This window comes from Haemaphysalis longicornis, unplaced genomic scaffold (genome assembly GCF_048455015.1).
Source record: "Haemaphysalis longicornis isolate Haplotype H1 unplaced genomic scaffold, Haemaphysalis longicornis Haplotype H1 scaffold_6, whole genome shotgun sequence".
In the NCBI taxonomy this organism is placed as follows: domain Eukaryota; kingdom Metazoa; phylum Arthropoda; class Arachnida; order Ixodida; family Ixodidae; genus Haemaphysalis; species Haemaphysalis longicornis.
Genome location: NW_027526407.1, coordinates 143,006,472 through 143,274,676, shown reverse-complemented (window position 1 = coordinate 143,274,676; position 268,205 = coordinate 143,006,472). Strand labels below are relative to the sequence as shown.

The 268,205-nt window shown below is 47.8% G+C and overlaps 4 protein-coding genes and 1 long non-coding RNA gene across 8 annotated transcripts; 4 read left to right on the top strand and 1 right to left on the bottom strand.

Moving 5' to 3' along the window:
- The first annotated feature begins 8,162 nt into the window (after nucleotides 1-8,162).
- Nucleotides 8,163-22,400, top strand: LOC144141164 (uncharacterized). Of its 2 annotated transcripts, none has more exons than XM_077672712.1 (5): nucleotides 8,163-8,360; nucleotides 9,992-10,059; nucleotides 10,927-11,422; nucleotides 17,557-17,827; nucleotides 22,171-22,400. In XM_077672712.1, exons 3-5 carry the CDS (start codon nucleotides 11,148-11,150, stop codon nucleotides 22,291-22,293), a joined length of 669 nt encoding a protein of 222 aa, XP_077528838.1. In that variant the 5' UTR covers nucleotides 8,163-8,360; nucleotides 9,992-10,059; nucleotides 10,927-11,147; the 3' UTR covers nucleotides 22,294-22,400. The 2 variants fall into 2 exon arrangements, with proteins under 2 accessions (XP_077528838.1, XP_077528837.1); XM_077672711.1 differs by having other exon boundaries at nucleotides 9,992-10,676.
- A 6,487-nt stretch (nucleotides 22,401-28,887) lies between these two features.
- Samtor (S-adenosylmethionine sensor upstream of TORC1) lies at nucleotides 28,888-45,766 on the bottom strand. 2 transcript variants are annotated; one of them, XM_077672709.1, is made up of 5 exons: nucleotides 45,489-45,766; nucleotides 44,423-44,561; nucleotides 39,109-39,222; nucleotides 33,026-33,143; nucleotides 28,888-30,514 (listed from the first exon to the last, which is right to left on the bottom strand). In XM_077672709.1, the coding sequence occupies exons 1-5, from the start codon at nucleotides 45,565-45,567 to the stop codon at nucleotides 29,495-29,497; spliced, it is 1,470 nt and encodes a 489-aa protein (XP_077528835.1). In that variant the 5' UTR covers nucleotides 45,568-45,766; the 3' UTR covers nucleotides 28,888-29,494. The 2 variants fall into 2 exon arrangements, with proteins under 2 accessions (XP_077528835.1, XP_077528836.1); XM_077672710.1 differs by having other exon boundaries at nucleotides 28,896-30,514; nucleotides 39,124-39,222.
- Nucleotides 45,767-45,948: 182 nt separating this feature from the next.
- On the top strand, nucleotides 45,949-175,514 carry LOC144141162 (BTB/POZ domain-containing protein KCTD20-like). Of its 2 annotated transcripts, none has more exons than XM_077672708.1 (10): nucleotides 45,949-46,035; nucleotides 54,689-54,820; nucleotides 111,777-111,875; nucleotides 158,282-158,572; nucleotides 159,478-159,580; nucleotides 167,406-167,526; nucleotides 167,950-168,047; nucleotides 169,105-169,204; nucleotides 169,890-170,000; nucleotides 170,923-175,514. In XM_077672708.1, exons 2-10 carry the CDS (start codon nucleotides 54,708-54,710, stop codon nucleotides 171,348-171,350), a joined length of 1,464 nt encoding a protein of 487 aa, XP_077528834.1. In that variant the 5' UTR covers nucleotides 45,949-46,035; nucleotides 54,689-54,707; the 3' UTR covers nucleotides 171,351-175,514. The 2 variants fall into 2 exon arrangements, with proteins under 2 accessions (XP_077528834.1, XP_077528833.1); XM_077672707.1 differs by having other exon boundaries at nucleotides 111,774-111,875.
- A 27,734-nt stretch (nucleotides 175,515-203,248) lies between these two features.
- On the top strand, nucleotides 203,249-208,804 carry LOC144143277 (uncharacterized). Its single transcript, XM_077675051.1, has 2 exons — nucleotides 203,249-207,770; nucleotides 208,775-208,804. Exons 1-2 carry the CDS (start codon nucleotides 204,120-204,122, stop codon nucleotides 208,802-208,804), a joined length of 3,681 nt encoding a protein of 1,226 aa, XP_077531177.1. The 5' UTR covers nucleotides 203,249-204,119.
- A 13,873-nt stretch (nucleotides 208,805-222,677) lies between these two features.
- Nucleotides 222,678-225,718, top strand: LOC144141969 (uncharacterized). The gene is made up of 3 exons (XR_013316778.1): nucleotides 222,678-222,766; nucleotides 223,817-223,898; nucleotides 225,366-225,718. It is a non-coding gene; the product is annotated as an uncharacterized LOC144141969 (long non-coding RNA).
- The last annotated feature ends 42,487 nt before the right edge of the window (nucleotides 225,719-268,205 follow it).

Genomic DNA, 268,205 nt, shown 5'->3' with positions numbered 1-268,205 from the left:
GCAACAAAACGATTAATTCCAGGGAATGGCGTAGCCACAAATATCTTTTCTGGGTGTGTTACACCCTGCCGTTAAAAAAAATCTAAAAAAGATAGTCTACGCCCACACACGCAATATCTTATTTTCATTTTCTTATCTCGTTCTCGTTTTTACACTTATAGATGAATTGTGTAAAAGGTATGGGTGCTAGAAAAGGCTGCAAGGATAGAGGGGGTGGGAAGCAGCGCCGCATATAAAATTTTGTGGGGGTGTTCTGACACCGAAGCACACCCCCTTTGGGTGCGCCCTTCTTGTGAGGTACGTGGGCGTAGGGTCACCGGTGGGTAGACACAATCCCGCACTCTTAATAATTTCCTCTGTACTCCCATGGAAGTTTCAGTCTGAGGCGAGCTGTCGACCGCTCGTGGGAGTGATGAATCGATATAGCTTCTCACTCATGACAAACACAGTCTACCAGTCCATTTGTGTTTTGAGGCTGCAAATGAGTAACATGCTGTATTTGACAGTTGGGCCAGGTACATTCGAGTTCTACGGCTTGAAACAGGTTTCAGACAGAGTTTTCGGTAACCCGGAATCTCAAGTGCAAATCTTGTGACGTCTTTGCACTAGCAAATTTTTTTTATTGGAAATTTCGTTGAATCCGAAGTAATTTTCACATTTAAATTGGGGTGCATGCAGGCCTTTGAAAACCTTAAAAATTCGTGATATTTAGAATTCAAGTTTCAAAAGCCAAGTCCTGGAATTTTTTCTTGAAAACCCTTGGGCAATGAAGGAGAGGCCCAATTACGCAGCATGTTTCATGGCTGATCAGCATCAACCTGCACATCCTCAGCTTATATATACGCCCACTGCAAGGCGAAGGCTTCTCTCATTAATCTCCATTTATCCCAGTCCTGTGCTAACTGTGACCAATTTATCCCCGCAGACTTCTTGATCCCATTGGCCCATCTAACCTTGTGCCGCCTCCTGCCGCACTTGCCTTCTCTAGGGATCCACTCTGTTACCCTTAATGTCGAACGGTTATCTTGCCTCCGCATTACATGCCCTGCCCACATCCATTTCTTCTTCTTAATTTCTACTAGTATGTCCTTAACACGCGTTTGTTCCCTGACCCACTCTGCTCTCTTCTCGTCCCATAAAGTTACACCTATCATCTTCCATTACATTGCTCTCTGAGTCGTCCTCAATTTTAAGTGAACCCTCTTCGTGAGCCTCCAAGTTTCTGCCCCGTAGGTGAGTACCACTCCTCATCAAAAACATGCTTTTACAGTTTGAAGCCCGTGTGAGAGTACACGCGCGTGCTACACTGGCTTGGCTTAGCTGGATATCCCTGCATCATAGGGAGAAAGTAGCACTAATTGACAATGCTTTCCCGAAGTTTGACCTTATCCTATTCTTTGTTTTGCTTCTTTCTTAATCACTGCCGTACCTTAGCATGCCTCAGCTATGCTCCGCCTTGTCACAAAAACGAAGGTGCTGACACTTAATAATGGAATAAAAATGAGCACAGCAAGACTGTAAACGTCGCAACACTGATGGGAGTGCAGATATCTGAAACTTTGAAATGTTGAAGCGAATAACGCGATACTAGATTCAGCTTTGAATCAAATAGCGCTATTCGAAATTTTCAAATGAATTTTTGGAGTATTTCAAAGTTCGAAAGCACAAACAATTGTTTCAGTGAACTTAGACACAACAATTCGTGGCTAAAACACACGCGAAATATATTCTTTACCATGCGTTTGAACTAAGTGGAACCCAAATGTATTTCGCTTTGAAGGCGTACGATCAATTGATTGCTACAAACGCATTCGCGTTCTCCGCGAATGGCGGTGGGCTTTCCCGCACTGCTCCCGTGACGTGCGGCCAATCGGCAGGAGGAAGGCGTCCTTGGAGAGCGCCTCTTATCTCCTCCACATTTGGCGAACTCCGCCTTCTTGCTTATCTTTTCGCATCATGATAACATGGTGGCACTCAAGCTGCTCCGGTCAACGCCCTCTAGATAAGCAAGCCCAGCTACCTACCGTCATAAACGCCGGATACCCGGTTTTCAGAGTATACGATCTTTTTTTTTGAACCCCTAATGTCTCTTTTCTTTCTATATGGGACATAAGAAAAATGATGAACTTCAAGTTGAACTTCATTGTGCAGTTCAGGACACTGACTTTAATGATGCATCATTTAAAGGTTTCCTTTTTGCTGATTCCCAGCTCTTCACAAATTCCACAAATTTCTTAAAATCGGATTCAGGCCTTTTTAATACTAGGAAAAGACCCAAGAAAATGTGCAAAGCAAACATTGTACTACCGCGCAATTGAACTAAGGCCTGCTGATGAGTTTACAAATCAGGCACATTTTTCAGGCAACGTGCTGCCCTATACTAGTGCCTTTCATAAACCAACCCATATGAACTGCCATTTAAGTATTTTTTAAGGGATATGCGTTCAGTGCAGCTTTCCAGGAATAATACTGCAGCACTTGTGGTTGAAGTCGCTACAGTAAGTGAAAGTTACCCCCATATAAAATATTATATCAAGGAAGCTAAAAGCAGCAGGATAGTTTCTGTGTGTTTGTGTTCTAAAAATTTTGCAAACCCTTCTAATTGAGCCCCTAATTTATTACAGCATGCATGCTGATGCATGCATGACAAATTGTAAATTGCTGTTTCCTTATTGAAAATCGATAAGTATTCGCTCTGATTCAAAAACGTTTGCTTTGATATATATAGCAACTATTTGAACAAAATTATTATTGGCTTCAATTCCTTTTTCACACCCCCAGAAAACACAGTGCATAGCTATTACACGATTTCAATGTATGCGTTTAGGGAAATGTATGGTGGGAATTAATCGAAGTTCCTTACCATCCAGGGCTATATATTAAGAGAATTTGTGGTGCTTAAAAATGTCTAATAGCATCCTCGATTAACTGCACCGGTGCACACCGGGGCACACCGGTGCGCTTTTTCATCCTCGATAAACCGCACCGGTGTGCACCGTCCGTCCTCGATAAACCGGGGTGCACCGTCGCGGGGCAATTTTTGGTTGCACCGCCGCGCACCGAGAGAGTCGACGGTGCGCCGGCGTGCAGTCCCGAGATGCATCGCGGACGATGCCGGCGAAGGAGCTTCCTCCGCCGTCTGCTGCAGCGACGGCGCCGACGGCGCATCGCCGCACTCGTGTCAAGGCGGACGGAGCTGTGTATTGTAGCTGACAAGGATGGCGTGAATTCATCGGGCAACGATGCGACAGTCTCCTAACGGGCGGTAACAACGGCCAGTGATGGTAAATGAGGACGCGAACTTTGTGTTCTTCAAAGACGGCTGCATGCATTGCCAGAAAGTTGGGGATTGACATTCGTTTCGTTCGATCGAATTATCATGAACTGTTACCGGAGTGCCTAGACGATAAAGACCTACTTGTTTTGCTGTAACGGAAGGGCGGAACTAAACAGGCACTCGCATTATGGCTCAAACGAAGATTAGAAGCAGCTTGTATGTAGCTGTTTAGTGGAAGCGGTGGCGGTACGTTGTTCCGCATGTGTGACGGATTTAAGTTGTGCGTACATATAATCATTGGCCTTCAATAAATACCACTTTCAAATAGCGCTGTGTCTCATTACAGTGCTGTATTGTTACTTGTGAACGTTTTTATGAGTTGACCACTGGGTAGAACCGCCCCGTTTGTCCTCGATCAACGCTCCGTGCCTGTACACACCGTCGTGGGGCACTCTGCACCGCGCCGGTTTTGGGGGCAACACCGGTGCGTGTTTATCGAGGACGCTATAAAACAGCATGGCTTGTGCAAAGCTCTCTCAATATTATTGTAGATGGCGCTAAACTTGCCCACTTCCAGAGTGTGGAGCTGTATCAAGGATATTTACGCTTGAGATGATGCTTTTCAAGAAATCATATAGGTTTAGTGCGTGCTAAAAACAGTAGTAAAATGTTGTTACATGTCTTGACTTGCATTCTCGAAAATGCCTTGATAGGGCCTTGCTAGGGCCTCAATATCCTTCAATTCGTAACTCTGAATCCTGTACAACCTCGGTAGACGTTCAGTTTAACATTAGGGTTTTGTTGCTACCATCCAAAGCTATTTGATCCAAATTCCACTTGAACTGAAATTTAAATGAGGATTTCTGAACTCTGCTCACCCTACAGTCAGCTGCACAATAAACGCAGGCTATTATACCAACTGGTGCAAGTAAATTCAAAGAGAACATGCAAGCAATTATTTTATTCAAAAGATTTAATGTTTCATAGTGTCCTCAGTGCTTGTACAGCAGCAAACTATGCTTTATTCACTGAGAATTATTACACAATTTAAGCCAAAATTTTAATTCTCCTTCTAAATCGTGTATTCCGTGATGCCAGCAATGACGTATTCAGGGCAGGTACTAAAAACGGGAGTTTCTATGTTGAATTGATTGATTGTAAGGTTTAACGTGCCGATGCAACGCAGGCAATGAGGCGCGCCGTAGTGGAGGGCTCCGGATTAATTTTGACCACCTGGGGATCTTTAACGTGCGCCGAAATCTCGCACACACGGGCGTTTTTGCTTTTTACCTCTGCCAGAAACCAGCCGCCGCGGCTGGGAATCGAATTCCCTGCATCCTCGTGCTCAGAGCACAATGCCTCCCATGAAACACAAGTTGTCTTGAAGACGTCTTGAAACAGCCTGAAACAGCTACAATCGTCTACCTCTACGTGAAGACATCTTGCAAACGTTTACCGCTAGCAGTTTTGAGAAGTTTATGTGTAAACGTGTAAAAGATGTCTTGCTGAGAACAACACAAGCATATGCTACACCAAGAGGTTTTAAAAACGTTGCTTGAGAGAGGTTTATCTGGAGACATGGTAAAGAAGTGTTACCCGAGCGTATTTGTTTGTTACACGTCTTGACACTTTGAAAACCACTCATGATAAATTTACTAGAAATGCTTTCCTTGACATTTGCGCTTAAATACGTCTGAACACGCCCCATCTCAAAACAAATTTAAGCACACATGCTCTACACTTCTATAGTAAAAAATCCCGACATCCATTCAGCAAGAAATCACCTCCATTTTTTATCTCTACTATGCTTTTTTAAAAACATCCAAGCCAGATTCTTTTTGTGATCCATTTTACCCGCCGTGGATCTTCAAATCTGCCGATTCAATGAAATCACTGCGGCTATTTTTTAGGTTTAGGCCTCGATTGTTGTAAATATTGTGCTGCTAAAACCACATTGCTTTTATTTGCGTTATCTCTGGTCCTCCTCACAATTCATGAATTGCACCGTATGCGGTACTGCGAGGGCTGGGCGTGGAGGCTGGGGCATTCAGGTGGCATGGTGAGGCGAATGGGAGTTATTTAAAGAAACGCATTTATTTGAACATTATACAACACGATTGACCACACCAGAGGCGGGCAGAAATGAAGCACAAACAAGCAAGCATGTCCCAGACCTCGAATGGGCCTGGAGCTGCGTGGCGTGATGGCACTGAAGGTGACGCTAGTGATCACCCAATGACTACAGCACATGTGGCTGGCTGCTCGCACCCCGCCCCACCAGTTTGGTTGACCACGTCTCGTGGACAGTAATATCCGCACATTGTCCACAACAGGCACAACACTCATACACGCGGGGGAAACACTGCCGCACGCTTCACTCGTGCACCAAGTCATCTAGGTGGCTAGACAGCCAATAAGCGCATTGTACCGTTTAAGCTGTGGCTGCACTGACTGCAGAGGTGAGTCTACACTGTCCTGCTTCCTTGCACTGGCAGTTTCATGCACACTGAAGCATGGTAAGGGCCTTAGCCTTGGCTTTGAGGTTCGTGAAAGGCGTGCCAATTGTCCTTGACAGGAGGTTGCCGACACCCTCTCAAACAGTCTCATGGAGCTGCATGTGGCACACAGTATGCCACAATTGCTACGCAGGAAGTCCTTGCTCGTCTTGTAGCCAAATGCTGAATGGTCGGTGCTGCTGCAAAAACTTTCAGGCATGGGCTTTGTCCAGCTGAAGTACATCGATGCCACTCACGAAGTGGTCAGCCAGGTGCGGCACAAGTTGTCCTTAATCTCTTATGGTACCACAGATGGCTCAAGTTGGGCGTTGGCTGCTGCACAGCTCGCGCCTGGTTGGCGCTGTTGACGGGCTTGGAACCTGTAGGTGGCTGGCTCACGAGCGTTCTTCCCTTTTTCTGTCCATGGACAAAGTTTTCGGCATGCTGGGCTTGCTGTTGGCTGGGCTGAAAGTAGTTGGCAGGTGGTTCACCGACGGTATGACCTCTTTCTGGCTGTTGAAGGAATTCTGTATGTGGTTGACTTCCTTTGTGAGAACTGGCCTGACAGAACTTGGTTTCGCCCCCCACCCGCGTCAAGCGTACGTCATCCGGGAGGCTCAGAAGGAAGCGGAGGGGGCCACAGACGCCGTACTGTTTGAATGGAAGCTCCTGGCCTTTACTCGTTTTGAATTCGCACAGAAGCTGTAGAGTTAGCGGTTGCTTGGCTGCGATGAGCAAAGCACGGATGATGGCTTTGATTGTAGCTCATTACATTCCCCTTTGAAAGCCATGGTTCACTAGGGCCCCTGAGTTTTCAGGAACTGCTTGCCTTCTCCATCGTACCGGTATGAGCGCCGACTGTAGGGCAACGCGCTAGCAGGTAAACACGGAGCTTCATATCAGTGATATGGTCAAGATCATCGCTGTGACAAGCAAAAACAGCTCTGTGTTCGGCCAATGTACCTTTTATAAGTGCGTGCTGGCTGGGAGTGGGCTGGCTGCGAAGCGGGACGATGGAATATTGGGATGATGGCGCGCGAACACCGCGTCGGATGCGACGGTGTCATGCGACAGGGGCACTTCTTGAGGGCAATGTTTGGGCTACTAACACTTGCCATGGCGGCTGCTCTGGCAAAGGCAACGAATCATGTTGCAGGCAGCCTTTGGCACTGTGTCTGGCAAGGTTAAGTACCGTGGCTGGGTCTAGCGTCAAAGGCACCGCGGCGGACGAGGCAGAAGCCTTCGGTTCAACCGGGGGGCTAGCTTCATGCTGCTGCCGAATGTCGGCTTGCAGTCGCCGAATGAGCTCTTCTTTGAAACCGGCAGTGTCCAGCTGTCGCCGTGCCAATTCTTTCCGTATGAGGTCGATGAATAGGCGCGACATTGTCACTGAGACGAGCCGCTCCCACACAATACCCGGCATGATATGCCGCCGAGCCGGATACACGCAGGCGGTCACACACAAAACACAATCTTGCTGGAGCGTCCGCCAGCCAGCAAGCGCAGACGCGCACAAGGAGGCAAGCGAGTGAACGGTGCAAAACGCTTGGGCGAGGAAGACAAAATGGCGCACCGGTCCAACGGCGAAGGCCGGCTTAGTTACAGCGTTGGCGTACTTGCGTGGCTGCGTGGTTGCACAGAGGCTCGGGCATCGACTGCGCAAGATGTGAGGGCTGGCGTAAAGGCTGGAGCATTGAAGAGGCATGGCGAGGCGAATCGGACTGCAATGTTTTGTGCACCTGTGAACCCATTGTGAACCACGCGCGCAGACCTCGCTTGGGCTGGAGCTGCGCTGCGTCGGCGTAATGGCACTAAAGGTGGCGCTAGTGATTAGCTAGTGATTATGGCCTAGGCTGGCGTTCACAATGCACACACCAAGCAGCATCTTCCGGAGCTAGAAAAATGAACAGCTATGCACCCAACTGGGAACATGTGGGATAGCGAAAGTTATTTTCTACCAAAAAGGCTCGCTAGCGTTCAGCGAAGCAGACGACCCTATTCCACCTTTCTGGAAAATAACTCGTTGCTTCCTTGCTCCACACGGTGCCGAAGATAGGCAGAGTTCCCGATAACGCATGGGAAAAGTACCGAAGACTTAAAGAAGCATTTTGACAGGCGCAAGTCCAATTGATTCAATCCAAAATTGTAGAACCGAACCGCTGCAAACTTCAAAAAGCGCGCGCTGAGCGGTCACTCAAAAAAAAAGATAAAAAGCCGTTAAAAATTGCAATAAAGAGTAATTTGTTGCATTTAAAAAAAACTTGGCTTATAAAACGTTTTTTGCTTTTTATTACGCGAAAATATTTTACTTTTTAGTTTATGCGTTTGTGGTAGTAGTTTTCAGCACCACCAGGGGTTCCTCTGTCGCTTCAATTCGAATTCAAACAACAACCGTTGGTCGCGTTTGTCGTTCCTAAGAGTTGCTCTTGCGTTTGTAAGGTTGTTTGCGCAAAAAAAAATGCTTTTGAGAGAGTAAATAGGTAAATGGTGTTTTAAATGCATCTCCAAAATACCTTGCTCAAGCCTTTGTATGCGTGAAGACTGCCACGGTTCCCCAAGCGTCCGGAAACGACTCGGCACGAACAAAGGTGAGTAGCTACTAGCGTGATAAGTAGTAGTTTCTTGCGGTCGTCGTTAATGAGCTATCACTGCACAGTACCGTAGTTTGGCGAATTCTGTGCGCAGCACACGCCGGTGCCCAGCACCACAATTTGTGAAGAAGTACACGCTTGGGCTTGCAAACTTTTGGCATTACCTTTCTCGTTAAAGAAAACTGTTGAAATGGTACAAGCAGTACAACGAATGCACAGGCTATCAGCCGAGCTCGCGCTGAGCCTTTATGGACTAGTGATGCACAAAACTTTCATAATTTCGGTGATGTCACAGCACAACGATGGAGTGCAACGTAATAAAAAAGGAAAAATGGGGGGGAGCAACTGTACTTTTTTTTTATAGTTGGCGCCTTTCATGCTGTAACCCCGTTTTTCTTGTTTTTTGGTCACATTCTCAGATTATATATGACGCACTGGCCGAGAAGAAATAATAGTAAAAGAAAGCGTCTGAGTCAGAACACGTTGACCAGACAGAGTAGTAGTTTCTTCCAGGCTCCACTCATTGTCTGTTGTGACTGCTACCAAGATGACACTAACAAAAAAAAGCAAGAAGTTTGTAGTAAGTCCGCATGTACGCAATGTTTCTCACAGATTCTAGAAAATAGCCAGTAGATAGCGCATGTGACTACAGAGACTGAATCAGAAATCGTTTGTAAGGTCCCTTTGATGTGATAAAATCCTACATAGGTCAATACGTTTAAGAGCACAGTTTAGCGTATGGACATTACAAATACTAGACAGTTGTTGCGCATTATGGTGCGTCCGCAAACTAAAACTCAACAATACAATAATCCTACTCATAACTCCAAAGAAAACAATGGAAATGACGGAGGAATTGTCGTTGTTCTGAACACAAATTGTTGGAGTTAATAGACCATCTGTTTCCAAAAACCCGTATGAAATGCATGTCGTGCGATTTTGTAATCTGGACCAAAAATAAGGAGTGGGGGCAATTTAAGACAATTTGCATTGCCACTGACCGTTACCATATCTCCGTGCTGCATTTATTGTTGATGTGATCAGTTGTCTTGAGATATTCATGATGGGCATATTTAGTAAATTTCTGTCTGAGCTAAAAATGAAGCTAATAGACTGCACATTTGCCTTACTGCTTGTTTCATTTTAGTTGTCTCCTGTCACATAAAACAGTATGACAAAAGGAGAATGGCATATTATGTGGCTGCAAACGTGTGTTTATGAAGAAAGTTTGCAATGGTATTGCTAGTGTCTGACGTATTTTAGTTTTCTTCTGCTAACTCACATTTGAGTTATGAATAGTACCAGACCTTCCCAAAATATTGTGTGCATGTTCAAGGCACTGCCCTAGAGTTTTATTCATTCCAAGCCTTTCACTGTAGCAGGTTTGAGATTTTTGAATAAGATAAGCTCATTCACAGGCAAAGGCAGGTGAATGAGCTTTTGACTTCTTTTTTGTCCTTGTGCAGTAGGATATTTTCATGTTAGAGTAGTAAAACCCCTCTGCATCCTTGTTTACCTCGAGATAAGTTTTGCTTACCTTAAGTTTCAAACTGCTTTAGTTCTCAGTGCATTAGTTGTGTACACATTATTATCTCGCATTTTTGCCGGCATCTGGTCGGTGCGTTCAGGGCGCCTTTTCAAGCCCTGGATGTCAACAAAGCTGCCAAGGAGGTGTCGCTGATCAACCTGTCCATGTGTGAGTAGGCCAAGCCGCGCTTGCACAGGGTCAATTAGGACGTTTCTCATTTACAGAAGGTAACCACTTTTTGTGTATAGCTGATGTTGCAATTGGAATTTTCCTTGCAGACCCATGATGTGTTTACAGTGCAATTAACCGGTTATGCTGGGTGCATCAGGTTTTGGCAGGATGTGGTATGCAATTTGTGTGCACTAAATGAGAGAGAAGCTGTGCAATTTGTGCTCACTGCCCTTCATGTTACCGCTTTGCATAGAGTGGCCCTTGTGTCTAGTTTTCTTGTCTTCAGGTTTCACCTAGGAATATTTATAACTACGTTCATTGGGTTGTCGTAGGTTGTTATATGTACTCTAGAGTGGCTTAAAGTGGCGTCAAAATGATGTTAGGGCAGGAGATGACAAAGGCTTCAATTTCAGCGTCGTACCTGGGTGATCAAGTGGTTGCTGTTTAGCCAGCTGCAGGGCAATTCGACAGGCTTGCAAACCTCAGAGCTTTGTCACTTGTGGCTTAGCAATGTTTATCACACCGTTATATCCTATTTCCTAAGGTAAATGCGTGTTTTCCCCTTCCGAACTGCTATTTGCACCTATTGGTCCAGTAATCATAAAATGTCCCAGGTACCCGCCGCGGTGGCTCAGTGGCTAAGGCGTTGTGCTGCTGAGCACGAGGTCGCGGGTTCGTTTCCCGGCCGCGGCGGTCGCTTTTCTGATGGAGGCGAAAAGCAAAAACGCCCGTGTGTACGAGATTTCGGCGCACGATAAAGATCCCCAGGTGGTCAAAATTAATCCGGAGCCCTCCACTACGGCACGCCTCATCGCCTGCGTTGCGTCGGCGCGTTAAACCCCACAATCAATCAAAATGTCCCAGGTGGTGGCCTCTGGATGGGAGGGCCCTGGTTGGTCTCCTGCTCTGGTGGCCGAGGTGCAACTGGAAATCCTGGGCAAGTGCAGCAAACAACGGATGGCCCCACTGTGGGCAGCTCAGCTGGCCTGGGCCACCGTCCGAGATGACCTGAAGGGCCACACCCTGGCCTATTCGGGCGGCTCTGTGCGGCAGCGACAGGGCTCGGCCTCAGCAGGCGCCGTGCTATGGGAGGTCACCCGGCAGGCGCTGCTGTAGTGCGCTGTATCCTCAGCCACAGCCGAGCTGGTGGGTGTCAGCCTGGACCTGACCCCAGCGCTGTGCCCTGCAATGCTACTCCCGGGTGGCCCTGCTGCGCATCCGGAGGGCGACTTGTGCTCACTCCTGGTGCAGGGAGTGCTGTATCGGGGCGCCTGGCTGCGGCCGCAGTGGGAGCCCAGACACAGGGAGCTCAAGGGCAACGAACCAGTGATGTGATATCTGCGCCGAACTGTGCCGAAAGGTAAATCCTGCTACATCCTTCTTCATTTCAAGCAATCTGCGCCAATCTTGTGCCGAAGCTTCGTTTCGCCGGGTTTCCGCAATGTGTTGGCTCTGGTGGGAGGAGTCCTTTATGCCACGGGCGTTGAAGGCATCTTTTACCTAAAATGCATTCCACATAGAAAAGCGGTTGGGGAAATGGGCTTCAATAAGAACTGCCGGCACCTTAATGAAAGGGCTCAGTGTGCGATACAAACTGTTAATGGCATCAGGCACATTGTTTCGTTCTTCAAGCGCTTTGACGGAGATGCAAGTCGCTTCAATGTGACACCAGAGGTTTTGAGAGCAGTACAAACATCGAGCAAAGACTGCCAAGAGCGCATTGCGGCTGAAAAGCTCAGGCAGCTAAGCAGTGGTGTCTTGACCCAGCCAAGGCTGGTCCTAGTCATGATGCCCGAGGCAGGCGCCAGCAAGAAGTGGAGACCACAAAAATAACATGGTGGCGAATACGAAGTATCTAATTAGCCTCGACATAAAGTCCAAGAGCTTCAGGTATGTCGAAAGTGGGCAGTCTCTTTTAGCTGAGGGTAAAGCTAGAATGGTGGCAGCACTGGACAAAATGGCACAAAAAACAACTTTGGACCTGTCACGATAGTTCTACTTTCATGCATATTTAACTAGAGAAACGTGGGTTTAGCACAAGTGTCTGTTTTGTTTTGTTACATTTTCTGCTTACTTAAACAAGCTCAAAGTGTTTTCAGGGGATCTAGTCATATTGTGTTTTAATGTCATGTAGTCGTTTTAGCTTCAGGATGTTGTTTTCATGTACATCAAACTGTCCACATTAAGTGACTGTGTTTCGTTCATTCTGGTTTTATGAAAAGTTCTGTAGCCTACCGAATTGAATGCTACCCCGATAGTCGTTTTTTAAATGAAAGTCAAGTTCCTTCATGATCTGTTGGCTCATGTGGTGTATGTACACATCACATGAACTCTTTTGGTGCTTGTCCTGAGGCATTTCTGTGTGCCCAGGATGCTGCTTTTGGGGCTCCTCTTAGTTGTTTTCCTCCCCTTCCAGCAGCTCTCAGCCGTCCTGTGCCCCAGGTGGGTGATGATGATGATGATGATTAAAGGCCTCCCCTTTGAATCGGGGTGATGGCGTGCGCCATCTAGCCTATCTTAGTAGTTTGAATTGAAATTTAGTCCCTCAACTCGGATTTCTTTTTACTTCTGCCCTGCCGCCACCCCTGGCTGCGATGTTATTTTATCGACTTCCCTGCTTTTTTTCCACCAATACTCTAGCCGCTGCTTAGTAATACCCACTGCTGACCAGTTAATGTTTCCATCTATTGCGAAGCCCAGTGCCTCAGGAAGTAGGACTTTTCCCCCAATTCTATCCGGCTGAATCTTTTGGCATCCTATTACTATGTGGTCGATTGTTTCTTTATCCCTGCCACATACAACACGTCTCATCCTGGGACGAATATTTGCTCATGTAAGTTCGAGTTCTCAAGCAGCCAGCCCGCGCCTCAAAGAGCAACGCACTACCTTTATTGTTGTCATAAAAGTTCTCTTTCCGGATCTCTTTTTTGCTTGCTTTGTAGATTCCCAGCGATCCCTTCTTTTCCATCCTCTCTTTCCACATGAGCGTCTCTGTTTCCTTCACTTGCTTTTTAACTGCCCCCCCTTGTTTATTTGCCGCGGTCAAGGTATATTTAGTCGCCAGCTTTCGCGTCCTCTTCCGCCATTGGGTGTCCACACTTTTAAGGTACACGTACCTGTGCACTCTGGCTGCCCAGTTCTTCTCATCTAAATGTCTAAGCCGCTCCTCAAAACGTATCTTACTTTGCGCTTCCCTCGCCTCAAATGAAGCCCAACCCATATCGCCTTGTACCGCCTCATTTGTAGTCTTACTGTGAGCTCCCAGTGCTAATCTGCCGACTGCCTTTTGGTTAACCTCCAGTCCCGACAGGATATCGGACTTTAGGCATAATACGGCATTAGAGAACGTGAGCGCCGGCACCATTACCCCTTTCCAGATGCCTCGCACTACCTCGTACTTATTGTAACCCCAAAGTGCTCTATGTTTCATTACTGCTGCATTTCGTCTCCCTTTCAGTTTGAGGTGTTCTTCATGGGCATTCAGGTAGCTTTTTCCGTCATTAAGCCAGATCCCCAAGTATTTGTACTTATTTACTAATGGTATGGCCTCCTGTTGAATTCTTATTGGTGCTGTATGATCTTCCTCGTTGAACACCATGACTGCAGATTTCTGTGGGTTAAAATGTAGGTCTAGGTACGTTGCCTCATCACCACAAATGTCGGCCAGTTTTTGAAGGTCTTCCGCATTATCTGCCAGCAACACTATATCGTCCGCGTACATCAATCCCGGAATCCGTTGCTCCACCAACTCTCCATTGCTTCGGTACGACAAGTCAAAGCCTAATCCACTCTCCTCTAATCGTCTTTCCATTCCTCTAATGTACAGTGTGAACAGCAATGGCGAAAGGGGGCACCCCTGCTTTAAACCTCTTCTAATGTATACGGGCTCTGTGCCTGTACGCCCTTCCCATGTAATATGCGCCTTGTTATCCTCATATATTGCCCTTAGCAGCCCCACAAAATCTGACCCAATCCCCTCTTCTTCCAGTATATGCCACAGCAATCCCCTATCTACGTTGTCATAGGCTCCCTTTATGTCCAGAAACAGTAGCCATGTTGGTCTGCCCTGTGCTGCCGAAATTTCGATGGTCTGGGTTATTATGAAAATATTGTCTTCTAAGCGTCGACCCGGCCTAAATCCATTTTGCAGTTCCCCTAAAATACCGTTACTTTCTACCCACTTCAACAACTCGACTTTGATGGCTTGTATAGCTAATCTATAGAGCACTGACGTGACTGTAATCGGCCTGTATGAGCTCGCCTTGTCCTTCTCTCCCTTGCCTTTATAAATCAAACTCATTCTGCTTTCGCGCCATTGCGTGGGAATCCTCTCGGATTTTATAGCGCGCTCGATGGCTCTATACAAGTGCGTCTTTCCCGCTGGTCCCAAATGGTTGATAATCTCTATTGGGATACCATCCGGTCCTGTTGCCGTACTTTTGGGAACACTGTGTTCTGCCTTTTTCCAGTCCAAAAATTCGATATTAAATTCTTTATCTGTCGCTCTTCTCTTGGCCACATGTGTCCGGGTAGCCGATATCTCGCGTGTTTGGCCGAAAGTATTTGCTATGACTCCATGTAGGTATTTTAAAGCGCTGTCCCCCAGAAGAACGTTACCGTCCCCGTCCTGTATCTGAGTCTGCACCTCTTTAGTCGTTGTTCCCAATGCTTTTAAATGATTCCAGAATTTTTGGGGGGCGCTCTTATCCTTCTTACATATACCTGATACCCATTTCTCACTCGCAGTTTTAATCTTTGCTTGTACTAGTTTTTGCACCTCAAATTTCTTTTCTCGGTACCGGCTCCACCGTAACTGCACCTCTTCATCCTGATATCCCATTTGTTTTGCCTTTCTGTGCAATCTAGAAGCCCGTTGTCGCTCTTCAATAGCCAGTTTAATTTCCTTGTCCCACCAGCTTTGTGGTTTCCTTTTACCCCTCCAGCGGTTTTGTTTCCTTACGTTATATATTTCCTTCTGTATACAACTCACAACCTCGTCATATTCCCACACCTTCGTGGGCTCGGCCTCTAATTCTCTTTCGATGCTATTGACAATGTCTGCTACCTGCTTTTCGCTCAATTTCGGGAGCCCAACCTCCGGTGTTTCCTGCCTAGCCCCTCCACTGTCAAATTTCAGGATTATACGCCTGTGGTCGCTGCCCAGGCTGTTTTCTCCTTCTTCATCTATCGTCATTTGGTTTAACCGCTCGTACGTGTGCTCCGAGACCAAGCCGTAGTCTATGCAAGACTGTCTATTGCCGCTTTGCCACGTTATCTGCCCGTCGCATTTATGCTCCCGGTTAACTATTACTAGTTGCTGTTCTTCACACATATCTAGAACCATCGAGCCGTTATAGTCCGTATATCCATCTAGATCCTCAATGTGGGCATTTAAGTCGCCTACTAATATCACCTCGCCGGATTCTTTAAATTTCTTTATGTCCTTCCTGAGGCAGTCCACCAACTCTTTATTTTGTTCTCTGGCGTCATTCCCTGTCCACAGATAGGCCACTCCCAACCGTGTCTTTTTTCCACCCACCGTTCCACAAACCCATAAGTGCTCCTTACAGCACTGATTCTCCCTTTGCCAATTCCCTCCTCGCCTAATCAACATGCCCACGCCCCCACCTTTCCTCTCTCCCGCTGCCCTGTTGCACCCCACCCATACGTAGTCATCCATCACTGGTGGCTCCTCCATATCTCTCAGGTGGGTTTCAGTCAGGGCGTACACGTCAATTTCTTCTTTCTCGAGTTGGGTTTGTATCTCAATCCATTTTTCCCACTTGCGGCCGCCTTGCATGTTTATATAACTAATTTTAGTTCCACGGTTTATTTTCCTTTTCTTTGCTTTACGTTTCCGCCGCCATGCATCAGTGCCCCCTCCCTCCTGTCCTTCGCTACCGCCTCCACTCAGTCCGCCTTCTTCTTGAACGTTCGGGGCCCCCCTAAAAAAGCCACTGCGCGGGCTGCCAGTCGGTGCCCTACAGGCTCAGCTAGACGGCCACTGAAGTGTATGCCGTCGAACACAAACGCCCCGTTGCGGCCCGCACGGACCAGGTCCCGGTTCAGGTTGACCACCTCAAACTTCATCGTTTTACCCAGGGTCCAAAGCTCCCTGTTTGCCGCAACCACCGCCCTTTCTACGTGGACCCCTTGTTTCTGCACCTCCGGCACCGTGCAAACCGCAATCTGCACATCCTCCGAGACCGCCCTCAGCTCGGTGACCCCCTTCGCAATCTGCTTTGCGAACCCTCCCCCGCGTCCCTGCAACACATCGTTCACACCCCCCATTATCACTACCAAGCTGCGGTCCTCCATTGTATCCCACAGTTGCCACTTTGCCTGTTGTATTACTTCCCCGACTCTTTTTCCGGGAAGCTTACTCACCTTCACGCGTTCGTCGTCTCCCACCCTCCCCTTAATCACCTCTCCCACCCTGGCCATGTTGGAGTCGCCGACAACTATGACTTGGCGCCTCCTCTCGCCTTTAACCGGCCCTTTTGCAGGTGTTCGGGGGCTACTGTGGTTGACCACGGCAGCAAACGACCTGGCTGGCGATCCACCACTTTCCGGCGAAGCCTCGGTGCTTTCTTTGCGACCCGAGTCCGCTCGGCGTTGACGGACACCGCTCTTGCGAGCAGCATCAGTCGCTCCCTGTGGCTCTGCTTTCTTGCCGGCGTGCCGCTCATCGTGCTGATGCCGCGCACTCACGTCATCTCCTACCGCCGGAGTGACGAGCTCTTCCACCCGCTTTTCCAACTGGGCCTGCCTTTCTCGCGCTTCGCCCAGCTCGGCCATCGTGCGCACCAACTGGGCGGTCTTCGCCTGCCCCGCCTTGTCAAGCTCGGTCACTCGCGCCTCGAGAGCCCCCCGCGCTTCCCTTTCTTCCCTGAGGTACCCCTCCAGCTCCTTCACCCTCGCATTCAGCTGCTTCTCGAGGTGTTCGAAGCCCTGTCTTGCCCGCTCGCAAGGCCTACATTCGAAGGGCGCCTTCTTAGCGTCGGCCACACGCTCAAACTCGGTCTCTCCCAAGTAGCACCAGCGCAGGCACTCTTGGCACTGCACCTGGTCCTCGTCCCCAGTGCCCTTTCTCGTCCTCGGGGCCATCGTTCGGCCAACCCCTAGGCCTAAGTCGCCCCGTCACTCAAACAAAGCCCGCTTAGAATTGTTTTTTTTTTCCACTCGAACACCAAAAAGCCTGTCGCGTCGCCCCTGTGCTGTCACCCACGTTGCTCCTAATCCTCAAAACATCCCTCTCGCTGCGCCAAAACACAACCAGAAAAAAAGCACTAACTGCTACCACGTGGCTTTACTACTCGTTACATTTATATTCCTGTTAACTCACGCTAACTGCTCTTTTACCTGCTAACCTCTATTACTAAAGTCGCGTCCTACTTCTGCAACATTATCACAAACAAAGGAACGAAAAAAAATCAAAAACTTAGCGTTTTCGTCTTCCGCGCCGTCACCTCCGCTGCCAACTGCTCCAAGCAGAGGGTTCCAAGCAGAGAAACGCCACCTGGAGGTGGCTGACAGCCCTGCCTGCTGGCCATGGAGAGTGGCCAGATTTAACAACAGGGAGGCGAGCTGCTGGCCACACGACGGAATCTTCGGCTGCTGGACCAGCTGCTGTTGCTGCCGGGCTGTGCCAGGGAGCGGGGACAAAGTCCACAAGGTCCTGGGCTCCTACCTGGATGCCTCAGGAGTCATCCCCACGCTTCGCCTCCCAGCCCGGTTGATTTGGAACAACATTGAGGAACTGAGGGTTTGTTTGTTTGTTATCTTCTCTTGTGCATGTGTGTGTGCGTCTTTTTTAATACCCCTTTTTAAGCATCACTAAAGTGATTTGTAAATATTGCAGGAATACTAGTGCGAATTGTAGTCTGGAGTCTCTAGGCCATATTTTCACCACTCGCGGCATTTACGTGAATTTATTTGGTAGAAATAATCAATTCAAAAATGCGGCCTTCCTCCGCATCCTTCTTGCTGATTTCCTGACATTTTGTGTGACATCAAAACAAGATGGTTTGGCTGCACTAATGTGCGGCTCGCCGACCCTCCGACAGAGTCAGTCGGTCCACCGTATAGTCTTCTGGCCGCCAGCGGGTCGTCTTAATTTGTTTGCTCAGTTGAAACTAAGCCATGACCCGTTTGTGCCTGGAAATATCTGCCTTTAGTTTGTTAGTTTGTAGACTGTATTCTGCTTTAACTCGCTCCACACATGCGACGCTCCGCTGACTGGTACGCTAGTAGAAAAAAATCAAAGGCCAATTGAAGGTGGGAGAAGCTTTATCAAAGTTAACAAATGTACAAAAAAGAAAACTGCACATAAAACAAGGACACAAGAGAAGACAAATAGACACATAGGGTGCAGACTAGCAAGTGATTTTTTTTTTAGTGAAAAACACATCATGAAGGAAACTGCGGTAACCTAGGGCACAGAACAAAGGTAAATAACCAAAACCACAGCCAAAAGACTGAGTGCAACACGGGGGGCAAGGAACCGTACACTAGGCATGTGCAATCGCTTCGCACATAAACAAACAAGGTGAGGGCCGGGGTAGTCCAAGGACACTAAAAATCACTCCCAAGAGTCCTGTTACGATACGCGATATCGGTGCTTAGTAGGGACACTGACGGTGAACTGACGCAATCTTCGCCTTTATTTTTAGAATCGCGTACGCTTCAAAAATCTCCTTGCTGCACGCACCCCTGTAACGCTTTGTCACTTCGCATGCTTTGAGGCGTGGCGCACAGCCTTTGCAGTCTTTACAGTTGGTGGCCAGGTTGCTGCTGGTAAAAGTGCGGAGGCTGTCGGCGTGTACCCTCAGTAAATAATGCATCGGCCCATTTGGCCAATGTACGATCACCCACAAGATACGATCACCCACAAGACAAGGATGTTTCGTAGACGACGCAGCTTGACAGTTAAAAAAGCAAGGCTAAAACGGGGGCTAGTTGGTTATACATCTTCTTGAACCGCGCTGTTCTAAAACTTAGACAAGGGAATGGCACACAAGGACGGGACAAAGTGCGAGTCCCGTCCTTGTGTGCTCTTCCCTTGTCTAAGTTTTAAAGGGACACTGAAGTGATATGTAAACATTGCGGGATTACTAGCGCAAATTGTAGTCCGGAGTCCCCAGGCCATGTTTCGACCACTCTAGGCGCGTTTACGCGATTTTATTTAGTAGAAAAACTAATTCGAAAATGCTGTCCTCCTCTCTTTACGCTCGCCCATTTTCTGTGGCGGTTTCGTGTGACGTCAGGAGGGGATGAGCTGGCAATTGGCTGCGGTACTGCACGGCTCCCCGGCCTTCAGACAGAGTCAGTCGGGCCAGCGTTTCGTCCGCCGGCCGCCGGCGGGTCGTCGCAATCAAGGAGGTTAAAAAAAATTGCTTGGTCGCAATTCGTTCGCTTAGTTGAAACGAAGCCAGGACGCGTTTGTGAATGGAAGAATGTGCCTTTCTTTACTTGGTTTGTTTGTACACTGTATCTAGCTCCAAGTCGTCAAGGTCGCTTCACGCAAGCGCTGCGCAAGCGCACATGCGACGCTTCACTGACTGGTACGCCAGTAGGAAAATATAAGGCCTCTTGAAGGCGGGAGAAATGTCAGCGAAGTCAATATAGGTACTAAGGAAATAAAATCAACTGATATTTTTACCGTACAGCGTAAAACTAGGGCGCGGGAAGCACTTTTTTGCGCTGGGCGAACAAGCACAGCGGTCAGCAGCACGACTACGCATCTGCGAACGCTTTTCCGTCTACGAAATGCAATTGCTAGACGTGAGCTACTGTGGAAACTCGGGCGACGCTTACTGCACGAGCGGAGTACAACAAATAGTCACCTAAGCTGCTTGAAATGCCAAAACTAAATAAAAGTGTAAACTGGTTGTACAATATATACCCTATATTACCACCACTTCCGCATCCCGCTCCGTGGCTCAGTGGTCTGAGGCGCCAGGTGTGCAACCGCAAGTGTTTTGCAAGTCACGAGTTCGAATCCCCACGGGTGCGTGCTTTTTTTTTTTGTAAGTTAACTTTTTTGTTTTCCGCCGATGTTTTCTATATTGAGTTCACCTTTTTTTGGGCCGCAACGTTCATGGCTACACGAACTAGTTCACAAAACACGCGCAGGCTGGCACTGGCGCGCTAGCGAGTTCTCGTTGGCATGCTGTTGCCATAAGCACCGACTGCTTGCAGGCAGTGGGCACACGCCAGAATGAACAGACCCTTGGCCTGGTGCGAACACGCTTTTTACGATACAGGCATGAGGGAGGCAAGCTCCAAATATGGGGGAAAAGCGCATGACATTTGGGTGTCTGCGGGTACGCGGAGGGCGTTCATGCACTGCGTAGGTCTCGGCTAGTGAATGCTACGACTACAGGCCGTCCTGGGAGGCTTATCTTGTGCATTTTACAGCCAACAACATGGCAGAAGCGCGGTACGATGATTACTGAGATATTGAGAATGCCCATCCAACAACGCCATTGGTTATGTTTTACAGAACCGAAACCGAAACTTGTTTGATTGCTAACCTTGGGCATTGTCCAATCACGGCGCCCCTCCTCTCAACGTCACAGCCTTAGTTGGTGCGGCCGCCGCAAACCGCGCATGGTAGTTTTTCTTCTTTCGCGCTTTGTAAAATAATTAGCGATTTGTCAACCGGATAAACGATGAAAAGTGTGCTAATTTGAGCCAGTCTACGCAGTGCAAGCAAAAACGGGAGCTTGACAAATTCACTTCAGTGTCCCTTTAAAACCGCGCGGTTCAAGAAGAGTTAACAAAGCGCTTCTCGTGTCTTTTCCGGCACCCCACATGTCTATTTTCTTCAGAGTTTACACGCTTACACAACTTGTGTAGCTTGTTAGGTGCCGAAAAAACAACACGAACCCCCACCTTTTCCCTAGCTTTCTTGATCCTGTACCCAACATTGTGGACGTAAGATAAAACGGCCATCTTGTCACCCTTGCCCCGTTCGCACCTCGTCTTCTTGGGGCGTGACTCGACAAGAAGCTTCTCGCCAACTGCCAAGATAAGGTCGCAAGGAAACCCTGCTTCCTTCAGTCGCTCCACCTGTGAACAGAAACTCGCCTCAGCTTGGTGTGTGCACGAGCGCTGCAGCGCATTCCCGAGAGCTGACGTGAAGTGAAGCAGTCCTTTTTGGATCGAGGGGAATAGATCCAACACACATGGTCACAGTTCACCTTGGGCTCCATATCCAAAAACTGCATCAATCCCCCGACCGGTGCTTCTATTGTTTACGAAAAGACATTGAGGGTGGAACGAAAGAGTTCAAAACACTTCTTCAACTTGATGTGTAGTGCCCTCTGAATTTAGCTGCTACAGCACTAGGAAGTCGTCAACGAAGCGGAAAATCTTAATGACGTTAGTGCGGAGCAACGGAAGCAACTGACGAAGTTGTCGAAACGTGCGAGTAGGAGGTGACTGAATATTGGGGCAAGACACGACCCTATACATACGCCGTCCTTAGGAACATAGGAACGACTACACACCCCTTGAATTGGCTCAGCTGGTTGGGCCGCTAGCACCGTCGCAGAGTCACAACCGCCGGTTGTGCCGAATCTTTCATACGGAGGCCCGAAGGATCTCATCGCCTGTGTAGCGTCGGCGCGTAAAACATAATACCCCCTCGTGCCTTTGTCTCTCCTCTCTATCTGCCTGTCATGCCCTCCCCCACTCCCCACACGAGTGGACATACTGGTGTCCATCCCTAGGTGTGACAATTTACAGCTGCTGGTGCACATTCCTTTCTGCCTTCCTGGAAATTCATTCATTTTGGTAAAGGATAAAAATTACTGCAGCCTTAATTCTTATACTTGCTTTCTGGCACCTATATCCATCAATAATACAGTCGAACCCCACTACAACGAACTCCGCTTCAACGATATTTCCGTTTCGACGAAAAATTTCCAATTCCCCATCAGTTAGCCAGAGAAGTCAGTGCAACACAGTCCTCGCCCCAACGAACCATTTGTCTGGCTTGCTTTCGCATCAGTGAAATTTAATAAGTAGCTGTCTGTCTGATACCTTTCACTGCTCACTACTGGTACACATAGTAAGTGACACAGTGCTTTGTGTTCTACCCAGGCATCCTGCTGGCACGGGCAACACGGCTGGAGGCAAGAAGCAAGGACACTCAGATTCATGGGAACAAGCCAGACTGCTGATGACTGCCACATGAAGCTATCATCCCTGTTTACAAGTATATAGCGGGTTGACGGTTACCTTTTTTTGTGAGAGCTTTCTCCTGTAATTCTTTCTGCTTTAACGCATATACCTAATGTTGCACTACAAATAAAGCTTGGTTTTCAAAAGATTACAGGTTGATTTTATCATTTTGTTGTACACAGGACACAAAACATGTGAAATGAGACCTAGCTGGCATCAAGCAACTCTATTCTTGTGAGTTTATGCGAATACCCCCTATTTATGTTGTGCTAACATCAGCTTCAGTTGTGCTGCCCGCTTGATGCTTTCTCTGTTCACACAGGCCGGTTGTGGATGTTGCTGCCAGCTGTCAACAATTAACACACCCAGTGGTTGCTTCCAGAACACTCAGCAATGACCAGCCCTTCTCCGATTAAGTATCTTTTAAACTGCCTGCCAGTTTAAGCAGATATTTATTCGGAGAACAGCGGGCAGTCGAGTCGGTGTTCCAAAAGCAGCTGCTGGGTGCGTCGGTTGTGGGGACAGCTCGTAGCTATATTTCAGGCTAGCCTGTGTGTACAGAGAAAGAATTTAGTGGGTGCCACGAAGGAAACGTGGATAACGTAATTCCTGAAACCCCTTGAAAAGGTCTTAAAACTCCTTGAAAAGAAGTTGTATAGACGTCAACAAGAAGGTGCTGAGACATCCTACAAGAAGTCCTGTAGATGTCTTGCAAGCACCCAGATAGACGGCTATAAGCGTCGCGTTAGCACAGCTATAAGACTTCTTCAGGACGGCTTTTATAAATAACTTCTTCGCCAAGATGTCTCTAAGCAGTTTGAATCGTCTTGTGTAGATGTCTTTTAGATTTACAATAGCCCTTCTTGCGTTTCATGGGTTAGCCACTGTATGGTGGCATAGCCACTGAGAGTTTCTATGTTGACGAAGGCTTCTGTCAATGGCCATAACATGGCTTTTTTTAACCTGGTTATGGTCCGTTTTTAGAGACGGCGTGTTGATATTGCTTGAAAACCACTGTCTGCACACATTATTTTTTCTGAACGAACTTGTATACCTTGCTTATTGTCACGATTTATAGTAATCGTGTCATATGAAAAAGTGGGTATAACTCGACAGGAAGGGTTACATAAGTGGCAGTGTCGCTTATGCCAGTTGGCCAGTGTTGTGTCAGACCCAATTGCACTGGACGGTTTTGCAGCATAAACTAGTGCACTTCGTATGCACTGGTCCTTCCATGTTTACATGTTCGTTTGTAACTTCCATTGTTTACCCCACCATTGCATATGCTACAAAAAGAGTTCAAATACTAGCTCGATTTTTCTGCAAGCTTATGAGCCCTGTTTGATTTTCCTTGGATTTCGTTGGCTTCGGCCAATAGCAACACGGTGCCCATAATACGTCGCGAGTTCAGTGCGGAAAAGTAGCTAGGGTATTTCCTCATTATACAGCTTATATTTGAGCGAAGTTTGCATTAAAAGTGGTGTCAGTGTTGTTATAACGTAGCAATTAACCTTTCGAATGAACTAAACTTGCATTTTGTCCTAATGGCATATTTCTTTGCATATAAAATAAGTGAATTAAACTGTATACGATAGAAAATATTTTGGCCATTGCATTTTGCAAATATGCGCGAAGCAAATTTCGTGAGCAAAGTCTGGAAATGCATTTGCTTGGGTTCCCTTTTTTCAGTTCATTTTTTCTTTTGTGAACTGAACCAGCATAAAGGAAATAAAGAAGGAAAGCAAACTGGTTTTAGGGGCAGTGACATTGCATTTTACCAATTCTACATGGCATGACAAAACTGCACAAAATACATATGCTTATGCAGTGGCAAGCCAAGGGAGACAGGAACCAAATGGTTGATGATCTATTTGCAGAGGTGCAAGCGGACATTACAATCCGAGCAAGTTTGTGTATGTGCTGTCCACTGCTTCTTCGTCGTCGTTGGTGGATACGCGAGGTGCTACCGTTTTTATTGAGATTTTGTTCAGGTGGTCAGATTATATGGTGAGGGTGCAGTTTGGATGGTCAAAAAAGTCACACACACACACACACACACACACACACACACACGCACACGCACACGCGCACGCACGCGCGCGCGCGCGCGCTCGCACCATATGTATTTGAATATAAGGCAAGGTACTGAGCTTTGAATATAAACGTGGGGTATTACTTAAATTTGAGGCTACGAATTTAAAAAAAAAAAAAAACCTTGCCGTTTATTCGAATAAACGGTATGTCCACTTCTTTTGATTCTTGTTACAATATTTAGAAGTTGCACTGACGAGTCGAGTATGAAAATCATAACTGACCGGAAGTACCATTCTAAGTAATGTGAGACAGACAGAGGAGACTGTCTTTTGATCAAGTATGCAGCAATGCAAAGAATGGCATTCATAAGACTCCTCGATTTTCATGAAGGCAGCTCAAAAACACATCCAACAGTGGATGTGCAGAACTTTCCACCTTGCTAGCTAGGTCGACCAGCAGTACCACCTCTTGTGCAAATTTTGTTTGCTACAGCAGACAAACTCTGGCACTTCTTCAGTTTGGAACCATTAGCCCCCTCGACTTTCTTGTAGCAGCAGTCAGTGCGCTGAATGGTATGCAGGAAATTCTTCCTCCTGAAAGGACAGTCCATTTATCAAACTTTCTTGGAGTGATGGCATTCCTTATCCCGGAATAACAACAACAAAAAAAAAGCTACAATGAATCCCTTTCTCGAAGGAATTGGTAAAAATGCAGAATGTCACGTAGCTGCCCCCATAAAACAAGCAAACACGCACACCAATGTACAACCCCCAATGCAGCAATCGCAGTCGTCTTAGCATGACATCTATGGTCTTCAGGCCGGGTTTTTCAATGATGCCTCCATCTGGGCTAAGGCGAACAAGCACGCCACTACACTCAGCGCAATGCAGGTCGATCCAAAGAGACCTGAATATCTTGAATGACTATTTGAAATGCACAGGCATGCACGTTTCAGTTGGTAAAACACGATTCACCCAAACTGGCAGATCTGTGCAGTCAGAAGATCAAGTACACCTCACCATTAGGGGCACTACGATTCAGAAATCTGACACCAGGTGGCTCCGGGTTCTTGGAGAAGGCCTAAGCCACTGAGTGGTTGAAACGGCTCACTCCATCATGTCACAATCTTCTTCATGTGATTAGAAGACTCCCTTTCAAGGAATACCTGAGAAATAGCATGCACCTTAGTGCAGACTGTCTTGGCATCTCGTACCACCCATACAGCAACTTGTTTTGAATTGACTGGAATGCAAAGAGCAAAGCTTGGAGTGCTTTAGTGCAGTGCACACCTGGTAGGAACCAGTATTCCTAAACACACACGGATTACAGAGCTCCACTGACAACCACCACTACCTTCATCAATGCATGGAAGGAAATGGCCCCAGAATGATGTCCGCTATCTCGTGAAGCGCGACACCTTCTTTTTTACTGACAATCGCAGTGCAGTTTCTTATTCCATCATGAAGAGCACTGGTCCACACGGTCCACCACAGCAGGATTCCTTTTGAATGGATGGTCGCCCCGTACCAAAGGAGACCACACCTAGGAACTGCTGTCATCGGTGCTCCACTCTGGTGCGTGCTTTAGCAGTACCTTGGACTGAGGATGCCTTCGTAAAGCTTGATTACAAGCCAATTCCTTCACTTCAATTAACGTTTATTCTCTCGCCAAATTGTCATCAATGCAAACTTGAACCCTAGCAGTGGCATCCATCAGTGAGACAGGCAACAGCACCAGTCAAGAACACTAATGTAGCTTAAAGCGACAGAGCTTCACCACAGCATTGAGTGAATAGTATATGACATGCCAGAAGTGATCCCTCTTGATGTTGCAGTCGGTGCAATGTTGGCAGGCAGTGCAAACACACTCCGGGGGTCTTACTGGGTCCCTCCGCCTCTGGACCACGGTGCACTTGATCTAAATATATTGCACCAAAATTTACAATGAGAAAAAATTGGTTGTGTATCTGCTCCCTTTCCTGAAATGTTGTCGAGCAACGATTTTCTGCTGCTGCGCCTGCCACCTAAATGCTTCTTTTCTTTTCCTCTCGTCTTGTTCCTCTAACGATAAAAACAGTGGAGGATTGCTCTTTACCTTGTTCCAGAGCTTGTGCACCGTGTATTGGAACTTTTCGTTACCGTTGAACTTCTTGGAATGTCACCATGTGGTGTAGGCTCGGGTGTGAGCTCTTTCTGTATTTTAGGATAGAAGATTGTTTTCAGAGAGCATTTGCTAGCTTGCTACGGCAAATGTCAGGCAGACATGTATATCTCATTAAAAGAACACTGCAAATACAGTTGAACCTCGTTATAAGAGACATGGATGTAAGAGACAAATGGGTATAAGAGACACTATTCACCCACATGGTTGGCTGCCCTATCTTTCCCATTAAATTGACCTCTTTTATAACAGACATTGGATGTAGAAGATTGGTTATACAGGACAAGCCATCCTTGAAGTTTAATCAGTAATCTTGCTTGTAACAGGCATTTTAACTTCAGATGCAGTGCCACTAGTCACTAATTGCAGTTGCTTCCATTGTGGAAACACAGGTGGACGACAGACGCCTGCAGTCGCTATTTATTACAACTTCAGCAAACACAAAATGGTTCAGTCAGCTATGAAATGACAATGAGAAGCCCTGCCAATGGAAATGCAACTGACAGAAGTGGTTGAAGCTTACTGCCATCCATTGGATGGAGCGCGATCGCACATGCGGGCTCTCCCACTCGCGTAGCTGCCAATCAAGAAGCACTGCAGATGTTGAGTCCTGCAAGCGTAATGAATAGCCTGAGCACACAGCGGAAGAAGCTGTGCGCTCTGGCTGTGAACTCAACATCTACGATTCATCTTCCACAAACAAGGAAAGGAAAAAAAGCTTGTAGAATCGGTTGTAAAAAACAGTGTAAATACAGCCATGAAGCAAACAAAGTTTCATAAATTCTGAGGCCAAACATTAATTAGAGTGAATCTTTTGAAACATGCTGTAGCGTTCTTTTGAGCTTATTTTAGTCATACGGTGCCCACATTGAACTAGGGTCTGATTAGTAAGTTAAAACATGTTTCCCTGCTTATAAGAGACATCTCGTATAAGAGACAGAAACTGCTCCCCAGTATGTCTCTTAGAAAGGGGTTCAACTGTACCACTTGCTTCAAATATGCCTTATGTTTTCTTTTTGCTTTTAAGGAAGCACATTGGTCTTAGAAACTTTTTTTTTGCTGTCCAACTAATTCTGATACAACTTCAAAGGGTTGTTCAGTTTTTTTAGCTGATTTCAAATATATAATTAGTTTTGATGTGAGGTGACTAGTTTCTGTGTTAATTAAAAAAATTCCTTGATTGTTTTTGAGAACAGTAGGAAAAAAAACTATTCAACAAAAGATTACCAGCAAGACAAGAATAGATCTTCCACATTCCGTATGTGGAACATACGGAATTTTTGGAGTAAAAACTGAGGAAATAAAGAGAAAAGTGATAGCAAAAAAAAAAATGCTTATTTGTGCAATTTTTTCGTCCCAAAGACCCATGTGCCCCCTTAGTACTGTTGACAAGAATGCAGTATGGTGTTAGATTTAGAGGTTTGGAAATATTCTGCCTATATACAGTTTTTGTGTCAGAATTCTTTTATCTTTTGGCCGGGTGGCTGAATCGAGGGACGGACAGAGAGGCCAAAGTTTTGGCGTTCAAGTAGCCCAACAAAAGCTGTCGTCTTCAAAACATCACTATCCGGCATCCCGGTAACAACACTGCCCACCACTTCGCACAAGCAGTTTGTTCCTTACGCCATGCACACAGAAGTGTCCGAGTGCTACGTGTTACTCCCCCCGCCTGAGTACCATATTTACATGATTGTAAGTCGACTCGAATGTAGGTGAACCCCCTCAAAATTTACGTTACTCACATTCATGCAAGAAGAGTTTTGTTCATCTTTAATAAACAAAATAAGTATTACCGAGTCCCTTGAATCAATGCACAGCGCTGACAAGACAATCATATTACGTTCTGTACACTTCCGAATACGCTGGTGGAAGAATTGGCTGCTCCAGGTATGGTGGACAAAGGGCACAGATCGGGAATGCCAACTTTCAAAATCGGCATCATCTTTATTGCAATGTATGCAATGGTAAACGCTATGCTTCGACCATAACCATGGATGGAAACGAGAGTGTTACGCTTTCCCCAGCACGTAGCACCCCTGATTTCTCATTTCTCTTGCCGTTACAAGCGGCAAAAAGTTTGATTTCGATTCTAAGTCAACCCCCCAACGCTGGATTGTCAAACTTGAAAAAAAAAAAAAAAAAAAAAAAAGGGCCGACCTAGAATTGTGTAAATAGGGTACACAAGAACAGAGGCAGCAACAAAAATTTCGACACTCCACAAAGCTCCAGCAGCTTGTCCCACCCCTGCACAACCTTTGCCAAGGGTTCTTCCTACAGGTGCTCACAGGTGAAATTCTCAGTTTTAACTTTTCAACAAAAGATTTCAAAGCGAAAGCTTCTTAAGTGGGACTGATGGCGTCCTGTCAGAAAACAAATGCATTTCCCCATAGACCGGTTGGTGGACCCAAAAGCTCTGGTAAGATCTCTGGACACACGGCGCGCGCGTGGAACCGGGCTTCCATTGTGCCAAAATGGTTACTTGAAAATCCCGAAAAAGGAACGGTTGTAGATAAGACAATACACGCATCGATCATGAAGCAGGAGTACGAAAGCATAACTTTATCTCATAAACACGTATGTGTAGACGTTTAGATCGTTCGCAAATGTGTTTACTTAGTGCATGAAAAAATCGTTGCACCAGTTCGTTCTTCCGTTTCTCATTTGGTCTTTGAAGGTCTAACAATATTAAATGCATATATGTCCAGATAAATGAGGACTGACCACGTCCTCAACCAATCATAGGCGTTATTTTAATTAGGGCATGTTGCTTGCAACGCCGCCATAGTGTGGCTGACCTACTGGTTTTCCTACCCTCCACCTAGCAGTAGGCCAAGCACCTTCCCTATAATAATACGTTTCGTTTCATCCTCTTTCGCCTGTAAGCTGGTTGGCCGCCAGTGATTTGAGCAGAAGCTAGGCGAAGTGGATGAAGTTCATAACAAGCATATGAACAGATATTTCAGGCGTATCCATTACATCATGCAAAAAGAAAAAGAGAAAAATTCAAGGCCAGTTTGCACGATTTCTCTGTGTTTTAAATTTTATTTCACTATAGGTCTTCGCAACCCGGCAGCTCTGCAAACACATCTCTCAACGATTCGTCTTCGACACTCGTTCTGTCCTCAATAACACTTCTGGTAAACAGGGCCACATAATCTCGAGAGTCCTGCGGAATGTACATCAGCTGCGCTATGTCCTCCTCTTCTCCGACGTCACCATCACAATTCACCGTATCCACTTCGCCAAGCCTAACCTCTGACTCTCTCCCACTGTCCCTCACACATCCCTCACCTCTGGACTTCCCAAGAACTTCCGTACTTGCATCAGTCCTAGCATTGCAGAATGATGATTCAACCTGTTTCATGCCATCCCTGCGCACCTCGTCTCTCTCGAGTTCAGCTTTGCAACTGTCGTCTGCTACCGTGGAATGCCTAAAAACTTCCCTTCTCGCATTAGGCCTAGCTTCCGGGCCATGACCTAAAATATCATCTGCTACCCTGCCGTCTGCATCTCTCTTACTGTTTCTAATACATGCTGCACCATAGGACTTACTAAGAACTTCTCTACTTGCATTAAGCCTAGAATCGCATGGTGGTTCAACCTGTTTTGCTCCATCAATGCACACTGTTGTATCTTCCTGGAGTCCAGCTTTTAAAACGTCATCTGCTGCCCTGCTGTCGTCTGCTCCGAAGTCCATCGTCTGTTGTACCTCCTTCCGGAAGGCCATACAGTGTAGGTGCTGCCTCTTCTCGTAGCGGATTCGGAGAAGTCCGATGTGCTCCAGCGCCTTTCTCCAGCTGGCAATCATGGCAGCGTTGCGCTGCTGGTGCTTCGAGTCCGGCGTGACAATGAAGAGCAGGCCGTTAAGCCTAAGGAGTGCGGCTGCCTTCCGGCAGAAGGACCACCGCTGGACGCACGACGGCAGGTACTCGAGGACGAGGCAGAAGACGACCGCTTCGAAGCTGCCCTCCTGGAGTGCTTCGAGGGGAGTTGTCCTTGGCGTGCGGTCGCTGACCTCGATGGGCCCAGGCACCACTCTCAGCTTCAAAAAGTCGCATTCCACAACGTCCTGTAAGGGGGAGTGGGAGGTAAAGTGGATCGGGTAATTAGTCTGTGCTCCTTTAAAGAAAGGAACGATTTCGGGGCTAGGCTGGAAGAGGATTTTAAAAAAAGGCTACAGTGCATATAAACAAGGACACAAACAGACGACGCTGTCCTGTCGTCTTTTTGTGTCCTTGTTTTTATATTCGCACTGTAGCTATTTTTAAAATGAATTACCAACTCGCCCAACAGTACACCTCGGAAAAGGATAAATACTTGCGCACAAAATAGGGCTGCCTTTGCGCTTGAAGCCTCTTTAATTGGAGGTATTTTAGACGGCCAGTTATGCGCTTTATTCTTTATTCAGCGAGTGCCCCCACTTTGCCAAAAAGGCATTACAGTGGGGGGCTATAGTCTGGAATAAAACAATTCTTCATTTGCACAGCACATTTGCGTCTCTTGCCGCAAATTCCAATCTCTAATAGCAATCGCAAAAAAGGAATTGTAAAACATAGTTCTCCTTGTAAGTTAACCTTTCACCTTGTATTGGTGGTCATTTAGACTGCACATGTAATTGGGTTCACTGAAATAGTTGTTAGGAACAATTCCCAGGTTTCCATGAAATACAAAAAAAAAAAAAAAAAAAAACCTTCATTTGCAGTTTCTTCCCACGCTAAGAAAGCGACTCCCAACCCTATTCCACTTGCATAGCAGTACAGCTGTCTGTCCATTTGTAACACCCCGAAACAAACCGTGCAGCTCTGTTCTGAATTTTCCAGCTTATCAATTGACTTAGCCTTCACTGGATCCCACATAGAGCAAGTTTACTCCAAAATCGGTCTAATACATGTGGGGCAGACAGTATTCTTTGATCGGTAGAAGTATTTTTGAGTGACCATATTCGAAATATAGCCCCACGACAAATTGGCATGTGAGCACGTCAGCTGGCACTCAGCATGCAGATGCTCAGCTTAGCCAAGCTTAGCCAAGCTTCTGCTTGCCCCACTTGTTGCGATGATAAATAGCGCAGCATTACAACCCCAGAATGACTTTGGAAGTAGCCCAGCAATACTTTTAATTTGACTGATCGATTGTAGGGTTTAATGCGCCGACGCAACGCCGGCGATGAGGCGCGCCGTAGTGGAGGGCTCCAGATTAATTCTGACCACCCGCAGGGGGATCTTTAACGTGCGCCGAAATCTCGCACACACGGGCGTTTTTGCGTTTGGTCGCCATCAGAAAAGCGTCCTCGTGCTCAGCAGTGCAACGCCGTAGCCATTGGACCACCGCGGCAGGTACAAAGAGAAATCTTCGAGGCGTTCTGCATTATCAAGGAAAACGACGAATGCGTGAGCACTCCGTTGCTGGCTTTGCACACAAAAGAAAAAGCCTATCTACAGCGTCAATCACGTGTTCTGTGAAAGCTGCGCTTTATGTATCTTTTTAGTGTTTCTGCGCATTTGTGTGCATGTATATAGCCTTTTTTGTCAATAAAGCCTCAGTTGATGTTTAGCGCTCATCCCGTGTCACTGTCTTTTCTTGTGTCCCCGTCTAGTGCGCCCTTTTCCATGTCGAAATCTTCTAACTTTTGGGAGCGTGTGTGTGCGAACGTGCCACCTTTGGGCGAAGTTAAAAAGTAAACCAAACAAAACAATACGAGCAGCTCAGAAATCCCTCCACCCCTTTCGCAGCAAGCATCGTTACCGATTCTATTGCAACTCGTTGCTCTGATGTCTAAGGACAGTTAGTTAGTGGGGCTTCACAAACATGCTTACTGGGCTACTACAAAGTTGACGAGGAAAAAGGTGGTTCGACACTTTTTTGCACAATTCAGCAGGCAAACAGCAGGCACAAACAACAGCAGGCAAGAAAAGGACGAAAAAAACAAACTACAAAATTGATTCACCTTACTGAATATGTCACCTTTTTTACTAAGGCAAAAAAGGTTGCGGTAGGGCTCAAGTGGGAAGAGCACTTCTTGATTATTCCTGTTTATCTTATCTTTTCTTCTCTCTCTTCTTTCAAACTAGTTTAGTCTTTCAAACTTCAGGGCACCCGATGCAAATTGAACTCAGAGTTGCTAGCAATGGTGTAGGGCTCAATGCTGAGCATCGATATTTGCAGAAGCACTCGGCCCACCTACTCCCTGAAGCTACTGCAAGAAAATAATGGTTGCATAAGAACTTCTTTGATTTCGTAGCTTTAACAAGGATTGGGTTAAGGCCCTTAAGGGCACCACTTTTGGCTAACATGAGTGAGATATCAAGAACCATTCCGTTTTACATCTTTTTTGCATGATTTGTTGTTTGCAGGCCGCTATTTGATGCAAAGACAGTTTTCCTGACATTATATGCAGCTCCAGAGTTATGATAAGCAATGGGGTAAAAGATGCACTTGACTCTCTTCCCTTACTGACCATGCTGCTTCCATTTCAGGCCCGTGAGATGCCCAAAGAAATCAGTGTTTGAACCAGAGAACTGCTGGCAATCAATTTAGAACTTCTTCTCACAATCAACCTGACTGTGCAATTGCCGCATACCTTTGTTGCCGGAGTCAAATCGATGGCCAGGGCATCAATGTCGCTGTAGGCACCGAAAGGGTTGTAGCAGCTTCCGACGTCGAGAAGACGCACTTTTCCCGACGCCAACGCCAGCTCCCTGGAAGTTCAGTTGAACTTTGTTAAACTTAAACTTAAATGTAACAAACTAATAATATAATCACGTCTTCAATTGTGATGTTTCCTGCAGACTTTGACAGCAGTTATACAATAAAGCCACGTTTGAAGATTTCACAGTAAGAAATTTAATTATCATGCTAAATAGAAGCTGGCTTTTGAAAATCACGAAGGCGTATTTCCATCTAACTAAATTTATAATTTGATATCCCCCTCCTGCCCCCTGCAACAACACTTTTTTCTTTACTAGAAAAAAAAAACCCTCCCTTTGCAAAAACAAGTCAGAGGTCAATGACGTTTACCAGGTTACACAACATCTCATACACATCTTTGGGTGGCCACTTAAAAACTGCTTTGACCCACACACCCCACAGCAGATGACTGTAGAACAACACAAGCAGAAAAAAGCTACACAGACTCCTTAAGTTTTTTGTTACCATGGCTATTTAAAATCGTTTAATTTGAGTGATACCTTGGGAGCCCCTTTTCATAGCATTCCAGTCATTTCTAGAACACATAAAGCTATTTGGAGTTAGCTCAGAAAACGCCCTTTCAGAATCAGTTTTTTTCATTTTTGCAACAAAACAATGATTTTTGACACGCGTTTGCATCACCTCAGTGTAGAAAAGGGGCGCGTTCATCGCGAGTCACTGCTACCAAAGAATAATGCATGCCACACGTAATTACTCTGCATCAGCGTTTGGTTTCGGTTATCTGGGCACAAATGGTGAATCAGATTACTATTTTCGTTCGTCAAGTTTGCACTCTGACGGTAATAATTCCAAAATCAACTGAAAACATCAAGCAGTGCCTGTTTGCAAAGTTATTTTATGATTTTAGGCAGTTTTATTTCCTTTGCGCACATTGTTCTAAGTCGGGTTCTACTGTCACAGCACCATTTGCAAACAGTTTACAACAGTTTCAATTTCGTTTCTGCATTGCGAAATTCATATTTGGCGCTACTATACTCGGATACAGGTCAAGAAAAAACCGGCATCGCCCAGCCAAAGGCCCCCCTACCATCCAATGGTGTTGCTCTATCAACGTGACGTCGCAGCCGCCCGCAAGCCAGTGCTCGGAGCCAAGCTTTCCTGAATGCGTCCGTGCCGAAAAGTAGTTCTTCAGGGCGCCTTCATTTTGAGCGGAGATAAAAACCTCAGCCGAAATTCTTTATTTGCCCGTTATAATGCAACGCCTTAAAGAACTTATCGTCAGCTGCAGTAGCGAGTTTCAATTATGTTTCTGATGGTGAATTTCTGCTCTTCCGGGTTTTCCCTCAACCGCTTGCTTCTGGTTTTATGCATTGCCGTCCCCATTTCCCGCCATAGATCCCGAAGATGTCGCATCTGAATGTGCTTTATCGTTCTCGACTGAGGCTTGTGGTGCGTTGCCATCTACGCCACGCCGATCGTACAAGAAAAACAAAAGCGGCCGTGTCATCTGCAGCTGCGGACGGGAGATGATCCGGAACGCGTACGTTCGCTTGTGGCATCCTCACCCAGAGCGCAGCATTGAAGAAACAGCCGCGACAGTGAGCGATCTTCTTGGAGTCAGCAAGAGCTTGGTGATGGACGTGAAGAAGGAGATGAAAAATAATGATGGCAATCTTGAGACGCCCTGCCGAAAGCGCCCTGTGCATAACTCTCTGTGGCGTTAACGTCGTGTGCTATGCACAACAGTAATATTTACAACTGACTGGCGTAATCTACGAGAAATAGACAAGGAGTTACCGTGGGTAGCACAGACACAGGAGGGACTAAACGGTAGAACGAGAAGCACTTCACGCTCAAGACCAAATGCCCGCACAAGATGACGACGACTGCTTTGCATCATACAGCGTACACAGATTGCAGTAACTGCAGTGGCGGCTGTTTACCGGCAATGCCGGTCGCTCACAAAGCAGAAGAAAAAACACCATAGCGATTATCGCTACCGAGCATGTTAAGAACACTGCACACAACACGCAAACAAGGAATATGACTGAACGGCACTAAAAATCACCCTCAGAGAGCCCGACGCCGCCGATGGTTTGACGCGAACAGCGGAGGCGGTCATTTTGGTAGAAGTCCGTAAGCGCGAAAGAACATGCTCTGATTTCTTCCGCGAGCGCGGCGTGGAGGCGGCCTACCGCGATGTCATGTTGATACGGTGACACCATGGCTGGATGAGAAAAAGTCGCATTTTTCTTGAGTTGTATCCGAGTATACACAGTTACCCAACTTCAAGCCTATTTGCCGAGGCGCCTTGAGCATCCGCTACTGATCCTTGAAAAAAGCCAGCTGCTCGTGATTTCATCAAACCCTAACCCGATTTCAGCGGTAAAAACTTCTGATGCAAGTCAAAAAATAACACCCGGTCACCAGATATTAGTTCCGACAAGGAGAGCGCTTCAAACCGGCCTTGCACACCGCCAGCTGTTCGCCGGACAGTTTCGTTTTCATGCAAGGTTATCTCTGGAGTTCTAGAGTTGCTCCTTAGTAAAACTGTCTACACATACGAACGGAGTTTCCAACAGGTCTGGTATTTTTTCTTTTCGAAAATGTTAGGTGGCGCTGCAATGGAGCCACGAAACTACTCGGTGAAAGCTCGCAGGGCACGATTTTAAGGCATGGCACCTCATTCCTGCAAGCAGGGCTACAAGAGCGAGCCAGAAGATGATAATAAACTGCAAGTTTATGTTTTGTGAGATAACTGACAGTGAAAGTCAACAAGCGTCAACCACCGCGTTTCATTTTCAACTCCACGCAGATTTTTTTGCATCACGTGCTTGTCCCGAATACTGTGCTCGCCATAAATGCAAAGTCAGCCATGCAAAGTCAGTCACTGACAAGATATTTTTACATCATGTGCGGATAAATTGGTGCCACTGATAATTTCAAACCGCCAAAATTGTTCCAGGAAACCACCCAAAATTGCACCTTTTAAAATGGAGGTTAGGCTTCAACACATGGTGCTGGCACCACGCGCACTAACATTTTTTGAACATTTGACAAACAGTTCTGCGCAAGTCCACATTTTTTCCAGGACGTGCTCTTGAAACGTTTTTCCACAAAATGTACATTTTGAAATTTTTTTTTACTATCGGTGGTTTGTTATACAGAACTCCTTTTTTATCAACAACTTCACAGAAATTTTGATTTTGATATTTTTTTCGCAACTATGATGTATGAAAACATTTAAAACACTGGTGTCGTTGGAAAGGGAGTTAAATCACCTGCATTTCATGTTGCTGCAATCGGTGCCCAACCAATATGTATAGAAGATAAAAAAATGTGTTCGTAGACCCCTAAAAATCGGTCAATTATCCACGGCAACGAAAGCGTTAAGCGCGAATTGACGATAAAGGCACAATCTCTCCTGCTATACACAGAGTGTCTCTAAAGTTGGCTTCACTGCCAGCAACGATGCACTGCCAGGAAGACATTTTCTACGTGCTTTAGAAAAGGCCGTAGAACAGCTTGCAGGGCCTCTTATTAAAGGAGCCACGAAGAGAAAATACAACTTCGTGTAATTTGAAAGAACTAGGATTCAGTATCTCACTCAGCTCCATTGCAGCCCCAAAAGATGTTTTTTTAACGAAAAAAAAAAGCAAGAAGTATTTAAAAACTTTCAAACTTTGCGCCCCAGTGACGTGTTATGAGCAAGAATGACGTCATACGGGCCAGCAATAAAACATAATTTTCAGTGCGTTAACTGCACGTTAGCATTCGAGTGATGCGGTCAAATGGAACTAGAGGGCCCATTACAGACGTTCAGTCATGTGTCGTCGCGACAGGTCAGTTAGGCGGCCGCCAATCGCACAAACAAGGTTCCGTGACGTCATAGAAAAGTTGTGGGAAATTGGCTAGGGGGTCGCGACTGCTTCACACGTTTTCTTTACTATCTCCGTTATTTGTTGGAAGATTGCGATGATATTGGTATCATTGTTATCGGGACTGAGCAGTATTTCTTATAAACCCAACTTGTATTTTGTCTTCATGGCTCCACATTTCCCTCCATTAAAGTAGGCTTCACTACTAAAAACCAGTGCCTTGCTGGGAAGCGGTTTTTTAGGGGCAATATAGCTGACAGTTTCATGCAGCGGAAAAGGAATCGATTATTTTGGAGAAATGGACATTTATTAGAGCGAACTTGTGCTCTACAGCTAACTTAAAGATGAGTGCAGTATTGGGTGAGTGGTAATCCACCTTAAGGGCACACACTGGTCTTAGAAACATCTTTTTTTTATTTCCAAGAAATTTTAAAAAACTTCACGGGCTTGTTCAGTTTTTTCAGCTCGTTTCAAATGTCCAATCAGTTTTGATGCAAGTTATTTAGTTGACAAAATAACTAAAAATCTTTCTTGATTGTTCATGGGGACAATACAAAATGAAAATAAACTATTCAACAAAAAAAATTGCCAGCAGGGAATGAATATATGATAGCAGTTGTGATAACGCAATGTTGGAAGCAGTTTTTTTGTATGGCGGTCGCATGTAAGTGTACATCCATTCTAACTACTAGGTTTATTTTAATTAGGGTACTCCTGTTAACCAATTATATTATAATGCTAATTAAACAATTATTAAAACATGAAATGCAAGGTGTAAAATTTAAGCTTCACGCTGCAAAATAAATTATCTCTCTAGCTGCACTACATGCTGCGAAGTACCTCTTAAAAATTTCCCGTCACTGCGATACTGCTCGTGGTGAAAAAGAGGGGAATTATGGGAAAATTGTAATTTTTCTTACTTTTGTACGTACCTGGCACTGTTCCAGTACTGAATTTTGAGAGGCAGGACTGTGCAAACAAATAGAAAAGTGATGGCTAAAAAAATGCTTTCTTTTGGGGGCAATTTTTCTATCCCAAGTACACATGTGCACCCTTAATACTACACCGTAACAAAAAAAACACAAAAGTGTGGAAGGGCATTTAGGCACTGGCGGAAAGTGCACTCCAAAATTCGACCAACGCCAAGTCATGCAGCCCCGCTGCGACCATATGACAAGGGGAATCGTGGAGGCTGCAGAAATCGCAATGCGTCAGTGTGGTCCTATAACCCTGTCCACCAAAGAGCTTGATTATTTACACGGGCGAAACAACGTTGACATAACATCGCTAGCTATCTCAAAGAACACGTGCATAGTGCGAGGAGAGGAGGGCTAGGCATCCTGTGTTTTTGCCTCTCGGGTTTGTATCAGGTGGCCTGTTATTGCACGCGCTTTTATAAATACCACATGTTTCTGCAATAAAATTTCAGTTGGAAGTCAGCGCTTGTCCTGTGTGCCTCAGCTGTAGTCCTTGTTTTTGTCGTGCTCTAGTTTTAAGTTAACTTAAAAAAAAAAGAACAAGTGGCAGCCAACAATGTGACGTGCACAAACGAGCGTCGGTAAAATCGAATGTCATCGAATTTCCTGTGCACGCATTTATCCAGGATGCTACAGTTTCCAGTAACATGGGTTTGGATTGAGATCATTTAAGAACAGTCTGGGAAAGTGACTGCAAGGTGACGCTGTTTTCCCATCAAATCAGATTGCCTGTGCGACATACAAAATAAGGAGAAGAAATACACTCTTCGCTTCAAACACGGATAAGACAGCTGGGAACAGACAGGTGGTAGCAATGAAACACCCAAGCGAACAAAATGGAACGCACAGTTCGCGGCAATATGAAAATATGAACGCCACGGAGTATTTAATCATTAGCATGTTTTTATGCTGCAAAAGTGTAACCTTCCAGGCGTTAAAGATGCACAGATGGCTTTCTTGAGTAAGTCCACAAAGAATCAGTGCTATGAAGTTAAAAGAGATACCTAAACACTCCAGCGTCTTGGTGCACCGATACCTATTCCTACTGTCAGTGCCACTTATGCAATCCCAGCAAGATATGTTCCAACCACCACCAACTTGGTCGGACGTCGCTTCTTCTGCAACGTGCACACGTCAGCCGAGATAGACACGCACTGTACCGTGATTGCATTAACCGTCTGGCTTGCTCGAGGACAGAGTCAGAGCTTGGAAGGCCCATTTTCCGGTGATGCCTCTGCAAGCTGTGCTCGAGGCCCCCTTCAAAAAAGTACCACCTGCAAAGAAGAGAAAAAAAGAAAAGCGCAATGTGGTTAAAGTTCAAGACTCCACTTGAACTTGTGAACAAATGGTCACGGTACTTGGTGAATTCAATCAAGTGCAGCAGTTGAACTTCGCAGGTACAGATGCTTTAGTGAAAGCTTGCTTGACTGAAGCGAGTGCCCAGTAACCCATTGTTATAACCTTCGCAAAACAAAAAGCCTAAAAAACGCTTAGAGCTCTTTGGAGCTATGGGTTGTCCTATTAATTCCACTATACTGAGTTATCTGCACAATGTTACCTGCAATGTTAGACTCGTCTTACCAGCTAATTTTCATATTTGTTTCGGGGCAGTTTCGATAGAACAAGAGGTACAACCATTTTCTCTAATTGTACTCCCTCTATAGAGGGCCATGGCATGACAGCAGAAGGGAATTCTGTAATGTTTATAACTGCACTGTCAACTAACTATTTATGACAACTAAATGAAATTCGGCATAATGATAGCGTCGTCTGGCGGCCAATTGTCATATACAGTGGAATCTTGTTAAACCGCACCCGCATAAGCCGTAGTGTGTTTTTATACATAGCTAAACTTTATCCCTGACTCGAGCTCCGTTTAACCTAATGCATTTGGATAAACCGTAGCGCCGGTTAGCACGTACTTTCTTCGCATCCCCGTCAGGTACAGTTTAATGAGGTTTCACTGCAATTGGTTTTGTAATACTTTCACTAATACAAGAGTTAGAGTTGTTTTCTCTAATCGTACTCCTCCTATAGATGCCTATGTATTGATGTTTACAATTTCACTGTCAACTAACTAATCATGACAGGTCACAAAAGCTGAGTAATCATAGAGTCGTTTTATCGGCAAATTGCCATGCAATGTTTTTTTTTTTTTTTTTGGCATAGGGGAGTTGATAAAACAAGGGTTGCAGCCGTTATCTCCTGAGCATTCATGATAAAGTTGGATTTCCCGCAAGGCGTTTTTACTCGCAAGGTTTTCACTGACAGACAACAAAAATGCACGGAACCTTAGCCATACACGGCTTTGCTGTAAAAATTGTTGCGCCCACCTCCCCGCGAGGGGAACCCTGTGTAGATGCGACGCATCGTGGGGTCGGTTCTGAAATCGCGTGAAACGTGTCGGGAACGCGTATGATTATTATGTTTTATGATTATTATTATGTTTTATTGGCCGATCTTGGTCAATCTCTCTAAGTGGTAAGCTTGGGGCTTCGCTGTCGCAACGACCTTTACTCCATCATTGTTGCTGTAAGTGGGAGCTTCTTTTCTTTAATTGCAAGTGTTAATCATTGCCCCATCATGCGTTGTATCAGTAGCATCTTGACGTAGTTTGAATGAGTCAAGGATATAAGGCGCGTTCGTAGCATTTGATTCTGTCTCGGTTTTGTGGCGCAGTGGGAAGAGCACCGTGTACCTTGCGTTCCGCCCACAGGGTCGTGGAATTGAAACCGGGCGCCGCTAACTATTATTTTTTTTATAGTGTAGGGGGAGGGGTGTGGACGAGAGAGGGGCATCGGAGAGGAGAGGGGGTGAGCGGCGGAGAGCGCAGCTTGCGCGGCGAGGAGAATGGGGGAGGGGCGGAAGACGCTGACGCTGCATGGACAAGGCGAGTGGATGAGATGCAGTCGCATCTAAAAACTCAGATAATTTGGATGTACCCACTACAAAATACTGTGCGAAGGAAAAGTGCTGTCCAATCCCCATGTGCTACAGGCGGTTACGTAGCCCTTTCAAAGTCTTCTGGGCACACACAGAGGATTCAGAGTAAGTGAACATAATACTTTTGGTCGACCTTTCCAATACTTGCACTGTAGGTAATTGATGGATTCATTCATTTGTTGCTGGGGGCTTCACTAAGCAGGCACATCACACCCAGTATCTTCTGCAAACTGAAACTTGGTGTTGCACCCAGTTTAAACCCCCCCATTGAGAAAACACTCAATGAGCGCTGTAAGACGTGCGTGTAATGCTTTGGACTGCTTGTAAAAGCAATTTCCTCCAAAGACCGTAATTACGTAAGTTTTGAACTTGCCCCACATAGTATCAGTTATGATATGCCCCACATTTCTTGCAAATTTGAACTGCGCAAAGTATTAAGTTCTTTAAAGACAGCTGGAAACATTGCATGCCCCTTGCATAATGCCTCAAAGCTGGGCAAATTACTGCCTTTAGTAACTTTCCCTAAAACACTTGAACAACCAACAACTTTCTACGTTTTGTCTGGACATCTTTCCTGGCATCCTCTCATTTGAACTCAGCACAGAGTTCAGTTGTCCGAAAACAGAAAACATGCATTTTATAATGCTCTTGACCACCTGCTTTAGTATTTCATTTTTTCCGAGGCCTGTAATTAACCAATATACTTTAAAATTTGCTCACCCATAATGTGCCACACACTCCCTGAAAATTTAGGCTTTGTGCCGCGTTGAGATCTCTCGAGACAGTAGGCAGGAATTCTATGCGCTTGGTGCGGTGCCTCTAAATGGGCCAAAAAATGCGCAATCAGCAGTTTTACCCAAAGCCTAATTAACTTACACAAGTCCAAATTTTAACACAAATAGCTCTTGACAAGCCCTTACGCCCGCACTTGTCCGACTTCTGTAACTTCGTAAACTCTCTTAGACCATAGCAGAATCACACTGATGCGGCACTAGGAACAAAGGCTCTCTTGATTTTTTTTAACTGACTCAGGATTGACCGAGGTTCTATAGCCTTGAAGTTTTCTGACTTTTTCCCCTGATATTGCAATTTTTTTCAACGCTCCTTATTTATTTCATTTCGTTCTCACTCTTATTCACTGCTTCAATGTACTTTTTACCCTTTTCTTGTACTCCTTTTTGCCTTGCTATGTGCACCCCAAGACCTGCCATTTGTGGGGCTCACCTCTTAAGTATTTATTAAAGCTTTCTCGGTGCATCTCCATATTTAAACACGGTGCATGGTTTCATTTTTCCAGAGCACTGAAAAACATCGTATCACACTTCAACGTGCCTCTAGCCACACCACCAGCTTCGCTGCAACAGAGTGAAAATGCGGTGCACTGTTTAGAAACCCCATACTTAAGCGCAATTTTGTTTTTAAACAAAAGGGAATTATTTATACTGCGGCACGGGCTACAAAACGGTAAAACGTATAGACTGGAAAGTACGGTAATGTGGTAAGCAAGGGATGATAGACATGACACAGGTCACGACACAGTCACGCAGGACGAGCACGGCGATTTTTTTGTTCCTTTCATTAGTTCTTGCTTGCGTGTTTAAATGTTGTTCTGTGTTTTGTGCCGTATGAACACTGGCAGTTCAGTGGAGCAAAACGCAAGTTTGCAGCTCGCCAAAGTGAAGGGCACTGTAGCCGTATGGGACTGCAAGTTATAGGCATGTCTAAGAAAAATAGAAGAGTGAGGGAGGAAAAAAGAAAAAAAAAAAAAAAAGGAGTGCGCTTCAAGTTTGACAATTAAATACCAAACTTAAATTTCAAGTTTCGCACAAGATTGCTGTCAGCCAGATCAAACGTTATCCTTTGCAAAGGGATGAGCTCACCTGCCAAGCAGGTGTAAAGACAATTTAAAGGTTGTGCTGTTGTATCAAGCTAAACGGTTTTGTTCTTGGAGAGCTTGAAGGAGTGACTGGAGCAGAGAAGAATGCCAATGACGGACGGGGACCGAAATTCAATACAATGACATTTACGGCGAGTATTTCCGGAGAATGTTTTTGCCAGCTTTTTTCACCTGAAGTTAAACGAGCTACGAAGACAGAATACAACTTTGTTTCATTTGAAAGAACCGTGCTTCAGTACCTCACACAGCTCCATTCCAGCCACGGAACACATTTTTTAACCAAAAATTGCTGCAAGCATTGAGAAACTTTTAAACTTCACGCTACAAGGACGTGTTATAGTCAGGAGTGACATCGTAAAGACCAGCACTAAAAACACAATTATCAATGCGTTAACTGCACGCTATCATTCAAGTGATGCAATCAAACACAACTAGAGGCCCCACTGCCATCGTCCAATCCCGTGTCTTCGCTATGGTTTAGGTCGGCGGCTGCCAATCGCACAAACAAGATTCGTGATGTCACAGAAAAGTTGCTGTAAACTTTGCGCCAGAATTGGTATCGTTGTTATTGGGACAACACATTTTTTTTTTAAAATTAACCCTTTCGCTGTCACCGACGTTCCGGTACGTTTTCGCATTTCTCCTCTGGAGTGCCACTGATGTACCAGTATGTTCTCCATTGTGCATTCGAAAATTCGCGCCATAGCGCAAAGCGGGCGCGCTTTGGCTGCTCGCGCCATCTGTTGAATCTTTCCAGTAGCTCGTATTTTCACTCGCTAACTCTCTCAACGGTATATTGAAGAGTATGGAGCACCTTTCATTGCTGGGGGGCTTCGTCGCTCCACACGCCGTACTCTGTCAGGATGAGTGACCATGCGGCATGCGTGTGAATACGTGTATAAGGGTTGTTGTGCCATCCGCAACGGGTTTGTGGTGTTTTTTTTATTTTGTTCCCACGTCTGCTAAGGCGCACCACGTTAGCCCAGCACACCGTTGCCTCTGCAATAGACCGAAACAACTCAATCGCGGCTCTTTCGCTCGATCATTTCTGTGCGTTGTATGTGCTGCTGAAAGCGCTCCCTCCATGCGCATGGTTACGGAGTCTTCGACTACGGACAGTAGCGATGGTTCTTCGATTCCAATCTAAATACAAGCCGAGCTCGGAATCGCATTCCGAGAGTTTCTCATCCGAGGAACGGGTGCAAGTCCCACAGCGTCAGATTCTGATGTTGAAACAGTGAAGGTCGCCGTCCCGGAAGCATGCACAGCAAACTGAATATATCTGGAAGAAAGGCGATTTCTCACCCACGCTCTTTCCTTTCGACGTGTTACATCCCGGACGCTATCATAGTTGAATAAATCACTACGGTATGTTCCCTCCCTCATATTTCAGAAACCAAGCCAACACTGGGGGGTGCGTCGCGGCCAGAAACACCCGACAGTGAAAGGGTCAAACAAACTTGCATTTTGTCTTCACTGTCCCTTAAAGGGTCCATACAGACACTTGCGTCCAGAAAGTGGTTCACAGTCGGATTCTCCTCACTGTATAACAGGGGCAAGCACCATGTCATGGCGTGTCTGTACATAAGGACATGTTTGAATGTGTTGTGCGTAGCAGGTGGCCTTATACATGCCTCAGGGTCTGGTAGCACCACTCAATGCGATCCTTGTACGGCCAGACAGAGGTGGCCAGCTGAAGCATGCTCTCAGCGTATTTCCTCCTGGTCTCGCTGTCTCGGCAGTGGTCCCTCCAAACCCGGTCTCCGTCTCCATCTGAATGAGGTGGCAGCAAACACACTCGGTTATGCCTCTGCTTTCCAATAAAGAACTTGCGTACATATTGATTAATCCCCGCTTGGAGGCCTGGCATATGTTGCACTGTGGGGTAAAGACAAGCAAGATTAGGTACAGCCCTAAAAGTGCATATGCCACGTGATGTACCTGCAAGGTGTGTGATTTATGAGTGTGTGCATTCTGCCCACGCACAATTTTACCAGTTCGTAGTATGAACTCTATAGCTGTCACTCTTGATTCTAGCAAGCTAACTGATGATAATGATGATCGCTAGAATTTTGACGTGTACTCTCTGAAAAGTGATTAGCCAACATTTTTCAGCAATCCAGTCACCAGGACGTGGCAAATCAAGTAAGCTAACATAAAAGTAAAATTTTAACCATAAAAAATATGCTAGCCGGTACCTTCAGCTGTGATGGAAAAGAGCGGGCCAAATAGGAAAATTTTGAACGCGAATTAACGTCAGCGCGCTAGCACCAATTCGCAGCTCAAATGACCAAATAGCGAACCGGTAGAGGACACTTTGCGCCACATAGTGGTTATTTCAGGTACGTTCCGAGGGGAAATGATGTACCAGGACATAACACACGAGATAATAACGACCGATGGTTCCCGTAAGAAATTTAAACCAGTTGCGCGTAAGGTAGACAGCCGGCATTTTATCTTCATTACCCCTTACTGACGCAAACGAAAAAGCCGTGTTTTCCGACAGAAACTCAAACGCTTGAAATCTACGCACCCACGACAACACCATGAACAAAACGTGTAGCGCCAACCCATGTATAGCAACATTAGTCGAATTTCAGTTTAGAGTTTTAGGTTTGTCCTTACGTGACGTGCTTTGAATAATCATCAGGCTAATCATGAGCTGTCTCACCTTTAAATTTGTAACGTAAGAAAACTTACTCGTCTGGTAGTCGAGTCTGAGCTTCTCGTGAACGCCTCTGATGACGGCCACGAGCTCTTGTTGATCCTCACGAGTCATATCGGCCTGCTATGAATTGTCCCCTGACGGACATGCAATCTAGTTCACAGAGGCGGAGATCAGAGTGACATGGGGCAAGTAACGAGTAGTAATTAGAGAAGAAGACACAGGCAGGATCACTAACGCCAAATGTTTAGCAGAAAACGTGCAACAACGCGGAGGAACGAACGTTCCGTTCACTCAGTTGCCGTGGTTTCGGTTATAATTAGAATCCCGCAGAGCCGTAGTTTCCCAGGAATGTTACGACACTTTTTAAACTCTATGTAAAATAAAAAATTACAAATATGACAGCAACAAACATAAAAATATTTATTAATTTTATAAATGAACTGTGAGTAAAAGTTTTGGAACTTTTTGTGAGCATTGATACGAAACTGGTGCTCATGAGCAGCCGAACGTCATAATCGTCGTCCACCGATCCATCTGAGCGGTGTGGAACGGTGGGAGCTGGCATTCGTGAGTGTTATGGTAAGCGATTAATCTTCTTCACACCTCTACTATCTGTAACGCCTTTCCAAGGCACGCCATTTTCAGCCCTAGGTACGCAAATCAGCGCGCACTGCTCGACGCACAGCCTACCGAGTGCCTTCGCTTTCAAAACTTCGTTTAGGACCTCCGTCTCTTTAAGCAATTTAAAAGCCCCTGGTTCAATTTCCCAGCTGTTAATGCGGCCTCTGAATGTATTTTCCCCCTCATAAACAATCTCTGTGTACATTTCAGTAGTCTTATTGTTGTTTATGACGTCGCCGACGGGCGGATGGTCGTCTCGACCACTTCTCGAAGAGTGGACATGTCTGGATCCGCCGACACTTCTTGGAACGGTCAATCTCCCTACCACGAAAACAAGCGCCTTCGTGCGTGGTGCCGAATTCTGCTCTCACTTGACGGCGGTTCGTCGCCCGAATTCCTTTCCCGGAGTTGGGTTCTGTCGAAACCGCCGTGAAACCCACGCACTCTATTGTTATTCCTGCGACTGCGCGTACGCCTGAATTTCGTGTGCGCGTTTTGTTGTGTACGGCCGTTTCTTGAAGGAAACAGCTAGGTCCGTAACCGTTCCATTTATTCGCTGCGTAGACTCGCTTCTGGTGTTGACGCCACTGCCGTTTCGGGTTGGGGGACCCTAATTGCATACCGAGAGCGGGTCTAGAGAGTGAAGGAGTGAGCTGGGGGGTGGTCTTTTGTGGTTTCGTCGGTAGCACTCGACGAAAACGTACGAAAGTCCGCGCCCCCTCCCCCACGTGAAAACAACACAAAACACACTCCTCATGTATGTGGGTTGACGACGGCTGCCTCCCAGCTGATTTCTTGGTCTTTTCTGCGCCGTCGGCGTGTATCAGTCAAGTGACGCCGAAAGCTGATCTCCCCGTGAGGGCATGTGCGGTTCGTGCCCTCTCGACGGACGCTTGAGTGACAACTGCCCGCGGCTTTTTGCGTCGACGAGGCCGCGGTTTAACGTTGGCTTGGCGTGTGTAACAATAACTGTTAATAAGCACTACAGCGTCGTGATGCCACGAACTTCTTTTTTTTTAAAGTGAAATTCGGGGAATAACGTGGCAGGCTTTAGAAAACACCGAAGACGTTCTGGAGAGGTTCTGGGCCATTAGTGAAGCTAGAACCACGTAGACATCGTTTTGTGCATATAAAGTGGCTGTGAAAACAAGAAACAACTCCCTTTGGTAAATCAGGTCCATTTAAGCCTCAAAAGACGCTTTTTAAGCCAAAAACCCGCGATAATATTGAAGAGCTTCAAAATTTCGCGCTGAAGCGGCATAGAGTGGGCCAGCATTAAGAACATAGTTAAAAATGAATTAAGATAAAACGAAACTAAAGGCCCTACTACTGTACGAGGCCACCAATTGTACAAACATGATTTTGTGAGGTAGACATATTGCTGGACCGTGGCTGAACATTCGCCACTGCTCCACCTGTTTTCCCCAATATCTTGATTACCTGTTTGAACTTTGCGATAAAATCGGCATCCGTGTTATTGTGACAAAGCAGCCTTTTCAGTGAACTAAACTTGTGTATTGTCTTAATGGCCCCTTTATCGTATCGTAAAATGCTGCTATTTATCGTACAAGAGCAGCTTTTTGGTAGTTAGGGTGGCTCGAAATCTGAATTACGCTCTTATCTTTTGCAAACTGTGTAACAAGACATGGTACGGCGACAACATTTTTATCAGAGAAGAATAATGATGCTTGCGAGGCCACCTCTGCATAGCTTGGAGAGACCTAATCTAATAAAAGTGCACTGTAGCAGCACCGGAAATGTGGGATATTTTTGTCCACCTTATCTAGCCTAGTTTGCAGAGTGTGAAGACGCTGAAACATGCTGAGATAACAGCGGTTTAAAAAAATAAACATTGCAAAAGACGACGAAACATGAGAGAAACAACAGACAACGTGTTGTTCTCTTTTTCTTGTGTTTTGTCATTTTTTGTGCTGTTTATTTTTTTTTAATATACGACTATTCCGTTTTACATTGAACAGAGCAGCCAGCTTTCGTTACAGCTGCGCCATCTGACACATCCACATGTTCGTTGCTCTCTCAAGGCTTTTGAGGATATATCCCTGCGGTCGGATCAGATGTCATGCAGTGGAGCGACATATATTTTTTCGGTCGTGCATTTAAGTTGTGTAGCGAGGCAGGAAGGGAATTTGTGGCCTGAATATGTGTTGTGCTGAACGTACCATATTTGCACGATTCTTACACACTCATGATTGTAAATGCGCCGGTAAGATTACTGATGAAAATTCGAAAAAATAATTTTGGGTGCCGATTCTACAGCGCAGATGTGAAAGGCATGACATCACGTACCTGGCACAAGACATTTTATTTGATGCATGCAACTGTGGAAGGAAAAATTCCTCATGCTTTATAAACTTGCTTATCCAGCTTCTGCTGGATTAAAACTTAAGCAGAGAACATTGAAAGCTGATTTTGCTTTTGAGCCAGATTGTGTCATGCATGCAAATTTAAAAGGTGCACCTAAAAGCGTGCAAATGCAGTATTTTTTTCTTTTTTCATTTTTTTTTCACAAGTTCTGTTTGTCTATCAAGGTGAAAGGGTGCATGTAACCTCACTCTATGCTGCCCACTCTGCCGTTGGATGCATGCGCAGCAGTGGCAGCTAAAGAAGTGTCACAAACATGTGAGATGTGAAAGAATATAGGAGCACAGCTTACACCGTAACTTGACTGTGCAGTGGCGCTGAAATGCACAACTGAATAAACATAGAGCCCCACTTCATTGAGGGGGTGTTATGCGGGGTTTCCATATTGGCAGCTGGGTTATGCCACAGGGGTCTGACGCTGTGTCCTCTGCTGTTCGTATTTGTTTGGCAAGGTTAAGGGCTTTAAATTGCATCGTAACTAGCTTCGAAATCACTTAGCAGCCTAAGTTTTCTGGGTCCCTTATCTTCATGACTCCGTTTGAAGGCTCGCAGAGCAGCTCAGTTGATGGCCACCGTCGGTTCCCCTTGAAGTGGCCACATGACGTCGTCATGGCAGTTGCATTTGCTTTAATTGGGCGTAGTGCCTACAGGACATCTGTCGGGCATTTGGAAAGGTGTGCTGGAGGTTTTTCCGGGTCAACAGTCACCATGTACTGTCATGCAAGACACACTAACCCAAACTAGGATGCTATCCCAGAGAAGGCTGATTGGCTTTGTGGATGTGCCAGAGCATTTCTCTGGTTGGGATATCCAAGTTATAAACTCCAGGACAATTGTTCAGTGGCAAGGCTGTTGTCTTTCTATATGGCACAGGTGAAGAAAAGATGCAAATTTAATGTCAGTTATCATTAGTTAACCTCCCATCTGTGTGTACTAATACCCGTGTCACACGTACACAAAAAATGACATTAAGTGTTTAAGGCCTTAATACCCGTGCCACACGTACACGAAAAATGGCATTAATCCTTAATGCCTTAAGTTTTAATGCCATTAATTCGCTGCTACACGCAAAAATCTTATGCCATTCACTCTAATGTCATTTTAGGTTTAATGAGTTCCACACAACTCATTTACCTTCGCGAATGCCTTAAATCTGCCTACCCTCGAATGCGATGAGCACCAAATGAAGCCAACGAAACTCTCAGCACCAGAGTGTTGACGTGGAAATGTAGCTGAACTTCGAAATAAGACGATTTTTTGTGCACAATTGGTGGCGAAGTTTTGAAGAAGACAAAACTCGCTAGTACAGAGGCAAAAGTAAGAACATCGCATTACTCTTGTGTTAAATTTTTCGGATTTGGCTACCACTGGCCGGCGACGGCATGCTGAAACCACTTTTAGAAACGGCTCACACCATTTTTAAGGAAACACTATTTCTCATAATTTTTTTTTCGCAAAAAACAGTTTTAACCCTTCTAAGGCGTTTTTCTCTACGTTAAAAACTTCTAAAATGAGTGAACTTATCTTTTTGGTCACGATCACCATCATGCCTAACACATTTAATGCCTTTGCGTTTTCGCATGTAGCACGGTCCGCCCAATTAATGACATTTGTTTTCTGAAGGCATTAAACACATTAATGTCATTTTTCGTGTGCGTGTGGCACGGGTATAAGATAACAAATGTCACGGGTATAAGATAACAAAAATGATAACAAATGGTGGCTCAGTGGCTAAGGCATTGCGCTGCTGAGCACGAGGTCGCGGGTTCGATTCCCGGCCGCGGCGGCCGCTTTTCTGATGGAGGCGAAAAGCAAAAACGCCCGTGTCTTCGAGATTTCGGCGCATGTTAAAGATCTCCAGGGGCTCAAAATTAATCCGGAGCCCCCCCCCCCCCTATGGCACGCCTCATCGCCTGGGTGTCTTCAGCTCATTAAACCCTACAATCAATCAATGAAGTGTTCTTACTCCATGATTGTTCCACTATTAGCAGTGTGCCGACGTAGTGCCACGGTAACCTGCTCAGTTTATACTCTGGAGACCAGGGTTCAATTCCCATGTGGACTGCAATGATCCATTTTTATTTTTTAACTAGTTCGTGTGTTTTATTGGAATTAATCCACGGGTGCACTTCGGCACTAATTCCGACTTCTTGTTATTAAAGCGAACGCTTTCTTAGTGGGGCCGATGACGTCCTGTCAAAGAACTAATGCGTTTCCCCAAAGACCAGTTGGTTGTCCAAAAAGCTCCGATAAGATCTCTGGACGCATCTGTAAAACCGGGCTTCCATCGTGTCGAAGCGGGAACTTCAAAATGGCGAAATGGAACTGTTCTAGATGGGACAATACGTGCATGGATCATGGAGCTTAGTAAATACATCTTTGTCTCATTAATCATGCATGGGTGTGCATTTAGTCTTTCGTAGATGTGTTTACTTAGCGTGCGCAAAATCGTCGCATGGGTCTGTTCTTCGTTTGTGATTTGCGTCTTGGAAGTTTTGACGATCGATGGGACAGTTTCAGCAAAGATTGGACGCACCTTTAGCGAATGCTTTGACGCAGTTTCGATGTGAGAAACAGACTTGGCAGTAATTAAATTACAGTCGTTAAATTACTTTCTGCTGCAATGAGTAATGTAATGAATTACTTTCGAGTGTTGGTAATTTAGTAGTGTTATTGCTTCAGGTAAGCAACGTCATGAAAATTACTCATTACTTTCCCAATTACTTTTGACTACGATATAGGCTTTCCGCTTCTCTTACGGCATAAACAGTTGACCAGGAAAAGTTGAACAGGTAGAGTTCCAATTCCCAGGGAGTCTCTGGCCATTGGAACTCTACGAACACGGTGGAAACAATGCTTCGATTAGAGTTCGCCTGCTTTCTCGTGCCTCTTCGTTCGCTTTTCATGCGTTTCAAAGTAATTTCATTACTTTAGAAAATTAATAGTAATGTAATGTCATTACTTTCAGCCACCTGTAATTTCTATTATAATTTAATTACATTTTAGAAAATTCTAGGAAAATAATGAGTAATGTAATTAATTTACTTTTTAGAAGTAATTTTGCCATCTCTGGTGAGAAAGCTTTCGCGCTTCTCTCAATTTTTTTTATGTAAAGAATGGTGCTTTTTTTTTTGCTTTTTAGAGTATGTACCCATTTTCTATGACAGAATTGCTTGGGGGTTGTCCAGTTCATGATCAGTGCTAGATTTCAACATGAACATAAAAACAAAACAGAACACAGTCCAGAGCAAAACACACACAATATGTTGTGCTCTTTTTGTACACTCAAGCTGAAATTTTGCTGCGCAGTTTGGTGTACCAGACAAAACTGCTTTTTCGCGCAATGGTGCACTTAAGACTGTCGCCTTCAAACAAAAACACGCTTTCACCATTTCTAGAGGACCAGGCTGCAGCAGCACTTCTCTCAAAAGTGGCCTGCAATCCTGGGGAAATTCCGTTGTGGCAAATCGCAGGTGTCGTCGACCCCTTGTGATTGCAAGTGGCGTGCTTTCAGGCTGCCGTTGAGCTCTGTCTTTTCAAAGGTCTCCTGTGCTTGGCAGTTCTTCCTTTGTGGTTTTTGAGCTGGGACTATCTGCGTGGTGCAGTGCAAGCGTGTTTGTGCGACCCGGGGGGGGGGCATGCCGGTATCTTTACGATCAGCTGGGATTATTTTTAGGGCCAGGGTTCAGAGTGATGGTCCGGGGAACGCGGTACCGTGTTTGTTTTTTCTTTTTGTTTGTTGTTTTGCACTTTGGAAGTTGCTTCTGCCTGGTAGAAACTGCGTGGTATTTCTAGTGTAGGCGATGTACTTGTTGTTTTGTGAGCGATGCGGTAGTGACGTTCCTTCCCCCCCAAAGCATCAGAAGACGGTAAAAATCAATGAAAGAAAAGCCAGATCAGTGTAGCCTTGAAAAGTGAAATTGATGGGTAGCTGTTGATGCAGTTAAAAACTGGAAAGGGAGCATAACCTACTTGTTAGTGCAAATAGTGTCTGTGGGTAAAGGTGCAGTGTAATGAAGCGTTGCTTAAATTCTTGGCCAAGAAGGTCTGCTGCTAAAGTTTGTTTTTGTCTTTTGCTTTTGTCTTGCAACGTCGGAAAAGAAAACAATAAACTTTGCAGTGCGTGCAATTTGAAGGAACTCTACGTGCTGTGAAGTGAATTGGAGTCCTCTACTATACAACACATGCACAGTTCACGTTATGCGAGCTAAGTTTGTTCTTAAATGCGGTAGCGTCATTAAACTTGGTTGGTCAAAATCAGGGTCTTCGTGGCCAAGAGATGGTTGACACAAAATTTTGAATTGCCAACGGCTCATAGTAAGAAACAGGAGGAAGTAGGTTTCAGGATATAGGCAAGACCGTTCCAGCCTTCTAGAACTGCTGGAATAGTTTATACATAACGTTGTTTCACTCGAAGGAAGTCTCAGGCATATTTGAGGAAAGCAAAATTGTAAGTACATAACCAAGCGTGCCAGCGTTCTGTTGAGGTTACACGTTGGATTGGTTTTTACTATAGAAAAAAAAAAAGAACCACTTAAAAAGGCTGGATTGGTTTTTATTATAGAAAAAAAAAAAAAGAACCACTTCAAAAACGCGCTGAGGAGAGGCAAGATGAAAGAAAAAGCACAATCCGAGGTTGTTGGTTTTTGTGTTCTTGCAAGGAGAAAAACACATGAGGCGAACAAAAAGACGCGTGCTCTCCCGACAGATTGGGTGGGAGCAGTCGCAGTGCTCGTTCTTTTTTGTTAGTCCTGTGGCACGTACTTTAAGGCATATTGGCACTGTTTTCATTTTAATTTTCTGTTGGCGGCACACCTGTTGTTAAGCTGAGTTGTTTAGTCTAGGGGCGTTTGCCATAATATGGTGCAACTGGGTCCAGGTGGCAATTTCTTCGTATGTACAGTCTTTGCCAAAATTTTCTAGGCCAAGCCGGAAATGCGCAGGCCGCAAAAACTTCAATGTACAGGCTTACGTCTCGAGTGGAACGTTTTATGCCGGGAAGCTAGGGAAAGCACTTTCTTGCTTAGCGTGATAAAATATTTGGGTCGCATTGAAAGGTATTCTTTGAATTCTTTGTGGTCGAGAAGGCTTGGGATTGGACTAGAAAATTTCGACAAAGGGTGTGTGTACATGTGGGATGGTGGCTAGTCTTCTATAACCATGGCAGGTCTCCTCTCCTTGGTGTGCACTCATGTAGTTTGGAGGTGGAGAGAGAAGAGGAGAGGTGGGCAAAGAACGCGTCCTCCTCGCTGCAACCAGCATAAAAGTTTGCCACCTAAGATTTTGAATGGTTCGGAAAACACGGCGGGAAATTGAAAAAAAAAAAAAAAGGAAATGATGCACACAGGCGCTCTCACCGTGTTGCGAATACAGTCTAAGCCACTTGTAACGATATTGAAGTGCCACAAAAAAGCCATTGTTATAAGCAGTAATTGTTACAACAGAGTTGGACAGAAAAAGTTACTTTTGTAAGCATTTAGGGGTTTTCACCCAGCATTTACAAAACTGAGATGCAACTGCATGGCCGACCACCCAGACATAGCCATCCATGTGCCAACCACCATCTTTCACACAGGAGGAAGTCTGCGCATCGAATCCCTGACTGCTTCATTCTTTTTAACGATTTGCATGTAACTAAAGGGGCATTTTTTGCCTTTTTTAACATGGGTAGTCAACGGTAGCTTTTACCCCACTGTAGCTTTATTTTGATCTGGACAGTGTTGAAGAGCTGCCTCCAGCCTGTCTTATTTGCCGCGACAGCTGACAGCAGGAGGTAACAGGGGCAGTCAGGAGGTCTCTTCCTTCAAGGATAACATGCCAACATAAAAGGCACCAACTTTTTCTGAGTGTTTGAAAGATAGAAGGTGCTGCAACTTATGTCGTGCTTAAAGAGTCATGCTTGGTCCCACACAATGCACCTGTGATCTCTCACAGATCTCCAAATAGTATACCTTATGCAGGCTCTACTGTCAGGCTCAATTGTTATGACCAATAAAAAGGAAAATGGCTGTTGCTATAAGCGGTTTACTTTACCGTATAGCACATAGCAAGGTTGGTGGTGCCACAAATGCTCATTGTTATATCCAATATATTGTGAAAACCAGTACTTGCAGTGCCGTTGGTAATGGACAAAAAAAAAAAAAGGAAAACAGCTGTTCAACATGCGTGGCACCCTGTGTGGGCACACTCTTAACTTCCCCCCTTCCTCTCCTCCCTCCTTGTTCCGCAGTGTGTTGTGGTGCGGGGCCATGTCCTTCCGGAAGGGCCTCAGTCGGAGCAGCAACTACGACAACAGTAGCAGCGACACTGAGGACGCCTCCCCGGAGGACCGCGCTTCTTCCGCCCGCCGGGACTCCGACGGGTGAGTGGCGGCGTGACGATTCCTCTCCTTGTCCCCTTCCTCGTTTCGACCAGGGCCCGGATTCTGGGCTATGAGCAGCAGTTTCACGGCTGCTCTCTAAGTCGTCTGGGCAACAGACTGCATGCACTTAAAGGAGCCATCAAGGCAAAATACATCATCATCATCATCACCAGCCTTTCTGCGCCCACTGCAGGGCAGAGGCCTCTCCCATAGATCTCCAATTATCCCGGTTAACTGCGACCAATTTATCCCCGCAAAACTTGTCGATCTCATCTGCCCATCTAAAAAAGAAAATACAACCTTGTTTAATTTGAAACAACTATGATTCAGCACCTCCCTCAGCCCCATTCCAGCCACGAAAGATGTTTTTTTAACCAGAAAAATGCAAGGAGTATTGAGAAACTTTCAAATTTTCTGCTGCAGTGATGGGTTATCGGTAGGAGTGATGTCATGTGGGCCGACACTAAAAGCGTTTTGATCAGCGTGTTAACTGCGTCTTAGTATGCAAATAAAGCGATAATGGGGACTAGAAGCTTTTCTACAATCATCCAATCGTGTGTCTTGGCAATGCGATAGTTCGGTGGCTGCCAGTCGAACATAGAAAAGTCATAGATGTCATGTGACGTCACGGGTGTCATAGAAAATTTCATAGATGCCGGGGAAAAGTTGCCGGATATAGGCTACGGAGTTGCCACTGCATCGCACGTTTTCTTTAATATCTCCATTATTTGTTTGAAGTTTGCGGTAAGACTAATACCATTGTTACCAGAAAAAATCAGTCTTCTTAATGAAACAAGTTTGTATCTTGTGTTCTGGGCCCCTTCACGCAGGGCGCTTTCCTCATGAATTGTCTCGTGAAGGTGTCTACAGGAGTTTGGTGACTGGGTGGATGTCCCGTTGCTTGTCATGTGCTGCAGAGGCGCACTTCAACAGGGAAAGAAATGCTGGCTGTGTCTTTGAAACGGATGAACAACGTGAAGAGTAGGCTTGGGCAGTAAGGGAGGTCAGGGAAAGGGGGCGCAGATGTTGGTTTATTATAAGTGTGATGAGAATGGCTGATCAGATTCGACGCGAGAATTAACTTTCAAAGTGTAGGAAGAGAGCACTGACGAAAGTTGTCGACATTGTCTATTGGCTTTACCATTTAATTCCTGTCCTCTGATCTACACGTAAAAAAATATAAAAAAAAATTAAAGGACAAAACCCGCACCAACATAGTTATCGCAGGTTGAAACCAATTCAAAATAAATAAAGAGGGCACTAGGCCAAACACAGTTTTCGAAAAAATCTAATTTGATGTTGATTAAAAATAAATCGACATCAAATTGGAGTTTTTCGAAAACTGTTTTTGGCTTTGTCTATTAGTTTTACCAGATTAGGTGCAGCGGGTTCCAAGAATTTTTTTTTTTAAAATCAGTTCGCACACATTTCTTTTTGGGAGGAATCATCGGCCAACGTTTTCCTTGCGCTGTTCTCCTAGCCTATTTTGGAACAGTTGCTGCAGTGATTGTCGCTGCGAGTGTCGTTGCTCCTGCACTCACTGTATCCTTCCGCCGAGAACGGAAGAGTGTCAAGCCCGGTGTGTAAGTGCTTTACACTCCGGTATAAAACAAATATGTGTGACTGTGTAAACGCACACACACACATGAGATGTTTTTTGTAGCTTTCCGGTGTTTTTATGCTCGTAAAAAATTGCTTTAATCGAGAGCGCACTAGTGCGTCATGATTAGTTTAAGAAACAGCCGTTCCACTCCGATACCATCGACGCCCCCCCCAAAAACCCCATCTGAGGGACCCTTTTAAGGGCAACAGAGTGGATCCCTAGAGAAGGCAAGTGTTGCAGGGGGTGGGAGAAAGTTAGATGGGCAGATGAGATCCAGAAGTTTGCGGGGATTAATTGGTCGCAGTTAGCACAGGACGGGGATAATTGGAGATTAATGGGGGAGGCCTTTACCCTGCACTAGGTTAGATAGGCTGGTGATGATGATGATAGCCGTTTTATTGTGATTGCTTGAAACTGTCAAGTCGTGTGCTTTTTGGCATGCTCGCAACAGATGTACGACCAGTTTGCCTACCTCACAGACCTGATTCAATACGTTGTACTGGTCACCCTAATGACATTTGCAGTAAATACTGGTTTCCATAGTCTCTACATCTGTAGCTGCACGATGCTGTTACAAAGGGGTTCTACAATCCGTGCGCAGTTATTGGCACCCAGAAGGTCCCTCATGGTGTCTTTCGACCAGCCACTTTCTGCGAGGCAAGTAGTAGTGGATATATATGCACATGCTCAAAAGATGACAGTGTAATTATGGGTGGTAAAGCACCTAGCTCTGCTATTCGGGCTGGTAGTTCAGCCATTAAATCCAATTCAATTTCTGTCCTCAAATCGACACATTAAAAAATACCATTCGAGGACAAAACTCGCACCAACGAAGCTATCACCAGTTCAAAATAAATAAAATGGGCACTAGGCGAAAAACAGTTTTAGAAAAAAAGCTGATTTACTGTTGATTAAAAAGATTAAAAAATAGCTTGGTGAAAAAGCACAGATATTGTTGCGTTGATTATTAAGAGTTGTTTCGTTAATTGAAAAGTGGAGCTTGGGGAGATTTATTTGTCAAGAATTACTCGGAAGTTTCGTCCCATTCGAACAAGAGGAGAGAAAGCATTATCCTTTTTTTTGTTGATTTTGGCTTCAGCAGCAAAAAATTTCCCCGTATTTCCCCGAGGGGAAGAATGTGAAAGTGCGAATGCACGAGTTGAATTTGCGCGGTTCGGTAATGTTCGCGAAAGAGAGATCACACACACACACAACTACAAAGAAAGAAAGATGCATTTATTCACAGACACCTATTTGTGTTGTCGTTGTACTTGATTGCTAGAGCGGATCTCAGCTTTGAAATTTCGTGTCAGTACTCCTTTAAGCGGGTGCATTAGCCCTTCTCACGCCCGATTCCTGGCCAACCCCCACGTGGGTATGTGCCATGCACAGACACCTATTTGTGTTGTCGTTGTACTTGATTGCTAGAGCGGATCTCAGCTTTGAAATTTCGTGTCAGTACTCCTTTAAGCGGGTGCATTAGCCCTTCTCACGCCCGATTCTTGGCCAATCCCCCACGTGGGTATGTGCCATGTCAGTGGCCAGGCAGCGCGCGCCCATCTCCCCCCGTTGCCAAGGAAGACGAGGAGATTCCTGGCCAATCCCCCACGTGGGTATGTGCCATGTCAGCGGCCAGGCAGCGCGCGCCCACCTCCCCCCGTTGCCAAGGAAGACGAGGAGCGCGCGCACCCGCAGCTGTTGCTATGTGGACGGACGGCGGTCGCCGGAATTCAGGGTCGCTTATAAAGTGCATTCGCACTTAAAAGAGGTCGTGCAGCCAGCCAAGCCAAGTAGGAGAGGGACGTTGCTTGGTGCTGTGACTGCGCCGGCGACAGCGCACGATAGCAGTGACTGCTTTCCCTCTAGTATGGGTTATAGTACGAAACTGTGGGCTCTTAGCAAGAACCAGCACTCAAAACGTGCGAATGTGTGGCACGAGACCGCGGCGCTTTGCTGAAATTTGCACGTGCAAAATTCCACCACAGTTTTATTTTTAGCGGAACAACCACTGATCACCAACAAGCGTCTGCTAGTTAGCCTATATCGCTGAAATGAAATTTTCAAATCTCGTTTCTTACCCCACATAACCTCGAAGCCTCTCTGCTTTGAGGGAGGTCCTGGGCAGTTTTTTTAAAGATAGTCTTTTTTTGGGCTTCTTTTAATTTTCTAGTAAACTTTGTGAAACTTCTCAGTCTTGCTGCTGTTCTCCCACTCATTTCAGATATGCCATTATTTTCTCAGTAGGTCAATTAGTTCCCAAGATAATTAGCACCAATTAGCCATTTTTAGTCAAACAATAGACAAAACAGTGTTTGTCATACAACTGTAATCTTTATTTTTTCCCATACTATGAACCCTGGTGAGGGCAGTAATCGAAGCAGTTTTCTGGTGCATCGCTTGGAGCTAATTTTACAGCTCATTAAACTTTGGTAGCACTAGTGGCAAGGAGCCATTTTGAGTGCCCATTTCAAACACCAAAGTTTAACGAGCTGTAAAATTAGTTCTAAGCGATGCACCAGAAAACTGCTTCGATTATTGCCCTCACCAGGGTTCATAGTATGGGAAAATATAAAGATTACAGTTGTATGACCAACACTGTTTTGTCTATTGTTTGACTAAAAATGGCTAATTGGTGCTAATTATCTTGGGAACTAATGGACCAACGATAAAATAATGGCATATCTGAAATCAGTGGGAGAACAGCAGGAAGGATGATAAGTTTCACAAAGTTTGCTTGAAAATTAAAAGAAATTGTTTTAAGACCAGTGTCCCCCCTTAACACAAAAGTTTTCGTTTGTGTGTCTGTCTGTCTATATGTCCCTCGATTCAGTCATTTGGCCTCAAGATGAATAATTTCGAAACGACGCGTTCATACAGGCAAAACCTTTCCAAACCACGAAGTCGGAAACCACATTTCATGCTTGTCAACATTGTCAAGCGAAAAGAAAACATTATACGCACATTTGGGGCAAACTATCAGTACTTAACTCATACGAAGCAGTGTTATTTTAATTGAAACTGGATGCGTGCTTGATGTATTTGCGATAGCAAATGAAGAAAACAATATTTTGACCCCAAGATACAAAACCGAGGTGTCTACATACCAACAGTAACGAAAGGTTCCAGTAGTTGGCGTGCGATGTGTGGAACGGGCAAAAATGTAGTTGACTTGAGCAAACCTCCACCGTGACAGTAGGGGCACAGCTTGAGAGGTGTGTGGGAGACAGGAGATAGAAATTTACTGGGCAGGGGTGGCACAGGGCTGTCATTTTTCGACGGCATTTGCAGCGAAGGGAAGGGATACACGGCCACGTTTTGCGTGTGTGCAGAAAGCCTCACTCGCTGAGCATTGCTTGAGGCTCCATGCATCGTCATATGGCTCAACCGTCATCAACTTCGCCGACTGCTGAAACCATTTTTCACATTTTAGATTGAGAGCTCTCTACGCCCGTATTTACAGCGCTTTTAGTGAATATCGTACCCATTCCAGCCATATTTTAATCAGCAGGGCACACTGAATGACCATACAGTTTTTTGGTCTCACATGCCCTTGCGCCGTTATACTACTACTAACACCAACATACTACTACTAATACCACTACTTTTATGTACGTTCTCAAGCAGTTCAAGGATGGTATGGCTGCAGTTATTCTTAGGAAGCTTCTTGGGACTCCGCTTGTCAGCCACCCGACTCGAGGGCTGTCAGCGCTGCCCATCTCTGCACCGAGTAGGGTTGGTTCGCGGAATTCGAAATGAGAGCCACGCAGCTGTCAGCATACTCTTCGAAACTCTCAGATCGTTGTTCAACTTCTGTCGACAATCGAACGTGATGTAATCGGTCATTAGATATCGATTGGTGCTGCCTACGGGGATTTGGGAGGTTGTACCCTTGTCTAAGCGGGTATTCTTAGGCTATCTTTCCCTTTTGCATGTTTAGGCACCATGAAGGGAATCACAAATAGTTGTGTGGTGTAGTCCAGCTAAGCACTCGAAAGCCTGTTTATAATTCCGAGCTTCAGGCTCTATGGTGTTCCCGCTTGGTGGGATTGAAGGAGAGGGTGGTGCGGTCTGTAGCAAATTCTTTAAAGCGGCCATGAAGACACAGTACAGCCTTGTCTGGTTTGAAAGAATTGGCCTTGGGTAATTCGCAGTCAGGCCCATTTTGGCCATGAAGTTCATTTTTCAAATGAAAAGAAAGATTGAAACACTTTCAAATTTTCCCCTGCTATGATATAGTTTGGGCCAGTACTAAAAACAAAGTTACCAGTGTGTCAACGGCACTTTAGCATTCCAGTGAGACGACCGAGTGGAACCTCATGTTTCTTGGCAAGGGCTTAGGTTAGTGGCTGGCTACCAATTGCACAAAACAAGATTTGGTGAAGTCGGAGAGGAATTGCCAGAAAGGGGCTTTGTCTGTTTTTCTTATCTCGATTATTTCTTTGAAGTTGGCTTTGTCGTATGCAGAAAGCTTCTTTGAGATGTACCCAAAGCTATTAAGCCGGATATTGGTGAGAAAATGGTCTAGGGGCACCGCACAAGGTTACTTGTTTACCAGAATTGTGGTAATTGGACCTGCTCCCATTATAGTTTTCGTGGAGTCTGAAGGCACATTACTACGTTTGTTCTTTTTGGTTTTATTAATGGGTTGCTTCAGGGGTCAGAACATGAAAAAAAAAAAAAAAGGGTTTTAACGGAGCACATTTTACCAATTTTCGGGTTACGATTTCCAACTATCGTTTTTTTTTTTTTTTTATGCAGCCACTTGTGTGCACAATGCCTAGTGAATTTTGGATGAACTGGTCTCCTCGTGGATTTTTTTTTTTTGCTTGTTTTGAACCGTACGGACTGTAAAAAAATTCTGCGCATTATTCCTTCAAATTAAGCATGTAGCTAAATGTTGTTGCTTTGGAAGTGCCCAGAGCCCAGTGTTTGTCCACTGTACCAACTTTCTTCTCTCGCTGTAGTTATCCGTCACAATGTTCAGTGTGGGAGATTTTACGAGTCGAGCCGAAAGTATGCAAATTCTGCAGTTTTAAGGGTTTCTGTCCCCTAGAGACATTGTCTGCTTGTCTGAAGAGATGGTAAACACCAAAGTGGTGCGTGAAGTTGTTTACAAAAGTTCGGGATGAATCAGCTGGCAGATTATGTGTGCAGCAGCCAAGATTTATAAAATTAAAATACGACTCTCAACGCTGGAAGGGAAAGGTTGAATACCAATCAGCCTCAAAACTACCACTATACACTAGAGGAGCGTTGTATTGGAGGGCGGTGGGTTAATTTTGACCACCGGGGATCTTGAATATGCGCTGATATCTCGGCACACAGGCGCTTTCGCATTTCACCTCTGTCTGAAAATCGGCCACCATGGTCTGGCCGCACAACGCCTTAGCCACTGATCCATGGGTCGCGTTGTTGAGTTGGACCTTCAGTAAGCTTGCAGGGAAACTTGGAAGCCATATCTTTTGATTGCAGTCCAGGAAAGTTGACACACCAACAAAGAGCATTCTGGAACATGCCATGGGCTTTTGTTTTGAGACCCCTGCTCTAGGTAGGTTCTTGCATCAAGAGCACAAATGTATTCCTCCCCCCCCTTCCCAAACAAGAGCAAGTTGAAAATGAGCTACATCAGAGTGAATATCAGAACAAATGTTTTGTTTCTAGCCGGTTTTCGTGTTTGTTCCAGTGATCTGTTGTTTCGCGCTGTTCGAACATCCGTTGTTTTGTACTGTTCTTTACATTTATTAGTAGTGCAGGAGTTCCCAGTGCAGGCATAGGCTATGAGACCTTGTAACACACTGCTGTAAAGATATTATTGAAGCAGTAAAACTGATTTTGATTCTTACGACGCCAACGGCAAATCAAGGACTTGAGAATCTCTCAAATTTTGAATCCAAAATTTCGACACTTGTTTAGAGAAACACATTTGAAAACCGATTTATCGGTTTGTGGTTTGGAATGTACTTGGAAAAGGGAACGTAGTAGCAAACGTATAGTAAGCTGCTGCTGTTCATTTAACCTCAGTTGATTCTCGCTTTTCTTTTTTTTGCCTTATATGGACCCAGCAAAAGCTCCTGGCAAGCACTTGTACATAGCTCGGGTATTTGGCTCGGGTATTCCTGGAAGTGTAATCTAAACATCACGCAGGTTTACTTGCACTACACAAAGAGTGTTGCAGGGTCCCTTTAACAATTATTGGACTGAATTTTTTTGTTTGCAAGGGCTCGGCTAACGGAAGTCTGCTGTATAGCCACACTTCCGGGCAACCATAGTGCCTCTCCAAAAGTCAGCATGGCAGATTCGCTTTCTGACCTGGTGCTGTTTGGCTGTGTCCCATCATCTTACAATCTTTGTAAGCCAGTTAGACTGCTTGGATCGGCTTGGTACCTGACGGGCTCGATTGGGTCGCCCACCTACTGTTACCGAAAGCCTCTTGCAAGGGCCCGCATTAATGAACCTGAAGGCGTGGCTCTGAATGGCCTACTAGCCAGTATAGAAGACAGTCAAAGCCAGTGTGCTATACGAGAGCAGTATTCCGTGCGTCTTTGAACATAATAGCACTGCTTGAGCACTTGAGGATATTTTCAAGGTATATTTCAACGTTTGAATACACAGAGGCATTTGTTTCAATGAACTCTGATACATGAGGCCATACCTTGTTGATAAGCAGGAAAACCTCGCAAAAAAACACAACAAATGTATTCTTTAAAACGGGTTTGAACTACAGTTGGCCGCTGTATGTATCACACTTCAAACGCTTACGATCGACCACCACAGACATGCACTGGCTATGTCCACTAATTTTGACAGGCTTTTCTATGATGTACCCACGATGTGCAGCTTAACCGTGAGAGGAAAGTGCTTAGTTACTCGGCATTGGGCCGACTCCTCCCTAGCGCTTCTCTTTCAGCATCCCGATAAAGTGGCTGCCCTAGAGGTGGTGCCCTGCAGGTCAACACTCTCTAGATAGGGAAGCCTAGCTGTGTACTGAGGCGCGGAGCAAAATTGTTCTTTCTTTTTTTAGAACATCTGATGTTCCTCTTCTCATTATGTGTATATACAGGATGTCAAAAAAAAAAGGCTAATTTGCCTAGCCTTGTGCCCCTAGAGGCCAAGATGTAGCTTACTTGCCATGGAGTTGGCATTTGCCAAAAGGTGGAAACATGCAGCTGGAGGGCGTCCTCGACTAACATCCCCTGTCACGCGGCAAATGGGATGACATTTAGAGTTAGTGATAATGCCATTACTTTGGTGCTACTTGAGAACGTTAACGGATATGTACACGAATGTCATTTGCCGATTGAACGAGTTCGGGGAACACATTCGCATTAGCTTCCAAAGTGAATGAGTAGCCTCGACAGCAGTGGTTCATCACTATACAATTAATTGTAAACTATGGAGTACTGTGTCCAAAAAACCACACCACTAAATCAAAGTTTTATGTAAAAAAACAAAGAAAGCGGTTGACATTTTTGCGAAGCTTCATTACGGTTCTTGCTATCCAGATGCATATTACTGCGCTGTTTCTAAACCTTGTCGCAATACGAAGTTGCCTAACCATCCATCTTGCTACGGATTTGTCATTTACTTTTCTCGGCTTGTGATGTGTATGTCACCTTCCATTTGAAAATTCAATTCGTTTTGTCTCAAAAAAGTAAAGGGTTAAAAAATGTTCTGGGTGCGCTCACATTAACTCGCTATTCTGCAAGTTTTTTAATTGCCACTGCTATCGTTATCGACTCGCATTTACATCACTGTGTAGACACACACCCAAGCTTAGTGTCATTTAAAGCTGATGTCATTCGATTTGCCACGTGACTGGAGTGATTTTTTTGTATATATATAACATTGATTTAGTGGTGTGCTGTAGACGCAGTACTTCATAGTTTATAATTAAACTGTTTTGTTTAGTGATGGACCACTGCTGTCAAGGCTACTCATTTGGCTTGGAAGCTAATACACCCACAGACACATGCTAGATCCGGAAGCAAAAAAGAAAACTCGGGTCAAAAACAGACCTCTGGTCAGCACCACTGGTGACGTGAGAACCAGACAAACACACTGGCAAAATATTTTGAACACGTATCTATCCCTTCACACTGTGCACACGTGTACGATAAGCCAATTTGCGAAGTAGGCGTGATAAGATGGCTCTTACACCAACCAATTCTTCTTTCAGGATATTTATTTTTACTGTCAGGGTCGATAAACACTTCAGAGGGGAGTGGTTAGGGGCTAAGAACAAAATGAACACTAGCACGTATACAGTCAGCACATTTCTGGTCATAAAATGTTAGCTACGGTGTTCTTGAGGAGGTTTTAAAGTCTTGATTCGTTCCTGTTGGGTCGAAAAGGCCGTTCCATTTCTTGGATGGTTGCCCTCCCTTGGTGCCTTTGGGGTATCAAGCAACACTAGGCGCTGACCAAATCACACACATAGCAATTCAGAACCTCCATGCACCCACCATTGACACACACTCACTGCTGGCATGGAAAGGGGGAATTGTTGTTGGAATACTAAAGCAGGAAAAAGATGCAAACGATTTCCCTTACCAGCTGCCTGAGCAAGTTGCTTGGAAAGGCGATTAATCCTTCCTATACGGTACATGGGTACTTTGTGAAATACTGTACAATGCTGTCCTCAGTGGGCATGTCGAGCAGGTTTTCGGTTGATTAGATCCACAGCTGAGCTTGTTCCTTTAGAATCCCATGCAAAAAAAAAAAAAAAAAAAGAAATTGTCCGCGAGCAACACCGGATGCTGTTTAGTATATTGATTATGTTTTTGTGACACTTTGCTACGCCGTGTTGGCACCAACACGGCGTAGTAGCCACAGTAAGCCATATCGTTGATAACGAAATCTCTTTATTCAAAATCTTGCCCTGTTTGAATTGTTTCATGTGTCATTGCAGTGTATTGAGAGAAATCATCTCCACTTTTAGTTAGGTATTCTTTACAACAAGGCCAGTTTATGGGTCCTGAGGACTTGTGAGGTTTTCGTTTTTTTCTTCTGCCTTAGAAAGTACATGTAATTTTACAGTATCCGGCATGGCCTCAGATCTTATGGCAGATAAACAAACATTCTAAATATAATGGAAAGCTGCCTGCCTGAATGAAACTTCCGGGCAAATGTTGGGGCCACACTTTCTGGACCACACAAGATATAGAACGGGATTCCGTAGGATCTGTACACTTCGTATCGCTCAGGTGACCGCACTTTGAAACGCAGTGCCACCCACAATTTTGTACTCTACCAATGTAGAGGGTGACATTCACATCAGCTGTAAGTCTTGTAACCTCCACAATCTGCAAATGGCAGCTTGAACTGTGCGCGAACAAACTTGCCAAGTGGGCTGATGGGAATTCTTTTTGGGGTTCATCCTGGACCGAGCACCTGTGTTTTATTCACCAATGCAGGGTATAATCCTGCCAGAATCAACTTACACAACTGTGTTGCCCCTTGGAAACGCAGAAAATTCAGAGAATACCAAATCTTGAAAATGTCCTGTTTTTTTTATTCGGAAGCTGTTGATTGACGTGAATTCTGAAATTTAAACTATGATCACTTGTGTGATGCACCATCAGCTGCTCACTGCTGACACACGCAGTTATTTTCTGGCTTCCGTAGCTGCTTTGTCAAGGGGGCTATCAGCAACACCAGCGCTGTCGTCGCGGGCCGTCAAAACATTGCCGGCGAAGCGCGCCTCGGTTATCGCCCTAACGCAGCAGCTAGAGAGGGTGTTTCCTTTATTCGTTTCCCGTTTTCGAGCGGGCACCTTGTCGTACAATCTTTTGAATCGCTGGAAAAAAAAAAAAAAAAAGACAAACGTACGATCTGTAAACAGAGCAAAAAGTACCGCGCGATATCGAATTTTCGGAGTGGTTCACAGGTGGTTTATTCGTTCCACCCGTTCTTTGGTTTTGTGGCTTTCGGGAGCTATCGATTTTTAAAGCGATATCCCGTCCGACCAGTGGTTTCCATAATTCTAGTCCTTCAATGTGTTGTCCCCGCCCCCCTCCCCTTTCATTTTTTTTTCCCCTCTTCTGCCGCGGATTATACTTTGGGCGTCGTATTACTGGGGATTAAAAACTTTTCGTCCAGACCGTTCGCGGATCAGGTGTTTTTTTTTTTTGTAGTTTTCTTTTCTTTTCTGTGTGGCTGATTCGATGGTGATGTGGAATAAGTTTCGTGACAAAGCTACATCGATAAATATGGTCTATACGAAACTGCGGAAGCAGAACGAAGCGAGAAAAGCAGACGACAGACGAAAGAAAGCAGGCGACCGCAATTGACGAGGTAATTGATTCTAAAACTTTTCCCTTCCATTTTTAAGCCTTTTTTCGAGAGAAGCTAGTTTTTTCCTTGCCTTTTTTTTTTCGTCTCCCTATCACCGTTCTCCGGTTTCTTCCTCTTTTTTTATTTGTTATCGATTCAAACTGAACTTTTTCGATCGTCTGCGGGGCCCGCGGGGTGGGTCGCAGGAGATAAGGCGTCAAAGCGCGGGGGAAAATTATCGTCTGCGAAATGGAAACACTGTCCACTTATCGCGTCGCGAGGGACCATAACAAATGAGAACCCACTTTTAAATGCTGGTTTATCGTCAAAAAGTGCGCACGCATGCACCCGCGGCCGTCTTGTACGGAGAGGAGTTGATGTGACTTGCGCGTGAAGTTGGCCTGAAGAACTGTTTCCGACGTCTCAAGCCTGGTTTTAGGGATGGGGGTTGATGCTACGGTTACGATGCCGGTAACGAGTCTAGCGTCGTGCCTGAAACCCCGGCCGTCGCCGCTTAGTCCGGCGTCACCGAAAGGCATATTGGTCATCCGGTGAGCAAGCAAGCCATTGTGATATTGCACTTTCTTTTTTTTTTCTTTTATTTTTGCGGAGTGGTTAACGATGCGCAGAGGTGCGTTTCGTCGTTTGTAAACATTGCTGTCATATCTATGGTGGCTGGGTGCTTTGTAGTTTTCACCTCCATGGCAATAATGAAGAAATCGTCTGCGCAGCGTCCTGCGTGTACAGAATCGCAGACAAAGGGTAGAATAATAGTGACCCTAGGAGAAAAGGATGCTCATGCCTTTTTGAACTCATTGCGCTCGGTGAAATCCCATGGAAAGGAAAGCCTGACGCCAGAAAAAAATAAGCTCGCAATCAATCGCCCGCCACTGCTCTGCCATTGGCCGCGTCAGCTTTGTAGGGGATAAACGCCTGGAAGCTGCACGAGGTAATATAAACTGACGGTGCCCAGATAAACGTTCCTATTTGTTCGCGAAGACATTTTTCATGGAGGAGAAAAAGGTTAAATAGATGCCGCCCCCCCCCCCCCCCACCCCCCTCCTCGCCCCTTCACTGCTTTTCAACAACCCATGAGGCAACACAAAAAGCCCGCTGTACCGCAACCCTGCAGAGTTTTGGATTGTGTGCACAGGACATTGGGGTTTTGACGGTGGTGTTAAAGGTGCACTGAAAGGGCAGATGATGCCAAGGCGTGCGTACCAAACCGAGCCCAAATTCGACCTGCATCAACCGAAATGCCGTAAGATTCACTGTACACGCAGTATATTTCTAAATTGTCTCCCGTCGAGCAGGCGTGCCAACTAGGCTGCTGTTTTGTGCGCCAGAGAAATTGTCGGCGAAAGCTTCTCTGCCGCCGGAAATGTGTTGGGCCGGTCGCACAAGCGCGACCCGTGAGCGCGACCTTGTTTCGGCGACTCTCCGCCAGGTGTAACGTCGTCTGCTGCGGAGCTTTTTTTGAATGCATGCGGATAGCAGGCTTAGGAATCCGCCGGAGTTGATTTTACGCGTGCAAATTACCAAATTGTGACCAAAGATAAAGTTGAGCACACTTGGCCGGTATTTTAGGGCGCCAAAGGGGCGTTGCACCTGCTGATAAGGATGCCGGTTTGACTCCAAGGAAAATTGTTTCGCGCGGCACGCTTTTCTAACGAAGATCGCGGTTAGTTCATAGCGGGTCACGCGACGGCGATTACAGTTATGTGCCCGTAGCACTGAGTCGAACTGCGAAAGGATCTAGGAGCTGTGCGGTGGTATGCAATTTGCGGCCTGACAAATTTGACATCAACCAGACGTGACTCAGGTCCTTGAAAGTCCCTGAAAACCCTTGAATTTGAAAATCTTGTTTTCAAGGCCTTGAAAATTTCAGTTTTTATTTATATACTTATACACTTGAAAATATGTATTTATATCGGCATTTATACTCAAAATCTTTATACACTGTACACTTGAAAATCTGTGAACTCCGGTTTCCTTTTCTTTTCCCGTTTTAATTGAATTTTCCTTTTTAATAAGCATAAAAGCAGCTACGGAAGGACTGAGTGAATGGTTGTTGCTTGATCGACATTCTTTAGTAAATGAAATTTCGCAGTTAAAGCAATTACGAGAAATTGTTGAATAACAGAAACGTCCCTGGAGCCACCGTTTCGACAAGTGGACTTGACCGTAGGCAAGTCCCCGTGCTGAAACATTGGCTCCGGCAGTGTTCACATTTTTAGACGATTTCTGGTCATTCAATCTTCTCCTGCACGTCCGTCATGTTTAGATTTATAACGGACTACGTGGTCCTTGGAAATCCACACGGAGAGCCTTCCAACGTTGAATATTTGTCATATAAACCAGCATCAACCCCGAGCCGTACGGCTACCGTGCGAAACTGTACGGCCTTCCCAGAAACATTGCAGTTGAATAAACACTCGGCCTAGCCTAGGATTCGAACCGCCTATCTAGGACAGCCGGTGTACCAGCTAAGCTAACCAGGAGGCTAGCTGTTAGTAGCGCGAGAGGGAACGAATGGAGAAGTCAAGGTGGTGAATTTCAGGTGGACGTCAAGTTTTTCTTTCGAAGAAACTGGCTCCACCTTGAAAGTTTATGTAAACAGGCCCTTGTTAAAAGCATGTTAGCTACGTCTGCGGTCATACAGCAGGCGTGTCATCGTACGACAGCGTAGTAGTGAGTAATCCTTACCTCGATAGTCGTGTACATATAACGCTGGTGCCCGCGTCATAGGTTGAGTGTTGAGGGGCAGGCGATTTCTTTTTTCTTTTCCGGCGACGGGTCAAGCGGCAATTAGATTATCTCTGATAGCGTGGAAGTGTCACGCCTTATCAGTTTCAACGCCCAGAAGCCGAGTCATCGACCAGTTTTGTCATCGCGGGGATCTGCGCTGCTGATTAGTTGTAGTTAGAGAAAAAAAAAACCCCTTTAAAAGCGGTCCTATTCAAAAGTATCATTACCCTAACGCTGAACAGGTTCGACTGAACAAAGCGTTTTGGCGTGAAAGGAACCAGACTGCTTCTGCGGAGGTATTTTCGAGGTAAAAAAAAAAAAAAAGAGGGCGAAAAGAGAGAACGGATTGGGAAATTTTCTTTGTCTGCGAGGTTTGACCCCGCGTGCGGCGCGCACTTTTTCTTTATACTGCATTCTCACGACGGTGTGGGAGTTATGCAAGGTACTGGACGTGTCTTTAACCTCTTGCTTAGGGGAATCGACGTGGGAGGGCATGAAGTGGAGCTTGCGAGCTACTGATTCGGGGCTTCTATTGCCAACCCTTCGTCTAGACGTTGTTTCTTTTTTTTTTTTTTGTTGCCCGTTTTTTAAAGGGCACTGTAAACCCTTGTGCCGTGGTGTCGTTGCAGCACGTTAGTTATTTTGCTGTTGCCTGTAGGATTCTGTACGAGATGCGGTATGCGCCCGCAAGAAAAGGTTATTCGAGGAAAAAAAACGGAAAAGTCGTGGAGTTGCGCTGATTTGCCTACAGCGTGAGAGCAAAAGAAAAAAGAAATGAAACTGCGACGTTCTACGGGCTAGTGATTTTGCTTTCCTTGAGTACTCCCGGTTGTCAAAATATCGAGTATAAGCCGAGCCAAATCATGATTCATTCCAATGAGTGAGGGTAGATGGCCAGCGAATTTTTTTATTTATTAATTAACTTATTTAATTAAATACATTAGGAGCCCAGAAGGCATCACGTAAGGGGGGGATACTTGAATGTCGTTACAACAGGGCCGGTAAAACAGCATGTCAGGCGAAAAGCAAAAACGCCCGTGTGTGCGAGATTTCGGCGCACGTTAAAGACCCCCGGGTGCTCAAAATTAATCCGGAGCTCTCCACCACGGCGCGCCTCATCGCCTGCGTCGCGTCTGCGCGTTAATACCCCACAATCAGTGGAAACAGCATGTCAGGGAACAATTCCGCAGTAAAACTCCGTTAATTCGGATTTCACGCGACCGGTGAGAATGTCCGAATTAACCGAGTGTCCGAATGATCGCGAGTATGGTAATGACGGAAAAATGCTTTCAGTATCGGCAAACTTTTTCGAAAGTCGGTAATTGTCAGCAAACGTGTTGTTTGCTGACAAAAAGACACAAAAGTGTACGACAAAAACCCCCCCCCCCCCCACCCCACCCCCCCCCCCGCGGAAAAATCCGGGGTCTCCGTGGTTGTCGGCCATACTGATGGCCGGAGCGATGTACATTCTGCCCTTTTTTGTGTGCGTGTGCCTCCGAGAGGTACCCAAGCTCATTCTTATTCCATTCCGAGGTTGAACTTTTTAGTGTGCCTTTGGTTTCCGCTGCGAACCCGAATGAGCCGAAGCGCGTCTGCGGCGGCCGAATGCGCTTCTGGTTACCCACCTGAACTCAGTGGGGAGTTCAGATTTGCCGAAATTGCGGCCGAATCTGTCCGAATTAATGAGGCTTTTCAGCCACAGAACAATGCAGAATTTGGACGGTACCAGACGGCGCGTCCGAATTAAACGAAATTCCGAATTAAACGAAATTCCGAATTAAACGAAATTCCGAATTAAACGAAATTCGAATTAAACGAAATCCGAATTAAACGAAATTCAGAATTAACTGGGTTCTACTGTAATAACGAAGTGGCTAATACCAGAGGCAACAATGCAAAGAACTGACTAATAACACAGCGACTAATCAGCGGCAACATGAAACGGTGTTGTGCATTGTGCACCACCAAAACAGTGGTGTGCATTGTCGACGCATATCACCAGCCTATCTACGCCCACTGCAGGGCAAGGGCCTCTCCCATTAATCTCCAATTATCCCGGTCCTTTGCTAACTGCGACCAATTTATCCCCGCAAACTTATATACGTCGGCGCATATAACGCGCATTAAAGTCAACAGTTGCGACAACCCACAACCGTGACACAGTGTTCAGGCGAAATGTATGCGAGCAAATATTCTACATCTCTTGAGCGTTGCCGGCGGTGATTCCTTAGGGGTAGGAAGAGGGGGGGGGGGGAGGGGCACATACTGTTGCAGTGGTTTTCGGCTTAGCATTCGTGGTAAAGTTTGCAGGCAGTTTTGCGCACGCCGAACAAAAATTCACGGAACCATATCCTCTAAGGTCAAAAACTGCGCCAAGGTGGCACAAGGAAAAGACGAGACGAGACTAAGCGCTAACAACAAAGGGTTTATTCCACCGCAGCTGAATATATGCCCTGGGAAACATACGCACGCAAGAAAAAAAAACACAAATCATAAAACTGCGAAGGCAAAGGCTTATACGATCCATGACAAAAGGTAATCGTGCTCTTTTTTTATGCGAGTCAGTGGACGCCAAATTACGTGGGCTTCGAAAATTTTCCTGGTGCGTTGCTCCTTATTTGTTTTTGAGGTATATATTCAGGGTATACATTCAGCTTTGGCGAAACAAACCGTTTGTTGGCGGTCAGCGCCCAATCTAGTCGCGCCTTTTCTCTGTGCCGTCTTAGCGCTGTTTTCGATATTTAAGTGTGTACCAACAGGCCCGCATTAACATCGTTTTTCAGACCCCATCCTATGTGCGTTCTGCGCTCGCACCACTTTAGTTATGTAGCATCATTGAAAGGAATGCTTTATCGGCGTTTTCTGGCCGCGTGGCACACTCAAGCCGCTGTCATGAGCTCCTTTTGCGAGGAGAATGAATGACCAGGTGTGCACCATTACTCCGTAGCACGCTGTAAGACTATTCTTACACCGTACTCCGTAGCCACCATCAAAGTCGTAGGCCGTCTGAAACATGAGGGGACACGCAATAGGGTGTATTCACAGGGCTTTGGACCGCGTGGCGGACCCACCTGCGCGGTGGCGACGACGCCATATTTGAGGTTGCACTCCGCCGGGCGCGGGCAGCGCGTTTCCCGGCGCGAAACGTGGTTTGCGGCGTGGTGCTCGCGAGAACGGTCGTGTGGACGGTGTTTTAGCTAGCGTTGTTTTCGCGTCGAAATTTTCGCCTCCAAAGCCTGTAGAACTCCTCGCGCTTCAAAGAAAGGTAGGGCCTGGGCAGCGTTTGTTCCCGGACATCAAATAATAGATGAAAACCGAGCCGTATAAGCTTCGCGTGAAAACAAAGGGAGGCCACCGTAACTGGCAACAGCAGGGTCAAAACGTGAGAGTGCACGGGAATTACGAGCGCGGGTTTACGTCGCCGAAACTATAACTTGTCGCGCTCTTGAACCACCCCGCTGGGCGAGCGTAAAAATAACTGTTGACAAACACTGGCACCTGCCAGCACACTGGAGTTCGCGCGGGCGCACTGGTATTTTTAGTGAAGCCGTGGTTCCGGTGCAGCATAAGCAGCAGCGAACGCGGGAGATTGTTGACGTCGTTGACACAGCGAAATATGGCTCCTCGTGTACGCTCTACTATGACTTACGCTTTTAAAGGAGCCATGAAGAGAAAATACAACTTTGTTTAATTTGAAAGAACTATGATTCAGTATCTCATTCAGCTCCATTACAGCCCCAAAAGATGTTTTTTAACGAAAAAAAAGCAAGAAGTACTTAAAAACTTTCAAATTTTGCGCCACAGTGACGTGTTATGAGCAAGAATGACGTCATATGAGCCAACAATAAAACATCATTTTCAGTGCGTTAACTGCACGTTACCATTCAAGTGATGCGCTCAAATGGAACTAGAGGCCCCATTACAGACGTCCAGTCATGTGTCGTCGCGACAGGTCAGTTAGGCGGCCGCCAATCGCACAAACAAGCTTCCGTGACGTCATAGAAAAGTTGCGGGAAATTGGCTAGGGGGTCGCGACTGCTTCACACGTTTTCTTCAATATCTCCGTCATTTGTTCGAAGATTTCGATGATATTGGTACAATCGTTATCGGGACTAAGCAGTCTTTCTAATAAACCCAACTTGTATTTTGTCTTCATGGCTCCTTTAAGGATGTAAATCACTGCTGTGATAACTAACACACTAGCAAGAAAGGCAAAAACAAAACACCCTTTTAAAGGGTGTTTCGTCGTTTATAACACCCTTACACCCTGGCAAGAGCACGAGAAAACACCCTTTTAAAAGGCGTTTTATCGTTAGTTACACCCTTTCAAAGGGTGTTGTGCTTTGTTTTTTTGAAACGGTGTAAGGGTGTCAGCTATTGATAATAAGGGTGTAAATCATTTTTCACCCTAGTTACCCTTCGGTAGCCGTGGCTCAATTAAAATCGTTTTTGTACGCCCCTTGGTGTTGCCTTTCGTGCCTTTGGTTTTGTTCAAACTGCGGGTGTCTTGGCAATTGGTGATAATTGTCAAGCATGCCCCGCTATTACAGGTTATGTGGCGCTGTAAACCAGTTCGCCTGCATGTCTTTTTTGTGGATTAGTGTCTGTTTTGCTTGAAAAGACTTCATTTGCGGGTGCAGCGGCTGTAAAACGCGTGAAATGAAGGCGGATCGTGACGTCGCGAAATTTATTTCTCAGTGAAAGCGGTGGTTTATTTTGCCCCGTTTAAAGGAACCATGAACACAAAATACAAGTTTGGTTCGCGAGAAAGACTGCTTTGTACAACAGTTATAGCAATTTTATCGCAAATTTCGAACAGATAGTGGAGATATTAGAAAAAAAATTAAAGCCGTTCCACTCAATGTGAAAGCTGTCGGAAGTGCAGAGCAGTGATTCGCCGTAATGGGCTGTAGCGCCGTTGTCCGCTCACTGCTACCACCCAACATATTTAAAATCTCCCGCCTTCGCAGTGCTCGCGCTCCCCCTGCCTGAAACTGCGCCAGCGGGAGTTCTGTTCTTTTTGTGTTTGCTTTTATTTCGTATGCTGGAGCTTTCTGCGGCATTTCGAAAGCGCCATTTTTTTTTCCTTGCGCGGCCGCTTTTTTTCGCCTACTGTCGTAAAAACCAACCCAACGAGTGGTCCGAACAAATGAACGCGGGCGAGGCCGGTTAATTAAGTATATTTTACCTCAAATGTACCTATAATTTTCTTTGCGCTAAGCAACGGGGAGATATAGGGCAAGCTCCAGCGGTCCAGGGGTTTCTTACGCTTATGACTATAGAGACCGCTTGGCTTTCGAAGCCTGTGTGGGGTACGCCGCGAACAATAGCGTTACCCCGGGACGCCCTGTTGCTCTACTTGGGTCCAGCGAGAGAGCTACGATGACAAGGCGAGCGCCTAAAGTGCTTTGCACTCACGACAGGTGAAGCAGTGGCGACTGCGCAGACACTTGCCTGACATTTCTCTGTGACGTCACCGAATCTTGTTTGTGCGGTTGGCGACCGCCCATTGCTAAGACCATGACTGGACGATGGTAGTGGGGCCCCTTGTTCCGTTTGATCGCGTCACTCGAATGCTAACGTGAAGTTCACTCACTGAAAATTATTTTCTTAGTCGTCACTCGTGGCCGTAACAAGGTACAGTAGCGCGAAATTGTGTGCGATTTTTTTTTTTTGGGGGGGGGGGGGAGGGGGGGAAGGGGGGGGGGGAGAGGGGGAGTGATGAAACGGTTTTCGTGGCTGCAATGGAGCTGGGCGAGGTACTGATGTCTAGTTCTTTCAAGTTATACAAAGTCGTATTTTGCCTTCATTGCCCGTTTAAGTTGGAACTGAATCCCTCGGACTCGTCTTGCGTGCCTCGATTACTCGTGCCTCGATTACTCTTCAACGCAAATTACGATCGCCGTTTCTTCGGTAGAGTGCGCTTTTTCTCCGCCTCCTCTTCGTCTGGGTGATTGGAAACGGCGACGAAAAAGTTGTGTCGTCTTGGTATTGCTCGGGAAAAAAAAAACTGTATTGCGTGTTCTGTTCGAAAGGCTCTTGCGATCGACTAGGATGGAATAACTCGCCCTTCGTAAGGTCAAGAGTTATCCAATACACCAAGCCCAATTGACGTTGACCGGGGATACCGAAAATTCGGGAAATCGAAAAATTCGTAAAAAAAGTGGTGTATTCGTTAAAAAAAACGTATACAGTGAAAGGTCGTTAATTCGAACCGCAAGGAGAAGCCATCTGCGGCCGAATTAATGAGTTGGAACTAATGAAAGTGAATAACAGCTCACTGCGATTGGAGAGCAGTAGGTCATGTTAGAAAGTTAATGCTTGAAAAAGTCCGCGATTGCAGTCTGCCCTTTGTCCTTTAAGGTGACAGCCAGCACTTTAGCTCCAGCGAGCGAATGTTGCGCAAGGCGCTAATTACGGAAGAAACGAAAAGGAGCGTCGGTCCCTCCCACTCACTGGTTGCACGGCATTCTAATTTCGGTTCTATTTGCGTTCTGATTTATGCCTTAAGCGCGTGGTTCCTACGTCAGTCGATGTTTGCAGGGAAGTTCTATTGGCAAAAGGAAGCAGAACTATTCTTGTTTCGGAGGAATTCGTAAGAGCAAACCACTCCCGCCCCCTTCCTAATTTAAGACAGCTACGACAAGGCCGTGACGTGCACATACGCCCTGTTGGGAATGACTATCCCACCGCTGCCACCACTGTTGGGAATGACGATCCCAGGGCGGTCGCCAAGGTTGTGACTCGCCTTCCTGCTCGTCACCGATGTTGGGAATCAGCCATCCTGACGCTTTCACCGCTGTTGCGACTGGCCACCCGAGCGCAGTCACCGGTGTAGCGACGTTGCCTTGCTCCGTCCGCTATCGACGCGGCGCAGAGCAGAGCGAAGTTCTCGAGCCGACGAAAACTTGAAGTAACATTTATATACAGTATGTACAGGGTAAGCAAACGTTACATGACTCGCACAGAGGCGACAGCACCCTTTTCACTCGGTGCTTCCGAAGAGACTGGTGCCGGAGAGAAGCCGCCGAGGAATGCCGACGATGAGAGCCTCCGGGCTTCTTTTATAGCCCGGGAAGTTCGTTGGGGCCCCGAGAAGTTCAAATAGCTCCAATCAGAGCTCTCGCTTCCTGAAGTTTGAATTCCGACGAATGGTAGCGAAGCGGTGCGTCAGCTGCGCCGCCGATGGGGAAAGGGAGGGCGCCGCCACCGCCGTCTGCGTGACCTCGCCTCCGGGCGTAGCGACATGCCCTTGTTTTGTCGTTCTCCGATGCGGGATTCGGCCGCGCCGCAGCGTTCTGGGATCCGGGATTCGGCCGCGCCGCAGCGTTTCGAGATGCAGGATTCGGCCGCGCCGCAGCGACGAAAGGGAGAGGCGTGACTCAGCCTCGCTGTCGGCGCGTCGCCTCGTGCAACGCCTTTGGGCCAGGCGCTCTGGCACAACAGCCCGTATGTGGGGGCAAACATTGAAATCTAAGCGGACCCGCCGCGGTGGCTCAGTGGCTACGGCGCTGCGCTGCTGAGCACGAGGCCGCGGGTTCGATTCCCGGCCGCGGCGGCCGCTTTTCTGATGGAGAAAAGCAAAAACGCCCGTGTGTACGAGATTTCGGCGCACGGTAAAGATCCCCAGGTTGTCAAAATTAATCCGGAGCCCTCCACTACGGCGCGCCTCATCGCCTGCGTTGCGTCGGCGCGTTAAACCCTACAATCAATCAATCAATCAATCAATCAATCAATCAATCAATCAATCAATCAATCAATCAATCAATCAATGAAATCTAAGTGAACTGGGAGGAAGCCCGTCTGCTTTTGGTAACGCGTGTTGTTTCGCATTTGGGATCGCATAGGAGAATGTTAATTGTAATAGGTGGCCTAAATTCTCACGCAAGACCGCTTGCATTGTGGGGAAGTACGTCTTCTCAGCAATACCTTTGTGTGCGGCCGTGAAGTCGGTTGTAAAGGAGCCCGATGGGCAGCACCTCGTAGGGGTGAGTGGAGTGTTAATAAAAGGCCCGCTTTCGTACTTGATGTGAGAGAGAGCATCTTTAAGGGTAAGCGAGGTCAGCCAGGCTGGGCGCCCGACTTGCTACACCAATTGAGGGTGAAGGTGTGATGAAGATATTTGAAAAGAACTCTCACTCACGCATGAATACTCAAACACACAGACGCACACGAAAAGCACACACGCAATCAGGCGATATAGTAATTCGTCTGGCTGCGTAAACGCCCCCTGAAAGAAAGTATTTCCAGCAAGACATTTCTGTAAGCAGTGAAGCCAACTTTAAAGAGGCTGTGAGGCTTATACAGGTACAGTCATGGACAATGAAACGCGAACACGAAAATCTGGACCACAACACACAGATAGCGGGATTTATTTCCGTTTAAGTAAAATTGTCGCGTGACTTTATGAGAGTAACGAAGGTTGAAAACGTGTCTCTCCAAATATACCACTAGCGAGCCAATATTTTATCTCCACTATCCGTTCTCCTCGATACCGCATGTTCTGGTTCATATTTTTGTGTTCTAATTTCACTTGTCTGTGACTTTACTTATTAAAGGGCACACAACTTATAGTACCCGTGAAAGCTTCTCAGAAAGGCATTTACGTATAGCAGTGAAGTAGAATTTAAAGGGGCGTGGACTCCAGCATCATCCGACAATTCCCTCTTCCGAGTTTCTGGCATTTTTTTTTTCTTTTTAGATCTGGGCATGCATCGTATAACAGGAAAAATGGGTACGCATCAACGTCGTAGCACCGTAACAAGAACTGCTTCTGTAGTGCGTATCGTAGCAGAAGCGCGCGTACTACAAAACCGTACTCCATCTTTCCGTTTGGCCGCGCCTAAAGGTTAACAAACGCTCATCGAAGGGATAATCGGGCGTGGCGGTTCTAGGGAATAGCTGCTTTCGCAGCACAGCTGCTTACGGCGATTTCACTTTTGGAAGCCACCCCCAACGGCGTATGCCTGCCCTTTCGCCCACTGCGACGCGCATGCGCACACGCTCGCGTAGCCTTCTCTACGGGGCGTGTTTCCCGGTAATCGTAAATTGCATCTACAGCGCCGTGCAACGTTGTTTTGTTGCTTCCATCCCGGTGCCATTTGGTTCCGCTATCGTTTCCCCGTTAATTAAAGGGGAACTGCGGACGACGTCGCCAGCTGCCGAACGCACCTTGTTTACGCCTGGGCACTTTTTTCTCCCCGTTTCTCCTTGTTTTCCCCGCCGTGGCCTTCGGGGGATAATCTTTTCCTTGAAGCGACTGCTCGCTTTCCCCTACTCACTTTCCGGCGAAAAGCGCTCTTTGGGGGCCTCGTTTGAAATGTCATCGCTATTGGCCTGTGAAAAGAGGGCTCTCTCTCCGCGCACGCTCGACTGCGCGCCTGCCTGCCCGGCTGGTGGCGACATCTGTGGGCGACGCGTTGGGAAAGAGGGTCTGGGGAACACCCTTCCCCGTTTTCTTTCTCGCTTGTTCGGCCGGCCTGTTGGAGGGAGCGTCGGTCGGGGATGTGGGGAGCTTGTTCGCGGTCTCGTAGCGGAGCGGCCGTCGCCGCATGGACGTGACTGGCTAATTAGAGGAGGAGGAGGATGTAGCCTTTATTGTGGCAGGAAGTCTCTACGTCAAGCATATTAGAGAGTTTTAGCGTAAGAAAACTTGTTGCGGAGCTAGTTGGTACATACTTTAAGAGAAGAAAACGCGGCGCAACCGGTTGTTCAATAAAATTGACAGTTGGTTTTGATTCATCGTAAGTAGCGCTTGAAACGGGACACAGAAGAGAAGACACACACGGCGGCGCTAACTCGCAACTGACTTTATTAGGCGTAAACACAAATATATACTCAGAAAGAAAGAACACGTGCCCAGGTCAACCCCGAAAATGCAGATTTGATAAACACAAAGGTCACAGGATTACGATTCGAAAAAACACCCAAGATTACACGGCACATAGTCAACAACCAACCAGCGAAGCATCTAAGTTAATGCATTTGACAAGAACAAATTCCTTTTCATGAGGTGCCACCGACGCGTGGCTGACACACTTATCATCGTGCTTTCTTATATAAAAATCTTCGATTACCTCGCGTTTCAATTGGTGCTTGTGTCGCCACAACACGCTGGTGTTTTCAAAAAGTGGACAGCATTGCGCCTGGGCCTTATCTTTGTGGGTCGCGCAATGTCGAGTGATATGTGCGTGAGGGTTGTTTTTGAGCGAACTCCGGTGTTCCATCAGACGAACATTGATGCATCTGCCTGATTGGCCGATATAAACGTTGTCACATGATAATCGCAATGAGTACACAATTCCTGTCTTGCACGGGACAAGAGGCGAAGCATGCTTAACGTCGCAATATCTGTCTGACTTCTGACCGGATAACCTTCTTTCCACCATGTTACACAACTTACCAAGCTTATTCGGAGCGGAAAAAAAGGACTCTAACCGGGTGTTCCGTGCGCACCGTATGTGCCGGGACCCGACTGGGCATGTGCGCATTCGTTCCAGTAGGGTGGTTCCGCTGAGTAGCCCGCCTCGCTGTGCCGTGCATGCGCAGTCTTGTCCCGCTATGCACGGTACACACGGTGAGCTAAAAAACTCTCAATTGAAAGGGCAAACATATGTGCGGAGAGCGACGCGTTTTTTTTTTTTTTTTTTTCCCTTCTCCAAAACCGCATCTGTAGCCTTCATGTGTGTTCCTGACCGCTGCCGGACCGGTTTCCAGAGAGGGAAAATGCGTCAGGAAACGCGTCGCTCACCGCATGTGGGTTTGGCCACGTGGAAACGCGCCTTGCCCGAAAGCAAATTGCGATTAAAGCAGGCGCTCGAAAGCTGACGAAGGCAATGTAAAAGGCTTTCGCTGGGTCCTTTGTGGCGCTCTGATTTTTAACTTCACTGAGAAAAGCAAGGAAAACGGCAGGGAAAGATTTAATCTTTAGTTACTTCTCAGCAACAGCAGGGGTTGGTTGGTCTTGAACAGAATTTGAGAGAGGTACGAAACGAATGATCTTTCATGTAAAACGGAGTTACGGAGCATTTCTTGCCCGTTTAACTGCTAGTGAATTCAGTCACGTGCGTTCGTTTGTCCACAGGATTAGGATGGTCGACGCGATGTTCGCAGGCGACTGGCGGCTAGGAACTACTAATATCAGGAGAGGCCTTCGTGTGTATTCAGGAAATTGCTACTCGGTATTGCGAGATTGTGGGACCTGTATTTTTCGATTGTACGAGATAAAAGAGGCAAGGACAAGCGTTGGAAGAATCGTGAAACTTGAAAACTCGCGAAAGGGATCGTGGTGGACACGAGTTGTGGGTTGAGGTGTGTTTGGGGGAATTACGTCAGGTAAGCAGTAATGATGGTTGCTAAGGACGGTGCGTGCTTGCGTGCTGCAAAACTTTATCGCCCAAATGGCTTGTTTCAGCATGAACGACGTCTGTCTGTTTGAACAGGTGATATAATGTCTGAGCACGAAATATGTCAGGCAAGAAGACTAACAAACTACTAAAACTGCCGACTTGGCTCATACACGTCCACATTGTTCGGCACAAATGAAACCCCAGGCATACTTCGGACACAAGTACAAATCCGAGACTTGGAGCGTTTTATTTAAGAATGCACGTTCTATTGGTTATTACGATATCAGATAAAAAACGCATTAAAAGCGTTGTTGAAGACGGTCGAAGTTAAAGCGAACCGAAGACGGTGCTCAAGAAGTGCGAACGTGGCAAAATTGGATCACGTGTAGCAGACTTTCATTGTATTCATCATGTCAGAAGCGAGGGGGGGGGGGGGAGGGGGTTAAAGTGGGAGGAGGCGGGAGGGGAGAGACGAGACGGTGTTACGCGGCAGCATTTGCAGCGAAGAAAGCAGATACGCGGCCAATTTTTTTCGAAGGAATTTTGCGCTTTTCCTTTCCTCCAACACACCACAAAGCGCTACTCTACAAGTTATTCTTGTGACTATGTAACACAGGGAGAGAGTATGGAAAGGCGTGAAGGTGAGCTTGTTGGTGCATCGCGGAAAAGACAAAAAAAAAAAAAAAAACAGCGCAGAGACAGGAAGCGACAAATAATAGCGCCGGGTGGTTGTCGCGTCTTTTATTTTATTTTACTGTAAAGGCAGTTACAGAAAAGGTAAGAGTGCGGTCGAGGAGATAAGCAACATTAAGTTTGATCTTGTGAACCTTCCATGCCCTGTTGAGAAAACTGGAGGCTTGCCTGTAGAGGGTGCTTTACAGCACGCACCACTGTGTTGCGGTGAAGGATCGGGTCAGGAGAACTGAGCTTCCCACGAAAAGTAGGGGCCGTGGCTGAACATTCATGAACACCCGCACTGTATATATCTAGACCGAAATAAATTGAATAATGTTTTATAATTCTCATAATGTAAATTAAAAAATAATCAAAATTTGCATCGGTGGTCATAGATTAAGGGCTTAATTTGTACTGCTGCAAATTTCTGTGGCAACCGTCTTTGTAGTTTCCTCGCGCAAACTCGTCATGAGTCATTTTTTTTTCTAAATTTATTGAAAATTTTGGTTTTGCTGTCTGTGTGGCTCCTAATGGAGGGCAGTGCGTCTTGTCTTTTGGTGTGACCCTTGGGCACGCGTGACATCCTCTGAGCGTTGTCTAGCAGAAGTCGGAAGCGGAGAGTGGCTTCTGGCTTATCAGGCATCGGTCGATAATTACGCGATGTCTCTCGTCAGAAGCGGCAATGTGTGGCTTCTCTCGTGTGTTGGTGTGCTCGTCTCTACAAAGACGTCTATCATGTTTCTGACATTTTGCGAAGCTTGCATGTGTCTCGGAAATCGTTGTTGCGCGTCTGTTGCCATTTTTTTTTTCAACACTGCGTCTAGTTCGGCGTACTACGGGTTCGTGGGACCTATTTACACGGCGGTCCTGGAAGGCAGATGTAGCCTTTGAAAGGACGCGGCTCCATCCGGTTTTAGGAGCGAAGCTCCTCTTGCTCGGGCCCTGTTCCGTCCCTCGTTGCTGCTGCACACGGCAGCACGGTGATGATTGTGGCAGGAGCCCCCAAGGGATTGGCCAACCATAGATTGGCCGAAGAGGTCAAAACGCTCAACGCGTTCGTTGCTACCCAACAAGGAGGAGATGAAGAAGAAGAGGTTGTCCTTCGTCGCCTGCGAGCTCAAGACACGTACCGGGGGTACGCGACACAAGTAGTTTAGAAGGACTTGTTGGGCGAGTTGGAGCATTTTCTCAGAAGGGGTAAACTGCGCTAATGAAGACGCTACACAGAGAGAGGTACACAAAGACAGGCGCAGACTTGCAACTCGTCAGAGGCGTCAGTTGCAAATCTGCGCCTGTCTTTGTGTACGTCTCTCTGTGTAGCGTCTTCCTTAGCGCACTTTACCCCTTCTGAAAGTACGCGACACAAGACGATCTGCAGAAGGCGACGGCCAAGGTGGCTAAAATGTCACACACACCGAATTCGCCAACTTACCCATGGAGATTGTCATCGTCCCAAACAAGCCCTACATAATCACCACAAACATCGACGTCGTCGACGGGCTTGTCGATGGAGCGGTGGGAAGTCTCAAGCTTTGCGAGCGAGGAGTGGTGGTCTTGACGCGGCGGCGCCCGGTTTCGATCCCACGACTCTCTGGCCGCGACGGGAGGTACGTGGCGCAATTCCCACTGTGCTACAAACCGAGACGGGAGCGTGGCTACGAACGCGCCTTATGTCCTTCACTCGTTCAGATGGTGCGCGCCGTCAAGAAGACCTATAGCAATGTTTCACGGTTTCACTGATAAGCGTTTTAACTTCGACCCTCTCATCATCATCATTCACTTCGTGGAGATGGCGGGATTTAGCGGCTTGGCTTAAAGTTTTTCGAGACAATCGGCCGCCAACTTGTAAAACACGGGGCTGCCTACTTGTGGGACAATGACGGCTACTGAAACGGTGTCTCGCGGGCGACTTGAATGGCCGTTATTCGTTAGTTCGCCGCTATTGTGTGTGTGTGTGCTGACGCGAATTGTGGAGCCGGAAAGCGTTACACACCTCCCGAATCGGATTTAAACCGGGCCATGTTGCGAGTCTCTCAGTGAATGGGTAGCCGATTAAGCGAATGCAGGAACGCCACTTGTACGAAGATACTTCCATTTTTTTTATCTACGGAATTTGTGTTTTAAAATGGGATTTGCATTTCGTTTTCGAAAAGAATGGTCCTCTTGTTTTAATTACCTTCCAATAATTGTGCGAGAAAATCTCGTCCAACCTTTGTTCCAGGTCCTGTTGTTTTACAACCGAATGATTATGCAAGGAAATCTTATTCGGGAAATCTCGTGCCGGAAGTGTTGTTGTTAAAAGGGCCATGAAGGCCAAATGCAACTTGGTTAATTTAAAAGTACTAGGGTGATTCATTCCAGTCACGAATACGCCTTTTGACGGGAAGAAACGCACGAAGTATTGAAAAAAAAAATTCAAATTTCGCGCTGCAGTGACGTGTTCTGGGCAGGAATGACGTAATATGAGCCAGCTCTGGAAGACAATTTTTGTCAGCGTGTTGACTGACTGCACGTTAGGATTCAAGTGATACGACCAAACGAAACTAGACGCCTCACGTATTTGTGTCTTAGCGGTGTCATAGTTCGCCTGCCGCCAATCGAAGAAAGAAGATTCTGTGACGTCATAGAAAAGTTTATGACGTCAAAAGGTAATGTGACGTCACAGTGGCGACTCCCTAGCCAGAAAGTGGCTAGGGAGTCGCCACTGCTTCGCACATGTTCCATTATTTGTTTTGAAGTTTGCGATAACATTAATACCATTGTTATTGGGACGAAGCAGTCCTTTAATGAACGATACTTGTATTTTGTCTGCGTGGCCCCTTTAAGGGTCCAACGAGGCACCCGAAGGTAACGGAAGTTCTGGGTTGGTTTAATAATTCGTACTATCTTTATCTATTGTACTTCTCAGGACGATAAAATTTCGTTAGAAGTGATGCTCCGTTAAAAGCTGGTATGATTGTGCTCTCAGTGCACTACACAAGGGACCGTGTAGCATTTCGCATCGAGCGATTTTATTTTTTTTGGCCTTTTCATCCGTTAATCTTTAATAAAATCAGGACATGTTCCGGGCTGTGACGTCTTCCTGTCGAATACGCGAATTATGGGGCTGCTAGCGCAGCCCAGTGATGAAATTTGCAGCGTCCAGAATGAAGTTAACAAGGGTCTATACAGGGTTTACTGCATTTTGCATCACTAATGATCCTTGAGAGGCAGTGCGCTAGGAAGAGAACCAATTCCCGTCCATTTGTGAGATCCCACTCAACCTGTCATTTGTAATTACGCTGGAAAATGGCCATCGGGTAGACTTCGGTGTTGGGGAGCAATTTCTCCCCACTTTTTGTGCTTTGGCCGATGACTCCGCTCCGGGGCTCCACATAGCTCCCAGCTCCCGAGCTTCGTGGCGCTGCCGCCAGGGCTGTGTAGACGCGCGGTTCCGTCGCTGAGCGGCCGATCACTGCGCTGGCCAGTGGTTCCCCGAGCCGGGAAGTAGTAGCGTGTCGTCGGCACTTCCGAAGGCGCGCTAACGTCGCTGCGCGTCGCGCCGGCTGCTTCGGCTGGGTGCGCATCGAGTTGGATGATGACCGCCTCCCCGTGATTTGTGGTCCCCTCTCTCTGACGGATGGCCTCTGCGCGCCCTGTTAGAACTCGAGTGGCGCTGAAACGACGAGCTATGATCGGAGCGCACGCTTGATTTGTGCACCGGGAACTTTTTTTCTTGTTTTGCTATTGCCCACCTGTTCTTGGAGACTTCTTGAAGGCGACGGCGACAACTGTTGCTTCGTTTTCGGTTTGGCGGTGACGATAGTCTGAACAGTAGGGCGGTGCATCGGCCCGGAATTCTTGTGCGAGTTTTGGGTGGCCGCGGAAATGTGTTCTGGCCTGCTGTGAATCGTAGAGTTCGCCTCCGCCGCGACCATCACTACCTGATGTTGTTTTCGGCAAGTTTTTTTTTTTTCCTGAATGGGTGAAAGCGAAGAAAACATTGTAGTGCTACGCATGTGTACCGTTCATCAGCACTGCGAAGCGAAGTGTCCGACGTAGTTTATGCTCTTAAACAGTCTTGTGACTTCTTTTTGGATGAAATTTCCTACTAGCTTTGTGACAGAAGACGTGTGCACACGGAAGCGTTCGTAATCAGAGCACTCTCCCACTGTCACTTAAGCCGTGGATCGCGCCATTCTTGAAGATTCACGCCTGGAGGGTTTTTTTTTTATTTCATTGTTGGTGTTGGCTACAAACAGTTTCCAAGAATACTTCGAAGACGCCAAGTCCCGAGGGATTCGGATACCGCTCACATCACAGACTTAACGTCAGCGGAACTGCGTCGAAGTGCTCTTCACTCTGGGAGCGTGTGCATTGCATTCTTGGATTGCGAATGACGTCACGCCTAGGCTTCTCTTCTGCGGTGCGAAGACCATGAAGTGGTTGTGCCCCAACGAGGCAGGCCTTCAGCATTTGCGTGGCCCGACTGGATAATTTTGTGCGACGGTGCTGCTGCGCGCCGAAAGTTCTGCTCCGTGATTGCGGGTTTTATACCCGAACTGAGAGCTTCCGCACGCTCGTGGGGCTGGGATTTTATTGAGAGAACTTTATTGCCGGGGAAGCTGGAAAGACAAAAGTGAAATTACTTTAGAAGAGCTTAGTGTTCAGGCTCATTCGTGGGACGTTTCTGAGGTGCAGCTTGCGCCTGCTTTCAGTTTTCCGTGTTTAGAGGCATGCACGGCGTCTTCTTTTCTATTCTGGCAGGTTATGCTTCAATGATCTCGTGTCGCCAGCATTGCACTCATTACCCGCTAAGTAGTCACATCTTTTAGGAACTAATATTGACGGTGATATGGCGCTGCTACTTGCCGCCTATAAATTGATCTAGGTTTGAGTTTTTTCTTTTTTTTTCTGCAGCTACTTACCTCTTCACAGCTTCGGTCGTTCAGGGATACTGCTGAGGACTCTAATCGCTCACACGTTGCTGGACTCCGCGAACACGTCGCCCTGTTACTTCCGGATTGACGAAGTATGTTTGCGTTACCCCTTAGCCATCCACATGTCGTTCAGGTCGTGTAAAACGTAGCAGTCCTCCGATTATTTGGCAGACAACGTTTTTGAATGTTTGAGGACCCGCGGCGTTTTGGAAAGCCCGTGCGTGTAGTTTGAGACATATCATCCACGCTATGGACACTGCGTCCATCGTGTCTCGGACGCACGGGGTCCATGGCCGCCGCCGAGTTCGTCCCACTGCCCCGACGGCGACAGATGTCGCGTGACATGATACCCCGAGCGGCGGACGCCTCACCCGAGCTGCTGTTCCTTGTCGGCGTGCTCCTCCTGCTACACGCGCCGACGTGCTTCCTCTTGGCGGCGTTCCGTTGCGTCGCCTGGGCGCCCGAAGACGACGTTGCCGCGTTTCCCCGCGACGGCCGCCAGGGGGCGCCGCGCGGAAGCCGATTGCGGCAGAGCTGAAGTTTGCGCGCGGAAACGTCTTCCCTCTGACCTGTGTGCCCAGGAGGTGGAGCTCCGAAATCAAGTGGGACTTGACGTGGTTTTGGTGAACGCGCGCCGTTTGTACAGCTCCTGCTTGGTGCTTTGTTAGTCCAGGGTAACCTCGGGGACCTCCGGTTGTTGGTGACACCAGGGTCGAAGCGTTGTCTCCACTCGACAGAGTCCACCTGGAAAAGTATTGTCTCGGCCGTAGAGCCGCGCCTAAGGCTCTCTTCCGTTCACGCTGCCAACTTTAGGCTACGTATTGCCTTCCAAGTAATTCGTCACGTGGCTTCAAGGGCAACCGCAGTACGGCCCTCTTTACATGCACGAGTTCTGAGTTGATGTCGGACTTGGAACTGTAGAAGAGAGTGGCGTGTTCAAGGGCCCTTCATTGTAGTGTAGTTTGCACCTTACCCTAGTGGCTGCTGGCAACGTCGGGCTATGGCAACGTCGGGCCTTTGCAGAGGGAGTGCAGTCACCGAAAAGCGCCATGGCAGAAACTGATCATTCACATTTGTGATCCACGCCGCTAGAGAAGCCCTGAGCGAGTCGTGCATTTCGTCAAGTCGTTCGCGTGGCTTTCTAAAGATTTTTCAAAATAAGGCTGAATCCAGTACAAAGACGTGCACCACTGTGGGTGTTTACGGAAAAATTGTCTGGCGTGAGGAAACTGCTTGAACCCTTCCCCCCGGAAGTTCCCCCAGAAGTTGTCGTGCCCGGTTAACACTATCAAAGATTTAATGCTGTCTTACACGTCTTCTTGTCTTTTTCGTTGCTTCCTTGGAATAGTTGCCTTGTCGTAATGTTGCAGTCACTCTTGTGTGAAGGCATACGAAGGCTTATTACTTCAGGAGGTTTCAGCTCGTGTACTGTCAAAACCGTATTGGTATACTGCCACTCCTCCACTACCTAGCTCCTGGGGGCGAGTGCTGCCTTCTTTGCAGGTTGCTTCCCTGTCGCCATATCTTGCTCACACTCGTCTTCTTAAATATCGCGGTGGTGCGTCCGCGTCGGGCATCGACTTCGTCGGGAGATGTTTTTCTCGGCGTCCAGGATTTGACTGCCAAGAATTTTCGACCACCAAAAAAGGAGCACCCGATGTAGCGGAACGCAGAAGCCTTCGCCTCATTGCCGCTTTGAAAAGAACTGGCCACAATTACGGCAGCTACGTTCTGCCGACCCCTCAGCATTCGACAAACGCTCCGCAATGGCGCGACCAAAGCGTTTGGTTCATTAACCTCACCGTACCGACTGCTGCGGGGCCGCAACCGACGCATGACCTCTGGCCGCGCGGCGTGGCCTGTGATGCACCGCGGTCGAAGAACGGCGCGGCCTTACAAACCCCGGTGGGCGCGGACCGACTCTCCTGGACCCCTCGGCGGGCATCCCCTACGGCGGTAGCGGCACCTCGCGCTGCGGCTGCGGCGACCTCACGTCCGTTGAGGTCGTCGCGCTGAGGTCCTCCCGCACCGCCACGGCGCCCCTAGCCGCTGCGGTGCCCTCCGTGCCGCGCGCCCTGCGACCGCTGGCCCCGGTCGCGCTGTCCCTGCACTGCGACCGGGGCCCTCCGTCTTCGGCGCCCGACTTCGGATGCGTGGCCGCCTCCAGCCCCTGCCCGCCGCCCCCGGCCTCCTTCACGGGCTCCCTGCCCTCGGTGTGCGCCTTCCATGCCGCCGCGGAGGCCCTGGAGCCGCTGGGCGACGACGTCCTGGGCGCTGTGGCCGCGCTCTCCTCGGCGTCCACGCCCACGTCCCGGAGGGCGCCGCCTCCGAGCTTCTGGACGCCCGCTGCTTCGAGGCACCCGTCGGTCTCGTCGGCGACGGCTTGCGGGGCCCCGGCGGACACTGTTTTGGCGGTGAACGGCGATGGCGACGAGGACGATGACGACAACGGAGTGTCGGGAGACCTCCTGCCGTGGACGTCGCGGCGCCCCTTCGTGCGGCTACGGCTGCTGGTGATCTTAGTCATTGCCTTCACCGTGGTCGGCTTCGTTGTGCTCTCGCCGCTGTTTCACTGCTACATGTGAGGAGGAGGAGAGTACTGCGGAAGACGATGTTGCGTTCTGGGCCCCAATTTGCGTGTTTTTTCTTAGCCTGCATTGGCTGTACAAGCTTTGAGGAGTGCCACTCAACTTAAAATCCTGAAGAATTGCAGAGTGTGACAGGGAGCGTGGAATTTTCTTACGTCTTTTCTTCGTATTGATACCTACCTGGTACCCACGTCGCGGTTACAGCAGAAGCAGTAGTGTGGCCTTCTCTTTGTAGAGGTTTAATATATTTGGTTACCTATAGCTCTTACGGTCTGCTTTCGGTGCGATTTCTTTGGCAGCCGCGTGCACTGTCACGAGCTTGCGTCGCGCGTCGATATCATCCAAGTGGACGAGTGGCTTGTATAGAGCTCGTTGTCCTGTATTTGAGGGCTTTGCGCAGTCGTTGTGTAGGACATTTGAGTGAGATCTCGACGCGATGGCTTGAGTGCAGTCTGGGAGGTTGAAGTAGATGAAAAGCCACAAGGGCCAGCTTCGAAAGCGCTTTGCCTTATCCAGCATTGAGTTGCTTAGCTGCTATCAGCGAGGTGCACGCTTCAGCTGCGTGTTCACATACGTACTGGAGCTGTGACACTTTATTAAAACTGGCTCAAGAACTAAAACCGTTCCCGTTCCACCGAGGTATAACGGGTAAATTAAATACATTTAAAATGGATGTATGGATTTAAAATAAAAAAATGTAAAAAGATAATTAAACAAGATAATTACGCAGAAAATGACTTACTAAAGAACAATGATAAATACAAAAGATCTAAAGGCTATTATCGCGTTATTTGCCGCTGACTTTGTTTTTGCGTGTGAGTGAAATTGTGACAAAATATATATACAGGAAAATCAGATGCGAGGCAAAAAAAAATCGACGATTTTTTTGTGTGTCTTGATTGACTCGTTGATTACTGTTAGCAGATGGAGGCGGCCGAATACACTGGATAGGCTTGAACCGTGCAAAAAACATGCAAGCCGCCTAAGAGGCGCAGGTATTTCTGACGTGTGCCGTTGTAGTTTTGTTGTAGCTTCCGTTGAAATAAGTGACCGGAGAATTTTTGAAATTATTGGCCGTAAAAAAAATCGTAAATTTTGTCAGTGTGTCTTCTTAATTTTCACAAAGGTGCGACTGTACTTGAAACCTCGGTGCATTCCAATTGCCGTCTTAGGCAAAATTGTCCCAGCCACATCTTTGCGTGTAATATTGTCTAATGATGAAAAGTGCCTTTGCCTGCCGATCTGTTTTAGTTGGCGACTGTGAAACTGCCTGTGGCCTTTTTTTTTTTTTTTTAAACTCGGTCCTAATTCACGCATGGTTTACGAGACTGCACATTTTCTGCGTCATACGTGGCTACTTGTGTTTTCGGCTGCACATTGGCAGCGCCGATCTTGCCGCATTCATACTGGCCATTCGATAGATTCCCAACTTTTTGGCCAGAGGAGCGGTACCTATTGTTATACCGAGTTTTGTTTCTCTTTGAGGCGTTCGGTGGATGGATGGGGAGGTATATTCGCTTTCGAAGTCATTGAAGAAGGGAGAGAGCAGGTACAGTCTTTGTCAAAATTTTCTAGGCCAAGCCAAAAGTGCGCAGGCCGCAAGAAATTCAATGTACGAGCTTTCGTCCCGACCGAAGCTGAAACGTTTTATGCCGGAAAGCTCGATAAAACACCTTTCTTTCTTACTGTCATAAAATAATTTTTTCACAGTTAAAGGAGCCATGAAGACAAAATACAAGTTGGGTTTATTAGAAAGACTGCTGAGTCCCGATAACAATTATACCAATATCATCGCAATCTTCGAACAAATAACGGAGATATTAAAGAAAAAGTGTCAAGCAGTCGCGACCCCCTAGCCAATTTCCCGCAACTTTTCTATGGCGTCACGAAACCTAGTTTGTGCGATTGGCGGCCGCCTAACTGACCTGTCGCGATGACACATGACTGGACGTCTGTAATGGGGCCTCTAGTTCCATTTGACCGCATCACTTGAAGGCTAACGTGCAGTTAACGCGCTGAAAATTGTGTTTTATTGTTGGCCCGTATGACGTCATTCTTGCTCATAACACGTCACCGTGGCGCAAAATTTGAAGGTTTTTAAATGCTTCTTGCTTGTTTATCGTTAAAAAAACATCTTTTGTGTCAGTAATGGAGCTGAGTGAGATACTGAATCCTAGTTCTTTCAAATTAAACGAAGTTGTATTTTCTCTTAATGGCTCCTTTAAAGGTAAACCTTATTCTCTGAATTTTCTGGCTCCAGAAGGCTTAGGATTGGCCTAGAAAATTTTGGCAAAGGGTGTACGTAGAGAGCGCGGATAGATCGGGCGACACTGATGAACCCTTCAAGGGATAGAATATTCAGGGAGTCGAAGGAAACAAATGAGGGATGGGGCAGTAGAGGAAAGCGGTAAGTGTGCACATTTTTGCGAAATCGAGCCCTTCGTTTGCTAGTTACTCGCTGATAATTATATTTGCGCTGTGACCCTTAGGTCGAGTTTCCCTCCCGGATGTCGCCGCTTCTGCTGATCACACAGTGTCGTGTGGTGTTCGTCTTCGCTGGGGCTCTGCGTTCAGCCTCGATTTATCATTAATCGGATGCATGGACAAACAAGGTTATATATCAACATGGATACAATACTCGCAGTGGGTTTGTTAACCGCGCCCCTTTTTTTAAATGTATCTGAAGCAACACCTCCATTTTTGGCCGAGTGTGCATGGAAACCTGACGTCGGTCCGCTGCAGTGACTCGCCGTTGTGTGACTGTGACTTCTCTCGACCGTCACGCGCCAAGTGTGCTCCTGTTCCGATATGCCGGCATTGTGTACCGTTAGCTTCGGTGTGAAGTCCCGTGCGGAAAGGACCGAGCGTCGACGGATTTGCTCTTCGGAGTCATGTGCAACGCCCGTTGCGATCGGTGCTTTCCCCCAACTTAGGAATGACGTGGCGCTTGGTGTACTGCAACGCTACCCTGGGATACATACGTGGTGCTGCCGTCTGGACAATTTCAGGATCGCAGATCTTGTGGAAGCGGGGGGGAAGTGACTTGGCCTGTGGCCGTGCGACCGTTGCGCGTCTTGCACTCGTCTACGCCGACCTTTCACGAATGCGCTCGTCAAGCAGCGGCACGGCGTTGTTTCCATCGGTGTGTGCTGGTGTGCCATGTGCGTGCTCATTCAGTGGACCCGTACTGCTCCGTTTGTTCGGAAGCAGGACAAGTTGCACAGTGGCGCTTGAACTTCGGAAAGGCCTTGCGTGTGTTTGTTGGACCGTCAAGAATGGCGGATTGTTTTTTAGGACTCACATTAAAGCGGGAATCATCTTGCCCTCGCATGGTTGTGGTTATTTAAGGGCCCACGAAGACAAAATGCTGATGTGGTTCATCCGAAAGACTGCTTTGTCGAAGTAGCAATGATGCCACATATCCATATTTTTTTTTGCTCACACGACCGACCGTTCAGGAGCGTAGGGACCGTGCGACGCCTAAAGAGGGCGCGCTGCTACTCCGCGTCAGCGCCGCCACCGGCTGCGCCGGCAGGATAGGCGCGCCGCAACATGGCCTCCGAGATCAAAACGCGCGCGGGGTGATCTCAGTGGCAGTGGCCGCAGCCGCCTAATTGGACGGGTGGCGCCACTCGGCGCTCCCCTCGTTAGTGGAATGAGCCAGTGCATCGGACTACGCAACCTTCCGTTGTCACGGCCGCCGCGTGACGCACCCCGGGAGAGGGTCCGTTGCTACACAGCTTAGCAATTAAAAAGAGTAATTTGGAGATCTGCTGGTAGATCTTTGAGAATTCGTGAGCATGTCCTCCCTCACGAACATGAGGCTCGATCCGATGCGCACTTCTTTCTCCCGCTTTCGAGGTCCGCAGCACTGCGCCCTCCGCCCGCGCCTCGCACGCGGTACCAGAGTCCTTCGGTGCTTCTTAAAAACATCGAAGGAGTGTGGCGGTGCCAACAGTCGTCACGTTCGCTCGCTTTTTGTGCTGCTGAGAACGAGGACGCGGGTTCGATTCCCGGCCGTGGCGGCCGCTTTTCTGATGGAGGCCCTCGAACAGCAGAAACGCCCGTGTGTGCGAGAGTTTGGCGCACGTTAAAGATCCCCCTGCAGGTGGTCGAAATTAATCTGGAGCCCTTCACTACGGCGCGCCTAATCGCCGGCGTTGCGTCGACGCGTTAAACCCCAAAATCAATCAATCAATCAATCAATCAATCAATCAATCAATCAATCAATCAATCAATCAATCAATCAATCAGCTTTAGCAGCGGCCTTGGCTGCCTGGTGTTCCTTTTGTTCCCCAGACGTATGGGCACTTCGGAGTAGAGAAGTTACTTCTCATGAAATTTGGAAGGGTATGAAAGAAAAACAGGTATCTTTTGTGCTCTTTTTAGAAAAATGAAAAATTTTAGACGATTCCCCACAGATCTATCGAAAATGCACGTACTTCTTTTGGCCAAATCCTGAGATGTCTTATGAAACGCGAAAACTGACCGTAGTTGCTGGCGACTATACGAATGAAACCAAATTACGGCTGCTGTAAAACGAAAATATGTGAAAAAATACACATATACGCTTATTTGGGTTCGAATGGGATATGAACCCGGGTCCTCAAGAGCCGCAGCCAGGTGGGGTAACCACAGCCTTAGCCCTTGAACAAGAATTATCCGGATGCGTGCCGCATGACAGGGGAACGTGACGGCACCGCAAACACGATGGCAGCAGTGAAGAGGTCTTCGATAATCGCTAGCTTTCGCCTTCAAACCACTTAAGAGGCTTAAGTGCCCGATAATTTTTTCCGTTAACACTGAAAAGAATACAATTGTTACAAGCTGCATCGCAGAAGGCCCAGCAGGCCCTTTCGTTCTCAACCTGCGCACGATTTCACGTCAAGGCGTATTGATTTCAGAAAGCGCTTCCCTCACTGCAGATTGGTCGCATCGCAACAAATTTATTCGGAGAAGCTGTTTTTTTTTAATATTATCCTGGCTAAAAAAAAAAAACCAAAAGAAAACCTGTTTATTCGCACGAAAGTGTTTTGTACCGGGGTACACAAACCTCGCCGACGTCACATCCGTCACGGAAATGGCATCACCAGAAAAAGTTCCATTTGAGCGGCGGCGCTAGGTTTTGAGCCCACGATCACACTGGCCGCAACGGGAGGGGTGAACGCTCTACCGACCGAGCCATGAAGTCATGCCCGGGTAGCTGTACGAACGCGCCTTATGTCCTTCCCTCTAACTTGTCCATTCAGATGGTGCTGCCGTCTAGGAGAGGTGAAGCGAATTGTGAGTCATGACGCTAATGAGCGCCGATAGATTTCGATAGGGCAGCGTGTAGCAGCGGCAGCTGCTGTGTTTACCCGTCCGCCGCCTGTGTGGAACGCCGCTCAGCTTGTGGAACGCCGCCGCCGCGTTCCTCAAGCTGAGCTCGTCGCAACGCAAGCGTTTGGCGTACACACCACGGAGCAGGACCAATGTGGTCGCACCACAGCATAAAGGCCCTTTCACACTTGCGACGAAAGCGACAGAAATTTCTGTCGCTTCCGTCGCCTTGCATCGCTTTCGTCGCGCGACGAGAGCGATCGGTCTCGACCAATTTTTTTCGCCTCTATCGCGCCGTCGCTTTTGAAGCGGAAGCAGGAGGCGAGACTTCCTGACGTTATATCCTGCGAAAGCACCCGGATACTGCGTCTCCACAAGCGGCGAAACTCCCGTGAAGTCTCACTCCGAGCGCGAGACAATAACAAGAAAAGCAAAAACTCCCACCTCCCCTCGCGGGAACCCCTGTGTAGATGCGACGCATAGGCGGAGCGGCGAAGGGACTGCGTTTTATAGCGCGCATAACGTTGAGGGGACTGCGTAAGCCGGTCCCAGTCGATGACGACGTTGGCGTACTTGTAAAGCGGCGTGGACTCTAGGTGTTTGAGCCAAGCGTGGGTGTTGCTTCGCCGGAAAACGGCACACCGGTTATATGCGCCGCGCGCCCGAAGGAGAGGAAACCGCGGAAGAGAGAGTACTGCACATGCGGCGGCCCCAGCGCGTCTGCCGCGGCTATGACGCAACACAATCCACTTTAATCCAATCCAAGCCAATCCAATCGAATTCAATCCAATGCCCCTTGCGAGAGAGTGTTCGCTATCGGAGAGGAGAGGGGGTGAGCGGCGGAGAGCGCAGCTGGCGCGGCGAGGAGAATGGGGGAGGGGCGCGGACAACGCCGACGACGCCGGAGGGACAAGGCGAGTGAATGAGATGCTCTGCATCTAAAAAATCGTCGTCGCCGTCGCTCGATGTCGCGTGCTAGTGTGAACAGCAAGGGTGGCGATCGCTTTCGCCTTCGTCGCCTCGTCGCGTCGCTTCGTTGCAAGTGTGAACGGGCCTTAAGCGACCCGCCAGCAGGACGTCGCTCGCCAAGCACACCCACAAGACTACTGCCGACCCGCAAATCATGCTCCTTTCGCTGTAGCGTACTCCGACTTCACCAACCGATTCGCTGTCAACCCGTTCGGGTTCGTTCGAGCGGTTTGCGAGCGCCTGCGGTTTCAATAGGATTTACGCAAGGCTCCGGCGCGTGTAATCCAGTGTCTAATGTTGATGCGTCTAACGGTTCCATACCGACGAAATATAAATAGCGATGTGCAAGTTCACATCGATGCACAAAAAACATTCAAATGCTCTTGTGAAGGCAGATTTCACTTGTGTTTTACCGATTCCCATGAAAGGAGGATCGACCACATTTTTTTTCTGATTTCTTTTGTTTGTTTCAACCGCTCACATCTCTACTTCGGCGTAGTCATTTCCGTTCCTCCGTATTTTACCATTCTATAGTGATCGCGCACTGAAGACGGCGTGCGACGGGCGAATCGGCAGAGGCAGCTGGCGAGCCGCGTTTCGACTTGACGTCCCCTAGCGACGACGGCGCTAAGCGAAAGCAGCGCCACCGCAGCCCACGCACTCTTTTGTTCTCTGCTCTGTGGCTCTAGGGACGGATCGACGGCGAAAATTTTTCCTCAACAATGTTGCTTGCGAAAGGGATTGATTGATAGGCTTTAATGAGAAAGAGGCAAGAAGCCCTGGCGGGGAAAAGGGAATACAAGAACGTTTGTAAGTAGGGTGACATACGTTGACAGCCTGTTTGAGAACGCGGGTTATATCTAACTGCAAGAGATCAGGGCAGACGCGTAGCGACGGCATGTACGGCGGGCGCTTTGCAAAGCTTTCCAACCTCTTTGTTCGTATACTCCGCGCACTGAAGCGACGCAAATCGCCTTCAAGCGGCTGAATATAAGGACGCATAGAGCGTTGTTCCTACAATGTGCCTCCGATAACCGCAGGTCACACGGAGCCTGCAATCTACCAACGCCCTCCGCCCATCAAAAAAAAAAAATTGTTACGGCCACCCATCTGCTCTAAATTTTACAAAATCAACGTTTATACCTCCTTTTTGTTACGAAGGTGTCAGCCAGTACCGTCTGGCGGTTATTTCGACCAACCCTCGTAAGCCAACAGCGCTGGTCTGCGGGGGTCGTCGTGTGGGGCCTTATCTGGACGGAGCCTCTGGCTTCAGAGGAAACAGGCCGCGAACGATATGGCCAAAGAGGAAAGCAACGGAAAAGGAGAAATCTACGCCATACCGAAACTGCGATTGGTTACTTGTTTGTTGGTGGGAAAGAAATAAGCGTCTAGTTTACGCCAGGCGCGTTCCTCCACCTCCGACGGCGCCAGTGCGCAGTGCGGGGCCACATTACCGTAATGAAGAGCGCGATCGCCGCCAGGACCGCCCGATATTGCCCGAGGTCGTCGGGATGGAGGTGGGAGCGGACAGCGGGGCCGCACTCTCGGCTTCTATATGTATGGGCTCAAAGAGGGTGGGAAATACGAACCAACAAAAAGGGAGTTATACACACAGTGGTCCCGCTCCACTGCACGCCGACCCCCCTTATATGGCGTTCACGTCGGCCAGGGAGGTACTCTGGTCCCGCTGCTTTTGCTGCTGCTTTGGAGAGCTCGTTGATGCAGGGGGCGCTGTCGGCGTAACGGCGCCAAAGCGTCGCCGGTCACGTTCGGCGCGAATGGCGAGCCTATTATGCGCCCCGCGCCCAAGGTGCGTCGCGTCCATGATTCTTCTCCCGCCGAAAGTGGCGCCGCTGCTGTTCTCGCTGTTGTGACCACCCGTGGCTTTGTGGGGCTGTCGGAGAACTGGGGAAATGCTCATATGTCGTGCGACAACAAACTTGAACAGCTGTTGTGGCTCCAGGGGCGCGCGCAGGTTTGTAAAGGATCACCAGCGATGTAAACACCATTTTAAAGACGATAATCTTTCTTGGGCTACTTAAACGCAGAAATTTTGGTCTGTCTGTCTGTCTGTCTGTCTGTCTGTCTGTCTGTCTGTCTGTCTGTCTGTTTGTTAAACATTTTACGCATATTTGGTTTTTGCGATAGCAAATGAAATACTACATCAACTGTAGAAAACCGTCGCCCGCTGTTGCCAGCGCTACCTTCTGGCAGCATTTAATAAATCAAACGGCAATAGCAACGAAAGGTTCCGCTAGGTGGGATCCGCGTTCCGCTTGGAACCCTCGTGCAGTGGGGCATCGTGGTTCTATGAACGTTGTAGTAGGGGACCTCGGTTCACGCGCGTCTCCGCCGTACGGCAGCGCTGGCATGGATACACCCGACTTGGGGAAGTAGAACGCGGTTAATTTAAATTGACCCGAGCAAACCTCTACCGTGTTGTCTTGGGAGGAACGAGACGGGAGAGAAACAGCATGAGAGGTGAGCGGGAAACAGAAGGGAGGCCTTTACTTGGCAGGGGCGCCAGTCGACTATCGTCTTTCGGCGACATTCGCAACGAAAGGAGCAGATACGCGGCCATTTTTTTTCGTTCACTTCACTCATCATCATCATCGTCGGAGAAAGTTGGGTTTCCCGCAGTGCGTTTTCGACGTCACATACGTCATCAGCGAGACGTAGAAAGCTTCGCTTTAAAAGGTGGGGTAGTTCGCGGCTATGCGGCTGCACTAATTTCGGCTAACGCGACTGCTTGCGTGTCGAGCTTTTCTGACGACCGCAAAAAGGAGCCAGTGAAATGGGAAATTTGGTACCCGTATTTCAGGGGTTACTTCAGGGAGGTGGGGGGAGGGGGGTGGTAGGTATGTTGATTGATTGTAAGGTTTAACGCTCCGATGCAACGCAGGCGATGAGGCGCGCCGTAGTGGAGGGCTCCGGATTAATTTTGACCACCTGGGGATCTTTACCGTGCGCCGAAATCTCGTACACACGGCCGTTTTTGCTTTTCGCCTCCATCAGGAAAGCGGCCGCCGCGGCCGGGAATCGATTCCGAGTCCTCGTGCTCAGCAGCGCAACGCCTTAGCCACTGAGCCACTGCGGCGGGTGGGTAGGTATGTAATGGGGGACGTTACCCGTACTTGACCACTCGAAAAGGCATCACTCTGCCTACAGTGGTTCGAAGAGTTAACGAGAAACTGCTACTACGCGTGAGCTATTATCTCGGAATGATTGCTCCAATTGATGACTGGGGTCTGCCCTAGCCGTGCAATCCGCTTGTGTGTCAACGAACTGAATTTGCTTCACCCGCGCACTCTTCCCTCCCTACTTCTTCGATTTTAAAGCGACAGCTTTCCTGGCGGGACCGATGACGTCCTGCGTAAAAATTAATGCATTTCCCCATAGACCGGTTGGTCGACCGAGAAGCTCTGATAACATCTCTGCACACTCAGTGCGTGCGTGAAGCCGGGCTTCCATTGTGTGAAAACTGTTACTTGAAAATCGCGATCACGAAGGACTAGAGTAGTATACGTTTCATCTCATAAACCACGTATCGGCATACATTTAGACCGTTCGTAGATGCGTTTACTTATTGTGCGAAAAATCGTCGCACGGGTTCGTTTTTTGTTCGCTATTTGGCGCTTTGAAGGTTTGACAATCAATTAATTGTACGCAATTTGAGCCAGTTTTGGCTCACTTTTGATTTGAGAAAGCTTTCGCTCTTTTTTCAACTTTCTCTAGGTGGTAGTTCTGTAGGTAGATGGTAGTTTTTTTTTTTAAGTTTCAAGGCTTTGGTAAAATGTGATGGGCCACAATGAATTCATAAAAGCTTAAGTGTAGAGGTAGACTGAAATGTTTTGTGCCGAAATCTGTTCAAAACACCGTTCGTTCTTGTCACGAAATATTTTGCTTTGATTTTTTTTTTGTATCAAAAGTTTCGCGTAGCCTAGAGAATTTCGACATGTACACACTTTTGCAAAGTGGGTGAAGTAGAACAAGAATGCGAATCGCACATGAAGCAGTTAGAACCAAGGGTGGCTAGTATTTCCGGTTCGCGCGGCTTCGCTGTGTACGGCTTTACGGTGTTTGGTGGAAGGGTCTTGCCAATACTAGAATCAGGGTGGGCGACGCTTGCTGTGGGTGGGGCAGTTCTGCGCGTGCGCGGACTCTCGCCTTTTTTCGCCGCTGGTCACCGTGTTGGGGCGCTGGCGTATACCCGTTGGGTGAGGCTCGCGGGTGTTGGATTTCCGGAGGTTCTTGCATTGAGCGCCACTTGTATAGTCCCTAAAGTTGTCGTTCCTCCCTAGTATACCTGCTTGCGGAGAAGTGTCCTTCACCGCCTTACGGCTGTCTCGCCCTGCACTTCTGTCTTGAAGTATAGGTTGCAAACCTGAGTGTGATGTCGATAATTCACCCACCTTTCCCACCGCCCTCCGAATCCTGCCTCCTGTTCCCACCCTCCCTCTTTCCCCCCACCCCCTCCTAGTATTTCCCTCTCTTCTATTCCTCTGCGCTTCTCCTTTTGCAACCTCCCTCAACACCTTTCTCCCTTCATATTCTCTCCCACTTTCCTCTCTATCCCGTGCCCGCATCTCCCCTCCCCTCATGTTTTCGCTTTGCCTGTTCCCAGAGCGGCGTTCTCGTTATTCCCCTCTCATTTCCCCCCTTCCCACGTGACTTACCAGTCACCCGGCGGGTGGGTAACCCACGAGTGTGAGCGCGCTCACCGATAACATCGCTGGCTTATTGGGATGACAGGGACACACGTTTCGTGTTTAAGTAACCCGCGAAAGACTGCCGTCTTCGAATTGCGCCGAAGTCGTGCAAAGGAGCCCTGATAAGCGCCGTGCGCCATCGGTAGGATGAAGTCGCATCTCAATAGCACTTGCGCGAAATCTTGCCCAAGCGCTGGGTGTAAAGTTTTGAGGGACTGCTGTTGTCGTCGTGGTTGCTATTGCAAGCGGACACGCTAGTATCAAGGAGCGGTCCACTGCAAAGCCCCCCCCCCCCCCCCCCCCCCCCCCCCCCCCCCCCCCCCCCCAAAAAAAATGGGACCAAGAATGCGACGAAGCCCGTTCGGCAGGAGCAACTTTGGAACCACGGGTGCCCCAAGGTAATGACCGTGTAGCTCCACAGGGTAAAGATTACCAAGGCGTTGGACTGGGCTAGTTGGTACATGTTTGAATGGAATAAAAACCAGTGGAAAACACAGGACACACAAGAAAACGACGGGACAAGCTTGTCCCGTCGTTTTCTTTTGTGTCCTGTGTTTTTCGCTGGTTTTTATTCCATTCAAACAGGGTAAAGGTTGTGGGTGGGTACGCGCGGTGTGCATTGCGAGATAACGGACCGGCCGGGTTTTAGTATCGAACGCGGTGTGCATTCCACGAAGCCCTTTCTTTCACCTCTCTCTCCTTTCATATTCCACGCACCGCTCAATATGCAGACTCTTCTCATCTTTATCGGTCCAAGGTTTCTCCACTCGCCCATTCATTTTCGGCTCCGCGGAGCCGGTCGTCCGTGGAGATCGGCCGTCTTTAATTGCTTCCGCTTGAGCGCCTTCCATTCCCAATTTAGTTTATATTTTCCGGCAGCTACTGCGACGGCGAAGGTGGAAGCAGTTCGACTGAACACTCTCAAGGGCGAAATTAAGATCGCCGTAGACCCTATCCGGCTGTTTGGCGACAGCCCGTCGACGGCGACGTAATTTCGTGTTCTTCGTAGAAAATTGCAGCCTCGACCTGCTCTTACTTTTTTCTCGGTTGGTGGGAAGCTTTGATCTTGTGTGTTAATGTTGGCAGTGTTCAGTGTTCTGGGAAAGCTTTTAGACGCCGGGTTTCTTGAAAAATGGTTCGAGAGCGTTGGAGACTTTTAAAAAGCTGTGCCAATAGCTGCGGCCTTGGAGAATATTTTATGGCTCTGTGCGCTCGAATCTCTTAGCAGGGCACTTACTGAACGGTGCTTAACTTGCAGGTGAGTTTCGTAGCGCTTTGAGTACTTTTTTTCGGAAATTAGTCTGCGTCATAGGGCTAAGTTTTGCGCTGACTCATTGCCAATACAGTGCTGCCCGAAAAGCAGAAATAAATGTACGCCGTCCAGCTCTGCGAAAGTGTATATCCGGCGAAGCTGTTGTAAACCATGACTTCGTGTAGCGCAAAAAGAAAAAAATAATAAACAGACAAGGACAGAGGGAAGCGACTGGCACAAGCGCTAGCCCGAACCCAAACTCTTGTAAAACCACTACACATGCTGAAGGGGGAATATATGAAATGTTCCTCGTCTCGGCGGGCTTGTTTCTTGCACCCGGCTTCTCTGGCGGCAAATGCCGGGTCCTGACGCATGCGCTTGGCGTCTTGGGCGAGAACTGTGGCGTCCTGCCCGGGTTTTTTGTTTACCACACGAAATTTTCCTACCAACGAGATGCTAACAACTGCGCTGTAAAAAAAAAAAAAAAACAAAAAAAAACTGACGCTAATTTGTAGCGTTCGCGCTATTTGCGCCGGCCGCAAATAATAAATCAACGCAAGTGTTGTTGTAAGTGATTCGTTCTGCGTTCTTGCTTGGTCTTCTTTTTCAACATATCTTTTCCATCCATGGACGTGTGCGAACACGTGCAATTAGCACGTGTTCAAGCACAACTTCCAAGCACAACTAGCACAACTTCCAAGTAGTTATTCCTCCTCCTGGCGGGCCTAGCAAGGTCATATTGTTAGTTCAGACTCTGTTAGAGCGTTTAACTATACCCCCCTGGCCGGCGTTTTTTGTTGTTGTTTCAAAAGTACGGCTTTTGTTTTAATTTACGTTTGCGCCACATGATTACAGGGACGAGCCCTTGTCTGTTTTTTTTTTTTTTTCGGCCACCTACGGAGCGAGCCGCCTAAACTTTTTTGACCGCGGAGCTGTTTTAGGGCTTGGCTTGCCGACAGTCTGTCCTGGCATCGTGTCACGCTCCCCTCCGGAGCAGTTTTCTCCACCTCGCAAAAACCGGTTCCCTGTGTAGAAAAAGACTGATAAGGAGGAATAAACATTTAATTGAGCAGTCAATGTTGTTGGGTTGGCCGCCAGGTGGGGGACCTCCTTAGTCCAGGGGTGGTATTCTCGTGTTTTGTCCCTTTTGTGTCCCTTTCAAAAGTGTCCCTTTTGAGCGAGCCCTGATTGGCTAAAAGCAAAGAACCGGACGTGACGTAACGCAAGCGCGGCGGACCTACTGCGTTCAGAGTTACTCGATATGGGAGTTGCGAAACTCCCCATAGGCCCCATGCATCAAAAAGTGGCCCTACGATTGGTCCACTGTTTTGGATCTTGTTTTACAGTGACGCTATCTGTTGGTGACAAAGTAAAATATACAACTTGCTTCGCCGCTCGACGACCTGGGCGAAAAATGGTGTTTGAGTGTTTACGTAAATCTGTTATGCCAAAGGAGCCCAATGTGTTCAACTACGCAAGTGTTTTACATACATACGAAGCAAGGGTAGCAAAAAGAATTGCGACCGTGGGGTCAACCGTCGCTTGCGCACTGTCGTCTGCTGCGCGTCGCGTCCTCTTCGGTCTTCTGGCGGCAAAAAAAATTATTAGTCGCCTCTACGGCTTTATGCAATCTGATAATGGTTATTTGGAGCCGCTTGATCGGCTGGTGGATTAGTTTTGGCATACAATGTGCTGTAGGCCGAACGATAACTGCAAATCTAGTACTTCAGGTCGGACCTATGTTGTGCTGGAGTGCCCGCACAAGCGCTAATTTGTCGAGGCAGTTGCGCGGACGCAGAAACAATCGCAACCTAAAAACCGGAGTTACGGTAGCAATGAATGACTTATGAAAGCACAAAAATAAAGAATTATGCACTTTAAAACAAAATTTAACGTTAAATTTTCCGTTTGAATAATTCGCTTGTTTTTTGGATAGTGCGTGCGGCGGCCACAGTGGCGCCACCGTACGCACGATCCAAAGAAGGAAGGGGGGGCGGGGGTTCCAGGTGCGGGCCGTTTCTTGAGGCGGAGTTTCGCAACTGCCTACATCGAAGAGCTCTGACTGCGTTCGACCGCGGCTTCTTCGAACAGGCGATTTGAATTTCAAACAGACGGTTTTTGGAAGCAGTCATGAATGCGCCGATTACCACCTTGTTGGCTCGCCGACGGAACAAGCGGTCGAGAAGCAATGTAGACACGTTCGATATACCCCGAGAAGCATTCCGCCAGCATTTCCGCCTCTCAAAGAGGACTGTGCGGTGGCTGTGCGACGAGCTCCGGCACGAACTTGGTCGGCAGGCGCGCGAGCTCAGCGTCGAGGAGCAAGTGTTATGCGCCCTTCGTTTCTTCGCTACCGGTGGCTTTCGGTCAGCGGTCGGTAACGAAGGAACGATGTCGTTGTCGCAGCCATCCGTGAGCTTGTGCATCTACGCCGCCGCTACCACACAGTGAAATAAAGGATTGTCTGCGAGCTAGCTAATGGTTAGCAGCAGAGTTACTTGATATAGGAGTTGCGAAACTCCCCATAGGCCCCATGTATGAAAAAGTGGCCCTAAGATTGGTCCATTGCTTTGGATCTTATTTTACAGTGGCGCCATCTTTTGGTGACAAAATAAACTATAAGAACTTGATTCGCCGCTCGATGACCTGGGCGAAAAATGGTATTTGAGTGCTTCCGTAAATTTGTTATGCCAAAGGAACCCAGTGTGTTGAACTATGCAAGTGTTTTATATACATACGGAGAAAAAGTAGTAAAAAGAAATGCGACCATGGGGTAAACCGTCGCTTACGCACTGTCGTCTGCTGCGCGTCCTCTTCGGTCTTCTGGCGGGAAAAAAATAAATAAGTCGCTTCGACGGCTTCATGCCAGCTGAAACTGATTATTTAGAGCCGCTTGATCGGCTACTAGATTACTTTGGCATACAATGAGCTGTAGGCCAAACGATAACTACAAATTTGGTACTTCAGTTCGGCCCTATGTTGTGCCGGAGTGCCCGCACAAGCGCCAATTGGTCGAGGCAGATGCGCGGACGCAGAAACAATCGCCACCTAAAAACCGAAGTTAAGATAGCAATGAATAACTTATGAAAGCACAAAAATAAGGAATTATGCACTTTAATACCAGATTTAACGTTAAATTGTCAGTTTGACTAATTAGTTTGTTTTTTGGATAGTGCATGCGGCGGCCGTAGTGGCGCCACGATACGCACGATCCAAAGCAGGGGGGGGGGTCCAGGTGTGGGCCGTTTTTTGAGGCGGAGTTTCGCAACTGCCTACATTGAAGAGCTCTGAACGGTTAGCAGGGGCTTGGAATAAACGATCGTCTGCGAGTTAATAGCTGTCGAGCAGACGACCAAAATTACACAAGCACTCGGCATGGCCTTTATAACCTTTTATTGGTGCTTTACGCATACACATACCAGCTTAACGTTCGTAGGCTTCACGCGAAACAGGTAAGTCGTTAAGAAACGAAAATCCCCCCCCCCCCATCACACATTTTTCACTCGTAGAGCGCCACGAAAATGTCAACGACGACGGCGTAACGCATTATTTGAAGGTTCTTGGAACAGCCCCCGTCAGCATGCCGCTAGAGCGTGTATGCCAAAATACGTAACGGGAGGGTTATCTTGATGCACGGGCATTGTCACCGACCCCAAAACGGAGTCCAAGGGCAAAAAACGGAGCAGCCATAGCATTGTTTACACTTCACAGTCGCAGGAAACAGCTGGCTGCAGCTGGCATTTTTGGACGTTGGTCCCCTAGCGGTGAAAATTTTCAACGTCGTATCAAAAAAAACCTCATCGCGTTTAGATTTGCGAAATACGTTCCAATAAACGCATAAAAGATTGTCTGCGATGGTTTCAGTTATTTAAATGCGTTTGCAAGAACAGTTACGGCATTATCTAAGGCCCACTGCTTAACCGGAAGTACGTCACGGGGAAAGGGACGCAAATGGGGTGTTTTTAAAAGGGACAGTTAAAATACCGGCCCAGGAAGCCCTGCGTCTTTGCGGCCTGCCTCGCGCGGTCTAAAAACTGATTAAAAAACTGTGGTTGATTCCTCCGTCATAGGAATCGGTAAAACACAAAAGTGAAATGTGCAGCGAAATCTGCAGCTTGAGCATGATTTGCGGGTCGGCGGCTGTCTTGTGGGTGTGCTTAGAGAGCGACGTCCTGCTGGCGGGTCGCTTCGGCAAAGGTGTTCTGGCGTCATTTCCGTGCCGGATATGACGTCAATGAAACCTTGGTGTATCCCGGCATAAAACACTCTCGTGTAAAAATATAAAACCCGAAAACGAACCCCAAGTATAACGTACTCTTTAGTACTAAAGGTTGCTTCCCGGCAAGAAGACCCTGTGTGCAGGGGTTAACCCTTTACAGGCCGCTTGCTTCGTTGTACTGGCATCACTTCCGTGACGGATATGACGTGGGTGAAATCTTCGTGAATCCCGGAATAACACTGGCGTGTTAAAATACGACCAGGTCCTAGGGCTTTCATATTTTTACGAATTGTCTCTAATTGCCTCTAAAAGAATGTCTTTCCAGCGAGGCATATGTGTTTAGAGGTGAAGCCAACTTTAATGACGCAGAAGTAACCTTGGTTTTTGTAAGCTGTCTTTCCCACATTGCCTGTTGCGCAGTGAAGCATGGTGATCTACGGATGGATTGCGATTATGGAGAGCGACCCCGAATCAAATTATATGACACTTACCCGCCAAGACGACTCTACCATTACGCCGAGTTCCATTCACTTTTCACAATTAGTTGGCAGTGAAGTTGTAAACGTCACGGCATTACTGTCTTCTGTCAATACGTGGCCGTCCACGGAGGCAGCAAGGTTACAGAAAACGGCTGCAACTGTTGCCTTAGCGGAACTATCCGGAAAGCAATTGTACGACGCTTACAATGCGCACAGGAAAGAAGCCGAAGCTGAGCGTAGTCACCGTAAAGGCAGCCCACAGCTCCGCTGTTTTCGGTAAATGGCACACTGGGTGGAACTGGGTTTGCACTTTTCGTTTTACCTTGGGGGTCGTGCGCGTCCGCCCAACAAAGCGAGAGCACGTGGAACGTAACTGTTTTAGGGGCGAAGCTCCTCTTGCTCGATTGATTGATTGTGGGGTCTAACGCGCCGACGCAACGCAGGCGATAAGGCGCGCCGTAGTGGAGGGCTCCGGATTCATTTTGACCACCTGGGGATCTTTAACGTGCGCCGAAATCTCGTACACACGGGCGTTTTTGCTTTTCGCCTCCATCAGAAAAGCGGCCTCCGCGGCCGGGAATCGAACCCGCGACCTCGTGCTCAGCAGCGCAACGCCTTAGCCACTGAGCCACCGCGGCGGGTGCTCCTCTTGCTCGAGGCAAGTCCTTTGGCGCGCCGTGTCCACTAGTTCTCGAGGCGACCGCTAGAGGCGCAGCTGTGCAATAGTTCATAGGTTGCCCGATAGATGGCGCGCCGCCGCTCAAGGCGGTGCTGCACACACCTCTACTCCTCTGTCTCCGCTGCTCCGCTGCATACTCGGGCGCGCTCGCTTGTATATAAGTGTATATAGGCGCCGTGCAGTGAACAGAGGGCGACACTGAGCCGCGACACCCAGCGCCGCCATCGGGGAATAAGAAAAACACTGGGTAGGCCACCGCTCGCCAGCGTGCTCGGGTTTCGGTTGCGCTCCTGCTTTGCGGCACCGGATCAAATGTAGTATACGCAATTTTTAAGTTGTATATTAATTAAAAACATACTACAGTAATTCCACCGCACCGGGCTAGGAATAGACTGAAGGACTGAACTGTTGACTACGCGTACGGAGGAGGCGGGCAAGCGACATTGACTTTGCTATGCATAGCCAGAACGCAGGTGGAGCCTTTTGTGCGCACGTTTTCACGTTTCCACATAGTTTTTTCAGTGAATTTGTGTTTCCACTAGAAAGCACAAATTAATTAGCTGTTCACGGCATTGGGAAGAAGCCGTTTTGTTCGCATACTTGAAATCGGACAGCCGTGGTTTCGCGAGTACGGTGCCCGTCTCACAGGATCGATTGCTTGGGCGTAGTGCGGTGTGTACGCTGCGCTACGTGCTAGTAGCATTGAGTTCAAGGTAAGTATAATTACCTTAAATACGGGGGCTCCAGTGTGGATCATGCGGGTGGGAATCATAGAGAACTGCGCACCAAATGGCGGAGATTTTTGATTGATTGTGCGGTTCAACTCGCCGACACCAGACAGGCGATGAGGCGCGCCGTAGCGGAGGGATCGGGATTAATTTTGACAACCTGGGCATCTTTCACGTGGCCAGAATCTCGAACACGCGGGTGTTTTCGCTTTTCGCCTCTATAGGAAAAGCGGCCGCTGCGGCCAGGAAATGAACCTGACGACGATTTTCAATTTCACCGCTTGAATTATTGCCAAACATTCCCAGAATGCGTCTTGCTCCTCGCCGCTGGCAGTTCGTTTCCGCTGGTGCCAGTTCGTCCCACCCCGAGAACACGGAGCGAGCCCGTATCCTTGCTCCGTGCACGAAGTCAATTATCGCCTCAGGAGCGAAAGCCTACAACCTCTGTGCCTTCTGTCTCCTTTTCCGTGAATACATTCACAATGTACACGGGTTTCGCTGCAAGACTACCTCTTCCTTTTTACGGGGTAAGCAGGGCCTCCAAATATTAGAATCATCATAAACTCCGTTTATTTTTTATGGTTCTCTGAAGTTGCTGTTGTGAGCCCCGTTAAAACGAAAGCTGAGTGTTACGTGCCGCATGAATTTTCATTATAAACGCCGCGGAAGACACATGCACAAAGCAGAAAAACCAACCTTCGTGCAAATACTGCCAATGCGCGCGGTATTCGCTAAGAGGGGAAATTTATTGTAAGCTCACGAGTATTAACAGCTGGCAAACCGATATACTTTACTTTGACAGCAGCATGTAATCTGCTTGTTAGTCATCGCCATTGTATTTTCTAAACATTTCACGGAATTGTGCCGCCTGTGAGGCTGTGACCAGCCTTCCCAACTCGGACGATTTAGGGCAGCGAAGGCAGTAGCTTTCCTTCTGTGCTTTGTTTCTTTTTAAAGCATCTCGGTCGATAACACTCCATCCTGTCACCGTTGCAGCATATTCCGCAAACTTGAGCCACTTAAGCGCACCTAACCACTTGATAAACGCCTTTGCAAGTGCGCGTGCACAGTGCCTAAAGCAGGCGGCCGGCCAGGACGGTGCGGCTCGGCCTACCCAGTGTTGCGCGGAGGCGCGGTAGATGGCGCTACGCCCGCTCGGCAAACTTGACTGCACGGAGCCTATACAATCACCCCTATAACAACGTGTCGAGTCTTTATATGATGTGTGGGCGAATGTTTCGTGGTTTTACAGATAAGCATTGGAGCTTCGCCTCACTCATAATCATTCACTTCGTGGAGATGGCGGGATTTTTTTTTATATCCCACAGCAAAGGGTTGACCTCACCCGGAACAACGCGTATGTTGTCACGAATAGGACAAACAAAAATAGAGCATTAAGTGCACAAGCTGGACAATTGCGCACAGCGAAGGGTGAAGGCGGCGCGACAAGAAACGGCGGAACGTTCACGGGGGTCCTTCTTCCGGCTCTGTATTCATTCTAGGGTCCGTGGCATGTACCCTGAAGGAGAGGGGCGCCCAATTCCAGAATCACACTCACGGCAATGTACGCAGCCTGTCCCTTAATTAACGCGCCATGGAGGTGAAATAGAACTTGGTTCAGTCTGAGACAAGTAGCCTTTCTTAACTCACTCAGCTCTATCGCCGCCACTAAAGACGGTATTTACCGAGAAAAAAAAAACGCAAAAAATGTAAGATTTTCGAATTTCGCGTGACGCCGACGTATTACGGACAGTGGTGACGTAATCGCTAAAAACAGTAATCCGTGCCTTAACTGGACGTTAGCATTCCAGTGATACAATTACATTGAATTATAGCGGCCGCGCTGCAATCGCCCAATCATGTTTCTTGGCGTTCGGCCGCCGCCAATCGCAGAAGCAAGGCTCCGTGACGTCATAGCAAAGTTGCTATAAAGCGGCCGGGGAGTCGCCATCTGTTTTTCTTACTACATCCGTTATTTGTTTTAAGTTTGCGATTAAATAGGTATCATTGTTTTCGGGACAATTAGCAGCCGTTTTAAGGAGCCCAACGTTAAACTTTGTGTTTATGGCCCCTTTAAAGGTTGCGCTTGTTTATAAAGGCCGACTTGTATGAGCCCACCCGGGCGTTGGTTACTCGCACAAGGTGCGTATAGGGCGCTTTGGTTAATAAAGACAGTTACCCATTTTGGCGATGTCGTGGGCGAGGGTGGGAATGTGGCGAGGGTTTGGTCACAAGTGTGCCCCGACCTCTGTTGCTGCACCTTGTCGAAAGGCTGGTCGGTTTTGTCTGCTAGGAAGTCCTTAATTCAGCTTGTGTTCATCTGTTAGAAGCGCGGGGGCCACTGTGTGCGGCACGTATTTCGGCTTGTCCGGACTCCTATTCAATGGTTCGAATTTCTAGCGAGTCTGTTCCGCTCGCCAAACTCCCACAATAGGCATACGTGAAACCGGCGGTGGAAGAAAATTTCGAAGACGGTCTTGGGCTACTTAAACGCGAAATTTTTGGTCTGGATATATGTTTGTCTGTCCCTCGATTGAGCCTTCCATCCAAAAGTTCCAACTATTCGACGTCAAAGAGAAGTGACATATATGTGTATAGGCAGAACCGTTTGAAACTCCCTAAACTGCCGGAATTGGTCATACGTGTAAGTAAATAACTGGGAGTACCCGCAGTGTTTTACTCGATAGATAGCTTTTTGCGATGGCAAGTGAAAAACAAAGCCTTTGAAACGGCGTAGATATGCTTCAGCAAAAAAAAAAAAAAAGTACGAACTGGTGCGCTCGTGCTGTTCCAGGCAGAACAGGAAAAAAGAATAATTGTCTCAACATATGGGATAGGGAAGTGTGAAGGCGGGGAAATTGAACTGCATTTAACAAACGTGGGTTCAATTCATCGTGAGATTAGGGATGGGGCGGTGTAGAAGAGCGCGACTGCTGAGAGTGGAGAGGGGGGGGGAGTCGCGTGTCAGAAGAAGCTCCGGACGACTATCGTCTTTCGCTGACATTTGCAGCAAAGCAAGAAGATACGCCGCCGTTTTTTTTTTTTTTTTTTGCAGGGCGTGCGCGAAATCGGGGGTAGGCCTGCATTAAGGGGGCAGACTGGTCTTAGAGCTATTATTTTTATTTACCAACCAATTTTAGTAAAACTACACTGCGTTATAGAGTTTTTTGTGCTGGTTTCAAATCTGCCATTAGATGTTTTGTTAGTTGATTATATTTTGAGTTAATGATTAATTGCCATTATTTTGGGTCACAGTTACTAAATAACCACTCCATACAGAATGGCAATTACCACGTGGCTAGGCAGACGAATGACTAAAGAATACAACATAGGAAGAACTTTTTTGATTCAGCTATTTTTGGTCGTTTTGCAACACAATGAACCTCGCTTCTCCCGCACTCTGCCAGAAATGGCTCGCAGGTGGTGCCAATTGAACACAATAATAATTTTCCAAAGCCTCCACTTTAAAAATTTGTTTCTGACATTGTATTCTCCACACATTTCGGTATCAGAAGCAAAAAGAATTACAGTTGTACCTGCTCTGGGGGCTGAGATATCTGAGGACGAAATGCTAGCTTTGCATTGCAAGAAAAGTGCCATTTCACCATCGAATTCTGTGCTAACTGAGCTGTACAGTCCACTTTAAAATGCTATTATAATATAATAACAACAAAATATGGTGCCTTTTGATGAGGAAATTTACAGACTGATAGAAAAATGGCCGTGGAGGCCGAAGATGACATTTTTCAGAAAACGCTTTTTTTGACCGTTTTTCGGCCCCGAAGACCCAACTTCCCCCTTAAGGGTCGCGTCAACGCATTTGCTACTTAATTGCATCGTTTATTTAGGGCGCCACACACAAGGAACTTCTCCTGCCGGTTCATATATCGCGCTAGTTGTGATAGTGAAGGGGGACTGGGCAGATTGCCTACTTAAAGAATTCGAAAAAAAAAGGTCTGTTTTGATTAGACTGAATTGTATTTTTGGAGGCGTTGGCGTATACATGGACTTGCTGCTGACCGCTTCTAAACCCGGTTTCGGCTTTGAAACCGATTGCAACGCGCACACAAATTATATGGTTACTTTTAGCAGAAAAAGGTGCGCGTTAGAATCATGCAAATGCTCTACTGACGTTTAATTGTGTTGGATTGGCTATTTCACGAATTCAGTCGAGTCCCCTTCTACACTGCGATCTCATTCCACGTCGGAATTATACCACATTTGTAGCCTAGCGAAGTTTTCCTAATAAGCGGTCCCCAAACAGTTGCGAATAATTTAGTTTGCCGCCAGCCGCCGGATTCCTCGGCCGCGGAATTCTTTGAAGCCGAAGAAACCGCTTGTGATGCAGTTCTCTTTTGTTTCGATGCCACTTAAAGACAGCTACGCGCTCTCGATCCGGTACCGGACTGTGCAATCCGAGTAATTGTGCTCTCTTCTTTTTCCCAGCAGCTTCAGTTGCGGTGGCGCGAAGCTCAAGCCGTGCCTGGTGAGCAAATTGGACGACGAGGAAGGTGACAGGCCGGAGTGCGCTGCAGCCGCCCGGATCAAGTGAGTACACTCTCAGATCCTTTTCTATTTTTTCAGGATGTCCTTCTTCAATTAAGCAGAAAAACTGAGTTTTAGCGGACCGGAAAATAAAATTTCAGGACGATTACGACACTCCCTAATGCGAAATTTGAGCGCAGCGCAAACTGCAGTCTTCTCGGTGAGGGCGCATATAGCTGCTCCGTTTCAAGAAGTGATCGCGTGATCAGCGAACGCACGACGGCGCGCGCTACTGTGCCGTTATCTCGCAGTGCGCCGCCGCCGCCGAGCATATTGCTGTAAATCGTGTTTGAGCCTCCCGCGCAAATGTCACGTGGTTCGGATGAGTATTGGAATGAGGAGGCCGACGAAAGGCCGATGTACGTGCAGCACGCAGTGCGCAATGGGCTTCTGTGCTTTTACAAGAGGCTTACTTCCATTGCTGCCTATTTGCGTCTCCTTTCTCGGGAACCAGTAGGCGCCGAGGCGCGGTTTTCACGCACGTTTCTCGCACGTCCTCGGCATACCGCCCTCCCCCTCACACCTTCGCCATACTTTCCTCCTTCGTTTTAAATGCAGAGCATTTCAGTAACTCACGATGTCACCCGCGTTGACGTCCGTAGTCGTAGTCCTCACCCCTCCCCCTACACTATATAAAAAAAATATTATCCGGCGCCCGGTTTCGATCCCTCGACCCTGCGGGCGGAACGCAATGTACATGGTGCTCTACCCACTGCGCCACAAATCCGACACAGAATGGGAGGCTACGAACGCGCCTTATATCCTTGACTCATTCAAATTACTGCTGACGAGCGCTCTCTCGTCAGCCGTTGCCACAAGTGCAACAATATTAACGTAACGCAAACTACTTAACGTCGTGCGCCCCCGGAAATGCTCTGCATTTGATCGTGCCCCTCGCGAGGAGGATGTTTCACTGCGTCGCCATGCGATCAGTTTGTCATTATAGTTTCCCCCCGCTCCGGTCGGTGTCGCCACGGTTCAAACCACGGCAGGGGAGCTGCGCGGGCGTTCGTTGATCGGCGTGCGTTCCGGGGTGGTGGTTTGATGGTTGTGGCGAGTTCAGTCTGCACTTGTGATTTCTTGAATGGGCTTCCAATGCGTAGTTACAAATGATCTGTTTCTTGTCTTCGGTGTCGCCTTCGTCGCTGGTTTACGCGGTCGGCGACGCCGTCAAACCACCGGAGCGGGCGCTTGAGTGCTGCGCACTGGAACGGCAAACGGCAAGGCGCGTGCGAACAGCCGCGGTGTCTGCCCTTTTGCGCGTGCGCCCTTGCCACTGTCTACTGCTGTGTAGTGTTCGGGGACCGGCTCTTAAAGCTCCCCAATATTAGAGTAATAGCAGAGAAGAGAATCGGTCCCGGCGCGGCACCCCGTACACCTGCGCATGTGCACAACCAGTTTTTCCGTCTTTGCGCAGGCGCACTTGCGCATGTCGCCTACCGGGAATACCGTACCGGAACCGATTCTCCGCTCTGCTATGCGTTCACACGCATTCGAAATAACCGGACCTTCCTAAGTTCCTGCTAATAAAATCGCCATACTGCTGTCGAATGCTTTTGAAAGAGGTCACGAAGTATAGAAGGATGCCTCCTTTTAAAGCCTGCATTAACGATGGTCACAATATTAACGCAGACTTCCGACAACGGAGCTATAGATACTGAGGTTGACAGATGAGAGGGCGCCGAGTGACCACCCGCTTTTTCGACGGGTCCTTGTTACGTCAAAGGAACCGCTTGAGCCAAAACGACCGAGAAACATTACTGTGATATTGCAGTGGTGCCCACATAGTTCCTTTGGATGGTGCCACTGGAATTGTAACGTGCAGCCCACACACTGAGTACACTTAGTATTTCGTTACGTCACTCCTGACGCGGTGTAGGGCGCAATTTGACAATTTCCCAGTGTTTCTTATTTTCGGCTTAAGAACGAGTTTGCATTGAGTTGCGGAAAGCGGGATCTCAGTTTTTTTCAGGGGCGAAGCTCCTTAGGGGCTCGGGCTGTCGGCGTCTCATGTCGTCGTCGTCGTCGTGATCATCTCATGTAGTCATGGTACTTACACACCGGGACACTCGTTTACGCCCTAATTGCGGTAAAACGTAGCGCGTACTGAAAAAACACTGCGACACTCGTTTACGCCTCGCGCTGGAGCGCTTCGTGCTTCAAAACTACGTGACTTTTTCAGCAAAGCTGTATACCTCTACCCCGAACGGTTTTTTTTTTTTTTTTTCGTTGGCAAAAACGCTAAGGCACCAAGAACACACTTGTACACTGCATGCTTCGGCCTTCCGCAGGTTTCACGTAAGTGGAGAACGCCCGGGATGTTATTTTTTGGGGGAAGCGATAGTTGCGGATGGCCGGGAGATTGCAAGCACAGATTCGTAATACCTATAGGACAAAATGCGACCCCGCTGTGGCGTGCCGTCGCGGGGAATGCTGGGAAGTATTTGGTCCTTACTTGGATTTTCTTCCCGCGCTCTTCCTGATGCGCCACTTCGGCGCGCGTAAGGCTTTGCTTTCTTGTGATGCGATGCATGTTTGCGTCACAGCATTTCATTTTGCAAACCGGCTAAAATAACGATGGTGGGGGCCGGGTAACTAGCTTGAGCGCGGAGGAACATGGCGCTGTGCCAAGTCGGGAAGCAAGGGAGCCGTAGAAATAACAGCCGTCAGGAGCAACCGCACAGCAACAAATCTTTTTTCTCGTGAGGGTGTTGCGTGGAGCGCCAAAGAGTTACCGAAATACTTTAAATTTAGTTATTGAGCGTCATTTGGTGGTATTGCGGCAGGTAGGGAAATAGAAGTGCCGTAAACAATGTGACTCAACACAAGAAGGGAACTTGTTTTTAAACTTCGGCCCACATGCAATTGGAACACTAACCGAAGCCTCACTCATCTTCCCCTTCTAATGCATCGGGAGGGGAGGCAACCAAACTCGTTTTTAATTGCGTAACGTTGCTGGCGTGAGGGTAACCACAGACGAAAGAAGTGAAAAGCTCACTCAACCTGCGCTTGAAACGATATGGATTTAGGACGGCTGGTAGGTTTCTGGTGGCTGCATTTCTTGCAGCGAATCAATATATAGCTAGGTTTCTTCACACCTTGTTAAAAAAAATTCAGTGATAAAGCTCCCGAAGCTCCGCGTGACTTGGAATCACGAGGCGCTTCATTGCGAGAAACTTTTCATAGCACAAAGAGTTCCGTAGCACGCGCCTAAACTCGGCACTGGCGAGAAGTGGCAACTAGTCCACGCCAGTACAGCGCAGATGAAGGGTGCGGAATAAAGGAGCAGACAGAATCGGCTAGATCCACCGTCGTCAACTCTCGCATATCACAGCGGAAGGAACGAGCGGCGCCGCAGTTGGGCTGATTTCGTTGAAGACAGATCGAAGCCTTTCAAAGGCGGAAGGGGATCTCGAAGCACTGCATCTCAATCGAACCCTAGTGCTTTCAAATTCACAATAAATGAAAAGTGCCTAGGTGTGTTCTGGGACTTTTCTTCTACGGTGCTTCGCGCACAGACACGGAAATCAGCTGACGAAGGGCGCTGTTATGGATACGAACACTCGAGTCACCAAGCGACAGTGCCGTTACGCAAGCGAATTACTGCCTGCAAGCAAAGCATTGCAAGTAGTACGGGGACGGTGATGTAAGCCACAGGAACGGACCTCCAGCAGTGCGCGAATGAACCTGTGAAGTTCCTGCCGAAATGGCGCGCAAAGCCTGCCGTGGTCATCGAATATTGGTTGGTAACATCGGCGTTTCTGCTAGAAGGAGAGTAGCAATATTAAAACATAGTTCACGCTCCTCGCAAAACATCTCGATTGTTGGCTTGTAATACTCCTATCAGGTGTCGCGCCTTGAGTTCGCTTCAGTGGCCTGAACCCGCTTACAAGAACGAATTTAAAGGCGATCTGTTCCGTTTTTCGACAGTCGCTATCAAAGACTCGACTCTCCCACCGCACTTTCATGTAACAAAATGGCAATGCTGAAATCACAAAGAAAAGCAAAAGAAAAAAATTGTTAGCAGATCTTTGGAACGAAAAAGGCCGCTCGACTTATCGACATTTCTTACTGGTACGACTCTTGCACCTGAACCTACCAAGCAATACCACCCTTTTAAATTTACCTGCTCTTTCGCCCGCACAAAATCTTGCAAATTAATTTTTGCTTCCTCCAACAATATCGGACTGAATCAGTCTCGAACTGCGACATCTGCATCAGTTGATATTTTAGGCTGCAGCCCTTTGGCGGCCGGTGCGTGGATTTCGCTGTGGCGGCGTTTGTCTATGCCCGCGTAACCGAGAGAGCGAACGAAGCAGCGAAGGAAGAAAGAAAACGGAGAGGAGCGTCTGGCGAAAGGTGAGGAGGAGGGCCGCACGTGCGGCTATGGCGTCATCTCCCCTACTGCCTCGTCCTGACACTTTCTCCGTGCGTCGCCGCCAAGGAGCGCCCTCCCCCTGACAACTTCCCCGAACGCTGTTCCGTTCGCCGCTAATCCGAACCACATGACATTTACGCGGGGAGTTCAAACACGATTTGGAACATGCTCCTGCTCCCCCGTGCGTGACTAATCCGAACCACGTGACAGTTGCCCCGGGAGCTTCAAACACAATTTGCAACAACAGGCTCGCCGGTGGCGGTGACGCTCTGCGAGACAGCAGCAGAGTAGCGCGCGCCGTCGTGCGTTCGCTTAATACGCGATCACTTCCTGAGACGCAGCAGATATGCGCCCCGACCGAGAAGACAACAGTTCGCGCTGCGCACAAATATCGCATCAGGGAGTGTAGTAATCGTCAGTGCATCTTTTTCAATTACTTTCTCTTGGGTTTCTTTTTTCTAAGACCAAATGATGCGTAATTGGGTTCTTGCTGACATGCACCATAATCATTTTTTGACTTAATAATTAGTTTTTAACTATAATATTGTCTAAATAAATAAAAAAGACGTCTGGGCTGCGGGTGCGACACCGGTAGGCCAACCAAGTGAGTAATACACCTTCGTAAGCGTCGAAATAGCGGGAAGGTGAGGGGGGGGGGGGGGCGGGGGAGTTGTCGTCGCAGCCAGTGATACGACACGTGTGCGCCACGCCAAAACACGCGCGCCGTCGCAAGCGCACGCAAAACAAGCGGAGCGCTAATTGCGATGCGAAAGATCAAAGCGGCTCGTCGAAGCTGCGCGCAAAGCTCTGCAGTCCACAAACCAAGATCGGCCACTACGCAAAGCAAGGTTCGAAATGACCGCGCGTGGCAGCGGAATGGTAATGCGTACCACAGGTACAAGTGCACCGGCACGTGTAACAAGGAAGCAGTGCGCAAAGCCGAGTAACGAAGTCTATCGAAACTGGGATGGGCGAAAGAATCGAGCCATGTCGCTGCCCGTCTGCCGAAGCAGAAGAGTAATAATCGCCCCCTGAAGGAATTAGCCGCCATAAGCGAAGCTTGCGTGCGTATCGCTTTTGAAACCCGCCGCGGTGGCTCAGTGGCTAAGGCGTTGCGCTGCTGAGCACGAGGACGCGGGTTCGATTCCCGGCCGCGGCGGCCGCTTTTCTGATGGAGGCGAAAAGCAAAAACGCCCGTGTGTACGAGATTTCGGCGCACGGTAAAGATCCCCAGGTGGTCAAAAATAATCCGGAGCCCTCCACTACGGCGCGCCTCATCGCCTGCGTTGCGTCGGCGCGTTAAACCCCACAATCAATCAATCAATCAATCAATCAATCAATCAATCAATCATCGCTTTTGAAAACGTCGCACGTGGCCTCAAAATGGCAATCTATGAATGCGCATGCCGGAGGATCGCACGGAATAATAAGGTGGAGGCGAATCAAGTGGGTGGCGTGTCTTTTGACGCGTCTCAAGCAGCGGTGGAGCGTTAGTTAGATGGATGTGACCAAATCGCCTTAAAAAAGTTTGGCTACTGAATGGTTGAGTTCAGTATGGAGCTTGCGCGGTAGCTCACGTACTGTGGCCTAGCCGGCGCGCCATCAATGGCGAGAATAAGCGGCCACGCGCCGACGAAGCAGCCGTTAAAACTTCACCCAGTCACGTGGGGCCGCAGCTGCGACACCTTTCCCCAGCGGATCACGTGACGTCTGTCCGGCGGTTCAAGTTCATTGCGACGCGAAGATCGATCTTACGAGACATAACGTAGTAGAGCTTCCATTTTAAAAGTCTTGAAATTGTTCTATATGGACCGCCAAGCCATCGACGGGGTAAAGCTCGACGCTCACGAAGCCGTCTTATTTTCTATAAACTGCTGATGCAATGTTGCAGGCGCACGAAGCACTGTCGTCGTTGTCGTAAAAGGTGTGGCAACATCTTTTGTGCCGCGAGTACGCTCCCTGTTCGAGATTATGAATGTAACTTCGAAAGTGTGCGTATAATTGGCGAAATTAAACACGCGACACATTGGCCGTAGACGCCCTTGCGCCATTAACACCATACTGCAACTACTACTGGAACCATACACGCGACGAAATGACTTCGTTGCGGGTTAAAGTAAACTACAGCTAATGTACAATCGGCTATACTCGGTTACAACTCAAGAACGGCACCACCTCATGTAGTGTATCACTCCGCCAAAGCGCCGGACCCGTGACGTCAGTGCGCGCGCGATTTTGAAAGGGGTTTGCTATGAATGCGTGATATCGTCTGCCTTGTCTCACGCAGTTTGTTTGTCGTCACTGGAGTCGTTTATAAGCATATTAAGTCCAAAAAATCACGGGAACGGCTCACGCCATGTTCAAAATATTCCCAGTAACGCCCTACTTGCGCCGCGCGGAGAAACATCCGGCTACGGTGATAAGGCACAGCGGCAACTTCTGGTGCCGTTCTTAAGTTGTCACCGAGTATAGCCAGAGTTTCCCCAGCTGTGAATGAGTTTTCCGATAAACGGCGGCCGCCATACGAATTGATTCTGGTTACATGTCGGGAATGAACATGCGACGCCAAAGCTTGGACGCTGCAGAGTCGAGCCTTTCTGTCTACAGTAATGGACAAATGAAAAATCGAACGCGAAAATATCAAGCAGAGCACGCGAAATAGAGTAATTTGATTCCTAGCGGTCACGTAATGACGTGGTTGGGGCATATTTGGGAAATTACTCGTACAAACTTATCTTGAACAAACGTTGCTGCTGTTCTGGAGTGATGCGACAGTTTGGCTTGCGTACGGGAACTGGGCTATTAGTGTCTTCCCGTTCATATCTGCGCTCTCGCATTTTGTGTGTCCACAACTATACGTATGCGAACGACTCACATGTGTGACCCATGAAGGGCACTTAAGTCATTTTCGTAAGGGCCGTGGTAATTCCCATTACATTCTGCGCAGCAACAACGCTCAGAGTGGAGGAAGTTACCTTACGTGGGCGCGATCTTCTTTCTTTTTAGGTGCGGAGTACCTATAGGACCGCACAATGTTCGTCCGCGTCCGTGCGCATAGCATTTACAATCGCAAGAAATCACACAGGCACCCGCAGGATTCGAGTCTGTGTCTGGTTGACCAGACAGAGTTAGTGTCAGTCGTTTACCCATTGGGCTACGACCGTGAGTTAGTACCCGAGGGTCAAACGGCTTACTCCTTCGCCTGGTGCGGAGTACCTTAGGACCTCCCAATGTCCGTCTGCGTCCATCCGTGCGCACACTACCGTCAAGCGAAAGTCAAGCGAAATTCGATTTGAGCCGTGAGTTGCAGTTTCATTTGGTGCAACTCACTGCTCAAATCGAATGGCGGTCGGGGCGCAAATCGGATGTCACTCGGTGCGCAACTTGGATGTCATTTGGAGTCCTTGTACTCCGCACCCTTGCCATCATCCACGGAGTGGAGATGCTGCCATTTTTCTTTTTTTTTAGCCAGTTCGGGGCCGCACGTTGTTCAGCCGAAATAATAACGAGCGCGCTCACCGCGAACCCATAATTCGCCTCTTTGACAACCCCACTGCGCATGCGCATTCACCTAGCGGCCAAGTCCCTAAGCAGTCCGGCAGGGGCACGGCCGGGCTGGAGGAGCGGCGGGCGCGCACTTGCGCGCTCGCCGCTGCTCCAGTCCGGCCGTGGCAGGGGCAGCAGACGACATTCGCCACAGCTCCCGCGCAAGCAGAAAGGGGTCGTGGTTGTATTTACATCGTTTGATTTTTTGTGTGTGCTCGTTGTGCGCGGAACAATGCCCACAACTTGTGCTGCGTTCTGCTGCAACTCGGAGTGCCGAAAAGGGAACGGTGCCGGCTTCTATCGCTTCCCGTCGGCCGCACGCGATCGGCTACGGCGGCTTGCGTTGCTCGGGTCGCCTCGGGTGATGGGAACTTTGTAGCATCCTGGCGGATATTTGATCGCCCCTATCTGTGCAACTGCGAATGGCAATCCGTAACACAACTTTTCACCACACTATCATCCCCTTTCTCGCATGTGGAACTTTATGTAAGCTATAAATGCCGTTTGAGCGATCGGTGACCAAGACATCTGCGTAGCGTGTTTCGATGCTTCCGCGCAGGTATCGCCATCTCTCGGCCGCTCGGCGCGCCGCGCGCCGCGGCGACTAGTAAGCGTAGGCTTGCATCGCGGCAGATATCTGATCGCCGCTCTTAAAATAAGCCCTGACAACAATCCCTGGCACAATTTTTCACCACAGTAACGCCTACTTTCTCGCATGTGGAACTTCTTTTTAGCGATCAGATTGATTCAGAAGAGCAGCGACAAGCGCGGTTGCTACCGTGGTCTGCGCCGGTTCGAGCCGCTGAGTGGGCCGAGCTGGCAGGCGCGGCCGGCGTGTGCGCGGACTGTTTCCGAAGGCAGAAAACGCTTCACGACTGCTTGCTTTATCCATTTCTTGCGAACAAACGCGCAGAATCTACAAATTCAGCTCAGCGATCCTCGTAGTTGACCATGGAGCAAAAACAGTGGGTGGAGCGACGCCGACGACGCATCGCACGCGCGCATCGGGCCATGTGTCTCAAATTCACGCGTACGACTAGTCGTGGGGACAGTCGTAACGATCAGTCGCATGCGAATCGCGTGTACCAATCGTACATGTGTCCAGCGCTTAAAGGCCGTGGGCGAACTGCCGGCCTTTGTTGAGCTGGCGATCGCACTTCGTGCCAGACGACTCCAAGTACTGCTCGCTCTGCTGCTCGGACGGCACACGGATCTGTCCGAGATTTCTCTGCCAGCCCTCATTCAGTGATAAGAAGCCGCCTGGTATTATGTGATGACCAGGGGCTGTCATCTTAAGGCGTTACATCACCAACACAGAAGAAAAACTTCGGCTGCTCCTCGCCGTAATGTGGGATTGCCGTGCATACAACGAGAACGCAGCCGGAGGAAACGCCGGCGAACCCTGCCGCTTCAACTTCTGCTAGGCACGCTAGGTGGCAGCACACCGCAATGAAAGAGGCGGATTAACCCCCAGGACGGCTTGGGTTGCATACGCATTGGGGAAGCTTGGGCATTGGCACCCCTATTCTAAAATTCCGTCGTGCACGTGATCGTCCTTCGTCGCTCCCTTTCATTGCCGACCACCCTTTACGCATTACAAGCTTCGAAGTTGGAACCCAATTGCATCGCGTTTTAGTAAAACTATATTTTTTTACGCATGCATGATGCAGAAAGCCTATATCCGGTCACCCAGCTTTCCTTTTCCACTAATATATTCCCCGATTGCCCGAATATTTGCCACGTGGACACCTTCTGTAAAGGTCGTGCGGGCTTCGCGCTTTTTCTTCTTCGTAACTTACTCGATACTACGTGCCGCTAGTCCGTGTTTGTGTTTACGGGCTTCCGAATAGTTCGCCCACAGGAGGAGGCCATGCAGCAGTGCGATATTGCGCATGGTCAGTCCTGTACTCCCGCAGAGATGCGCAATATATATTCAGTTTATCGCCGGGGCTGCGAGAGTGCACTGGCCGACACTTACCTACGACGGGACGGAGCCGCGCGCGGGAAATTTAAATGTGGCGCTTCTTCGTAAGCATCGGGTTGTTATGCCGGGCACGCTCGCTGACCACTTCCCTGCTGGGGTCCACACGGCCAGCTTCCATTTATCTGCTCTTGTACGGCAGTGCGTGCTCTTTTTGGCCGTTGGCTGGGCCTTGCGAGTCGTCCGAGCCTCGTTTTATGACTACCATATATCGGGACGCAAATATCTGCCGAAAGCCCGAAGTTTGGCGGTCTTCACGGCGTGATGATTGCTTTTTTTGGCCTTATTTCAGGGACGTGCCGAAAGCGCCCTTGCCTTATTCGACGCTGCGTGTGCCAACTGAGTTGTTTTATTTTTTGTTGTAACGGAGTTTCCTTGCGTGTGTTTGTGTGTGCGAGCTGTGGGCCGATCGTGCATTTGCAAGAACGTCGGCGGTACTTTCAAGAGCAGCGAAATGCGTATGGACGGGGCTGGTGGCGTCTTGATCGGACGAAAATGTTCTCCCGCCTAGCCACAGTTATAAGCCCGCAAAAGAAAAAAAAAATGCTATGGTCAAACTCAGGTGAATATATTCGGGGGTCGGGGGGGGGGGGGGGGGGGAAGCCCGCAAAAAAAAAGTTTTATGGTCAAAATCAGGTGAATATATTCGGGGGCGAGGGAGGAGGACGAATGACAATCCAAATTTATTTTTTCGTTGCGGTGGTCGATTTGTGCGGCGGTGCTTTGTATTGTGCGACGCAAAACACCCTTGCGGGTAACGAGGCGTCACTGCACCATTAATAAGAAATTATTCAGGAACCATTGTCTAGGGATGTTGTCGCTGTGATGGGTTCTGAGGTATTTTAAGCCGGAGGAAGGGTTAACGTCCACCGAACATTGTGTGCGCGTCAGAAATCTAAACGCACACGATGTTCAAGGACGGACAGATTGTTTAAAATAATTACTCGTTTGGAGGGGGCAGTCTCCTTTTTTAGTGCGAAAGCTATATTCCTCCACTTATAAAAACCCAGAAAACATCTCGTTTCTCGTAAAACGTCAATCTGACCTTCGAGCCAGCGCCTCGTGCTTTCGCGCAGGGAAAGCGTCCAATCGCTCGTTGGTTCCGGAGAGGTTTGCGAGGGGGGGGGGGGGGGGGGGGTAGTGAAAAGGTAGGGGTGCGCGCCACCAGAAAATGACACAGGGAGGCCCTGGCTGCATCCTACTTCACGGCGCGTGCGCGCATAGACCTGAGTCTTTCGGTGCAATTGCGTGCGCGTTTACTCCGCGCGTTCTGCGCGAAAACCGAGCTTTCGCTTGACAATCTTGGTTTAACCGCGTTCAACAACCACGGCATTTTTATTTAACAGTGGCATAGCGTTTCGTGGTGTTTCTTCTTTCCTTCTTATTGTTGCGGTAATTAAGGGTCTCGTGGAATAGATAGCTCCGCTTGAGCTTTTTCTTTATATGGACGTGAGATGCTACTCCGCAGCACCGTCGCGCAATTCCCTTCATCCCCTCACCTCCATAAGATACGGCGTTCGCGTGGCCGTCGTGGGCTCACCCTGATTCGTTTCTCCCGCGCTCGCCTTTGCTCATTCGTTGCACAAGCACAGGCAGCTGTGAGAGGACAGAAAAATATAACGCCCACATCCCCTCTCGGGAACCCTGGTGTGATGCGACGCTGAGGGGGGTTCAAACGCAAGCGGAGAGCAACCGTCGACCGAAAGGCCGCCGGAGAGCGGCACACCGGTTATATGCGCAGCGCGCCCGAATGAGAGGAGACCGCGGAGAGGGAGAGTACTACACATGCGCAGCACCACGCGCAGCACCGCCCACCGGCGGAGTGAGAGCGCGCTGGGCCGCACACCCGCGGATGTTGAGAGAGAGTGTTCGCTCTCACCTGGGCACGCGCCGGCGCCAGTGCGTCTGCCGCGGCTATGACGCAACAGCATCCAACACAATCCACTGTAATCCAATCCAATCCAATCGAATCCAATCCAATGCCCCTCGCGAGAGAGTGTTCGCTATCGGAGAGGAGAGGGGGTGCTCGAGCGGAGGAGAGTGCGGACGCCGACGACGACGGACGCACGCAAGGACAGGGCCGCCGACAAAAGATGCTCTCAGCATCGCATCTAAAAAAAATGTCTGACGATTACGGTACTCCCTAATGCGGAATTTGTCCGCAGCGCGAGCTGCAGTCTTCTTGGTCACGACGCCTAGCTGCGGTGTTTCAGGAATAAATGATCGCGTGATCAGCGAACGCCCAGCGGCGCGTGCTGCTGTGCCGTTATGTCGCAGTGCGTCGGCGCAACCAAACGGGTTGTTGTAAAACGTGTTTTAGCCTCCCGCGCGAATGTCACGTGGTTCGGATGACCACGCAGCGAGGACGACGACTGAGGTCCCGAAGAACCGATGAACGTGCAGCGCGCTTGTTTTCATGGATGCCTGGTTGCGCGTTAACTTGTTCTGGCGGCACTGGACGCCCCGTGGACGGTTTTCACACACGTGACTGGCGCGGGCTCGACAACTGCTCTCCCCCTCACACTTTCGGAGGAGCGTCCCGCGCCGCCTCGCCGAATGGCCGTTCCGCACACACTTTGCCACACTCTCCGCCTTCGTTTTCTTTCAGTGTTCTTTCTTCCCATCGTTCGCTCGGTTACAATGCCGCCGCGAAACCACAACAGCGACGGCCAAAGTGCTCCGCACTGAAAAAGTTACTCCCATCTGCCTTTCGGGGTCACGTGGTCAATTTTCCCCGTCCGTTGCTACGAAGCTTTTGCAGGCTCGGTCAGTTACGTATGTCTGGAAACCTGCTTCAGAGAAGCTACCGTGCGTGCTTGGGGAACGCACCCATAAATAACTTCAAGGACGCGTTCCCGTATTCCTAATTGGTTTTCCTGGTTCCTGTATTATTATTACTTTTGCTGTTGACCTTTCAACGCCATTTGGTGTTCCTGGAACATGTGGGGCTAGCAGCGCCTCAACGCTATGAACATTCCCATCAGCCTCGCTTGCGAGTTAGCATCGTCACGTCTCTGCTGTTGGCACTCTGGTTCGCGAGAAGTAATTGCGTCGACCGCTAGGGCAAACATTCCTGGCGGAAGTGAACGGACTGCGCGTAGAGAACGAGATTATTAAAGGCGAAAGAACGAGCGGCGCAGAAAGGAGGGCGCTAGCACGAAAAGGCCCGCAGAGTGAGTGAGTGAGTGCCAGGAAAAGCGTGCTGGAAGTGCCCAGGTATTATATGGTGCGGTTAATTACAAAAAACGCCGCCGTGCGCGTGGCCTCTTCTTTCCGGATCGATATTCCGAGCGGACGGTGATGGCTTTTTCCTGACCCCAATGTTCGGTTCACCCTGGTACCCTTTGGCAGCGTTTTTTACGTTTTTTTAAATATCATTGCTATGCATATGTACGTGAAGAGTGATTAGGGAGAAATTAGTACGCGGAGCGATCCGCGCCCCAGCGAGCATTTATCTGCATCACTCGCATACATAATTCCGTAATACTGGGCGCCACTCACTCACACAGAAAAATATTTATTTATTTTATTTTTTTTATCAATACTGTAAGCCTCACTTGAGGGTCATTACAGGGAGGAGTAGAAACAAGAAAATACACAATGGCAAAACATACATTAGGTTTCATGTTGTCGGTAGAACAATTCTAGCGAACATTCAGACGCTTTGACATTAGAACTAGCAACAGCATACTCTGGAAGTCTATTTGGAATATATTTTTCCTCACGCACTCACTCGCACCCACGCTCACCAGTCGCACTCGCCGCTCACCCTCACTCGCGCTCACTAGAAGCCCTCCGCCATGCACTTGCGCCCAGTCGCGCTCACGCTCACCACTCGCCGTGACCACTCGCACTCATTTGCGCCCACGCTCACTGCTCGTCGTCACCACTCGCACTCACTCACGCTCACCACTCTCCGTCACCACTCGCACTCACTCACGCTCGCGCTCACCACTCGTCGTCTCCCCTCGCACGCGAGTATGTGTAGCAGACCCTCCATGAGTCATGAAACCGAACAGTATTAGTGCATTGCGGCGCCAGAAGGCCATACAAATCGTATTCTTAATCGGCACACCACCAGAGAATTAAGTCTAGGGTGCCCCATACCAGAAACTCAGTGACGCCATATTTCCGAAGTTAAAAGCAATCACGCCATTAACAACCAATCACAACGAGCGGCTCCTGCGACGAATAGCCAACAGCGAGTACAAGCGTCATAGTGGCACTCACCCCGCCCTTCAGATGGCGCGAGAGCACTCGCGAGTGGTGAGCGGGGCTCACGGCGAGTGGCGCTCGCACTCACATTCGCCGGTCCACAGCGATGGCGGCGCTCACTCACCACTCATTCATGCATGGAGGAAGAAAAAGTTAGGAGACGGCGCAGCCGGAGAAACGTGAAGCCTATACATAAAAAGTAAAATCGAAGTCGGCCCAGGCGTCACTGCACCACGTGACCCCACCGCACCGCCTCTGTATGGGCCGCCGCGCTCTTCAATTTCGTCTGCTCGAAACTGCGCTGCGGCCCGTTGTCGCGAAGCCTGCTATATGTTGTTTTTTTTTCCCACGGCTTTTGTCTTCCGCACGTACGCGGCACTCCTGCCCGCACACGGGCATGAGATCGCCGAACAGACAAATGCAGGAAGGACGGGGAACAGCTACCGCCAACGAAACACGAGAGATGCCCCGGAGTCGGAGACCGCCGCCGCCGCCGGCCCACCCGACCTTGGAGGGCCGACTGCGGCGGCTTGAGAAAGGGAAACGGCGGAGGGAGCGGCTTCAACGGAACTGGGCTTGCGAAGGCTAGCTGCGTGACGTCATGCCGTCTCCTAACTTTTTTTTTCCTCCATGCATTCATGAGTGGTGAGTGGAGGGTGTGTGAGTGCACTTGTGAGTGAGCCTGCCGGCCTATGCTCGTATTATCCCCAACGTCATTCAATGACGTTCTGTTTCATTTGTACACAATCATCATCATTGTCATGAGGTATTTGCTGTTCTGCGGCCCGATCGACAGGAATCATCGCGTTTAGAGGTATAAAATAGAGTTCGAGGTGGGCGAAAAAGTTGCAGGGAACGCCTACGTTTAGGTCTTAAAATGTAATACCCGATAGCGTCCTTTCATCGGGGAGTGAGCGTTTTGGAACGGAGCTGCTGCATTCTCTGTCCAAGCTCTCCAAGTGCTGGAGGTGGGCTGACAGAGTGAGACTGGCAGCAACGGTTTCATAAGCCCGGGGACACGTAAACAGATTACTTGTCGGCTCGAGCGCCCACCCGGAAGAGAAAGAACCCCGCTGTATACGGGCAGGCGTGCGGCGTCTCGAAGTGCCGCATTCCCTCTTCATTTTCCGCCGTAGTATTGTTTTGGGCGGTGCTGCCGGTGCGCCTCCCCCTTTCCACACTCCAGTTGTCGCTGCGCCCAGTTCCAGCTTTAGGCACTGGCTTCTCGCCGCCGTCGTCGTTTCCAGCTGACGGCGGTGACATCGGTTCCGCGGATGCCTGAAAAGCACGGCCGACGAGCGCGGTTGCTACGAACACTTAGTGACCACAGAAAATCGCTTGAATGAGCCCAGTAACGCCATCGCGTTAAATAGACTTTGCAAAACTGCCGATAAGCGCGTTCACTCTTTGGCTTTTGTGCCTGGAAGGCCTGGAAGCACTGCGAATGTTGTAGTTGTCACGAGCGCAGTGTGGCACTCCGTGACCTGTTCGTCTCGACAGATGCGCCTTCCAGTTCCTGCGTTACTTTTGTTGTGCTTTTTTGTTGTTGTTGTTGGGCTATCGAATGCGTTCATTGCTGCAACTCAAAGGAAGTCGGCCAGTCGCTCCGACATCCCTCGGATGACGTCATTCGACGCGTAAACAACGCCAAGACCTGAAAAAGAGAGAAAAACCTTTTTAGCAAGTTTTCAAGTGTTCTGACGGGCGTAGAGTAGTCATATTTGGCTGAGGTACTTCGTGACCGTTTAATCTGAGTACCTACCGGCCGCGCTCGTTGACTTTCTGCAAATATGTCAGATTTACCAAAAATGTTGAAAGAAGTGTTGCAGGGCCCCTTTAATACTGGTTTTGCAGTTGCTCACAGAGCTTAGCCTGTATTACAGGGTAGACTTTATATGCGCTATTACTGGTACTGCACTGTTTTTACTGAATGGAACATTGTTCCGCTTGTGATGCACGGAGCCTTCATTTGTGGATAGTACCGTATTTGCGCGATTCTAACGCGCCCTTGATTGTAACGTGCAGGGAAGTTTACATAGGAAAATAAAAAAAAAAAACAGTTCACGCTGATTCTGCCGCGAATATTTAGAACTGGATTTTGGGAGCAGCTGGTGTCCATGGAAATGCTGCTGGCCTCTTTCAAGCTGATTTCGGCTTTGAGCCTCATTGTAACGCCAACACAAATTTGAAGGCGTTTTATCAAGAAAGGGTGCGCGTTAGAATCGCGCAAATACGGTACACTTCCTTCTATCATTTGGCTTCGGGATCTTCTTGGCGGTGCCGTGCCAATACTTGTTCGCTTCAGCGCTTTTTTGTTGCGCCTCGCTTGGACTTCCAGCCCCGCAATTTTCTTGCTTGAGCGGCGGCCTTTTCTGCGCGCTACGAGTTCGGAACATCGAAATATTCCCAGCTTTTTTGTTCGTCGACCTTTCGTTCGCTGTCGCGCCCTCCGGCCATCGCTGTTCGCCGCCCGCGCTTATTTCGTAACGCCACGTTTTCAAATCGCTCCCCGTATATGAGCACGCGCGAATTTGCAAAAAGAACCGAGTTTCTCTGTTACGCCTGTCTGCGTTGCGAAACCTGGAACGAGGCAATAAAATGTCGCGCCGTCATTCGTTCGGTGCCCTCCTCGGGGTCACGGTTTCGTCTCCAGGGGACCCATCACGAATGAATTTATAAGGCGGACGCTATGGCCTATGGGGCAAGAGGCTGTTAAAGGAAAATGTTCCACGTCTTTTTTTTTTTTTTTTGCGGCCCCTTGATCACTCGAGGTGTGCCTCCTTGGAGAAGGCCCACGTTGCCAGAAGCGTGTTTTATTTTAACTTAATTGCTCCTTTCGGGGGACTCATTCGTTGGGGCTCCGGACTTCAGTTTACTGCGTATGTTTTCTAGCTCCAGGCACGTTCAGAGTATAGGTGGCCTATGCATGGTAATTTGTTCCAGGTGGGAGTGGTGGAAGAGATGGCTAAAAATCTGGAAGCGCGCTTTAAAGGGACCCTGAAACATCTTTCTCAAGTTTCCCCTAAACATTAAAGGATTTTAAACTGTAGTCAACAAACACATTCTAAGTACTGGATGTGTGGACGGGATCACTGAGTACCTCAGCCAAAAATTGCTGATCTGTGCCTATCAGAAAACTTTGAAACTTGCTCAAAAGATTCTTCTCTCTTTCCCGGTTTTGGCGTTTTTCGAGCACTCGAATGACGTCATTAGAACGGTGTAGCGGCTATTCGCCGAATTCGTTTCAGTTTCAGCTGTAAACGCATTTGGTAACCGCTTATAAAAAAATCGCCCCAAAAGCAAAGTACAAACGGAAGGCGGATAGTTCTACTGCGACGAGCAAATCACGCAGGGCCGCTCCGTGCTGGCGATAACCATAGCTTTCGCAGCGCTTCCGGGCGCGAACGAAAGAGTGAAAGCGTTTATCGGAAGTGCTGCAGAGTCCCTTTAGGCGTCGCCGGAGTTTGTCTTGAAGTATTGAACGCTGAAATTCGTATCATGCTGGAGTTACAGCTCTGGATAGCGAGGCTATAGCAGCAGTGGTTTTGTACGATGCGGCGCGCCAAAAAAAAAAAAAAAAAAACTGCAGAAATTCGGAGAACTGTTTACTAATGCGTACCATTCCAATGCGTCCCATTTAATACACTAATACGTCCTGAAGTTGAACATGCATCAGTCATTTGGGATCCCCACCGAGTATACATAGTAACTGATATTGCATCTCTGCGAAACCGTGAAGCTCGCTTCATGTATTCAGTCTATTCTCGTCATTCTAGCGTCAAAGCACTATAGTGTCGCGCCGAACTACCGGATCTAGCACATCGCCGCCAACTTTCTCGCCTATCACCGTTGCATAAGCTTTATCGCCGTGTGTCACTTCACGATGACTTCTTTAATCTTTAACCTCCTTCTTTAACCTCCCGTAGCTTTCCTTGCCGCGACCACTCCCACAAAGCTAAACGCGTAAGTTGCTGCCCATCTGCTGTGGCCCGGTCTTTCATTCCCCGTACTATATATAGTTGAATGGGATAGCCTACCATCACATATCGCCTCTCAAAAAAACAACACGAAATTTCGGGAACTAATCCAAGAGGTAATGTGACGCGTTGCTCACATTCTGTTTTTGTTTTCCTTCGTTCAAAACAAGCGCTAATTTTTCTTGCTCTGTATTTTCCCCTTAAAATCAAAGCCCACGCGAACGAATCAAATCGAATCCCCTTATTTGAACTGGTTTCGAATCCCACACGAACCCAATTCGCTTTATCCTTACAGCCGAGGCCAGTTTGGTGACAGTGGGGTTGATGACGCCAACAGCGACGACTACGGTCACTTTTTGAGTTTGATGACACATCTATTTCGTCTTAAAACGTGCCAACGTGCACCGACTGGACGTGCTTGCTGCACCCGCGTGAGCTGTCCGCTAAACCGTCCGGGCGTGTACACACCGCAGCTGCGCGGAATTTCGTTACGACATGCAGGCTCGGGAACTACGAGCTTCTCCAGACTCGATTTTCTTGACCGAAGGACGCGCTGCTCACTCGACTGGACGCGTAAGCTTTGTCGTGTTGTGTTTACGGCGAAACGTTGCTCTTCCCTTGTAAGTTTGGCGGCGACTAACTGACTTGGCCGTACACACGCTTGAGTGAAGAACGGCCTGCGGCAACGTTGGCCCGGTTGACCCAGCCGTATCTCGTTCCTCGCACCTCGCTCGTTTTCGGTCAGACGAGCCGTATATAGATTCCGCCATCTTGCTTCGTGCCCTCGTCATCTGCATCAAAAACCGCGAGGAGGTGAGGCTGCGCTCGGAGCGGCGGTGTGCGCCTTTTCACTTGTGACTTGGGCACGAGGTCTTCAAGCTGGCAAGGTGTAGGGTTGAATTAATGAGGCCTTGTTTATTTATTTATTAGTGAGCAGTACTTTGACGCCCGGTACCGTGGTTTGGCGGCGGCGGCGGCAACGGCGACGTCCGCGTAAAGCCCGTTTGCATGGTGCGGTCTTCGTCTGCGAATTATGTGTAACGAACATTCGCACTTGCGAAGTTCGCAATTCCTGGAAATGTACACATGGCCTGCGAACGTCACGATTTTCGCAATTTCAGAGGCACGTTGTTTGCGGACCGAATTAAGTCTGCTGCGAGCAAAACTTGTTGCGATTAAAAAAAAATTTTATTTTAGTTTCTGGGCAAGTTGTTCCGGACTAGTTTGAAATAAATATGAGTTTATCTGCGGTTTCATACAACAATCGCCAATTATTTATCAATATACGCTCACATAGCAGAGAAGACAAACACAGCAAGCAACCTTGGGTTCGCTTGTGCGTGCCTAGCACATCTCGGTTTACCTCGGCCGGTTTTTCTTCGGTTATTCTGTACTTGTTCCCTGCCGTGATGTCCGCCACTTGCGCGGATTAAGTATTCGATGAAAACAGCGCGCGACAGCGTGTTGCGAACGCGCTTGCGTTTGCTTCAGTGCACTCGCGCTTACGCCGCGCGCATACAAGGAACGTCATCTGGTTGCTACGCGTGCAGGTGAGGATGCCGTGACGTTCACCTAGCTATGTTCATATTGGGCGCAGGTCCGGCCCCTCTACGCCGCTCGAGCGGCGTTCGCGGGGCATGCTTGACCGTTCCAAACATTTGGCACTTTGCCGCAGCAACGAAAAAAAGGTCGTTTTGCCGCTCTAGCGGCGCCGCATCTGTGAATTAGTAGGGAAAGTCTCACCATGTAGAATGGGGTTAACCGAGCGAGCGACCGAGACATTGAAGGCAGAAGGAAAACGGAGAAGCGTGTGGCGAAAATGTGAGGGAAGGGCGGCACGCGCTGCTATGGCGTCATCTACCTCACACTGTCGCCAGACGCCTCTCCCCCGTTCGTGGCTCATCCGAACCACGTGACATTTGCGTGGGAGGTCCAAATACGGTTTACACACTACATGCTCGGCGGTGTCGACGCGCTGTGAAATAACGGCAGAGTAGAGCGCGCCGTCGTGCCTCCGCTGATCACGTGATCACTTTCTCAGATGCAGCGGATATGTGCCGTGACCGAGAAGACTGATGTTCGCGCAGCGCACAAATTTCGCATTAGCGAGTATAGCAATCGTCCGTCCTTAATAATTCTGGAACTACCGGCCCCTGAAAAAAGGTCCGTGGCAGGACTGAGCGGTACAACACAAATAATGACATCAAATAGATGGGCCTGGAACGCTGAGTGCATGGACCGTGTCACCGACAACTCCTGAACGTTATACACGAAACTAACTTGTTCGTGTTTCTGTAAGCGCTTACAGAATCTATTATGCCGCGGGGCAAACTTTCGAATAAAAAAATAGATGGACATGTGAATAAAAACAATTCTCTGGGGAACCAATGGCGAACAATACAGCACTTCGTACAAAAATCAAGACGACGAGCAGCAAAATTATACAAGAGGACACGACAGCAGAGGAGGTAAAGTATAAAAAATTGATTCCTCTGTGATAGGAATCGGTAAAACACGAAAGTGATATTGCAGTGAAATCTGCAGCTGAGCATCATTTGCGGGCCGGCGGCTGTCTTGTGGGTGTGCTTGGCTAGCGACGTCCTGCAGGCGGGTCGATTCGTACTGGCGCCATTTCTCTGACGGACATGACGTCCGTGAAATCTTGGCGTATCCCGGCATAAAACACTTTCGCGTTAAAATATAGAACCCGAAAACGGACAACCCTAAGTATAACATACTCTTAGTACTGAAGGTTGCTTCCCCGCAAGAAGACCCTGTGTGCAGGGGTGCACCCTTTATTGGTCGCTTGCTCCGTCGAACTGACGTCACTTCCGTGACCGATATGGCGTCGCTGAAATCTTTGTGCATCCGGGAATAAAACACTTTCGTGTCAAATAAGAAAAATCGTAGAAGAGCACCAATCGTATCAGGACAATAATCGTATAGAAATACATAACTGGCAAAGTTAACACGGGTAATTGTTATAACAGTGTAATGTTTATTATTTGCCCTAGAAAAAAAAACACCTGGAAATGAAGAGTGCTTGCATAACAGTGCTTACGCATTAGCAGAATAATTCTCGGAATTTCGGTAAACCTTTTTTCTTCGCCTAACCCTACCGGTGTACTGCCGCTCCGCGCAAGAGACGTCGCCCCTGAGGCGTTGCAGCGGACCATTGGCGCGTGTATAGCCGAGGTGCACGCCCTGTCGCGTTTCTCATATCGCTCGCTCGCTTGGCCCCGCCGCGTGCCTGGCGGCGTCGCGAATATTGCCGCGTGTCGGCGCTGTCGTGTATGGCCTGCCCGGGGCTGCTGCTGCTGCTCGAATTACTTTGATCGAACTCATCGTGCGCGTGCAGGGAAGGCATCACCTGGCGTTAACGCTGCTGTAGGCGTCTAATCCTTATTGCCGGTGCAGTGTACTTGAAAGGTGCCATGAAGACGAGATGGAAGCTTGGTTCATTGAAAAGACTGCTCTGGCGATCCCGATACAATGCTGCCAATCTTTATCGCAAACTTCAAACAAATAAAGCCGGTATCGAGGAGAAATTAACACATGAAGCAGCGCTATCTCCCCAGCCGCTTTCGGGCGATTTTAACACGAAAGTGTTTTATGCCCGGGTGCACCAAGATCTCACCGGCGTCATATCCGTCCCGGAAATGACATCGCCAGAAATAGTCCAAGCGACGCGACTGCGCCCGGATTCGAGCCACGAACAGATCTCTCGCCGCAACGAGAGGTGCACAGCGCACACCTAACTGCGCTGCGAATTCAAGCGCAAGTAGGGCTACGAACGCGCCTTATATCTTTCCCGCTACTTTATTCATTCAGGTGGCGCTGCCGTCTAGGAGAGGCGAAGCGAAGTAGTTCATCGTGACGCTAATAAGCGCCGACAGTTGGCGCCTTGATGCCAGCCTCTTGGTGTACGCGGGACGCGGGTGAATGGAGGCACCCTCCGCCACCTACTGCTTTCGGTTTTGGTTTCGCTTCGGTTTTCAAGGGGCTGTGGTTTCAGTCGGATTTACGCAATGTTCCGGCGCGTGGAGTCCAGTTTCCTAACATTCATGCGTCTAACAGTGCCATACCGAAATATAAATAGCGATGTGCATATCGACGTACAATTCACATTCAAATACTCCTGCGAAGGCACATTTCACTTTCGTGTTTTACCGATTCCTATGAAAGCGGGATCAGCCGCATTTTTTTTTCTATGACGCCACGGGACCTTGTTTTTGTGCTTCGTTGCCGCCGTCCAAAGTCACCTCCGAGAAGCATGACTGGGCGGTTGTAGTGGAGCCTGGGGTGCTGTTCGATGGCACCACCTCAATGCAGACGTGCGGTTAACACGCTGATTACTGCGTTTCCAGTGCTGGCCGTGCATTCCTGCCAATATTACGTAAGCGTAGCGCGGGATTTGAAAGTTTCCCAGTATTTCTTGCAGTTTTGCCGTTAAAAAGCGTCTCTCGTTTCCGGGATTCCATTTACCGAGTTGCCAAAGGCGAGTTCTCTCAAACTGAATAATTTTATATTTTGTCTTCAAGGGCCCTTTAACAATGCTGTATATGCCTCATCTCCCTTCGGAGGATAGTTCCAGTAAGCTAACTTTTTTTTTTTGTGTGTGGCCGCAGAAAATGGGTACTTCGGGAAATCTTGGGAACTGCGAAGCGGCTTGGAATTGAAAATGTTGAGTCTGGGTTTCGTAAGTCGTGCTTGCGCAACCCTTAGGCCGCTTACTGGGGAGTTTTGGGGTCGTGCATCTCTGTTCATGCGGCCGTGTGGAGGAGTTCTGTGGCGTAAAATGGCGTTACCAGTGCCCGATGCATTCGATATTTTTTCCGGGTTTTTTAAAGAGCGGCACATGCGTCCGAGATTTGAAAGCGAAAGCAAAAGAAACTAAACTTGTCAGCGCCCGGGTTACAACACTCGGAATTGTAATCACGCCGTCGCGGCTCGTTTTTTTTTAAGCGGAGCTGTGTACTCTTGAGCTTTGAGCTTGGCCCGGTGGCGTTCGCAAAAAAACGAAAAAAAAAAAACTGCGCCCCCTGTAAAGGGTGCACCACAGCACACGGGGTATTAAAGCAGTGAAGCACGCTTTCGCGGCTGCGCGAGTGTGCGAGTAATAGGGACATCTGCTTATGCGCACCCCTTACCATATCATCTTAAAGGCGCCAGACTTCCTTGGGCTACTAAAAAGCAGAAAAAAAAAAGTTGGCGCAGCTTGAACTATAGTGGTGCAAGGCTGGAGAAACAGCGAAAACTGGGAGTTGACCTAACGTCTTCCCCCCTGGGATCCGCTGTCAGTAATGCGGACCGACCAATACGGCCTTGTGAAATCCGGCTAAACTTGGTCTCACCCCTCAACACGTAGCCTAGCCTAGCAAGACCTAGCAAAACTTAGCAACACCGGAAGAAGCTGTAGGTCGGCCCCTAGCTTCGCTGTTTCTCCATCCTTGCACGACTAGTGCAAGCTGCACGAATTTTCTTTTTCTTGTTATAGAAAATTTCTGGTTCCGTCAATGTGAGAGGTGATCCGTCATGCTTTATTAACTGCGCTCAAGTAGAACCGGAAACCGCGAAAATACCAGCCGCTGCTGGGTAAATCTGAAAGTTCATCGGATGTGGGAAAACTGCTACGGGATCGTGTCCACTCGAAGGTGCGGTGAAGCAAATCCACGTTTGCATAATTAAAATATCGCGTTGTCACAATTGTGACAGTAACACAAATTTTATCGCAAAGTTTAAATAAGTAATCAAAATAGCAAAGATTAAGACTGACACCGACCATGGGAGTTTATAAAACAAAGACGTTTCTGCCCCCCTACGCGAGCCTTGTTCACAAGCGAAACGTCTGTTTAGTAACCTTCCATGGTCGATGTCAGTCTTAAGTTTGGCCATGTTACCACCACCAGACGGGCTTCCGTCCGACTGTTCATTTTAGATAATCGAAATAACAACAACAAAAAAGGAAAAGCACACGTGAAGCAATGGCAACTGACCCCCCAGTGACTCGCCGGGTCCATATGACGTCACAAGATCCTGTTTGTGCGGTTTGGGGCTGTCGACCAAAGCAGGCGCCAGGAAACGTGACTGACCCATTTTAGCGGGGCCTCTACTTTTGTTCGGTCGTATCTAAGAAATGACGGGCCGGTAGCACGCTGTTTTTAGTGTTTCCGTCAATTGCGCCTCTGTGACGTCGTGTGGCGCGAAATTTGAAAGTTTATCAATACTTCTTGATTTTTTTTTTTGTTAAAGCGTCTGTTGTGGCTGGAGTGGAGCTGTGTAACTTACAAAAGGCTGGTTCTTTTTAATAAAACAAAGTAGTATTTTTTCTACCGTGACTGTTAAGCGTGCTTTGTCCGCAAGGGGAACGGACCAAGAAATTTGCCAAGGTTAATCGATCGCTAAACACAGTGTTGGAGGATCACGCGGTTTCTAGACATATTGAAGGCAGTACATCAGCAGTCGGCTAATCCCAATGTGACAACTGCTTTTCCAGTAATCAAGAAAAAAAAATGCAGGCAAGCCTCGTTGAGGCTGGATCAGAAAACAAACGTGAAGAGAAATGCACTAGCTGTCAATTTATGAGTTCCGAAGTTTTTTGCCTAGGTTACAAAAGAAGTAGATGGTGTATGGAAAGGTGGCGCTGACTCAAAGCCCTATGCGTTACGCGTGAATCCGCTGCATGTCGAAGCGTTGCGACTTAATCGCCCTGAACGGGAGTGCTTTTTATTTGGCTTTACTTTGGTTGCGCTGGTGTTGTAGGAGCTTCGACCAGTCCTAACACGCTCTAAATAGGGTACCAAATGCTCTTCGGGCGCACAGAAATGACGTCATCGCAACTGCGCTGAGCGTTTCTACAATATGTTCTCTCCAGTACGCGCTAAATACAGTACGAAAAGAGCTAGCTGAGAAAAAAAGGGAGAGTAAGGGCAACTTTGTAACTGCATGCGCACGCATGGAACGCTAAGGACGCTTCACGACGTACCACGGCAGACACGAAGCGCTATTTTTACACGAATGGCGTGGGTATACGCAAAGCCGCTTAGCGCCTTGCTGGATGGTCCCGCCGCAAACCGATACGGGGGCGAGCGAGACAAGGTCAATCCGAAGCCTCTCGCTCGCCGAAACGGTGAAGATACCAAGCAGCCCGTTGCTGTGCCTATTTTGCTCCGCGTTCGTTTCATCTTGATGTTCCAAACAGGGACACTTGGTCCGAGAGATGGACTGCGAACTGGGCCTGAAAAGTCGACGATTTCGCTAAAAAGAAAAAAAAAAAAAACGTCGCCCGTGTGTACGAGATTTCGGCGCACGTTAAAGATCCCCAGGTGGTCAAAATTAATCCGGAGCCCTCCATTACGGCACTCGGACTTTCTCTGTGCCATTTTAAGCCTCCCTGTTTGAGTAAGCAGCGGTGTGAGGAGCGCTGGCCGTGAGGTTTGACTGCGCCGTAATTCGTTAAAGCGTGCCGAAGATTCCGTGGTTCGGGTATACTCAGGCTGTTTATTTTTCTTTTCTCTATGCCGTAAAGGGAATGTGGATACGGCCGCGCCAGCGCACCGACGGCACAGAGAGCACTCAACAGCAGATCTCGGCAGAAAATCCACCTAAGCTTTCGCCCCCACACTCTTGGAAAGTTTTTAGATTGCTTCTGTGACGTCACGTGACTTTGTGTAGCCCGAAATTTGAGTGTCATCAGTATTTGCGATTTTTTTTTCTTTGCGGGGGGGTCTGAGGTTAGCGTGCGTTTCGGCCACACTTTTCATCATCATTATTTATTTGCCCTTAACGACCCCTACAGGGTATTAAAGAAAAAAAAAACGGGCAGGGGGGGGGGGGCGGGTCAAAACAAAGGATACACAAAAGCATTTGCCGAACAAAAACGAAGCAGAAAAGAATTCAGAAAGTGTGATTACAGTGTAATAATAATAATAATAATAATAATAATAATAATAATAATAATAATAATAATAATAATAATAATAATGAAACTGACTACACAACTAATACCAGATACTTGTCGGCGAGCTATCGAAAGATAGTTCTTTTGAGTAGAACACAGATATCTTTTTTTTCCCTGTGGATACTGAACGAGGCCGCCAGTTGGCCTAAGTGAACCCATATAGCGGCCATTACCGTGCCGTGGCCGATACGCGAGAAACCGCGGGTTTTAATTAAATAACGCGTCACCTCTTTCCGGGCGCAGGTTGGAGTAATTCGGTGAAATTTTTTGCGCCTTTCTGCCGTATAAATATGGCGGGGTGTAATCACCGCGGGGGCAGGTTCGCTGGGAAATTGCGTTTCCACCAGAGCGTTTGGGAGTTAATTAGCGCGATAGCGAGGTTCGAAGCTATCACCAGTGTCCTTTAAAATATCAACAAGACGCGTCAGGTGACACTTGGCTGTCGTTCGAAGCTAGGGGATGACGCGATGGTAAAAACGGAGAAAGTTTTGCGGCGGGAAAAGTTTGCGGTTATCTAAATGGAACATGTGTACAATAGCGCTGCGGAAGCCCCCGCGTTCGCGAAGTCAGACGGACGGGATTTAATGGAGGAGGTGTCACCATTCCGCGCGGGCCAGCGAGTAGTTCTTTTTTTTTACATTTTGGGTTTTTTTGCCAACCCTTTGCGGCAGATACGTTTTTGTCCTCGGTTTCCGAAGCCGTGTTACTTTTCACATCTTCGATAATTTAATAATGCAGCTTATTTGTAATTCGGATGCGCCCAGCCAAGGGTTTAGGGATAATTTTGGTCTTACAACATAAAAAGGCCGATACACTCGTCGCCGGTGATAAATCGTCGGGCGTTAATGACTAGCAACTTTTTGGCTGGCGAATGGCCTTGGATATTTTTCTTTTTAGAGGGGGGATATTTTAGTGACGTGAACGACTCTTAATGGTTTTCCACGTTAGATGGAGCGAGAAAAGATTACTCGAGTTTCCCGCTCTATTGTTACGCGAAAATATTTAGTGAACAGGCGTGAAGGACATCGCAATTGACCACTAGTCTTCTCCCCTTGTGTAGCGTCTTAAACACTGGTTCCCACTTCAAAAAAAAAAAAAAAAAAAGCTAAAACGCCCGTGTGTACGAGATTTCGGCGCACGTTGAAGATCCCCAAGTGGTCAAAATTAATCCGTAGCCGTCCACTAGGGTGCGCCTCATCGCCTGCATTGCGTCGGCGCGTTAAACCCTACAATCAAACAAAATCTCTTTCGGGAACTAGGCAAAATATATGGCGAATTGCGTGTACGTCAGTATACGCAGGCACGCGCGCAAGAGAACTCCGCTCAGGCGAATTATACCGGGAGGTCTGCTAAAAACTACCTCCAACCAAACAGCCGAGGCCGCGAAGCTACAAGAATTATAATATTGTGGGTCACTCTCTGTGCCGACTCGATGGCTCTGGAAAGGGAAGCATAGGGAGTGGCGATAAATCGTCGGGCGTTTAATGACTGGCAACTTTTTGGCTGGCGAGTGGTCTTGGATATTTTTCTTTTTAGAGGGGGGGATATTTTAGTGACGTGAACGACTCTTAATGGTATGCCACGTTAGATGAAGCTTGCGAAGTCTGGCTGCGTGACGTCATGCCGTTTCCAAAGTTTCCCGTCGCTCTAATGAGCCAAGATGACGAACTGTTCCGATTCAGGAGTTGCCGGAGTCAGTCTGGCCTGCTCTCATGCTATTCGGAGGTGGGGTATACTGCTTTTGGGAGTGCTAAGCAAAGCTTGGCATTAGGGTGATTGGTGCACTGGTGACATGTTTGAGCGCAATTCCGATGTTGTGCTCAAATAAACAGAACAAACTGGCATACGATCGAGCCGTTTTCCTCACGTACTGCCGCTGTTTGCTTGGTTTGCCAAGCAGGCTGTGCATGTCGGGCGCTGGTCTATCTATCTCTCTCGCCGTCGAGGAAATGGAATTGGGAGGGCTGTGGCACTCGCCTTCAACGCCCGGTAACATGAACGGCACGATTTATGTCGGCGTTTTGCGTCTGGTTCTTACATGTACATGTGTTTGGTCCCGCGTACGCGTCAAGCGTGCTTCGTCTGAACGTGACAGTGCTTATTTTGAAAGGGCAACCTGGATTTTCGAACCGCGTCGCAACCGCAGTGGCGCTGTCGTCTAGATCTGAGGTCCCTAAAACAGTTTGGGCACCTGAAGCAGTTCTACAGTTAGTATATCTATAACGGCGGAGGGAGCTATTTTAGGGACGTTCAACTGGGGTTGAAACCCTAGTGCGTGGCCTTTTAGATGCAACGCATCTTTTTAACTCGCCTTGTCCCGCGTCGTTGTCGCGGCGTAGTCCGCATCCCTCCCCCATTCTCCTCGCCGCGGCAGCTGCGCGCTCCGCCGCTCTCACCGCAGTGCCATCTGTGCGCCAGCGCGGTCAGCGCGCAGCTTGCGCTCGGCTGCGCTCGCTCCCGTCGCCGTGCCAGCTGTGCGTTAGCGCGCAGCTTGCGCTCGGTTAAAAATTTACACCATCTTCCCGCGAGGGGAACCATGGGGTAGATGCGACGCATCGGAGGTGAACATGCTGCGTAAATAGGATACACAACAGCAATCCACACGCTGACATCGCCAACATAACGGAAACGCAACGGCAACCCCCGATGCGTTGCATCTACCCCATGGTTCCCCTCGCGGGAAGATGGTGTAAATATTGTTTAAGAATTCTGTTTGCTCGGGCGAATTTGGGTGGCTGTTATTTACAATATAGCATTTTTTGAGTAGTAGCGAAGCGCGTACGATATTTTGTAGCTTCGACTGGGCTGATCGGTTGCGCACGATGAATGCACAAGCGCAAGCTATCGAGTGTGTTGTTCAAGTAAAATACAGGCACGGGTAGGACTAGTAAAATGGGTTCGCACGTGAGGTTTCTACGCTATATACACTCTTAAAATAAAATGTGCTGCATTTACTAACAGAACACTAACCAGTTACTTGTCACAGCAACCACTAGGTGCTTAGTGCTTTTACTAACTGTCTATGTATAACCTAGTAAAAAAAGCTACGCGTGACAATGTGGATCGGCTGAGCGCACAACACGACACACACATTCGAAACGCATATATCATACTGAGACAACAAATAAATTGAGCAAGAAAACCATCGGGATGCACGGGGAGTGCGAGTATAACTTAATTACTTTAGAAATACATCTGTTTCCGATGCTTTTATAGCCAGAATCAGAAAGTCCTCTGATGGAGTCGGTGGGCTTGTCGAAAAAATCAAATATTCTAGCGAAAATTTTAGAATTATGAATTTTACTGTAAGCATATGCAAATCGTCATGTGTATTTGCAGAACGTTTTTAATCGCGAGGTGACTGAGAAAAGTGCTGTAGTTAATATGTTCAAAAACTCATAATTTATTTCCTATCAATGACTATTACTGTCAAACAAGTGCTAGCACTTACTAAGTGCACGGTCTAGACTAGTAACGATAGCATTTAGGGTCCATACTTAGTTCCAGGACCTACGTACCGTTCTGCGGGGTAGTAAAGGTCGTAAGGAGTCAGTAAATACAACCAGTTACTACCTTTTCAATAGTATTTTTGTTAAGAGTGTATGCTGCTGTAAACAAGCTCGAATAAGTACCAAATTACTCCAAATGTGTAAGTACCAACTAGCCCCCGTCTAAGCCTTGCTGAATTATTCCGTGAATTGCGGAGCTCTTTCGTTCGCTTCTATAGGGCGTTCTTAAACATCGGCGGCGTCTAATTACTGTCAGGCGCAACCCTTCGCGGGGGGCGCACGATTTCGCGAACCCGAGTCGCGGCCCCCTATAGCTCCTCTTGTGGTTGTATAACCAGGATTGACGGAGTATGCGCGGTCACTCCTCGTCGCCCGCCCCGAATTCGATCAATCCCGCTCGCGCGCAACTACTTTACGACGGGAGGATGACCGTTTCGTAACCGCTTCGCTTGCGCAACGGCGAATTTCGGCTCGGCTGGCGAGGCGCGGTGCGCATATTCGCCCTCCTTAACGTGGTACTGAGTGAAAATCGCCGTTATTGATCGGCGGCGGCGGCGGCGGGGCCTTCGCCTGTCGCAACCACTTAGGGAGCTAGGCCGCCTCTTACGCGCGTTCTTCAAACCTCCGCCGCCTCGAGTATTTACGCACCACTCAGCGGCCCCCTTCAAGGAGGGTTTTGTTTCTGCTTCCGCCTCCAAGAAACGGCGGAGCAATCCCGACGAAGACGGCTGGGGGAGAGTGGGGCGCGTACGAGGCATGCTTTACGCTGCCTGCTACAGGCTTTTGTAAAGGGGCCGCCTAGGTAGGCATTTGTCGTTTTATTTTCGCTAACAGCGGCGGCGCCAGGTGGCGCGTTGCGTGTGGCTCGGAGAGGATGGAACCATCACGGTTTGGCCTGCTAAGACCGCCGCTGTAGATTGTCCCCCATTTTCCCATTTAGCCTGTGCTTCTTTCTGTAAAGCTATTGTGAAAGGCCTAAAGGAAGTATTAGCTGTACATTGAAATAGGACTGCGTGCGAGGTGGCACGTACGGGCAGTGGTCGCTCGCCGTTGGAACGTGGCCATGAAGGTTAAATACAGCCTCGTTTATTTTGGGGAAACTGTGTATAGCCTTCGCAAGCCTACCCACCTCCGTTGCAGCCACGAAAGGCGTTTTTGTTGACCGAGAAAGAGGGCAAGATATTATTTGAAGACATTCAAAGTTCCCGCTACACGTCGCCAGCGTTTACGCATGTAGAGGGAACACCTAAATTGTTATCACTGGGCATCCTCGATTAACCAGTCCCAAGGGGGCCGTCCCAGGGGGACTTGAGGCTTCGTAGAAATGCACCAGGAAATGGAGCGCGGAGGTCCATGCAGTGTAAGCAGTGCGAGTTTGCATTCAAGGGATGTGATCGAACGGAATACGAGAGGCCACACTATAATCGCGCGGCCATGTTTGTAGCCAGTCGGGGCCGCCAGTCGAGCAAACAGGATCCTGTGACGTAATAAAGACCCGGCGAGAGCGTGGTGGGTGAGTAACCGCAGCTTCATCTGTATCGCAATACAGATGAAGCACTACACACGTCTAGTTCTATATTATTTGTTTGTTTGAAGTTTGCGATGTGATACGTGTCATTGTTACTGGGACCAAGCTCTTACTGAAAAAAGCGTGTTTGTGCGGCCTCGTTGGTACGTAGTGAATTTCAACAACAGTGCTTAAACGGTATAGAAGAAGTGACAAGACAGCGCCCTGTCTTGTCACTTCTGTTTCGTTTAGGTGCCGTTGTTTGAAAAGCAAACTTGTATTTTGTCGTCGTCGGTTCATTAAAAGTTGGCGCGTGGCTTCATTCCACAAGGCGATTCTGAAAAGCCAAAACAGATGTTGCATTCTCAAGAAATTACCGAGTAGGACGATACGCGATACGCCGTGGTCGCTGGGGGGAAGGCGGGTTACGGGATCGCTCGCGTTAAAGGCCAACTGCACTCAAAATTTCGACTTCTTGAAAACCCTATTTCCGTATAGTCTGCTTAAAAAGAAAGCAACATGCAAAATACAACAGCTGAAATACGCACGTGGACGCCGCAAGCGGCCAGCAAAAATCGGCGATTTTGAAACCGAAACCGAGGAGAGCGCGGCCATTGCAGTGACGTTGCAGCCGTCCAGCGAGCGGCCGGACGGTCACCAGTTCGGGAGAATGTCTGCGCGCAAGCTCTACGCGCGCACGGGGCAGCAGAGCTCGACCGGTTCTCCCGCTGCGTGGCTGGCCAGAGGAAAAAGCCACCGTCGGCTGGAACGTCACAGGCGCGTCATGGCTGTTTACGCGATCCGCCGGCAGGTGCAGAGTGGTCTGCGGCGGAGCCTTTTTAAACGCGTCTGACTGATTAACGAGGCGTTTCACGGGGCTACCACTTGTGTCTCAGCTTATTTGGGGGTACTTACTACGCATTAAAAACAAATTTGGCCGAGGTGAAATTTGAGTGCAGTTGGCCTTTAACTCCTTGTTTGTCACCTCACGTATACCGCGCTAGCGTCTGCAGGGCGTCGATAACACCTTACGCGGATCGGCTTCGAACTATACGTACTGGCGAAGTTTAACCTATGCTTTAATAAAAAAAAAATTGGGCCTATCTCCCCGCGAGGGGGACTCGAGTAAATGCGTCGCATAGGGGGTGGGTGTATTGCGTTGACGTTTAGTGTTTGGGGAGTTGGTGGTAGTGAATGCGTTGTATCAGCAGCTTCTTGACGTAGTTTGAATGAGTCAAAGATATAAGGTGCGTTTGTAGCCTCCATTCTGTGTCGGCTTTGTGGCGCAGAGGGTAGAGCACCAGGTACATTGCGTTCCGCCCTCAGGGTCGAGGGATCGAAACCAGTCGCCGGATAGTATTTTTTTTATATAGTGTAGGGGGAGGGGTGCGGACTACGACTACGGACGTCAACGCGGGTGACATCGTGAGTTACTGAAATGCTCTGCATTTAAAATGGCTCCAATCCACGCTGTCAGGGTGGTTGGAAAGCAAAGCTTTAAACGACACCCACAACAATTGCCCATGCGACGTCACTTCAATTCACACACGTGACTCTGCAAAGTGAAAACAGAGCTTCTGCCAGCCGTTACCTGGAATTCGCGGGGGCGTCGTCCCCAACGCAGCAGCATCGGCCACGGCCGGCTAGGGCGGCGGACGCCGCCGCTGTAGCCCGGACGTGCGTCGGCAGAAAGAAAACGGAGAGGAGCGTCTTTCTAAGGGTGAGACAGCCGAGCCTAGCCATCCCGATGTGCTAGCTAGGGGCTACACCACCGTGCGACGCAAGCGCCGACACCGAAACAATTGGGCATGTGAGCTTAGTGATTCCCATTTATACCGATCAAAAGTAGTTAGTTTAGTAAGTTTGAGAATTGCGAAAAAGCTGAGAGAACTTTTATAATCGCTAGTTATCAGGACTAGTTGCTCCTTTTACCTTTTGTAATACCTTTTAAAACACAACCGAATTGGCATTCACCAATTTAGAAAACGGAGTCCCATTCGTGGCAAGCAGTGCGCGAAAGGTAGCGTTTTCTAGTGGCCAGATCTCTACATTGTTTGTGTAGAATTTTGGTCGCACCACCACTTAATTCCATCAGGTCCGGGTTACCCAGGAGGTGCTGTCGAACAACTTAATCGAGCCGTTCGGAGAAGGCGCGCAATGGACGCGAAGCTGCTCCAAAGCGTCCAAAACAACCGTCGCTAAAGCAGACGACAAAGTCGTACCGTTGACACGCCCACCGGCGAGCAGGCATCACCGCGCCGGGAACGCTGGGTAAATTCGCCGCGCGAGAAACCCTCCGCCTCCACTCCGCGCCGCCGCCGCCTCGGCCGCGTTGGAAATTTATTGTCCCGCACGCCGCGAAAGAACCGTTGGCTGGTAGAGGCAGAAGCTTTGCTGTAAAACTGGTGCTTAACGTAGAAGGAAAACTTTGGGCGGGGTGCCGCGGCATCGTTAAGGCCGACCTCCATGCAGCGAAATTTCTCGGCTAACTTGGCGCGGCGGACGCCGTGGTTTGAAGCGCCGCTCAGATTTCGTCCACCCCAACCTCCATGCAACGTGACGCGGCGAACGCCGCCGATGGAAGACAGGACAGGAAGTACAACGAAGTACGAGGCAGCGATTGGCTGCAGCCTCAAAATGCAGTTTGCCGCTTCCGGTCGCGTTCGCCGCCGCGCGTTCGACATTAGCTCGCGTAGATCGCCGGCGAACAGCCGTATTTTCGACGCCGGCGGCGGTGCGGCCGCCGCCGGGCGACGTTCGCCGCCTTTTCACCTACATTTCGCTGCATGGAGGTCGGCCTTTAGTCCTGCGCCAACGTTTCGACAGGAAGACTCGCCTTCGTCAGGGCAACCGCGGTCATCCTTTTGCTCCCCTCAAGATCAATGCTGCTCTCACAGACCCACCCTTGAAAAAGAGCATTCCAAGGACGACCGAGGTCGCCCTGATCGACGAAGGGAAACGTTGGCGCAGGACTGACGAGGCCGACACCCCGCCCAAAGTTTTCCCTACCATCACCCCAAGCTTCACCTTCTCGGCACTTGACGTATTCATTTACAATCACCGGTGTTTCCGCACAAGCTCGTGGCCGATGACTGTGAGGCACGCTGTATTGCCCGACTACGGATTGAATCATGTGCGCGCTAATGGGGTATGGGGCAGGGCTTTAGCCAGAAATTGTTTTCAGGGGTGGAGGTTTATATGTTATGGGAAGGGGAAGAAGTTTTGTCAAGAGAAACACTAACCCTGGCTTACGCGCTGCCTGGATTTTTTTTTTTTTGCGGGGGGGGGGGGGGGGGGTCGTACCCCCAAACGCTGATCTCTGGCTACTTCCCTGGTGTGGTGACGTATTTAATTGGAGCAGTCTCAGTCAGGGTGTGTCTCGCAGGATGTGCGATTGATCGGGAGTGTTCAGCGGCTGTCGCTGTTGACTTTACGGTGCTGCGTATACTGTACGGTGCTGCAGACACGCTACAGAAACAGCGAACGCCTTAACACTTTGCAGTACAGCAGCTACAATGGTTTCGAAACAGGGGCTGTCTGCTGGGGGTTATGAGGGCGAATACCTGTCGCACTCGGCCACAGACAACGTCTCGGCAGCGGCAGAGAGCTCCGCTTTTCATTACACGGTACGAGCCTCTCCACCGGCCGCCGCTGTAGCTGTTCTCCTGGCAAGTGTAGAAAAAGCATTCGCTGTTCCGCTTCACGCCTTTGACCTCTCCAGGGCGACGTACGCTAAAGAACTAGCTGCCTTCAAGCACGACAAAGTTGGTTTACTGATGAGTTGGTACCTCGTATGACGTCAGGTGCCCTGGAAAATCCACGCCCAAATGGAGGATTAAGGGGGGGGGGGGGTGGGGAGGGTGGTGTGCGGTAGAAATTTTCATGTCGAATTAACATTTGGTTGCTTGCGATAGAATCATGCGGGTATATAGTGTTTGGCCCGGGGCCAGTTGCGCATCTAAGTCGAGATTCATGTTGTGGCGGTGTCGAAGCGGCGCTGAGCGGCACGAAATCCTTCAAAAGCGTTGGCACCGGCTTATTGGGCCGCGAAGACAAGATACAAGTCTGGCTCGTTGGAAATTTGAAGGTTTTTCAATTTGTGTTGCTTTTGTTTGTTCGTTTGTTCAAAAACGTGTTTTAAGGCCGTAATGGAGCTGATTGAGGTACTGAAGACACGTTATTTCAAATTAAACAAATTTGCATTTTAGCTTTATGGCTCGTTTAAAGCTAGAGGGTGGTGTGTACTCGGAGCACGCGCTGCAGTTGTGGCAGCTGGTTGTCGCTCTGATTACACGAACCGTGCAACACTAGCGAAACGAGTGCAGACCTGAGGCATAGTTCGGGCGCGGAAATAAAGGAAGCTAGCCCTATATTAGTTTGAGGACCTGCACCAGAGTTCGGAGAAAGCGTGCGATGAAGGTGTCGATCGCTCGGCACCCGCATTTGAACAACAGGTCTACGCATGTCCCGAAAATCATGGATGAGCGTTTCTGAAACAGGCTGCACACATCGGTTAGGTCCCGGACGTGTGAAAGGGGAAAAAAAATCGCATAGACGTCAGGGAGTGATGAATGAACGCGTATGGAGGGGGGAGGGGCGTTCGTATGCGGAGCGCATTTCCGTGGCGGCGGCGGTTTGAGCGTCCCTTGATGTTTCCCCTTCCGGCGGCACATCGGCGAAACGGCCTCAGGCGTTCGCCGAGATCATTGTTCTGCGTGTGTGCTGTTCTCGGCGCATTTCCCCCCATTCCCTGGTATCCAAAAAAAGGGAAGGATTTGCACTGTTCCGATCTTTCCCATTTCTTCGCTCTCGGGAGACGAAGTTCCATCGATCATCGCTTGTGCGGCCTAGCCGGAAGGAAAACAACCGGGTCGGCTCTGTATCTTCGGCGCGCTTTTGCAAACAGGGCTGTGCGGGTGACGCGTTGATTACCCGCCACATTTGGGGCGCGCCTTGGCGCTGGCAGCAGGCGCTAATCGGCACTCCATCGACCGAAGGAAGAAAAGCGCTGGTTTCTGCTCTCTTCCTCCTCCATTCTTGACGTCGCCGTCGGGAAGTGCGAAGGTCGTGGATTCTTTTTTGGGGCTTGCGAGGAAAATTTGGAAACTGACGACTTGTGGCCGCTTTTCACACGGGTGGTCGCACGAGATGTTGCTAAAGGCGCATTTATACTCTAACGTATCGCAGGCGCGTGCGTGGCACGCGTCCACGCTACTTTGGCGAGCCGGGGCCCTGTACACTCGCGTCATATAACCGCCGGCGCGTTCGGCAGAGCTCGGCGCACTTCGGCGGCACGGGCGTTGAGATAGGGCATGTCTTTATTCCGCGCCCAGCGCGTCGACGCCGTCGGGCCTGTATCCCGGAATGCACCTCGCAAGTCCGGCCGGACTGGGAGCGCGTAGCGAATGCTCGACGGTTTCATGAATTTCATGACAGTCGATGCACTATACTCGGTGACAACTTAAGAACGGCACCGGAAGTTGCCGCTGTACCTTATCATCGTACCCGGATGTTTCTCCGCGCGGCGCAAGTAGGGCGTTACTGGGAATATTTTGAACATGGCGTGAGCGGTTCCCGTGATTTTTTGCACTTAATAGGCTTATAAACGACTCCAGTGACGACAAACAAACTGCGTGAGACGAGGCAGACGATATCACGCATTCATAGCAAACACCTTTCAAAACGCGCGCGCACTGACGTCACGGGTCCGGCGCTTTGGCAGAGTGATACACTACATGAGGTGGTGCCGTTCTTGAGTTGTAACCGAGTGTACTCGCAAAACCTTCTGCGCATGTCCCAGTCAGAGGGCGCGCTGGCTACCATAGCTGCGCTGCGCAGGCCGTATTGGAGTGTATAGGGGTAGAAATTGCCGCTGGCGCAGCCTATAGCCGGCATGCCATCGCCGACCACGTGGACGCGCGCAAGTCCGCCGGAAAAGTCGGGAGTATAAATGCACTTTAACAGTTGCATACGTCGAAAGTCTAGGACTGCGTGTACTGCATGTTCACCTGTATCGTTAGCGTTAGGCCACTATTTGCATTCGCCCAAGTGGTCGTCCTAACCTGCACTTTGGGCACTTTCTGGAACGCTTGCAAGGACGCTCACGGGGACAGCCTTATGCGGAAACCGCGCTTTGTGGCCTTCGCCTTCAACTGACAACCGAAATGTCAATTCTTGCCAAGGTGAACATTATAATGCTTCCAGATCATTCTTGATCAATCCGCAGGCACATGGAATTCCGAAGCCGACATTAAGGCAGTGAGTGGCCTTGCCGTATCTCGGTTGCCACTATGGAGGACGAGAGTCGAAAGCAGCGACGTTGTTTCTTTTTTTTTTTTTTTTTTTGAATTGCTGTTTTTAGTTGCAGCAAAAATGCGATAGGGAACGGTTTTCCGCCTCAGATGATGGTTTCACTGGGCTTAGAGAAACCACGTGTTCCTCGTAGAAGCGAAATGTTGGCAGCACTGAGTCAAACAAACAAGATACAGAGCCACGAAGACAGCACCGTATAGGTGCTTCAACTTCATTCATATGGTTTGTTTCTATAAGTGTCCTGGACCTCTACAGCAACCTCTCGAACTTCTGCACCCGGACAGGTGTTTTTCTCGTGCTCTGTGGGTTCGGTTCGCGATTGTTGAATTTCCGACGTTATTGAAGCGTGTATTATGGTCGCCCAGCTATCTGTCGAAGCGGATGTCTCCAGGATCAAATGTTTTCAGCAATCTGCGTACGACATTTCTTGACAAGGCTGCGTACCTCGATTCTTCTACGAACTTGGTTTTACCGTGTTCAACCACGGTTTTTTTTCGCCGGCATGAATGGATAGTAGACCTAAATGTCCAACTACGTCTGCGGCTAACTTCGCTGATTTTTGCGCAATCAACTGTGTATAATGAATATCTGCTAACCGATTGCTAAATTTCATACATAAACGTTCAATAGTTTCTAAAATAAAATTATAAAGTTTTTTAGATTTTTTCTCGGTTTAAGAACGCGTCCAGAAATGTTTTTACAGGCACAGAACTGAAACATTTTGTATATGTGTTAAATGCATCAGGATTTCTTCTGAACCAGAGGGGTGGCAATGACCCAGGATTTAAAAAAACATATACTTACATAGCGCAAACACAACTTGTAATAGTTCTCGATAGAAAAAGTGGGAATAAAAAAAATCATGCTTATTCTGCGGACTGTATGTAGCATTATAAACAAATTACGAGAAAAGGGTTTGGGAAATTCGAATAGTGGAAGAGAAAATGTTCCCTTTCTCAGCGGAAATTCTGTTTTGAGAAATCTTGCTTGAAAGTTTTCGTGTCATTTTTTTTTTTTTTTTTCAAATTGACGCTTTTTGGGTGGGTTCTGAGAAAAGCGAGGCAATGCTACTAGCGCAGTACACTTCTGGCGTGAAAGATCGATGCAATATGTCGAAAAAGAACCAATTACGCGCGCGCACGTCTGCCTATCATACGTACACAATGATAGACGACCGGCCTGACGTAAACAAACGTTTCGCAATGCATTCGCAATGCTATTCAACTAACGCAGCGCCATTGCGGCATAAAATGAACTGCAGGGAACTTCTAGTAACTGTGCGCTATATTTGTAAGTAACCATAAAAGTAAACGTTATTAGGCATTTTTTTTTTAAGTTATATTCCGCATCCATCGCACGAAACTTGCTATGACTACGCGGGGCCACATGGGGGCGCGTCTGGCGCCATTTTTAAAAACTTCTGTTGCGCATCTGAGGATGCCACTTCGTGGGAACGTTCTCCAAGAATGTTGGAATACTTTGGCACTATAATAAAATTCCGATTTTTAGTCTGTTTTGCCCACCATCCCCTCTTAAGCAGGAAAAAAACACTTAGCTCCCTGTCGTGAACGGCCGGCGTTGCCCTCTTCAAGGGCTACTACGCTCGCAGCGTCGCAATAACAACACGCTCCGGCGAGCAAAGTTCGCTCTGTCGCAAGGCACACTTTTCGCGTTCGTGCCATCGAGCTAACCCAACGGAGCGTTGCCTCGGGCTTTTTCGATTCTTGACTGTCTTGCGCCGTTCCGCCGCCGGATTCCGCGTGCAGTTCTGTCATTCGGCAAAGAACGTTGACGCGTTAACGCATTCGCTCTAAGCAGCTGGCAATAGCGGCAACTGGCCCGCCGGCGTGGGCGTAATGGCTTCATAATGGGAGGGCCCACTAAGTGGTATTTAGCTCGAGCACGCTGAGAAAGGAAAGTTGTAAAGCACGCCCCATGTAACGTGGCAAACACGTTAATTGCGTAAAGGAACGAATGATACGGAACGCAACGTTATTGTGAGGTCTTTTGTGTGTGTGTGTGGGGGGGGGGGGGGGGGGGTAATCGGGGGCACAATGCGAGATAAAATTCTGTTCTGACTTCGTGGACGAAGCTTGTGTGAGAGCGGTGCAAATTGCGCGCCCCGACCGAAAATACACATAGGTCGCCACTGTTCCGCGTGCGCGTTGTTGAGCTTTGCATATCTTAGTCGCCGGGTACGAGAAATTTGTTTTGATGCTATGAATCGGGAGATCTCTAATCCCAGTGGTAATCGTGGCCACCAATTGCCTAATCAACTCCAATTATCTCTTGTTTTTTGTCGTAGGGTTCGGTTTATTTTAATGGTCGTCACTTCCATAGTCCCTCCTTGCCAACCGTGTAATCTTTTTGCGGCGAACCAAATGTTTCATGTGTTCCCGGCAGCGCTCTCGCTCATGCTAGAGTATAGACGTTGGATTTTTTCGGTTTTAGTTGGAACGGCAATGGGTATAACAGCGAAATTTGGCGGTGCATATCTGCAACATGTGTACGATTGTAGACAAGTCGTTTGCCATGAATGTCGTTAACCGCGTAAGTAACACCCTAACAGCCGAAACAGTCTGGTTTTATGGAAGGATACTTAAAACGGTGAAATTCTCGTCATTAATGATGAAAAAAAAGGGAGTACTCACGTAGATATAGTAAACAATTCTACGCGGCATTTGTAAGTTGCGCGAAAGCGTTCGATTCACTTGACACTCCGGCAGTACTGAGTGCAGTACTTGAAGGACCAAGGTTTATAATACACTTGCACAACTCTGCAATGCTTGGACGACATATGCGAGGGTATGCGTAGCTGCAGTCCTACAGAGCGGCAGAACAAAGCTATACCCTATATGCTGTCCGTGCACGTTGACAAGGACTACCCGAACATGGATTCAGTGCTTTTTTTAACCTCTGCCTACAATACCGCGGCGGACGAAACCGGCCCCCATTCACCGCTTGCGTCCTGACAATGTTTGGCTCCGTGCTTTCGCCTCGTGTGCTCTACCCGCGACCACGGACGCCGAAGAGATTGCTCGGCTCTCTGAATTCACACGCCAGGTTGCCCGCTCGGCGCATTCGCTGCCGGCAAGCAAGCCATTCCCGGCGGTACAACGCGCGACTCAGAGAAGTTGCATATTGACCAGCTGACAAGTATAAGCTGCAGGTGTGGAGGTCATTCCGAAAAAAATGACGCGTCGCTGCTTTGGTCCCTACAATGTCCTGCGTTGGACGAGTGGCGTCAACTTCGAAGTTATTCCCGAGGAAACTGTGCACTCCCTTCGCGCGCCGACACGACGTCGTTCACCAGGCAAGAAAGAAGCTTCACCTGTTCGACTCCAGCTTGAAGTGCTGTGGTGGCCATGTGGCCGCGCGGCCTTTTTTTATAATTCTTGGTATTCCTTTTCTTACTTTAGAGCCAGCTTCGTATAAGCACCTCGACGATGCTGCGAGCGAAGCGAGCGAGATTCCGTTCCCCTGTGGGTACAAGTCCGGCATTTCCTGCGCGCACTCAGTGCCATCTACTGTTTCTCTGGAAAAACTCCATCTATTCTATTATGCAACTACTAAAAGAGCGCCGCTCTTCTGCGTCGGTAACCTCGGGATAGAATCGTAGCTTTTCGAACGAACGCCCCTGGATCGAGCCCTATAGCCTATGTATTTTTTTTTTCAAAGACCCGTGATCTTTTTAGATGGTTCTCTTAGCTCAATTCTGCGCATTCTTTTCGAAAATTGAGGTTGTTTGGTATCTTTTAGGTCGGTTTAGGGGTTGGGCGCGTCATATCAACACGTTTAATTAACGTTTTGCATCGCACCAGAATCCCGGGGCTTGTCTACCTATCCTGGAACGGAATATCGCTTCACGGGGGGCGGTGGTTAAAGGCTGCCGGTTTTCCCGATAATCTCCTGCGCAAGGTCGCAATAGGGGACCGGTAAAAAGCGCAAAGGCTCACGGGTACGTCGTCTGCTGCCGCGACTTCCGGTTCGAGATCTCTCCTGACTCCCGTAGGCCGGCGGCTTTCAGGCGCGTGTTATTTGTCACAGGGTGCTTACCTGTCAGATGAACCCCCAGTAGGGTCAGTCGTTGCTATTTATGGAATTCCCGATGCATGAGCGTTTTTTTTTTCCCCGGTGGAAACGGATAACAACGAGCACACACGCGCGCGTGAAAGCTGACGGCGTACGTGAGGCCAGGAGAGTTCCCGAACCGGAAGTGGCGGCACTCCGCGGGAGAAAACAATGTACCCATGAGCCTTTGCGCTTTTTACCGGTCACCTATCCCCTCGCGGGTATGTGCCGCTGTCCGAGGGATCGGGGCCGAGAGGAAGAGGAGGCTGAAGTGTTCGCGCGGCGGCTTTTGCACGCTTCGATCTCGGTTTCACCGCCATCTTCTGTGCCGTCTGTAAGCCCCGCTGGCCCTGTGAGTGCTATTCCGCTGCCATTCACTCGCGGCTGTATGTCGAATTAAGGAGTTGGGCCGGTCTTATCATGCGTAGAACTGATAACGGGTGAACGGGCAGGGTGGCTACGAAGTGACGGGACTAGAAGCACGGGAAGGCCGATAACTCGCTGAAGGGATAAGATAAGGAACGATATTTGGTGGCAAAAAGTAGATTAGAACTGCGCAGGATAAGAGCGATTGGAGGCTTGTGGGAGAGGCCTTCGTCGTGCTTTGGACGTGTGGGGCTCATAAGATGAGAACCGCTGTGACTTCAGGATTGTATTTTTAGATCGGAGCATCTCATGCTCGGGGCTGTGTCCCTCCCTCCCTTGTCCGCCGTCCGCACTCTACTGCGCATGCGCGTCTCTTCAGCCCCGTCAGCGTTTGGGCTGACGTCAGCGCAGTCCACTATAAAAAGAAATGGCGGAGCCCGGTTTCGATCTTAGGACTCTGGCCGCAACGGGAGGTACGTGGCACTCTTCCCACTGCGCTACAAACCGAGACGGGAGCATGTGCTACGAACTCGCCTTATGGCCTTCACTCATTCAAACTACGTCAAGAACGAAGGAGCGCGAAGCTGAACGTCAACGGAAACGACGGACTGAAAACTAATGGGAACTTCAGTCGACCCTGTGGCTGCTTCGCATGCTACTCATGGTTCCCCTACGGAAAGATGGTGTAATTTTTTTATTGTGGGGTTTAACTTGCGCCACGGGAGGGGCTCACAAAAAGAAAAAAAATTAGCCCCATCTTCCCGAAGGGAACGCTGAGAAGATGCGGAGCATTTCGGGGTTCCGTTGTGTTTCCGTTGTGTTCGTAGAACTTCATCGGAAGAACGGAGTGTAGTGGAGTCAACCGCAGCAAGCGCTGAACTGAACGCGCGCAGCGCGCTACCCGATTTACATTCAAGGTTGAAGGAGATGAGACGAGAGGAGGAGAGATGCGCTTTCGCCGAGCATGCGCCGCGAAAGCAGAAGCGAGAACGCGGGAGAAGCGAAAGCGAAGTGCACGCAGCTGGTACGAGAGAAGAAGTGGCGGGAGTATCGCGCAGCTTTGGGAGAGAGGGAAGGAGGAGAGTTGCGCATGCGCAGTGTGAGTGCGGACGCAGACGCGGGACATGCCCAGACTATAAGATGCTCCGCATCTAAAAGAAAAATTCCGAGCGCACGTGGGCGTCGTGAGGAGCGCCCGTCAACGTGCCACTCCACCTTCGAGTAACAGTCTGCCCAGCGTTCGTGGCGTGATCTCTCGCGTGCTCTTCTTTTCGCCAGTTGACGCCGAGGTCGCGAAGCCGGTTTGGTTGCCCGCGGTTCTAACTCGTGCAAACGCGGTTCACTTTGGGGGAGACGTGAAAGCCTACGGGCAGAATGATTTGGGCCTGTCAGGCATGGAGAACCTTCAGCGGCAAGAATGTGAGATGCAACAGCCGGGTCTCCGACAAAGGGTGAGGGGCCGCCAGCTCTGCTGTTTCTCTGGCCTTGCACCACTAGCTGCGCTAGTTTTTTTTTTCAGAGGGAGTGTCTTACTTTAAAATGTTCTCTTAAGCAAATTTTGCGCACTATTTTTGTAGAGAAAGGGCGGTTTGGTGTCGCCCATCGGCTTAGATAGATATGGCTCAACTATGCCGCGGTACAGTCCAAGGAATAAAGCTGAACAATACCCTGTGGTCTGGTCCACAGAATAGGCACTGCCATCCCTATAATTCCACAATGTGAACATTGCATATATATTAAGCGTAACACAAAAATAAACGGCCAGTTAGTGCCTTGTTCACTACAAGTGATTCCGTCATAGCTGATGATGGCGTCTCCGGTGGAGCGTAAGCTGCCCACAGTGACAAAGTTTGCGCAGCTCTTAGTTTTTTTGCGAGACAGCTTCCATGGCGATGAGATTGCCAACCGAGCGTAACTTTACACCACGGCGACGGTCACATAAAAAAGCGCATAGTTTGTAACAATATGCACTAGAGAGGAATCGGGTGGTAGCGTTTATGCGGCTCACATCCAGCGCGTTTCTCCTCTCATGGGCCGCCATCAAACCTTTGTTTGATGCCTGTCCATGAGACCATCAAACCTTTCTTTGATTGCCTTTGTTTCATCGTTGGCTTGGATTGAAATTTTTAGTGATCACAAAGGCATATGGAGGGCCACAAAGCTGCAAAAAGACTGTAATTGAAAATGTATAAAATAAATCTAAGGAAAAAGGAAATAAAATAAAAGGATATAAAATAAAGCTAAACTAACGAACGCTGTTTTAAAGCTCAGGAAATTGAAAGTAAAGCGTATTACTACCTTTTACTGAGGGTCTCCCGGAGCGATTGTGCCTAGTTAACGATAATGTAAAATTTTGCGAGAAGACTCATTTAAGACTCTCATTACACCTATATTTCAATAACAATTTATTTTAAAAGCTCAAAGGTTTTATGCGCGTGCCTATAAAAACATCGCATTCGCTGTGTTTTCGTTCGTGTTTTCGTATAAGGCCATCTGCTACAACTTTCTAGGAGGCAAATTTTAAGATGTGTATCGTTACTAAAAAAAAAAGAACCAGAAAGCGCACTCTCTCTACCGCAAACTAACATGTCACTTGTGTAAACATTCGCTCGCCGGCACTAGTCCTCCCAACTGTCTTGGCATGAACACATGGAGGCAATTTCAGGTTTCCAAGCAAAGTCTGAGAAGCGACGCGAGTTCCGAACATTTGGCTACCTCGTACTCATAGCACTGCATATGAAGAAACCAAGCCCACGAAGACCCTTAAGTACCCGATAGACATGCCAAGCCGGCAGCACTGATATTCCCATAGGCCCCCACGCTGGGATGGATTCCAGGCGCAATTCCCCCTTTAGTATTAAGAAACTCTATGGTGGCGGGGCGGCTCCCTAAAGCGCGCATGCGCAGAGTGCTGACAGACCCTGCGGCTAACCTTTTCTGCTGCGGCCTGGGGTTTGTCAGCGCGGCTGCCGCAGAAATGTAATCCTATAGCTGAGATAAAAAATAGCGTCTCCCTGCACTCCCCCGCAATGCTTCTGCTTAAAATTATCCGGATTTTCGGCGGAATCTGCGGAGCGATGACCGCAGGTAAAACGACCCGCCTTTTTCTTTTTTCATTGAATGAGGTTTAGGACTGGCTTTGGGTAACAGCTAGTCTGTGTGTGCGTGCGTGCTCCGCGGCGTAACGTCATCACCGTAGTTTATTATTTTTCCTTTCGGAACGTTGTCACATTTGTCTCCTTTTTTAAAGAGATATGACCGCGGCATTGGGCCTTATTTATTGCTGATGATCCTCACCGTAGACGAGGGAATGAACAGGGGCGGCCCACGCGACGCCCCATTTTGAATGGGGCCAGAATAAGAAGTACGATGGGATGACATGCGAGGCGGAGAAAGTAGAAGAATGACAGAACAAGAGCCAAAGAAAGAATCATCGGAAGGGGGTGGGGGGCTGATGCATTACGAAAAAGACTGCCAGTTTTAACTTTCATCTGAGAAACAAAACAAAATTCGGGGTGATTCTGTATACGCTACGTAAAAACGATTGCTTTGTAATTATTTTCTTTAGTGAAATTGAAAAATGGCTTGTCATCGTGGAATGCATGGAAGCCGCATACGGGTGATGGGTAGTTTGGGGCGCAAAATTAAGTATCGGTAGTGATTATGTGGTAATAGGCAGAGTTAACGACCTTGTCCATTGCACCCTCCCCCCCCCCCCCCCCTTGCCCCTCTCAGTACACCAGTCATGAAGAGCACGCATCTGTGCAGGGGACCAGGTAGTTTACGAAAGTTTGCTATGACGGGGTTACTGGACGGGCTATATTCTTTTTTTTCCTTTTTTTTTGTTGTTGCTGAGTGAACAGGGCACTCTAGCTTTGTTTGCCGGTGCACCGTTGTGGTACACAGGAGCAAATACATACGACCCTGCGTTACCTAGATTATGGTGAGAAAATGACAAAGTATACCGGGGCCTTTTCTTCCCCTTTCAATGCCCGTATCCACATCCCGGCGTGTAGGGTAGCAAGCCATCCGAGCAGTTCCCTGGTCAACCTCGATCAGCCTTTTCTGTGCTGTTTGTTTCTTCTTTAAAGCAGCCAGAGTAGGTTAGAAAAGGCTTAATGGCTCGGCTGTCACCACACCAGTACATTCATTCGAAAAGTTGAGTGTAAAATACTGCGACGTTTTCTTTGTGGACGGAGGTACGGCGAATCGGATTTCTTGTTACTCTGAGCATGAATGTACAGGGTGTTGATTGAAAAAAAAAAAAAAAGAGCGTGTTTGGTATTTTCTCCAGCGCGAATCGCTGCTTTGTTCGAGCTCAAACTTTGCACGAAGGGTAACATTTTTGGCCTATTTAGATTGACACCAAGAACCAGAACGGCACTTACGTCGGGTATCAATTAGCTTTGTTAGCTATTCAATTAACTATCAATTAGTCAAATCAAATCAAATTGACTATCAAATAGTCAATTAGTGTACCATCCTTCAGTGTAACGTAATTAGATAGGCTGCTGCTGATGATAGTGATGATGATGAGGACCAGTGACAGTCCTCGAAAACCCCACCACCCCGCCGTTCACTGCGCAGGTCTCGCCGGGGCCAGCTGCTGTCGTGCAGCCAGTCCGGCAGCGGCGGCGGCGGTCGGGGCGGCAGCTCGTCTTCGGGCTCGAGCTCGACCGAGAGCAGCGGCCACGCGTACTGCGTGGGCGGCATGGCGGTCGGCGGCCACGGCCACAGCGACGCGGTGCCCCCGGCGGCCCCCGCGGCGCAGCTGTCGCTGGCCGGCTCGGACGACCGCGTCACGCTCATCGTGGACAACACGCGCTTCGTCGTCGACCCGGCGCTGTTCGCGCTCCAGCCGGACACCATGCTGGCGCGGTGAGTCTTCTTTCTCCCTCTGGCCTCCTCTGGCGCTCTTTGCTGCTGCTGTCCGTGGTGGGGCTGTTGCCTGTAATAATAATAATAATAATAATAATAATAATAATAATTTTATTTGCAAAGTCAGTGTGCCCACCCAGGGGCGTGCACGGCTAGGCAGAAAGGTAGAGACCCTTACGCAGGTGCGCCTGCTAGCCCGCCACTGAGTGGGTGGAGGGAGCGTAAAACGCGTTGAATAAATAGACAGGGATTGGAAAGAAAACAAACAAACGAAAAGACGACAACAGAGACAAAAAAATGACAGCAGAGAGATTGTAGGAACATACACGAAACGCAGGAAGAGAACACGCAAGGACACACGGAGAATAATATAGACTTATAGTACATGGCGGGGCGTGGAGGAGACTAGGAGGCACTTGACAGAAGGAGGCGTGCATACGAGCGACACAACTCTAAGGATTCCTCTCTGCCACGGGGCAGAGGCTTGCGCTGGCTTACGCGAGACTTCCAGCTTTCTCGAAGTGGGTGGAGGAGGCGTGGAGATTACTCAAGCGACGCCACAGTGGTCTAGTGCATTCACTGTAGAGCACTGCGTGGCGAGTAGAGCGAGGACAAGTGTACAAAGCACAGCAGTGCTGCGTTTGCGGGAAAATAAGGGACTCGATATAGCGAAATAAACGCATCGGTGAAGCGTTTGGTGGAAGTCTGGGTGGTGTTTCCAGTCTCGGGATGTGGGGGGGGGGGGGGGGGGGTGCACACCGGTATTTAAGCAAAGGTGTGCTGGGAGATGAAGGAAGTAAGTTTCGTGCGCCATGGCTTCTGCTAGCGGTGGGCAATGCCTCTGGTTCCTGCGTATTGTAGGCATGTGTATAACGCAGATTCCCGCGTTTCCCCTTTTTGCGCAGCATGTTCGGCTCGTCGCTGGAGAACAACATCACGAGGCCCAACGAGCGCGGAGAGTACGAAGTCGCTGAAGGACTCTCGGCCACGGTCTTCAGGGCCATCTTGGTGAGTTTTTGGCTGCCTTTCTTTGTTTGTTTGTTTCAGCGAACATCTGTTAGTTGCTTTCAAGGGCGAGGCGTTTATGTAGAAATGGTAGCGAAAGATCCCTACAGCTATACTATACTCGGTGACAACTTAAGAACGGCACCGGAAGTTGCCGGTGTGCCTTATCACCGTAGCCGGACGTTTCTCCGCGCGGCGCAAGTAGGGCGTTACTGGGAATATTTTGAACATGGCGTGAGCCGTTCCCGTGATTTTTTGAACTTAATATGCTTATAAACGACTCCAGTGACGACAAACAAACTGCGTGAGGCAAGGCAGATGATATCACGCATTCATAGCAAACCCCTTTCAAAACGCGCGCGCACTGACGTCACGGGTCCGGCGCTTTGGCGGAGTGATACACTGCAGGAGGTGGTGCCGTTCTTGAATTGTAACTAGAGTGAACTAGAATAGGGGAGTGGCCCGAGCGGGCGGAGACGGCGCTGCTTTCGGCGTGCCGCGCGCCGTCGACCACCGCTAGGGTGGCTAGGGGCGCTGGTGCACGATCTCGCAGCCGGTCAGCCGCGCCCGCGCTGTCGCCGCAGCCCTCGACCAGGCCGGACGAAACGTAGAACTTGGAAGGTGGTGGGAGCACGTGCGTTCGGTGGAATCGGTGCGGAGGTTCTGACGTGTTTGTCAAAACAGTGAGAGAGTGCATTTCGTCAAGGACCAGCATGTGAGGAAGATGGCGAAAAGAAGGACTGCTGCGCACTGTTTTGCCCAGGCTGTCGCACCGGCTATCAGGGCGCTCCAAAGGCTCGCCACCCCAAGAGACGAAGAAGTTCGAAAAAAGTGGAAGCGCAATTTGCGCCGGCAGGAGAGAGAGAGACAAGACTTTTTTATCGAGCTTTTAGGTGGGGTGGTTCCTCATTTCAGGTAACCATGTGCCGTCCCGGCTCGACCGGCCCTCTCGACCAGTAGAAGTTGATCTTGAGGGAGGGAGCTGGACAGCAGTATCTCCCACTGCTCAGGAGTAGGGGAAGAAAAGGGAGGTGGGAAGTCTGGGTTCTTGACGCACTCCCATATTATGTGCCATTTCCTGGTTGAGTACAGATTTTACATTGTGCGTCGAATTCTGTGGGAAATAACAGATGTATCCTGACTGGATGGGCAAACGTATTTGTCATTATTAGGACAAGCCCCTCACAGAATCGCCGGCTGCAGTGTGCGAGCTCCACTTTGTGTACAGGCCGTTCTGTACAGGTTTGTGCTGAACACCTGCCAGTTCGCGAAAAGTAAGTAATTATCGTTCGTCAGGCAGTATTCGGCGTGTTGCGGAGAACACAGCTAGGTGACAGTTCATTGACATTCAGAAGCGCCCGCGCCAGATATAAAGCTCGAAGTGAATCAAAATCGCGGATAGCGGAACTAAAGTGCCTGCAACCAGAACGGCCCACCACATAGAGGCCGGAGTTCTCGTGCTCGACATGGAGCAGGAGTAAGTAAAGCAAAAATCACGTTTGGTCGTTTAGAATCTTGCTTAGCTTCTGAATGCCTTTTAAAACCGAAAGAGAACGCGAGAACATGACAGTTCAAGGCCAGACGCGTAGTCTCACTGCGCCAGACCAGCTGCGAAAGGGCGCAGTCGCGCCACCTCGTGGTGTCGACGCCAACCGGAGTGGCTCGGCGCCGCCGCTCGGGACACTCCCTTATTCTAGTTCACTCTAGTTGTAACCGAGTATAACCCATACGTCTGAAACATGGCGGCTTGGGGAATTGACGTCCTCATCTATAGCGGGAGGACACATTCGGGAGGCCAAAAATGGCTGCGGCTTACCCCAGCTAACCCCGATATGCACAGCGCAAGCTTTGCTTAGCCTAGTTAAAGTCTTGGTTTCACTTGGTTAACCTTTGGTTTAGCTGTACAAAAGGCAGACTTCGTCCGAAGTCTGCCTTTCTCTACGGTTGGGGTCCCACTTCCGGCGTTCTCCGAGTCGAACGGCTCGCCGGGCGATATCCGCGGGGTGGTCAGACGCCGCTTACCGCCGATGGCTGAAAGCCTTCACCTGTCGCGCAACGCTCGGAGAAGACGGCAAGGCTTCGCTCTCGTTGATGGCTAAGCTCGTATGCACATGACGAGTCGCGTGGTCAGGCTGAACCAACTGCGGAGAGCGCATGCCGGCAGCGGCGGCGGAAGCAACGAACTCGGCCCCCCGCGGAGGTCGTCGCGGCGAGTCACGGGATGCGCAGGTGCGGTCAAATGAAGGTCAAATGCGCTGCGATGGCGAAACCGCTCGATGAGATTACTAAAGCTTCGCTTTAAAAACACACGCAAAACCGCGTAGCATATTTTTGTTATCATCATCGTCTGATAGAAAGACGGACGTAATGGTGCGCCAGTTCTTCATTTTTCTTTTTTTGCACCCGCGTTTGTTTGCGTGTGTGCACGCGCGAAAGGAGAATGAGGGACGCTTTGCCCAGTGCACGGTAGTGTTATCTGTTTATAGCAAACAAATCGCCGCTCACGCAATAACAACTCTAAAGTATAGGGGTGTGCGGATGCTAGACTTCCAACTATCGAATTGAATAACGCGATATTCGATTCATCTTCGACATGGAACAGCGTTGTTCGGAAACTCACGAATAATTTCCCAGTATTTCGAAGTTCACAAACACGAAGGGGTAGCTGTTTCAATGAACTCGGACGCATCAAATTACGCTTTGTTCACAGTGAGAAATGCCCAGTGAAAAACGATTGAACTAATTGGGCTGTATCGCGCTTCGAGCGCGTGCGACCGACCGCCGCAAACATGCACCTACGTTCTCCGCTAGCGGCGGCAGTCTTTCCCGCAATGCACCGGGAATCTGCGGTGAAGGGGCAAGGGGCAATTTGTGGAGCCGTTTTTAATCTCATCCTTGGCATTGGGCCATCTCCCCTCTCCCTCTCTTTTGGCATTCTGATAACGTAGTCGCGCTCACCGAGCTGCCGTGCTCAACACTCGCTAGATAAGAAGGCCTAGTTATATGTTGGAATAGTACCGTAGTCCCTGGTTTTCTGATCAACTGATGCTACGAGTTAACCTTTTTTTTCTTTTTCTTTGTAGGCAGGACATAGGAAATATGGGAAGTCTGTGTAGCCTATCCTTTGTCGACCCCGGGGGGCGCTTTCTTGACGAGAAGGCGTTGACAACGGGGAACTCGAGTGGCTAGTGATGCTGGTTTGTGGGGCCCAAGGGCTAGCGCGCCCCAACTTGGCTTTTAAGGACAGGTCTTAAGTCTTCCCAACTCTTTGTATGGCACTGTATCCGTCATTAGATACTCTTGGCTCCTATGCTGGAAATTCTTGTTTGTGCGGAGGGACGTTCACGGCACAAGCGTTATTCCAGATAAAATTCATGCATTTTTCGTACTGGGAAAGGGATCAGTGAGACATTGCGAAGCAGGCATGATACCACCGGGCCATGCTGTTTGTTTTTTTTAAGAGAAATGTGTTAGTCACAGCTTGCCAAAATGTATACCTGCATTACAGTAATGCCAATACACCTGCCGTTAAGGTCCCCACACGAGATGAAAAATTGCCCCTTTATGAAATATATGATCAATAAAGCTTGAAACAACAGGATAGGCTCTGCATGCTGTATATAGAAAAAATGTTGTATATGGAACACCGGGAAATTCATTGCTTCGCAATAGAACGTAACGCGTACTGAAAAAAACACCGGGAAAGTCATTTATGCCTCTCACTGGAACGCTTTGGGCTTCAAAAGACAACGGACTTTTACAGCAATGCTGTACGCTTCTACACCCCAACAGCTTCATCTCCGTTGACAAAACGTCAAGGTGTGAAGAATACACTTATACACTGTGTGCTTCACACCTCCAGAGGTTTCGCGTTTGTGGAGATGGCCCGGGATTTTTTGAGATTCATTTCATTGGGCCTTTCAATTTTTCTTTGTTATTTTGGTGTTACTTTACTTTTATCTTTTTTATTTTTCTCATTCATATAAACAAAAGTCCAGTTACTGAGACATTGTAAACTTTGGTCATTTTAAAAGGAGCCATGAGGACAAAGTACGTTTTTGTTTGCTAAAAGGGTGCTTTGCGCCAATAACAGTGATTCCAGTTTTATTGCAAGCATCGAGCAAACATTCGAGATATTAAAGAAAACATATTCAGCACCGGCAACTCCCCTAGCCATTTTCCGGCTACTTTTTTATGACGTCATGGAAACTTGTTGGTGCGATTGCAGGCTTGCCTACCGGAACCGCTGCCAAGAAACACGACTGGACGATTGTAGTGGGAGCTCTAGTTCTGCTTAGTTGTACCACTTGAATGCTGGCATGCAGTTAACACATTGATGACCACACTAATGTTGGCCCCTGATATGTCACTCTTGCCCATATCAACTCACTGTAGTGCGAAACTACAAATTTTTTAACATTGCTTGCATTTTTTTCAGGTAAAAAAAAAACGTCTTTGGTGGCTCGAATGGAGCTGTGCGAGATAGGAAAGGCTGCTTCTTTCGGACTGAAAGAATTGTATTTTGTCTTCATGGCCCCGTTAATGAAAAGTGCTCAATGATCGCTTCGATTCGCTACCATTCCAACAAAATCGTTATTCAGTTCGTATTCGCTTTCAAACTAAAAATCATGATTCATCTGCCAACAACAAAAAAAGGCATGGCTCGGCAGGGTTTCAACGGGTGACCTGCAGATCATTTCAGTGAAGCGCCTGCGTCTTGCTTCTAAGCCATTATGTAGTCTATGACGGATTATCGAGGTTGCAGAGGTCGCAGTGTTTCTGGTGCACCCATAGGAAATGCACCTTGATCTGTGGTGGTAGTGGATGCCATCTCCTGGCTTGTTGGCTCACTGTGGGGTTACCTTGCTATACCACCAGCCACGGGCCATTGTTTGGATTCAGGCTGAGAAGAAATGCGTTATTCGCGCTGGCATATAAGAGCATGCTGGTGGTTGAAGCACTTAACTTATGAAGCCGGAGCTGGGTGTGCGCATCAGGCCGAGCTTCAGGTTCGGGAGAAAGAGGGATGGGATGCTCGCGTATTTTTAGAGATTTACCGACCGATCTTGTTTTTTTTTTTCTCTCCGTGGTGCAAAAGTGGTCCCCGTAGAGATGGGCTCCGTTCTTCCAAAAAATCTGCAGAAATTCGAACTGTCGGCGTTATTGGAACAGTGCAAAAAAAGGCGCGAAGGAGACGTATGCAGGACAGAGCGCAGTGTCTTCCACATGCCTTTGTTACGATGTTGTAAGAATGTCTACCAACACGCCCGGTCTTATACCTTAGTGAATCATCTACTTATCCGGAGCATGCTTACTTTTCTTACTGCTTGTCATTTTTTGTGATTTTTTATAGCGAGATTTCGTTATGAACAGCCCCACACTCTGGGTTGTTTTATTGTTTTAACGTTCTTTGCTTTTTTTTGCTCACGATGTACATTACCACTGTTATAGTGATTAAGTGCCTTAACTTTGCCTTTAATGTATTTTTTGTGCAAATGCGAGGCATAGTGTACGGTTGGTCTTTTTTCACTACACACATTTTTACTTGTGTTTTCCATGTTTTCTGGCCTCTTTATTTTTCCTTTCATTTTTTGCAGGCAGTGTATAAGATGCGGATTTTGAATTTCGTTAGCTTATTTTTCTAATTTTTTAAATGTTCTTTGCATTTTGAATTTTTTGAAATTCGATTCGATGAATTGTCGTTTTTGGGACACTGCAGGGCATTACACAGTCCTAGATATGGGGGTACTCAGCAGAGAAAGGCGTGCGTTCGAGTGGCTGTAGAAGAGAGGCAAAATGTTATTGAAGAGCGACCTTTGTATGAAGAAGTGCCATTGCAACCATATTTTGTTGCGGGAAGGGAAGAAAACATGCTTTGCAAAGATGGCAGTATACTGTCACCTATTTCGCTTGGGAGCTTGGGATAAGCATCTGATTGGTCGGCACTGGGGTGCTGCTGCTCTGAAAATCTTGTTGCTGGGCCATCGACTGTGCAGGGCGATTATGCAGTACAGCAATGCAGGTGAGGGAATGAATGTACAAGCGATGTGCAGAAGCTGCTAAAATGAGGCAACTGAGCCAGTGGCGCTGTTCTCCGTGAAGTGCCGATGCCGAGAGGTGGCGATAGTCAGACTCCGCCAGTGCAGCATCCAAGAGCGAGGAAGGAATGGAAAGAAGGAAATGGGATGAGTCGCTCAAACTCTGATTTTGTCGGTGCTTGCTGCAAATGACATCACATCGGGATTTCCAGTATCCGGAGACGCCACATTTCTAAGCTTTCCACTGTACAAAATTTCTTTGCCTGTGTAACAGAATACGGAGGACGAATTACTTGTTCGGAAAAATGTCATCAGAATATTGCCATCCCAGTTTCTCGGGGGCTTAACTTGTACATTTGTTTTTGTCGTAAGCAGGTTTAGGACTGGCAGAAAGCTTGTTTTTCATTAAGCAAAGTATATTTACGGTTTGTTTCAGCCAGGAGGAGGCGACTACTTCCCGTAGTGTCCGTTGCCTGCGTCGTAGCCTTGTTGTGGGGTTGAAACAAAATGTAAACAACTAACCAATCTTGGCGCATCTAAGTAGTCTGCGCAATGTGAGAAAATTCATGCGACATTCCACATTGTGGCGGAGTTGAGGCTAGTGCGACAAAAGGGGCCGGCGTAAGAGACGATGCTTGCCCTGTTGAGAACGCACACAAGTGGGAGGACACTGCGATTGAGCACAATGCCTCAGGAAGCAGTGCAGTGCGCTAACATGTGCGTTTAATTTTAGTCGAGAAAAGAAAAGTGTTATCATTTTAATTCAGTTACGAGAGTGATGTTTGTCAGCACTCTGAAGCTGAGAGTCGCACCGAAAAAGCTTCGCATTTCAACCATCGTGGGCATTAGACAAAGGGGATTTGAACTTCGAACCTTTTGATGGAAAGGGACGTAGCTTTCTTGTAAGGGATTCATTTGCTGTCGTCTGAGTTTTTTTTACCTTGGCTGTTCTGAAAATTTTTCTGTTTAAGGGGGACACTGCTCTTAAGATTTTTTTTAATTTTAAGTAAACTCTGTGAAGGTTCTTCGTCTTGCTGCTTTTTCCCCGCTGATTTCAAATATGCCATTATTTTTTTGAGTAAGCTACCAAGATAATTAAAGATAATTAATTTTTGGAGGAACAATAGACAAAACAGTGTTAGCCATAAAACTGTAATCTCTGTATTTTACAATACTATGAACTCTGGCGAGTGCAATACGAGAATCGGTTTCTTGATGCACCATTTAGAACTAATTTTACAGCTCATTTAATCTTGGTTGCACCAGTGGCAAGGAACCATTTCAAATGCCCATTTCAGACATCAAAGTTTAATGAGCTGTAGAATTAGCTCCAAGCGGTGTATCAAGAAACCGGTTCTCTTATTGCACTCGCCAGAGTTCATAGTATTGTAAAATAGAGAGATTACAGTTTTATAGCTAACACTGTTTTGCCTATTGTTCCTCCAAAAATGATAATTACCCCTAATTATCTTGGTAACTAATTGGCTTACTAAAAAAATAAAGGCACATTTGAAATCAGTGGGAAAAAAGCAACAAGACGGGAAAGTTTCACAGTTTACCCAACAAATAAAGGAAGCTGTTTTAAGAGCAGTGTCCCCTCTTAAATTAGGAATGCATGGCATTGCATGGATGTAAAGTAACACGAAAAATATAAAAATTCGTTATGGTTCATCTTGTCACTAGCCTCATTATTTGCTCATTACCTTGTAGATGTCCCAGAACAAAAAAATTCTGACTTTTCTCAGGTAAGTGTTAGCCACTTGTTTTGTTTTGTGTATCTGCTTCTGCAGGAGTACTACAAGACGGGTGTGATCTACTGCCCCCCCAGCGTCACGGTGCCAGAACTCCGTGAAGCGTGCGACTATCTCCTCATCCCGTTTGACGCACAGACTATCAAGTGCCACAACCTCAGTACGTTCTCCCTCGCATCTCTCGTGGTAAACTTTTGTGTTTCTGCTGCCAGCCGTGGCCCTCTTGACTACCAGTGCCAGGTTTGCGACTAGCTGTGGGAGAGAGCTTGTATTGCAGTGACATTTCCGTGCGGGCGGAGTTGGAGGAGTTGGAATGCCATCTCACTATCTCGCACTAGTATGCGTCAAAGAGGCGAAGTGTTGTGCGACAAAAAATTTTTGCATGCACCAACAAAAAACGCGAGACACTGAACTTTTTGCAAAGTGCGCAGCAGCTCTTTTCGCATTGCACTGGATTCTAGTGTATGTTGTACTTTGAACTGGCTGACAGGCATTTATATTTGTAATGATCAGACGTGTAGCAGCATGAGTGGAAAGTTAACTTCCGTGTTTAATTCTCTCTCTCTCTCTCTCTCTCGTGAAGGGGGCCTTCTTCACGAGCTCTCCAATGAAGGAGCTCGCCTGCAGTTCGAGAAGTTCCTCGAAGAACTCATCGTCTGCCGCATGGTCACGGCCGCTCAGGTCAGCTGCCACATTTCTGTTGGTCTCGTGCTGTTTGAGAGCCAAGCATACCTGGGATTGTAGAATAGTAAGAGAAGCTCAGGAAATTGTAAGAGCCTCTGCCGTGCCAAATCCACTTAGATTGTTGTTTAATGGACACCTGGTCGTGAATTTAGATGGGTTGAAATTTTTTTGCAGCGGTTGGGTGTCTTGGCATCAGGATTTTTTTTTGTTTAACAAGCGACACAGGTCTTGAGGACATTTTGTATTCAGTGTGTTTTACCATCCTGATCTGCAGTTCATTTTTTTTGTTCTGTTATCTACACTTCAAGCTTTGTGATCTGTTATGCCGTGCTTTGAGTTGAGAGATTTTGTGGCCTGGTCACCGAATACAGGTATACGCATTTAAACCCGCTGCAATAATTAATATAACTGATTGTGTAACATGATATATGCATGACAATTATCAGGTGTATAATAATCTGTATATGTATAATACTGCAGGAAATATTATAGCAGTGAAACCGAATGTTAAATTATATGGTGCCACAAAACAAAAAAAATATGAATTTTCCATGGCAGGAACAATTACAAGAGTCTTACGGGTACATCCCAAGATATACCGGGCAATGGTTGACCTTATGGGGGAAAAATTGGTTCTGAGAAAAGAAGGCTAGAAGTTTAGAACCTAGGTCGTAAGAGTCATTTAGAGGATGTTGGGTTATATGGCTTTGTAGTTCGTAAGGATATGGCTGTAATATATTGTAGATGCTTGCTGTGAGATTTGTGAACTTAAGTAAAATTAACACAATTTATTTTTCTGCCAAATGTTTCATCCTCAAGACCATTGTGTCTCCCTGCTTATAGTTGGCAAGCTTCAAGTTAACTTTTGCCCTGATCGTTCAAAGATGTTGGATGTTCACTAGGAAGAAGCATATTTGCTTCGTGCAGTTGACTTGCTTCATGAGAACTGGTAGTCAAGGCTTCAGGAAGTGTTTAAACTTCCGCTATAAACCAGCCCCGTGGTACTACAAATAATTCCGCTAACCCAACTTGACCAAACCTCTTTACTTGACAGAGGGGCGACCGTGAGTGTCACATTGTGGTGCTTCTTGATGACGACACCGTTGACTGGGATGAGGAGTACCCACCGCAGACTGGGGAAGAGCACTCTCAAAGTGAGCATTTTGATTGATTGACTAATTGGCTTATTGATTGATTGACTGTATCGTGCATGTTTTTAGTTTCAACTGGTGTTGTATGATATTGCCTTTAAATGACTTCACCTTGGCAGTAGTGGCATTGTAAGCCTTGACGTTAGTGGTGATAGCTACTCTTGATTACTTGCTACTTGCAGCAGTAGTTAGTTGCACAAGTGTCAGTACAGCTGCTTCATTTAGTGAATGCATTTTGAAACAATTGATTTTGTGCCCGAAGCACCGCTGAATGTCCAAATATCTGATAAACTAGGTTAGTGATGAAGATCTATGGTTACAGAACGACAGCGTTTTTATTATTTATTATTGAAGCGATGATGTAACAGTGCCATGTCCAAGATGACAGAAAAATTGGCAGTTATTGTGTTTCTCTGAAAAAGAGCAGTTTGCGGCAGGAAGAGTGCTCAAGTAGGTGACCCTTAGGTGGAAACTTTGTTGCTATGGTGACATTTTATTTCATTGTACTGAGTTCTGACCCTTTGATTGAGGGCATTGTTTCGTACTGCCAGGTATAAGTTTAGCCAGCCTCTGGTTGCATGCTTTGCGTAGCTGTGCTATGAGCTAAGAATGATTTTTTTATTTTTTGGAGAGGAAAGTTCCTTTGAGGGCACCATCACCGGATCATGTCTGTTCTTTCCCTTTGCAGTCATTCACAGCACAGCCATGTACCGCTTCTTCAAGTACATTGAAAATCGCGACGTGGCCAAACAGGTGCTGAAAGAGCGGGGCCTCAAAAAGATCCGGCTAGGCATCGAAGGTGAGTGTGTGCGCATTGCTTGTTTTGCACATGGCCTCTGTGCACGACTTGGAAATCAGGCACCCTTTGTTTTTAGTATTGAGCAGGCAGTAAATGTAATGCAGTGTTTTTTGTACTACTTATTATTCGGTATTTGAGCACCAGAACTTCGGTGTAGGTTAAGCAGTAGAAGGCGGACTCACTTGGAGATGGAAAATTTATTTTGAATAATATGTTCAAAGTGTACAGGATAATTTTAGGCGCACAGCTGAGGCAAGATACAAGGTTAGTTAGAATGACTGGGCAGTTGAAATTAGGCACATTCAAATGATCAATATTTCGTCAGTTTTTAAGTAGCTGGTAAAAATTGGAAGTTTGAGGTGATGAATGGACTTGAGAAACTCGCGATAGAAGCAGCTGAAATCTTTGGAAGCGGCCTTCGTCCTTTTGCAGGCACAAGCAGCTAATGATAATGATTTGGTGACCTGCAGAAACTTGGAAGCTCACTAAAAGGGTTCAACCTCGGTTGAGGACGACTCAGCAAGCAATGGAACGGAAGGGGATAGGTGTAACATTAAAGGACATGAAGAGAGCGGAGTGGGTCAGGGAACAAAGGCGCGTTAAGGACATAGTATAAATTAAGAAGAAGAAATGGATGTCGGCAGGTCATGTAATGCCAAGGCAAGATAACCATTGGTCATTAAGGGCAACAGAGTGGATCCCTAGAGAGGGCAAATGTTGCAGGGGGTGGCTGAAAGCTTAGATGGGCGAAGGAGGATTGGTCCCAGTTAGCACAGGACCGGGATAAATGGAGATCCATGGGAGAAGCCTTTGCTTTGTAGTGGGCCTAGACAGGCTGATGATGATGAAAATTGCTAGCTAAGCTGTCTCAATTCACCGCCTCAGTCATGTTCACTTCCCCACCCTCTCCTTCCCACAATAGGCTACCCAACGCACAAGGAGAAAGTGAAGCGCCGGCCGGGTGGCCGCGCCGAGGTGATCTACAACTACGTGCAGCGCCCGTTCCTGCGCATGTCCTGGGAGAAGGAGGAGGCCAAGAGCCGCCACGTCGACTTCCAGTGCGTCAAGAGCAAGTCGGTCACCAACCTGGCCGCCGCCACCGAGGGATCGCCGCCCGTCGGCAACCCCGTGGCTCTGCAGCAGGCCGCGCTCGCGTCGGCAGCGGTGGGTGCGGGAGCCGCCGTCGTCGCGGGACCTGTGGTCGTGCACATGCATCCCCAGGAGCTGGGAGCCGTCGGAGGGGCCGATCCGGAGGTGCCCGCTTCCGCCCAACAACCACAGGAGGAAGTGGTCGTCCTGCCCAAGGAGGCCTACCCGACTGTGCAGTTTCCGCCGGATGATTTGGCCTAGTGTGCTGCTGTTTGTTTCGGCGAGAAGCAGCGGCGTCGTTGGACAAAAATCCTGGCGGTTCGCATTTGATTGGAGCACTTACCTGGATGCTTGTTTGTGAGTTTGGGTGGGTGGGGGTGAAATTGAGGGCCTACGTAAACCTGTAGTTTGGTCGTTGGGGGTGTGTGGGGGAAAGCGAACATTTACTCGAGCGGGGGCGTTGGAGGGAGAAATTGCGAACTCTTGGGCATGGACTGTGGCACATTGGCGCTTCCTTGGGGGTTTTTGTGGCTTTGTCTGTGGATGCATTTACAGCACCTTGCAGTGTGACCTGGCGGGGAGAAGAGTGTGTGAAAGAAAAAGTGGCAGAGTGCGTCCGGGGTTGGCAAGTCTGCGGCAGGGGCATTGGAGAAGCTCTACTGGGGGAAATTGGCTTAGACAGATCAGACCTTTTTGTCTGAGAGTTAACAACAAAGAAAGAGGCAGCTTTTAGAGAAGAGTGATGAGGTAGCTTATTAGGCCATCATTTAATGACAAAAACTTGACTGGAAAAGAACAGTTAGCTATACTAGATCTACTTTATTTCTCCACAGCAAAAGTCATAATGTGAATGTAATGAGTTCTATTAGCCGGGTAAAAACACTAATGTGGCATCTGTCTACTTTGAGCTTCCCCTTTCTGGAATGTTGCTGATATCAGCAATGACGTAACTGGACAATAGATTAAGGCCCCTCAAGCAGCTTGAACTTGCTGCGGGCCAACGAAAATTGCTCCGGACCGGCCGTGAGGTTTGGTGGAGTAGAGATCTGACAGTGTCTTTGTCGTGTTTCTTTTTTCTGTGGCTTACAAGGTTTGCTGTTCACTGTTCAGCAATCGCCGTGGCACAAAATTCTAAGCCAAAAATGTGATTCGTGATTCGCGATTCAGGTGTTACAATTCCTGTGGCAGAGTTGGCTCCAAAATTTCTCACTTGACCTCTGGTGACCAGTGTAGAGCTTTGCAGGTTGAAACTGAAAATTTCTTGTGTGAGCAAACTGTCGGACTAGCACACTCGGGCGTGGCAGGGAAATGAACTCAAGGAAGAACTATCCCAAGTTGATCTGTGTTCAACGACAGTCTTCATCAGCACCTGTAAAAGTTGGTGAGATCGCCGGTTTGTCGGAAGAAGCGTCTGAACTCTTCATGGCTGCAAGCTCTTGGCCAGTTGCCAAAAAAAGAAACACCGCCACTGCTTGTCAAATTCTATTACAAGTTGTTGCACAGTTGTCATAACATGTGCCAACGGAATCTGGTGGATGTTTATGCTGTTTTTTTTTTTTTTTACTTGGGAGAGTGAAAGGACGTTACTGGCCTCACTGCCGTCGAGTGCACTTACAACTCGTGTGTTCACATCAATGTGCCTGCGCTTGCGTTTACTTGCTTTGGGTCCTCGACCCGTACGCTTGTGTAGCTCCCAAGGGTATCTTGGCATTAAAGAAAAAAGGGCGGTTGTGCAAGTTTTGGTTTGTGTCCGTCCTAAGTGCGTCGTGTCGCCTGGGCCCACTGTCGTTGGGAAATGGCCTAACGAAAGACGTTACGAGGTGGCTATGTACAAAACAGGTTTCGGTCGTCATGCCAGATGGTGGAAAGTTTTTTTTTGTACCACATTGGGATTACTCTCCTCAGCGCTCTGCTGGCTATTTTATACAAAAGTGTCTGGAGGTAGATCATAGATATATTTAATAACTTGATGAAACCTGTTTTTATATTGCTGTCCGGAGTGCGAGGTGTAATTAACAACTTGCTACAACCTGGTTTTATATTGCTGTCCTGATTACAAGGACACTTTTCAGGCTTCAGTCACACAGCTTGATTATAAGCAGTGGAGCCCGCATTTTATTTCATCTTTGTGTGAGAAACACTTCCTCCCCTTTCTTTTTCATTTTACAATGTCTGCTTCAGTTTCATGTACAGTCTGTTTTTTCCACAATACCTGTTCTTTGGAGCTGTGGAATATCTTTGAAGCATCACAGCGTTCCTTTTATGGGAGATTCTTTTGTCCAGTTTGGGCTGAATGTCACTGGGGATGTTTTGGGGCACAATAAAGCCTTGAACAATTTGTGGTTGTCGTGTGAAACCGTGTTTAATAAGCACTGCACCTAGTCTGGGAAGTATGGATGATTCTTTGAACACGGCACAATTTCTTCAATACCTTGATGTTTGTGCATTCTTACGAAACATTCTTCATCTCTGCATTCTTCTGCAATGTCTGCCATTTGCTGGTTGAAGCAAGTGCACTCGGGTTGGAACGTTGTCTGGATGAGAAGTGAATCCAACATTTAAATTGTGTGCTTGCTACAAGCCAAAGTAAACCATCTTGCCACAAAGATATGTTGCAAAAATGTGTCCTAAAGTTATTACTATCTGGATGAAGTCGTCGGGGATTCTTCAGCACTCAATAATGTTAAAGTCCTACACTGCAAATTGATGTACGCCCTTATGGGTGTTTTTTGCTATCTATAACACCCTTGCAAAAAAACATGAAAGCACCCTTTAAGGGTGTTTTGTTGTTACCGACCTTACACCCCTAGCAAGAACACGAGAATACACCCTTTATGAAGATCATTTTATTGTTAATTACACCATTTCAAAGTTTTTTTTGTGTTTTGATAGTGTGAAAGGGTGTTGGTTATGGCCAAAGAGGGTGCAAATCATTTTGCAGTGTAGAGTGCTTGCTTGGCACTGACTTGAGCTGCCCTACAGGGTATAGTGAAGTAAGGCTTGCATCAGTAAGTGAACTTGCAGATCTTAGGCTGCACAAGACTGCACATATCTGAGTAGTGCGTCTTGCTGTGGTGGCTCTCTAACAAACGTGTCCTGGAAATAAAAGTACCGTGGAAACTTTATTCCCGGCTTGAACTTTGTTATTTCACTTGAGGCCAGATACAAATAACATGGCTGGCTGCTTGCTTGTTGGAACAGTTCTGGTAAACTAAACTGAAGCCTTTTATCCTTTGGCTAGGCCTGTTAAGTGTTAGGCATGAATTGCACAATGTGAGAGCTATTTTTGTGTTGTGGAGGAGGCCAAATTTAGGCTCTTGTGTGGAGCGCTTGGTGCATGTTAAGGATACCGTGGCAGTCTGATGAATTGCGTATCCACTACAAAACACCGCATGACAGATTGAAGCTTTTTCAGCAGCCAGTCTCCGAATGCAATGCAAGAATTTTAAATCTGTCGGCTGCATTTAGGCAAGGATTATATGCAGGTGAACAATGTTAGCATATGCAGGAAAACATTATTGGGTGTTTTATTTGATTGCACGGATATATTTCTATCATGCTGGTTGCCATGCGGGGTCTTGAAAGCAGCAAACGATCTTGCTAGCAGTGTCGCTTAAGGGTAAGAGCTGTAAGTTTAGCAGACCACTTGAATACCTGTATTTTAACAGACCAGCTCCTTGAACAATAAGGTGTGTTGCTGAATGAACAAATTTAGTGGGCTCAAAAAACATTGCTTGCTTTGAGCGTTTCTGCGAGACAGTTTAGTTTCCAGAAAACTGCTCTTTATTTGCTGTGGCACTTGCTGCTGGTAGGGTTGGGAAATGCAACAGTCTGGTAGCTTTGTGTGGATATCATCGCATGCATTAGAGCTGCTTTAAGTTATGTGAGAAGGCTGTTTTAATCTGCCTATTTCCCGCCTCTTGCAAGTTCATGTGGAGTCGAACTGCCATATTTCGCAGTGTGGCTGCATTGTTGCCTATACTTTATTCATATTGACTGATTTTGGAGCAGTCAAAATAACGTTAATTAGCAAAAGAGTTTCATGTTCTGACATGTCGAAATAACTAGCAACATTTCCTGGTAACAAGCAGAGTTAGTTATGTGAAGCATTAAATGTTTTAAATAGCTGATTGAATGGAGTGATGGGTTGCATTGTGTTTTGAAGAAATTACTGAGGCAACTTTGAAATCACTTCCAAAAATGTTCCACGGGCATCGGACCTTATTTGCATACCTTGGCAGCTTTGCGCCTATTTTAATTGTAAAACCTGCCGGGCATCATCAGCGGGGAAGAAGCCTGAGATAAGTTGTACAGTGGGAAACGGGTACCCAAGATCCATGACTTGGTTCTTTATTCTGCCTAGGCCGCATTACCATACCTACCAAAAGCCCTTTTTGATTAGATTTTGTATAACAGCAGTTTTTTTTTTAAAAATGGCGGTACCTAGGCATAGTGCACAATACAGCTCTTATCAGCAGTTGTGAATATAGGTGATTGTTCAAACTGCACCGCTAGGTGGCTTGCCAGTATTCTGAGAAATACGTCGTATTAAAGGGGCAGGTTTGTTTCGTTTGGGTCAGCCGGTGAAAGGACACACACTAGAGGATGAATCTGGTGTTTTAACGTGGTTTTTAACATGCTGTAGCTACACCTCAAATACAGGGCGTGGCGAAGTGGAGGACTGCGGAATAATTTTGACCACCTGCGACCTTTCATAGGCATCGAAGCCTCAGCACACAGTCGTTTTAGTTTCCTGTCTTCGATTAGAAAAACGCCAGCCACTGCCGGGATTGAACCGGAGTCTTTGGGCTCACCTTCACACCACCTTAGCCACTGAGCCACCACAGCAGGCGCAACACCTGTGCAGAACATTCAGTAAAAGTTTCAATGGCGCGGTATTTACCTGTTCAAAAGAAGCATGGAATGAATTCGCTTCACGAAGCACTCTGCCATTTGAGTTCTCTTAGTATGTAACTGGTAATTCACCTATCAGGTGACCTCTTTTGGCCCGAAGTGGGTCACCGTGATGTATCTAAAGCGAACTTAGTGCGTCCTTCCAAATGGTAGTGCAGTATTGAAAACTGGAATCAACCTTTGAGGGCTTGTGAACTGTTCTGTCGTGTTGCAGACCAATGAGCTAGGTAAACTCAAACACCGGTTAGAGACAGGCGTACAGTAAACTCCGATCAACACAAACTTGAAAGGACCCTGAAAATTTGTATGAGAAATTTGTCTGAAGCAGTTGTTTTTGCATTGTGCACGTTACAAGAGAGCAAAAGTGTTGTTAACCATAAAATGCGTCTTAGCCGAGTTCGTCTTAACAAGAATCTACTCTATATAGAATTGTGCTCCAATGACTGTAGACTTGCGTGGCATGCGGCTTGTTGTGGGCACAGTTGCAACAATATGCCTTCAGTGCGTCATCATCACTGAGTGCGATATCAGTTTTCCCAGAGCAGGTTTTCTATTTGGGGTTGCGAAAGCAGGTTTTGTACACCTGTGTGCTTAAGTGATGATGGTTCAAGGAAGGTTGTGTAAAACACTCCAGGAGCATAGTTTCCAAGCAATTAGAAGGTGTCTGCTTTTTAGTCTAACCTTGAGTTTTTGAAAGTGAGCGAAGCAACATGCGAACAGGAGCATGTATCATTTCCTGGCTCAAATGTTTCCCCAACTCTGGTGCCTGGTTGGTGTACATTGCCAAATGAAATCTATGATCTACCTTTAAAAGATTAAAAATTTTTGGATTGGAAGTTAAATCTACAGATTGGCAAAAACTGATTCTGGTTTTGGTACCACATGGCCATCCTGCTGCAACGTTCTTTAAGTTTAAGTTTTGTGGATTTTCTTTTTTTTTGGTACTGGAAAACCCAAAGCAATTAAAGTTTGCATTGTACTTGGTAATATTACAAGAAAAATAATAGGATATACATGGAATGGTGTTTGTTATGTAATGCAAAATGCGATACTTCTTATGTACTGTAAAATGCGATACTTCTTTGGAACCAAATATTTTGTATCAATACTGGTTAATCTCGCTAATTTTGAATGCCCATGGTAGAATGTTGGAGTATGTTCAGCTGAATGTTAGTCAATGTCACGTTAAGGTATAGCCATTTTAACCATTCCCCCGGTATTGGAGACAAAATAAAGATACTTAATCAAATTAGACATTCCCGACAGAAGGCCACGTGATCAAGACGTTATTATAATCCATGCCAAAGTTTCTTCTATCATTGCAAAAGCTTGAGTGTATTCACTAGTAGGGGCAGTGGTATTTATCGATGGTGCAGAGAGACGTATTGTTTTTTGTGAAATAAGGCAGCTTTTTAACAACGCAAACACATTTAAACTGCATTGAGAGTCTGCTTTGAATGCCTTGAAATCGTTAGTACCTTGTGTTCCATATCTGACAGTTGTTGATGGGTTTTTAAACTGTTTTTTTTGGAGGTACTGCTGTGTGTGCAGTATAATAAAGACACAAGAAGAAGAATGTAAATAATAAATGCGTGCACTGCTGTGTGTGGTTTGACTCATATTACTGCATGTGTTGTTAATAAGGGGTTATTAAGAATGCTGTCAAGGTGCATATTTTCATGCGCTGTTGTATTTTATACATTGTTGCTCCTATTGCATCAGAGAAGTTTGTCACGATTGTGATGTGTATGTGAGGTCCTTGCATGCAGGATGCTTCCTTTTTGTACATGAACAAAGGTTTTTAATATAAAGTTGTGTGCACAAATAAAGTCCCCGTTTCTGTGTCAAGTTTGTTCTCATCATGCACTACAGAAAGCAGATTTTGATGCGTTGCTTGGAACTAATTGTACAGCTCATTAAACTTGTGTTTAAAGTGGACGTTCAAAATGGTTCCTTGCCAGTGGTACTACCAAGCTCATTAGCTGTAAAATTACTTCCAAACGATGCACCAGAAAACCGCTTCGTATAGTGCATTCATCGGTGTCCATATTCATCGGTGACTGAGACTTTTGCCTACTGTTCCTCCAAAAATGGCTAATTATATCTAATTGTCTTTGCAACTATTTCACTCAATAAAAATGCTGGCAAATTTGAAATCTTTGAGAAAAGCAGCAAGACTGACAAGTTTCGCAGAGTTTACTAATGTGTCGTAAGATCCATGCCCCCCTTATGGTCCACGAAGTTGACGATAAGGCTTTCTCGTATGATGCGTAAGATGCCGGAATAAATATAACACTGACTATTCTTGTGTTATTGAGGGGCGCGGCATCCTTCGTTTAAAGGACTACCGAAACGAAATTTCAAAGCTCAAATAACTATGTTAAAAAGCTTCCTTTGTATATGGAGATACCCCCTCGGAAGCCTAAACCGTAACCGTTCAGTAGAACATCCCAAAGAATGGAAAGAGACAATAATCACACCCATACCAAAACCGGGGAAACCACCCAATCGCCTTGAGCACCTCCGCCCAATATCACTAACGTCATGCTGTGGCAAACTCGCGGAGATTATGATTCTAGAGCGCCTTACGTGGGTGATAAACATCAAGGCAGTGCTGCACCAAGACATGACAGGATTTAGGCGGCACGTGTCGACTCAAGACTGCATGCTCCGCCTCAAGCACGATATTTACGACTCCCCCAGCAGCGCACAACTAAGGACAATTGTAGCGCTCGATATCTACAAGGCATTCGACAACGCAAGTCATAAAGCCATCTTAGAAAAGCTCCAAAGCACCCAATGCGGTGAGCGATTATATAATTACTTACGGAACTTTTTAAGCGACCGAACAACGGAGGTCCTTGTAGACGGCCGCTTGGTAGGCCCTTTCAAACCAAGTAAAGGAGTGCCACAAGGCTCTATTCTTTCCCCAACTCTTTTTAACATAGTTCTCAAAGACCTGCCCGCCAAACTAGACCCCATCACCGACGTTCACTTCAACATATATGCTGATGATCTGACTTTGTGGTGCTGTCAGGGTTCCCCTGGGCACCAGGAGCACCAACTACAGGAAGCGATTGATGTCGTCACCGCATACATGAAATACGTTGGTCTCAGCTGCTCCCCCTCTAAGACCGAATACATCGTCGTGGAGGATGGCCCAGCCGGCCGCTCTGACCATAGCCGCAATTTAATCAAATTAACACTAGACGGCGCAACCATAGCAAGGAAAGAAGAAATTCGAGTGCTCGGCTTCTGGCTTCACCAACAAGGCAAAGCGGACACTTGGGTTAAAAAATCACGACACAGATCAATCAGATCACGCACATGATGAAACGGATTTAAAGGAAGCGACATGGGGTAAAAGAGCATGAACTACGAATTTTCGAGGCGTTCATCATTCCCCGCATCATGTACGCAGCCCCTTACATGCGGCTGACACGCACTCAGATGGACAAATTAGAAACGCAACTGCGCAAACCTATTCGTGTTGCCTTGGGACTCCCAAATTACACCCCACTCCATGAGATTCGACGAATGGGAGTTCACACTCCAATATCACTCCGCATAGACATCCACAAAGAAGCGCAAGAGTCTCGGCTGCGCGCCTCTAGACAGGGACGAGCTATACTCCGTTCCCTAGGGGCACAAATTAGGAACCAGAAGGCTACATTACAGAACGCCCTCCTTGGGAACACCTACCGAGGCTTACTGTACATCCTATTCCCCGCCACATGAGTGTGGAAAACGACCACGAGCGCAGAGCCCACAGAGCGCGTGCCACCCGCCATTTAGTGGCGCAGACCAGGGTTACACTCCGGTCTACACCGACGCCGCCGTATCAGACAACGGTATAGTTGCTACCGCCGCGTACTACGGGAACGGACAAAGTACTCGTCGCTTCCTAGGAATTAGTGATCCCGGTCATGCCGAAGCGTTAGCCATAGCAGATGCCATCACGAACTTCACCGGCCGACAGAAACTGCTTATACTGACTGACAGCCAGGATGCGATCCGCCTCATCTGCCGCAACAAAATAGCCAGGCACATTCGCAACATTCTCGAATTGCATCTAACCTCCCATCCAGAGCTTTCGGTTGAACTCCGCTGGATCCCAGGTCATCAAGGGATACCAGGAAATGTGGTGGCTCACCAACTCGCGCGCGAAACTCTCTTCCGCGAGTCTGAACCTCCAATAGACCCTATGCAAAATGCGCCCCGCCATCTCACGTCGACTCCGGTAACTAGGTCCGCCATTTTGGTACGGTCGTTTGAAACCGAAACCAATTAGCAAAACATAGAAGGCGGGCATTGACCGCTCTTGGTGATGGACTACAATGCCGGAGCATTGCTTCGTGCCGCAGAGCACGCAATGCGGAAATACCGGTTCAAATGGAGAAAAGGTACGTGAAGTTCCACGCTTTTGAACGAACTTTGTGACACGAACTGTGCCGGCGCGAGCAACCTTTTTGACACGCTGAGCGCGGTGCGCTTGGAGCGAATATTTGTCGTTGGTTCGCTAAGCGCGGGGTTCCGTAGTCGCTGTCCGTATGAAAAATACAGCTGTGTTGGAGTTCTGTTGTCCAGCCTTTGTATTCTAAATGAAGCCTGAGCGTGCGCCGCCTATTCACGCGACTGACAGCGGCGCTCGACTGGGAAAACAGTACCACACGTTGCCAAAATTAGGCTGTTTCTTTACTCGTCCCTGTGGCTCTGCGCCCGCTTCATTTCATTGTTAAATGGTACCGCTTAGCCCCTACACGAGCTTTTATCTTACCTAGGGCTGTAAACAAACTTTTCTTGCCGCACTACGCCGTCACGGCGCGGTTGAAAATTTCCTCTGTGGCGGGCGCGCACGGTATGGGAATGTGTTGTTGGTTTCTTTACGTTGCATTTAGCCGCGTGTCGTTGCTGAAGTGGCGAACTCTGTTTTACGATGATCTAACGGTGGAAAATTCGAGCTTTTGCACTTGGTTCCCGATTTGCCGGGCTGAAAGGTTTGTTGTTACGTCAAGTTAACTTGGTGCCCATTGTCATTCCAGCAACGATGTATTTACTGTCGAATATTTTGCGACTAAAATACACACTCACTGCTCTAGTTTGTCACATGCTGCATGCATGCCTCCGACGTAATGATAGTGGCCATTGATGTAGGTAGCTGAGACAATTTTCAAGTTTTATTCAAAAAGAAAAAAGAAAACGGCCACAGTTGCATCAGGCCGCCGCGCATCAGCTTGAGTGCTTTTGCGTTTTTGTGGATATAACTGTGGATATAAATGGAACAAAAAGAAGCATTCGCGCACCCCTGCATGTCGCGGTCTAGTAAACAGGACGTTGCCCAGCCTCTGCGTGCTTGCGAGATGACCACAGCGAAATGTGGCATGAATGCTTGCTGGTAGCTCATAGGTGACCCTTCAGATGCCATGCCAGTCCTTGTTTCTGTCACTTGGGGAGGGGGGGGGGAGGAGGAGGAGCGGGAGGCCAGCACAACTGGGGCAAAAAACTCATTCCCAAGACTACCAAGTTTTCTCCCAAGCGCCTGCACGGCACTTTGTTGCTGCTCGCATTGCTCCTGTACTCGACGTGCATCGAACAGACGCATTGGCAAGGGAAGGGAGGGGCCATTTTATCGCGGGCTACTCCAGTCAATGTTTTGGACACTCGCTGGCTTGATGCCCTGCTGTCTCGGACGTCCCCACTGTTGTGACAGCTCAGTGCACGCAAGCTCCGGTGGCGCCTCTTAAAACCTTCGGCTTGCAAGAGGGCGAGTAGGTGCACAGCAGCCAGGATGTGACTCCATGCTCCACTGCAACCCGCCGGGCACTCGCACGATGCCTCCCCAATCGCCCCACTGTCCGTCTCAAAGGTGAGGCACACAACATAGGGCCGGCCACTTTTCTTCTGGGAGCAAAAGCAGCTGATGAGCACATGGATGAGGCCCAACCTGCAAGAGCAGAGAGATTATCAGTAAATAACACCCAGGGAAAAACAGGACTAGTCCGCTACAGTTTATGGTAAAGGGACAGAGCAAAAAGAAGTGGCCGCAAGGAACAGACTCAAAATGACCAGATTTTGTGTCTTGCTTAACACTGTTGCAAGGGCAATAATCTACACCTCAAACAGCAATGATGTCAAAATTGTTTGTCAAGTTCGAGCGTGCAAGTATCTCTGCATGCTTTGTTAATGCATTTTTCAAGAGAAGGAAGTTTAACATTTAAAAACCTCAGCGTGGGTAATGATACCAGTACCCGCATAATCGTGTTCGTCATAACTTAAGCAAGCAATAATATGATTATCTGGAACTCACTTCCATAATATTTCGAGATAAACAGGTAAACATTCGGGCTACACCGATGACCCATCGAATTAAAAAAAATCTTCTAGTTCAGTGAGTTCGAGCTAACGAGGTTTTACTGTATTATCTATTCGGCACACCAAAAACATGCGCTTTAGAAACAAACACAACCACCCCACCACCAAAAAAGAAGAAGAAAGACACACAAACAGATTTTTGCGCAGAACATGCACAATAAATAATGAACACACACAAAACAAAAAAATTCAAGGCGTATGTGCGCTTTTGTAGTTGACTTCGCCGCAAAGCACGATTGCTTTGCGGCAAACGCGCGGGCGGACGACCGTCACGGAAAACGGCCGCAACCTTTCCGTAAACATCTTCGCCAAAAATAATCCCGTAAATTCCATGTACAGCATTTAAAAATACCTAATCCACCCACTAGTGGCACGGTCTGGCGATTGTCGCTCTCCTCTTTCAGGGTTACTGCAACAAGGTCGCCGCTACGCATTTGCGTGGTAAACAACGATGAACAAAGTGCTCTACAAATGCTCATACCGGTTCACTCGCGTCAAGTAAAAACAAAGAAGGATTTACTTACTACGAGTCGCACGTGTTTGTCCGCACCGATGAAGGCGAGCAATGCGCCTCGGTGGCTAGGCGGCATGCCCTGCTCCGCTGCCGCTCGGATGGGTCTTTGGCGCGGCACCCCGAGTGGTATGAGTCTTCAGACACAGTCGGCAGCGCAGGCAAGTCCTTCGTCCACAATCCGCGGTCGAGAGCCGGAAAACACTGTCCCGTTTGAGCCATACCGCGTTACCGTCACCTACTCTTCCACAGTAAACAATACGAGACTTCCCGATCGGCGCCCGTACCAATATGGCCGACGGTCTCGTTTACATCAGTGTTGCTAGATCACCAAGCAATTTCGCATAGGGTCTATTGCGCTGCCGGAGGAATACGACCGCCACACCAGCCGCGTCGAAGAAAGACAAGCGAGGCACCAAAAGTTGATAGAGCTTCGCACCGATCAAGACACACACTGCGTTCCTCCCATCTCTTGGCCGCGATCGTAGACAAGTTGCATCCGCCGAGCTCAAGCAGATGTCCTACGCACCCCACATATCATGCACTACATAGAAAATAAACGTGGCCACCCTAGCTGCCCACGCTGCGGTCACGGGTACCCTAACAACCAGCACTACATGTGGGACTGTTCAGAGATTATACAGACAAGAAACATATACAGACTCCCTTTCCCCTACTCCTGGCACTTGGGCGGAGTGGCTTGACCCCCCAGAGGATCCCCAAAAACAACTCAAACTCGCTCTCCGCAAGCGCACGAAAAGCGCCGGCCGGTACCCACCCGCAGTCCGACAATTGACCACATCCTCATTACTACTGCCAGAAGAGGACCACTGGGAGGTCCTCCTCCAACACATTGAGGCAGTTCTTGGGGGCGACTGGTAACAGCAGCTCCTTCCCCCAGCAACGCAGAAGCCTTTATAGAAGGGCAAATAAAGATGTTTCTCTCTCTCTCTCTCTCTCTCTCTCTCTCTCTCTCTCTCTCTCTCTCTCTCTCTCTCTCTCTCTCTCTCTCTCTCTCATATTTTAATATAACTTTAATCCTTGCGTGAACGAGAAAGCTCATCCGCGCCATCGGGAAAGCTCATGACGTCATCTGCGCTTCGACCCAAACGGCCGCTGTCAGGGCTCCCGTGACGTATCGAAGCGGCCGCGACGCCGCGGTGAGCGCGACCACGGGCGGCGCTGTGAAGCGCGCCTCCGTGACGTCAGCTTAGGGATTCTCTCATTTGTTGTCTGCTTCAGTCGGGCTCGCTCTCCCTGCTGCTTCTTTGGGCTCGGTTCACGTCTGATGCTTCTCCGCGCCAGATTTCGTGTGTGCGTAAATTTTTATCATAACAATAGCCTTAAACTCGCATACACTAGCTCAAGGCGTGAGTTGAAGTATAGTTTTGGATACCGCTACGGAAGAAACATTACCAGCGTCGCCCAATTCCTTGCGAAGCCGGTCCTCTGCGGAGCGCGAAGAGTCGGAGCTGGGCGTCAGCTTCCGTATTAACCAGCTGCTAGTAACCGACAACAGCGAAAATACAAGACCGAAACAATTTCCAGGCCTTTGGGGCTGTCGGTTTTGGCAGAAGGCATTACGATTCCCGGCAATCATTTGTAAGGTAAAACAGTTTTTGCAACGTTTCCGAGCGCTCTAAAGTATTGTATCACATTACTTTACGTTGTCATGACATGAAAGTATGCCACATTTATTATGGCGCGCAAGAAATGCAGGTTGAGTTCTAAATAACCTACTGTATGCATAGGCGCGTGCTCGTTTTATACCATGCTTCTAACCAGTATGGAGGTTTATTGAGCAAAACGAGACACGTCTACGGTAAAGATACATTAATACTATGTTTGTTCAGACCTGGGGTAATATTTCCGTTTCATTTCTCACAGCCATATCGTCCCAGTAGTCAGATATGCGTTATAGAAAAACTGCACTCAAGAGGAGGAGAAGGATTAGAAAACTTTATTTAATGGTAAAGTCGAGCTGATTAGTGGGCCGGGTCCTCACTCCAGGACGAGAAAGTAATGGTAATTTTCTTCAATTCATAGAACGCCATCCCAAGTAGACCAGGATTTGTTCTTTACGACTGGAAGGGTTGGACAACAATTAAGAGCTGCTTGGAAATATTCCTCGGTTTCGATTCTTTTAAAATATGCACGTATACGATTTATTACGTTCGTTAGCGAGTGCATAAAGCCTTTAACACCGTAATCATGTCACAACTGTGCGGGTTGAGAGTCAGTTCGTTATGATAACGATGGTTACAATAAAAATTCGGAGCACAAAAGCCGCCTTCGTGTACTCTGTACAACGTTGTCGGGGGGCGCGATCGCGATGGCGTAGCACAAACCTTCTGCTTGTATTTGCATGCGAATAAACAACGTACGCTGCGGATATGCATCTTCTTGCACGCAGCCATAACGAAAGCCAATTTGTGAAGAAGGGAACGTATGCCATACAGCTTGAAGAAACTATACACACTATCTTTGGGAGCCTCTCAAACATACCCAAGCCTACTCATAAGATGTTTGTGACGGGGCAGAAAAAATAATGCGTTGGGCACAGAAAAAAAAAAAAAAAAACATTCGTCAGATACAGGTCGACAACAACGAAAGAAATAGAAGACAGCCACTTTATTTCCTGCTGTGCGATGCGCCGATGCGATGCGCGGCCCGCTGCTTGGTACGTAGCATTCGACTCTTGAGTCTTCATACGAGAATCTCAAAAATACTGTAGGGAAGACTACCCATTTCGAATACTTATCGAGAAGCTCTGGGCGCTGAACCTCGTGAATAAGCTATAAAGGACGAGTTACACACGATCTTATGACCGATGCTGTTTGTTCTCTCTTTCCTCGTGTGTTTAAAACGTGTGGGGGTACAGCTTGAAATTATTCAGATGTTTCAGAAGCTGGCACAAATAACGGAATGACTAAAAACAGGCTTTTTAATGTACCAAAGCAACAAAGCGGGCTATTTCCAGCACAGACACTGCTGCCCCTCACAAGCGGAGCGTAGCAGACGACAGCGGCGCGAGTCCCTAAGCCGACGTCAGAGCCAGAGGGCGCCACTCACACATCTCACCACCAATAGTGAACTAGAATACTGTTGGCGCGCGCTTATTTTCCGCCTTGGGCATATTACGTCACAGCTTTTGGAACTGATGTCACGTGCGACTACGGCCAATCGGGCCGGTGTGGCTTGCACAGGCCGGCATTGGTTGTGGTGCGACGAGAACAGTGACGTCAATTTGAGCCTTCCTGTAATGGTGGCTGCCTCGGTGGTCGCTTCACCGATCGAAACCGAAACTGACACGAATGAAAGTAATTAATTTTTGCTGCGTCCGACAGTCTAATGTGCCATTCTGTGATTAGTGGGCTCATAGTCACCTATAGCCGCAAAAAAAAAAAAAACGTAACAAAAATTTTGTGTCAGTACTCCTTTAACGAAAAACGAGTTCTCGCTAAGCCAGTTCCCGAATCGTTTTCGGTGTGCACACCATACTTGGGCTATCGCACAAGTGCGACATAGAAGTCTACTTGTATGTAGCGGAGTAAAATATAAGAAGCAAGCACCCCTTAAATTTAGGCCAAACGTTTTGATGAATTTAGCTACAGTGTTTTAATTATTTATTCACGTCAAGATATTACGGCTGTATACCTTGGCGCCTATCGCTGTCCGGTAAGGGGGTGTGCCAAGAAAAGGAATTAACTTTGCCGTTCACCAGTGACCAGGGGCGGCCGCCTGGTGCTCCGCTGTCACCGGCTGCAGCCGAAAAAACGAACCTTATTCTTTAGTACAAAAACTCCGCTGGCGGATATTTAAGAACGCATGAGTACATACCGTATGTACTCGCATAATGGCCGCACTCGCGTAATGATCGCACCCCTCAGTATGTCGTCCAAGTTCGATTTTTTTTTAATTTCCCGCGAAATGAACGCACCCTGAACTAGCCGCAGCTATATGTCGTATGTGTGCCAAGTCTAGCTGATGATGGTCGTGCGTACCTCTGTTTCCTTCCCTTTAGAAGAGGACATGGATACGTTACTGCTGCAGACTTGCCGATATTAGCGATATCGGTAAGCATGCGTTCAATATTGATTGCGTTCAATATTGAGTAGAAAGAAAAAAACGCGCTCAGGTTGCTGAGTTGAGAGAGAGAGAGAGAGAGAGAGAGAGAGAGAGAGAGAGAGAGAGAGAGAGAGAGAGAGAGAGAGAGAGAGAGAGAGAGAGAGAGAGAGAGAGAGAGAGAGAATTTATTTTACAACTGGGATTTAGGGGGAGGGATGGCCGAAGCCCATACGGCTTCGGCGACCGCAATGGCCCGTGCGGTTAGAGTTTCCTGAACCGCCAGGTCCGAGCTCCCCAAGGCCTGTTCCCAGTGGTGGGGCGTGGGGTAGGAGGGAAATGGGTCGTGTGGACACTCACAGAGGGAATGAAAAAGTGGGTACCACGTTGGTGGCAATGAGGGCAGTGTGGTGTTGGAAACTTGTGGGGTGCGTGTGTGTGAGCACGGTGCTATGGGGGAAGCAGTGAGTTTGTAGGATGCGCCACATGTTGGCGGCAGCGTGCTTTAGCGACGGGTGCGGTGTGGGATAGTGCCTGCGGAGGAGTCGGTAGTGCTGGGCGACTTCTCGATATGTTAGAAGTGCATACCGAGAAGCCGTCGGGACACCGTTGTTAGGCGGAAAAGAGGGGTCTGCTCGGGTGGTCAGTGCTCGAGCTTGATGGTGGCGCGCCTCATCATCGCCTATGCCGGTGTGGGCCGGGGTCCACAGCAGCGACACGGGTTGGGTGGGGGGCTTCTTCCGCAAGATTTGCAGGGTCACTTTAGAGATGGTGCCCTTGGCAAAGTTGCGAAGGCTTGTTGGGAATCGGTGAGAATTTTCATGGGGGTGGGGGTTTGTGTGAGGGCGAGGGCCACTGCCGATTCCTCCGCTGTCACCGGGGGGTTAGTGAGGATGGTTAAGCAATTGGTTGGTGCACCCTCGAGCGAGGTAAGCAGTACTGCAGCGAAGGCTTCCTTGGAGTGGTACTGTGCTGCGTCCACGTACAGCGTGTGCTCCGAGGGTGGGTAGTAGGTGTTGTGGTGTCTTGCTCTATCTTGTCGTCTGGCCGAATGGAAGGTTGTGTGCATGTTTCGAGGAATTGGCCTGATCTTGATAAGTTGACGTAGGTCGTTTGGGATGGCATGAGGTGGGTCGAGGGGTACTGGTGGGTTGAGGTTAATCCGCTGGAAGATCTTTCGTCCCGGGAGGGATTGAGAGAGTCTGTTTATTTGAGCTGGTCTGTGGGCCTCGACAAGTTCGTCAATGGTGTTATGGACACCCAGGGCGAATAAGTCTGGGCGTGGGGGGGGGGGGGGGGGGGCAGTAGCAGCGCGGTTCTGTAGGCTTTGCGGAGTAGTTGCGTCCAAGTCGTTTTTGTTGGCTTTCGGTAGATTCCCACATGATAGATGGTATCAGAAACGGCTTATTATGAAGCTTTGCACAAGTCTGAGGTGTTCCATTTTGGATATTCCGTGGTGTCTGTTTGTTATTCGTTTTATGAGTCCGATGTTCTGTAGAGTGTGATTTCGAAGGGCGCGTTGTGTGAGGGTTGTGCTTCTATTTGCTTGAATCGTAAGGCCTAGGATGCGTAAGTTACTTACATGCGGAATGGGGTGATTATTAATTGATATATGGATGTTCTGTTTGGCGGGGGATTTTGTTCGCGGAGGGTGCAGGATTAAAAGTTCGGATTTGTGCACCGAGCATGTGAGACTGGCTTGCTGTGTTGTGTGTGCGACTGCCGTGGTTCCAAGTTGGAGGACTTCCTCGATATGTGCGTCGCTACCGCGGGGTACCCATAGTGTAATGTCGTCTGCGTATATTGTAGATCTGAGTTCCGGTATGTTTTCCAGGCTGCGTGCAGTGGGTATCATTGCCATATTGAAAAGCAGGGGTGAGAGGACAGCGCCTTGAGGAGTGCCTCTCACTGGCATTGGGAAGGTTGGAGAAATGAGGGGGCCTAAGCTGAGTGTGGCAGTCTTGTCATTGAGAAAAGTGAGCACGTACTTGTGTGTGCGTTGCCCTAGGTTGAGAGATGTGATCGCTTGTAGTATTGCTGCGTGGGAGATGTGATCAAAGGCCTTGTGTAGGTCTAAGGCGAGGATCGCGGCATTGTCTTTTTTGGAAGGAGCTTGAATGATGTCGAGGTAAATTTGAATGTGTGCGTCTTGAGTTGATAGCCCTGCGCGAAACCCTATGAGGTTGGGTGGGAGGAGGTCTTGTTCTTCGAGGTGTCTCGTTATTCTGTTATGTATTATGTGCTCGAGAAGTTTTCCTAAGCAAGACGTAAGGGAAATTGGACGGAGGTTTTCTAGTTCGATTGGTTTTGAAGGTTTAGGGATTAGCGAGATGTTGGAATGTTTCCATGTGGTTGGAAGGGCCCCTGCCGTCCAGTGGTGGTTGAAGAGTGTCGTGATTGCGTCGAGCGTTTGATCGTCTAGGTGTCTTAGTATCTTGTTGGTAATTTTGTCGGAGCCGGGGGCTGTTCCGCGTCGGAGCTTTAAAATTGCGCTGTGTACCTCTGCAGTTGTGATTTCTGTGTCTAGTGTGGGGTTTGGATCGCTTCGGTATATTAGGTTGGGTGGGGAGGTATTCGCTGCTGAGGGGATGTACATGTTTCGTAGTGTCTGCATGAGTTGTCCCGTGGTGGCCTGCTTATGCACTAGTTGGGTTATGCGCTGCGTAGTGCGTGATTTAGAAGCTGCGGGGTCCATGAGTTGGGGCAGGAGGGCCAAGGTGCGCTTCATGGACTGTCCTCCCCTCATTTCGTCGCATACTTGGTGCCACTGTGCACGGGTTAGTTGCGCGGCATGTTCTATGATCTCCCTGTGTTATTGGGAAAGGCGTTTTTTGAGGGCCTTTCTGCGTTTGCGGGTTCTCCACCGGCGTTCTATGCTGCGGTACGTCTCCCACAAATGCTGTATGCGTGAATCGGCGTAGGGAATTGGTAGTTCGGGATCAACAAGTTTTTCGTTCTCTTCCTTTGCCTGCATTATTTGGTTGAGCCACCGTTCTAGCTCTTCGTCCGTTTGGTTGGATGGCGGTGAAACGTTTAGGGTCGAGGTTCAGAAACCGTCCCAATCAGTGATGTGTTTTTGTTCCGGTTTTTTTATTAGGGCAGATTTTGTACGCGTTGGTTGTTTCAAGAATGTAATGGTCACGGCCAAGTGTGTTAAGTGTGGGTGTCCAGGTTATGCCATGTGGGCGATGGGAAAATACGAGATGAGGTGCTGTGTCCCTTTGTGCGCTGTTGCCTATGCGCGTGGGTATGTCCGGTTCGTTGTGTAGAGTCAGATGTAGTTCTTGTATTGTTTCCCAGAGGAGCCGGCCTTTTTTGTTGTTCGCGTGTAGCCCCATTCCACGTGTGGGGCATTGAAATCCCCCATGACCAGGAGGGGTTGACTGCCTGCTTCTCGTAGTGCTTCCATGAGAACGTGTTTGAAGTTGTATTGGGTGTTTTTTGGGGAGCTGTATAGATTGAGCACGTGTAATTTGGTGCGGTCGGGTTGAAGAGGATATAGTGTGACGAAGTTATGTGGAATAATAATATTTGAAAAGACCCGATGTTCTGCGCTTATATTGCGTTTTACGAGTGTTGCTATTTGGGGGTATTCGGGCGTTTGAAAGGTCTGGTATCCTGTTAGTTTCACAATTGTACCTGTTTCTTGCAGTGCTATAACCGTGGGGGGTTACGAATGGTTGACAGGTGTGTTTGGAGCGCGGGGCGTTTGGCGCAATAGCCTCTACAATTCCATTGTCAGGCAGTGTGTGTTTTATAGGTCGGCATCTGCTTCCATTTCGATTGGTAGGGGCGTGCTGGCAGATGGGTCGGGTGTTGGCATTGCTAGTCGTTGTGGTAGGAGTTCTTTCATGCATGTAAGTAGTTCATTGTGTAGAACCATTATAGATTCCTGCACGGCGGCTTGTGCTGCTTTGACTGAGTCGTGAAGTTGTAGATATTCTTGTCGCCGTGTTCGTAGTTATTGGGCAATATCTATTGACACTGCAGAATTAGCGCTCTCTGTCATTGCCCTTCGTTTGAGTGGTGAGGATTTTGTGTGGGAGGGTTCGTGAGATGATTGTTGGTTGCATGTCTCTTCTTCAGAGGATGAGTGTAGTTGTAGTTGTCTCAGTAAGATATTCTGTTCTTTGAGCTGGGCGTTTTCTTCCTGCAGCTTTAGAATTTCAGCTCGTAGGGCCTGTATTTCTTTGATAAGTGCTTGGTGTGCGTTGGTTTGAGTTGTTTGGGGTTGTGTTGTCGGAGGCGTGTTGAGTAAGGGTTTGGGAAGGCCTTGGGGGCTCACCTGCATGTTTCTGCCTTGAGATGATCGGCTGGGTGAATGTTGAAGGGCATCTCTGTACGTCAGCTCTTCACGATTGGGGTCTTGCTTCTTTGTGGAGTTTTAAGTGCAATGCACTTCTTAAGCGACCCTGAACCTGCGTCCACCGGCGATGTCCGCGCACGTGGAGATGGGCGCGCGCAGCCTGGCCGCTGACATGGCACATACCCACGTGGGGGATTGGCCAGGAATCTCCTCGTCTTCCTTGGCAACGGGGGGAGATGGGCGCGCGCTGCCTGGCCGCTGACATGGCACATACCCACGTGGGGGATTGGCCAAGAATCGGGCGTGAGAAGGGCTAATGCACCTGCTTAAAGGAGTACTGACACGAAATTTCAAAGCTGAGATCCGCTCTAGCAATCAAGTACAACGACAACACAAGTAGGTGTCTGTGAATAAATGCATCTTTCTTTCTTTGTAGTTGTGTGTGTGTGTGTGATCTCTCTTTCGCGAACATTACCGAACCGCGCAAATTCAACTCGTGCATTCGCACTTTCACATTCTTCCCCTCGGGGAAATGCGGGGAATTTTTCTGTTGCTTGGGGTTGGTGCTCAGCCTGGGCGACTAGGGCGACGATGGGTGGTTGGTGGGGACGTCGTGGTTGGAAGTGGCGGGGACAACACGATGCTCCGGTGAGGTGGGAGGCTCCGCAGAGAATGCAGTTGGGGTTGCACGAGTGGTTTTCTGTCGTTGTGGTGGGGCCGCACTTGGTGCATCGAGGCGTAGGGGGCGTGTGGGAGCAGACGTCCTGTCTGTGGCCGGGTCGCCAGCAGTTAAAGCAGGCTTCGGATTTCCTCTTGAAAGGGTAGCAGCGTAAGATCGCTGCCCTGTAGCGTACCCAGTATGGTATTGTTGTTCCGTTGAATAGTATTTGCACCAATGAGGAGTTGTGAAGTCTTCTGGCATCCAGTATGTGAAGCGCTGGGTTGTAGTCAGTTAGGCTTCTGAGTATGGTGCTTGCATCGTCCTCTGTTGGGGCATTGAATATGCCACCAACACAAGTGTTGGACGGCGGGGGGATGTGGTTGGAGAGGACGTATGTTGCTCCTTGGTATTGAAGGGTCGTTAGTTGGAGGTATTGCTTGGCTCGCGCTTCTGACGGGGTGCTGATCACAATGAAGTTCGATTTCTGGTTGACTCGGAGTTGACCCTCATTGTTGTGAGTGATATTTGCTTGCCTTTGGACGAGGTCTGCAAGGGATGCTGCAGGTACGGTTTGGAGGTCCAGGCCGCCTTGGGGTCGTAGCACGATTTTGATGTCGTCTTCTGGCAGAGGTTCTGCAGGCGGAGGTGGTTTCTTTTTAGGCTGTTGTCTGCGCTTGTGGGCTTGCTCGCCGGTCGGGGGGCTGTGCATGGGTTCTTTGGTTGAGAGTAGCTGACTGCCGGCGTTTTGGAGGTTCGGTGTTTTGGCTTGATGGTGGATTCGAACCCATCCGGGTTCATCTAGGGTTGCTGGGTCTATTGGCTGTCCTTCTACGGTGTATTCCATGGCGTGGTGCGTATCACGGAGGGTACTGGGTGCAGGCGATGTGCGTCGCGCCGAGCGAACGCCCGCGTGGTTGGCAAAACCGGCAGGCGCCGCCGCCGAAGCGAGCGGCTGCGACGAACGCAGCTACGGCGTGGCGGCCGCGTCTTCGAAGGGGGGGAAAGCCACAGTGCGAAAGAGTAGATATCGCGACACACTTGCCCTGTCTACGATCTAGAGAAATTTGTCTAGTTCAGTGTCTCGTAGGAACTGGAGTGGAACTTTTGTACCTAAGGTACTGTCAGCAGTATTGACCCAGGGCCGAAGAAAATAACGAAGTTCCAGACTGCCTCCATGGCGTACACGAGAGAGGGAGGTCGCTGCAGTTTTCCGCGCAGCAGCGAATCGAAGGCAGACGCACACCAAGTGATCGACAGTCTCACGCACAGCGCAAGTCCGGCACACAGGGGAGTTGTCCCAACCTATCTTGAACTTAAAACTCCGAGTAAATGCTACATTCAGGTGTAGTCGGTGCAGCACTCCTTCACACCGCTTGTTGATGCCGCGTGGAAAGCGGAAGTTGCAGTGCGGATCAATAGCCTGCAGTGGTAGATACCTGCGGTGAGGGTACTGCCACTCTGACATTTGTGCAGTCCATCCATTTGCGAGGATAAGGGCGTTGCTGTCCTCTTGGGAGATGCAGCCGCCAGCGCAGGCCACTTTATGAGCAGTACGACCCAGCTTCCTTTCTCCCGAGAGGACAGCAACGCCTTATCCTCGCAAATGGATGGACTGCACAAATGTCGGAGTGGCAGGACCCTCACCGCAGAGACCATATTTATCCTCGCGTATAAGGCCATCAGCACTAGACATAGGAGAGAAACAGCCGAAATGTGAATCAAAAGTTATCACAGAAAACTAATTAAAGCGCCAAACACTGTTATTCTCTAGTGCGAGCGACCAAATAGAACTGGCCGAGTTGACCAAACTGATCAAACAAAAATAAGACTGCCTACATCCCTACATTCTACTTTGCAAAAGTTGAAGCTACATTGAAACACGACAGCAGTTTGAAAGTGACGCGAAGAAAACTCGCTATTGGCAAAAATAGAATGCATGCCTTCTGGGATGAGAATGGCGAAATAACAATATTTCCGCGAACCATGTATAGGTTTGTTTATTTATTGTTTGTTTTTACTGCCCGGCCGCGCCCGGGTCTGTTCTCTGTGTCCCAAGCGAAGCGTGTGTTCCATTCTTTATTTTTATGCCTCACGGATAAGGATACTGTTCTCATTCAGATAAGGAGACTGTTTCGCCCTAACGTCACTAGCCTAGAATATTCTTATTTGATCTACAATGCTCTGGACGTGAGTCGATGGTTCGAGAACCACACGCACCGAAAGATAAAAAGCCTGCAGAGCAGGCGCCGCGGTATTGAATTCGCCGACACCAGTCTGCGCACGTCACTTTGCTTGACTGCTTTTTCGCCGCCTTTGTATTCATTGAGTTGTAAGGGGAGCACAAGTTCGCTCCAATAAACTTGTTTTCCTTGAAGACAACTGCGTCATCTTTGGCTACGTGACAATATGAACTAAAGAAATAGTCGAGGAATGTTACGCAAAACTCTACGTTTGTGACCCTCACTCAGGCACAAGTTTTCCAATAAATGATGTCGGGTAGGTTCCGCCTGTTACGAGAGATTAGGTAGCAACGACGCTCAAAGCTACGAAGAAAGGCTAAGCTGCAGAAGGTGATAGGATTGCTACCAATATATTGTGCCTCGGTGGTGGCATTGTGCAACAAAGCTTGCAGACCTATTCTAGCACTGCCTGAGGACCTTAACGGTGCCAAAGGCGTGTAAAACCGGGACGTCAGTCCTTCTCCATAAGAAAGGTGATGCCAAAGAGCTTAATTATAGACCCATCAGACTGCTCTCTGTTACCTACAAGTTATTTACAAAGCTAACTCTCAACTGCAAAAAGTTTCGACTTTAGACCTTCAACAGCTACGAGAATTGGCCGGTTTTAGGAACGGTTTCTGAGCTTTAGACCTTATTCCAAAGTTGAACCACCCTTTGGCAATCCGTTTATCGGATTGGGGGGCATCCGTTTAACGGAGGGGCCACCAACAGACCGTAAACGCAGTAGGACTCTCGTACTCTCGACATCCCTCTATCGAGTCCTAAGGACTCTGGTGGGATGAAATACGTGGGGAAGGGTGGACTCAGCTAGCACTCGATAGACGTGGCTGGTAATCTTTGGGGAGGGGAGGGGGCTTTGTTTTGCAGTGGAGACAAACAGGATGATGATGATGATGCTGAGAGAATTTTTTAGGTGAAAGTTATTGATTTATAAGTGCAACAGAAAGTTCAACAGCAGATCAACGGGAGGCCCAACTAGCCTTTCGCCTTCCCATTCTCAGAAAGTTCCAAGTATCACTCCGAAATTATAAGCGCAAGCCTCTGTCTTTTTGTTCTTATTTTGTAGCATGAAAAAGGGACAAAACTGTTTTGCTACAACAGTGAGCGATCTGCTTTAAGGTACGGCCTACATTCATCGGGTGTTCTGTTTTGGCGCCGCAGTTTCACGTTCTTCAACCTTCCACGTCCAAAACCCCTCACTAATTTGTTTGCAGTCGACGTGCCCAATGGGCCCTCTGTTGACCCATCGCTGGACACGGTGGCCGCGGCGGTCACGTCCAGTCCAAATGACGTCGCTATTACTCGCTACGGTCCGCACCATGACACCGCGCACCTGAAGGGTTCGTTGACAAGTGACCGTCTCTGGGATTAGGCCCCGAGGCATGCAACCTTAGTCAAGGGCCCACGACCACACTGAAAGCGCAGGAGAATGTTATGGCACGCAATGTGGGCTGAAAGCTGATGTTTCACTCTGACCGCATTATGACGCATTAGGACACCGGTGACAAAAAGTGCGAACAGATTAAGTGAGAGGAATAAGTACAAAATGATATTCATGCAGCTAACTTTCGTCAACCAACCGTTCTGGTTGCTAAAAGCGCCGTAAGTGCGGGACTGGTACTAATGAGTACTAGTCGCGAGTGCATGTACCAGTGAATACAGTACTCGCGAGTACTTTTTTAATCAAATGGACTCATGCATAGAGACCCTTCCCGTATCACCAAGGCCTAACGGGTAAAGAAAAATACATTTAAATTCTATGTTTGGATTCCAAATCTAAAACAATTGTAAAAAGGCAATTGCACGAGATAATTAGACAGAAAATAACTCAATACACAACACCAGATAAATAATTAACAAGATCTAAAAGTTATTATCGCGTAATTTACCGATGATTTTGTCTGCGTGTGTGAAACTGTGACAAAATATTTGAGGGGTTTGTATTGTTGAACATTACATTTAATTAGGATTGTAATTTCCTCTGAAATTGTTAATGTTTCTGTACTTTTTATCAGTTCAGATTTTATTCTCGCGAGATTGTTTCTATTGGCGGTGAGATGTTTGAGTGGCGCCCCCTGGCTCTGACGTCGGCTGAAGTACTCGCGCCGCTGTCGTCTGCTACACACCGCTTGTGAGGGGCAGCAGTGCCTGTGCCTGAGGGGCAGCAGTGCGTGTTTCTGGTAATTCAGTTATTTTTGCCAGCTTCCGACACATCTGAATAATTTCAAGCTGTATCCCCCTCCAGCTTGCAACACACGAGGAGAAAGAGATCAACTTTCTTCAGAGCATCGGCCAGAAGATCGTGTGTAACTCATCCTTTCTAGCTTATTCGCGAGGTTCAGCGCTGAGATCTCCTCGATAAGTATTCAAAATGTTATAGGCTTCCCTACAGTAGTTTTGAGATGTTCTTATGAAGACTCCACAGTCTAATGGTACGTACCAAGCAGCGGGCTCCTACACGCGTATCGCACAGCAGAAAATAAAACGGCTGTCTTCTATCTCTTTAGTAGTTGTTGACTTGTATCAGATTAATGTTTTTCTTTTTGTTTGCATGTGTGCCTAACGCATTAATTTTTCCGCACTTTCACAAACGCCTTTGTAATTTGGGGATGTTTGGGAGGCTAACAAACATCGTGTGAATTTTTTGCTGCATGGCATACATTCCCTTCTTCACAAATTGGCTTTCGTTATGCCTGCGTGCAAGAAGGTGCATATCCGCAGCGTGCGTGGTTTATTCACGTGCAAATACAATGAGAAGGTTTGTGCTACGCTACCGCAATCGGGCCCCAGACAACGTTGTCCAGAATACTCGAAGGCGGCTTTTGTACTCCGAATTTCTATCGTAACCATCGTTATTATAATGAACTGACTCTTAACCCGAACAATTACAACATGATTACGATATACTCACTAACGAACGCAGTAAATAGTATGCGTGCATATATTACAGCAATCGAAACCGATTAATATTCCCAAGAAGCTCTTTATTGTTTTCCAACCATTGCAGGCCTAAAGAACAAATCCTGGTCTACTAGGGATGGTGTTCTATGAATTGAAGAAAATTACTCTTACTCTCTTGTTCTAGACTGGGGACCCGGTCCACTAATCAGCTCGATTTTATTGCTAAAGTTTTCTTCTCCTGCTCCTGCTCCTCATCTTACTACTCTTCAGTGCAGTTTTCGTATAACGCATATCTGAATATTCTCAAGATATGGCTGTGGGAAAAGCACCGAAATATCCCTCCAGGTCTGAATAAACATAGTGCTGCTGTATTTTTTTCCGTAGACGTGACTTGTTTTGCTTAATAAACCTCCATACTGGTTAGTAGCCAGGTATAAAACTAGCACGCGCCTATACACACACTTGGAACTCAACATACAGTTTTTGCAGCCCATAGTGCAGGTCGGCATACTTTCATGCCATGACAACGTAAAGTGATGTGATACGGTCCTTTCGAGCGTTCGGCAAGGTTACGAAAACTGTTTTAACTTACATACGATTACCGGGAATCGTAATGCCTTCTGCCAATGCCGGCAGCCCCGAAGGCCTCGAATTTGTTTTTCTCTTGTATTTCCGCTGTTGTCGGTTAGTAGCAGCTGACTGTTCCCCTTGTTGGAAAGATTGCTTAATACAAAAGTGGACGCCTAGCTCCGACACTTCGCGTTCCGGACAGGACCTGCTTCGTAAGGAATGGTGTGACGCCGGCATTGTTGCGTAGCGGTATCCAAAACTATACTTTTACTCATGCCTTGAGCTAGGGTTTGCGATTTTAAGCCTATTATTATGATAAAAAGTTACACACACGCAACGTCTAGTGCGGACAAGCATCAAAAACCAACCGAGCGCAGAGAAACAGCAGGGAGAGCAAGCCCGAGGGAAGCAGACGGCAAATGCGAGAATCCCTAAGCCGACGTCACTGTGATGATGATGATGATTGATGATGATTGCTATTGGTTTCCCCTTTGTAGCGGGGTGATGACATGTAATCTTACCAAAAAGGACTAATATACCCATGTTTTACACTCTTGGTTTAATACTAGCGCTGCTTAGGGCAGGCACAAAAGCTTATTAGGCACAAATACCTTTTTTCCCTGTTACAGGTGGTAACTGTCCTAGGGAATATTCCCCTCTCTGCTTTTCGTCCACCAGCATTCTAATCTTCTTTTCGTCCCCTCGACAACCTTGAAGTTAACTTCCTTTGTGATACCCTTAAATCCTAGGGCTTCTGGAAGCCCAATATTCCCTTCATGTAGATTTGCATGGATACCCTCACATTCTAACACTATGTGCCGCATAGTTTCTGCTTCTTTTCCGCAGACCACGCATACCCCATCAAAGTGCGCCGACCACGGGCGGCGCAGTTTTCACCGCCTCCCGTGATCGCGCTCACCGCCAATGAACAGTAAAAAGTTGTTGTCTATGTTCTTTTATTATGGGCAGTCGTGTAAATAGTGTTGGTAGCTGGTAGCTGACATTTACATTTGTTGTTAATTGTATTATGGCGAACCTGTGTAAATAAAATAGAAATTTACCATGTCCAGTAATAAACTGCGATGGGTGAGTAGGCTGGAATTCTGTGAACATTTTTATACATTGGAATGTGTAGCTTTTATTGCCTTCTTGTTGTCACTCAACCTTCCAATGTTTCCTCGCGTTTATATCGACCTATTTTTTGATAAATGTAGTGAAATGAGCCAGTCTATTTTTTCGCTATGTTGCTGCTTTTTTAGCCATTTCATCCGCTATTTCGTTACCCACTGTGACGTTTAATATGTGTTACCGTTATTTTGACCTGGTTTTCTATTGTGTTTAGCATTTATATAATTTTATATATATTTGGGTTTTGATTATTTTGATTGCTAATTGCTTTTAGGGTTGATAGGCTATCAGTATACAACTATACGTTACATTCTTTGAAGCTAGTTTGAGGTGCTCAATTGCTTTTAACATCGCGATTCCTCCTGCCTCAAAGTTATTGCTGTACTTCGGAAGTTTCTATTGCTTGGTTTCTATTATCTTTCCGGCTTTATCTAAAATTATGAAAGCTGTTCTTATGTCAGTTGTATCTTGCTAGCCGTCTGTAAAAACTGTCAAGTCTGTTTGCGAAATTGGTTGAGCAAGATACCTGGAAGATTTCTTATCTGCTGGATGCAGCTGCCATTTATCTACTTTATTGCTTATTTGGTCTCCTCTAAAAGGTCGGTTGCTTCAGGAGAACACTTTTTCCGGCAAAGTGTACGTTAAAAGTTTCGATTTACTTTTCGATCGTTACATAATTTGGAGGGAGATTAGCTATGATGCTTAAGACCGGATTGGATACTGTTTTAAATGCTTTGGTAGTTTTAACGAGATTTGTTCTTTTAATACTTCTGAGTGTTTTTTTCTCATTACGATCTGTTTCTTATACCAAATTCGAAAGGCATAAACTATGATCCTTTCTACAGCTCTGACATCAATTTTTGGTAGGTGTTTGCTGGTAAGCCCCCAGTTGTATGGTGTAAATTTTTCTATGTACTCTCGAGTGGTACTGCACTCACTGGTACTGCACTCAGGAGTAACGAGTACTGTGTTTTCGAGTACTGCACTCGCTAGTATTAAACTCCCGAGTACGTGTACACATGTCTGTACTCAGTCGTTATCGTACTCACTTTTTGTTCTGGGTCTGTACCTACTCATCATCGTACTCAATCGTGAGTTTGAGTAGAAATGAGTGCACTCACAAGGCAGTACGCCGACCCATGCCGGCAAGTGTTCCTCAATAAGCTTTCAGACTCATCGACAGCGCCAATCCTAGTTGAAGTTAGGGAAACAAGATGACGGTACACCGGTTACCAAGATGGAGGTATACCGGAGACATACCGGTCACTGTAACGTCAGTTATGTAGCATGGGCTGGCAGTGCTGCCAATACAAGTAGAATCTCTGGTAGGAGAAGAATAACACGAAATACGAGAACTGCAAAGTTCATTTCGTGGTTTCGAGAAGCTCATGATAGTCCTGGTTGTTTGATTCTTGTGTTTTTATATATCGCTTTACGTGAACGAATTCTTGTCAACAACACCACATAATTTTTATTTATTTATTTATTTATTTATTTATTTATTTATTTTCATACCTTAAGAGCCCGGGATGGCATTTCATAGGGGGGATTTTGATTAGGAAGATATTCAATCAGTGCACAGTACATAAATGTTGCCAGACATCATTATATAAACCTTAAAAATGTAAAAGCGCAGGAAAACCAAACACAACAGAAGCAATAAGACAAAAAGGCATGCATATAAACTGTCCACAAGGACAGGCACGGTAACAACAGTACAATATGCCCCAGTTAGCAAAGTGTAAGCGCAAATAAGCACACAACAATCAAATAATTAACATCAGCAACACTACTCCATAACTACATTAATCAATTGGATTTTGTAAAAAGACTTTTAGTGCTTTAAAAAAGGATGAAGAATGTTATACTTGCAATATTATCTGGCAAGGAATTCCATTCAGTTATTGACAGGGCTAAAGGTGAGTTTTGGTATTTTTTTGTTCTCGGAAAGATGGAATTAACTTTGTTAGGATGATCAACACAGGCTGAAATGTGTGATGGCGAGAAGATATTGCCGCGAACCATGCATTGGGTTTGTTTATTTAGGGTTTGTTTTTACTGCCCTGCTGCGCCCGGCTGTGTTATCTGTGTCCCAAGCGGAGAGCATGTTTCATTCTTTATTTATGCCGCACGGGTTATCTCATTAGGACAAGGAGAGCGTTTCGCCCTAACGTCAACTGGCCTGGAATAATCTTCCTTGATCTCCAATGTTCTGGATGTAAATCGACGGTTCGAGAAACACTCGCGCCGAAAGAGCAGACGTCGCGGTATTCATTCGATTCGCCGACACTCGACCACGCACGTCTCTTTGTTGACTGCTGCTTCGCCGCCTGTGTATTCTTTGAGTTGTTAGGGGAGCACAAGTTCGCTCCAATAAACTTGTTTTCCTTGAAGACAACTGTGCCGTATTCGGCTACGTGACAATATGATTGCGCGCGAACGGGGAGTTGCTGTGGAACAGTGAATGAAAGGAGGAGGAGGAGGAGGAACAAACGTTTATTTTACATATTTAGAGCAGATGGGCGGCCGCCTTAGTTCAGGTAGCCGCGTCAGTGAATGAAAAAAAAAAAATTCCGCCATCTCCACGAAGTGAATGATGGTGAGAGGGGCGAAGCAAAAATGCTTATCTGTAAAACCGTGAAACATTCGCCCGCACATCATATAAAGACTCGACACGTCAAGCTTTCCACCGCTCCGTTGACAAGCCCGTCGACGACGTCGATGTTTGTGGTGGTTATGTAGGGGTTGTTTGGGACGATGAGAATCTCCATGGGTAAGTTGGCGAATTCGGTGTGTGACATTTTAGCCACCTTGGCCGTCGCCTTCTGCAGAGCGTCTTGTGTCGTGTATACCCCCGGTACGTGTCTTGAGCTCGCAGGCGACGAACGACAACCTCTTCTTCTTCCTCTTCTTCTTGTTGGGTAGCAACGAACGCGTTGAACGTTTTGTCCTCTTCGGCCAATCTTTGGTTGGCCAATCCCTATGGGGATCCTGCCACAATCATCATTAATGTGTCGTGCTGTATACAGCAGCAACGAGGGACGGGACAGCGCCCGAGCAAGAGGAGCTTCGCCCCTAAAATGATAGCCGTGCAAGTTTACGGCGCGTGGGAAGGGAGGGCATATTAAGCGATTTACGTAATGCCCATCCCCTAGCCCCGTGTACCCATCCACGACTCGCCGAGACAAGCAGAGACGTCGTCTACCGCGAACTGACAAGACGATGATGCCGTTCCCCTGTCCCGTTTTCAGGTGTGTCTCCAGGTGCTTCGTACGTTCCTTCATGGTGTTGGAGGACACAGCTGTTCCGGGATCAATTTTCATAAAGCTCACCATCATCCGTGGCGGCAAGGACGTCACAGCTGGGACGGTCCGTGGGCAAGGACCGTCCCAGCTCATCTCATCATCATTGCACCCGTCCAAGTTCTGTGACCTCGACCGGGACGGTCGCCTTCGACGAGGGGGTAATGTTGCAGGAAGCGCAAGTGGGCGCCGGCGCATGGCTCCTTGGGACCCATCACAGACGACGGCAAAACAGGGGAAGGTACGGACCCGTGGCTCGAGCGATCATGGCCGCTTGTGAATAAATCGCATCGCTCTGCGGCACCATCATGGGAATTCATAACTCAGATCTTCCGCGCCTCGTCTCATTTGCTTTGCTGCCGCGTAACAATATGATTACTGGGCTGGTGGGCACTCAAAGCGGCGAAGAAAAAAATCATAACACCAAAATTTCGTGTCAGTAGTCCTTTAAAGTGCCCCTGAGATGGCTTTTTGGGGGTCGATGGTATCGCACCGCAACGGCTATTTATTGAACTAATCTGTGACGTAATAGTTCGACCTTGATTAAAACAATTTTTTTGCTAGCGTAAGAACTCTACAGAAAGCTACAAAAACATCTTTCCTGTGTGCCTGCGTTTACACGGCGGCATATATTTGTGTTACACTGGAGTGTAAAGCAATTACACACCCAGCTCGACGCTCATTTGTTCTTGGCGGAAGGATTCAGTGAGCACAGAAGCAACGACGCGCGCGGCGAGAGCGCTCAGCGCTCAGTTTTAGGCGTAAGAGTTTCGTCGGTTTCATTGTTTTCTTGGCTGTTGTACCCGAAACGTTTCTTTGCACCCTCTTCCATAATTCACTGTTTCAAGCGTAGCCGAAACGTTGTTTCTGTTATGGTAAATATCGTTATGAGGTAAATATCGTGCACAGCCACTGATTGTGACAAGGACTACTCCTGCCAAAAAGTTTGCTTTCGTTGCTTCCCATCAAGTCATTATCGTAGAAAAATGTGGTTGGACGCGCCGTGTTGACTAGTGTCCTCTCCGCATTTTACCGTTGATCGGGTTACCGGAAATAAAGTTTCCGATTACCGCTGAAAACGAAAGGATACGTTTTAACACTCCGTTTGCGGTAAGCCATGGCTTACCGGCTACTGTTATGCTATGTTAGGATCGGCCAACACAGGAATTCCTCGCAAGCCCTAGAGCAAAGTGCGCGTGGATGAATCACCCAGAGGCACGAGGAGGCAAGAAACCCTGGCGCCAGCGGCGGCGGCGGTTTCAAGTGGCGGCTTCTATATCCTGGGTTCATCGGACGCTGCGGGCCACTTCTTTTCTTCATACACGTATGAAAGAAGGGTCCACCGAAAGGAAGCTGCAGTTTCAAGTGTCCAAGCTCTTCGGTTTCCAACCATCGGCGAGAGCAGGAAGTCGCTTGTCTTTACGTGCTGGGAGCCGTGTTGAAATTCCGTTCTCACGGGGCCTCCAAAATGAAGACTTGCGCAAAGTGGTGCAACTCCGGCACGGGACACGATCCATGACGTGGATATTCACCCTTTCCATCGACCGAGTGGTTCGTGTGCATCAGCCACGCCTCATGTCGTGGGCGGTACATCAAGTGTCGTCCACTGCCCACCTGATTGGACAACCTGTGTGAAGTTAAATTCCCTAGCCAGGGATCTGGGGAATACGAACTCTATTTAAACGGCTGTATTCGTGTTATTCTTGTTCTCCTGTCTCGACTGTCATCATGTAGAATAAACCTCCTGTACAGTTTCCTCCTAAGCAGTCATCTCGAGTCTTTAGTCCGACACCATGGCGAGCCGGGACCTGCGGGCCTGAACGAGTCAGACAACCCAAGGGCCCCTCATCTCTAACACTGGTTGGCAGCAGCTGGGATGGACCGTGCCTCATCGTGCTGTCTCTGCGGGTGAGCGTTTGGCTTTTGCTATGGGATTCGCCAGGCTTCAGATTTTGAGAGAATAATCTTGCACTGGGAATCAAGCGCTTGTCAATTGAGAAGGGTTAATCTCACGACATTGCTTGGAAGCAGAGCCAAAGCAAAGCAGAGAAAGCGGGGTCATGGACCTAATGAAATTGCCAAAGTCGGACTTGCTCTTGTTATGCGAGGAACTGTCAGTAGAAGTGCCAAGCAAAATAACGAAAAAAGAGCTGTGCAAGATCATCCCTAAAAGCGTCGAGAATAACGACGAGCTTGTACATGCATGGAACTTAGTTCGAGAAGCTAAAGAGAAAGCGGAACAGGAACAGAAACGACTTCAGGAGGAATCTGAACGAGAGTGGGAGAAAGAGAAGGAACGGCAAAAGTGGGAAGCTGAAAAAGCGGAAAGAGAGCTAAAGCGACTGGAGCTTGAAAAGGAAAGACGAAAAGATGGCGGTAGCGCGAGAGCCGAGACTCCTGAAAGAACATGCGAGGCAGTATCGTATCGGATGGATAAGTACATGCATCCATATGAAACTGGACGGGACATAGGATTGTACCTAGGAAATTTTGAGAGAACTTGTGAACGGGAGAACTTTGCTCGCGGTACTTGGACACAACGGCTTCTGACACTCTTGCCATGTGAAGTAGCTGAAGTGATAGCGAGACTTAGTACGGAGGATGCGGCGGATTACGAGAAAGTGAAAGCTAGCCTGCTGAAGAGATACAGGCTTTCAGCTGAAGCTTTCCGCCAACGTTTTAGAAGCTCAAGCAAAGGCGACAGCGAGGGCTATCCGGATTTCGCGTATGGCCTTAAGACTAACCTTTTGGAGTGGCTTAAGGGAGCAGGGGCCTATGAAAGCCGCGATGGAGTTGTCGAATGCATTTGCCTTGAGCAATTTTATCGAAGCATCCCCCAAGCGGTGAAGCTGTGGGTTCAAGACAGGGAAAATGTCGGCACAGTTGAAAGAGCCGCAGAGCTAGCGGAAGAGTACGCTACTCGCAGAAGGTTGAGCACAGATGAGAGTGCATCACACGCTAGAAACGTGACGCGGAGTCATGTTCCCAGCAAAAAGAACCTTTCTTCGAAAAGTTCCGTGCAGGCGGAGGCGCCAAAAAGAATGGCGGAAAAGCGGGAAGATCAGTCGAAGAGAGAGGGTGCAGACAAAGCAGGAAAAAAAGAGTTTGAGGCTAGTAGGCCACTTCGCTGCTACAACTGCAATGGTGTCGGGCACTTTGCAGCCAAATGCACCAAACCTAGGGTAGTGTTCAAGTGCGTCGATGAAAGCGACGAAAATCTAGAGCTCCTTAGGCCATACTTGCACAAACTGCAAGTCAATGGAAAACCTTGCAACGTGCTTCGGGATAGCGCCGCAACGATGGATGTTGTCCATCCGTCCTACGTTGCAGCAGACGATTTCACGGGGGAAGTCGCATGGATAAAACAGGCGGTGGAGGAACACAGTGTATGCCTGCCAATGGCTCGGGTGAGGATTTGCGGGCCGTTTGGGGAGCTGATCACTGAAGCCGCAGTCTCGAAGGCCCTGCCACTTCAATACCCTTACCTCTTCTCAAATCGATCGGATCGATTGCTTAACGAGGGAGGCCAGAAACTCGGAGAGGGAGTGGTGCAAGCTCTGACAAGGTCTAAGACTCGCCAGCTCGCCTCTCAGTTAAGTCAGATTCCTGAACCTAAGGTAGCCAGAGAGGCACGTGCCAACCTACCATTGGAACCACTTGAGGAGGAAGAAGTGACGGGTTGTCAAAGGCAGACAGATGCACAAGGCTATGACCGAACAGGGACGATCACTGAGGCAGCAAATGAAGCAGAGAGCTCTGAAGGGGCAGTGTTATCTCCAGCTTCACGCAACTTTGATCGCCTTCTTAAGGTTAACCGGGAGTCACTAATAAAAGAACAGAGAGAGGACCCCACTTTGGAGAGATTGCACGTTACGGCCAAAGAAGGCATTGCTCGACGCAATATAACTGTGCATGAGAAAGGAGGCTTACTGTATCGCCACTACCAGGACAAAAAAGGCAAAACACTCGATCAGTTAGTCGTGCCTGAAAGGTACAGAGCGGACATTTTGAGTCTGTGCCACGGGAATGGCTGGTCAGGACATCTTGGGATAAATAAAACAAAAGAGCGGCTGCTAATGGAATATTATTGGCCAGGATGTTTCAAAGACGTGGAGCGCTATGTGAAATCATGCGATGCGTGCCAGCGTGTGGGCAAATCGGGGGAGACATGGAAGGCTCCACTGAAAATTGTGCCACTAATTTCGGAACCTTTCCGTCGGCTTGTAATAGACACAGTAGGCCCTTTGCCCAGGACTAAGTCAGGCTACAAGTACCTGCTTACCATGCTGTGTCCAGCCACAAAATTTCCCGAAGCCATTCCGTTGAAAGAACTGAGCTCCTCAGAGATAGTTGACGCTCTTCTATCGGTGTTTGCGCGTATAGGATTTCCGGCCGAAATCCAGACGGATCAGGCAACAGTTTTTACGAGCGCTTTGACTACCACGTTCCTAGAGAGGTGCGGAGTAAAGCTGCTACACAGCTCAGTGTATCATCCGCAGTCTAACAGTGTGGAGAAATGGCATTCGGTTCTAAAGCGGGTGCTACGTGCTCTGTGCTATGAGCACAAAGAGGACTGGGAGGACTGTCTGCCAGCCACATTATTCGCTTTGCGTACGGTTCCCCACGAAGCTACGGGTTTCACCCCAGCGGAACTTGTGTACGGAAGAGCCCTGCGCTCCCCCCTCCGAATGCTGAGAGAAATGTGGGAGGGCACAGGAGAGAACCAGACAGTGGTAGAGTACGTGCTTCAACTACTGGACCGCCTTAACAGTACGAGGGAGATAGTAAACCGCAATATGAAAGCTTCCCAGGAGGCTTCCAAAGTCTACTATGACAAAAACGCCCGCCTTCGAACTTTCCGCGTGGGCGATCGCGTCATGATTCTTCGGCCATCGAGGAAAAATAAGGTGGAAGTTCACTGGGACGGTCCTGTAGAAGTTATGCAGAAACTTTCTGAGACGAATTATGCGCTAAAGATTCCAGGAAGAGGGAAGCAGGTGAGAATTTATCACTGCAATCTCATGAAGCCGTACATGGAACGCAGCGGGATCGTAAATCTAATGCTAAACGAACCCGAGGAGCTCGATAGCGAGATTTTAGATTGGAAGGAGAACGCAGGAGATAGCGTCAGCGTGGAGAAAATCGTGGCTCTTTCTGTAAATACAGAATCTCTGAGTTCGGGCCAGATTAACGCTCTAAAGCGGCTGTTAAGCGAATTCGCTGATCGATTCAGCAGCCGTCCAGGAAAGACACACCTCCTGACGCACGAAATAGAGCTCACGTCTGACGAGCCGATACGGTCAAAACCATACAGGGTATCACCTCGGCAGAAGGAGATAATGGAAGCTGAAATACAGCGCATGCTTAACTTGGGGGTAATAGAGCCAGCTGAGAGTGACTACACCTCACCGCTGATTTTAGTTGAGGCACCAGGCAAAGAGCCTCGTCCCTGTGTAGACTACCGAAAGCTGAATGCTATTACCAGGGACCAACTATACCCGATTCCCAACATAGAAGAAAGACTAGAAAGGGTGAGCGGCGCAAAATTCATTTCCACCCTCGATCTCGTGCGCGGATATTGGCAAGTACCGCTCTCAGAAAGTGCGAGCAGGTATGCCGCTTTTATCTCACCGGTTGGCACCTTTCGACCCTTAATGCTTAGTTTTGGGCTGAAGAATGCCCCCTTCAGTTTCTCGAAACTCATGGACATCGTACTCAGGGATATGCAGGACTTTGCTCTCCCTTATTTGGACGACGTCGCTATATTTTCAGAAACGTGGGAAGAGCATCTAGAACACCTTAAGAGCGTGTTTTCTAGGTTGCGAGAGGCCGGACTAACTATGAAGGCGGAAAAGTGTAGGTTTGGTTGCGCTCACGTGGTTTACTTGGGCCATGTTGTCGGCCAGGGAACTAGGAGTCCATCAGAGCTAAAAATTGCTCCGATCGTGGCCTTTCCCCAGCCTCGAACTAAGACGGACATTCGATCCTTTTTGGGACTGGTCGGATATTACCAGCGGTATATCCCGAACTATTCACAGCTGGCAAGCCCCTTAACTGACGCGTTACGGAAGGGAGCACCCACTGAAGTACCCTGGGATGCCGAAAAAGAAAACGCATTCAAGAGTCTCAAGGCAGTGCTTATGTGCCGACCTCTGCTCCGAACCCCTGACTATTCTAAAGAGTTTATAGTCCAGTGTGACGCCAGTGATAGAGGAATGGGTGTTGTCTTAAGCCAAGTGGGCGACGACCGCGAAGAACACCCGATTCTGTACGTCAGCCGTAAGCTGACCTGTAGAGAGGAAACGTACAGCGCTTCGGAAAAAGAGTGCGCCTGTTTAGTATGGGCGGCGCAGAAGTTGTCGTGTTACTTGTATGGAGCAAAGTTCATCTTTGAGACCGACCATTGCCCTCTCACGTGGTTGAGGCAAATGTCCCCCAAAAATGGTCGCTTGCTCAGATGGAGTCTAGCTCTCCAGGAGTATAATTTCTCTGTACGCTACAAGAAGGGAAAACTGCATGCGAATGCTGATGGCTTAAGCCGACTGTTATGAAGTAACTCAGTTGGATCGCCTCCGGGGTTTCTTTTTATTTTAACCTAGTTTAGGGCAGTCGGCCAGTGGCGTTTTCTGCGGGACCTATACCCTTGCTTTGGCGGCACCAAAATTCAGCCAAAATCAAATAGCTTCTGTGGTAAAGTGTTTCTTTATCGGTGCAGGAAGCCTGGTGGGTCTTTGGCGAATTCTGAACGCTTGCGTGTGGGGCGGTGCAGTGTTGCATGGGATAGCCCACTGGTGCTTTCCTTTGTTAATTGTTCAAGATCGTATGTTCCTTGGTGGAAGACGGCCCCTACACCCAGTTCCAGGCTCATCTCTTCCTGCCCAGCGGTCGTCAACGCTGGCCATTCGAGATTTTTCGGGCCGCGGAGGAGCTGTTAGGATCGGCCAACACAGGAATTCCTCGCAAGCCCTAGAGCAAAGTGCGCGTGGATGAATCACCCAGAGGCACGAGGAGGCAAGAAACCCTGGCGCCAGCGGCGGCGGCGGTTTCAAGTGGCGGCTTCTATATCCTGGGTTCATCGGACGCTGCGGGCCACTTCTTTTCTTCATACACGTATGAAAGAAGGGTCCACCGAAAGGAAGCTGCAGTTTCAAGTGTCCAAGCTCTTCGGTTTCCAACCATCGGCGAGAGCAGGAAGTCGCTTGTCTTTACGTGCTGGGAGCCGTGTTGAAATTCCGTTCTCACGGGGCCTCCAAAATGAAGACTTGCGCAAAGTGGTGCAACTCCGGCACGGGACACGATCCATGACGTGGATATTCACCCTTTCCATCGACCGAGTGGTTCGTGTGCATCAGCCACGCCTCATGTCGTGGGCGGTACATCAAGTGTCGTCCACTGCCCACCTGATTGGACAACCTGTGTGAAGTTAAATTCCCTAGCCAGGGATCTGGGGAATACGAACTCTATTTAAACGGCTGTATTCGTGTTATTCTTGTTCTCCTGTCTCGACTGTCATCATGTAGAATAAACCTCCTGTACAGTTTCCTCCTAAGCAGTCATCTCGAGTCTTTAGTCCGACACCATGGCGAGCCGGGACCTGCGGGCCTGAACGAGTCAGACAACCCAAGGGCCCCTCATCTCTAACAGCTAGTAGCGCGATCTGGCGCATTGGTCTCAAAGCAATCGAATGAGACAAAAGTTTGTGGCCCAGAACAGTTCGCTTACGCTTGAAAAAGCTGAGTCTTGAAAGTTTAAGATTAAACTCTCACAATACTATAATTTTCTTTTTAAATAGTCGTAGAAATTTCCCATAGAGCTTAAAAACAAGGCAAACTGATGTTGATGCCGCCATATCTGGTAACAATGAGCACAAAATAACACTTTAACCAGAATGTACGCCTCGGGTATATATTTACGTTGAAAATGAGTAAAATATGTTGGAGTTGTTACGCAGCAAGCTGCATTGCCTTGACCAGAATGATTTCAAAGGCGTTAGGAGGTTTGCGAGTTCATGAACGTATCTGAGCAATTTGAGGCGGGAGCGGCTTAGCACGAGTAGGGGCGGTTAATTCGCTCGTCCATCTGAGAACAATTGTCAATTGCCGTACTGCTGAGCATCACTTAGCAAATATACCGTAATAAACAACATCAACTATAACATCACTTTTGTTGGCTCTACCAAGCACGAAACGCCGAGCGCTGTGCATTTGCTGTAATCAAGACGCGAGGATCCACGCTTCGCCGGCGCAGGGAGATATGTGGCGGCTGCAAAACCTGTGTCGGTAAGTTACCGTTCACAGTACCTGTCGCGCATGCACAGCCGACTCACGCAATTACGGTATACACGCAGCATTTCCTGCTCAATGTCCGTAAGGACCGGGAAGCTAGCTCAAAAAAAGAAGCGCCATCGTTTCATGGATGTGCCACTCACTTGCTAAAGTAACCATAGTAACGACGGTGCCTCAAACAAATGTGGGCTGGAGCGTGGCCGTCAAAAATAACGCCCATCTTCCCGCGAGGGAACCCTGATGTGATGCGACGCATCGGGGGGTTCAATTGGTCGTAACGTTGCCTTGAGCGTTTGCGCTGACGCTGGTATTGGATTTTGTCAGCCCACTCGCTGAAGGGACCGTCGCTTCCATCACGTCTTCATCGGTAGAATCAAGTCAAGCACGCAGTCGTCAAGCAAAGTCACGCGGAATCGAACGAGAGCGAGCGCTGACTGAACCGCCGCAGCGCGCTACCCGCTTTATATTCACAGCGCCTGAAGGAGAGGAGACAGCGGAGGAGAGTCGCGCATGCGCGCACTTGCGCACCGGAGTAGATGCGAGCGGAGCGAAGCGCGCGCGCAGCTGTTGTTGTTATGCTAATGCGACGGAGTGAGAGGGTTGCGCACAGTTGTCGGAGAGAAGAGCGGAGGAGTCGCGCATGCGCAGGTGGCGTGCGGACGCCGCCGACGCCGACGCAGGAGGGACATGCCTCAGAGCAAGAGATGCGTCGCATCTAAAATAGCGGACATTGGGGCGCCTTCAGGAGGGCCGCCATGAAATGCGTGCTTTACCCCGGACTACGACGTCATCGCAAGTCGCCGAGGCAAAAAATAGTCCACTCTTGTTTGAGTAATAGCTTTTGTTAGCGTGAGCGAATATGCCTAATATTCTTGGACTCCCCTCTGCAAGAATTATGGAGTAGATTTCTGACACAAACGAGAGAACTTTGAACAACCTCTCGTTCCCGAAGGGCTTCATTGTGTTGCAGCTTGAGATGCTTTGCTTCTAGATCCGCTTCTACCGTCACGCCTTCTAGTGGCTTCGAGCTACCTCCTACGCGTTGCGCCGCAGCTCCTTCATGCTTCTGTGCAAAGCGAGAGTTGACGACGATGGGGAATTTCCCCACCTCCCTGTTTTCTTGTTTGGCTGATTCGTTCCACTCCGTCACTTCAACTGCGGGGTACTGGCGTGGCAGGCCACCTGTAAATACTGCCGTGTTTAAATGCGTCCTGTGGAAACCCTCGTAGTGTGAAACTCTTCAAAGACACGTGGCGTTACGTCAATGCCGGATTCTCCACTCAATGGCAATTAAAAGCTTTCGCATTCAAATAGCCCAACAACAGCTGGTGATACTAAATTCAAACAGCGAACACAAAAAGAGTTAGTTCAGTAGTGTGCCTCGAAATTATTGTAGGACATGAGGTCATAGCTGCTAGAAAACCACATGAGCTATGCAGATGCCTGAGAAATATTTTGGAGCGGGCAAGCCGCGCATCTCGGACTCAATTCGAACCAAACCAGTTAGTTCTGAGTATAATATAATTGAAATACGGATAAATATCTTGTAACGCCATTAAACTAAGAAAAGAGTACCAGAAGATCGCTGAGTTAAACTTATGATAAAACATGAAAACATGGGTGTAAGAAACACAAAAGGTCCTGGAGCTATTGCATGCTCGTGGAGTGTGAAATTTCTCACTCATACCATGAATTATACACGGTGTAAATTATTTTTATTAAAAATATTCGGTTTCAGATATTTCCGTCAATGCTTCGTGCACCATATCGTCATTTTTTTTCTTTACGAAGATACGACAGGAATGCCATTGCACGAATAAATATATGCCTCAGAGGACCGCATGCGACGGTCTATATTTTACTTCATTATTCTGGTATGTGTGCCATTGTAACCTTGATGGTAGCCTCGCCATAACATATTTCGCATCGCCCTCGGTTATGCCGCGAAACTTTAAAATACAGTAATACGTCGTTAACTCGAACTCGCATATCTCGAAAAATCGGCTGTCGAATTTTTCCGTGACACCGAACCATTTCCTATACGTCCCATGTATTTTTTACCCTTTATTTCGAAGTATTTTAAAGCCAACCTGCGGATATCTTGAGATCTTTACGAGAGTGTAACTAAAATTTCGCCGCCGCGGACCGTTTTACAATATTTGCGTGCCTAAGTCCCTCGATTTTTGTTCTCGTTTAGCCGCGCCTACCGCAAAGCCGACGTTTTCCCCAAACGCGAAGTCTGAGGCTAGAGGCACATCAACTTCGTCAAGCAACCCTGTGGCACGTCACGTGACGGTAGAGACATGCGCCACCATACATGCGCACAGGTACAGTGTACTATTCGCCCCGAGCGCGAACACAGTCGGCTCCTGGCGGCGGCGGGACGAACCGCTCCTAGTGTGGATGGCGCTCTCGCGTCGTCTGCTTTTTCACGTTGCGTGTGGCGCAAGACGCGTGCTGCACACGACAAAACAACCAATATGTGTGCTCGATTGGCATTAAGCAATGACATAGTAACCTCTGCGTGCTCGTTTCCTCTAGAAACGCAATAATCAGCGGCCGTTGCGGGTTAATGCGCTGGTTTAATTCCACGAAACATCTTCGCTTGAGTGTGAAATGTGTTATAAACATTGCTCCCACACATTGCACTTTTCTTATTGTTGAGTGCAGTCGTCTGCCGTTTGGGGAACGTCGAAAGGTGCTTTTTGAAGGTGACGTGGTGATTATATAAAGGATAAAAGTTTAGTACGCGAAACGGGTAAGAAGCGACACGACCTGTGCATACGCGTGCAAATTCCACACCCTTGTAAAATTGCGCTGTGTCCTTATAGAAAGAAGAAACAAACAAAAACATTTACACTGCACACGACCCGTGCGCTATCTCCCATACATTACCGGACACGTATTTTACACCCGCAAGCGTCTGTGTGATCGTGTCCTTCCCGTACCTTTTATAAAATAAATACCATTTTTGGACAGTCGTTGGTTATACTCAGGAGGAGGAATAAACATTTATTCAACTGTATCGGGTTGCTAATTTTACGTATTATTTAAAATACGTTTCTATGGATGCGCAAGAGTATTTATGGGGAATGTTTCGGTAAAATTAAGCAGTTGTGAGTTTGCGTCAGTCATAAGGCATTTTGTGTGTCATTTTCATATATATCGTTTTCAAATCCGACATGAATCACCTTGTCCAGAAACGTGTCTCACTCAGCATAACTAAATGCCTAATTTGGTCACGTCTTAACCTCTTAAGGTGGACCTAAGTTTAAAGAAAGACGAGAAAATGCGTGCCCACATGTGTGTGGGGTGTGTGCCATGACTCGCTGTTTTTTTTTAATTTTTTCCCACAATGCTTGCTTTCAATACAATTTTGAAAAAGGCGTCCCACAATTCGTGGACAATCTCGGACCAAAGGGGGGTTAATCATTGTGGAAAATACGTGTACTGCTTTTTCACCGCTACAGAACACGACGCCTATTGTAGTTTCGATTGTAAATAATACTGATAACCATAGTTTGGCTTTTCGCGCGCGTTACATGCGTTCTCTTCTCGCTGATCTTGCAACGTTGGCAGGACTCTCCCCCCCCCCCCCTCCCCCTTCCCGAAAAAAAAATGAAATGCGCAGAATTTCATTTTTTAACCAATCCTCAAGAATTAAATGCCAAGACAAAGGCGGTATTCAGTTTACAAAACAAAGTAGTTACCGGGAAACCGTTACGCTGATTTGCAACGATAAATCAAAAGGAAATGTTTTACCACATCTGCAACAGCGCAACTTCATTTATTGCCATCTTTAGAGCTCGTAAGCGACCTTATACGCAAGAATGCAAACACATCTCGCTGTTGCAGGCACCTGCTAGATTTTAAAAGGAACGCAAATCGTCAACAGAGCAGCCGTCACAGAAAATGTGTGCTCACTGTGAGGTCCCAGAAGCTTGGTTTGCACACTGTAAGCCTGCTTGTCACTTTGCGAAAACCTAGCTAAACATGAGATGTTGATTGTACTGCATGCGTGGACAATTCAATTCGCAAGTTCACTTGCGACGAAAGCCGTAAATAGGTGATCCGAAACCGTTATTCATGAAACCGAATTCCTTCAGAGTCGCTAAAATTTCATTTAAAAGACCCGTTAGAGCGGTTACATTTATATCTCTGCGCTGATCAAAATTCAGTAATTTTATGTTGCCTTTTGAACACACAAAAAATATCGTAAGCTCTTAAAAGGAATTTCGGGGCAGTTAAGTAGTGTTACCATTTCAGAGCATCCCACAAATGCAAGAATGCGTCATGCTACCAGTGAAAGCGATTGAGATTGCCGTTGTAAACTGAATTTCAGAGATCGAGGCTTCCTGATTTGTTTCTATTTATGCTTTTATTGAAGGCTCAAAGCCGTAGTCTGGAAAGATCGAGCTTGCTACGAGCCACAGGGTACAAGTTCATTGTCACAATTACGGCCATTCTGAGATTCCCGATGAGTGGTCGCGTTTTTTGGCGTAATAATGAAAACTGACTGCCGCTTCCATGCTATACATTGAACGTTGAGTAACCGAACTACAGCATACCACTCTTGTTTGCACCTGTCGTGCGAACATACGGCGAGAAAAAGGCACGAAGCGCGCCCACAGTGTGCATTCTTACGGGCCGCTCAGCGGAGCATCCACACTAGCAGCGCGACGCTGTCGCCACCTACATGTCGAGCTCGCGGCGAATAGAGGTGTGTCGCGCGGGGAAAAACCCAATGAACAGCGCGGGTCCCAGCCGGTGAACGCCTCTTGTATGTTTTTTTTTCTCTTTCAAACCTTTATGAAAAGCAAGATTGGAAGCTGCTATTGAAAGCTGGTAAGTCGTAGCGCCTTTTTTTTTTGCAAAGAACTCGATATTTCATGGAAATTCGCGCAACCTTGCTTATCTCGAAAATCCGCTTATCTCGAAATATTTCCCGGTAATTACTACCTCGAGTTAGCGAGGTATTACTGTACTTGGTAACTATTCTCGTAAGGAATGCTTGGGCAGCGTTGATGAAAAACCATTTTGCTTACGTGCATTTCATAAGGAAGCAGTGGTAGAATAACAGAATATATGAAGCTTCGACTAATTAATGACTGCAACCAACAATATGACGGCCAGCTCAAGCGATCTGCGCAGTAATCTGAAAGGCAAGGATTTTTCTTTGAGGGTAGTTTAGCACACGTCAAGTGGTTTCGACTCGCTCGCAAGCTTACAACAGCGTTTCTTTAGAAGGGCGCCCACGCGGTCTGGAAACGCATTTTTATCTTATCGTTAACAGCAACTTTCGCCAGAAGTAGCATTTTCAACGAGATGCTCCCATAACTGGTGCCTTCATTCCGCGGATGTTTCCCATAACGACGGCTTTGTATGCGTAGAGTTTAGGTTATCCGCGGGTGTACTAGGCTCGAGCTTAACAATAGCTAAATGCGGCATTGTTATTGCAATGCATATACTGCGACGAAATAAAAATTCTGCAACCGAAATTTTGCTCACTGGAAAAACATCTCGAAACGCTTCCCGATAAAAAAGGGAGAAAATACACTGGGGGCCGCGTTTCAGATTCACCGCTGAGGCGAATGTCTGGCATCGTATAAAATGTAATACATGTATAACACGCGTAAGGAGATAACCCAACCATCTCACGCGGTTCGGAATGCGATACAAGACATTACGACTGCTCGAAGTAGGGCTGGTGCAGAGGATAAAAAACAATGCAAATTGAAAACTCGGTAGACATTTTGAGCAGATAAAATCAATAAAGATTTTTTGTTCGCGGCGACTGGTGTTCCCGGTATAAGTATTGAAGAAATTAATGAGGCGGGTGGTCCGAAAATGCTTACAGGACCACCGATACGTGCTTCTGGGCCATATAGGACGAATGGGGCCGGCGATTGCTTCGTTTGATATTTATTTTTTCCCTGTATGATATTAGTTTTTCTTTTGAACTTATCTTTCGTGGCCTTTTCTGCGTCTTCAATACGCATGCCTTTCTTCTTCATATCTCTTGCCCATTCACCTGTTCCTCCAATGGAACGGTTTTGTTTCTTTATAAACTGGCTTCCTTCAGTTTGAAGAAAGACGCCAAATCCGAGCCAAATATTTTTTCTAAAAAGATCAGTAAAGCCGTTGATGAAAAAAAGTCCATCCCCCTCACGAGGGGCACGATCAAATTCAGAGCATTTCCGGGGGCGCACGACGTTAAGTAGTTTGCGTTACGTTAATGTTGTTGCACTTGTGGCAACTGCTGACGAGAGAGCGCTCGTCAGCAGTAATTTGAATGAGTCAACGATATAAGGCGCGTTCGTAGCGTTCCATTCTGTGTCGGCTTTGTGGTGCAGTGGGTGGAGCACCATGTACATTGCGTTCCGCCCGCAGGGTCGAGGGATCGAAACCTGGCGCCGGTAAGTATTTTCTTTTATATAGTGTAGGGGGAGGGGTGCGGACAACGACGGTGCGGACTACGACGGGACAACGCGGGTGACATCGTGAGTTACTGAAATGCTCTGCATTAAAAAAAAAACGTTTTCATGGACGCGGCATGCCACCCAACTAAGAACATCTGGGTCTGGGCAGTAAGTACTTGCGAGGCTCGCTTCTCCTCCACCGACATATGCCCCTGCCTTAATAGCACAGAAGCAGAAACCTACGCTATTGGAAAAGCCATTGTCCACCATGCATCCCCACACAGACCCCTTAACATCTATACTGATTCACAAGAAGCATGCACCCGCATACTACACAATAACATCCCACTTAGCACACACAGCCTCTTTCAAAGCATCAAAGGAGACGTAAGGATTTACTGGGTGCCTGGTCATGCCGGGCTGCAGGGCAATGAAGGGGTCAACCAGCTCGCCCGTGACACCGCTCTCCGTACTCGCTGCAATCGCAGCCAGCCCCAGGAATCTACGTCCCCGAAACCCATTCCCTGGCAATGATACCGCTGATCAAATGGCTGGTGCTGCTGCTCTCATGACCACAGTTGACATAACAACAGTACCTTACACCGACCTAAAGACACACATCAGACGACAGCTTCGTAACACATGGCAACTACCCTGGAGTCAACAAACAGACAACAAACTACACGTAATAAAACCACAACTGGGACGCTACATAACTGACTCACACAACCGATACACTGAAGTCGCCCTGGCTAGGCTGCGGATAGGCCACACACATGAGACGCACTCCCACCTGCTCACTGGAACTTCGGGACCCTCGTGTAGCAGTTGTAGAAAGGGCCTATCCGTAGTCCACATACTAATCACATGCAGAGCACTTGACACAACACGACACAAACATTTCCCTGAATTATACAGACGACACATTCCTTTGCACCCATCATATTTTTTAGCCGACTAACCAATGTTTTCTAGTCAGCGTGTTTTTAAGTTTTTAGCTGAGGTGAACTTTCTGCAGCTCTTGTCATATCACGTGTAATCATCCTGGCCCTATACACCAGCCATCTCCATTGTCTTTTGTTTTGCATCACTTTTACTTTTAGTCACATGTTCTAGTATTTACGCTCTCATCACAATTCAGTAACTTCTTTTTGGCGCTCTTTGCCCATAGTCGGCCTTGCGCCAATAAAACCCGACTATCATAATCAAACCCATTACTCTCCAAGACTTCAGCGATCACCCTAACCCATACGTTCGCCCACACCCGCAACTATCGAAACACGAACAAGTACTTTTTTTAGGCAAGCGCAAACGGGTACTCTCTAAAACCCCAGTCGGAGTGGCCCTCTACAGCGGAACGCTAACCCCCACCTGCCCAAGGTGCTCCAAGGCCCTCAACCAGGACCACATCTTCGAAGGATGCGGCCCGTTGCCCGAAAAGAGAGCAGCACTCCAATCACCAGCCCTGAACGACCAACGCCGCTTTGTAGATTTCGTAAAGAAATTTGTTAGAGGTGCCGTGAACTGAGGGTACCCAACCCGGCTGGTAGTTTCACAATGAAGCCTTATTCATTCATTAATTCGGGTTCTAAAAATTGAAAAACAAAACAAAAAAAAAAAAACAAGCAAAATAATTGCAAATTCTTGCGCTGCTGCTATAATGAAGTGGTCGCAGCCGTCTACACTACGCTTCTTTCCTTTGTCGCACCCTCCTTTCGGAGATTCTGAGGTTTTCAAGATTTTGACGCTTCATCTTCATCCTAATTAGCGGAGCTGCGTATCTCCGTTTAATTTTATCAAAATCTTTACATCAAGGTAGAATTCATTAGAGGGACAGACAAGCGATTTGCGCTTACTGCATGTCCTCTAGCTCATACAAAAGCCAGTCTTTGAAGTCGTGGGTTAATCAAAGGAGTTTCTAAATTAATTGGCGAACTAGCTTTAGTCGGACACTGAACTTTCTGAAATCTGAACGGTGGCACGGTGTAGTGCGTAAGTAAGCATTACACTACCGTTCGTATGCCAAGAAGTCCGCCAATTCTAATTTGGGATTCAAAAACCGCATAAAGGAATAGTAAAGACTGAATTTATTACCTTCTTAAAAGCTGTTAAAAATGTGTTGCCACATGGGTCACTCTCATGGTTGCCAGCATTCGCTTTGGCTGCATCCATAATAAGACTGGTAGATCTAGAAATTTTAAAATTCCCCGTTCCAACTAGGGCCCTTTCAGGAAAACCGTTTCGCGCTAAGGTGTTTTGAGTGATGCCTTTTCTTTCGGGATAGAGAGCGTATACTCCTCAGAAAACGGTTGTCTGTCCCTTTAAACAACTTGGTTACGCTCTTGTAACAACCGGTAAGTCCTGCAGCCGCACATGTAGAGTACTCCGCCCACTCACATACTCCCGGTTGGCGCGAATGTAAAAAGACACGAGCGTAGATCAGCTGTGAAATTGTGCCGGTGAATATGAATAGCATTGAGACAGCGTAACGAATTAAATCGGAAGGGTAAGGCTGCACACTGGAAGAGGGGGATTCACAGAGCGTACAGCCGCACTTGGGCGCAGTTTGAAGCTGCCCGAACAAAGGACACCGGATTCCTTTCGCGAGCATTCCTTACATACTGACACCCTTTCCGGTGCAACATCACTACAGAAGGATATTGACCGATATCAGCGCAGCGTTGGAATGCTGACTGTTCGGCCCGTGAAAGCTTGTGCTCTACATCGTGGTCTCTGTTCGTGCAGATGGCTAATCTTGCATCTGGGTCCCTGGAGAGTTTGTCTCTGATGGTGTTGGCTTACTTCTTCAGTTTCGTGTCAGTTTCTGAACGCCTCGTTCTTTTTATAGGCGAAATCCTGAAGTTCCCCGCTGGGCGAAAAACCGGGGTCGTTTTCCGGTACAGAAAACAGCCGCCGCTATATAGAGTAAATAAAAAGCACAATTGAGTTCGTGCGGGAACTGAACCTACAGGTTTCCAAAGCAGGCGCTACCATCACGCTACGTCAGCCTGCTGCGCTGACGTCACATCACGTGACGGGTGAACATGACGGCAACTGAGCAGAAAATATGCACCTCAGCCGCCGGGAATTCTGGTAAGATGTGGTGTGAAGTGTAGTCTGCATGTCGGAGTAATTGACACAAAAAACGAAGACCATAAAGCGAAAAACGAGACGCAAAGATGGTGTAGTTGTTAAAAGGTCTCGTAAGTATCGTCAGGGGAAGGCATGATGCTTTTCCACCTCAAAGCACGTAAGCAGAATTGGGTGGCCCGGCGAATTTCAAACACTTTAGTATAGATCCGCTGCCGAAAGTGTGTGTGTTTCACGTTGCTATCTCTTCAGCGCGCCCCACTGGGAAACCAAGTTATATTTCGGCTGTGAGGCTGTCATTTCTTATTCTTCTGTAAGTTTGGTATCCATATCCATCCTGAATCTACATTACTTTCAGAACAGGGAAAACATAGAAGATGAAAGAGCTCAGCAATGCTTTTACGTTAAAGGAGCACTGATACCAATTTTCGGCGTTAATATTATTGCACAGTTCGCTTCCTTCACTCAACAGAATACCCTGGCTGAAATGTGAGCGGCCTGCGACGCGAAGAACATAGTTCAGTTGGATCTCATTTATCGCGCCGACGGAGCAGCACGCGGAGCGGCACTCAGCAAATGGAAATCAGCGTGACATCACTCCAGGAGAGGAAAAAGAAGTGACGCGACAGCGCTCGTCAAAAACTCGTGACGTCACTTAACGCGCGCGGCCCCACGAGCGGCGAGCGGGCGCAACACCCTCTCAAGCGGGCGCCGGTGACGGCCGCACAAAGCGGTGAGGTCAGGCAGGGAGTCTGTCATATGCGCCGTTCGGGATGAAAGCGCGGGAATTTGAAACAAACGATTTTCAGGCCGTTCAATGTAATTAACGATCGCGCGCTGAAGTGTTTAATGTGCTGTTTCAGGTTGGCCAGACCATTAAGCATCGATAAAAGCAATAAAGTGTACCATAAAATTTTCGTGTCAGTGCTCCTTTAAAGGAGATTTGAGACGATCGTCATAACCCTCCGCTGTAAAACGATTTACACCATTAAGGGGAATTTTCACTGTCTACACCTGTTATCCAAACACCCTAGTAAAGCACAAGAAAAGGCCATTTTAAATGGTGTGTAGTATAACTAACGCCCTCACACTCTATCGGTGCCATAAAAAACACCATTTTACCTGGTGTTTGGTAGTTTAAATCACCCTTTAAATAGGTGTTTTCTCGCGTTTTTGTGCTGAGTAGGGCTAGTCGTTACAGACAAATTTTCCCCTTAAAGATGTAAATCGTTTTACGGTGTATACCAAGGTGACACGAGTGCAGCTTCCAGCGCTTGAAAAGCACAAAACAGAGGAAAACATCACGCATTGCAATATAATGTACGCCCTGTTTGCCTAAAACTAAAACTCTTACCCCCTAGTAAAAACTGTCCGCGTATCTGCATGCTCCCTTCGTTTGCAAATGTCGACGCAAGACGATAGTCTACTGGCGCCTCGGGCAAGTAAATGCATCCATTCTCTTTCCCGCTCACATCTCGTGCTGTTCCTCTCCAGTCTCGATAACACGCCAGAGTTTTGCTCAAGTCAAATAAAATTTACCAGATTCCATTGCTCCAAGCCGGGTGCCTCGATGCCAGCGCTGCCATACGGCGGAGACGCGCGTGAATCGAGGCGCCCTACTACAACGTTTATCGAACAACGTTGCCCTACTCCACTACCGTTCCAAGCGGAACGCGAAACCTATCAAGTGGAACCTTTCGTTGCTGTTGCAGTTTGATTTTTTAGAATTCCTCTAGGTAGCGCAGGCAACAGTAGGTGACGGTTTTCTGCAGTTGATGTAGTATTTTATTTGCTATATGAGAGGGTTTTCAGGCTTTACTTTTCAGCCGCACCAGCAGCAGCAGTAGCACCGAAGCACCAAGTCGCGCTGTCCAGCAAGTAGAGACGGAGAGCCAACGAGACGAGACTACTTCTTCGTCCCAGCGATGGCGATGCGACATCCACGAGTTGGTGCCTCTTCCCTGTGTGGCTTCTGTGTCACATACCCACTCATTGCGAATGACCAGTGCTGTCCACGCTCCTACATTATTTAAACGAGTGTGGTGTTGGCGATGGTCTTCCTTACAATTGCCCCCGTGAACGAAAGAGCCATCCTGGCGACTCAAGGAGATGAAACTACGACGGGGTCAATGTAAGGCTTGAGGCGCTGAGCATGGACTATGTCATGGCCACGGCAACGCTGATCGGGCGAAGGAGTGAGAGGCTCAACCACATAATTTACTGGAGACGTCCGCTTGACGATGCGGTAGGGTCTCTGGTAGCGCGAAAGCAGTTTACTGCTCAACCCTGGCGAAGACGCTGGAACCCACAGCCAGACAAGCGACCCTGGCGAGTACACTCTAATCCTGGTAACCCATAATGTAACTTCTAAAGGGATGTAACCTTTAAAATAAAGGTTACAATGGATCCATTTTGATGTTTTCTTTATCCCAGTCCATTCTAAGGTTTACAAGCGTGAAGTTAAAAGCGGTTTATAGGTTACAATAATGATTTATAGGTTACATCAACAAAATCTGACATGTAACCTTTACGTTGGAACCTATAAAACGCCCTGTAACCTATAAGAGATGCTCGTCGCGCCTTCTCTTTAGGCGGCCGTTGATTTCTCTGTTGCATGACGGGATATAGAGAAATGGCGGCGCCCGCAGTCCCGGGGGCCGCGTTTTCGCGCCACTCGAGCCTTTTTACCGCTGTGATACCCCCCCCCCCCTTCCCCCCCCCCCCCTTCCCCCCCCCCCTTCCCCCCCCCCGATGAAGCGAGGATTGCTTTTACAAGACTTATTTGTCGGCGTGAGTCGCAGAGGGTGCGACGAGCCCATTTGTCACTGGCAGCGCTACACGGCCCGTTCTTCTACGACCAGTGTCAAGTTCGCATGTTGGACCATTGCCCCGGCGCCAGTGAAAGCGAACTCGGTGAGTATATTCCCGTAACGGTTTCCGTGTTTTCATTGGATGTATCTTTTGGCTGGGGGCTTTTCAATTTGAAATTGCAGCATTCGAGAGGGGTTTTCGTTACCCGACTGGTTGCTTCGTTGGACGTTTTCTGTTGCCCGCTACGGCAATTGAATGAAATCATGGGCTTGCGTTCCTTGCGAGAGCGGACGATCGGGAAAGCCCGTACATTATAACAGATAACGGCGCTCGTGACCTGGTTTCTGCTCTGCGCGCCTTCGTCATGTGTTGAGCGTTTCGTTTACGCTGTTGGCTGCATCGGGCGCACTTGGCGAGTTATCGGCCCATGTAATTGTCAGGTAGCTCTGCTTGAATATTTGAAATGTTCCCCGTTAAAGCCTGGTATTATCGCGCTATTGTCTGGGTATTATGATTTTGTTTCAGCCATCGGGAAATACTTATTTTTCTCGCTGCATATATTCGGAATGGTGTCTAGTTTATTGATCTTCTAGTAATATATCCGGATAAAAACAAGGCGTGTGCTGCAGAAAAGTAGTCCACTAAATGCTGCCCGAAATTTCTAAACTCACTTTTGTCCGGCACAAGCCTCTTTTTTTGTGAAAGTTTGCCCTACCGCACAATAAAAAGTTTTCATAGGTACAATACTCTTCATTTTTGTCATTCTTTTCCTTGAGTGGGTAAATTTGATGTTAGTCATTTTGAGGTAGCGGGGCATTTTCACCATGTTAAGTGGGTTTATTATTCTCATTCGCGCAAATCAGTCGTTTATTTATTCGCGTGGTATTGCAGGGCGAATGGTTGTCTCGCGTGATACTAGTGTAGTGCAGTAAAGCGACTTTACAGAATGGCGTTATGTATGAGCCAGCACACAGGCTGCTTGATTGTTGTTGTTTTTTGATCATACAGAAATTGTGACGAATTACACAGAGACAAGTAAGTGCAGGTGTAAAAATGGGTGCTCCACCCTCATTGGTTCCTGGCTGTTCGAAAAGTGTGGTGGCATCTGGCTACCTATGCTATGACTTATGAGCACTACTTTTTTTCTTGCAGGCAGTGTTCCTTGAGCTGACAACCAGGACTCCCCTGCGTATGACACAAGTTGAAATGAAGTCTGATTTCCGTGGAAACAACGGTATGAAAATGCAAGAACTATAACTCATTCATTCAAATTCTTTGTAAAGATGGCACCCAGGCTTGCACAGACAAAAGTATGATTCACTTGTAAAAATGCGAGGCCTTACTTCAGGTGTTATGATGTTATATTTCGTATCTTATTTTGCCTCATGTTTAGTGACTCTTTCTATCAGTTCGTTACTACATGAACTTTATGAATTCACATAACGATTTCCTCAGCATGGAGCTTTGTAGTTTTTCAGATACTCTACCTATTCTATAAGATGCGTGGTTTTGCAGAGCCAACAAGAACTCTTTTTCGAAAAGAGCTCTTTAAGAAAGCTCCAGTTGTTATTGAGGGCTTGTGCGGTGTTCTTTTCTTCGTCTTGTCAAGTTTGAGGTGTTCTTTCATTATGAATGTATACCAACTGCCCAGCTCTAAAGCCTATTACATTTTAACCAAAATAACCCTCTCAGTCATTACAGGTACAGACCTCCTGGGAATGCCACTTGAAGATCAGTGCAAGTTTTATATCGGTGCAAGTTCTCTCCCACAACACATTTGGACGAAGAAAAAATGTAAGTTGGCGATTCCTTTTTACTAATAGCCGAGGAAGAAACCACCGATAAGAACACTTTAGTTAAATGAAAAACGTTTCGGCTTCCACATGGGATCTTCGTTCAAAATGAAACTGCCAGTAAAAGGAGGGGAGGGAGATGTTTAAGTAGAGCCAAAAATGCGACGCAGACGGCGTCAGCATCGTGAAAGCACGTTTCCTGGGTTTAGTGCGACGTTCGCTCTGTTCCGTGTACTAGTGATTCCACATGAACGAGCGGAAATGTTTTTGCTTTCTCTTTTGCAAACGTATGTCAGTTTATCTCGTAGCCCAAAGTTTCTGCCTGTTCTGGGTGAGCATACTGAAACATTTCGCGAGATAAAGAGGATTGATTGATTGATTGTGGGGGTTTAACGCGCCGACGCAACGCAGGCGATGAGGCGCGCCGTAGTGGAGGGCTCCGGATTAATTTTGACCACCTGGGGATCTTTAACGTGCGCCGAAATCTCGTACACACAGGCGTTTTTGCTTTTCGCCTCCATCAGAAAAGCGGCCGCCACGGCCGGGAATCGAACCCGCGACCTCGTGCTCAGCAGCGCAACGCCTTAGCCACTGAGCCACCGCGGCGGGTGAGATAAAGAGGAGCACGGCACGATTAAAATTCGGGAATGTTGACCGGTATGACTATAGTGGCTTCGCGTTGTTCTGAAAAATGCGGACAAATTACTCTGTGTAACGATTACTGAAATAATGTGAAATCATTTGAAAGGCCGTAAATCACTCCTTCTCTGGTGTGGCCTTTCATTTCATTCTCTGGTCTCCATCTTCATTTTCGTGCAATATATTTTTCGTACTTCACGTGCCTGTGATTTGGTGTGAGGGGCTTATGGTTGCACTGGATTTTGTTCTTTTTCTGAAATTTTCTGTAGATGGCTCTTCAAGGTGGGGAAATCCAAGTGACGGCCCCTCACATATATACCTCCATCTGCGGCAGCAGGGAACAAGTCATTCAGATGACCTCGGGGAAATCTTCAGCGTGCCCTGATTTTGTGCCTGCTTGTGTACTACGTAAATTGCGAAGCTTATCTCTGAATTTTTCCAAGTGCCTTTTTTCATGCAGGAAATTATAGATCCCATTTAAAGTTTGTCCAAAAGACAGATTGCAATCGGCCTAGAAACTTGTTAGTGCTGCATAAAAAACGATAACTTGGCGTGGGAATCACAACTCAGGTGGAACTGTAAAGAGGAATCTCAGAGGGAAGTGTAAAGATGGATTCGTAAAGACAAGTGAATTCCAAGTGTAACATTAGACTCTGAGTGAAACAGAGAATGCAGGGACATAGCCATAAACACTGCTTTGTATGAAACAGTGAATTTGTAATAAATGTTCTTTCTAATTTCCCACATTCTGCGTTTTTTCTGTGGGGAACCATGACAATAACACGGTACTGGGAAAGTGCACCTCTGAGAACCATCTTATAAATGTATCTCAAACTCGAATTCGTCGGAAATTGTTCAATTGCAGTACCAAACAATTCGAAATACTTTGCATACATCCGTGCAAATATTGAGGTTAAGAATCTGTATATTTTGCCATGTGTGTGAAGATGTTCACGCAACATTTATTAAATAGGTTTAATAAGGATATATGAATAAACCGAGTTTTACCTGGAACTATAAAGCAATATAGGAAACACCAGTTCGCCGAGGAATCCGCACTCGTGTAATACTCATTAAGGAACGATAATTATATTGGGGTGGTTCGCAGCTCCGCTTTTTAATAACTAGCCCACAGGTGTTTTATAATAATAAATGTGAATGTTGAAAACTACTGATGCCAGACTTCTGAAAATGTGCTCCTGTTAAATGCGCAAATATGTGTGCATGTACTCCAATTCTCTTTTGATAATCATGGCCTTAGGTGTCAGACAAGAATTTTTGGCTTAGGGCTATGCTATCATAACTTTGGCGTAATTTTGAAGTATGCTATCAAGTGCATGTTTCCACTAAAGCTTGGTTTCACTAAAGCCTCATGTTGTTCAAATGAAGCTAAAATTATTGCCCGCAATTTATTAAAAGACCTATCATGCATGTTTGATACTGGTTTCTTAAACGGCACAAAGCTGATGCAAACATCAAATTTTGTTATGCCTGTTTATAAGACTTAAGCGTCGCCAATACTCACAAAGATTTTTGGGTGACAACCTGGGTAACGATTATCGAACAGGTAATGCAATGTATATATATTAAGAGAACAATTTCAAGCTTTTTAGCACCGTAATTTTAGGAATTATAAAAGTAGCTTCTCTTTTAGCTCCAGCCGTGTGGCAGGCAGTTTATTAAGGGACGAACAAAAGACACCCGACGGAAACGTTTAGACGGCGCAATGAACAGCATGGTCGCACATATCGTCTTCCACTAACGCGATATTTGTTTACCACGCGGAAAAGGCGCCTTCGGGGGGTCGCCACAGCGGCGCCGGCGAAAGCGCGCCTGGCGCGCAACATGACACCTTCCAGGTGTGTGGCCTTGGACGGCGGTAGATGTAACTTATATAAAGGTATACATGCTGAAAGCGGCAAAGTAACCCATAACTGAGTAACCCTTACGTGTATACGTATATAAGGGTTACGAAGATATAGGTTACATTTGTACCTTGTAAATTATAGGTTACAAAAATTCGAAAATGTATACCTCTATTAAGGGTTACCCAGCTTAGAGTGTAGGTTGGAGCGGGAGTCGTTTCGTCGTGGTGCGACTTCTGACGCTGCTGATTTTCCGTAGTTAACGATCGGGCCAACTGACGACACTCTTCGGCGTGCTTGGCAACGTCGGAGATGGGCGTGCACTCTGACTCATCGGGCCGATAGTGAAGTATGGTGTCCAGTGTGCATGAAGGCTCACGGCCATACAAAAGAAAAAATTCCCCGAATTTCCCCGAGGGGAAGAATGTGAAAGTCGAATGCAGGAGTTGAATTTGCGCGGTTCGGTAATGTTCGCGAAAGAGAGATCACACACACACACACACACACAACTACAAAGAAAGAAAGATGCATTTATTCACAGACACCTATTTGTGTTGTCGTTGTACTTGATTGCTAGAGCGGATCTCAGCTTTGAAATTTCGTGTCAGTACTCCTTTAAGTGGGTGCATTAGCCCTTCTCACGCCCGATTCCTGGCCAATCCCCCACGTGGGTATGTGCCATGCACAGACACCTATTTGTGTTGTCGTTGTACTTGATTGCTAGAGCGGATCTCAGCTTTGAAATTTCGTGTCAGTACTCCTTTAAGTGGGTGCATTAGCCCTTCTCACGCCCGATTCCTGGCCAATCCCCCACGTGGGTATGTGCCATGTCAGCGGCCAGGCAGCGCGCGCCCATCTCCCCCCGTTACCAAGGAAGACGAGGAGATTCCTGGCCAATCCCCCACGTGGGTATGTGCCATGTCAGCGGCCAGGCAGCGCGCGCCCATCTCCCCCCGTTGCCGATGAAGACGAGGAGCGCGCGCACCCGCAGCTATTGCTATATGGACGGACGGCGGTCACCGGAATTCAGGGTCGCTTATAAAGTGCATTCGCACTTAAAAACGGAGAGAAGCCGGTCGTGGCCTGCGTGGCGGTGTTGCATGCGTAGGTCACGAATGGTAGTACTGCGTCCAAGTTGGAATGGTCCGCCGCGACGTACATAGCAAGCACGTCACTCAGAGTGCGGTTGAAACGTTCGGTGAGTCCATTGGTCTGAGGGTGATACGCCGTGGTGGTGACATGGATCGTGCGGCAGGATTTAAGAAGGGCCTCTATAACTTCAGACAAAAAAACCCTTCCTCGATCACTGAGGAGTTCACGGGGCGCCCCATGCCGTAAAATGAAGTGCCGAAGTAGAAAGGAGGCTACTTCGCGTGCGGTAGCAGCAGGCAGGGCGGCCGTCTCGGCGTACCGGGTCAAGTAGTCGACAGCAACAACGACCCATCGGTTGCTATCTGCAGTGGAAGAGGTCCATAAAGGTCGATTCCTACACGGTCGAATGGTCTTGCTGGACAAGGTAAGGGCTGCAAAGGCTCAGTTCCTTGGCGGGGAGGATATTTTCGGCGTTGGCATCGAACACACGAACGGACGTATTGACGAACGAAGCGGTACATGCCTTGCCAGTAGTTGTCGGCTTGGGAAATTCCGCCACAGCACGTAACTTGGCAGGATCCGGCAGGACACCAGCTTTGGAGACAACGTGGCCAAAGATAGTATGCTCTCGGGCAGCAAAACGGCACTTCTTGAGGTTGAGCTGAAGGCCTGCGGTCGTCAAGCACGTAAAAATTTGCTCAAGTCGAATCAGATGCGTCGAAAAATCGGGAGAGAAGATCACAATATCATTGAGGTAACAAAGGCACGTCTGCCATTTGAGTCCACGGAGAATATTATCCATCATCCCCTCGAAGGTTGCAGGCGCATTGCAGAGGCCAAACGGCATAACGCTAAATTCGCACAGGCCGTCAGGAGTAACAAACGCAGTTTTTGCACGTTCAGCCTCTGCCATGGGAACCTGCCAATAACCCGAGCGTAAATCAATGGAGGAAAAGAACTCTGCGCCTCGTAGACAATCAAGGGCGTCATCAATTCGCGGCAAAGTATATCCGTCCTTGCAAGTTATCGTGTTGAGCCGTCGGTAATCGACGCAAAACCGAATAGAGCCGTCCTTCTTCTTGACAAGCACTACCGGCGATGCCCATTGACTGGTGGAGGGTCGAATCACACCGCGTTGGAGCATGTCCTCGACTTGTTTATCGATTACGCGGTGTTCAGTGGGGGAAACGCGGTAGGGACGTTGCCGTAAGGGTGCGTGACCACCGGTATCGGTGGTGTGTTCGACGGTGATGGTACGTCCCAGACCAGTCTGGACTGAATCAAATGACGTCCGAAATCGGTTCAACAGTGCGAGAAGCTGGTCTCGTTGGGACGGTGAAAGGTCGGCATCAATGGCGCGAAGGAACACGTGCAGATGGGGGGATTTTGCTGCTGAAGGAACACACAGTCCACTGATTTCAAGCGGCGTTGAATCGTCGGGCACAGCCACAGCGACAACAGAATGGACGGTTTTGACGTGGCCGACGCACTCTCCGCGTTGCAAGGTGCACGGACACGAGCCGTAGTTGGGAAGGAGAAGTGTAGTTTGGCTGTTACGGGTGGGAAGCAGGGAGAAAGGAAGCCGAAGACAACGTCGCTGGTGAAACAGGTCAGAAGGCGTAAAGAGTACTGTCGCATTGGACAGAAGTGGGCAGGATAAAGAAGCTAGCACGGCAGAGTGAGGAGGAATGCTAACTTCTTCCGTGAGGACCAGTTTGATGGCAGAAGGAGCGGGCGGTTCATCAGTGGTATGATCCATGAACGGGAAGAGCTCTACTTCGGCACGGCCACAGTCGATGACAGCTCCATGTTCAGAAAGGAAGTCCCACCCCAGTATGACATCGTGGGAACAGGAAGGCAGGACAACGAACTGAACAGCATACATGACGTCCCGAATAACGACACGGGCAGTGCACACGCCAGTTGGATCAATGGGGTGAGCCGTAGCAGCCCTTAATGAGAATCCAAAATGCGGCGTCCTAACTTTCTTCAAGCGGCGGCAAGGTTTGGCGTCCATGACAGAAACGGCGGCTCCAGTATTGACAAGGGCTAAGATTTCAGCGCCATCTGCGGTATTACGAATGACGTTTGCGGGAGAGGGAGGAGGCCTTGGGCAGATCGGCGACGGCGCAGTTCTTGCCTCCGGAACTGCGGCGCCTAGTTTTCCGCCTCCGTTGGAACAGGACGACGACGCATGGGAGATAGTGAGCGGCGTCGCGGAGATGAAGACCGACGGCTTCCGAAGTCACGACTATCGGGCGGCATAGATGTCATCGGCGAATACGCGGTGGCCTCCTGCATAAGTGGGGAATGGGCGTAGGAAGGAGCTGCGGCAGGGTTGCGTCTTGTCACCGTGGTGCGGCAGCAATAGCGTGCGACGTGTCCAGGAGCCCTACAGGCAAAGCAAATTGGGCGATTGTCCAGCGTCCTCCAAGGGTTGGTGAGCGAGGGACCAGACAACACCGGCGGACGTAAAGGCCGGGTGGTGGTGAAAATGACGGGGCTCCGAGACATGTACCTGGCAGCGACTTCAGCGTAAGGTCGTTGAGGGATAGAGTCGGCAAAGTGTATTGGAGCGGCCATCGTCACAGGGTGCATAGAGTCTGCATAAGGCAGGGTTGAAGTCGCTGGAGCTTGGGGTATGGTGGCGGCATAGGGCACAGGGGCAACAACAGGGCTTGACGGCAGTGCAGCTGGGAGGGAGTTGCTGCTGAATAACAGTCCTGAGTTCAGGGCTGAGAGAAGATTTTTGCTCGGGCACATAGTTGATGATGGACAACTGCCGAGCCACTTCCTCGCGCACAAACTGCTGGATCCGTTGCAACAAGGCACCGTCGCCGTCATCCACGGCCAAGCTGGAGACAAACTTATTTTCTGCGAGGGGTCGCCGAGTGAGAGCCCTTTGCTTCCACAACTCGTCGTAACTCTGGCAAATAGTAACGACCTCGGTCACAGTTTGGGGGTTTTTTCGCCAGCAGCATATGGAAGGCATCGTCGTCTATGCCTTTCAGAATGTGTTTTATTCTTTCTGGTTCGGGCATGGCACTGTGAATCTTGCGGCACAGAGCGATGACATCCTCAATGTAAAAAGGGAAGTTTTCACCCCTTTTCTGTGCCCGCTCATGCAAACGCTGCTCTGACAGGAGTTTCCGAGCAGCGGAGCAGCCAAATGCTTTTATGAAGTCGTCTTTAAACTCCGGCTACGTTTTAAGACGTGCCGCGTTGTTCCAGAACCATCGCTCTGCGAGCGCAGTCAAGGAAAATTCGACATTATTCAGCTTGAGGCGGTCGTCCCAGTGGTTATGGGTACTCACTCTTTCAAAAGTAACAAGCCAGTCCTTTGCGTCTTGCTCGTCGGTGCCGTTGAATGAGGGAGGGTCCCGCTCACGAATTGCACCCGCGCAGACAATGGGTGTTGGGGCAGGCCGGGGGTCATCGTTGCGAGACATGCTGGGAGGGTCGAGTGTCCGGTTGCGGAGCTCCAGCGTGAGAGAACGAAGATAGTTGCACCTCCACCAAAACTATAAGGGGGTATTCAGGCTTTACTCTTCAGCCGCACCAGCAGCAGCAGTAGCACCGAAGCACCAAGTCGCGCTGTCCAGCAAGTCGAGACGGAGAGCCAACGAGACGAGACTTCTTCTTCGTCCCAGCGATGGCGATGCGAAATCCACGAGTTGGTGCCTCTTCCCTGTGTGGCTTCTGTGTCACATACCAACTCATTGCGAATGACCAGTGCTGTCCACGCTCCTACATTATTTAAACGAGTATGGTGTTAGCGACGGTCTTCCTTACAGCTATCACAAAAAGCAAGCATCCGTGAATTTTGAATAAAAGAGCACTCCAAATATCACTAATGTATTGACTTTCTGCCTTATATTCGTAATGCCCCGTTCTTGTTCAACAATCTCGACAAGTATGAACATTAACACCGGACTTAGACGTTTAGATTTGGCTGTGAGTATATAAGAATATTGCGCAGCGTTTTGTTTACTTGGGCCTGTTGGCTGAATCGAGTGAGAGACAGACAGACAGACAGATCAAAACTTTCCCGTTCAAGTAGCCCAAGAAAGACTATCGTCTTTAAAAACAAAGGTTGATTTATTGTTGAGGTTTGATGCGCCGACGCTACGCAGGCGATGAGGCGCGCCGTAGTGGATAGCTCCGGTATGATCTCTGACGTGCGCCGAAATCTTGAAAACACCGGCGTTTTCGCTTTCCGCCTCCAGCAGAAAAATTAGCAGTGGCTTATCTCGGCTATGCCAGGATGTACGTAGCGTAAGTTAAGGTGGAGCTGGTGTTTCTTAGGTTTCCTGGTTGTCTAGGATTAGCTCATTATCATGCTTACTGCTGCTAAAACAATTTTCAATCCAATCCAATCCCATTCAATCCAATCCAATGCAATCCAGCCCAGTCCAGTCCAGTCCAGTCTAGTCACTGCTCCTCGCGCATGCGCCGCACGGCTATGGTGGCTAGCCACCCTGGCACGGCTCTCCATGAGCTACACGAAACGGCTATCAAGCGGCTCCTGCGCAGCGTCAGACTTAGCTACTGCGCAACGGAGGTGCACAGCTAGGCACGCGCCGGCGCCAGTGCGTCTGCCGCGGCCATGAAGTCACTACTCTGGAATGCGCAGACCGGCGAACGTGCAGACCCAATTCTCTACACGCCCGTACTTTAAGTGGATTGGATTTCAATCCAACACAATCCAATTTAATCCAATCCAGGCCAATCCAATTCAGTTGAATCCAATCTAATCCAATCCAATCCGATCCGATCCGATCCGATCCGATCCAAACCAATCCAATGCTCCTCGCGCTTGCGCAGAACGGCCGTTCACGGCCCACGCGAAAGTGCTAAACCTCGGCCAGTGTAGCTTACGCTACAAAAGCGGCCGCCGTGGTCGGGAATCGAAGCCGCGTCATTGGACCGAGCAGCAAACGCCATAGCCACTGAGCTATCTGGGCGGGTCATAAAAACAATGAACACCATTTGAAAGGGTGCAATTAACAATAGCATGCCTTTAAAAGGGTGTATTTGTGTTTTTTTCTTGGGTATAAGAGTGTTATGAACGATAAAGCACCCTAAACGGTGCTGTCGTTTGTTTTAGCCATTTACCTCTACCTCCCCAAGGGTTCTATCGCGACCGTTGCTGTAAAAAGAAAACTCAGGAGAAAAAATAAGAGAAGTTAATAAGGGCATACGGGAATAATTAAGGGAAGTCACTTGGTGCAGCACGTGCGTGATTGCAAGGGCACTCCGGATTTGAAAAATGGTGCCATTGTAGGGCGGGGTGCTTCGAAGAATGAGCGAGAACTGGTAGAGGCCTTCTTGATCAAGAAAGTAGGAGAGAATTGCGTCAGTGAGCCCTCGATGGCATTAACTGATAAAGAGATAGCGTTTCTTAATGCGGCCTAAAATGACAACGGTGTGAGAGAGAGTTCTGTGGCGATCTTGGGTTTTTGGAGGGGTGAGAGGCTAACCCATCTGTGCGTGCGTCGTTTTTAAGTATTTATGGGAGTTCTTCCAACAAACTTTTGTTGTAAGTCCAGTGACTGTCCTTGTCTTGCCTTGCTCTTGTGTAGCGTGTTTTCACTGGTTTTTTCCCTGAGTAAGGGAAGTTACTGCTCAATCTAAAGTCACAACAGGAACACCGCAATAACATAACAACAATTCCTGTCGTACGACAAAAAACTTTGTCATAAGTCCTGTTGTTACGACAAAGCCATTTGTTGTTGCAGCACACATTTCTGTCGTAACGACAAAGTCAATTTTCTCAACGACAAACATTCTTGTAGTCACAAGAGAACTCCCATTGACGCTACTCTTCACAATTGACATTAACATTCAAGCCATGTGAACTGCTGATGGAACGTCAGGATCACGACAAGACAGGAATTCGGCACCACGGAACATCATCATCAGGACAGGAATACGACACACGACAGAACACCAGAATCTCGACACGACAAGAGTACAAGACAACAGTACGACACGCGAAAATATCGCAAACTACAGAAAGTTTTCTTGTCATCATTTTTGACTGGGTGGCACCGCCAGGAATCGAACCTGGAACGAATAGAGAAACAGAGCGAGAGCCCGTTGTCTTACCGATTGAGCTATGAGCCCACGCGGAGATGGGGGAGACAGACGGGGCACTCACCGAGCACATGTGCGTGTTTACCCCCTGTTCTCGCTGAATGCCACATGATAGCGTCACACGACCTCTCGCGTGACGCTATCACCAAAACCTAGAGCAAGCGCTAGGAGCTAGTAAAAATTAAAGGAAGCTCACTCCAACGCATGACCCCTCACTTCTCCGTCTCTGCCGCCGATCTCGTCGCCTTCGGCAGCGGCGGCAGAGACGAAGGAGGAGTGAGGTCGTCTAACACCGGGTTTGAGCTTTCTTCTAGTTTTATATACACAAAAAGAGTTTCAACTCATGTGCCTCACCAATAAAACTCAACCAACTGCCATTCACGGACCATGCATTGATGTAACCTTACCAAAGAATATCTATTTGAAGTAATAAAGGGTGTGGTTAACTGCATTTCGTTTGTTTCTGGTTTCACTCTTTGTAGAGCCACGTGTGTGAATTCGAGTCAAGTTGCATGGGTAATCGTTGTGGATGTCGTTTACACCTTTGCTTTCCAACACCTTCACAGGGTGGATTGGCGCGCATTTTTCACTGCTAGGGGACACAGATTTTCACCCTTAAAGGTGTAAGGCATTTTACAGTTCAGCATAAAAATAAATATTCGTATAAGCACTCGTAAGGCGAAATGACAATAAATAACTCTTGCACGTGGGCCATTCAACAATGATAGTTTGGTTCTCGAATTAACTCGCCTCCAGTTTTGTGAACGTTGTCATACAATACCGACGTTTTTTGCCGCTTTGAAAACTCAGCGCGAAAATAAAAGGCGCTCTGGAACCAGGGAGTCAAAGGGCGAGTCACCTGAGGCTCGTATTTACCAACTCTTTCTTTTTCCTGTCGTTAAAGTTTTGGGTTACATCGCCGCACATAGTACGCAAACAGGGTGGGTCACGTTTGTATTGTTTGTAGCATGTGCTATCCCGTGCTGCATTGGGCAAACACTCGACGGACACACACGTCGTGGATTTCTGTTTATACAAAGCAGACCGGGAGAGTCTGTTGTGTCTCGCCGACCCGTAGGTTCGACTCAGGTTGAAAATACTGCGGTAATGACCCAACTTGGTGCTTTCCTGGGTACCGAAGTGTGGCGGGGAAAATACAGAAGTTAAAAAGGTGTACGGCATTCTGAGATTTGGGGACGTGGCTCAATGGACCTTTTTCCAGTTTGGCAGCCCTCTTGCGGCGGCCGCCCGAAGCACACTTGGGGGATTATAAAAGAACACGCCCTCTTTTTCTGCGCCTGCCCTGCGCAGTTGATTGAGGTAGCCGTCCCATGTGCCACGCATGGTTTTGGTGGCAGAAAAGTTTCCCACGGAACCCGTAGCGCCTACCTGTCGGCCGCTTTTAGGGCTCATAAAACGGAGCAGCACTTAGCTGGATCGGCGTTCGACACTGGGTAATTTAATATGGCGTCGTTTTTATAAATTTTGGCCCCCAATAATGGTCGCTGGGAGCGAGAGTAGCACATGCACAGAGCGCTACTGAAAAAAGGTCCATTGTTGTGCCGTGCAGATGCTTGGCGCCAGTTTGAAAGTTTAAACTTCCGGGATGGCAAGGGAGGGTGGGTGTGCGTCATTTTGATGGGCATAAAGATTTCCGGAAACAGCGATCGAGGGATTTCTCCTCAAGTGTGGTCATTAGCTTAGTGTGCCGCTGCTGGTGGTTTAGTTAAGTTGGGGCGTGGAGTCGCGGTTTTTAAAATCGAGGACTAATCTGGCTTGCAGGTTAATGCGGCCTAGTTATTGCGGCCCGATTTTTTATTGTTTTATTCTCAATCCGATATATGGTTCTGGACCGAAACAAACCGAAGTGGGCATGTAAAGTCAACCTAGGTCCTCAAGTACGTCACCAACGCTACAGCGATCCCAGTTGTCGTGTCGGCCTAATGTAGTCACAATGACGTGATTCAAAAGAGATGATGCAGCATGTGAAGTGCTTTTCAATTTGTCTGGACTGGAATTTTACGATGCTTGTTACGAGCGTAGCACATACCGGAACTTGCTTTGTTGTCACAGTAAGTGCTTGGGTAGTTTTCGTCGCTGCGAGAGCAGGGAGGGAAAAGTCGCCTGACCTAAACAACGGTAGTCTGAGTATGACGTTCTTGTTCAAAAATAGCATACAGCATGGGTACGACTCTGTTCTGCGTTGCGTCTGCCATCGGCGCAGCATGTGAAAGCGACGCATTCGCGATTTTTTTATGAAAAGCACAAAGACATGCACTGCTAACTGCTTGCAATTCTTGAATCCTCAGGAAGGGTATTAATCTTTTGTTACACAGTCGGAAGCTGACTGGGAACAATTTGCACGCGTACAGAATTTTATTTTTTATGCTTATACGCAGTATATTCAGCTTCTGAAGTTGGTATACAAGACCGGATATAAATCTTTGTAAAAGCCGAGTTATCCGCGGTTCCAGCGAAGGTAGGAGAGGTAGACTGAACCCCCCCCCCGGACTTCACGTCACCTGCAGAACACCGGATGGTTCTTTTTTTATAATGATTTATGTGCGGTATTGTATAGTAACTTCCGAGGCTGAATATACTGTATATAATGAATAAGTGAAACTTTATTAACGTAAGGATGGCGACTCGGCCTAAGTGGGGGCGGGTGGGGAAGGTGGTATCAAATAAGTCTGGACAAGTTTGCGTTCTCAGATGGACGCCAGTGGCGAGAGAAAAGTCCCACAAGGATGCAAAAATCAGCTTGTCTGTGGCTGCGGGTGGATAGAGCCCGTCCTTCCAAAACGTAACGCTGCTGGGTTTGCAAGAGGTGCGCTCCGCGTGCAGTTCTGGACACTGCCAAAGTAGATGATCAATGGTGGGTGTGGCTCCTAGAGAGAACGTCACGCACGGGGGTGGTGTCATAGCCGGCGGGGGCGAAGTGCTTGAGGTAGTGCCTGGGAGAACGGGGGGCCGACCTTTATTGGGTGGTTAAAGGGATACTGAAGCACTTTTTACAAAAAAAGAGCTTTTGCTCCCATTTTATCATTTTTCATACGGCGAACTCGAAAATCAAGTAAAAACTTGGCATAAACTATTAAAAAGCACTTAATTTTGGCAAAAATGAACAACGGGTGCCTAGGGGCATGTGGCGAACCTCACCGCCGTTCGTGATTGGTCAAGTCTTCGTGACGTCGTCGTGAGGACCCTCGGAGGAGGCGGAGCATGAAACGCGTTCCCAGCGGGTCGTCGCGGTAGAAAACGCTGTATTTGCATTTGTGAGTTTATCGTACACCCGTACTGTTCGAGCCTCTCGCCCGTGCACGAGCGGCGACGGCGACAAGTGCCGGCGACGAACAACACTTCCGAGGAATACGTGTCCCAACCGGCAACGTTCACCCGCCTGAGAAACAGCTGAGTCGCCAAGCCATCGGCCAACTGCCGAGTTGCCCGACCGCGCTGTCATACTACGCCGACGGCGAAACAAACACGTCGGCCGATGGAAAGTCGCCGTAGTGTGACTGGTTCGCCGACCGAAGAAGCCAACAAAATCGGTCACCCGACCGGTCGCCCGACGCGTCGTCGGGAATCGACCGAGAAGCGATAACTGCTCCCCGACGTACAACATCTGTGCCGCAATGAATGCGGCTCTATTTTGATAGTTTCTGGAGTGTAATAAACTCAGTAAGGTCCACGAAGCCCACGCAACTCAACACTAGCGCTAATGCAATCCGTATTTTGGCTTTCGACGCTTCGGCTGTGCTCTTCGGCGCCGCCGCTACCCCGGAGCTGCAAGCTGTAAATGGTGTGCGAACGGCTCGCCTGTAGAAAATGTAAGGTCAGTTTCGTGCAGAAGAAGAGTTACGTAGGGTAATTTGGGTAATAAGGCATCAATATCGGCCAAGGTTTTTCATGTGAAACGTAAAACCAAAGTACGACAAGCTCTAACCCCGCAGTGGGAAATCGCAGTCGCAGCCGCGCACACACATTTTTGCGAGCGTTTTCGCGAAGCAGAGGAGTTGATGGCGATAAGCTATTGTGGGGGCTTCGGGGAACCTTGCTGTGCAAGCGCTATTTAAGAAATTTCAGTTTACCAGCCAGGAATTCTGTAAACCAGCTAGTAAACACCGACGTATGACACGGAAGGATGGGCCTCCATCTATTACCTAGGCTATTTTGCACCGTGTTTCCATTTGTGCGGTGGCGCAGTGCTCTCGCGCGTCGCGCCCGTGCGCTCAACTTCGCGGGTTCAATTCCCGCCGAGGTCTTTCTTTTTTTTTTTTTTTTAAGGGGGTATGGTTTGCGTATGCAATTTGTGAATCATTTTCTGCGCTGATTTTGAGAAGCTACCACCTTCTCAATGGAAAATTTCCTTCGAAACATGCAAGTGGCGTCTTGAGCCACAACAATTAATTTCCCTTTTCTCGCACCGTGCTTCTCGAAAATGCGGTACCATGGTGCAAAGTATATATCCTTCTTTATTGGAGGAGGTTAAATTTCTGCTGACGTACGCACTAATTTATATGCAAATTTTAAGTGCTACAGAGGTCTTTTCACCGGGGGTTCATCCATAACATCCATATTATTACTGTCGCGGCACCAGCGCACAGCTCTTTTTTCTTTGCCCGTGATCCAACAAGAAGTTCAGGAGTACATACAGTACAAGCAGCGCACACTCCAGTACGCACCAACGCCTTCAGTCGTGCAGCGGCGACACGATACTCCAATTTTGATTACAGAGAGCCGCTCCTCACATGTTTTTTGCGACGTCACCACTGCTGTTCCAGATTTTAGAGCCGATATCCCGCCGCTGGGGCTTTTGTAACTGCAGTGGCGTCGTCACTTAGTTCAGCATGAGCTATATTGAAACGCTTTGGTCAGTAGTGGTCCCTTCTGAGGCACTCATATCACGATAAGCATGTTTTCATAACAGGTGTTCATGCGCGCACTGCGTTACAATGACCGACGAAGAAGATTGCTGCTGTTGCCAGGAGATACGGGAGGTTCGAGAAAGGCAAAGGCACCCCAGGTGCGCCACAACCACCAGAAAACTAAAAAAATGTGTGCCTCAACAGGGCTGTGCTGGAGGTTGCACTTCGACAGAATGGCATCCCGATACTGCTTAGAAGCAGCCTGTCTGGGTATGTCTGGAACACAACACACTCGCCTTTGTTGGCTTGAAGTGTTCCCTCTTTACAGTAGCAACCCACTGAGCAGCGAGTTTCAGCTCCCGCGGGAAGCTGTGAAAGACCACTTTATCGCGGCCATAGGTGCTGTTGCAACCGAATGCCGAGCAGAACCTCGGCATGGTTACTCCGCTTCCTCGGCACGATTGTGAAGCAGTACAAAGCAGCACTGAAAAAGTTTCCACTACTAGTTGCTAAATTAAAACAAAACACAGAACTGGGCCCAGGAAAGCTAACGCTGGCGGACGGCACGCTGAGAAAGGCAGCAGCAGGGGCCGAACACTTGCCGCGGCGGCCGATCGCTCCTCACGACGACGTCACCACGACCCCTTTCACTCTCGTGCCGTCCTCCTCCCCTGCGCTCCGCGCGTCGCGGGGGCGTGGCGATGGCGCTTGTTTATTCGCCTATTACGCCGCTATTTCAACCAAAAAAAAAGAAAAAGACCTCGTAGGTTAGGTGTTTAAGGTCAACGTTTCCGAATTTCTGTGTATTCAGCAAATCGAAAACTGCCTCAGTTTCCCTTTAAGAGCGGCACTTGAGAAAGGGCGGCACTTGAAAACGATGTCCGCTGTAAGCGCCGCCCTAGCACGAGCCTTGTTGATCAGAACCTGAAGGCCACGTGACCTTCCTGAAGGTAAGGCTCTAGCACAGCTCTGGTAGGTGGCCCAGGCTTCAAAGGGGTCCAAGTTGGGGTCGTGATGAGGAAAAACTGGGTGGGAGCGGGTGAAAGTAGCATCGATTTTTATATGCGCAAACTGCATATAAAAGGATCACTTAAACCTCTTCATGCCCCAGAACCCCATTTAGACTGAGTGATGTGCTAGCCTGACTTAGCCCCACCTTTCATTCTTTGTTCTCGTTTCCTCTATATCTCTAAGACACTCTTTTCTGTCCTTTCACTCCCCCTCCTCAGAACTGGGTTCAATGCAGGTGAGCTCCCTGCCGAGCCAATTCATTTCCCTAGTGCACTTTTTATGCGAATGCATTTCTTAGCCGCGGGTTGTCTTGCGTCGTTGAGCGGCGTGCGCCTAGCAACAGCTGTGGCGCGCGCCTAGCAACCGGAGCAGGTGCGGAGTAGCGGAGGGCAAGGGGAGAGGAGAAGCGCGCTCGGCGTGTGAGGGCGCTCGCATCGCGGAGCTCGGGCGGAGTAGCGGTGCATTCATCTTCTAAGCATGCCGTTGCGTTGTGATAGGCCACGAAGCCTGGGAGTCTGCATTCGCTGGGGAGGCAGTTTGCTTCCTGCAAGCAGATGATGTCTGTGTCTTGATGTTGTTGCAGGAGCAGGTGGAAGTCATCGTGCCTCTTCCGCAGGGAGCGGCAGTTCCACTGAAGGATGTGCGGCCGGGGCAGCCTCTCGGGGGTGTTGTTGTTGTTATTAGTTGTTGTAGCTGTTGCCATGTTGGAGCGTGAACCATTGAAGCCCCTTTACGCGCCCGTCTCTCACGTAGCGGCCCGCGAGGTGGAGGTGCTCGAATAGACGCTTCTTCCTTCCGCATTCCCTCTGTCATTGACCCACACCTCTAGACGCCGCTGCTCCCTCCCTCTCGCCTACACGGCACACCTTTTACGCTCGGCGCTCCTTTCTGCGTGCAGTCGCACTGCAGCTGCCGCCCTACCCGAATTATAAAATTCGCATTCTCAACTGCCTTTGATTAACTCTTCTCTATTAGTATTTCCTGCTATCCCCCTCCTTTAATACCCCTTCCCTTCCCCCTTGGGCCTGATAAGGTGTCGGCACCCCACGCCAGACAGTTTCAAGCCCTTTTCTCTCCCTCTTCCCCCTCCCGTAAAACCTCATCGCATCGCATCGCGGAGTAGCGGAGAGTGAGTGGAGAGGAGGAGCGCGCTCGGCGTGTGAGGGCGCTCGCATCGCGGAGCTCGGGGCGGAGAGAGAGCTCGCGCGCGGGCTGGCGCGGGTCTCTCTCTCCTCTCCGCGTACCCCTCTCCGCTCGCTGCGCATATAAATGCAGGGAGCGCGCGCCTCTCTCCGTGACTGCTTGCCGACTGGCGCCTTGATAGCGATGGAAGTCGGTGAAGTCGAATCCCTCGCGGCAACGATACCGCAAAGAAGAATTCGGTGCACCCAATGCATTCGCATTTCCGCACGATCCCCTTCGGGGAGGTGGGGGATTTTTGTTTCCTTTTCCTTTCCCTGGAACTGCTACAACAACAACACCACCACATTTACCTGCCTTTTGTCCATTTACCCTCCCATACAACCACGGAATGTCATAATGAGGTGGCATGAAACCGTCAAACACGGATCGCCAGTGCGCAGATCGCCACTTTCATAATTTAAGTTCCCCAGGGTTCTACACCAATGGAGGCGCTCACGCTATTTTCACCACCGAAGTTAAGGACATATTGTGAACCCCAATGTAAGATTACGGTTTCACTTTCAAATGTGTTTGTATTATGTTAGTTTGAAATTTCAGTCAAAGTAATTTGCCTTAGTTAGATTTGTGTTGCTAATGCTGGTGATGTTAATAGCGCGTATATTTGTATTTTCCTCTCGTTCGTTGTATTCCTAACGCAACCAGCGAACACGTTGAAGTTATTTGTGCTCTGTCTCAATTATAATTCGGTATTGCGCTTTTGTCTTGACAAAAACCGTCACAGATTGTTTGATTGTCCACTCAAGACTACAATCCACCCTGTCTTCGCTGCCGCTTGGAAGGCAGCGAACAAAAGGCCAACCTTTTCTTTCACAGGTTATCGGCGAAGACCCCTTCCTTCTACAGATGCACCCCAAAACAGAATTTCTTGACCTTTTTTCAAGGTGTCTTATTGAAAGTGTTACCTGCATTGCCATAACGGTTCAATAAAATTAATTGAGTTTAAGTTTATGTGATTTTGTTTTTCACCGTTTGCTTCATTAAACGTTATTCTCTCTCTCATTGAACTATGGGAGAACAGCGAACCATTTATAATGATGCGAGTCGAGTAGGAAATTTACACCCCCGGTAAATGATATTCGCAGTTCGTTAGTATCACAGCTCCATAATGAGTCGGTTAGCTGTATGAAATTTTCGGGATTTTACACTCCCAACCTCGGGTGATGATCCTGGTGGTGATCATGATGTTGATTGGGGTAGTGGTGGGGCAAAAAAAGGACATTTCGAATACTGAAGTTCTTCACCTGCTGCAACTTATTTTCTCTTCTACTACGACCGCCATTTCCTTAAAAGCCTGAAAACACGTGGCCCATGAGGCGCGCTCTGGTTGAGGGCTGCTTAATAATTTAGATCAACTTGGAAACTTTCTCTGGCGTCCTAATCTCGACACGCAGGCGTTTTCAATCTTCGCCCATGACAGTGTTTCCAGTTGAATCCTTGTTGCAGTTAGGCATCATAGAAGCTCTGCTTCATCATTAGCCAGTACAATCTCGACACGCAGGCGGTTTCGTTCTTCGCCCATGACAGTGTTTCCAATTGAATCTTTGTTGCAGTTCGGCATAATAGAAGCTCTGCTTCATCATTAGCCATAATTAGCCATTAGCCTCTGCTTCATCATTGGCTGCATTTAGGTGGATGTCAAACTTTCCTTTACAGAAACTTACTCCACCTTGGGGATTTCCCCTAAATCTGGTCGATTAATACCTGTCCTTCACTTCGAGTTGTTGATCAATTCGCTTTCGCGCTACTAACGACTAGCCTCCTGGTTAGCTCAGTTTGTAGAGCGACTGCTCCGGTTAAGCAGTGGTCCCGGGTTCAAATCCTGGACCAGGACGAATTTCTCTTCAACTTCGAAGTTTCCGAGAAAGCTGTATAGCTTTCCTTTGTAGCCGTTTGGCTGCATTTAGGTAGATGTCAAACTTTCCTTTACATCATTAGCCAGTACAATTTTGACACGCAGGCGTTCTCGTTCTTCACCCATGACAGTGTTTCCAGTTGAATCCTTGTTGCAGTTCGGCATAATAGAAGCTCTACTTCATCATTAGCCAGTGCAATCTCGACACGCAGGCGTTTTCGTTCTTCGCCCATGACAGTGTTTCCAGTTGAATCCTTGTTGCAGTTCGGCATGATAGAAGCTCTGCTTCATCATTAGCCAGTGCAATCTCGACACGCAGGCGTTTTCGTTCTTCGCCCATGACAGTGTTTCCAATTGAATCTTTGTTGCAGTTCGGCATGATAGAAGCTCTGCTTCATCATTAGCCAGTACAATCTCGTCACGCAGGCGTTTTCGTTCTTCGCCCATGACAGTGTTTCCAGTTGAATCCTTGTTGCAGTTCGGCATGATAGAAGCTCTACTTCATCATTAGCCAGTGCAATCTCGACACGCAGGCGTTTTCGTTCTTCGCCCATGACAGTGTTTCCAGTTGAATCCTTGTTGCAGTTCGGCATAATAGAAGCTCTACTTCATCATTAGCCAGTGCAATCTCGACACGCAGGCGTTTTCGTTCTTCGCCCATGACAGTGTTTCCAGTTGAATCCTTGTTGCAGTTCGGCATAATAGAAGCTCTACTTCATCATTAGCCAGTGCAATCTCGACACGCAGGCGTTTTCGTTCTTCGCCCATGACAGTGTTTCCAGTTGAATCCTTGTTGCAGTTCGGCATGATAGATGCTCTGCTTCATCATTAGCCAGTGCAATCTCGACACGCAGGCGTTTTCGTTCTTCGCCCATGACAGTGTTTCCAGTTGAATCCTTGTTGCAGTTCGGCATAATAGAAGCTCTACTTCATCATTAGCCAGTGCAATCTCGACACGCAGGCGTTTTCGTTCTTCGCCCATGACAGTGTTTCCAGTTGAATCTTTGTTGCAGTTCGGCATGATAGAAGCTCTGCTTCATCACTAGCCAGTACAATCTCGACACGCAGGCGTTTTCGTTCTTCGCCCATGACAGTGTTTCCAGTTGAATCCTTGTTGCAGTTCGGCATAATAGAAGCTCTACTTCATCATTAGCCAGTGCAATCTCGACACGCAGGCGTTTTCGTTCTTCGCCCATGACAGTGTTTCCAGTTGAATCTTTGTTGCAGTTCGGCATGATAGAAGCTCTGCTTCATCATTAGCCAGTACAATCTCGACACGCAGGCGTTTTCGTTCTTCGCCCATGACAGTGTTTCCAGTTGAATCCTTGTTGCAGTTCGGCATAATAGAAGCTCTACTTCATCATTAGCCAGTGCAATCTCGACACGCAGGCGTTTTCGTTCTTCGCCCATGACAGTGTTTCCAGTTGAATCCTTGTTGCAGTTCGGCATGATAGATGCTCTGCTTCATCATTAGCCAGTGCAATCTCGACACGCAGGCGTTTTCGTTCTTCGCCCATGACAGTGTTTCCAGTTGAATCCTTGTTGCAGTTCGGCATAATAGAAGCTCTACTTCATCATTAGCCAGTGTAATCTCGACACGCAGGCGTTTTCGTTCTTCGCCCATGACAGTGTTTCCAGTTGAATCTTTGTTGCAGTTCGGCATGATAGAAGCTCTGCTTCATCACTAGCCAGTACAATCTCGACACGCAGGCGTTTTCGTTCTTCGCCCATGACAGTGTTTCCAATTGAATCTTTGTTGCAGTTCGGCATGATAGAAGCTCTGCTTCATCATTAGCCAGTACAATCTAGACACGCATGCGTTTTCGTTCTTCGCCCATGACAGTGTTTCCAGTTGAATCTTTGTTGCAGTTCTACATGATAGAAGCTCTGCTTCATCATTAGCCAGTACAACGGGGGATCCGTGAGTATTCTGAAAGCTATCTCGATCCGTGCCTTTGGGGTACCTTTCTCTTTCTCAACTCCGAGCTTCCCGGTGGAATTTGTTCCCGAACTTTGCGACTGCACCGGAAATAGCTGGAGTTCACGAGGCGTGCGTTTAAACTGTATAGGTTTTACCTTCCCCGGAAGAAAAGAAAGGCGAAATGTTTTCTTTCGGGTGCGATATCGATTTCGAGCTTGAATATCGATACAGCGGAAGAGCCTCGTTAGGGAGCAGAGTTGGTGTCTTTAAAATGTGGATCGATGATGACGCGAAGCATAAAAAGTGGCGACGGGTTTTGACAGGAACGACCGGGATTTGAGGTTTTGTATTTGCCGAGCGAAAACTTGAAATACACATGGTGGGTATAGGTGGCACATGCAAGAAAGGAAGCTTACGAGGGTTTGCAGTTACTGACTTTAAAACACGCAAGGCCAGGATTTTGATCTGTTTTGTTGTGAGAGAAGACAGAGAAATCGATAAAGGTTTCTGTTTTTTTCCAAGACCAAACCAAGGGTACTCGGGGGTGAGCAGCAATGATTAGGTGAACTACCGGAAGTGGTGTTTTAGGAGCCCTTAACGAGGCCCTTGTGCAGTGACATTGTTATCATATTGTTTTTGTCTTTTGCCGGATGTTGGAGGTACATCAATTAAAGATCCCTAGAAATCTGGGAATGCATAGTATATCTTTGCTTTAGTCAAAACCCTGCAAAGCGGCAATAACAGATTCATCAACACATACACGGATAACCAGTTGGGCTTGTTGGTTGTACATGACAGAAGTTTATAGAGCAGAGCAACAATGACAAAAAGGAAGAACGAAACAGAACGAGTGCTGACTTTGAACAACTTCAAGCGGGTAAACACATTGATCCGTTTTCCCAATTAAGGTCGGTGAAAGTTAGCGCTAGTGTTTCTTCGCGCTTTCTTGTCCTGCGCTGTAACCTTCTGTCCAACTTACATTGTATTCAGTAGAATGGGTTTACTCTGTGCGAATTTGAACATTTTCTGGCAGAAAGCAGCTGGAACTTTGACAAAAACGAAGGACAAGACAAAAAATCATGCACCTCTTCGTTTAACGACGACGATGGTTGAACGCGAAGCTTTCCACTGAGGGAAACGTTGATTGTCACCTGAGTTTAGTATTTTGCTCATTGACGGTCTGAAATTTGACTCGTTGAGGCTGCACAGTGACTCGCATGCAGTTTGGCCTTTGGAACGAAGTGTCTTTGACTTTGATCCTTCGCCATTTGATTGCGCGCGAAGAAAGCTTCGCTTTGTACGTCGTCGTCGCCGTTAGATGGAGAGGTGCATGCTTTTTGTCTAAATTTTGCACGTCTATGAACCACTTTCTAAACACAAATTGCTCAGACCATAGCAGATTGGCGCATTCGGATAGACGTTGGCTTCATAACGCGAGGTACCCAGGTTCAATTCCGACCACGGCAAACGTTTTTTTACTTCATCCACTGTCATCATCATCAACAGAGAAAGTTGCGTTTCCTGCAGTGCACTTCTGACGGTTCATGCGGCATCAGCGAGACATAGAGAGCTTCGATTTACTGCAGGACAGGTGCATGTGCTGTTGGTTTGAAGCGAAGCTCTGTATCTCAACCAGCCAACGGTTCGGTCGCCACCGTTTGCGTCAACAGAAAACTTCCGCGAACACGCGAACAAAGAAGTCAAATTACCGACACCGCCAGGAGTCGAACCAGAACCGAATAGAGAAATGGAGCGAAATCCCGTTCTCTTACCAATTGAGTTACGAGTGCACGCGGGAACGGGGGAGACAGACAGTGTACTCACTGAGCACAGCTGCGGGTTTACCCCCCGCGTTGTCGCTCAATGCCACGTGATAGCGTTACGCGACCTCTCGCGCTGCTGTACGCTCCGCCCACGGCACGTGTAGCGGCACTGTGCGGGCTTTGCGCATGCGCTGTGAGTTTGTAAAAATTAAAGGAAGCTCACACCAACGCATGGCATCTCGCTTCTCCTCCGTCTGTGTCGCCAATCTTCGGATTACTTGCATTTCGGATATGGAGTAGACAGCGCAACGATCTATTCGTACGAAACAAACCAGAAGAAGTTTCAGTTGTGTTGTCGCAGTCGACGCCCCGATTTTACGCAGCTGTGCAGCTGCTAGAAAATATAACTGCGGTGAAAACGCTAAGTCTGAGTGTGTATCACGCCGATCATATGGCCGTTCTGAACGTCGTGCTCAAGGGAAATAAAGAACGTATTACAGCTACAGTGTAACGTGTGATTAACGCAAGCGGCTCGTAGTCACCCGCGGTGAATGGTGTACAAACCTTCGCTTCCCAACCATCTCCACAGGGTGGATTGGCCCGCGCTTTTTTCTTGTGCTCTATTTGTTAGCAATGTTCAAGCTGCTTTCAGCCAATAAATGAGGTTCGATAAATTGCCTTACCGGTCTCCCTGTCGTGATTGGCTGAGTTCATTTAGGCTGAGTATGAGGCGTGATCTCTGTCTTGTTCATGGAGCAGTGAAATGCTACCAATGCCGAAATAAATATCATAAACTTCAACATTTGAAAACATACGTGTCTGTAAGAACCTTCCGCCATAAGTTTAGAGTTGAAAACGAATTTAAAAGGAACAAGTCTAGATGGGACGAATTCTTATAGGCAGACACCAATGCGTTTGCAGGTAGCTTTGTACTAGCATAAATACACCTAAGCAAAATATTGGAAGGGTCTTGTGATGTCAGATTAGACAGCTAGATAAAAGAATCAGTGTATCAGTTCTTTCCTGGGTATCACAGCGGTCAATAGGCGGTATTGCGGAAACAGAGCCGTGGGATCGCTGATCGAACGTCTCTTTAATGGCGGTGACTCAGTTACAATGACAATGATAGTAGTGGCGGCTTGTGACAGCAGCTACGTCGTTTTCTTCTACAACTCCCAACATACTCCCGACCACAGAGGATGCGAATAACGTCAACTTTAAGAAACGGTTTCTGGCCTAAACATAGCAGCGTAGTTATAGTCAAACACAACAAAGAGGGTCGTCCAGAGAAGATTGTCTTTTTGGCCCTCCTTCAGGTTTCTTCCTTTTTTTTGGTCGTGCAACCTCGATCCTCATCTTTCAATGGTTCATGCAGCTTGACAGCTGGTTTTCTTGACTAGGACCGTTGAGGTATGTGATCTTCCCGCTCGATGGATGCGAAGTCGTCTGACGACCGTCGAAGGTTATGTGACGGTTCACTTGGCATGTTTCTTGCTCTGTTGCCACAACAGTCATGACCGGGCCGCGTAGACCGTGGTTCCAAATGTCCACCCAGGGTTTTGTTGTGGGTCGTGTCGATGTTGTCTTTCGTTAGGCAGACGTTGTGAATGTCAGCGTTCCTGTCCACTCTCTGAAGTTCTTGCGCCTGCGTATCGCAGGCCAGTATCGCAGGCTTTTTGTCTGCCCCCTGGCACCTGTATGAATTTGCAGTTGTCAAATAAAAATTGATTGATTGATTGATTGATTGATTGATTGATTGATTGATTGATTGATTGATTGATTGATTGATTGATTGAAGAACGCCGCACATTGCTTGCTGGGGGCAAGATGTCGTGGTAAGTTTCTGGCCTGGACATTGCAGCGTCCATCCAAGCGTTGTGTTTAGGGCCACTAAACCGTTAACCTCGTTGCACCGAATCGTGTCCCCGTCCTATTCTCCACATTTGGTCAGATCCCACGAGAAGCCTGATTCCTGGCTCCTCACATGCCTCTGGAACCGTTCTTTTGTCTGACAGCCGATGGTCTAGCTTTTTCAGCCGTGCAGCGAAAGCGCCGTTGATGTCCGTATTCGCAATGTTTCGGCAGAGGTATGGTGAATGCCTCGATCACTTGATGTGCATCGTCGAACTGGCTACGAAGCCGGACCTCAACTATTTTGCACTTTCGTAGTTCATAAGGAACGGCTGATGCAAATGTACTGACGGCGAGGCTTCTCTCTCCCATGACTGAATTTTAACTTCGAAGCGAGGTCTTCCTTGATGAACGTGTGCTGGCTGCCACCGTCCAAAATGCCTCGTATGTAGCGGGCGTCGCCGGGACCGATGATCCAGGACCTGAAAGCCTGGAGGTGGACTTCTTCGTCCCGCTGGCAGCTCGTGAGGACGGTGGATTCCGATGAGGACGAAGTGATGTGGCGGCCGTTTTTCGGTGAACCTCGTCGCCGTCGCAGGTTGTCCACGTCGTTGGGAGCCGCTCGTTTTCCCTTGGGGTTTCGGCACCATCGTTGCGGTCTAGCTACCACGGTTTAGTTTCCTGGTAGCTAGACCGCAACGAGGTGGTCGATCCGCAACAGGCGGATTCCTGTATATGGCATGTCAAGAAACTCTAGATCGAAGGGGCCAGTTGTGGAAGGACGAACAAAAAAATGAACCTCTTTATTTGCAGTGCTATTCGTTCCACAGTACCAGCACAAAAGCAAAAAGTCTGCGTGCGTAACAGCATGAAATACCGACTGATTTCAAAAATTGAAGGAGAAGATAACAGGAAAAAAGTGGAGTCTGTGCGCACAATAATACCAACTTTCAGCGGAGATGCCCAATCTCCTACGTGCCCTGCAATGGTACGAGTAACGCACGGTGATGTTTTACCGGCAGCACGCAAATAATTGATGACGTCAAGGCTACGTCGGGGGGGGGGGGGGTAGGAGCGAGGTATTCATTTTTATTTTACCAATAATGTACGTTGCTAATGTTACGATACGATGCTAGTATTGTGTTGTAAGTGCATCCTTATGTATACGTTTATTCTAAGATATTTTGACTACTTCGATTTGTAGCCGCGCACTCCTGCAGCGACATTCCAATATTTGAGGCAGCCGGACATGTATAAAGATTGAATTCAATATTACGTGCGCTGCATATTTGGACGAGGGACGGGAAGTGCTTGAGGCCTTCAGTATGCTGTCTGTAGAACCTGACAAATGTATCATCGTGCCCGCAATATAGCCCTCACAGAAAAGGAGATAAAAACGATGAAGAAATAAAAGTCCAATGGCATATGAGCGCACGCGCACGAAAATATTGTGTTTCATCTAGGAATGTACACTCACCATCGCATGCTTAAAAATAATCATACAGCTTTCAATAAACCAGTTGTAGTTTGCGCACCATCGTTTGGTTTTGTCTTTTCACTGTCCCCGTTTAACGTCCAAATATGCACGTTAATATTGAATTAAAGAATATACCAACAAGTCCCCAAACAAGCCTTTGTTAACTTTGTACAAAGGTGGCTTAAAAAATAACGTCCTTTTTTCGCTATGTATTCCGAAACCACTCCTGATACCAGGCATCCGAAGGTAAACCACTTGGTTGATTGGTTCTTACAGACGAATTTGATATTTGTTCTTCAGGGATACTCAACGACACAATTCCGACTCAAGACAATGCACAGAACTAAATGTGCCACGACTAAAACATCATTTCCTGGAACCATTTATTCATTCCGATATTGCCGCTGTTGACGCAGATTTCCGACGCCACTGCGTTGCTTTAGTGTTGCGCAAAAGTGTGCTTGTCTTTCATTTTTAAAACTTGGACTCTTCGCAATATGTTATTTTCGCGTTGTTTGACGCTAGAAAGATGGCCTTTAGCTTTCTTTTTTCTCTGCTCATGACTCAATGGTTGCAGAAACGGGTCGGTAATTTTACAATGTTTCTTTGCGCACATCGTAGTTGCTTATAATAAAGGGGAAGCACCTGTTAACATTCCTGTTTTATTTACTTCTTCTGGACCCACGGAATTAAAAAAAAAACCACCGTGCACCACAAAAAGCTTTGCAAATACATGTCAGTGTTCACAACGGCCTAGTCGCTTATTTTATAGATATGTCACTTGTGTAGTGAAAAAAAAAAAACTCTTGCTTGCTAGACCGCTAGCGCCATCTAGTGAAAAGTGGATAAACCGAAATGCGTTTCTGTTTTATTCTTTATATCAGCAAAGAAGTGATATCTTTCTAAATGAAGCAAACTAGGTTATTAGGAACGTTTCTATGAATTTGTAAAACCTTTATTATCGGTACACGATGCTTTTTAAGCTCGTGGGTCATGAATAAGTAAGTCCCAGAGAAATGTGATCAGGAGGGTCCTTCTTCATTGGAGCCATCGTGCAGTTTTTGTTCTGAACGCCCCATTGGTCCTTGTCCAAGAAACTGCCTTTTCATGGTACACTGCCTGCGCGGGGTGTCTTACTGAAGAAGTTTGGGTCCCTTCAAGCTGACGTACAAGTTTTTTTTGCCTTTTCCTTTGCGCTCTTGTGTGTGATAGTGCAAACGCACAGGGCCATTCTCAACGCGAATTTGAAGCAGATCATTGGTGGATTCTCCGGCACTCTGTGATCGTTTCTACCAAAAATAAACTGTCAATAAATGCAGAGACACGGTGGATGAATGTACCTACATCGTGAGGAGTTCACACCTCACGGCTTACAGAAATGCTTGCAGGCGGAACGAAAGAGAAGCCCAAAAGACTGGTGTCGGCATGTGTGTCGTAACAAAGAGAATCGGGGAGGGGGGAACTGTCGGCACTTCGCACAGACCCTCGTTTGTTATTCTTTACGTTTTAACGTTCTTTTCTTCAGGCAATAGCACAGCCAATACAAAATAGCCCCGTGAATAGACTCAAACGCGTTCATTATTATGCCGACCGTAACAGCGGAACGATAAGGCCGTCATAGGGAAGTCCGTCGCTGCACTGTGCCAATGCATAGTTTTTACTTCCCTTCCAACATTCATCCGTATTCTTTCTTCGCTTCGTCTCCAAGTCTGTTCTTTTCGAGGATTAATGAGTCGTGCCATGCCCGCAGTGCAAGCTTGTCCTCCGCGGTGTAATGCCCCCTAACTGCCAACAGGGAAAAAGAGCAGCCGACCGGGCCGCGATAGACGGTGAATACGTTGGCCCGGGTTGCGCCACCTCTTTGTTAACCGTGGCTCCGGATTGCTGCCTGGATATTTATTTCTATTTCCGTTGGTTTCGCCATCGCTAAGGTGTTCTGCTTAGCTTTTTTTGCTACCTTCACCTTGCTCGTGCGGTAGCTGTTGATGACCCCTGCGGAAATTAGATCCTTGTTTTGCCATTGAGTCCACGCTGGCCTATCGCAACCCTCGGGCAATGTCTTGGCCTGTTAATGTGGATTGTGCATTTGTGCGCATTTTTGTGTATTTTGTAGATCAGACGAGAGAAGCAGCGTACAACCAGTTCGTTCTGGATTTCTGTCGTTATTTCTTCTATGCAGCTGCATTTTTCGTTTTCATTACGATCGTTGCGGATTCATGACACGCTATTTGTCGTTGATTTAGTCGCAAGAACGTGTACCAGAGAACTCTTCGTCAATTCTCCCGTCTGGAGGAGAAATAACTTGAACCTTTCGGGGGCCTCTCTCCACAAATGGCATTTCCGAAGTGTCTGAGCCGTTTTTCTTATTTGTTTTCTTGTGATCCTTACCGCTTCTTTCCGGCCTTGGCCGCCTTGCAAAAGAAGTGGACACGATCGGTGACATTTGAGGAACCATACACGCCACTCAGAAAAGCGTTTCTTGACAGGGCATTTCCCTTTAAGGTATACGTGCAACTGAAATTCTTATAAGCTGTATTGTGTGGAATCCTTATGGAAACTAAATTTATGTCACATTAAGCTTCACCCCTTCCTCTTTTGCTCTATCCCTCCCTCCTAGTGGGGCGAAACAAAACCAGTTTTGCGGCAAAACCGGTTATTTGATTCACCGATTATTCGAATTGGAACACCGGATGGCTGGAGTGATCGGTTAGCGTACCTTGTTAGACGATTTTGTTTGATTCGTATATCAGGATATTTTGTTTTATGTTGCGAGTTGTAGCGACCGCAGTCTGCTGGTAGCGGGGCCGGTCGCCGTCGCTTCGTCGAACCAGGACTAGGGGAGAGCTTAGAGCAAACTCAAAGGGTTTATTTACATTTTTACAGTGAGTTGTCGAGATGAAGACAGAAGACAGATCTTGGCAGGCCACAGCACGCCCTATTTGTTGACCCCCGATCCCTAGTTCCCTAGGTTGGGGATCCCCATACAAAACAATGCGGACCAATGGTGATGTTAAGTTCCTCGCTGTGAAGCACCGCCCTCGGGTAGGGACACGCCTTTCAGGTATGTAGGCAGATGCACGGCACCCACACACACACCCTTGCCACTCGTCAGGAGCCTGTAGTAGAGGGGAAGAACGGAAGACACGCGGGCGCCGCGTATCCTTTTGGTGTCCGCCGCGCGCTGCGTTCCCACGGTGGGGTTCTCGCACTTACTTCCCAGGGAGCCTAACAGCACAGATTAACAAGGTTCGTGGAATCACTCCCGGAAGAGATAATGGCTTGACCATTGCCACTGCCTTCTTCGCGGTGCTCCCGCCGCCACTGGGGTCCCATTGTCCGGTCGTCGCCGTCTGGGCTTTCACGTGCACACGCGTTCAGTTGCTTAGGCCGGGGGAAGAGCGGCGGCTCCTTAATCCCTTTGGGGCAACAACACTCAACACCGCTCAAAAGCCGCTGTCAATCAGTGGCTGCCGCCGCGTCGTGTCGGCCTCCTTTCGTTTCCGTCGACAAGCGGTGGGGTGGTCGACCGGCGGGCGACTGACCCGCGCAAACATGGCGCCAGTGAGTCATAACAATGTACAAAACATATCTCTGCGAACCCGAGCAGGTTTTTAAGCGTCGATTTTATGGCTTCACCGCTTCGGTGTCGCTTTTGTTATGCCGATCTTTTTCCGTGGCTGCTTCATTACAAAATATGTTTCACTCCCAGTCATCCGAATATTCGACCAGATATTGAAACCGGTTGTGCTGATTATCTGTAATTGAAAATAACCGGCTTTCAAGGCTGGAGTCGCTCTGAACGCGTTTAACCGAATAGCCCGTTTAATGAATAATTGCAAGCACTACTCTCCCTCCCTCTTTCTCCTCCCCCCACACACTCATACACATGCACATGCACACACAATGCGTTCTAACTGGAACATTCAATATCATCATCAGCCTAACTACGCCCACTGCAGGGCAAATGCCTCTCCCATAGATCTCCAAATATCCCGGTCCGGTCATGTTCTAACTGCGACCAATTAATCTCCGCATACTTCTTGATCCCATCTGCCCATCTCACTTTCTGCCACCACGTGCCACGCTCGCCTTCTCTAGGGATTCAATCTGTTACCTTAAATATCAACGGTTTTCTTTACTTCGCATTACATGCCCGGCCCACGTCCATTTCTCCTTCTTAATTTGTACTAATATGTCCTTAGCACGCGTTTGTTCCCTGATCCACTCCGCTGTCTTCGTGTCCCTTAACGTTGCACCCATCATCTTCCGTTCCATTGCTCGCTGAGTCGTCCTCAATTTAGGTTGAACCCTTTTAGTGAGCCTCCAAGCTTCTGCCCCGTAGGGGAGTACCGGTAAGATTCAGCTGTCATACACTTTCTTCTTCAGGGACAATGGTAGGCTGCCATTTGCCCCTTATTATCTGAGGGACAAATGGCATATCTGAGGCATTATCCTCATTATCTGAGAATGCATGCCGAATCCACTTCACCCCAATCTTATCCTTCTAATTATCTCTGCTTCATGGTTGGGATCCGGGGTCACAACTTGGCCTAAGTAGATATATTCGCTTACCACTTTCACTGCTTCATCACCTATTTCAAACCGCGGTGCTCTCCCGAGGTTATTTATCGTTACTTTAGTTTTCCGCACATTGATTTTAAGGCCCACGGTTCTACTCTGCTTGTCCAATGCGGTAAGCATGCTCTGCATTCGGACCCCCGATTTAATTAGCAAGGCAACGTCATCAGCAAATCTGAGGTTACTGAGGTATTCTACATTAACCATTACGCCCACCTGTTACCTATCCAATGTTCTGAATACCTCTTGTAAACATGCTGTGGATAACATTGGAGAAATTGTGCCTCCTTGTCTGACGCCCTTCATTATGGGTATTTTACTGCTCTCCTTATGGAGGACGATGGTAGCTGTGGACACCTTGTAGATATAGTCTAGTATTCTAACATAATGCTTGTCTACACCCAGATTCCGCAATAGCTGAATAACTGTTGAGGTTTCGACCGAGTCAAATGCTTTCTCATAATCTATGAAGGCTATATATAGGGGATCAGTTTACTCAGCGCCCTTCTCTATCACCTGATTGATCGTATGACTATGGTCCATTGTTGAATAGCCTTTACGAAACCCTGCTTTTTCATTGCGTTGGCGGAAATCTAAGGCGATTGTTAGCAATTACCTTGGTAAGTACCACCTTGTAGACGACTGACAGTAAGCAGCCTGTAATTTTTTAAGTCATTCATGTCCCGTTTCTTATGGATTAGGATGATGTTCGCGTTCTTCCAAGATTATGGTACACTCGCGGTCATTAGGCATTGCGTATACAGGTTTGCCAGTTTTTCAAGTACAATGTTCCCCCCATCTTTCCAGAGGCCTGCTCCTCACCAGGTTTGCCCCCTTGCATTTCTTTCAATGCCTTCTTTACTTTTTGCGTCATTACTGGTGATATGTCCATCTCCTCTGAACTACTTTCTCTTTCGGAATTATCCTGGATGTCGTGGCTACTGAACAGACCTCAATAGAACTCCTCAGATAATATAAGTTTGATCCCTAATTGTGATGACACTGCTTTGCTTTTCTTTAAGTGCATACATCTAATTTTTTTCCACGCCAAGACGCCTCTTCACTGCTTTCAGGCTGCGTCCGTTCTGTACAGTATGCTCGATCCTCTTCATATTATACTTCCGCCTGTCAGCTGTCTTAAGCTTATTAACTTCGAAAGCTCCGCTAGTTCTACTCTGTCAGCTGGAGTAAAGATTGTCATGTTTTGCCATTTTCTAATTAAATCTTTCTTCTCCGGGGAACGTTCACCAGTATCCTGTTTAGCTATCGTATCTCCGACTTCTACTGCACTTCCGTGATAATGCATGTAAGATTGTCGCTGGCTTCCTGTGTCGGAAACTCTGCTTCCTCGGTCAGAGCTGAATATCGGTTCTGCAGCGTGATCCCGAATTCAACTTTCCGCCTACTGTTAGCTCAGTGATCGACTTCAGTCGTACTAGATTTTTACTGTTCCTCCTCAAATCTAGCCTAATTCGAGATCTTACCACACGGTGGTCACTACACCTTACCCTTCCGAGCACTTCCGCACCCTGCATGACGCCAGGGTTGTCACATAGTTAGAAGTCTATTTAATTTTTATGCTCCCCATTCGGGCTCCCCATGTCCACTTCCGGCTCCACCATTTGCGGAAGAAGGTATTCATGATGCGTAGATTATTCCGTTCGGTGACCTCGATTCCCATAACTACGGTGTACTGTGTTTTTACTTTAGTCATTGACGATTCCATATCTTCATAGAAGCGTTGAAATAGCGGATTGTCGTGGCTGGATGTAGGCGCGTAGGCCTGTACCACCTTGAACTTGTATCTCTTATTAAGCCTGACTGCAATACCAGCTACCCTTTCGTAAATGCTGTAGTATTCGTCTATGCGGCCAGCTATGCTTTTATTGATTATCAATCCCTCTCCCAGTTCTCTTGTGTTCACTTAATCATGGTAACATAGGACGTGTCCATTTTTCGGCAGTGCAAAGGCTTCACCTGTCTCCGAACCTCACTAAGCCCTAACTGGTACATACGTGTCCGCAAATTAAACGCTGTTGTGCCTGCTGCGACATCATTGCGCGGCTTTTCCTCTCCCACATAAAGCCGCCAAAATGACAGCAAAGCGTACGAGAATAATCGCAGTGACAGGGGCCACCGAGGCGGTCCGCAAACATGCGCTGATACCCGAGCGGCAGCCGCAGCAGCAAGCCCTTTAGGCGACCCGCCACTCCCCCAAACGAACGTCGCAGCCGCAGCAGCAACAAAGCGGATCGTCCTTCCACGACACGCGCTTGACCTTTTGCCGGCCTTCGTCGACATAATCTGCGACAACGGCGCGATTGCGCATCTGCTGCTTCGCGGGAAAGCCGAGCTCACCCCTTTTCCCCGCTATGCCCTCTCCCGTCTCTCTTATTCGCCATCCACATTCGGGCCCGCCCTGGAAATGCGACCACCCGCTGTGTAGCAACAGTATGACGACTACCGATGTTGTTTTCTTTATGTTCCCCTGCATCTGCATTCTCCCCTCATTACGTAATTGGCATCCCTAGGATTCCGTTCTATCTACGCTTCCCTTCGTGTCTCGCCAAAATTTGTTTTGCAGTTTTTGTTCCCTGTTCGTTGCGGTCGTCTGCTCGTAACTCTCGTGTCGCTCTTTCTTCCATTTGCCACAGGCGCGCTGTCCATTCTCCCCGCCACATTGTGACACCCCTCGAACTCCCGCCGGCGTTGCCTCCGGCGCTGCCGTGGTTGTTGATCTAGAAAGGAGAGCGGCCGAGCTATGTGGAGAGAACAGTCCTTGTATTCCCCTTTCGTGCATGTGTGTGTGTTTCTGGTCGCGTCGCTGTCCGTGTGCGTGTTTGCACGCAGGATGTTTTTCCACGCGCTGTTACTGGATGGTTTTTTCTCTTTTGTGGAAGGTCCGCCGTGTTCTCTTGGCGTTTGGGAGTTTTTGTCGCGTAATGTGAGATACTGGCCGGCTTGTGTGAGAAGGATCTCAGCGAGCTTATCTTTTATCTTCGTTCCAGTTAGTGTTGGTAACATTCAGAATTTTATTCAGGGAGGCGTTTTTTGCGGAGGCAAGTTTGACGATTTGACGGAAGTTTTGGCGAAGGTGTTTTTATGGGGCTAGCCAAATCGGTCCACTTTGGCTTTGCGCGCGTGATGTGTGGGTCTTTTTTTAAAGACGGCACTATTTCTTAGGCTACCTCAACACGAAAATTTTGGTCTGGGTTTCTGTCTGTTTGTCTTTCACTCGAAACAACGGTGCGGGCGAAAAAAAGTTGAGAAAGTGTTCGTACGTGAACTATATATATATAAACAAAACTGTTCCTAAATTCTAAAAAAAGCTGGAACGGCTCATGGATGGCCACTTATTCAGTGCGAATGACACCTTATCCGAGTTGAAATACAAGGGCATACCGGAGAGTACCAGCCTTATTCTAGTTTGGAATACGTGCTTAGGTTTTGCTGAAACCAAATCAAAGATAAATCAACGCGTTCAACAAATGTCGAAGGGCGAGATAGCAAACACTAAAAGAAAATAAGTCCGCACCAGCTGCTTCAAGAACAACAGAAATACAGCAGCTGACGCTACGAGCACTCTCAGCGCGGGAAAATTGAATTGAATGGAGCAACGCTCCAGTAAATTCATTATGTTAGGTGTCGTACAGGAAGGGAGAAGAGGTTGTGAACCTTACCCCATCGAATAAGAAACTGCTCGGCGAAACGGTTGCCCGAAAAAAAAAAAAAAAAAAACTGTCGGCTGGAAGTTCGTCTGGACCACTGGGGGGAAGGTCTTTGCTAGAAAGGATGAGGACTCACGTGCTCTCAGGATCGCACGCGTGAGCGACATTGAAAATATGACAAACTGAGCATTAATAAATATCCCGATAGCGTTCTCCCCTGAAATGGCCACTATAGAGACAGGTTGTTGCTATTATGATCATAGGCTTTCAACGATAACTTTGATGACAAAAGAGGAGTTTTCCGGGCACTTCATTTAAACATGCGAAGTATAGAAAATAAAAAGGATGATCTAGGAATGTGCTTGAGTTTTTTCAGTACTGCGTTTGATGCAATCGTGTTTACGGAGACTTGGCTGACAGATGCAGACCTCACGCCCCACCTTAAAGGCTACAGGAGTGTAACCCTGAACAGATTAGATAAAAGAGGTGGCGGTGTAATGATATACGTCAAAAGTGATCTACAATTCCAGGTTATTGATGATGTAACTAACCAAAAGAATGAAAACGTGGAAAGTCTATTTATTATAACATATAATGTTGTTGTTGGCGCCATGTATAGGCCACCCTCGGGCAATGTGTGTGCATTTATTATTTTATTTTTATTTATTTATTTATTTATTTACACATACTGCCAATCCCAATTAGGGATTATTGCAGGAAGGGCACATACATTGTGGAAGTGCAAGATTTATACAAAATATACTCACTGAAATATTGCAATACGAGTGAAACAAAACCGACTGCAATACATTTTATGACTACATCACTACAATTATAACTACATCAATACCACAGGACATCAGTACCAACTAGTACTGGAAAAAGAATAGTGAGCACTTCAAACAGTGTACAAAAAAAAACTCAGTTTGTCATTCCAAAGACAATAAGTAACATTAAAGCAGGGATGAAAAAGTTTCCAATGATTGACTGTTTGTTATACTGATTGGCAAATTATTCCACTCACTAATTGCTAGTGGAAAAAAAGAATATTTCAGACAGCCAGTACGGCACTGATATTCATTCAGTGTCTGTGAATGCTTTTGTCGTGTTGGCCTTGTTTCTGCGTATGACATGTACTTTGAACTGTCTATATTTAGCTGTTCGTGAATTAATTGATACAGGAATTTCCGACGTGCCAGTTTAGAGCGGTTTTTTATTGTTAAGAGACCTGCTTTTTTAAAATGTTCTGTGGGTGAGTCTGTTATTCTGTACTTGTTATAAAGAAATAGTATCGCTTTTCGTTGTATTCGTTCTAGGGCATTTATGAGATTGTTCGTAAAGGGAAACCACGCGACGTTTGCATATTCTAAGGCGGGTCTGACGAATGCTTTGTAGGCGAGAAGTTTCGTTTCATGTGGTGCAGAACCGAGACTTCTACGAAGGAAAAACAGTCGTTTTAATGCAGGTGATGTGACATGGCTAATGTGGATATCCCATCTAAAATCTATTGTTAAAGTTAAACCTAGATATTTGTGTTCAGTCACTATCGGAAGTGGAGAGTTATTTATACCGTAAACGAATTCAGATACATGCTTTTTTCTGGTTATCCTCAAGAGAGCAGACTTTTTAACATTCAGGGTCATTTGCAAGATAGCACACCAGCTAGATATGTACTGCAAGGCATTGTTCAATTTTACATGATCTTCTGGGGCGTTAATTTCTTGGTAAAGTATACAGTCATCGGCGAAAAGCCTCACATTAACACCAATGCCAGCAGGTAAATCATTAATGAAGATCAGGAATAAAATGGGCGCCAAAACACTGCCCTGTGGTACACCTGACGTAACATTGGCTATGGTAGAACTTTCGCGATTGACTTGCACGTACTGCGTTCGGTTACTCAGATAATTGTCTATCCAGTCAGTAAGTGGACCTGTGCCTATTGTTGCTTCTAATTTTCTTACAAGTTTTTTATGTGGCACCCGATCAAAAGCCTTTGAGAAATGCAATAGAATTAAATCGGTTTGTTTTCTGCAGTCTACACTGAGGGAGATGTCGTGAATTAGTTCAACCAGTTGGGTAACTCTGGATAGTCCTTTGGGAAAACCGTATTGTAATGGCGATAAGACGTGATTCTGGCCAAGGTACAATGTTAGATGTTTAAGAATTATGTGTTCCAGTAGTTTGCAGGTTGTGCTGGTTAGTGAGATGGGTCTGAAGTTTGATGGGTCAGCTTCGCTACCAGATTTATGAACAGGGGCTACCTTTGCGATTTTCCATTCTTGGGGGAGGGAACAGGTTGATAGAGACTTATTGAAAAGTATACACAAGTATTCAGCTACCCATTCAGCATATCTCCTAAGAAATTCGTTCGGCAAGTTGTCCGGACCGGCACCCTTGTTAGTATCTAATTTTCACAACAAATTAAGCACTCCGGACTCTGTCACAACAAGTGGTTCAATATGTTGGTGGTTGCAAATGTCAACATCAGGCACATTTCCGTCATCAACCGTGAAAACAGATTGAAAATAGTTATTTAGCGAGTTTGGTTTACCTTTGCTTTCTTCCGGGGCCGTGGGCCTATTACGGTTTTTGGGATTGAGGTAGTTCCAGAACTTCTGGGGAGACGTTTTCAAAAAGTTGGATAGCGTTCTCGTATAATAGTTTGCTTTGGTCATTTTATTTGGCATTTCATGTTACTAAGGGCTTGACTCAACTTGCTCCGAATTTGTGGCGTAGGTTTTGCCTTCAAAGTTTTTCTGAGGCGTAAAGTAAAATACTTTACGCTTGGAATGAATAATTTCACGCGCATGAGGTCGCAAGTTCGATTCCCGGCCGCGGCGGCCGCTTTTCTGATGGAGGCGAAAAGCAAAAACGCCCGTGTGTACGAGATTTCGGCGCACATTAAAGATCCCCAGGTGGTCAAAATTAATCCGGAGCCCTCCACTACGGCGCGCCTCATCGCCTGCGTTGCGTCGGCGCGTTAAACCCCACAATCAGTCAATAATTTCACGCGTTATCCAGGGGTTATGTTTTCTTCTTTTCTTTGTTTTAGATGGCACATAGTTAAGAACGCAGTGTGTTACGACCGCTTTGAACCTTGCCCATAGGATTTCTATATTTGTGTCTGAATCATTCGCAAGTAGTTCAAACGAAGCAAGTTCATGGAAAAGATGATCAAGTATGCTGGTGTCATCGGCATGGTTAAAGTCAAGATATGTAGTAAAGGAGTTGAACGGTATTGGGATGCCAAATATAGAAACAGAGCCTTGAATAATTTCGTGGTCCGACACGCCTTCAAGAATTACGATCTGTGCTTAAACTGCAGGAAAATGATCGCTTAAAAACACCAAGTCAAGTACATTAGAACAGCACCCTTGAACACGGGTAGGCTGTTTTACAATTACATTTCTTGAAAGCGCAATTTATTGTCTTCATCCTATGAATGTACTGTTCATGATTCTTGGAGATATAAACGTTGATGTCATGTCGGAAAGCCGTTCTGCAAGGGAGTTTAGAGATATTATCAACGCACATGCCTGGAATAACGTGATCAACATATCAACTAGAATCACCACTAACTCTGCCACATGTCTATATATTTGCATAACTAACATAGATATTGAGAATGTTTTAGCGGGTGTTCTGCTAAATGATATTAGCGGCCACCTACCAATTTTCTGCTTCGGGTACTTGACAATCAAAAATAATTCCTAAAAAAATGTGCAAAGTTTTGGGTACGAAGTATAAACGAGGAATCATTAAGGCATTTTCTTTGCCTCATAGAACAAGTAAATTGGAGTTATGTATATGCAGAGGACTGCCCAGAACGCGCATACAAATCATTTTTTACGATGTTTCAGGAATGTTATAACTGTGCTTTCCCTCGTAAAGAATGCAAAACACAACACAAAAAGATTAGAAAGCCATGGATAACATCAGAACTGCATAAAAGAATCAAAGAAAAAGATAGGATGTTTCATAATTTCCTTCAGAAGCGTAATTCTGAATTATTCTCTGAGTTTAGAAAAGTACCGAATAAGGTAAGTTCTGATTTACGAAAGGCTAAGAGCGATTACTACCAGGGCAAATTTTTTAACGTACGAGGGGACCAAACAAAATTGTGGGATAGCGCTAATATCTTATTGAACAGGAAGCAACAGCAGGGCTCTGTGCAAGAAATAAATATAAATTCCCGGCATGTCACTGGGGAAGAACTCGCTGAAACAATAAATAGGCACTTTATAAGCGTTGGGAAATACAATGGACAAATTCAAAGCCCAGATTACCCTATCGAATGCAATAAACTCCAAGACACAATTTTTCTTTCAGCAGCTACATTTGTTGAAATTGATAGTATAATTGACAGCCTTGATAATGATGCAGCCGCTGGAGATGACGGAATAAAATCCCTACCATTAAAGTATACCTCCCATTTCATTAGCCCAGTATTAACACACATAATAAACAGGATGCTGGAGGCAGGAGACTTCCCTGATGAATTAAAGATAGCCAAAGTCACCCCCATTTACAAAGGAGGCGGAGAAGCCGACATTATTAATTATAGGCCTATTCCAGTTTTCCCCGTTTGTCAAAAAATATTTGAAAGAGTGATCATGATAAGTTGAGTCACTTCTTCGAAAAACATCAAATAATAAGCCAATCTCGATACGGCTTCAAGAAAAATAAGTCTACTGAACTAGCTCTCGTGCACATTAAGGAAAAAATATTCAAAAATATTGAAAATAAATCACTCACGTTCGGAATTTTTCTGGATTTGCGAAAAGCCTTCGATACTCTACAACATGACATTTTATTAAGAAAACTTCAGGCAATAAGCGTACGAGGGATTACAGAAATTGCATCACAAACCGATGCCAGTATGTTCAGATAGGCAATCAAAGCTCCTCCAAAACGGAAATACAATACGGCATTCCACAGGGCTCGATTTTGGGACCACTGTTATTTCTCGTTTATATTAATGATGTTGCGACAATAACAGGTTGTTGTAATGTAATAATGTATACTGACGACACAAACGTTTTTTTCTCGGGACAAACAAAAGAATGTTTGGAAAAAAACAGCTAACGAATATCTTCTGAAATTATCGTATTGGCTGCAGCAAAATCACTTGATCCTTAATAGAACCAAAACCAACTATATTATTTTTAAACCAATAAATAAACAAGACTACACGGACATTGATGTAAAATATGAAGGTGTTTCACTTACACAGGTTACGCAGTTAAAATTTTTAGGCGTGTGGTTTTCTGGAAATGTAAGTACATACGCAATTCGTCATCAAAAAAGAAAGCTACCCTCAATACGAACAAACTACGGGCGACAAACTATACCGTATCAAACCAATAAACTGCTAAATACCTTAGGTGGGAACGTAAATTTTGACCAATCCTTCCCTTGCTTTAAAATGAAATCCAGAACATTTCTCATATATTCAGGCCTCTCCTGGATAATCTGATCACACGCTCCAACTAACTACTATGCAGTAAGTACAATATCTGCCACTTTCTACACTTATGTTATATGTCCCAATTTGATGAGTGGGCTGTGTTCTCTAATCATGAAAATGCTGCTTCTGAATACATGTTTCTTTATTGATCTCTGAGTTCTGAGTTCATGTTCAGAGTTCTGAGTTCATGATTTCTCAGTTCATGTACAATCTTTACTGTATCTGAATCGTATTTACCTATTATTGCATTATTTTTTATGAGGTTACTTTTGATGTAAAGAACCGCAAAGCTGAACGGTTCATTATGTTCTGAATGTATGTAATGAATCGTGTAAAGGCACCGAGGCCCCGTCAGGCATTTCTTGCCTTTAGCCTCTGTGCTCTCTTAGGCAGTGCCTGAGAACAATAAATGGAAAAAAAAGTTGCAGTTAGATGTGTGATTGTAATTTACAAATGTCAGAGAATCATCAGTCAACCTGATATCCAGCGCTAGATTTGCGAAGATGTAATTGTCCGCCGACCTATCGGCTGAATACTTCAGTCCTCCGGACGCGCGTATCCGTGTCGCGGCCGCTGCAATGCGCCGCAAAGCCGTTCCTCCGTGTCGACGTCACACAGAGATGTACGTACATGTCACACGTACGCCGCACTGATTTCCGTTCGAGGCAAGAAAAAGCCACGGCAGAAGTAGAGCGGAGGCGCGTGCTCGCGCGCCTCTACTCTTCTCCTGCCGTGGGAAAGCATGGTGTGCGTGTGACGCCGTACACACGGTTTGTTCACAGTAAAGTTGCGAATTACCGGGAATTCTTTCCGGCTGTCATTAATGGGCATCTTCGGGAGGTCTATAGTTACAGAAAACGGCTGTAACTCGCACCATGAAAGAAGCGATGTGACGTTGGACTGCTCAACAGACTACATAACGATGGAAAGCGTTATCCAGTTGCAAATAGTGTTCTGGAAATGATTCAGATAAACGAGGAATGGTCGGATAAACCAGACCTAACCACCTACCGGCCCTGCCTGCCGTTATCACTTCACCTGCGCTTGACGTAGCAGCTTGCTGAGCGCCCTCTCGGCCGCCGACGACATAAACACAGCCACTCTTCGCCTAACATCTCCCTCCTCTCCAACATGGTTTGTTTTCACGTGTTTTCAAGGAAAAGTTTATTGTGTGCACAGCACAGCTTTCGCAAGGCCATATAAGGCTTTGCTTTAAAAATAACAGCCGTAGTGAGAAACAAACCTACGTACGCGTGTAGTCAGACAAAAGGCTTAACCAGCACCCCACCACCTTCAAGCCACCTTTGTCCATCCCAATACTTTACTGCTGCCCCGTGGTGCGTCATGCTGGTTCCATAAACTAACCGTCTCTTCTCTTCTCAGTACAAAATTCACAATATTATACGGACTGGTCACATGCCCACTCAATGTGATTTTCGAGTTATGACGACAGCTACCGTCACAATCTCGCGGCCTCTTTCCTTCGGACTAATGCATTCACATTACTCCATAGAAAATTGCTCTGAAGAAAAGAGAATGCTTCCAGATTAAATGCTCGTAAGCAAAGTTAAGTGTCCCCAGTATTTCATTATCTTCTCGTTATTCACCGAGTTGCAGCGCGATGGTAAAATTGGGCGAATATTCGTGTCACTGTACAAGTAACGGCTTCTCCAATATGGCAGTGCTCGAACGTCTGCCACCTCTCAATGCGAACTGTGAAGCGGTGGTTCGTCGTACATTTGGGGAGCTAGCATTCATAAATAATACATTAATATAATATAAATTTGTTCACGCACGACCCACATTTCTTAGAAGCGGACGACGCAGTTCCACTGCTTATGCGGTAATTGTATGAGGTTGGATGGCTCTCCTTTTTCTTTAGTCGCGACCAATTGTACTCAGAACTCCGTACAATATGTGCGAGCTCGAAGGTTGAATGCAGTATGCAGACACTCCTGGTGCGCACGCGCGAAGAGGAAGCAATTGTATGCCGTATCCTCCAATGAGTTACGCGACTATACCCGCATGCGTTCTCTAATACAATGTGTGCGTGCCAACGAAATACGATACCGCATTTAGAAGGAAGAATATTTGCAAAGAGTACATTCTCTTTTGCATGTCGCACGGCTAGTGCTATTGAATTCCCGTGGAAACCTGCAACAGAACAACAAGAAACAGATTATTAAAGATGGCGCACGAGACGCGTTTAGTAAAAGCGCAAAAGAGAAAAAGAAAAAGAGACAGTCCCAGTTCGGAAATTGGAGAACGCTGCGCACAGGCTCTGCGCTTTCATACTGGGCATACAAGACGCTCTTTACGCGGGCAAAACAGAATTGGCGACGACAGCTGCAGCACAAGAACGGATGTGTAAAGAACGGCACACGCAAAAAGGCGGGGTTTAGCGAGGGAAGGAGTAGAGTAAGTGTCCGCTCTCGAAGAAATACGAGTGGCGACAAGTGGGACAAGCTGTTGTACCGTCGCTCTGAAAAAGAGCGCTCACTCACGCCTCTTACAAATGCGTTTACTCCCTCTCGTCAAATTGAATTTCCCAGCGCCGAACGCGCTCGCTTTAACGACCTTATTTCTCCAGCCCTTGTCACTGCCTTGCAGTGCTCGTTGTTTGATGGCATGTGAAGTGTTTTGAAGGCTATTCATATAAGCGGGTGCCTAGCACGTCCCAATATTTCGCTCCGAAACACACAATGAGCCTCCTGTGTGAATGCTTTCTCGTGGTCGCTGGCTTTGAACTTGATTTTTTAAATCAGCGAAGAATAGGCAAGTTGTCTGCGCGGAAGAAAAAAAGCCGACTTGCCGGTTCGGTGAATGCCCGAAGATGGGTAGGACTTGTTGAAAGCAAATGGGCCGAATAGGTGGAGTGGACGTATAAAAAATCAGTGAGGAGTTCGCAGGTGTTTGTGCCTGAAGAAAGCAACAAACTTTGCCTCGATAACGTAAAGGCTCTCGTCGCGAGTATTTTTTCCCATCCATTGCGAATGATGCTGGGTCTTTCCCGCCGTCGGACGGCGCTCATGTTCAGCGGCAGAGCTGAATAGGGCATTCATGCTGCAGAAAAAGCGTGCAGGGGCCAGAGCCCCGGCCAGAAAATTAAAAAATTACAATAGATTTCATCGAATCGGTCAGTCAACGAACGAACCAATAAATAAATAAATAAATAAATAAATAAATAAATAAATAAATAAATAAATAAATAAATAAATAAATAAATAAATAAATAAATAAATAAATAAATAAATAAATAAATAAATAAATAAATAAATAAATAAATAAATAAATAAATAAATAAATTCAAACCTGGTTGTATGTAACCAATTACTCGATTTAACAACGTTTTTCAATTCCCCATTGCCACCCCCATTAAATCCCGTGTGTTTGCGACCTGAACGTAACGAAAGATTGCGGTGGTTGACCTTGATGTAACGAAGTCGGGAAGCCGATATGTCAGCGTTTTTTGCACTTTTACTCAAAAATTGGCCGGAGAAATGAACTGGTGTAGCAAATATTAGCACTACTGTAAAGAGCAAGCCGAAAGGAAAACGTCTGGAATTCCCGACGTTAGAAATTCGTCATGATGGTGATGACGAAGGGAGCGGCTAGCGCCATCCCATGACTAACGCAGCATCCACTTCTGGTTTCGCTTCTGTAGCGTGACACAAGCCACGTACCAAGAGAAATTACACCCCGATTTTTTCGCCCTGCACTGCAAACTACCGCGCGTTTTTATGTTGGAGTGCGGTTCTGGTTCGAGGCTTAAGTTTTTAGGTGCTAGGTCGTCTTGTAAGGTGTTGGCGTGTAGTCGCATGTCTGCACTGACATGTGTGGTATCGGTTCGTCGGTGAGGCGTTCTACTGACAGAAAACTAAAAATCGTGTCTTTTGAAGGCAAGCGCACAATTTTAAATGCCTCTCAACAATTTTGAGTGCGGGAAAAAACGAATCAAGTTTGCAAAAAGGCACCCTTCAGCACACGTTTAGTTTCATGAAATGCCTTAGGGTTCCGAAAAGTGTCAAAAGTCAAAAGTTACGTTTGTTGTACAGGGGTAAGTAACGTGGCTTTTTCGGAGAACCGTGTTTTTTGGGCGCCTTAGCTGACGCGAAAGCAGCAGGCACAACTCACGCAATTTTTCGCTGTGAAATAAATCCATGAGGGGTGTGTTCCCCTTCACTGACGTTTAGCATCTTGGCTTGATTTCTGTTTCCTTCCGGGAGCCTTAACACGAAACCTGCTTGTAACAATAACCTGGATGTAACAAAAAATTGCAAACTTTTGTCATTTTCTTTAAATCCAGGTTTAACTGTAAATAAGTTGTTGTAAAATGGAGAGAAAAATTTATAACCGAATCAATAACATAAATAGACTTGCCATAGCAGATGGAT

What these genes read in the sequence shown, in the direction of transcription:
- LOC144141164 (XM_077672712.1), top strand. Translation starts at nt 11,148, where the DNA reads ATGGGAGGTCACCCGGCAGGCGCTGCTGTAGTGCGCTGTATCCTCAGC. An exon ending in GCGCCGAACTGTGCCGAAAG is followed by an intron (nt 11,423 to 17,556) that starts GTAAATCCTGCT and finishes TGCTCCAAGCAG; the next exon opens with AGGGTTCCAAGCAGAGAAAC. An exon ending in ACAACATTGAGGAACTGAGG is followed by an intron (nt 17,828 to 22,170) that starts GTTTGTTTGTTT and finishes TGTTCTACCCAG; the next exon opens with GCATCCTGCTGGCACGGGCA.
- Samtor (XM_077672709.1), bottom strand. Translation starts at nt 45,567, where the DNA reads ATGACTCGTGAGGATCAACAAGAGCTCGTGGCCGTCATCAGAGGCGTT. An exon ending in AGACGGTTAATGCAATCACG is followed by an intron (nt 33,144 to 39,108) that starts GTACAGTGCGTG and finishes CTGAACTTCCAG; the next exon opens with GGAGCTGGCGTTGGCGTCGG. An exon ending in ATTTGACTCCGGCAACAAAG is followed by an intron (nt 30,515 to 33,025) that starts GTATGCGGCAAT and finishes TCCCCCTTACAG; the next exon opens with GACGTTGTGGAATGCGACTT.
- LOC144143277 (XM_077675051.1), top strand. Translation starts at nt 204,120, where the DNA reads ATGGACCTAATGAAATTGCCAAAGTCGGACTTGCTCTTGTTATGCGAG. An exon ending in TCTCGAAACTCATGGACATC is followed by an intron (nt 207,771 to 208,774) that starts GTACTCAGGGAT and finishes TTATCGGTGCAG; the next exon opens with GAAGCCTGGTGGGTCTTTGG.
- LOC144141162 (XM_077672707.1), top strand. Translation starts at nt 54,708, where the DNA reads ATGTCCTTCCGGAAGGGCCTCAGTCGGAGCAGCAACTACGACAACAGT. An exon ending in CCGGACACCATGCTGGCGCG is followed by an intron (nt 158,573 to 159,477) that starts GTGAGTCTTCTT and finishes CTTTTTGCGCAG; the next exon opens with CATGTTCGGCTCGTCGCTGG. An exon ending in TGGGGAAGAGCACTCTCAAA is followed by an intron (nt 169,205 to 169,889) that starts GTGAGCATTTTG and finishes TTCCCTTTGCAG; the next exon opens with TCATTCACAGCACAGCCATG.